The 288358-nt window shown below is 39.5% G+C and overlaps 1 protein-coding gene, 1 non-coding gene and 1 pseudogene across 2 annotated transcripts; 1 reads left to right on the top strand and 2 right to left on the bottom strand.

Moving 5' to 3' along the window:
- Positions 1 to 83425: 83425 nt before the first annotated feature.
- TAFA2 (TAFA chemokine like family member 2) lies at positions 83426 to 238295 on the bottom strand. The gene is made up of 4 exons (XM_075553236.1): positions 238190 to 238295; positions 95328 to 95480; positions 94183 to 94307; positions 83426 to 83485 (listed from the first exon to the last, which is right to left on the bottom strand). The coding sequence occupies exons 1-4, from the start codon at positions 238293 to 238295 to the stop codon at positions 83426 to 83428; spliced, it is 444 nt and encodes a 147-aa protein (XP_075409351.1).
- Positions 153568 to 153706, bottom strand: LOC142452170 (small nucleolar RNA SNORA15). Its single transcript, XR_012785205.1, has one exon. It is a non-coding gene; the product is annotated as a small nucleolar RNA SNORA15 (small nucleolar RNA).
- On the top strand, positions 195361 to 196100 carry LOC142450556 (14-3-3 protein zeta pseudogene; annotated as a pseudogene).
- Positions 238296 to 288358: the final 50063 nt, after the last annotated feature.

Genomic DNA, 288358 nt, shown 5'->3' with positions numbered 1-288358 from the left:
GATAAATGGTAATGACTATATGTATTGCGAATTACTATGAATATAAATTTTTTAATTAACCCCAGGAACACACACACAAACTTGCTGGAAAAAGGACTATGATCAATTAACTGAACAGAAACTTTCAAAGGGCAACTTGAGAAGATGGGGTAAAATATTAGCATGAACTGTGCAAAGACCTGGAGTGAGGAAGTCGAACAGGAAGACTGAGCTCAGGGTATCTCAACCTGAAAGAGTTCAAGGAAACAGTCCACCCTCCAGCTACAATATTAAAAGAATTGTGGGTAAAGCATTGACAATACAGGATGCATAGACAGAATACAGAAGGAGTACATTAAGTCATTGCACCCAAAAGAACTGATTGATGTTCAATCATTTCACACTTATTATATGATCAAAAACCAATTGTCCTAAAGGAAGATGTCTAAGCAACGTTAGCAATATTGGTGAAAAACAAGGATACAGACATTGATTAAAATACTAATATTTAAATAAGTTGATGATGCATTGAAATAACTCTTTAGCTATGCCAAAAAAGTACTACATAGCCAGTCTACTGGAAGAGATCCATATTTATGTCCATTCCGAAGAAAAGTGACTGCCTAGAAGGTGAAAAATAGCGAACAATATCATGAATAACACATTCAAGTAACTTTGCTAGAGATCTTTTAAAAATGATGCAGCAGTACATTGAGAGGGAGCTACCAGAAAACCAAACTGGATTCAAAAAGGATATGGAATGAGAGATATTATTGGTGATATCAGAGAAACGTGGTTAAATGCAGCAGATATCAGAAAGAGGTTCGTCATTGTCAATGAGTTTGGGTTTAAGGAGAGTTGATGCATTCAAAGTATGGAGTGGTAGAATGTTGCATAAACTATGGACCGCCAGAATAATGGAAAATCTGTCTTGCAAGAAGGCGATATGCTCAAAATGATCCTTTGAAACAGGATTGCAAGGTTTCATTTCACATACTTTGGATATGCTATCACAGGGAACAGGTATAGAAAAGGTCATTTTGCTAGGTAAAGAAGAGGGTCATCCAAACCCAGGAAGACCTCCCCCAGAAGATGTAACAATGTGCTGGAACGGAGCAATGACTGTGAGGACGGCACAAGGCCAGGCTGCATTTTGTTCTGTTGTACACAGGGCTGCTGTGAGCTGGAACCAACTTGATGGCACCGCGCTACAGTATTTGCAAGTATTTTCAACCTGATGTGGCTACAGCTTGGGCATTCTTATAGCAGGTAACCAGGGCAACTAGATAATTGAAATGAACAATCTCACTAAAATATATCTGTGTGTACCTCTTGAAAACCTCAAGTGTATTAGCAATTAGTTTTTATATCATTAACTCATTTCTGTCATTCAAGAAGTGTAAATAATGACTAAAACATTGATGCTGAGGAACAAAAGCTCTATCCTGTTAACTTTGTATTACCCGGAATACTGAAACAATACAGATTAGCATACAAAAGCAAACATGTTTAAGAACTCTGACCTCAGTCTACTGCAGTTCAAAAGTATATTAAGAGGACATATAAGATATGAGTTAATGACTTCATAAAGTATACTTTGTACTGTTCTGTTTTCCTACTCTCTTTATTCCAAGTTCTCTTCCAAGTTCACCTTTTCGGGAATGTAGACATTGCTAGTCAGCACAGGGTCAGTTGCAAAGATGAATGCAATTTCCGGGACATTCTGCTAAGGCTTTGATCCATTTGGTGATCTGTAGTGACTGGTCCTGAGTTGGGGTGTTGAGTGATAAGAAAGAAGGGCAAGAAACCCAGAGAGAAGGACAGCATAGGGGATAACCATCAGAAAGCCTGTAGATACAGGTGCGTCAACATCTTACTGGCTGAACTAAACACATTGATCCCCTGCTTAGAACCTTTGTGACTGAACAAATTACTGGAATAATAAGATGGAGCTGTTGTGAATATCAAATTGGTTAACCCATGTAAAATGCTTAAAAATTGCTGGGCGTGTGCCAAGCACTCAAGAACGGAGAGCCGCATGTAGCAATCATAGCTTTGAGTGCCATCCCCATTATGATTTCAATAACAACAATAGAAGTTGGGACAGTGGTGGAAAGAACCTGGACTTTAGAATCTGAAGACTGGGGTATGAATCACTCCCTGCCACTTTTAAACAGATTTATTAACCACAATATCGCTTAGTGTCCTCATTAGAGTGGACAGATTAATATTTACCACAAATATCTATTGTGCTGATCAGAACATTAAGAAAAATGATCTGTAAACTAAAGAATACTATGCACATAGCTGTCACCGTTCTCAGTAGAGCCAGTCTGTAAATTGAACCTCAGTAGCCTTCCAGAACTAAAACCAGAACCTCTCTCTTAAAGGCCTATTATTTTTTATGACTAGATTTGTTTTTCCCTGTAGGTTAAACAGATTGAATTAAGATCATATGAAGCTTCCTGTCAGTCACATCCTAGCGGTTGGCCTGTATGTATCACAGACTCTCTCCTATTTGGACAACGAGGTAAGAGTGGATTGGGTTTGGATGAGCAGTTGGAGGAGACCCACGGTATAAATAGAGAGAGTGAGGCACGAACCATGTGGGAAGGGCCTACAGACAGTCATTGGGGAAGTACGTGCAAGGCTTCCTCAGTTTAAAAACGCCCAAGTTACATGCAGGCACAGTTATGAACAAACCCTAGTAAATATCATCATGTCAAATATGATTAGGTGATGCATTGAGGTGTGTGTTATGGCTCACAGTAATAAATGGGTGCTACTTTGTGATGTAGGAGCCTGGTAGCGTAGTGGGTCTTCGTTAGGCTGCTAATCACAACGTCAGCATTTCAAACCACCAGCCACACCTCGGGAGAATGACGAGACTTTCTACTCTGGTAAAGTTACAGTCTGGGAAGGCTCTAGGGGCAGTTCTACCCTGGCCTATAGGATTGTTATGAGTCAGAACAGACTCATCGGCAGAAAGAGAAAAGAAAGAGAGATTCTTTGTGGTCAACATGTGATCATTTTTCTTATGACTACATTATGTAAAAGAGATTTTAGTGTATCTGGGAATGTTTTATATTTTTTAAATATGTAGATAGGTACACTATATACCACACATTAAGACAAAATATTTGGTTATTTTGTTTTATACGAACCTACATTTTTCTGACTCACATAAAAATCTGACTTAAAGATAGACTTAGCAACCGAACTCATTAGTAACCCAGGGATTGCCTGTCATTGATTGTGTGAACAGAGAGTATTAAACCTCAGAGAAATAATTGGTAGAATCAAATACCAATAATAAAATTCACACACAACTTGCATGATTTAACTAAGTTAACTGTAACTTGAATTCACAGAGGTTTTACCTATATTCTTTTTCATAAAAACTATGAAGAATAAATATATTTTGAGTTCAAATATTGTGCTCAGTTTAAGTTTGATGTGAAAGCTTTTGTTAAAAAGGAGTGTTTCTTGTGTTATTCATGTTATTTGTCAATTCATTAATTCATTCACATTAACCATAGATGGATGCCAGGTGAAAAATATCAATTTTTAAAACATTGAGGGGAAAAATCTCCTGTATAAAAAAAATTTGATGCTCTTCCCAAGAGTCTGCGATGAACATTCTGTAATTCTAATGTTTCACTGTCTCTGACATTGATTTTATTCCAATACAAACGATACTGTGTGGCAATCAGAATTCTCCTTGTAATGATGCGTCCATTCCTAAAGGAACAGGAAACTAGGGGTGAGAGCACCTCTCAGGGGTGGATTACAGCTTCTTTTATAGGCATACACTAGCGATTAACCCAATAGTTTAAAAATCCCCACATATATTTCACTGCATATGCCCAATGCTGTGCTCAATATTTGTCCAAGCATGGCTGACCATTGCCTTAATTTATCTTTTTTCTCTTGTTAAGTACAACCTGTCTTCTTCTCTGTTTTCTATCCTAAATGCACGTATCTCGATTTAAAAGCAAGTTCAGTTTTGAGATGCACTGTGATGATGCTAATTCACAGACACATGTCACCCACCCACCAGTGTCATCAAGCTGACTCTGATTAATAGGTCTCCTCTAGGACAGAGTTCATTGGCATCCTTGGGGTCGCTAGACTGAATCTTTATGGGAGCAGAGAGCCTCCTATTTCTCCAATGCAGCGGTTGGTGTGGTCGAGCTATTGACTCTCCAGTGAGCTGACCAATGTTGAACTCACTCTACTGCCAGGGCTCGCCATGATTCAAATGGTGTTCTACAGCATTCTTGATTAATGCAAAGCTTTCAAGTGTACCCTGTGTATTTGTTCTTCTCCGTTTAGGCACATCAAAGCCACAGAAAACTTTCTGGGGGAGAGTAAGAATTAACTTTGTAAATAGAAACCAGATCGAGGAATGAGATTTAAAGGTAAAGTCAATGAAGAAAGGAAATGTCATTTTCAGAAAACTCTAGATGATGAAAGTATTTCCTACATGGTTGCGGGTGCTTTGGATGGCTCTCATCTTTCTCGGTTTTGCACTTGGCACAGCGTCTTCCTCAAATGGACGTTGTACATACAGTTACTGATGGCGCAGAAATACAATATTTCCTTGGAACAAGAAATACCAAGTTTTATAAAAACCTTTAGAGAGAATGCTTTTCCAAATTCCTCGTTCATTAGAGCAACCGAATGCAGCGCCTTCCCATTGTGCTATGAGACCAACTGCTCTTTGTTCTGCCGCAATCGCCCACCTCCGGGGGATTTTTACTAGAATTATGGATACTGATGGGATGGACCTGGATGGTGTTCTTCTTCCAAAATTTTTATTTGCAAATATGTATTTCCACATGTGGCTGAAAAGAATCCATAAGAAGGGAAATGAGGGTCTTGTTATGGATTGAAATCTCGCTCCCAGAAAGGTACGTTGAGGTCCTAACTGCCAGTACCTGTGAATGGGAACTTTTGTGACAATAACATCTGAAGATGTACAAGCTAGCACGAAACCCTCTCAGAGTAGAAGGAGCTCTAATTTCGTTCTAATGGTATCCTAACAATAGAGCAGGAGGGGCAGAGTCAGACAGGAGAAATGGGCTTGCAACAATAATCATGCTGTAGCTACAAGTCCTAGATTGCCTAGAGGTACCAAAAGCCAAGAGAGACAAGAAAAGATCTTTCCCTAGAGCCTTCACGGATACTATGCTCCAACCAACACCTAAAATTCATGCCTTTTGTACCCAGACTGTGAGGAAAGAGTTCTGTTGTTGTTAGCTACCTAGTTTGTGGTACTTTGTAATAGTGGCCTGAGAAAATAAACACAAACCCTCTCTCGGGCTTAAGAAAGTAAAAGTGTTTCTGGTGAAGTGGAATGGATCCATTGATACCATACGTCAAATTGAATGTCGGTGCTCCTGAGAGCTGACTCCCCAGGGAGGAAAAAGAACTTGAAATGATCCATCTGTGGCATCTGTCGCTCCAATGCCTAGGTGTTTTTGGAAAAGACCGAGCTCTGACATGACTTGTGCCCACAGTGTAATTTAGGCTGACCCAGTATCTTCGCCACTCTGTGCATGTCTCAGGAAGAGCAGAAGCTCCAGAGGAACATAAGGGCACTCTGCCCAGCGGTTGATGTGGAATACCTGCTGACTGAGAGAGACCATTCTCTCCCTTAGCTGAAAAAAACAAAACAAAACACAACCCCCCATATGGCCAGCAACGTCACCTATAGACGTGCCCTCTTCCTGGTAGGTTCAGAGCCTTAGGCAACATACCTCAGGTGAAGGCAGGCCAGGTAGTTGCAACAAGACTGCTGCAGTAGACTCAGAGATTAGCAAATCCAATCTCAGATGAACCACTGAGTTTCAGTGCCATCTATAGGTGAGAAGCGGGATGTAAGATTGATGAGTATTCTTGGGGTTTGGAGAAAATCTCTGAGATCATCAACTCAGAGTATGTTTGGAAAAAGTCTGGATTTTCTCCTGGTTACTAGGTGAGAGATTAGACCATGGATGCCTGTGGGAGATACAAATATGATTGTAATAGTTTGATAACTGGTCATAACAAAATTTAGTCCTTAATAGTGTCTTTATTTGACCCTGAATTATCTGACTGCGGTACCTAATCTTTCGTCTCCATAATTCAACCTGAAAGAAGTGGAGTATAGGTGGGGTTCAAAAGGTGAAAAAGAAAGAAAGCAAAAAGAAAAGGCAAAACTAACAATAGTATATAGCGTTATTCATAATCATACTTAACTGAAATGTCAGTTTAGCAGTAAACAAGCACACCCGAAGTACTATCTTTTCACTTGGACTTGTTTTCTGGCCATGTGTCTATGAGCTAGTTCACTATGGTCTAGTATGTATCAATGACTTAGAAGTCTGTAGCCAAAGAACATGAAGCCGCGGTGGTGGAGTAGTTATGCACTGGGCTGTGATCTGCATGGCCGACAGTTTTGAAGCACCAGTAGGTCTGCGGGAGAAATGCTGGGCTTTCTACTCCTGTGAACACATACAGGCTCAGAAGCCACAGAGATAGATACACCTGGGTGATGTCTAGAAAGATGGATGATAACTGTTTATTAAAAATTTCATAAATATTATACAATTAATTTGCTATAGAGAGTACAATGATTCTTAACAGATACTCGAGTTAAAGGACACACTTTGTTGTTGAGATTAAAGTGACCAAGATTAAAATATTAGGAATAAGGAGAGCAGGTAAACAGCAACATGATCAAAGGATAACTAAACAAAGACTTCTCTAGGCATTTGTGATGCTGCCAGGAATTTATACCCAAATATTAAGCTACCCCCAATATATATATTTTTCTTTTTTAACCCCTGTCTTCCCTCTGTATTGATATTTCCTAGTTTTTTATATAGTGAGCAATGGAATAAAAGCATATCGTACTTTTAGATATTTTTGTCCCCAACTTCCCCTCTCCCTGTAGGCAAAAACCATTCAAGAGGTGAGACAGTTAAAGTTTATTGTGCCAACCTGGCTAATAAACACATGAAGGGTGAATTGCAAGGTAGAGATATAAATGACTCCGTGAGCCTTGCTTTTCCAGTTCTCAGGTATCTTGCTTTGTGATGATCAGACCAAGGTGCAGCTGCCTTAGCCAGTTCCCTGCTTCAGCAGGCAAGGCTCACTTCCTACAAGACATCCCCAATGAGAAGCCACATGGACCTCTCCCAGTGCAGCCCTGGGTGCTGGAGCAGCTGTGCGGAGTCCCCTGCCAGCGCTGAGATGCTTACACGCTTACTGATTCGGCTTTCCTCCTGCAGTCAGCGTCATAGTGTGTGTTTTGTGAGATGGAGGAGGACTTTGTGGATTGGTGTCGGATATATGGGCTAATGTTGGACTTGTGGGCTTGGGCAACCCCGCGTTGGGATGTTTTCGTGTGCACTTACCCTTTACTTTATATAAAACTCTGTCTTATGCATATGAGTTTCTGTGGATTTGTTTCTCTAAAGTAACCAGACGAACAAAAGAGGTTATAAGAATCATTGCTGTTTTTAAAGTATCTTACCATTCACTTTCACCATTTAAAAAAATTTAAGATTTTGATCTTGCGGAAAGGGATGGGTTTATAGCAACCATTTGAGGCTCATGTTCTGGTAAGGAAATGGCATTAATTTGGCAACAGCCCTCTGGGTAGGAGAGCTCAAAGACTGTGTGTGACCCACACTCGAACAAGGTCATCCAGGAGGCACGTGTCCAATCTTGGGTTTCCTATAACATTGTAATCAACAACATCCAAATAAAAAGAAAATGAGACACTCTAGAAATAAATGAATAAAAGCATTCTACGACTCTGCCGCTTTGCAAGTTGCAGGCACCTCCTGCCAAAAGCGGTAGTAAAGCAGGATCACACCATTTTAAAACAAGCTTCTATCAGTTTCTTTTAGGGATAAGCTCATTTCTCTGACACAAACACTGCACCATCCATAGAAAAACAAACATCTTCCAGTACAGTTTCTATTTGTAGATCAGTAATTCTTCTGTGAAAGAGAAAAACACAGTGAAAACATAAACCAGGATGGCAGAAGAGAGGAGGCAATCTTGTAGCACAGATAAGCATATAGACTTTACATCAAAGTCAATAGATATGAATCCACTGCTTGCTAGCTCTGAATCCATCCAACTGATTTAAATAATCTGGGATTCCATTCCTTCATTTGCAAAGTGATTAGTGTATCTATTTCATGGCATGATTCTGAGGATTACAGGAGAGATTGTGTGTAAGACGCAGGGCTTTGCACATGGTAAGCACAGGCAGGTAAACAACAACAGTAAATTTAAAATCAGATCCACTGGCCTCCATACAGTTCCAGTATATAGCCACCCTCTAGGTAATTACTCACCTACCATCGCTTTACACTCTGAGTGATGTGGGTTTAAAAATAACGTGGACCATTTTAATAAGTGTTGTCAAAATATTGCTAGGTTATATTCACCGGCTTACAATCTATAGCATCATTTGCTTATATTTAAATTGGTTATGTACTGTCCATAGATTTCAAGATTATGTCTTCCTATATGTTTCAGTGGTGACTGATGGTCACAACAACTGAGAATCACTGTGTGAAGGAAACTGGTAATGAAGCTTATAGAGCTTATTGAGAGTGCCATTTAACAAAATATATTAGCCCATTCCAAAAGTCATCTACAGCTCCATTGTAGTTGAAGTTAAACGCCATGCAAAAACAGTTCTTTTGGGGCTCCATTACTTACTGATCTTCAAGGGCGTGAAGAACATGTCACCAGTTTACAAAGCACAGATTAGGGTCTCTCTAGTACCCTCTCCGACAAAATGGTGGAAAGCAAGCCAATCATGGGCTTCCTGCTGGTAAAGAATCACCATTTGTTAGAAATCACTGATGTTTCGTGCTTTCCAAATCTTCTTTTAAAAAAAGCATCTTTCCGTTTCTCAATGTTGCAGCATCTTTTTTTTGTATCCATTAACTTTGCACTTGCTTCCACACTCAGTAGGGGAGATTTCTCTGTCTTGAAATGTCACCCTGCATGAATAAGGGTGCAAGCCTTCCATCACTGTAATAGTTGAACGGTGACGATGCTGAGTAATTGAAACAGAAAGAAGTCACCTTGACAGTCCTATAACTGGGAAAGCTGCTTACGGCACCAGAGCTTTTATTGTGAATGAGTTGAGTGAGTTTATATCTGTGCAGCAAATAAAATATATTTAAATAATAGCTTGAAGGAAATCAAGGAAATTCTTTTCGGAGTGATTCATGCTGTCAATTACAATAAAATTACAGCTACCTGGAAAAATAAAGAAAATATGAAGCCATCATTTCTTTAGACATTATGTAGTTTGTTAAAGTCACATTGGGGTCTTTTGTTAAAATCAAATAACAATATTTTTTAATGAAATCCTTGCTTGCTATTGACCATATGTAAAAATTTTAGGATTCTTTATCGTAAGAGGTTAAGTTTGCTGTTTTTCTTGTTATTGATTAACATCTCACAATAATTATTAAAAACTATGCTAGGTAAATTTACAATTGGCTGTCCAAAGTAGATACTGGAATTAAAATATAAAAATTGTAAGGAATGTAGAAAAATAAATGTTTCAATTTTATTATACAGATTACTATTCAGAATGAATTTCATTACTAAATGAAGCACATAGTATGTCAAATTGCCAGTTGGCATTATGATCACAGACACATCTTTGAATGTTTCCTTTGTACTTTATCCACTCTAGAAAACATAGTTTACTTAATATATTAAAAGTTATGTTTCATCCCCCCCAATTATCATGATCTCAATTCTGCCTTGCGGACCTGGTTAGACCAGAGGATGTACAGCAATGCAGTAGGGATCTGGAAACACAGGGAATCTAGGACGGATGAACCCCTCAGGACCAGCTGTGAGAGTGGAGACACCAGGAGGGAAGGGGATGTAGAAAGAGAGAACCAATCTCGGGCATAATGTGTAACCTCCTCTCTGGGGGATGGGCAATGGGAAGGTGGGTGAGGGGAGACGCCGGGCAGTGTAAGATAAGATAAAATAATAATTTATAAACTATTAAGGGTTCATGGGGGAGGAGGGAAAGGGGAGGGAGGGGGAGGGAGTAAAAGGAAAATGAGCTGATTCCAGGAACCCAAGTGGAAGGTGAATTTTGAGAATTTAGACTATTTTGTATGATAGTTTGAGCAAATACCCTCATCTTAATAATCTGAACATGAATTAAACTGCCAGCTGAGTACTGTTGATATTTAAATTATCCATAGGAAATAATACATGACCCCACAGTGAAGACTTGAAAGATTTTCATAAGAACTTAGGACTCTCAGCCTTAATGTTTATTGCCTATCAAACAGATTTTCCCTAAATTTAATAAAATATAATGTCCTTCTACGTTGATGCATTCGCATTTCCCATCACACTTTCCGTGGCATCGTGATTACTGCTTCAGAATTAAATTAAACCGGGAAAGGCCTCAAAGTCTAAGTTCAAGAGCCATTCAGATGCCACATGACATCTCCTGGAGGTGATAGACATATAGAGAAAGATGCTGACGTGATTTCATGAGAAATATGCCTCCCGGCATGCCTCTGTGCAAGTGGAGCTTCCTCTTGAAGCGGGAATGGAACAACCTGTTCAGATGGAAGCAATGAGAGACCCTTTTTAGGAAACCTGCTCCCATCAATTGGGAATGTGCCAAATCCTGTCCCCAGCCAAGGTGCACGCACGACCCCTTGGCATAGGGAAAGCAGAAGTAAACACTTCTGATTGGGCTTTCCCAGGCCTCCGGTTCCTTGTCTCAGAAACGTCCACCCAATACAGAGGATCGTGTCTACCTATAAGATGTGGATTTTTCCTCTTCAATCATACACATGTATACTTACACACTGGCATATTCAGATAATTTCATTTGTTGAGCTACAGGGTTTAAAAACTTTTAACACCTACTACTTGGACTCATTTTTATTTTTCTTTCACCTACAACACCAATAAAACAAAAATTCATGCCATAAGGTTCTTGGGGCAGCACTAAAAACCTGCCACCATCTGCTAAGATACCAAGACATGACATTTTCGGAATTGGTCATGTTCTCTACATTTTCTATCCGTATAAGCTTTCTCAATATTGAATATTGATTTGTCAGTGTCTCTCAGTGGTAGCTTTATTTGCCAAAACTGAAAGTAATTGCTGAATAACATGCTAAGTGGGAAGAAAATTGCAAGAGTTTTGTTTTTTAGTCAGAATTTCTTATAGAAAAGAGGTTGAGCATTTCCTGAGTCTTTTCGTGCCTGTGAAGAAGTCAGTCCCAGATTGAAACAGGTCATCACCCCAAATCTGGGGATCAGAGCACTGTAAAAGGGGAAGACTTGTGAGTGGGTCTGGATCGAATTACAGGTGGCGACTTGGTCCTAGAAGTTCCATTAGCCTAAATCTTGATGTACTTTGCTGAAAATTCTAAAAGAGCCAAGCCTGACAATTGTCTTCATATTTAAATGACCTTTTAAAACTATTACAATAAATCCATAAAATAGCTATATGCTGCTGTAATGTGATAGAGCCGATGGTTATCCTGACATTTCCCCCTCTGCATGATCGTTTTTGCTTCCATAAGCAATGCTATAAATTTTAAGTACAAGCAACCTTTCATAGAAAAAGGCATTTAACATAGAAATCAGCCTTCAGCATTGTTTGACCTAAATATTACCCAATTATAAATTCTTTCTTTATCAGGCAAGCAGCTCTTAGCATTTGTGGTATTGTGTACAATTGTTGAATTGCCTTGTCCAGGCTGACTTGCACCTGAAAACATCAAGTTGTCCCCCTAAGCTGAAATAAGGGGCTCGGGTGTGTGCTGTGCATTAGGCATTGGGCTACTAACACACATTGTGGTTCAAACCCACCAGCTGTTCCTTGGGAGAAAGAGGAGTGTGTCTGCTCCCTGTAAAGACTTAGTCTGAGAAACCCTCCACACGACAGGTTGGCTGAGTCAGAAGCAACGTGATGGCAGCAGGTTTGTTTTTTGGTTGCGTTGTGTAACTGAAACCATTTGAAGAATCGATTCAAGTCTACATTTTGCTGGGCAAGTCTAAATGCAGGCAAGGATGACCATTTAACACCAAATAGAACAGAAGAGACGCAGAAGCCAGCGCACACAATGAGAAGGCAGAGGGTCTGATAAAAAGGGGGACATGTATCTAAAGCCTGGGGACTCCCAGAATTGCTGGACACCAGAAGCTGAACTTGACAAGGTAGAACCTTGCTCCAGAGTCATACCCTGAATTTGAACTTTCATCCTTCTGAAGTATGAGAACAGTAAAGTCTGTCCTTCAAGTGATAGACTTGCAACGTTTCTATTACAGCCGCACTAGGAAACTAAGACAGGTAACACTAGTTCTTGGGACGCATAATCCCCGATGAAGTAGCTCCAGCCCTCCTTACACTTGGCTCACCTTTACATAACAAGTTCACTGCTGGATGGATGTAAACTCCGGGTTAACGCTGAAGGCTATGCTAGTATTTATTTATTTTCCTAGTGTATGTACCTGTCCATCTCGCCAGTTCCGTTCCACAGGCAGACAGAGGATGTCTTGGTCTTGCAGACACCGGGAGGAGCTTAGACTTCCCGACTGCTAGAAAGGAGATAGATAGATCCTCTAGCACCAACCACTCCCCCATGCCACATTCCTCTGTGATCCAGCTGGACAAACAAGACCTTCACACAGTGTTGACAAATGTCAACGTTAATATTATTATTTATAGAAAATAAAGACTAAAGAACAACAGATTCTTTAAAGGAGACCTACTTGAGTTCCCCCAAAATTACCTTTGTCCATTTTAATATCTGGAAACCCTGTTGGCATAGTGGTTATTCATTGGGTTTCTATCTGTATGGTCCACAGTTCGAAATCCCCAGCATCTCAGTGTGAGAAAGACTGGGCTTTCTACTCCCATAAACAGTTCCAGTCTCAGAAACCCAGGGGGTGCTGTGAGTCAGCATTGACTCCACGGCAGCGAGTTAGTGTTTTTTTTTTTTTTTTATTCTGTGGCACTGGGCAGGTATTTTGCGATTCAAGTCAGACGTGTCCATGCTGCTGCTGATTTGTGCTATAGCATACTGGTTGGGGGCCTCAGACAGTCAGGGCCTCTGCTTCTGGACCTCCTGAGCCTATGGTTCCTGCACTCTGCCTCTGGGCCCTTCTGAGCCTCTGCTGCCAGCTCCCGTCACATAGCCTAGGTCTGTGGAGATTCCTTGCCTTGGACACTACAGCCTTTTATGGCAGAGGGACACATTCCCTGTTCAGGACATGCTTATGCGTCGCTTTCCCGGTACAAGCAAGTGGTACAGACTGCTGGCATCCAACTCTGCCTTGCTTTCGGAAGAATGCAGCACAGGATCCACCGAGGTAACCCCGGAATAAAATACACAGGTCCCTAGCCTGCACAGGCAAGTCTAGCACCACATTTCCTTCCATCAGTAAGATTTCTGCTCAAAGGTGTTCAGTACTCCCTCCTTGGGCTGACAAGCTCACCACAGATGTTTCTCACGGGCTCGCAGGAAGTATTCAGTAGAGGGAATCCAGGACAAAGGACACACTGTGCCAAACACTGCTTGATGGCGGCGAGATCACCTTGAGTTTCTGTGTTGTTGTTGTTGTGAGGCTCTATCCAATTGGTTCCGACCCACAGAGACACTATGCCCAGGGGAATGAAACCCTGCCTGGTCCGGCACCGTCTTCAAAGTTGTTCCTTTGCTTACGTCCTTATGGCAGCCATTGTGTCAATCCATCTCACTGAGGGCCTTCCTCTCTTTCAGTGCCCCTCTCCGTCACCAAGTGTGATGTCTTCCCCGGGACTTGTCTATTCTGACAACGGGTCCAAAATATATAAGACAAAATGTCACCATGTTGGCCTCCAAGAAGAACTTTGTCTTTACTTCTTCCAAGGCAGGTTTCTTTGTCCTTTTGGCAGTTCATGGTTCTTTCAGTATTCTTTGCTGGCGCTGCAGTTCAAATGCATTCATTGATTCTTCCTCAGCTGGCATTCCTTATTCAATGTCCAACGTTCACATGTACACGAAGCGACTGAAAATGCCACGGTGTCTTGCATCAGACCCCTGTAGTCCCCAGAGCTTTGCAGTACTCTCAAGAGGTCTTGGCAAATGTACCCAGTGCAACACATCTTTTGATCTCCTGACTGCTGCTTCCATGAGCATTGATTGTGCACTCAGGCAAGATGAAATCTTTGACAACTTTAATATTTTCTCCATTTATCATGACGTGATCCATTGGCCCAGTTATGAGGACTTGGGTTTTCTTTACCTTGAGTTGCAATCCATACCGAGGATGCAATCCTTGACCTTCATCCATAGCATTTTCCCTTATATATGCCAGTTTGTGAAATGTTTCTCCCACCAGGACTACAAACTGACCAATCCACTCTGTATTCCACAAACCACTCCAGGTTCTTAGGATCGATATCCTGGGTGGACACTCATTGTACATAATAAAATAACAAATCCCTTACAAGATCGTGACCCCATTAATCATTTCTGAGAGTTAGAAGATCACGGCTAGAAAGATCATATAAAAGCAATTTACTGTGTCACAACAGATTAAGTTGATAAATTGAAAAACCTGATTTCCTCACTTTATCAAGAGTTATCTACATGGTAAGACACCAAAAACACTTATTCTTTGATTAGGTTTAACAATACAGGAAACTGAGCGAGTTTTGTCTTCTGGTGTATTTGTGTGTAACCTATCCCAATACCACAACTGAAAAATAAAGATATAATAATTACCAGTTAATCTGACCCAAAAAAAGAGTATCCACTTTTACACACTTCTTATGCAACCTTACATTTTTATAGTCACTGGAAGAACTCCAAATTTATACTTCTCTCAGGTGCCTAAAGATGTGTGTGTGTGTGTGTGTGTTTCAATGGTGGGGACCAGGGACAGAGCTTGCCATCCAGTTTACTCACCCCTTAGAAGAAGCCCAGTGGGAGTTTAAGTGCTCTTGGATTTTGGCCCTGACATCCTGTCATAAAAAGTTACATGAGTACCTAGTCTTCTAGTCTAGACTTTCCCGGTCACCATATCTCAACTAAGATGATTGTTCTTATGAAAACCTTCCTATTAACATCAGTGACAGGAGGAGAGGCAAGGGCTCTAAATAACGGGACTCAGACACAGCAAACATCAGATGAGACCTTGAGTCTCACTTCACAAGCGAAGCTTGATCTACTGTGCCACTACACAGCCCAGACCCTTGAAAGTCCTTTCAAGGACTGTCTTTGGCAGAGAACTGACAGAAGGCATGACTCATACTATGTAAGTACCTAGCACTAGTGTACCACAGATCACACTTACAAATACTAGGAAGTCAAATCCCTAATAATAAGTTACATCTCAACACTTTCAGTTTGGCTAATTTGAACCTGAACATATATTTTAGTTCTCATTCTAGCAAAAAATATGATTCTCATTATTTGTATGTCTTGTCCTCATGTCCTTTAGTCCAATAAGGCAAAACTATTTTTTAAAAAAGTAATAGTTGGGAAACAGCCCAAACACAGTGAGGAGGAGAATGATGATAAATTATGCTCAACGCTTGACATTAATTATCTGGTTAAAGTCTGGTAACCGCTGACACTTGCGCTAGATGCTATCATTCATTTCAAAATGAAGAAACTGAGGCTCGGCATACGTAACTGTGCCGAGCCGTGGAGTCTAAAATGGACCCCAGGTCTCTCTCCTTGCCAACGCCAAGCTGTGAATCTCCATGACAAACTACTGTCTTTTTAAGGGAAATATGCTTTATCGAAGCCGAGGTCAGAGTCGCAGTGTCCTCACAGCAGGTTTTTCTAAGTTCTTCTGCAGATGAATTCAGATGCCTGAAATTCCCTAAGTGCATTTTCAATATCAGAAACAGAAAGACAAGAGAAACCCTTCCTTGCCAAAAGGAGAGTCGCTATGTTGTTATGGTCGAGCATGCTTTTGTGTTCATATGTGGACATGAGAACGGCGTCACTCCCTGCTGCATGAAACGGTAGCCGTCACTACTTCCCGAAAGCTTTTGCAGCAAGACCCTCTCAATATCAATGCACAATCAGACAGCTTATTCCACCAATGGCAACATTGTTCCCCCATATGCTCTTCCTGTAGCTGTCTAATGAGCTCCTCCATATGAAAAATGACATGGGAGTCTGTCGGAGGAATCGTGCCAGCCACTGAGGCATATGGAAACATTGTTTTCAAGTCCCTTTGCCATTATTTCTAGGCAAAGCAGCAGGCAAACCTGGCCGTGGAGCCTAGAGAAAGCATCCCGCCTTGCTTGTAAGTTCTGCGGCGCTGTCTGCGGCAGGTTCCCGGTTATCCTCACACGCTTTGTGCTCACAGCAGTGCAGGGAATCCAGCAGAATTACCGTCAGCCTTTGAGCGCTGCTTTCTCTTGTCCATCCCAGCATGAGCATCGCTCTGTTACTGAGCACACACGTGGGACTCTGTAAAGGAAAGAAATCCTTAGGCCCTTGGCATTCAGTTCCTCTACCTCCGCATTATGTGTGAGGACCTCTGGTGGTTCTGAAGGAGCCCCAGTGGCATCGTGGCGTGGGCACTGGGCGGCTAACTGCAAGGTCAGTTGTTCAAACCCATCAGCCACTGCACAGCGAAATGGTGAGGCTCTCTGTTCCGTAAAGGTTTCCAGCCTGGAGAATCCTATAGAAGGTCATAATGAGTTGGAATCAATTCAATTGCAGCGGGGTTTGGAGTTTAGAATTTGTTTTTCTGAGTATTTTACCATACTCCAAATATTTACGAGTGAGGTTTTGCCCCTTTTATTTTAGTGCAAACATTTCCCCTCTATTTTGTCCATTCCTCCCATTCAAGTTTAGAGGCTTCTAAGACGAGGAAAGGTGAAAGCGAAGTGCGAGGTAGGGAGAAGTGACATCACATCCCTTGGTGCTTTCTGGAGTCTGAAACGCACTCATGGTGCGATTTATGATTCCATCTCTATCTCAACTACAGACATGCATTCACTCATTGATTACTCATTTACAAATATTACCAAGCCTGTTTCTAGTTAAGCAACTCAATATTGCCTTTCATTGCATTTTGCGTGCTCTGGAATATCAACTAGTAGATACATGTCCTTTACTGATTATATGCCAAACTCCAGTTTGGTCTTTTTGACATTAACAGAATAGACACATTCTTCATTTGTGTTTGTAGACTACTAGTGAGCCAACTATTGAAGCAAATGGCTATTTTTCCTTTAAATTTATTTATTTCCTCATTTAAACAAGTGGTAATATAAGTAAGTGCCTGCTACTTGCTAGGCACGCTTTTAGACTTGATACAAATCTATTACTGTCATAGTAATTTGGACTTATATTGTCATGTTTATGAAAAATACACTACCAGGTATTGATGCAATGCAAGTTGATATATTTTAACAAATAAATACAATTCTGGAAGCATTATTCCTTGGAATAACAGCTTGTCAATCAAATGGAAGAGATCCATATGGTGCCCATTCCAAAGGAAGGGAATCCAATGGAATAGTGAAATTATCAAACATAGCCATTATATAGCATACAAGTAAATGTTTTCTGAAAACAATTGGAAAACAAACAAACAAAACAGTTGCAGCTATGACATCTACACAGAAGTGCCAGAACCTTAAGCCCGATTCAGAAAAGAACATGGAATGAGGGATATCATGGCTAATGTTCGAAGAATCCTGGCTGAAATCATAGGATAACAAAAAGATGTTTCCTGACATTTTAATGACTACCAAAGGATGAGAACAAATTATGGACAACATTGAAATTCCAGAATTCTTAATTGTACTCATGGAACCTGTACATAAACCAAGAGGTAGTAATTAAAACACAAAAGAGGTTATTACTTGGTTAGAATCAGAGAAGTTGCTTACTAGGATTGCATTCCTTCACCATACATATTAAATCTATAAATAATCCATAACAACTCAAGAAAGTTGACTAGAAGAAAAAGAATGGAACTTCAGGATCGGATGAAGATTCATTAACAAGCTCATTATTTAGATGACACATCTTACCTGTTGAAAATGAAGAGGATTTGAAGCACTAACTGATGAAGATTAAAGGCTACAACATCCAATATGGATTACACCTCACCAAAGGATATAACATTCTCACCACTGACCCAGTAATCAACTGAAAAAAAAGATTGAAGTTGTCAATGATTGCATTTTGCTCGGATCCAAACTCACCATCCATGAAAGCCGCAGTCAAGAAATCACACAACATATTGCAATGGGGAAATGTGCTACATGAACAGCAGAGCAAATATCTCACTTTGAGGATTAAGGTGTGTTTTTCCCAAGCCATGACATTACCAGTAACTTCACATGCATGTGAAAGCTGAACAGTGAATAAGCTAATCAAGAAGAATTGAAACATTTGATTTATGATTTAAACAGTATTGAATAGACAAGGGTTTCCAGAAGAATGAGTAGATCTGTCTTCGAAGAAGTACAGCCAGAGCACGCCTTAGAAGGATTTCACATACTTTGGAAGTGTCATCAGAAGGGACCAGGTCCTAGAGAAAGACACCGTGCTGGGTAACATGGAAGGTTATCAAAGAACAGAAAACCTCCAGGAGATGGACTGACACAGTGACTGCAACAACGGGCTTCACAATTGTAAGGTAGGCATAGGACGGGCAGCCTTTCGTTCTCGCACACATTCTCTGTAAGTCAGATCTGCCTTATGGCACCTACCCACAACAAATCATGTATGTGAAGCTGTATTACAGATCATGTTATGATTTGAATACATTATTACCCCCCAAAAGCAAAACAACAACAACAAATAATAATTCCAGGGAAAAAATGGTAGGTTCTGCATGATCATTTAACTTTTAAGGAAAGACTCCAAAATATACTGAGATAACTTGTAATTGCCAAAATAGTATAGTTTCACATCAATAACTATGATTCTGCAAGAAAGCAACCATAAAAATATCAACCTGTTCTATTCTCACCTTGCTTCAAAGGGAATCCCAGGTTCTACAGAGTCAGTTCTGTATCTAGCAAATGACGGAATCTTGCTTCTCGGCGCATCAAGGCTTACCTCTAAGGGTTGTTAAGCTGAATGAAATTCTAGGGGGAGAAAATTTCCTAGATCCTCTAGAAGAAACAAGAACTGTGTAGCAATTTTTTTCCCAATGAAATTGATTTTGAACTTCTAGAATTCAGAATGGTAAAAAATACAATGAGTGCAGTGAGATCATGTGTGTGACTGTGTGTGTATTTTAAGGTTGGTTTAAGAATGATTGAATTATGATAAACTGTAGAACAGTTATTTGAAAATATTGATATGATTACATATGGAGCTCAGTATCGAGTAATCAGTATTGAGCTCCATATGTAATCACTGAGAATGATAAAAAGAGAAAGAATGAGAATTACTGATTACTGAGAATGATAAAAAGAGAAAGAAAATGGAGGAAGGACAGGGAGGCAAGCAATGGGGCATTTTAAGTATAGAATTGTACCATATTACGAATAAAACAAAAAATCTATAATGTCAAGTTCATTCTGACTTATAGAAACCTTATAGGATCAAGTAGTACTGCTTCATAGGGTTTACAAAACTGAAACACTTATAGATGCTTTAACAGTACTTAAAAATATTTAAGGTGTTTAAGAGCTAGAGGAAGGTTGTGAGTTTCATTATTGCTACACTGAACCCTGAGTGACTCATCTCCTCCTCACTACCCCTCTACAAGCGATGTCCAGCTGTCTACAGATGGGCATTGGGTCCCCATCACTATCATGGTCCCAATTCTACCTTGCAAACCTGTTGAGACAAGAGGATGCACAGCGGAACAAATGGGAACTGGAAACACGGAATCTAAGACAGATGAACCCCTCAGGACCAGTGATGAGAGTGGCGATACCAGGAAGGAAGGGGGGTAGAAAGGAGGAACCGATCACAAGGATCTACATATAACCTCCTCTCTGGGGGATGGGCAACAGAAAAGTGGGTGAAGAGAGACGCTGGGCAGTATAAGAAAAGATAAAATAATAATTTATAAATTATTAAGGGTTCATGAGGAAGGGGGAGAGGGGAGGGAGGGGGAGGGAAAAAGGAAAATGAGGAGCTGAATCCAGGACCCCAAGCAGAAAGCGAATTTTGAGAATGAGGAGGGCAACGAATGTATAAGTGTGCCTTACACAATTGATGTATGTATGGATTGTGATAAGAGTTGTATGAGCCCCTAATAAAATGATTTAATAATAATAATAATAAAGTAAAGAACACCAAAAATCAACTGGTAACCAGTATTTAACATCATGATAAATGGGTCGTGAGCTCCCATCTCTGATCTATACCTGTGTACATGCTCTGGTCTAGTCTGAATTGAGAAGCAGCACTGGGGTCATGGTAGTGAGGTATGAGGAAGCCTCAAGGAACCAGAGGAATATTATGCGTTTCAATGATGCCTTGCTGCACCCTGGTTGACTTATCCCCCTTCCCTGTGGTCTCTCTGTGGGAGGATTGTTCTATTGTCTACAGATGGGCTGTGGCCCCACTCTGTGAGGGTTGCTTCATTGTCTACAGATGGGCTTTGGGTCTCTGCTCTAACTCCTCTTGTTCTCAACAATATGTTTTTGTTTGTTTGTTTGTGTCTTCTGATGCCTGTTACCCGATCCCAATGACTTCTTATTATGTCATACCGACTGTGTGCTTCTTCCATGTGGGTTTGTTGCTTCTCTGCTAAATGGCCACTTGTTTAACTTCAGGCCTCTAAGACCCCAGATGCTATATATTTTAATAGCCAGGCACCATCTACCTTCTTCATCACATTTGCTTATGCACCCATTTTATCTTCAGGGATTGTGTCAGGAGGGTGAGCATCTCAGAATGCCGATTTGTTAGAACAAAGTATTCTTATATCGAGGGAGGGGAGGAGCAGAGGCCTGAAGTCTATCCACTACTTCAGTGTATTGCCATATAAATATGTGTACATAGGCCAATTCCTCTACTTTTTTGGATTAATATATTTACATATGTACACACCTATGCTTATACCTCTGTCCATTCCTTTGCTTCCTAGGTCCTTCCTCTGTTTCCTTTCATTTTCCTCCTCCTGCCCCACCATCACTTTCCTCCTATTTCCACCTCTTAATACTTCCTCTTAATTAGTTTGATGTTGCTCCGACACTCCCAGGAACTCTATCTCCTTCTTGTAGTTGACTCTAATTTCCTAGTTGTTCCCCTGTTTATGGTGCTGCCTGCTCACTACACCCTTCCCCTGCTACCCTCTCCCCCTAAATCCCCCACCCCAACACACACACAACCCAGGACCATCAGTCCTGCTGCTCCCTCATAGAGTATTAATTTATAAAAGCATTAAATAGAAATAAAGGGCTGAGATATGTAGAAAATGTTAGTAAAATTAAATAACCTTTAATTTCTTGGGTTGAAAGCAGAATTTAAAAATATAATAGAAAAATAAGTACTTGGCAGACTGAAAAGGCTTTTATTTCACATTCTGCTTTCACTTTGCTGTTCTTAGGTGCCAACTCATAGCAACCCTACGTGCAACAGAACAAAACACGGGCCAGCCCTGTGCCACCTCCATAATGATTCCTACAATTGAGCCCCTTGTTGCAGCCACTGTGTCAATCCACCTCATTGAGGGCCTTCCTCTTTCTTTCTGCCTCTCTACTTTACCAAGCATCATGTCTATGTTGGTCCAGGTAAGTAGAGAAACAAATCCAGAGACACCTATATGTATGTAACACAGAACGTTATATCCAAGATAAATTAAGAAAACATTGAGCCGTGTCCAGATCAAGTCCATAAGTCTGATATTAGCTCATATGTCTGATATCAGTCTATAAATTCCGCTTCAGACTCAAACAACACATACAATGACGCTGAATCAGGAAGTTCAAAGGCCAGTGGGTGGAAAGTCTTGTGGATCCAGTGGTGGCGGAAGCATCTCAGCACTGGTGGGGGCCTCCACATGACTCCTCCAACTCCAGGGCTCTGGCTCCATCAGCTTAGCTCCATGGTGCTTGTCAACAGGAATGTGTAGCAGAGATTCTGTGTGTTCTCTCTCTAGGGATGATGACAGAAGTTCCCATAATCCTCAGAAGCCCATGCCCACACAGAAGTCTCATTGGCTGTGACCTGATCAACAGGCTAGACTCCACCCCTTCATAAATTGACAGATTGTATAACTGCCACAACGTCCCTTTCCAAGGACTGGCCTCTCCTGACAACATGGTCAAAGTATGTGAGCCGAAGTCTCGCAATCCTTGCTTCTAGAAGCTTCTGACTGCACCACTTCCAAGAAAGATTTGTTTGCTCTTTTTGTAGTCCATAGCACTTTCACTTTTCTCCTCCAGCTCCATAATTCTAATGCATCGATTCCTCTTCGCTGGGCTTCCTTATTCAATGTCCAACTTTCACATCCATATGAGACTATTGAAAACATCACTTTCATTTACTCATGTTAAAACACGAAAATGAGTAAGCCCTAATCCAGTCACAATGATAACACACATACGGCTGTAACAAATACCAAAATAAATAGAAGATTCTAATATTTTAGGTATGTCTTAAAATACAACATTTATTTTTTTCTTTTATTTCTGTCTGCTCTCTCAAAACCAATCACTTCTCTCAGCAGAGGGGTGATTACCATAAAGAAGAAAGTATCAGAACATGATATTTGGGACCATTGTTTCTAATGCATTCAGACCACGTCACACAGACTGACCCTCAGAGTTATGGAAAGAATGAATGAAGTGCAGCATCAAGTCACCCATCGTTGCCACGGAGGAATGATAGGCAATAGTGATTCGATGGATGGCTCTGATTTCCAAGGATTGAAAAGTAATAATGCTTGCATTTTGGCACAAAGAATAGTGTGTCCTAGTCTGTGTGGCACAGTAGTTCTGTGCAGCAATATCCCTTTGAACTATGGTGCCAACACAGGTACAAAGAAAATGACTGGTTTCAAATAAAAGACATATACTCTGTATAGTAGTCTGCTTGGGGGTCCTTATGGCACAGTTGTATCCTCGGTGAGCTGCTCATCAGAGTCAGGGGTTTAAACCCACCAACCACTCGGCTGGAAGAAGAGATGATCCGGTTCTGGAAAGATTGACAGTCTCAGACGCCCTAACAAGCAGCTCTACTCTGCTCTACAGCATCACTATATGTTGAAATTGACTCAATGGTAGTGGATGAGTTCTGACCAAATGCAGATTTTGACCTCTTAATGATGCCAATAAAAGGACAATTGCTTGGGACAATTGAACTGAATATGCAAGATCATTGGCTGATGATACCCTTAGGTATCTTATTCTCCAACCAAAATAAAACGCACTGGCATTGTGTCAAGTTCTAACCAGAGCTGCCCCGTAGGAAAGAGTCGAGCTGCCGTTGGGTTTCTACAGTTGGGTTTCTGCAGTTAGAACCTTTTACAGGAGCAGAAAGTCTTTTCCCTCCCAAGGAGAGGCTGCCCTTGTGGTGACCAGTCCAAGACAGAATCCATCGCCCTCCAGGACTCCCCTTTCTTACATTAGATGCATGAATGTTCAGAGCAAATCTTTGGTAGTGGATGCAGTGATAATCAGCTAGCTTGGGGTGCTGACTATTTGCTTTTCCCTTTTTTGCTTAGTCTATCCCATAAAGGACAGTTAGTAGACAGCTCTATGCGAGACTGGCCATTTTTCCTTGGCTCTATTTGTCCAGCTCACAAACAGGCTAAGCTAGGAAATTACATATTCCCTTCTAAGCACAGACTCTGTAGTTAACCATCCAGAATTTGAATCCTGCTCCACTGTTTGCCAGCTGTGAGCCATGCAAAATTACCTAACCTCTGCTTGCTTCAGTTTTCCCATTGGTAAAACACTAGCAATTATATTAGGGCAAAATTGCAATGGGGATTAAATGAGTGAACATTTCTAAAGGGCTTAGAACTGTACCTGACATATAGTAAGCTCTAAATAAATTTCTGTTAAATGCTTAATTAAAATAAGGCATTGTTTTGGCTGGCCCTACTATGAGACATGATGCCCCTCAGTGACTAAGGGCGATACAGGGGACAGCACCGGAGACACAGTGTGGGAATTGCACCTGACCTGATCCCACCACACCGAGGCAATGCACTGGGGGAGTGCAGCGGAACAGCAAGGGAATGGAGTGGCAAGGTCCCCAGGGAATGCTGAAAGCGGACTTTGGGGCCAGGGCGTGGTGCCCCAACAGACTGGACTGGAAAACGCTCCTAAGGGCCAGCAAAGATCCCTGAACTAACTACAAGCTTTTCTCTTGTGAACTGTTTTGTTCTGTTCTTTTTCAGTGGTTTGTTTTGGTTGTATTGTTGTCTGGTTGTATACTGTCGCTTTGTGTTCCTCTGTCTAGTTTTCGTGCATGTTAGTGACCCCACAGGTCTGTCTGAATAGGACAGGCTGGATGAACTATCTGGATGAAAAACAACGGGACCGACAGTTCCGGGGGGACTTGGGGTGGGGGGTAGGGGGGGTAAGGAAGTGGTGTTAACAAACCCAGGGACAAGGGAAAAACATGGGACCCCAAAGGGTAGAGAAGGGGGAGTGGCAGGCCTGATGGGAAATGATCAAGGGTAAGGTTGCTTAGAGAAGAGGTATACTCTAGCCCAGGGGGCGATGAAGCATGGTAGTAGGGCAGGAGGAAGGTCAAGGGAGATGGAGGAAAGAGCTAGGAGTCAAAGGGCATTCATGGAGGTCTAGACAAAGACATGTACATGCATATATATATAGGAGGTTGGGGAAATAGATCTTTGTGTCGATATTTATAGGTCAAGTATTAAGGTGGCGGAAGGACCTTGGGCCTCTACTCAAACACTCCCTCTATGCATGAATACCTTCTTTTATTAAATTGGAACTCTATGATGCTCACTCTCCCGACACAACGGCTGGAGCCAAAGTGTGTGAACAAGTAAATGTGGTGAAGAAAGCTGATGGTGCCCGGCTATCAAAAGAGATAGTGACTGGGGTCTTAAAGGCTTGAAGATAAACAAGCGGCCATCTAGCTCAGAAGCAACAAAGTCCACATGGAAGAGCACACCAGCCTGTGTGATCGAGTGGTCCCAAAGGGATCAGTTACCAGGCATCAAAGAACAAAAAATCATATCATTGACTGCACACCTCCATGATAGGATCGCTGAAGACAAATGGGTTCACAAGCAAATGTGGTGAAGAAAGCTGATGGTGCCCGGCTATCAAAAGAGATAGTGTCTGGGGTCTTAAAGGCTTGAAGGTGAACAAGCGGCCATCTCGCTCAGAAACAAATAAGCCCACATGGAGGGAGCACACCGGCCAGTGCGATCGCGAGGTGCCCAAGGGACCAGATATAAGGCATCATGCAAAAAAAAAAAAAAAAGATATGTGTGTGTATGTATGTGTATATGTATATATGTATGTGTATATATATATTATATTAAATGAAGGGGGAAGTGCAGAGTGGAGACCCAAGGCCCAAGTGTCGGCCAATGGAGATCCCCTCATAGAGGGGCTTAGGAGAGGAGATGGGTTAACTAGGGTGTGAGGTAGTATTGATGAAGAACACAGCTTTCCCCCAGATCCTGGATGCTTCCTCCCCCCAACTACCATGATCCGAATTCTACCTTGCAGGGCTGGATAGGACAGAGGCTGTACACTGGTACATATGAGGGTTGGAGGTACAGGGAATCCAGGGTGGATGATACCTTCAGGACCAAGGGTGTGAGGGACGATGCTGGGAGAGTGGAGGGTGAGTGGGTTGGAAAGGGGGAACTGATTACAAGGATCCACATGTGACCTCTTCCCTGGGAGAGGGACAGCAGAGAAGGGGGGAAGGGAGACCCCGAATAGGGCAATATATGACAAAATAACGAGGTATGAATTACCAAGGGCATATGAGGGAGGGGGGAAAGGGGAGGGAGGGGCGGGGGGGAAAAGAGGACCTGATGCAAGGGGCTTAAGTGGAGAGCAAATGCCTTGAGAATGATTGGGGCAGGGAATGTATGGATGTGCTTTATACAATTGATGTACGTATATGTATGGATTGTGGTAAGAGTTGTTGGAGTCCCTAATAAAATGTAAAAGAAGAAAAGAGAAAAAAAATGATTAGGGCAAAGACTGTACAGATGTGCTTTATACAATTGATGTATGTATATGTATGAACTGTGTAAAGAATTGTATCAGCCCCAATAAATTGTTAAAAAAATATATAGATACAAAATAAAAAAAAAAAAATAAGGCATTGTTTTAATTGTATCTTGATAGTCTGATTGCTAACTGACATAGAGTTGTGCTTTGGAAGAAAAATACTTTCCTTTATAATTAGGAACATGAAGATTAAAAATAACATGATTCAATGCTTAAAATAGCATAAGAATACCATGCACGTATAATATGTATTCAAATGTGTGAGTGTTTAAAAGATAAAATGCTTCTAATTGTTACAATATTAAAATCTTGGAAGAACCACACCATAGCTTAACCTTATTTTAATTAATAATGTAATGTTAAGGCTTAACAGCTCTCATGGATAGAAAATGCTACACAGATTTCAACAAGAGTATCAAGAATTATTCATCTCCTTGAGCACATTCGCATAGTGATCATAATATTAGAACACATTTATCTAATTCTTTCAACTTTTTAGAGTACTAAGCAATCTAATATTTCATTTAATCTTCACAATAGTTCTTATGGCAAAGAGAAGATTAAAAAAAATCAAAGTCCAAAGAGGTTAAGTAATTTGCTTGCCAAAGTAATAAATTTTATATCTAGAGTAATAAATTATGACCCAGATTCCCCGAAGTGCCCACAAATATTATACCATCTTGTTTAAATCACAAATAGCTCTGCCACTTCCCTTTATATATTTTTTGAAAAGACCCATCTATAGAAAAATACCTCTTTCATATGATAAATTTAGCAGAGCTGTCATTTACACTTGTGCAAGTTGGGAACTGCGTAGCTCTAGGAGCACTATTCATTTAATAGCCCATGTAAATACCTGGATTTATACACTGCCTAACCTGTATGTCCACATGAGGCATAAATGAACCAACTATTTTGACTGATCCAAAAGCCGAAGTCAGAAGCAGCAATAGAACTGACAACATGATTTCCATTTCATTATATGGTTTCACAGAAATGCGAGGGAGAAAAAAAGATGAAATCAAACAAAAGTAACTGTAAGGAAAAAAATCTGTCACTCAGGTTGAATTTCCTCTTACTTGAAATTCTCCCTGTCTATATTCAATTGAATAGAATGGCATTTGATTGAACTGACTGGGAAAGAAAGTGACAAGATACATCCGGATTCAGGCTCTCGAATTTGGTTTATTGTTTAGTGCAGCAACCCCTGAAATTAAATGAACACATCCAGGAGATTCATCACAACGCCATCCACAGAACCCCGTTAGAGGGAGACACGGGCGATAGCAACGGCCTCCCACTGTCCAACTCCCAATATGGACTCCGTAGTGAGTTCTGCAACAGAGCCCACTACGTCTCAGTGGGATTGGGGTGTTTACTTTTTATCATCTTTTTACTTGAATTAAAAATCTTGAAGTTGGATTTCTGAAGGCTCCTCGCAAAGCAATGATTTCTATTCCATTCGCTGGTCTTTCTCAGCAAACCTATAAGCAATAAGAAGAGATCTTTCTAACCTTTCTTGTCAAAAGTGCCACATGGTTCTGAAAATCGGTTCTAATAAGTCTTTTCAACAGAAAAACAGGGCATTTTCACGTTCTAAAATTAAACGGCGATCACAAAACAATAGAAAGGGTCATGTTAGGAGCTTCAGTGGTGCTACAGGCTAGTGACTGGGCCACTAATCTGAAGGCTGGTCATTCAGAGCCACCTGCCCTCCTTGGGAGAAAGATGAGGCCGTTTGCTTCCATAAACATCTACATTCTTAGAAAGCCTACACAGGATTGCTATGATTAGGATGTTTTTAAAAAAAATTAGAATTATTTTATTAGGGGATCATACAACTCATCACAATCCAGACATACATCCATTGTGTCAAGCACATTCGTATATATGTTGCCATCATTATTCTCAAAACACCTGCTCTCTATTTGAGCCCTTGACATCTGTTCCTCATTTTCCTCTCCCTCCCTGGTTCCCCCTCCCCCTGAACACTTGATAATTTATAAATTATTATTTTGTCATATCTCACACCATCCAACGTCCCCCTCACCCACTTCTCTGCTGTCTGTCCCCTGGGAGGAGGTTATATGTAGACCTTATAATCTGTTCCCCTTTTCTCCCTCACCTCCCCTCCACCCTCCTAGTATCGTCACGCCACTCTCACCACTGGTCCTGAGGGGTTCATCTGTCCTGGGTTCCCTGTGTTTCCAGTTCCTATGTGTGCCAGTGTACATCCTCTGGTCTAGCCGGATATGTAAGGTAGAATTGGGATCATGATAGTGGGGGAAAGGAAGCATTCAAAAACTAGAGGGAAGTTGTATATTTCATCGTTGCAACACTGCACCCTGACTGGATCATCTCCTCCCTGCAGCTCTTCTGTAAGGGGGTGGCCAATTTCCCACAGATGGGCCCTTGGTCTCCACTCTGCACTCCCCCTCATTCACAATGCTATGATTTTTATTTTTGTTGGTCTTTGATGCCTGGTACCTGATGTTTTTGTTATCGTTTAGCTAGAATAAAGGAGAGAAAATCATAAGAGTTACATATAATATTAGAGACACAACCAAAATGATTGTCCACAAACATGTTTTAGATTCTGTGGTCAGGTGCTAGTGAATTGGTTCCGATGCACAGTGAACCTTTGTGCCACGAATGAAAATTGTTCTTACGGTTGAGTCCATTGTGGCGGTCTAACTGTCAGTCCATCTTGTTGAGGTTTTCCTCTTTCCAGGCTGCCCCTCTATTTTATCAATGATGAGTTGCCCTCCCTCCAGGGACTGGTCTTTTCGTGAAAATGTGTTCAGAGCATGTAAGTCCAAGCCCTTGCTTCTAAGGAGCATTCTGACTACACTTCTTTCAAGATAGATTTGTTTTCCCTTATGGCAATCCACAATATTTTCAATATTCTTCAACTTCACCATAATTTGAGTGTATTGATTTTCCTTAGGTCTTCCTTATTCAATGTCCAAAGTTCACGTGCATATGGTTCAAATGAAAATACCACGGCTCACCTTAGTCTTCAAAGTAACCTCCTTGGCTTTCAGTACTTTAAAGTGGTTCGTATGCAGTCAGTTTACCCAATACAAGTAATCATTAGACCTTTGGACTGCTTCCATGAGTGTCGACTGTGGATCAAATTTGCCCTATCATCTCATCCCGCAGATGTGGTCAATTAGATTCCTATGCATTCCATCTGGATAGGTTCACTCTTGTGATAGTCTTTTATATTGTTGAAAACTGTAATTTTGATTTTTTTCAGTTTTTACAAATTTCTATCATAAAATACCCAGCTTCACTTCTATCACTAAGGCCATATTTACTAACAACTGTTGCCCTCCAATTGCCAACAACTATAGATGCATCTTGATTACATGTTTGCTCAGTTTCAGACTGAAGGTGGTGAAATTCTTCAATCTATGCATCACTAGATTTAATACGTGATGCATAAATTTGAATAATAGTTTAATTGACTGGATTGCTTTTATAAGTAGCTAGATATTATCCTACCACACACAGTACTCCAGATAGATAGATAGATCTTGAAATGCCCCTTTTGAAGATTAATGTGATGCTATTTCAGGCAGAGTACACCATATGATATTCTGATTCAAAATAGCGAAAAGCAGCCCACTGCAGCTTACTAATGCTAAGGATATTGATCCCTTTGTGTTCCGTTTCTTTTGACAGCTTTCAATTCTCCTGGATTCATACTTCACTGTATATTCAACGTTCCAATCAATTACTTGCTGCTGTTTCTTCTCATTTTGAGTCATGCCTCAAAAGTAAATGAAGGTCCCCAAAGCTTTCCCCTGGTAGGCTTTACCCAATGGCATCTTTATTTTTGACTCTATTTTGAGAAAGTAGCTCTTCCTCATTCAGATTTTGAGTGCCTTCTGAGCTCAGGGGCTCAGTCTCTGGCACTCTCTCTGTCAATGTCCTGTTGCCATTCGGACGGTTGTCAGTATCTGCCAGTGTTCCACGGCCATCCTCAGGGTTTTCAGTGGCTAGTCCCTCTGAATAAACAGCCTATTCATTCTTGCGGTCCTGTATTCGTCTGGAACCTCTGCTGAAATGTTCAATTTGAAATACTCATGACATAGTTCCAGCATCACAGCAATGTGCAGAGCATCACAAAATGACAGCTGCATGGTGGCTTCAGATTCTATTAGTATTTAAAAGATGCCGAGAATATACATCATTAGCTGTGTATGATGAAACAGCAAAGAGTTTAAAATTTTAAAAATCACCTTTGTAAAACAAACAAGGACAGGGAAGCATTGAAGGGGAACATTCAAGGTGTGGGGATAAAACTGTAGGGATATTTTTAGTAAAAGATTTTAAATGAGTAACAGTGAAATACCAAGAGATTGTTTGCCATTTATAACAATTCAAATTGACTTAAATTGGAATGTGAATATGTTTTCTACTACCTTCAAAGCAGGAAATATTTTCCACGAGCACTCAGCAGCCAAGACTGACAACAATGATTAGGTAATATCTTTCTGCCATTTAACAACACTGGAATTACAAGGAACCATTTAATCTCATCAGATTGGTTAGCTGTGACATATTTGATGCCACGTATAAGAGATTGGACTATCAGCCAGAAAACAAAAAGATTAACGTGACATTTGTACTGCAAATCACAATCACGCTCCATTTGCCTAGATATTCCCTAACAGCTGATATTGAGCATCTCGGGGCAAGCAACCAGTGAGTCAATCAACAAAAATCAAGCTCAGTTACTACTAAGTGTTCCAATGACGTGTATATTAAATCATGAGATGATTCATTTAATAAGCAATGCCTTGGCTGTCATTTATATCCCAGACACAGTTACACAATAACATTAGGGAGAGGAAAATACTGGAATTGAAGAAGTTAGTTAGGAAGGAAGCAAACAAATAAGCAATAACAAAAGAAAGCAACGAGAGTATGTAAGAAAGGTACCCAGCTCAATTTGCTGGAGGAGGGGAGATGTGGGCGAGGCAGGCACTGTGAATGAAAGCGAGGAGTTGGGTTTTCTGGGGTGCTTTTCTGTTACATACCATTTTACCAAATGGGAGAATTTGAGAGTGAATTACAGACTATGATCTCACAAAAGAATCTATGTAATGTGTTTTCATTTTAAACTAAAAATTATAAGCAGAAAATAGCAAACTAAGACTATAGATTTCAGATACCTGGTAGAAGGTTTGGTTGAGGTTGGACTGTTAAGCGGAAAGTTGGCAAGTGAAGCCCAGCAGTTGCGCGGCGTGAGAGAGAGAAGGCTATCCACTCGTGCACCTAGTGACAGTCTTCTATGTGATGTGGGGTCGCCAGGGGTCAGAACCATTTCAGTGGCAGTGGGATTTGGGGGGTTGACCTTTTTTTAAAAGTCCTCCCAGGGAGGTGCAAATAGGTTATTCATTTGGTTGCTAACTGGAAAGTTGGTGGTTCAGCGATGCTGAAAGGCGCCTAAGTAGAAAGACTCAGATATCTACTTCCAAACAAAACATTTTCAGAAAACCTCATGGGCATAGTTCTATTCTGACATTCACTACGTCGCAATAAATCAGAACCAACTAAATGGTAACAGATTTGGTTTGGGGGTGACCTTTTATAGAACTCTATAATAAAGTTCTTCTTTGATTATTTAAACTTAAATATATAAGAAAGAGTGATTGAGAAAGATGGAGAGGAAGTCAGAGAAAACATGCAGGCAAAGACAAAGCCCACAGAGATATTTTTCAGGAATTGAATGTATTTCTAAGAAATTGAAGGATTTGTATGTGACAAGATTCATTTAATGAGGCAAGGGGATAAAGAGCCTACAGTAAGGTGGGGCATATAATAAAATATATCTGTCACAATGCAGATTTCATATTAGGACAGTGATACACCATCAAAGATTGTTAGGAGCTGACTAGTCGGAGTGTAAAAGATAAGTCGGATAAGTGTGCAATTTGTATCAAAAGTAAATAAGACGTATTTCTGTCATATTGAGGTGTTTTTCATGTTATTATGATACTGTGGTACTTCCCATACAAGCAGTACCACCAGTCAAGGACGGGTTTTGATGGATCTCCCAGATTAAGCCATGGTATTTTCAGTCACCTCATATGCATATGAACGTTGGACATTGAATAAGGAAGACCAAAGTGGAATCTATGCATTTGAAATATGGTTGCTGGTGAAGAATACTGAAAGTACCAAGGACTGCCAAACAATCGAATCTGTCTTGGAAGAAGTACAAGCCAGGATGCTCCTCAGAAACAAGGGCAATGAGATTTCATCTCGTGTACTTCAGGAATGTTATCAGGAGAGATCGGTTCTCAAAAAAGAAGTCATACTTGGGAAAGGGACAGTGCAGAACAGGAAAACCCTCAACAAGAGAGGCTGGCACTGTGGCTGGCAACAATGGTGCGGAGGCACAGGAAGGACCAAGCACTGTTGCCTTCTGTTGTTCCTAAGATCGCTGTGGGTCAGAAACAACTCAACAGCACCTGACAACAACAAACAAAGAAAGAAAGGCCTGGGAACTACTTCCAAAAATTAACTAAAGAAAACCTCACGGATCTCAGCAAAATGTCTTTTCATACATAAAATGCTAGAAGATAACCGATGCTACATTGAAAGGCCTTTGAAGGACACAGAAGTGGCACAAATAGATAAGGTGACACCGTCTTCATGAGCCTGAGCCAAGTGAAGGACAACTAACAACACCAAAGACACAGCAAGTGATTGAGAAGACAGACCCAATTATTCATTCCAGCTTACCTCCAACTTTCCAATGTGATTTTGAACTTTCTCCCATAAAGAGAGAGAGAGTCAAAATATGAACTGATTGTGTGACTTGCTTTGACTAGTGGAATAAAGTCAAAATGCGGACATGGCAGATCTCAGGCTGGACCTCAATATTACCTCAGAAACCTGTCTCCATATTAGAACAAGTCAGGCTAGCCTGCTACAGAATGCGACCTTTCTTGGAAGACACCTGAGTTTTTCTAGGTAAGACCCTCCTGATTCAGCTTCCAGCTTCCAAGAGTAAGTCCAGACAACTTCAGCAAGGCTGCCTGCCCAACAGTAGCTAATAACAGACACAGAAAGGAGCCCAACCCAGACCAACAGCACCTTCTAGCAGATCCATCAACGTGAGAGCAATAACAGATGCTTCCTGTCTTAATCCAGTATTCCTGCATGGTGTGATATTGCAGTAGGTAATTTATAGAACCGCTGTAACAAGGATTTCCTTATACAAAAATGGGTCAGCATACAGACAGAAAACCCCAATTTCAATTAGGATTGTGATGGTTAATGCTATGTGTCAACTTGGCTAGGCTATGATTCCCAGTGTTATATCAGTAGCCTTCATTTTGTGATATTGTGTAACTATCCTAGATTTTATATGTTTGTAAATCCTTCTCTTTTAGTGAAATACCTTTCAACGAGTCACATCCATACTGGTCAAACCCTTACTCTCATGTGAAGGGAGTTTCCTTAAGCATGCGGGCTGCACGCAATATACATCTATCAGGTGCTCTGGCTAAACGCGCCGTCATTTGGAATCTGCGTCTAACGCATCATCATCTCAACTTCAGTTCATGCGACATTAGCCTGCATCCTGTTGCTGGATCCATATATTTTTCAACTCAACAGCTGCTGCTGCCAGCAAACATAGCAAATGATATCTCAACTACCAATTTGGGATCCATCAGCTCATACAATGAATGACACTGGGTCAGGAGAAGCCACTAACCTGCTGCCTAACCCACAGATTTGGGTCTTGCCTGTTTCCACAATTGTGTGAGCCATTTCCTAGAATTTAATCAAGCAATCAGTCAAATCATTATCTATCTATCTATCTATCTATCTATCTATCTATCTATCTATCTATCTATCTATCATCTATGGTTTTACCTTTTTAGAGACCCGAGCATAAAACATTGAACAGAAAATACAAGCTATTTGTTAAAGCCCATCTTCTGTAACATACTTGCGCATCATCCAGATTCATATGTACGAAGTGTCCTACTCACAAAAATGATAGACTTCATTTTGGAGCATCATGTCCCTTCTACAAGATTTTCTTCTTTGTGGCCAATTCTCTCTTGAGTGCTGCCATGAAGTCCTATGCTTTGTAGTATGAATCTGAGTCTTCCTGGAGACGGACATCATAGTAAAGCAAAGGGACAGTTGACATAAAAAAGATGGATTGACACAGTAGCTGCAACAATCGGCTGAAACATAAGAATCACCGTGAAGATGATGCAAAAATGCATGGTGTTTCCGTCCGTTGTATATGGAGTCACAGAGTTGGAACCAATTTGATGACACATAACAATAACAACAAGGCTGTTCTTATCTTCCTTGTAGCCAAACTCTGCTAGGGAAAAAGGGTGGGGGTGGGATTTTAAAATAATGTCGCTGGGTCTTCTAGTATTTTGCCCGTGCACCTCTCAAAGTTCACGTCCATCAAGTAGATTCTCATTCATGGAGACCCTAGAAGGCATGTTAAAACCACCTTTGTAGGTTTCGGACACTATCAACCTTTACGGGAGTAGAAAGCCACATAATTCATTCATTCATTCATTTCACAGAGTGACTGTCAGTTTCAAACTGCCAAGCTTGCAGTCAGGAACCCAACAGGTCACCCACGACACCCCCCAAGTCCGCACACATGCGCCAGTAGATCCTAACCCCTTTCTTAGCAGACATGATCTGTCTACGGTGTCTTGTAGGGTTGAGGTTGATACATAATTCTATAACAAAAAGAACCATGATATCTTTGACAGTTAAAGAAACACCATTCAGTAAGTGCTTACTATGTACTAGACTTGTGCTAAGCACTCAGATGAATTAACTCCCCGAGTCTCAGCTGCAATCCTGTCAGATAAATAAAGTACTTTTAAAAAATTTTTTTTACAAATACAGATATTTAGAAAGTTACGGTACTGTTCCAAGGATAGAAAAAGATAAATGAGAGAACTGGAATTAAAAGAACTCTTCTACCTTTCCAAAAGATGTATTTTCCCCATTATGGAAACTCTGGTACAAACACATGCACTGCTCATTAATCGAATGCTTGTTTTCGCTGCTAGTCCGCCATCCCTCTTCTCTTGAAGGGCACCAAAAGGGGACCGAGGCACTAATTGCTTCTTCCCAGTTCCCATGCCAGTTGGTTTCCTGTGGGACTTAATCTTGTTTATCCTATAGACAAATTTATTCTGACTGTCTTTCCATCTAAACAGGGACACCCCTTCCTTCAACAATTTCATTTTCACCCCTGGGTTCTTAATCTCTCCCCACTTCCCAAGCCCATTCTTTTCTTCGGCCTCCTCCTCCTAGCATATAAACATACTTTTGTTTATCTCATTAGACAAAGCCAAACTCACTGTTGTCGAGTTGATTCCAAACCACAGGGCGCCCAGAGGACAAAGTAGAATTATTCCACAGGGTGTCCAAGGCAGGATGCCTCATAGCACCTTGGTTAAAGTACTCAGACACTAATCGCAAGGTCAGCTGTTGGAAGCCACCAGCTCCTCTGCAGGAGCAATAGTGGTCGTTGCTTCAAGAATGACTGGGAGCAGTTCGACCCTGTCCTATGCAGTCCCGATGCGTGAGGATCCACTTGATGGCAGTGAGTTTGGTTATCAATCTTTATGGAAGCATTTTGCCACACTGTTTGCTCTTGTAGCCATTGGTGGGTTTAAACCAGGGCTATGAACAGGATTATTACACATGACCCCCTCCTGAGAATCTGCATTTTAATCGCAGATATACTGATCCTGAATTTACTTTTTAGCAAGCTTCCCAGGACATGTTTCTATCATGAATACATAATGTAACCACAACCACAACTTTACCTTTCTTCCGCTGCATGTGACCTTTCTGCTTTAAATCTCTCTTCACTCTCCAACCCATTATCAGCTCAGCTCTACATCACGCATTTCATGGAAACGACTCTTTCCAAGATCAACAATAATCTCTAATTACAAATCTGATAAAAACTGTTTTGTTCTTATCTAACATAATCTCTCTGAATGTCTCAGTGACAGTTTAAAGTCAATAGGCTTAAAAATCAACTTACTGCTTTCAGCCGACACTCAGCCTCATTTTGCCTTCAGTTTTCTCTCATGCTTTATCAAATCTATCTCTTGTCCTATTTGAATAGAGTGATCATCTGGAATCCCCCAACAACATGCCTCTCATTTGTCCGGTTATTTCACTACCTTATCATTTCCAGCATGGCAAAAGCAATAGTCAGTAATTCTTAACTGGTACATGCCGAAATCACTGGGCAACTGAAATCAAACAAACAAACCAAACCCTAACTCCAGACCATTAAAGGATCGCTGAAAGGAGGTAAAAGACATTTTTGATTTTATTTTTCTGAAAGGCTCCTAAAGAGATTTGACATTGTAGCTAAGTGTGGCAATGTAATGCCGATATGGATACGGATGGTGGAAACACTGGGAAAGCTTGAAGAATGGTGCATATAATCCTGCTGGGATATTTTCACAACTTCTTGCATATTAAACTGTTGAAAAATTATGAAGAGTATTTACAGTTTTTAAAGCCTGAGAAGAGTAATAGTTGAAATTCTGGCACATACTCTTTATATAATAACTTTCAGAATATAAGCAGAACATTACCTTTAACTATATCCATAACAAAATTAATTTTGCATCATTTCAACATATCATGTCAGTTGTAACTCATGGTTTAAATTTAGGAAAGAAGCTCAAGTAGGAATATATCTATTTCATTTGTTTCCTAACCAAGAAGCAAATCAAATATTGGAACCTTGTGTAAATGGCAAGCTTCGCCTTGAATTTTTATTAAAAGAAGATTGAAGAATTTATGTCAGCTTCACCATGAATTCAGAGTTCTTCTTCACTAGAAACCAACGTGCTTTTAAAAGAAAACACAACAAACAAATTATCCAATGTAACCATGAAAAAACATCCATTTTATATTCCAATTTTATTCACCTCTTCTGTATAGTCACAACATTAATCTACTGAGAATAATCTAGTTAGTATATTTGAAATCCATTTATTTTCTCTATTGATATGCATGTATTACACTTGTATCTAATACAGAACTTCCAGTGTTATTTTAAGGAACAGTTAACAAAATGAGAAATATGATCCTTAACTTCAAACAAACCTAAGACAAATCTATAATTCCCCAAATAAGATAGATTTCCATTTTGTGCCAATTAAATTAACAATATTTTAATTGATGTAGAAATTTCAGATCAACCAATATCACTTTCTTTATGATTCCATACAGTATTGAATCGTTTGAAAATCCACTTGGAGCCATCTAATTAGTTTTATACATTGTTAAAGGGAGGCAATGAGTCATTTCATTTCCTGGACTTTTAGGGCAGTATGCTTTACTTCAATGTCCACAGCATGGGAAAGCATATGTTTCAAATTTAGTTTTTAACAAATTTTCCTTTTTATATACCAATAAACAATTTTGGGTTATGAACTTTAAACTTTTTTGCAAATCATAACAGCCTAAAGCTCTCCAGAGTATGTAGGTCTCCATGATGGATCTCAACATATGCCTAAGTGGCCATGCCAGTAAGTTTCAAAAATACAAAATATTTCCACGTCTCTCTCTAGCATGATGGTAATTCCTAATAAGACAAAATCTAAAGCATCTCTTTACTAGTCTAAGATGAAGAAAACACAGAAATCCCTCCCTTTACATTCCTTCAAACTATGGGTTTATGCAATATTATTACAGAACGGCTATGCAGTTTCCATTCTCCTCTCCCTCTGTGTCATCAATGAAACAAAATAAGTATAGTATAAAATTATACATTCTGTAATAACTTCAAAAAAAGTATACATGTTTAAGGCCTTTAAATATTCATAAAACTTTCCAGAAGAACAGAAAACCACAAATGTTAAAATGGCTGCAAAAATCTGGACAAAATACAGGCAGTCCCCAGATTATGAGTCAGTTTCATTCCTCAGCCTATCTCCGGCTGAATCTGAAATCTGGAATCAGTAGAATGGTGAGTGGGTTGGTATTCCAAGTATTCCAAGGGATACTTAAGTCAGTCAAATATGTGTCTTCGTATGTAGTCTAATGCATTTTCTATACATAAAACATGAATTACACACTTCTAGATGCACTGAAAGATATTCAACAAAATAATACAGCAACAGTAATAATGTTAAGATGCATGTCACAAAGTAGTGCCCCTTTGCTATTACGAGCATTGTACAGACTTTGACTCTTTAATATAATAAACTTTAGAGAGACGGGCTTGTACCAATGAGTTGCACGTAAGTTAGATGTTTGTAACCCAGGAACTGCCTGTACTGGTCTAAGAAATTGTTTGAATGCAACAACTATAAGGAAATATCATATACACTCGAGACCAAGGAAAAAGTGAACAAGTGATTCAATCAACAGACTGAACAAACAAATGTATAAGCATCCAGACAGTCATTGGGATCAAGCAAGAGACAGTCTGCTAAAGCGAAATATAAAGAATGGTTAAAAGACAAGCTAGCCACTACATGAAATCTAAGTGAATCACTCTCAAGCTAAAAGTAAATCAGAAATGCACATACATCCTTGGAAATTTTTTTTGAAACTGAAGGCTACCCAATAATAAAAGGAAGGATAAAAGAAAGAAAAAGGTGCTTTTAAAGAAATAAAGGGGAAAAATAAGTAAAGAAACAACAAGTTGAAAGGAAACCGTCTAGAGGTACCAAATAGCATACGATGAAAATGGCAACCCACTTCTAACTACTACTTATTTAATTGACAAAGAGCTGCAGTAGTATGTTAGCCTTGGGGAAACATGTCAGTTTGGCTATACATTCGCATATGATTGATGTATTCAGGTAACTATTACTTGCCAGCAATAATTAGTATCAATGGGTATATATTTCCATTCCTTTAACAAAAGCAACCTCGAGATGTTAAAATATGTAGGCTCTCAGAGCTCCAAGATTAGGATACATGTACATTGTCTCTCTCTACGCCCTGCCCGAGGAGAAGTCCTGCAAAGGCCACGTCATTCCCGTCATGTGCCGTCCCATTGGCTGACTGACCCAGGACCCAGGAACACATCCAAGCCAGAAGGCCAGTGCACTTGGGGAGCCGCTTTCCGAAAAAATAAATTAAGTCACATCTGGAGCCCAACAGCCCTAAAGGTGACTGTGTCTGACATCACCCTGGAAACACCAATCTTCAGTCGCTTTGCAGCTGACATGTGCGAAGTCTTTTAGGAAGTACAGTTCGACAAGTTGAAGGCAGTTCAAATCTGACAACTTCACGGTGTAGAAGTTCGCGTCTGACTTTTAAAAAGTCTTGATATCAAGAAGAGGCTCATTGCAAGCCATGGAATCCCTTGTGTAACAGACTCCCCGGAGAGCCTGCTCTGAATGGTATAAAAAGCTTCCTTCAAGGTCACCTCAGGAGTTCAGTGTCTATGCATCTATTCAATGCAGTCAGCCTTGAGGATCACTTGATTTATCCTTGGTTAATGGGTCACCTGCCAAAGAAGAAGAACAGTGATCAGTTCACAAGTCAATACAACATAGTAGTAGAAGTTAGCAGCTATCACAAAAATCTTTCTTTTTCTTTCAGGTAAATTGCTTAATTTTAGAAGACTATAGTTTTCAGACTTTGCCAACATACATAGAAAGATATGCCTTTTTCTTCCTATTTTATCAAGTCACATTTCTTGAACCAAAAAGAAAAAGACACTTTCACAATGATCTAAATGACCCCAACTCTGACCAGCATGGTCTAAACTACAGATGTTAGGCCTCTCAGGTCCATACAATGGTTCTAGAATTATTGTTCTGTATGCAGACTTGGTAGAAATACCCAAATATCATAAGTAGCTCATACCAGATCTCCATGACTAAAGCTCTTCATTCACAGGTCACATTCTGCAAATATCTCTTTGTGAATTAATTATGTAAACAGTTGGAAGGAGAAAAATAACTAAGGATAATATGATGTTTTACCGAGCTTTAAAAGGGCTTCCAAACTCTTAGAAACCTGATTAGGGTATTGTTACCAGTGATGTTATAAAAGATTCACATCGACTTTTCATAACTACTAATGAAATTGATGCACAGAAAAATGTTTAATATAGTATTTAAACACATGTATACATGCATATTTCTGCTGAGCCACTGATTTTCTGTTGTTGTTTTATGTACCATCAAGGTGGTACTGGCTCATAGGACCCCACTGTACAACAGAATGTAAACACTGGCAGGTCCTAGGGAGTCCTCACTCCTTATTATTATGACGTTTGAGTCCAATTTTTCAGCCACTATATCAATCCATCTCAGAAGGTCTTCCTCTTTTATTTGCATTTTTACTTTACCAAATAGATTTACTGTTCCAATATCAGAGAACTAAGAGTTCATCTGGCTTATAGCAGAAAATATATTTTTATAAATCATTATTGATATATTCTATCACATTTAATTAAATTTTATAACAAGTTGTCCCTTGATAAAACATTTTAAAAAGGCTTTTTTTGGTGGTGGTGATCTGCTGTTTTCTATTCATCTATGATGAGAGGAACCTTTGGAGAAGTATTGCGTTCTAGACTTTGTTCTCTCAAGGCTGGTCTTGAATTATACTACAAAGGGGAGGGGCTTGCTTACGTATAGAAGCAACCAACTTATTTTTAGCTAGCCTCATTCCAGAAGAAAGAAACTCTGCTTGAATACTTGAAGTGTCTTACTTCGGGGCACAGAGATCCCATAGAAAGAATGACACTCTGGTTGAAAGGAGCAAGCACATGAAGGCCACAGTCATGGGAGCAGGAGATGATTTAGACAGGAGAGCAATCTCACTGAAACTCTGCCTGTCATTCAGAGATCATTTTATGTAAGTGATACGAAGGACGCACAGCTAGACTACAGGTGTAAGAATTTGGGTAGCAAATCTGAATATCCTTGTGAAATATAGGGGAGCCTATCTTTATGATAATTCTCTTTATTAACACTGAATTATCACAGATGTTTATTTCCATGGGATGAGAGTCATCTGCCTTTTATGAAAATTATTTTCTTTATAGGAAAATCTATGAGGATAATATCTCTCCTAAACTAGTGCTTGGGATGCCAGGAAGAGAGAAAAGTTAACACTGTGTCTGCTCTGGGCACCTAGAGAACCATGTTACAATGACCTCTGGCCTCCTTGAAGGCAAATGGCACATCATCCTGAGTCATTTCAAGTCCCGATTTTAAACAGACATCCAAATGTACAGGTTGATACGTACCAAAGGCTCTTGTAACTGGATTTATTTTTTCTCCCTCTTTTTCAAGGGAAAAGAAAGAATTGGTATATAATGTTTGTCCACATACACCCATGATTCTTCATAGGGTCTATATTTATATGTGCTGCTGCATAGGTTCTATGCTAAACTCACTACCATCCAATTGATTTTTGACTCATAGTGACCCTATAGGACAGAGTATAGCAGAATTATATATATTATTACATAAATAAATATTATATATATATAAGGGCTTTCTACTTCTGCAAAAGTTACAGTCTCAGAAACCCACAGGGACAGTTCTACTCTGTCTTACAGAGTTGCTATGAGCCAGCATCAACTTAATGTCAGTGAGCTATATGTAGTTATATACATGCAGAAGTATATATAATCCATAAACTCCTGAATCGCTTAACTTCACAGTCTTATTCTGTCAAAATAATTATTCAAAAACAATAAAATCTAAACCAGACTTCAAAAGTAATTGGACAAATAATCATAAATCAAAACATAATGCAAATGACCTTTTTCGCATTCCAATTTTACACATGGTTCCTAATTTACTAATCCAAAAGCTATCCTAGCATATTTTATGAGATAAGTAGGGCCTAAAGCACTTGAAATCCAGGTGAAAATGGCCGCTCGGTTTTAAATGTGCATACTCAGATGACCTCATGTAGATCGGAGGACACATTGGGGTTTGGCAGAATGCCGCTGTTATCTGTGTGCCTGCTAAACTAACCACAGCTGGCCTGTCACCTCTCCAATGCTCAGTTTTCTCATTTGTTTATATGTAGGATGATCCCGTAAACCTCACAGAGCTGCTGTGAGGGCCAAATCGTAATATTGCTGAACACGCTTTTTGAAGCAATGTGAAATTGAAAGTATTAATGTTGCCATTACTTTATTATTTTTAATGCATGCCCTTTTAAAGGGAGCCCCGAAGAAACCAAGTGGAGTGATCACACTAACAAGTATTCAGTCAAGGCGGAGGACTACATGCTTGGACTTCAGAGGAAAACTAACTCATCACTCACCTTTTTCAAATAACACAAATGTGGACGTGTGTGAACACACACAAGCATGCTCCGTGACAACTTCCAGGACCAAGTGAAAGAGGCAAACCAAAGATTTCAAAATATATAGATCATACTGAAGGCAGGTACATTATGGTCAATGGATGTCACTTCATATGTAAGAGGCTTACTTGATGGTGCACTGGTTGCAGCTGTACGGCTAACTGAAACACCTGCACTGTTCATGAGAACAACGTGGCAGTCTGCTTACAGCCTTGGGAAGCCTGTGGGCAGTTCTGCTCTGGCCTGAGAATTACGGTGAGTTGGAACCAACTCAACAGCCATAGGTTTAGATTTGGGTTTTAAGTAGAATAAAAGACTCAATATTTTAAAGTAAAATGACCTAAAATTTAATAAGGAATTCACATTTAAATCCTGGCATGCTTGCGGGAGTTGAAGGGGGACAAATTTAATGACCCTTTGTAAACTATAAAGTGCAGCATGCTGGTATGTGAGAACTACTTAGTCAATATATATCCAGCCCATCATTTAAGTTGTATTTTTTGGAAGGCAAAATAGTAAGTTTTACCTTCGAAGGAAGATTTTCAGCAAGTTTTCAGTCACTAAAAGCAGAAGGTTAAATAAAGCCATTTTACAGGCTGGAGAAGAGCACTGTCTACCATGAGACTCACTCTCTTCCGGTTCTGAGGGTAACAGATACAACACAAAAGAGAGAAACAGCCCCGTAATCATCACTGGTAGGCCTTGAGCTTCAGACTATCATCGCCAGCTCAGTCAATTTACCTTTCCAAAAGCACTATTTTACACAGCTGTGCTTCTGTATGGAAATCTCTCTTCCGTGTACTGCACACCAGCCAATTTGGTGAGTGAAACTACTCGGGGCTGCTGAACACATGTAAAAATGTAACGATGGTAATAATGATAACAACAACAAATTAATCTGATGTCGTGAAACAAAAACCCCTATCGTTTCAGGACATAGTAACCTTTACCCCTCAGCCCATCCAGGAACAACTAGGATAGGGCTGTGATTCAATTTCCAAACGTTCATACTAAAACCCTTGGTTAAGTCTATTCGCCAATTTAAAATGGGAAAATAAAGCCAACTAAAGGGGTTGTCTATCAATTGCCAAGCTGACTGAGTCATGGAGCTCTCATGTGTGGCAGAGTGTGACTGCTGCCCTCGCGGCGGGGGGGGGGGGGTACTGGCGGATGTGGGCAGGGTGGGGAGTGGGCTGAAGGCTGGGGGTTAAGAATAAATCACCAGGCCTCTCTTCAGAGGATTAGCTGAACCTCCTGGTAGACTTGAACCTCCACATTTTGGTTAGCAGCCAAATGTTTGCACTTTCCAGAGACTCTAACCGATACAACGTATTACACTGGAAATAGTGAAAGGCAAATATTTTATGGTTTTCATTTTATATTTTAAGGAGTATAGCACTTCCTCTGCCTCGCTTCAACTTTAGGGTAACGATGCTCTTACAAATTCTTAAAAATACTATAGAGTTGCGAAGTCTATAATTCTTTCCCGTTTCTCCACCCCATGTCACAGTCGTATTGACTAAGGTATCAAAAGAAGAGAGTGCATGATGGTGAAATCCACAGTGACAAACAGGTGAGCTCTAAAAGCTAACTGCTTGGGTTCAAAGCCCTGTCTCTCCACTTTCTAACACTCAAAATCCACTGCTGTGGAGTCGACGAGGACGCCTATGGACCCTTGGGGACAGGCTCGAGCCGCCCCTCTGTTTCCTAGACTATCGCTGCCTCCCAGAATAGAATATGCAGATGATACTATGACCACTCTCATCATTTGCTATTAGTATTAAAAAAGACACTTTCTGCAAGGCGCCAGTCCCAGTAAATCCTCTTAAAAACATTACCCAGTGGGAAAAGCAATAGCTTCAAAATAAGATATGAAGCTTAATCTACAGGCTACCAATCTGAAGGGCGATAACTTCTTATTTCTCTACAAAATATTGACCTAATTAGAATTTGCTCTTTCTTTTCGTAACTGTTCCTGCACTTGTTTTCATTTTATTCTTAATCAAACAAGTGACTTGTCAAGAATGTAACACCACTGTTTTTGACAGGCTCTTTTCAGACAGGGTGACTCAGAGTAGGGAGGTAAGAGTTAAGTACCCTGTACCCAGAATGACTCGGTCAACCTACAGTTTGGCTGCTGATTGATAAACAGAAATACTGTTAGTCCCTGGATTCTCTGGGTAGTGCAAACAGTTAACACACTTAGCTACTAATTGAAAGGTTGTGGATTCAAATCCACTCAGAGGCAGCACAGAAATCCCAGCAATCTACTTCAGAAAATACGCCACTGGAGCCCCTTGGGCACATTCTATTCGGACAGACATGAGCTCACACTGAGTAGGAAGCAACACAACACCAATTGGTGCAAGTTATTAGATCATAAGATCATGCCAGTGCTCAGAACAATGTCTGGCAACATAATAACCCCTACAAAAATACTTTAGGAAGATCACTGCTATCAAGTCAGTTCTGACTTATCAAGAGCCAGAGTTCTGAGACTGTGTTATGAAGGAGCCCTGGTAGTGTTGTGTTTATGAAGTGGACATCTAACTGCAAGGTCAGCAGTGTGAAACCAGCCGCCACTCTTGGAGAGAGAGACAGGGCTTTCTACTCCTATAAAAGCTCCAGTCTTGGAAAGCCACAGGCCCAGTTCTCTGCCCTATAGGCTTAATATGAGTCGGTATCAACTGGAAGGGATGTAAATATTATTATTCAGATAGGAAGGAGCTAAAATTAGTCTTGGAAATATTCCAATATCCTTTCATGCCATTTCCCCACAAACTTTTGTATGTACTTTTCAGGGCAGATGAAATCATAGAATTCTGGGTATACACTCTTGATTACTTCTGAGTATAAATTACTAGTCTTCTCAGACATGCCATCCAGTTTCTTATTCTTTTATTTTTCTTCTTCTTCTTTGCACTTTTGGAAAATGGTGCTGCCTTTTAACCATACAGGCATTTTTAAAATGCAGGATGATTACATCCAAACAACAAAAATGATGTGTTTATGTTCTTGGTTATAATTGATCATTCCTGTAATAGTACTGTTTTTCTTTAGTTAGGTTCTCCGACATCGTCCAGATTTCTTTTTAATTGCAGATGTTCAGTTGACCCATTTGCCTAAGTTTGTGAAATTACTGCCTCATCTCCACTGCTTCACTGCGAGTCTTATATCACCTTAGTTTAAATCGCAAAATGTTATCTGCTCTTCTCCAGGGTGGACATTCAAATCTTATTGTAGAGAATCATTATACAGTGTCTACATTCCTGTACCATGAAGTAGGACACATGTACACAATGTTGAAAATGCATTATGAACACTGTGGTCCATTCCACTTAAAAGGAGTTAACGTTTCACTAAAACACCCATGTTATTAAAGAACCATTTGTGTTTGGACTGGTGAACAGTATTTAAGCCGTGGGAAGGCATGGGATATTGTGGTGATATTGTCAAGGGGTAGCGGCAGGTTGAATGCCATTCATGCCCAATCTCTGTGCTGCAGCTGCTTCATAACATCACATAGAGGCATCATTGCAAACAAGCATTTCAATAAATAATTTTAACTTATTCAATAAAAGTATAGCAAAGAATAGAATACCTTCATAATCCTGAACACTGATTTGAATGAACTTTACTTTCCTTGACTAGAATTGCTCCTTTACTGCAAATGTGTTTTTTTAATGGAGCTCTTACAAGTACATGAATTAAGCTCTCACCTCACGTTTTGTGTACTAAATGTGCAATTAAAGCATCATTACTCTGCAGTAGCAGGGTTTCTCATTTCAGCTAGAGAAAAGCTGCTAAATCGGTCATAACTGTACAGCAATGCACTTGTTCTTTCTTAAAGAACCTTACACAACAGTGAGGTATTACAAAGCACCATACACTGGGTGCTCTGAATAACTGTCCACGAGCAAGCTGGTCACCAGCTTTCGGTTACCTGTGAATCACTCTAAAGCAAAAGCATAATAATCATATATATATAGATGTTGCAGCTCATTTCTATAGACTTCTAAAACCCAAAACCACTCCCCAAAATCTCACTGCCATCAAGTCAATGCTGACTAGTAGCAGCCAGTAGGAGGGGGTAGAACTGTCCCTGAGTGTTTCTGAGACTGTAACTCTGTGGGCGGAAAACAGCCCTGCCCTTTTGCTGCTGCGGCAGGTAGTTTCAAAAACACAACCCTTGCTGTTAGCAGCCCAGGGGGAACCACTACACTACTAGAGCTCCTCCACAGACTACTAAAATGTTATATTTTCATAGCACAGTTTCATCTCCCCTTCAAATAACTGTTGGACTCAATTGGCACAAACCTTCATTTCACCATTGGGACACCAAAGGTCACCTGAGTTAATATCTAACTACGGGCAGTAGTTCCACTGAATGACCTCTAACTATTCTTACATATCTACTCCATACATCCGCAGTAAGTCGAACTGATTGCTGATTGGAAAGATATTCCTTTAAAACAACGGAGCCTTTCTGTGGCCAATCGATCAGATTCCGGTGTAACTCGGTGTGGCTCACCGTGTGGAAGTACAAAGTGGGCAGAGCTCCTGGTCTTGGCATGCACTCCTCCTGCACTGCTGCTCGCTCTGGATCTGAGTAGACACCTAGACGGATGGAAGGACCAGGCACCACGTCCACGTGAGCAGTGGTAGCCTTGCTCTGATAGTCCTGAGACCAAAGTTTTATACCAGTTTTTCTCTTCCTAGTATTAGCCAAGTCACTTACTTGAGCATACCATTAGTCAAATCCCTTAAAAAAAATCTCGGAATCTCCAGGGTTCATATCCGCTAAGTGAGCCAATTGGACTCAGCGAACCTCTAATTCCTTTCTAGTCCCCAAATTACTATGATTTTCTTAAGATGTGCTAATCCCAAATGGGGTGAAACTTTGTCCTGACCACCCAAATTCATTGGCAGTATAACAACCTTGTAGACTTAAATTTTCTAAAAAGCCTAATCATGATATTAGGATGCAGAACTAGTAAGCTCTTACCACCAATATAACATCTGTTGATGACTTTCAGCCTCCTGGGCTGTGTGAACGAAGATCTCGCTGGAAATGAGTCTTTTGAACAGATGGAGCAGCACTATTTCTTGGAACGTTGAAAGATGTACAGTGTGCCTGCCACAACTCTCCTACAGGACTCGAGCAAGCAATGACTCTGCATTGCCATCTATGCACATTCTTACGCCCCGGGGCAGAGCCACTGATCCTGTCTAAGGAGCATTCAGTGTTACAGAGAACATCCCCCGATTCCTCCTTTGGTAGCTCATAAATTGCCTTACGAAAAGCTGCCCATTTCCTTTCTCTGCCTCGTCACCTCCCCCACCCCCTACAGCACATACCTTCCTTGTGTTACAGGTTCAAAATTCCACAAAGACAACAGTAAAAATGATTCAGAAGCATTTTATAAAGCTTATGGGAGGGAAAGCAGTGATTGTGGGTGCCATGAGAAATCTATGTAGATCTCTTTTAGATCCGATCCCATATGCCTGCAGACTTCACATATATATATTTTTGAGACAAATGAGTTTTTGAAACTCAACTGGAATGTATTTGACTTGTGAAATTTGACATTAGGCTTATTTTTTTAAGACTCACCTCTCGTTGGTAAAGTAGTAATTTGCATTGATTTTTTTATCCACTTTCCGCCATGAAGTGTTACTTCAAAAGTTTGTACCTCATCAAGTGTCACACTCCTCAAGAATTGTGGTCTCCCTTTATGAGTACCAGTAGAATTAAGCACTAAAAATGGTGTTTAACTAATGAATTTCACAAAAGTGAAGTTTGGGGAGAAGGGCTCAAACTTGGAAGAAATTTGTCTAAGTCCATAGATTTCTAAGAGAACAACATGTTTTCTTGGTTTCCTGGTTAGTTTGCGTTAAAAGCACAAACAGCCCTTAGTCACAACCTTTCCTTTAGGATTCGTGCCAGATTGAGGAGCGCATTGCTGTCGCATGGTGAAAGACCAGGGACAGCTTGTTGAGGCCAAAGTCAGTCCCACAGTCTGAAAGCCTGCCTGCCACAGCCCACACTCGCTTCTTCAACTCTGTTTTCTGCCATGAATTTATTTCACGGTGATCATTCCACGTGTGGTAGATCTTATTATAACCTCAAAAAAAAAAAGCCAACCCTGTCCAGAAATTGCAAAACTAAGAATAATCGCTTTAACTTCCTCTTAAAATCCATTTCTGGAGATCAGGACTACACAGGTCATGCATGCTGAGGTTTCTATTGCCCATTTCCTGTCCTTAGGAAGAAAGAAATATGCAACCCGAAGAGCCCTTGTGAGATGGCAACACAGGGGGCACCAGCAATAACATATTTTCTCTTTGTGACTTATCTGGTTAAAAGTGTGAGCCTCATATCAGTTCAAAGTTCGAGGGAGCCCCCACTCCCATTTTGTATTTTTCCAAAGATAAATGCAATGCTTTTATTTACTGACTACCTAGGCAACCGTTTGCCTTTTGTGATCTCCAAGTATATCAAGTTCATGTTCCTTTTCATTCCGGGAACCCACATGATCATGGTCTCTAGAGAAAGCGTTGGTCAGAGTTAATCCTGTTAACATGGCGTACACACCTGCTGCTCTGTGAGAAATAAATGGAGACGGGAGCCCAGGTCTGGAGCTGGTTTGAATCTTTACTCCTCAACGAGACCTCCGTCCCTTCCTTAGAGTCCCATCAACACTAGGGCTCGCCACAACTAGCGCTCCGACGAGGAGCCCGCGTATATTTTTTGAGAGTGGAAATATCAAAAATGGTCATCAGGTAGAGCGGAAACCTTCTCTTTCTATTTTCCATTCGGACTTGAAGAGTTTTACACGTTTGCCTAAGGAACAAACATATGTCAGGGACTTCACTGTTCAGATTTCACAGGAAGCAAACCTGGGAGAGAGGGAACATTTCAACAAGCGTAACGGGACAGCAAGACAATAATTTCCCTTACCTCCAAAAAGGTTCAACATAGGAATAATATTGCATCTTTCCCCAAAGATTATCTACTCAGAGAACATGATTTTCAATTTTTCAGGAGCTCATACCAATAAATGGAATCCAAAATAATTAATTTTATGAGAAATTGAAACAAAGATCGTAAGAACTTATATTTTGGAAAGTATTCTGCACAAACCTAAGGGTAAAAAAATCATTAAAATCATTAAAGAGAATATACATAAAGCAAAGCACACTCATTTTCACATAATAAGGCATTTTGTTTTTGAAACAATTTTAGGTAGTAATATTTGTCTAAAATATAAGAATTAATGTTTGAAATTTGAGTCCATTTGTAGCCTTCCTGAAAGTCCGTGCCAATGGTGATTTATAATTTACAGAGGCATGGACTTCAATCGCACATACTTCCAGGCAGATCTAGAAGGCGAGAACACATAACCACTGTGTGGGTCCAGCCACCTATTGACATTCACTTCTCAACTCAGCTTTGATAGTCTCTACTCACTATTAATTATGTGACATTCATTAACAGTTTGAATGGAATATATGACTTTTTTCCATTAGAATTTATGATGTTATACATAAATCAGAGACTATACTGGTGTTTTGAATTTTCCGGCAGCCATAAATTTCTCTGATTTTCAAATGTTTTATCCATCATCTCTATCCAATATAATCCAGACATATAAACATATGCACTATTAGAATTTCAAATATTTAAGTAATAATTTATTATATAAGATTATAATGTATGAATAACAACAAAAAAATAGATCATAGAGGAAAACTGATCATATAGAATCAAGTGACAGAAGGGTTTATGCAGTATGAAGCAATAGTAATTTTGATAGTAATTTGGATAATTAGAAGTATTAGCAAAAAAAGACTAATGATATCATAGTATTTATGGAGATATCTCATTTTAAAAAATTTTCTGAAACTTTGAGCAATAAGAACAGCTCCCTTTTGCCCATCGATGTTAACTTTGCCCTCTCCTACCTAACGACAGAACTGAAGACTAGGCCATCATTTTAGGAAGAGCAGAAGTGGACAGCTCAGGTTGTCGTGGCTTTATCTAGCTAGAGCAGGGCCGGCACGGCCATGGCTGTCAGTGGACACTCGTGGCTGAAGGCAAAGGATAGAGCTCAAGGTGAGGGGAAGAGCTTCACAGCCTTGTGAGTGAAGAGGGAGCAGATGGAGAAATATGCCATTTGCACATTTCCAATTCACTATTTTGTCAGCATTGTTCAAAACCTGGAGTTTTTCGGGGAATGCTCTTTCAGTGTCATGTTCGATCTGAACAATCTAAGAATGATGACAAATGCTTTCCTTCATATCTTTGATTTCTTGTCAAATCTTAAACAATATTCATCTCTCTAATGTGTTCCCTAGTCTATATATCACTGTCTATGCCTTAATTGAACGCTTTATTCAATCTTGTTGTATAATTTTACAAACTTTCAATTTTGTCTCCCTGATTTCTCTGATCCCTTACATTTCCTTTTCCTCTTTACCACAATTGAACTAAAAAAGAAAAATGTCAGTGTATAATAGTGCCCTAGTATTAAAAACAACAACAAATAATTGCTAGTGATAATATGTCCTTCAGGATTAGATCCCCGACCCACCCATCATCATCTCTCCTTCTCAACTCCTTGACCCATCAGAGAAATGATTCACTAATTAATGCTTCACTTAATTAATACCTAGTTAATAACATATTCATGTAATCATTCATATTCATGTATCCCTATTTTATGCAGATTTTAACATTGCCTGAAATACTTGTCTTTCAATCCCCAGTAGAGGTGTTACCACTCTGAAAAGCCTTCATAATTAATCTACTCAGTAAACACTTTGACCATACTTCTATTGTGAGACATATCAAACTGTGGCTATTTACTAACTTGTTTATTTCTCTCACTGAATGGTGAGGTAGTAGAGAAAACGAATTAGTCAGTCTTCATGTTGCTCCCTGAGTGCAAAGCAGAATTCCTGACATATAGAATTGTCTGAAATATCATGAATGAAAGATTAAGAAAGAATGGATCAATAGCTGAAAGAATAGATGAATGCATGAATGAGCCAATAAATGAATGGATAATGGAGGAATTGTAAGTAATTTCGGAGAAAAAAAAAGGAAATTGGGCTACTATTGGGATTCTTTCATTGGTCTTAGACTAGCCACTTGGGAGGAGGACATGGTCCAAATGGACGCGTCAAGGTTGACGCTGGCATATTTGTGAGAGTTAACATTTCAGTTAGAAAGGATCCTAATTTTTAAAGAAATATGCTTCAGCTCTCTGGAGTAATTTCCATACTGCTGCTTAACACTTCCAGGAAATCTTTCCCATAAAAATTTTTGTGGTGACAATTATCTTACACCTAGGCATTATATACTCACTTAACATTAGAGAGGGTGATACAAACATAATATAATAAAGTTGCCCATGATACATAGTCTACAAATGCCACAATGATTGATTCACCCACCCCAAATTATTATGCATCCAATGAGATAACACAGACACACACATAAACACATACAAAGTTACCCACTTTTTATTTACAGTGCAGAATGGCTGAACCCTTATTTCTTGTAGGTATAAAAACTGTTTTTTTAAAGACAAAGATAAGTTAATTTGTGCATAACAAAAGTGCTGTCAAGTTTCTGGGTGAAGACTACAATACAAAGACACATGATCCTTCTACTCCCCAGAGATGTCCTCACCCACCCTCAAATTACATCAGTAGAGAGTTTGCTCACATCCATTTCTCTTTTCACCTTCAAACATTTGTCTGGGATCGTTCCTGTTTGCCATTGGTTGGTATTACTGTCGTGTCACGGCTGCTAGTGACTATTACCTGCAGCTTCACAGGTGAGGAAATCGAGGCTCTGATACATTACGTAACCATTCCCAGATATTCACACAAGTAGTCAGTTGTAGTCTAGAAAATGGATATCCATTCTCGAGCTTCAAACCCCGTGAAATAAGTCCTATGTTCCTGGTCCTTTCATTTACTCATTGGATTGAAACATTGTAAACACATTCAAAGTAGTGAGCCCTATTCTAGACATGAATGGAAAAAAGAAGGGAAAAAATCTCTATTTTGTGTAATTTACAATCTAGAGAAATAGACAAACAGCAGCCTTGTTGCTTAAGTAGAATTTCAAGATATGTGAGGTAATGCTCAGAGAAAACATCAAGAGTAAGGCGGGATTTTTGAGGGAAACTATATAATTTTAGTGACCATAGAGAGAGAAATCTTGTTTAGAAAAAAAACGCTTTGGGTTTTGACAACCAGTCAAGCTGTTATTTAAAAAAAGATCATTTTACAGAGGAACAGTGAGTACAAATGTCCTAAGACAAGAGCAGAAGGAGAGCCAGGTCGTCATGGTGAAGTGAGCAAGAGGGACGGTGGTAGCAAAGGACGTCAGAGAGATGGCTCATGCCTTCACGGATTCCTTTGTCTATTCAACTGATGATACGCTGCTCCTACCCTACTTACTGAGAATAAACAGCACACAAAAGCGCACACAACGCGTGCTCTCATGGCATGCAAAGAGACTAAATCAGAGTTGCCAGGAAGATAAATCGTTTCACATACCCCATGCTCCAAAGGCTTCCTACCTTGAAGTTGGAACTGAACAGAGTCCAGATGGAAAATAGAGACCTCACAGTCCTGATTTATACCTGACATCTTGACCTCCTATTGTGTGACCCTGTTTGGGCATGCATCCCGCATAGGGTGACTACGCCTGCCAAGGAAATTTGAATTTCCTTTGATAATCCCTGAGGGCTGATGTCATCGTAATAGGAATCAATGAATCTCTAATGCAAATGTTTCAGCTACTATAATTACAAAGCAAAAGGGAGCATTCTTTGAAGCATAACTAATTTCTGACACCTACTCATATACATGAAATTGCTATCAAATGTTTCAGATTGGCATTAAGGAGGGTTGCTTAGGTTGGAGGTGGGGAGGGAATAGCAGAATATGGCACTGATGACTGTATAACCCTGATCAAGGGGAGTGATCAACAGAATCATACGTAAATGGATATGTGGGATGGTGTAAGATAAGGCAAAAATAAAATAAGGGTTTCTGGGGGGACGTGGGGGGAGGGAGGGGATAAAGGGCGCTGACATCAAGGAGTTCAAAGAGAAAGAAAATGTCCAGCTACTGGTGGTGGTGGAATTGTACACTATTGCTTGATGTGATTTCATATGGAATGTGATCATATCTTTTGCGCTCCCTATAAAATGATTACAAATAAAAATAAATAAAACAAAAAGTGTGAGTCACTAAACCGTAATCAATTAGTTTTGTTGTCCAGAGTCATGATTTCTGAGAATAACAATAAAATTATGGTACACCTTATTTACATCATGGTTAAAAAACAAATCCAGATAAATCAATAATTCATGACAGGGCTGTTACGATAGGATAAAAGATTTGCTATAATCAAGAGGTCAAGGAAGCTGTTTCTAATATCCAGAAGCCCTGGTAGCACAGTGGGTTACCCAATGGCCTGCTAACTGCAAAGTCAGCAGTTTGAAACCACCAGCTGTCCTGAGGAGGGATATGAAGTTTTCCACTCCCCAAAGAATCAGTTTCAGGAAACCACCAGGCCTTTCTACCCCGTCTTAGAAGGTCGCTATGAGTGGTAAACAACTTGAGGGCACAGAGTATGATGCGGAGCCTATTTCTAAAGTACTGACATATTGCAATATCGTACGATTTCATAGTTTTGTAAGTCTATGGTTTATCAAATAGTTTATTGATATTTCTATTACTATATAAAATAATATTTGTTATTTCACTTTTCTAAAACGGAAAAATCAGGATTTTCTAAGTATTTAATTTGCTTTACCTTTATTCTCTTTACTCTCAGTAATTAAAAGTTAAAAAATATGTAGTGTGTCCTACAAATACTGAATATTCACTAAGAGTAATGATGATTATAAAGACAGATAAACTTCAAAATCTGAGAGAACCGGGCAGGCAATAAGAATAAGGTAATGTTAAGTAGATGTGGTTTGAAATTCTCCCCCCAAGCCCCACAAAAACTCACTGCTCCTGAGTCAGTGCCAGCCCCTAGGCACTCTGTAGGACAGGGAGCATTGCTCCGGTGAGTTTCAGAGACTGGAACTGTTCACTGGAGTAGAAAGCCTCGTCTTTCTCCTTTGTAGCTGGCTGTTGGTTTCAAACTGCTGACCTTGTGGTTAATAGCCCAAAGGGTAGGCACAGTGCCACTGGGGCTCTTTTACCAGTCATGGTTTATTTATCTGGACTTGTTTTTTAACTAGGATATAAATATTTCACTTTAAAAAGCACCTAATTTTCCTATGAATATGATGGAGTAAAATGTCTTAGTATAGTTTTTTTACCCATCTCTTAACTCCCACCAAATAATTGGGTGGGACTAAGCAATTATGGGCGTTTGTAACAGTAAGAGAGGGTATTGCTCAGTTTCCATTACCCGCACCTGGCTGGAAGTGGGGGTGAGACATCTTTTATAAACCTTGGAAGCAGCAGGAGAGAAAGAGAACCCCCCCGAGGTCCTTCAAAGAGCAGATTGAAAACCTGTATGAGGTGAAAGAGGCCAGTGAGACCAGACACAACAGAGACTTTGACCAGATCCGCAGATCAGTGCTGAGACAATGGGCGTCCCATCTTCATCCGACTCAAGACAAAGGAATTAGTATCATCTAATACAAATCACTATTTTTTTCAATTTCATAATTTTGCCCAAAATTGAAAAATCAGAATTTCTCTGCATTTCAATTTCCCTTAATTTACTCTTAGTAATTAAAGATGAAAAATGATGTAATGTGCCCTATGCATACTGAAATATTCACCTAGCAATGATGAATATTCACAGGTGGGTTGCCTTCCTGACTCACTGAGACAAACATCAAGGTACTACAACACACAAAGGCTGAGAAAACACACAAAGGCTGAGAAACAGAGAGAGAGAGAGAAGAGAGAGACTAGGCTTTGGGCTGAGGAGACCAATGACTGTCCTTACTGTTTGATGATTCTGACTTTTGGTAATCTATTGACTTCTCAATAACCCTTGCTTAATCTGAGTATTGTGTGTGAGTTTTGTGTGGTCATTGCAATGAATTCTCATACCCAGCAAAGCTTTGGAGTGGATGGGAGGAATGGTCAGTGTCAGAATAAGTAAAAAAGGATGGTGCCTGGAGGCATGTCTGACTTTTGCCTCAAGGGAATAAGGAAGCCAGAGAGGGTTGGATCTGTCCACCTCTATTGCTGCTTATTGCAACAAGGAAGCTTCTAAACGTAATGAAATGAAAAGATAATGGGATGTCCCCACCATCCTTTTGAAGCCCCTTAAGAAGAGTAAATGCAATATGCTTATGTAGTTCTTAGCACGCAGTGAGCAAACAATAAATGGTAACTCATAAACACTATCAAATCACACATTGAAATAAACATTTTCAAAAACAAATCTATATATTTAAGACAGTTCTCATTACTCTTTTCCTGTAACAAAATAGGAAACTAATGCATTAAACAGACTGCAGTTCTGCCTCGTGAATGCTGTGAATGTGCTTTACATCACTAAGCATCTCTGGTACAAAACTTTGGTCACTGCACTGGAGATGTGATAGATCCAAGGGAGGGAAGCTTGCTGACAAGACACGTTGAGCTCTCCAAGGAATGCTGAGCGAAGACAGAGACCTGCTCCCATTATTGTTCCTGAGCGGTGTGTATGTCCTGGAGACATAAAAATTATAAGCATAAATCTTATTTTGTAAAAGGAGCACCATCCAGGTAAAAACCCATCAGCAAGGGATGACACCATTGTCCATTCCCAACTAAGCGAAGGTCCTGGGAAAGTTAAACATGTCGATGTTCAACCTCTGTCACATGGTAGTAGTGTTTCTTCTTTGGCTAGCCAGAGGGCAGATATGGCCATGCAGTTTACCCTGTTGTTTTCTGGAAAGAATATGGGAAGCTAAAGTTTTTTGGTTTTTTTTTTTTTTTTGCTTGCTTGCTTGCCGTCATTGGTTATTCCTGTTTGAAATGGTGAGAATGAATTTAATAATGTATATCTTGAACTCAGAGGGCAAATAGCCATTTGAATTTCTCAGAGACCATGCTGCTTACTGAAAATGGCAAATAGTAGGTCAAACTGGCTGACAGAAAACCTGGCCCTGGCTTGATTCAGTCAGAGGCTTAAAGTCATATTTTATATCAATAGAATAGTCTATATAAGGATGAACATAAATTAGATAAGCATTGAACTTGATTGTTTAAAGGATTGAATTTAGGATCTGATTCTACTCTATTTGATTTCTTCTGCTTATTATTGTTGCTATAATGATTGATAGAAATGATTATTGAAAACTATGAAAATAGAAAGTTTGTAAGCCTTGCCTTCAGCCATCAAAGTTTGAATCTTTAAATGGGTTTAGGACATGCCTGCAAAGAAGGCTCTGAAAAGATTAGCCCCACCACTGTCTTGAATGCTCAGGACATTCAAAGATGAAGAGACTTGTCACTGCGCATTTCCAGTGTTTTACAGATATTAATTTATTTAATTCATATAAAGACCCTACAAAGTAGGCATTATTACTGTCCAAATCTCATAAAAATGAAAAACAAGGTGCTAAAACCACCAGATAATAAATAGCAGAGGTAGAATTTAAATCCTAATCTGGGGAAACCCAGGGAGTATAAACAATTAAGTGTTCAACTACTAACTAAAAAAAATGAGGTTAAAACCCATGCTGAGGAACTTTGGAATACAGCCTTGAAAACTCTATAAAATATAGTTTTCTGCACACATGATATCACCATAAATTGGAGTCCACTGGCCAGAAACTATCAACAAATAGGAAAAAAACAAAACCTACCGAGTATAAATAGTTAAGTGCTTCATTATGGTCCCAAAGGTTGTTGGTTCAAAGTTACCCAGTAGCACGTCAGAAAAATCAAACACACATGGCAATCTGTTTCCTAAAGGCCAGAGCTACAGAAAGCCTTGGAGTTCTATTCTGCACCACATCTAATCTCCATGAGTCAGAAACAACTTGATGGCCACGGGATTTTTTGAAACCTGACTTCAGAGATCAAATTCTTTTTATTTTATTTTATTGGGGGTTCTCACAGCTCTTATCATAATCCATATTTATATCCATTGTGTCAAATACATCTGTATGTATGTTTTGAAAAAGATGATGACAATATAAAATTGCATCCATTATACCATATTTTAGGCATTTTCAGCATAACGCTGGACTGCAGCTTAAATTCTGAGCACCCAGTTGCAGAAAGCTCTGGATGATAGTGACAGTGCCGAATCCAATTGCAGACACTCCAAAGGGCTTAAAATGGCTTTAAATTTCCTCCTGACCATTAAGTAGGGAGAAGACCAGTCTTTGCCTTGAGCAGCATGCATTCAAAAAAGAGGACCTCCGGTCCTCTCCAGCCAGCCGCACAAGGGGCACTTAGCGACTTGCTTGGGTGTTCGTGCTGAAGACCATGGTCATGCCCTACCAGCCGCGCCTTGACTGCCTTGGTAGAAAGGCCCTGGACCAAACTTGTAACCTTTCTGCCTAACATAATGTACATGTCCCAATCGTGGTTCATTTCTTGCTTCTGTGGTGCCACCTAGAGCTCTTATGTGTTGACGACACCAGTGGTGATTGGGTGGCAGGCTCTTTCCCCTTCCAAGCCTTGCTGAAAACTCTGTATTGCAGCAAACCCTGAATGGCATTGCAACCTCGTGCTAATGGCTCCCTCATCTAAGTGATATGTCTTCGTCCTCCTTAAGACTTAATGAAGGTGTCCTCTAATTGTCTCGGAGATTTAAGGTCTCTTTTGTACCGTTAAACAACACAAGTCTTTTTCTTGGCCATTGACCAAAGCATGTTAAGACCTGACAGTAATATCTCTGTTAGACTGGTACTCATACATCTTAAACTGCACTGAGGTAAATAGAAACCATTTAAAGATGAATAAATACAATAATAGCGTTTGTGAATGAGTAAGGAAAGCTAACAGTATTTGGGAGCCATTATAAGATACCTATAGCAATTTGGAAGTATTTGTTGCTGTTTCCATGTAAACTTCCTATTAAATGAACATTGATTATTCCTCCAGTTCTAAGGATCACAGGTTTCTGCTCGTACCTTAAGAGCCCGGCTGCGAGCTCGATAATCCTAAGTACAGTTACTAGTTATGCTATACATCATGTGATTAAAGAAGGAAATTGGGCCCCTTGTTGTAACAGCATGCTTTATTTATTTTTTTCTTATAAAAATTAACCTTTCTCCAGGAGACCACCTTCCAGCCAAATAATACACTGGCCTATAAAATAAACAGTATGTCCAAGGAGGAATTTGCTTCCTTAAACAATCAACGGTAAGAGACCAAAGGGGCAACATGTACACAGAAATAAAGATGAAAACGTAAGGCAGGGAAGGGAAACTAGATGAATGGAAAGGGCAGGTAGGGTAGGAATGGTGACGGTACTGGCACATGTTAGGGACTGGAACCAAAGCCACCCGACAAGCTGTGTAAGAACTGTTGAATGGGAAGCTAATTTGCTATGCAAACTTTTACCTCAAACAAAATAAAACAGGGTTTTAAATGTTCCCTCAGGCATAGATAATTTATGACAGTAATCTAATGGTTTATTTGCCTTAGATAATTTTGGGAAAAGTTCCAAACCAGTCTAGCATATCAAATATATCATATAATAAGTATGTAACCTGAAGATGTAGGTCAGAAAATATTTTTTAAAAACCTTCCACTGTAGATGTTTCAGTAAGGATGTGTGATCTGAAAATGTTTCAAAAATAATATGTGCGATCGGAAATGGCAAGTACGTTCAGTAGAACAGTGACATGATGAGTTCTCTTGGACGTGTGTGTGTGTTTGTGTGTGTGCGTGTGTGTGTGTGTGTGCGCGCTCAGTAAATTCTTAGGGGATTAGTTATTTAGATATAGTTTTGTTCAATTATGTACTCTGACAGGTCCAACATGAACACCAAGTAAGAAATCTTTATATCTGCACAGATAAAACATTTAAAAAACCCACGCTCACAAATGACAGGCCTCTACTTCTTGAACTTCCTATGGTTGAGGGCCTCCACAATAGATTTGATCAAGAACTTAGATCAAATTTGTTGCTTTGAGACTGAAACAATAGGGGCTAGTGCAAGATCCTCGATATATCTTGCCCTTTGTCGTAACAATGAGTAATATGTGCCTTCCAATGTCAGAGATGGAGGGAGGAGACCCCAGAATTGACACTCATACCTACCTATGATAGAGACAGCACACTGAGACATAAATCTTTGTTGTTTTCAAACACTGATATTTGAAGTTGTGTTTCTTATTTTGACTGCTTAGACTAATTTGATTAATACAGACCCGATCCATTAGACCATGAGTGGGACTTTCTCTGACGAAGGGCTGTCTCCTGCTCATGAATGTATCCTCAGAATTCTGCACAGAGCCAGACTTATAGTAGATACTCAATAATATTTCAAATAAATGAAAAGATAAAAGAAAAAATGATATCAGAGTAGCCTCACAATGAAGTAAGATATCTGAAGTCTTAGAACTGGCATCAACAAATAGTATTGGGAAAATGAAGATTTAACAAAAATTATAAACCAAAAATGCTTACCTTAGCAATCTGATCAATCTGAGGGATTATTATATGGGTGTCTACAATGGAGTCACTGAAAAATAATTGTGGCTAAATTGTATAAAGATTTACCACTAAAAAAAGCTGAAAATCCTAGAGGTAAGTGAAGTGAAGATTATCAAAGTGTGAAGTACAATATCTCTCATTCTCACTTTAACACAGGCACAATAAGTACAATCTTTTATATCTACAGCAGGTTCAAAAATACTTCATCAAATACTCTTTTGGATTGAATTATGTTGTGTCATCCTGTAAGACACGTTGAAACCCTAACCCCTGTGTCTATGACTAGGACCTTGTTGAGAAATAAGGGCTATATTTTGTTCTGTTAATGAACTCAGACAATGGTTTCTTACAAAAAGCAAAGAATCCACATGGCCAAGACCATTGAGGAAATAAAACCTGTCTTTCAAAGCCACCACCTGTGATATGTCTGGCGTGGCAGTGGAGAGCAAGGAAGACCACACTAGGCTCATCTTAGAACAAAAAGCACTTCCAAATGGTTAATGGATAAATGCTAATTTATTACTCCCAAGAAAGTGAGCAGTTCCTCACAGAAAGACTATCTTGTGGAAATTACTAATGTCCTTTTATCTAGCTCTTAATTATAGGAATGCCTTGGTTTCTATTGGTGGATCTAGTCACTAGGCCCTTGCTCTTGAAACTATTTAAGAAAGATGTGTTTTTTTACTCCCATCAAGAGTTACAGTCTCAGAAACCTGAGGGGAGTTCTACTTTGTCTTAGAGCATTGCTATGAGTCGGTGTTGCCTTGCTGGCTTTGAAGTTTTTGAGAGTTTTTTTTAACTATTATTATTTTTTAATCCATACAAAAAGAAGGTGTGTAAAATATTCAAAACAGTGCTTCTAGGGCTATCAATTATCCAACCAATAACATTTGAAAAACACATAATGGCCTTCACAATAGTCAAAAATTTCAAATAAATACTGCTTAAAATGTATTTATGTAATAATAATTACATGGCACATAATATCTTTACACTTCTTAGGAGGCACTATGTTTTATGGGAAAGAGTACAAATTTTGGAATCACACAAATGTTTCTGAACTCTGCTACTTAGTAATTACATGGCTTTGAGAAAATTACTTAACCTATTTGAACATCTGTTTTCTCCTCTGAGGTAGTTAGTTGAAGGGTAGAGGGATAAAGGGCTCAGTGAGTCTCGGCTTTTGGGGTTCTTGGGTCTCTTGCTCTCTGATGGTCGGACCAGGGTGCAGCTGCCTTAGCCAGTTCCCTGCTTCAGCTTGCAAGGCTCGTTTACTGAGAGACATCAGAGGCACATGGACCTACTCGAATGCAGCCCTGGGTGCTAGAGTAGCCATGTGGAGACTCCTGCCAGCACTCAGATGCTTACACATTCACTAATTTGGCTTTCCTTCTGCAGTTGGCGTCATAGTGTGTGTTTTGTGAGATGGAGGAGGACTTTGTGGATTGGTGTTGGACATATGGGTTAATGGGTTAATGTTGGACTCGTGGGCTTGGGAAGCACTGGGTTGGGATGTTTTCTTGATGCGCACTTACCCTTTGTATAAAATTCTCTCTCATACATGAGTTTCTGTGGATTTGTTTCTCTAAAGTACACAGACTAATACATCCTCTGTGTGAAAAAATGTAAGACTTGGATTGCCAGTCATGGTAACATTTAGAAATACATTGTTGAGAACATATAGTACCACACCTGGGAAATGTTGTCCTTATACAAAAGTAAACTATTAGTATTTTTAATCATTTTATTGGGGGCTCATACAACTCATCGCAATCCATATGCACATCCATTGTGTCAAGCACTTTTGTACATTTGTTTCCCATATCATTCTCAAAACATTTGCTTTCTACTTGAGCCCTTGGTATTAGCTCCTCATTTTTTGCCTCCATCCCCACTACCCCCACCTCCATGAACACTTGATAATTTATAAATTATTATTGTTTTGTCATATCTTACACCATCCAACATCTCCCTTCACCCACTTCTCCACTGTCCGTCCTGCAGGGAGGAGGTTATATGTAGATCCTTGTAATCTGTTCTTCCTGTCTCCTTCCCCGACCCTCCACCCTCCCAGTATCACCACTCTCACCACTGGTCCTGAGGGGTTCATCTGTCCTGGATTCCCTGTGTTTCAAGTTCCTATCTGTACCAGTGTACATCCTCCAGTCTAGCCAGATTTGTAAGATAGAATTGGGATCATGATAGTGGGGATGGAGGAAGCATTCAAGAACTAGGAGAAAATTGTATGTTTCATTATTGTTACACTGCACCCTGACTGGCTCATCTCCTCCCTGAGGCCCTAATGCAAGGGGATGTCCAATTTCCCACAGATGGGCCCTGGGTCTCCACTCTGCACTACCCCTCATTCACAATGCTTGATTTTTTGGGGGGGTCTTTGATGCCTGATACCTGATCCCTTCAACGCCTTGTGATCTCACAGGCTGGTGTGCTTTTTTGATGTAGGCTTTGTTGCTTCTCAGTTAGATGGCTGTTTGTTTATCTTCAAGGCTATAGGATCCCAGACTCTATATATAGTCAGGCACCATCAGCTTTCTTCACCACATTTGCTTATGCATCTACTTTGTCTTTAGCGATCATGTCCTGACAGGCTGGTGCGCTTCTTCCACGTGAGTCTTGTTGTTTCTCAGCTAGATGGCCACTTGTTTACCTTGAGGGCTTTAAGACTCCAGATGCTATATCTTTTGGTAGCCGGGCACTATCAGCTTTTTTCACCACATTTGCTTGTGTACCCGTTATCTTCAGCAATCATGCCAGGAAGGTGAGCACCTCAGACTGCCGAATTGTTAGAACAAAGTGTTCTTGTGTTGAGGGAGTATTTCAGTAGGGGCACCCTGTCCATCTGTATCCTTAATACTAAACCTATAAATATATGTACATAGATCTATTTCCCCCTTGTTGTATATAAATATATTTACATCTGTATATGCCTGTATTTAGATCTCTATAAATGCCCCTTTCCTTTATTTCTTTTTACTTTCTTCTTGTCCCACTATCATGTTCAGTTTTCATTTGGGTTTAATGAATTCCTCTCAGTTACATTCTCCTTGATCCAGCCCTGCCAGACCTCCTACGCCCGCCTTGCCATTGATATTGGACCACTTGTTGTTCCCCTGTCCCTAGGTTTGTTAACACCCACTTCCTTTCACCCACCTCCTCCTCTTCCCTGTCTCCAATGTCCCCCGGAACTGTCATCCCATTGTTCTCTCTTCCAGCTTGTTTATCCCACCTATCCCTTCCAGGTAGACATGCAGCAACAACAATACGCACCATCACAAGATCAAGTACAATGAAGCAACAATAGAAAATAAAACAATAGCTACAACAACTACAACAATAACAACAAAATACCCTATAAATAGTTCAAGGACTATTAATATTTTTAAGAACATCACTTTAAAAAATCATTTTATTGGGGGCCCTTAGAGCTCATATCACAAGCCATGTGTCAAGTACATTTGTACATGTGTTGCCATCATCATTTCAAAACATTTTCTTTTTACCTGAGCCCTTGGTATCAGCTCCTCATCCGCCTCTTCCCCATGAATCCTTGGTACTTTACAAACTATTATTATGTTTATGTCTTACACTGCTTTCTGTCTCCCTGCACCCATTTTTTGTTGTTTTTTGTCCCCTTGTGTATGTGTGTGTGGGGAGGGGGTGTTATATGGCAATCATTGTAATCAGTTCCTGCTTTCTCCTCCAACCTTCCCCCTACCCTCCAGGTATCGCTACTCTCATTATTGGTCCTGAGGGTTTTATCTGTCCTGGATTCCCTGTGTTGAAAGCTCTTATCTGGATCAGTGTACATACTCTGGTATAGCTGAATTTGTAAGGCAGAATTGGGGTCATGATAGTGTGTGGGAGGAAGCATTAAAGAACTAAAGGAAAGTTGTTTTTTGTCAGTGCTATATCCCAGTCTGACTGGCTTGTCTCTTCCTTGTGACACTTGGTTAGGGGATGTCCAATTGTCTATAGATGTTGTCAACTTGAGAGGATTACAAGTAAATGGGGGAGGAGCCTAGCCTGTCAATCATTGTATAGTCAGTGAGGACTCTGAGTGGGCATGGCCTTCCCTTGAGGATTCTGGGAATTCCTGTATTTCTTCTTTGGAGAGGGGAGACACTCTCTCTCTACTTACTCCCTTGGAGACTCTCTACTGACAAGGCTCACTTTCTGTGGGACATCTCTGAAGCCACATGGACCTACCCTGATACAGTCCTGGGAGCTGGAGAAGCTATGTGGAGACCCCTACCAGTGCTGAGATGCTTACAACGCCACTGGAGTCAGAGACTTCCCACACACTGGCCGGTGATTTTCTTGTATTCAGCATCATTGCATGTGTTTCATGAGTCTGAGGAGGATTTTATAGATTGGTATTGGACATATGGGCTAATATCAGACTTATGGATTTGATCTGGACTGGGCTGGGATGTTTTCTCAATATTTAATTGCTCTTGTACATAAAGCTCTTTCCTATACACATATGTGTATTTATGAATTTGTTTCTCTAGTCAACCCAGACTAACACAAGTCTCCACTCCACCCTCCCTTTTATTCACATCAATATGATTTTTTTTGTTCTGAGTCTTTGATGCCTGATACCTGATCCCATCAACACCTCATGATCACACAGGTTGGTGTGCTTCTCCAATGTGGGCTTTGTTACTTCTCAACTAGATGGCCACTTGTCGATCTTCAAGCCTTGAAGACCCCAGATGCAATATCTTTTGATAGCTGGGCACCATCAGCTTTCTTCACCACATTTGATTATGCACCCATTTTGTGTTCAGAAATCATATTAGAGAGGTGAGCATTACAGAATACCAGGTTATTAGAACAAAGCGTTGTTGCATTGAGGAAGTACTTGAGTAGAAACCCAATGTCCATCAGCTACCCTAATATTTAATATATAAATATATGTACATAAATGGTGAGGAAGGCATAAAATGTCTGGTGGGGCTTGGTCAAGCGCAATGTAACAAAGAGGAATTAATGAAAGCAAAATGAAGGTCAAACATGATGATGGGACATGAGGAAAGTAGAAGAAAATAGAGGAAAGAACTAGGAGGCAAAGGACATTTATAGAGGTCTAAATACAGGTATATACATATGTAAATATATTTATATATAACAATATGGAACCTCACTTTTGTTGCTATCTTGATCTTCTATCCACTTTTGAATGCTTTTCAACTTGAAATATATAAATAATAGCTTGCCCTTAACATTCTGGACACACAACTCCTATATTTCAATGTTTTATGAATAAATAACATTATCCATAGCTAAAATCGACATTGAAGTTCTATGGAGTTTGAAAGAAATATTTTCTCAATGTGGCCATTATAGTTATAAATCCTATTAAGTAGCTGTGTGGTATGTTCTGAACAAAGATTGGTCTATATTGATCCTTGTCTATGGAGGTCACAGAGAAGAGAAGAGAGAAGAGGAGGGGAGGCGGTGGAGGGGAGGGGAGGCGGTGGAGGGGAGGCGGTGGAGGGGAGGGGAGGCGGTGGAGGGGAGGGGAGGCGGTGGAGGGGAGGGGAGGGGAGAGAAGGAGCAGATCCGCCCTTGGAGAAACAAGTATGCCTAGTCCAAAACAGAAAGGATGTGAAATTACAGAAGGGCAAAAGAAGAAATTGCACATACATTGTTTTTAAATCTCAACTTGAGTTCTGCACCCCTAAATATGAGCAAGCCCAGAGCAGTAAAACTAATAACACCACTTCTTAGCAGCGTCACCCTTAAGTACTGTGGGAAAACGGAACACATTATGCTGGCTGTCTTCAGCAGATGAAGCTAGTTATATTGGTTGGGGTGAGGCTAGGGACCCAAAGTGCAGCAGAAATGGCAGGATAATATTCGGTTGTAAACCTCTGAGTGAACTTGCAGAGTGGATAAGCTGAGTAGCATTGGATAATAATCCCGTGACCACAATGGGAAAAATAGAGAATGAAAAACTGCCTGATGGGCGCTGACAATGTTTCCTTCTCTCCATCATTTCAATCATGTCAGGAAGGTGAAACCCATAATGAGAGATCATAGGTACTACCAACGGATCAAACATACTCTGCCCTTGTTTTTTAATCCATTGAAAAAGCACTTTACTTTAACTTTTTCAATATTTATCCTTACTTTCAGTATCACAGAGTGTTTGTCAAAAGTTTGTTAAGGATTGCTATCAATAGTATTATTTATCAATTATAAACTTTATTCATAAGGAAATTCACTTAGAACCCTTTTAAGAAATCATCATAGACTGGAGGAGATGGTTTACAGGGGATAGCTCATAGACAGGGAAGAGCTCAATCAACAATTGGTTTCACTTGTAAAATTTATTATTATTATTTTAAAAATAATTTTATGGGGGCTTATACAGCTCTTATCACATTACATACATACATACATTGTGTCGAGCACATTTGTACATTTTTGCCATCATCATTTTCAAAATATTTTCTTTCTAGTCACTTATAAATTTAATTTCAAACAATGGTTTCCTTCAATACTCTCAAATAAATCATTGATTTTAACTGAGATTTCTAAGCATGATATCCATTTAGATTCTTCTGTCTGCCAAAGTAGTCTCAGAATATTCTATTTTATTTCTTTTAAAAATAGAGTAAAAGCATCTCTGTATATGAACCCTGCAAATAGACCAGTACATCCACACTCTCTACAATTACTCAGCCTTTTCAATGATATAATATTTTAAAGTTACAAAGTAGAAGCTGCATTAATTACTTGCAAGCATCATTTATGTGATTTAGTAGACATCAAGCATCACTGCCACCACCTCCACCACCTCCACCACCTCCACCACCACCACCACCACCACCACCACCATCACCACCACCACCACCACCACCACCACCACCACCACCACCACCTCCACCACCACCACCACCACCTCTTGTTCTCTTGCTCTATCTCTGTTTTCTTTCAATGGTATAAAGAAGAGAACAGACGATAGAAGGTCAGAGTAAAATGTTCTCATCTATAGGAAAAAAAGTAAGCTATAAAAGGCAGAGGTAAAAGTAGTCAATGGTAACCAGAACCTCAAAAATACAGCCCATTATTGCCTGTTTATTGACTGTCAGCTAATCCCACCATAAATCATGGGAGCCTAGCGCTGGTTCTTAACAGTAGCAAAATGCAATAATACAGAACCACTGCAGCTGGAGGTACAGTGAGCAGTTAAATGGCTCTCATTTTAATAAGTATTAAACATTATAATAAATGGAATTCTTTGGCTTAACATAAGCTATAAAGATTTTTGTTTCTTTGTTTTAATTTGGCAATTTGAATTTTACAATGTATATGACATTTCAATTGAGTGGCTGATTCTGCTGTAACTAATATATGTTATTAAAAAATTAAGTATGCTCTGGGCATAAAACATTAATAAATATGTGCAATGTTTTAAAGTTCTAATATTCCTACTTGCTGATGAGAATCTTAAATTATTTTCAATATAATTAGAGTTATTACTATGGCTCCAATTTTTCATGGGCAGTGTCTATGTGTGTGTGCTTGTTTTATAACTGGTAGGAAACTTGTCGGTGACTTAAAAGGTCAATTAAAAAGTATTTATTTAGTATTGAAATTTTTCCCTCACGGGCTTCTCTCAATGGGAAGGTAGTCTAGTAGAAAAAGCATTTTATTGACTTTTTTCTCTATTTTGTCATCCCCAAACCAGATAAACATGTAGAATATCCTCTAGGTCAGTCTTCACATCATGACAGCACACAATGTTTTTGTTGAGTTTAATCACTAAATAATAGAGGAGGCAAATTATTAAGTAGATTGTCTTTGAATAGCATAACAATCTGTTATCTTAGAATTTTAGGGGCAGTTAGGGTCTTTTAATTTGGACTTCCCATGAGCTTCTGTGGATTTTATACAAATCCTTGTCTTATGATCTATCTACATGGTGGTTGAGTTACTGACTTTCTACCTCTTTGACTATGCAAACACTTAGGCAGCAGAGGGTTTGGGTTTTTATTTAAGAATCACAAGCGTGTAGAACAATGCCTGGCACACAGTAGGCATTCAATTTATGTTTTCCAAGTGAATGGATAAATTAATGAAGAATATTTTCCGTAAACGAGGCTTGCTAATTCTGAGAAGAGATACACAGTATTGTTTTCAAGCTGCTTTAAAAAATATTTTATTGGGGCTCTTATAACATCCCACACATCAATTGTATCAAGCATATTTGTACATATGTCACCATCATCATTTCCAAAACATTTTCTACTTGAGCCTTTGGTGTAAGCTCCTCTTTTTTACCCTCCATCCCCAACCCTCCCACCCTCGTGAATCCTTGATCAATGTGTTTAGTCCAGGTAAACTAGAGAAACAGATCCATGAACACACATATGTGTATAAGGAAGGGGTTTATATACAATAGCAATCATACATTAAGAAAACATCCCACCCCAGTCCAGTCCAAGGCCATAAGTCTGATATGAACCCATATATCCAATACCAATCTATACCTCTTCAGACTCATGAAACACATGCAATGGAGCCAAATGCAGGTGGATCATAGGCCAATGGGTAGAAAGTCTTTGGGTCCAATGGCATTGTAAGCATCTCAGCGCTTGCAGGGGTCTCTCTGTGGCTTCTCCAGCTTCAGAGGTCTGGTTGCATCCAAGTGGCTTGTCCGACTCAGGGCACTAGAGTAGTTCTATATATCTTGTCAGCTGCAATGTCTCCCAAGGAGTCACAGAGAGAGAGTCTCTCCTGCCTCCAAAGAGAAAATACCGGATTTCCCAGAATTTTCAGGAGAAGGCCATGCCCAGACAGAGTCCTAATTGGCTATGATCTGATTGACAGGCTAGACTCCACCCCTACATTCTTAATCATCAAATTGACAGATGATTATATAACTACCACAGTCAATTATGTATTAGTATTATTTCATGTCTTATGCTGTCAGTTGTCTCACTTCATCCACATTTCTGTCATTCGTTTCCTTGGGGGGTGACTATACAGCCAACCTTGTGGTAGGTTCCCTCCGTCACCCTCTTCTCCCTCCCAACCATCCCCCTATCCTCAGGATATCACTACTCCTACTCCTACTGTTCCCGAGGGGTTTATCTGTCCTGGATTCGATGTGTCGAGAGCTCTTAGCTGTACCAATGTATACTCTTTGGTCTAGTCAGATTTGTAAGGTAGAACTGGGTCATGGTAGTGGGTGGGAGGAAGCATCTAGGTCTAAAGGAATGATGTATGTTTTATCAGGGCTATACTGCACCTCGGTTGAATCATCCCTTACTTATAACCTTTCTGTGGGAGCATATACAATTGTCTAAGTTGGGCTTTGGGTCTCCATACCCCCTCATTCACATCAATATTAATTGTTTGTTTTGGATTCTGGTACCTGATAACTGATCTTGTCGACACCTCATGAGCACACAAGCTGGTGTGCTTCTTCCATGTGGGCTTATTTGCTTCCCTGCTGGATGGCTGCTCACTTAACTTCAAGATCTTAAGGCCCCAGACACTGTATCTTTTGATAGCCGGGCACCAAGCCTTCTCTTCACCACACAGTAGGTATTCGATTTAGGTTTTCCAAATGAATGAATAAATGGATGAAGAATATCTTCCTTTTGAGGCTTGTTATTGTTTTTAAGGTGCCTCTAATAGAGCATTCTATTTTAAATAGATGTTTACTCTAAGAGGATTTACAATGTATTACCAATGACACCATCTACTTAGGAAGCAAGCTTTAAGATTAGGATAGAGTAAGTGCTATTCATCTAACTGAACATGAACCTTGATTACTTATTAATCCCACAGGCCAAATAAGATTCAAAAGCCACATAATTTGACTGTATGTTATATACTGTGTGATAACATATCTTAGTTACCTAGTGCTACTAAAGTAGATATGTCACAGGTGGGTAGCTTTAACAAACAGAAATTTTTCCACAGTTTAGGACACTGGAAATCCCAACTCGGGGTGCTGAATCCAGGGAAAATCACAGACTCTTAACCTCTGTGGGGTCAGCTTTCCTGGCAATCTCTTTTTGTCTAGACATGAATATTCCATTGAGTTTGGAAGTTTCTCAGCACAGGGACTCCAGGTCCAAAAGAATACACTCCACTCCCAATTCTCCTTTTGTGGATGGTAGTGAGGCTCCTTTCTCTGATTCTTTCTCCTTTCATCTCTTGTGCAAGGAAAGGTGTGATTTGAGCAAAGGTGTGACTTAAATATTGATGTGACCCGAGTTACATCCTCTCATAAACTAGTAACTTAAAGTAAACCCTATCTTTCTCTTGCCTCCATATATTATAGGAAGTAGAAACTAATTCTACCAGATCACAAATTGGAAAACAAACACACAGCATGGGAAGCATGAAGTAGCCAAGTTGACACATATTTTTAGGGAACACAATTCAATTCTGGGTCCCTAGGACACTCCTTTTCTGTGGTCTCACAAATGATCTTCTCTCTTGGTTTCCTCCTTTCTCGCTGTGCACATAGCATGCCAAAACAGACCTTTCTTGGCTATTAGTTGAAGAATCCCTTTGTTGCTCCTCTTATGCCATGATTTCTTTTCAGAGTTTCCAAGACTTATTTAAAAAAAAAAATCTATGATCCCCAGATATATATCCTGATATCCAAACTTATGAGTATATAACCAATAACCAACTATTTATTTTTACAACATACTCTTTTTGGTTAATTAATTTGGTTATTATCACCAAATTGGTAAACCAAGAGTATATGAGCAATACACTAGTCTTTATGTTCATTTTTTCCATTTAATTACTTCTCATATTCAATTAATTATCAAACCCTATCAATTAACGTCCTCTTACTTCCATAATTCTAGAGGCAGTAAAGAGGCCTTCTCCCTGAGGAAGGTTTCTTATGTCTTCAGGTTTTACTTCTTACCTCTTTGCAGATCTCCACAGAGTTTGGCATCTATATTCCCCAAACACTTATTTAATCAGCTTCTTTTATATTTTGTAAGTGGTTGACCCAAAGCTACACTAACCAACATCATAAACAAAGCATAAATATTGCATGCCTAAATGAGAGTATAACTTTAGGCATAGCAATTAGGATTTATAACACATATTTTAGGGAGATACCATACGTGAAACTTATAACTGCTATTAGTCAATTGTAAATTTCTGTTCAATTATTTTAAGTCACAAACTGATGACCTACAGAAGAGAGGGACTCACTGTTCCCGGAAAGAAGTCATAGAACATCATAGAAAGCTAAGAAAGTTAGTCCTTGATCTTACTGGTCTTCCTTGTGATCACACAGAAGAAATGCACAAGTAGGCTTCAAAAGGTTTGTGGAAATATTCTGTTATCTTTTAATTCCATTTTTCTACAAACTTTATGAAGCCTTTTCATAATTTTTGTTTCATTTGTTGAATTATCAAATATTTTAAATATATAACTTCCAATGTTCCTAGTCTTCACCGTAATTGTCCATAAGATCCTTGAAGAAATTCTTGTAATTATATTGTTTTTAATTTTTTATATTCTAAGCCCAGAAAATTACAGTAATCAGAACATTATTGAACATCTCAGGTGAATTGTGAAGTTGAGCTCAAGTCCACCTTTTATATTAGGCACACCACATCGTCAACTTTCATAGATGGTGTGACGAGATGTGGATAACCTCGCAGGAAGCTAGGATTCCCTCTTGTACTAGAGATACTTGGTAATTGGGTCACACCTGTGTTTGTCTACTCAATTATAGAAATAATCACAAAACATTCAAAATTCCAATTTTAAGGGAAAATGACATCTGAATTGTGTCTCTTCTTCACTCAAGAAAATAAGAAATGAAATATTATCTGAGTACACTGAGAAAATGAATTAAAATGAATTAAGGAATATAAATTCCACCACAAACAAAAAGTATAAGGGGATAGACCAATGGTTCTCAAACTTCCTAATCCCACAACCCTTTAATACAGTTCCTCATGTTGTGATGAGCCCCAACCATAAAAGAATTTTTGTTGCTCCTTCATAACTGCAATTTTGCTCCTGTTAGAATCATAATGTAAATATCTGCTGGCCAGGATGTATTTTCATTGTGACCATAAGTAAAGCATAGTGATTAATCACAAAAACAATATATAATGCTATATTTTGAAATATTTATTTCTAATGACAAATAAATGATATAGCATGGGTAACAGTCTTCAGGCCGGGTACTTGTATATGGGCATATGTGAATGTCGGCTGACCCGCCTGGAGATAGACAGAGGAGCGGTATCTCGGTTCCATCTGACCATCAGAATTATGTATTTTTTGATGGTCTTAGGTGACCCCTGTGAAAGGGTCTTTCTACCCACAAAGGGTGACAACCCACAGGTTGAGAAATGCCTATAGACAATGGAAAGACCTATGAGGAAATGTATGTAGAGAAATGACCAGTAATTTTTAATGAGAGGATGGCAGTCTACCATAACCGCCAAATCCATTGCTATCAAGCTGATTCTGACTCCTACAGAAAAAATGGCAAAGAAATCAAAACTACACTTTTTAAGATTATTTTCCCCATTTTCTAAATTCTACAAATTGCCATTCTTCTTCCATTAAAACACTCCAGATAGCTAAAAAAATTTTTTTTAAATAGATGAAAGCATTGTCTTTCCTAGTAATACTTACTTTTAAGCAATATTGTAAAAACGGTATGGAAGTTCATATCTAATCTCCTCTAGCTTTCTTATTGCCATGAGGCAGAGGTTAGATATGCCTCCATCCCTCCATCTTTATTTACCCTATTCTGACCTCAACCATTCCATCCATAGCACTATACTTTTTGCTGGGTTTAGTAGTTTATTGTGATGGCCATCGAGAACTCACAGACAAAACCAAAAATTATAAGGGTTCATGAGGGCAAGAAACAGGTTATCACAAGTCAGGATCAGTAAACATTCAGGACACACTCATTGATCCACAGCAGTACCTCTTCTAAATCAGCAGCCAACTCTCTCTCTCTCTCTCTCTCTCTGGTCCTCTGCCTCTCACCCACATTGTCTCTTGGCTTCTGCCTCTTTAAGCCAGGAAGCCAGCCCACGGCGGCTGTCCTCGCAGTATTGGTGTGGGCACTGCTGCTCTGTTTTTTCTCCTGGTGTCTTTTCCTGGACACCTGGTTCAGGTTGGTTCCTCTGCTCTGTCCCCTCATTTCTATGCTGCATCCTCTGGTGACTCGGGTCTCCTTCTCTATTACCTTAAACAGAGAGCCCCAACACGCTCCACTGATAAGTCCTCTTTCAAGCATCCTGATATCTCTCTGTGTTCCTGAGAAGGCTCTTATTCATAAAAGAGTTGCTGTGATAGAGGTATGTGGTTTTTTTGTCTTTCAGTAAACTCTATCCCATATATATGTGTACATATATATGCAAATATATTTGTGTATATATATACATACATATATGAGCAAATGCAACAAGGAAGCAGATGGACTTAAATCTTACCTCAATGCAAGAACAGCTTGTTCTAATTATGTAGCACTGTATGTTACTCACCTCCCTGACATGATCACTGAAGACAAAATGGGTGCATAACCAAATGTGGTGAAGAAAGCTGATGTTGCTATTTATTAAAATATATAGTGTTTCGGGTCTTAAAAATTATAGTTAAAGTGGTCATATAGCATAGAAACAAGAAAGAAGAAGTTGGAAGAATCATAGCAACCTGTGTGTTCATGAGGTATTGATGGGAAGACGTATCAGAAGTTCAAAAACAAGCAACCAATTTGATGCAAAGGGGCGTGGATGTAGTGAAGACTGAAAACCCACTTGTAAGATATTTGGACAATCCCTCTCAAAAGCTCCACACAGAAAGCATGATAAAACCAGGGAACAGTATAATACTGAAAAACCATAGAACTATCATCTAGTTTGCTAATATTTCATCTCCTTACTATTATGGTTTTTATTTGCTTTACACCATTAATCATGTTAGATTTTCATATATTCATTTGTATAACATTAGATACATGAAAGCCAAGTAAGGTAACCCTTCAGAAAGAGTCACGGAAGTAATGGTTCCCTGAGGGTGTGGGAATGGGGTGTGGTGGGGTGAATAGCACTGATGATAGTACAACTCCATTCAAACAACTAAATTGTATGGGAATGAATACATTGGATTGTGTCAGATGTGGGGGAAAAAACTACTATAGGAAAAAAAATAAGGGTTCCTGTGGGGGTAGGGTGAGGGAGGGAGGGGAAAAAGGTAGCTGATATCAAGGAGTTCAAGAAGAAAATAATGTTTTGAAACTGATGTGGTAGAAATTGTACAATACTGCTTGATGTGATTGAACTGTGGAATGTTATGATATCTGTAAGAGTTACCAATAAAATGATAATTTTTAAAAAAGAAAGAAATGTGATGGTTATATAATCATTTGTCAATTTGAAGATTAAGAGTGTAGGGGTGGAGTCTAACCTGTCAATCAGATCATAGCCAATGAGGTCTCTGTGTCAGCATGGCCGTCTCCTGAGAATTCTGGGAAATCCTGTATTTCTTTCTTGGAGGCGGAAGACACTTCTCTCTCTCTGTTCACTCCCTGCGAGACATTGTAGCTGACAAGACACATGGAACTCCACTAGTGCCCTAAACTGGAGAAGCCACATGGACCTACCTTATGTGACATGACTTCTGAAGCCAGAGAAACCATGGAGAGACCCCTGCCAGTGATGAGATGCTTACAACACCACTGGGTCCAAAGACTTTCTCCCCAATGGCTTATGATCATCCTACATTCAGCATCATTACATGTGTTTCGTGAGTCTGAAGAGGACTTTGTAGATTGGTATTGGACATATGGACTAATATCAGACTTATGGGCTTGGACTGGACTGGGTTGGGATACTGTTGTAATGTAAAATTATTCTTTATATAAAACTATCTCTTATATACATATGAGTGTCTATGAATTTGTTTCTCTAGTCTACCTGAACTAACACAGAAAGAAAAGAAAACACAGCAGTGGTTGGTTCACACCCTCTACTAAAATGGATACTTAACCCCATCTTAATCCTACTCATTAGCAGAGCAGGGAACTTTCTCCAAAATGGGACTATAGCTACAAGCAGAGTCTAGAAGGGATGATAGCTAGAAGGGTCATATTAATTGACTATATCACAAGTATCAAGAACTCAAACCTTGAAAAACCATTCGGACGCAATTATAGAACTCAGACCTCAGGTAAGTAAATAGGTTTAGTAGTCTCAGCACTTACCACTGATCATTACCTGGAGCCTCAAGTTGTTAATGAATGTTATCAGGAGTCTTTTTCATCATGTGAATATTCATTATCAACTATACAAATATAAACAGGATACTTAGAGTAACATCCACAAATAAATATCTGCCTAAAAACACAAACCTAACCCACTGCTAAAGAATCTACTCTGATTTGTGCAAGTCCATAGAGTAGAACAACCCCATAGAGTTTCTGTGACTGTAAATCTTTATGAGAGCGGGCATCCTCATCTTTCTCCCACAGTTCAAACTGAGATTCTGACAGTTAGCAGCCTAACACACAACCCTCTCTGCCAGATTTTCCCTTCTGAACACTATCTCCCTGTCACCAAGTTGATACTGACTCGCAGTGACCCTGCTCCTGTGGGTATAAAAGAGGGTAACTCTGTACAGGAATAGGAAGCCCCACATTTCTCCCATAGGAGAAATGCCAACCTTGCCAACCACTGCGCCACCAGGACTCTTGCTCGCGTGCTACAGAAGCATCTAAATTTACAAGAACGTCAAAGCACTCATGTTTCCTACTTCCCACTTGAATTGTGAAATCATAGGCTAAGTTTTGGAAAATTAATATATGCTTAATGATATTTTTAAGTCTTTGGATTAATTTTCCAAACAAATTCCAAGGCAGAAACCCTTAGCATTAATAAATCTTGTTAAGAAAATCCCTAAATTTGGAAACACTAGATTTAAAATGTTACTTGTATTGATTCTATTTTCTGGACTGCTAGCTTTAATTCAATATTTAATTGAATAAAAAAATTACCTTCATCACCATCTACCATATTATGTATTTTCTTTAATTTATTTTTGTCTCTTTCAATACGGTTAGAAACATCCTAAAAATATTCTCCCAGGATTCCCACGTCCTTATTATTCAAGCACTAATCAAAGTACTGCTGTGAAGAGTCTTTAGTGATACATTAAAAATTGACAATAATCTGACTTTAAAATAAGGAAATTATCCTAGATTATCTGTGGGCCCAATGCAATCAAATCATATGAGGCCTTCAATGCAGGGGAGGGAAGGCAGAAGAGTCTGTTGGAAATCTCTGGCAGGAGGGGACAATAGAGGAGAGAAGATCCACAAGGAGAGAGCAGAGAGCTACAAAAGCACAAGGAGGAATCAACGCACTGACTTGACGATGGAGGGACAAGGTGATGAGAACTGTGGGTGCCCTTCAGATGTGGGAGAGGCCAAGGCTCGTCGCTAGCGAGATAACTGACACATCAGCCCTAGAGTAAGTAAATTCTGAAAAAACTTAAATACTCTTGAAAGAGTATTGGATTATAGGATAGTAATCTCCAGCACCTCCAGAAAGATTTTGGCATTTAGAAACCCAGGGTGGAAATGCTGAGTCAGGCTGTGTGAGGATTTATGCCTACCAGCCTACGTGGTATTGTTTCATGTTGCCAAGGTTTGGTTTTCTATGGCAGGAAGAGAGAACGGATATATCCCACTAGAAAATAGGCCCCAAGTGGGTGGGGGTACTCCTCAGTGCGGTGGCCCAGAATCTACAATAACACCTGGCAGTCAATAAATACTTGCTGCCTACATTCTTCTCCAGAAAATCTCTATTTCACACGGATTTCTGAAACGCTTACTCTAAAAACCTTGAATCAGAATATTTGAAATTAAAATATAAAAGTGTGGTTGAGTTGAAAATTGTTCATTTGGTAGTTTGGACCCTAACACGTTAACAGCGATTACTATTTCCATGTCTAAGAGACAAAGGCGTGGTGATACGTATACTCTTAAAAATCAGCCAGTGAAAGCTCGATGGTTTGATCAGTGATTGATAATGAAGATAACTGATCAGTGAAGACTGTTGCCGTGAGTCAGGAGGCAACTTGACAGCAACTGACAATAACAACAATTACTTCCGAGTAGCGAACACAATTGCTGCTCTTTGAGGGAAAGGAATGACCCGGGGCAAGGAGTAAGGAGAGCAGGAAGGCATGAAATCAAACAGAAAGAATCGGAGTATGACTTCACTCTTAGTGTGAACATTTCACATCTATATTTATGACTGGTGTGTTCACTGGATGAAAATGTAACATGAATTTCTTACTGTGAAAATGATAGCCCTACAATAATCTGAAAATGATAGCCCTAAAATGATTAAGGATGGTGTTGATAGACTAGACTGTAATGTAGAGTCTGACAAGAGCTCAAATGAAAACAAATGGATGGGGTATGTCTGTTAAAACAAGCTGATGAAACAAATATTACAGCATCCTCAGTCCGTGAGTCATTGCACTGTGGTGGCTTGTGTGCTGCAGGGGTACTGAAAGCTATGTCACTGGTATTTGAAAGGTCAGCAGGGCCACCCCAAGTGAACATATTTCAGTGGAGCTTTCAGACTACGAAGAAGGAACTGGCTGCCCAACTTCAGTGGAAGTAGCCACTGAACCCCTTATTCATAGCTTCTGAGCATTTTCAGACATTAAGACCTAATGGTGGAGGTAGAACAGTCAGAGACTGCCAGAGGACGGGCCTGTTGAATCTGAAAGCATGAGCACGGTGACGGATGAGGAGCTGTTTTCTCAAAGGAGAGGCAACCAGGGTGGCTTGAATAAAGAGTATGGAAGTGGAACAGCTGAGATCTTTATCTGCTCATCGAGTACAACTCAAGGTGAGTAGAAACACCGCAAAAAAAAAAAAATCTACTAATAAAACTGGAACTTGAAATGTATGACATATGAACCTAGGAACACTGGAAGTCATCAAAAATGAAATGAAAACTTATAAAGATCAATATCCTAGATATTAGGGAGCTGAAATGGACTGGTATTGGCAGTTCTGAATCGGAGAACGGCACAGTTCACTATGTTGGGAATGATCCAATCAAGAGAAATGACATTACATTCATAGTCAAAAAGGACATGGCGGGATTTTTCTGTCTGTGGCAGGCGTATATCTATCTGACTTCAAGAAAATACAATGAACACAGCTAGAACTGAAATTCCTGCACCAACCATAAACTAATGATAAGGAAAGTGAAGAATTTTACCAATATTTCCAATGTCTTTGGTCAGAAATTGATAAAACATGCAATCAAAATGCATTTATAATTATTGTAGGTTAGAATGCAAAAGTTGGAAATAAAGAGGAAGGATCAGTAGTTGAAACATATGGTCTTGGTGATGGAAAGCAAGCTGGAGGTCACAGGGTATAATTTTGTAAGACCAACAGCTTCACAGTCCACTTGTTCATAGCGAATGTCTTTTTCATCAATACAAGCAGTGACCATACACATGGATTTCTCCAGATATAACACAAGGGAACCATATCAACTAGATCTGTGTGAGATGCTATGGAGAAGCTTAATACATCAGTTTCTAAAGCCAAGCCAGAGGCTGACTGTGGTAAAAGTCATCAATTTCTCGTATGTAAGTTCAGTGGAAGCTGAGGAAAATCAAACAAGTCCACAAGAATGAAATATGACTTTGATAACATCTCACCTGTATTTCAAGAACATCTCAAGAACAGGCTTGACACTTTGAACACTAATGACGGAATGCCTGGTAAGTTGTGGGAAGACATCATTCATGAAGAAAGCAAAACATCATTAAAAAGTCAGGAAAGAAAAGAAAATATCAAAGCTGTCAGAAGATATTCTGAAATCTGCTCTTCAACATAGAGTAGCTAAGGTAATCGGAAGAAGTGATAAAATAAAAGAACCTGAATAAAAATTTCAAAGGGCAGCTTAAGAAGACAAAGTAAAATACTATCCTGAAATGTGCAAATATCTAGAATTACAAAACCATATAGTAATGTATTTCCTATCTTCAACAGGAAGAACTTAAGAAGAAATTCAAACTTCTGGTTGCAATAATGAAATACTCTATGGGTAAAATATTTAGTGATGTAGGAAGCATCAGAAGAGAATCCACAAATTATATTATTATATCATTGATGTCACATTCAAGTAAAGTTTTGTTGATTATTTAACAATTGCAGCAGGACATCGACAGGGTTCAACCACAGGTTCAGGCTGGATTTGAAGAGGGCACAGAACAAGAGGTATCACTGCTGATGCCAGATGGAGCTTGGCTGAAAGCAAAGAATTACAGAAAGTTGTTTACTTATGTTATATTGACTATGTCAAGGCACGTAACTGTGTTGAACAAAGCAAACTGGACAATCTTGAGAAGGATGGAAATTCCAGAATGCTCCATTGTGTCCATGCAGAACTGAAAAATGTGTGACAGTGTTGTGTCCTCTCGCCATACTTATTCAATCTGTATGTGAGGCAGTTTATTGTGCCAATCTGGCCAATAAATGCATGTGGGGTTAAATGAAGGGCGGAGAGATAAATGGCTCCATGAGTCTCACCTTTCCAGTCCTCTGGTCTCTTGCTTTGTGATGGTCGGATCAGGGTGCAGTTGCCTTAGCCAGTCCTCTGCTTCGGCTGGCAAGGATCACTTTCTGCAAGACATCCCCGAGGAGAAGCTACATGGACCTACCCCAATGCAGCCCTGGGTGCTGGAGCAGCCATGTGGAAACCCCTGCCAGTGCTGAGATGTTTACATAATCACTGATTCGGCTTTCTTCCTGCAGTCAGAATCATAGTGTGTGTTTTATGAGATGGAGGAGGACTATGTGGATTGGTGTTGGACATATGTGTTAACGTTGGACTTGTGGGCTTGGACAGCAATGGGTTGGGATGTTTTCTTGATGTGACTTAACCTTTATTTAAAACCCCCTCTTATACATGAGTTTCTGTGGATTTGTTCCTCTAAAGTACTCAGACTAACACAGTATGCAAAACAAATAATCCAAGAAGTTGGATTATCTGAGGAAGAATGTGGCATTAGGATTGGAGGAAGACTTCTTAAGTGAGATTTGTGGAAGATACAAGTGTGCTTGCTGATAGTGGGGAGGACTTACAGCACTTGCTGCTGAAGATCAAGTCTTCCGTGTGGATTACGACTCAATGTAAAGATTACCCAAATCCTCACGACTGGCCCTTAGGTAATATGATAAACAGAAAAGACTGAAATGATCAGAGATTGCATCTTGCTTGGAACCATAGTCAATGCTCAAGGAAGCAGAAATCAAGAGTTCAAAAGGTGGCTTGCACTGGGTAAATCTGCTGCACAAACCTCTTCAAAGTAATGAAAAGCAAAGACTCTCCTTTGAGGACTAAGGTATGTCCCAAGACATGATAGTTGCAATCACCTCGTATACATGAGAGAGTTGGACAATGAATGAAGAACACTGAAGAAAAGTCGATGCTTTTGAAATATGATGATAGTGAAGACTATAAAAGCGCCACAGATTGCCAAAAGAGCACACAAATCTGTCTTGGAAGAGCAGCCAGAATGCTCTTTAAGGAGACAAGGACAGCCAGACTTCATCTCCCATACTGTGGCCATCTCAGGAGAGACCAGTCCGCGGAGGAGGAGAGCACGCTTGGTGAAGGGAAGGGGCGGTGAGAATGTGGAAAGCCTTCCAGGAGATGGAGTGGCACAGTGGCTCCCACAATGGGCGCCGACATAAGAACAGTTGTGTGGCTGGTTCGTTTTGTTTTCTTTTACACAGGGTGTCTAGGTCTCAGGATCGACTTGAGAGCACCTAACGACAACAATTAGGTGAAATAAATGAGCCTTTCTCTTCTTGCAGTGTTTTCCTTTGGTCCCTACCTGAAATAGTCTCCCTGGACACTGTTTGTTGCAAGTTTTGATATAAAGTCCAGTACCGTTTGATGAGGACTCCTTGAGGCTTTAATTAGCAAAACGTTACAAGTTCCTGCTTATATTTACACTTACAAAACACTCAAAAGTTAATTACATACTTTCTGAAATTAATCACCTATTACTGTTATATAAATTTGACTCGAAAGGAAGATAGGAATGTCTATGGTACATGGAACCAAAAATTAAATGCTATAAATGCTCAAAATTGAATCTAGCTCAACACTTCATATTTTATAGATGAGGAAGCTAAACTAAAACTTATGCTGAGTTCAATATTATAACAATGCTTTCCTAGACTTATTTAACTGTGCTCCAATGTGTGGAATCAATGAACTTCATATAGATTAAGAAAAGAACATTGCGACTGCATACTATGCATTTATCAACTCAAAAGTATATTTTGTGGACAGGAGTCAGGTCATACAACTTTGCAATATTTTCTAAGAGAACTATAAAAGAACAGTAGAACAATGGGTGGTAATAATAAACAATACTGGCAATACATTTAACTGTGTTCCCAGCATTAAATAAGGTATATGTAAATGCACTTATATTTTTAATGCTAGCATTATTATTACGAATGTCAATGTCTAAAAAAGCCTCAACATCTACTGATTTTCAATGGCTGGTTTTGAACTGCCAATTTTGTAGTTAACATTCTAACTCTTAACCCATTACTCCACCAACGCGCTTTTTGTTATGCTATGCATATTTGTTAAAAATATACCTCTTAAAATGTTTTTATATTTGAAGAAACACTTAAAATGACAGTATTCTTAAAAAAAATGACAGTATTCTTATCTGCTAAGGGTATTTAAAGTAAATGAGCCTAGATGAAATAAACCCAATTAGTTAAAAATTAAGCAGAGAATTTCTCCCAAAGCATATGAAAAATCAACATCTGGTATTGATGATTCCTAAGAAAATGTTTTCTTATGAAAATATTAGATCTTTTATAATATGAAGTCCATTTCTCTTAATTAAAAAATCAGACACAGAAATGAAGTGACCACTGGAGTTTGGAGGTTGAAGTTCGTATCAATGACTGAGGGCCATAAATCATGAAAAGTGAGAATGAGATCCTTTAGCAGATGTTACACAAATAAAAATTATCAAAGCATTAAAAGAAATGAATTGTGGTCTGTTTTTTTCTGAAGATTTTACCAATGTTATCAAAAGATTTCCCCCTCAAATCCTACAAGCTCTATAGCACCTTTCCCTCTGCTACTTTTGTATTATTTAATTAGCATATAATTATGTGCTCTTTCACATTGGAAAGAACATTCTTTTATTAACGACTCTTTGAGAAGTTTCTTATTATTTATCTTTCAATGTGAGCTCAAAATCAAAAGGCTTTCATGCTTCTTTTTCAGTTGGAGTTCTTAAAAGAAGTACGAGAGGGTTATGTATGTCACATACACTCATAACTTTAGTTTTACCCTTTAGAATAAAAAATATGATTTTGGAAATAAATATTGTGTTTGCCAATATCTCCAAATTAGATATTTGTAGTGTTAAAGAACATGTATGTAAAAGATTGATGTTTCTACAAGTCATCGGTATCACTTACGTTTTCCCATTAGGATGAGAATACTGGTCAGAATAAACAACTTTCTGGAATCTTGTTATTAAAAAAAGGGCCAGTACATGTTTTAACTTACAATGGAAAAAAATACATTGTCCCTGGGAGATGGACAGCAGAGAAGGGGGTGAAGGGAGACTCCAGATAGGGTAAGATATGACAAAATAACAATCTATAAATTATCAAAGGCTCATGAGGGAAGGGGAAGCGGGGAGGGAGGGCAAAAAAAGTGGAGAGCAAATGCTTTGAAAATGATTAGGGCAAAGAATGTACAGATGTGCTTTATACAATTGATGTATGTATATGCATGGATTGTGATAAGAGTTGTATGAGCTCCTAATAAAATGTTAAAAAATATATATCGTAGGCTCGAAATTGGCCTTCCATGAAGTGCCCAGCCAGCCCTTCAACTGTAGTCAACATGGAAGGGAGCACTCATCTCTGCTCAGGAAGAGAAATTCCCATAGCTATTTTGGCTGATTATTTTTCCTCAATATTAAACTGACTGGAGACTCCAGACTAGATAGAGGCAATTATAAGAAAGTTTGTATGTTGTTGTAAACTTTAATCATTTTTGAAACATTTTACTTCCAGCAATAATTCCAGAAAGCCAACATATCTAGTAAAAGAGAAAAAGGGTGGGGCTTTGGCTTAGAATTACTCTAGAGTTAACTCTGTAACTTAATTTTGTGTAACTTCTAGACTTTTCTCTTGTGGGATGGTTCTGTATAAAGCAGGATTCGAGGGGATGCTTGGTCCTAAAAATTCAAGATTAACAAGTGAACAATAATGTGAGGATCATAAACCACATATCATATTGTTGTTGTCAGATGCCATTGAGCTGCTCTGGGTTCATAGTGCCTATGTACAACAGAAGGAAACATGACCCAGTCCCTCACTAGCTTTTAAATTGTTCTTACATTTGTGTCCTTTGTGGAAGCCACTGTGTCAATCCGTCTTGTCTAGGCTCCCCTTTCTAGATGGCCCTCCTTTTTACCAAAAATAATGTCCTTTCAAGAAATAGGTCTCTCTTGGCAACATGGCCAAAGTACATGAGTGAAGTATTGCCATACTTGCTCCTCAAGAGGATCCTGGTTGTCCTGCTTCCAAGACAGATTAGTTGGTTGTTTTGGCAGTCTGTGGTACTTTCAGAACTTTATTCTCCAGCACTGTAATTCAATTGAATTGTTTCTTCTTTAGTTTTTTTTTAATTCAGTGTCTAACACTCCTTCATATATAGGGTTATCAAGTATCATGACTTGGACCAAGTGCACCGTAGTCTTCAAAGTAATACGCTTGCTTTTCAACAGCTTAAAGAGGTGTTTTGCAGAAGACTTACACAGTATAATGCACCATTAGATCTCTTTACTACTGCTTCCATGAGTACTGATTATGTATCTAAGAAATATAGTGCATCCTTAACAACTTTAGTCTTCTCTGTGTTTATTATGATGTTACCTATTGGTCCAGTTGTGAGAAATTTGGTCTTCCTTACAAGGAGTTGTAATCCATATTAAAGGCTGTAATCCTTCATCTTCATCAGCAAGTACTTCAAGTTCTCCTCACTGTCAGGCAAGACTGTGTCATCTGCAGCTCACAGGCTGGTAATAATCCTCCCTCTAATCCAGACGCCACATTCTTCTTCATATAATCAGTCTTCTCGGTGACTTGTTCAGCACACAGATTGAATACATATTGTCAGAGACTACAACCTGGACCCCCCTTTCCTGGTTGTAAACCATGTAGTATTCCCTTGTTCAGTTCTAACAGTTGCTTCTGGATCCATGTACAGGTTCTGCACGAACACAGTGGAGTATTGTGGAATTCCCATTTTTCTCAAGGCTATCTTTAATTTTTTATGATCCACACACAAAAATACATTTTTCTGGCATTCTCTGCTGTTAGAGATCCATTTGATAACAGCAATGATTCTTCTTGTTTCATGTCCTCTTCTGAATCCTGCCTAATTTTCTGACAGCTCCTTGTCAATGTATTGCTGCAACTGTTGTTGAGTGATCATTGGAAAACATTTTACTTGCATGTGATATGAATGATGTTGCTTTAAACATTGGCCATTCTGCAAGGTCATATTTATTGGAAAGGGTACAAATATGAATCTCTTCCAGTCAGTTGTGTAGTTGCTGTCTTACAAATTGCTTGCCATAGACAAGAGAAGGCTTCCAGTGCTTCATCGGTTTGTTGAAACTTTTCAGTTGGTATTCCATCAATTCCTGCAGCATTGTTTTTAGTTAATGCTTACAGTGCAACTTTGGCTTCTTCCTTCAGTACACTAACTAGGTTTTTGATCATATGCTCTTAAAATTATTGCATGTCAACGAATTATTTTTGTTACTGTGACTGTGGACTCTTTCCATCTCCTTTTCATGTTTACTGAATCATTCAACATTTTGTCCATAGAATCTTTCAATATTACAATTTGAGGCTTCAATTTTTTCTTGAGTTCTTTCAGTTTAAGGTACACTGAATGTGTTCATCCTTTTTGATTTTCAAACTCTAGGTCTTTGCACATTTCTTTAAAATATTTGACTTTGTCTTCTCAAGCTGTCTTTTGAAATTTTCTTTTCAACTCTGATGTCATCATTTCCTCTATTTGTCTTAACTGGTCTATGATGAGGAGCAAGTTACAGAGTCTCATCTGATATCCACTTTGATATTTTTTCTCTCCTTCCTTTTTAATGATCTTTTGCTTTCTTCATGCATGATGTACTTAATGCTGTCCCACAACTCATGAGGTCTTCTGTGTTTAATACATCAATTTATTCTTAAAATGTTCCTGAAATTAAGGTGGCATATCCTCAAGGTTGCACTTGGGCTGTTGTGGAGTTGTTTTCATTTTTTTCAACTTCAACCTAAACTTGCATCTAAGCAATTGATGGTCTGTTTCACAGTCAGTGCCTGGCCTGGTGTTAGCTGCTGAAATTGAGCTTCTCCATCATAGCTCCACACAGATGTAATCAGCTTGATTTCTGTGTGTGCCACCTGGAGAAGTCCACATGTATAGTCATTTTGTTATTGCTGCTGTTGTTGTTAAAACATGACACTTCAATGAAAACGTCCTTGGTCTTGCAAAAGTCCATTTTTAAAATCCTTGTATTATTTTAATGCACAATATTTATTTTTAAAATCATTTTATTGGGGGCTTTTACACCAAAATTCTATCGTGTGATCTTCAACTTAATTTCTATCACTGAGTCCGTAGTTTCTGTTCCTTCCTTTTTGTTTCCAACTTTTGCGTTCCAATCAGCAATAATTGTCAATACACCTGTTTGATCATTTTCACATCGAAGACATTGGTTAAATTCTGCAACTTTGTATTACTAGTATTTGTGATGGTGGGTAAATTTGACTTATAATTGTACTGATTGAATTTCCTTGTATATGGATAGTTATTATCCTTTCACTGACAAAATTTTACTTCAAGATTGATCTTGAAATATCACGTCCTTTTGGATTATGACTGAAATGCCATTTCTCTTGACTCTATCATTCCTAACAGAGTAACCATATGATTTTCTGCTTCAAAGTGGCTAAAATTGTCCATGTGAGTTCAATAAAGCATAGAATGTCAATCTTTACCCATTTCTATTTCATTCTTCACTACTTCCTATTTTCTTAAATATACGCATCAGACATCCCAGGTTTTGAGTATCAATTGACATCTGCAGCTGTTTCTTCTCATTTTGAGGCATGCCCAATAGTCCATGGATATCTCAAAGGCTTTACTATTGCAGCTGCATCATTATGGTCAACTCAACGTTGAGAAGACAACACTTCCTCGGTCATAGTTCAGGTGTCTTCTGGCCCGAGGGCTTCATCTTCTGGCACTATCTCTGACACTCTTCCACTTCTTTATGAGGCTGTGGATAGCTTACATTTTTTCAGTGCTCTCCATCCTGCTTCCAGTGGCTAATTCCTCTGAAGTGGACAGCCTGTTCCTTCTTCATAGACTGTGCTTCGCCTGGAAGCTATGCTGAAACCTGCTCCCTCTGGGTGACCCTGCTGGCATTTGAAACACCAGTGACATAGCTTCCAGCATCACAGCGACATGCAAGAGATTATGTTAGGACAAACTGAGAGGTAAATGATGGCCCAAACACCTTGTGCTACATAAATCTTTTCTGCAAGATTTTGAATGGGATCCCCATATTTCACCTTTCCTCTGATGCAAATGGTATAAAGCAAAAATAGTAAGGGATAATCCCTTATCACTAAATAAACTACTGGATTTCCACTTTATTTTTCTGTTGCAGGAATTCTCAGTCCATTGTATATATTTTTTTCATTATATTTTTAAGCTTGGATCATTGCGAATATAGTCAAGAAGGCCAACAGGGAGTTTAAAAAGCCCCTCTAAAACAATTTATTATAAGAATTAAGATCATATAGTCTTAACTTTTTAATTTCAATTACCCAGAAAGTTAAAGAAAATTTAAAGGTCTATATAATATGAATAGAACTATAGAAATTTTTATTACTAATACTTAAGAAAAAATGATATTGTCCAGTATAAAATGATTAACCTGCACAGGTTAAGCGAGTGCTTTCCAGAATAAAGCTGTGTAGTTGGAACCCCAATTTCCTCATTAGTTTGTTATATGACCTTGAAAAACATGTAACTTTATGAAACTTCAGTTTACTCATCTGTAAAAAGGAGATGATATTATTATCTCCCTCACAGGGCTATCAAGAGCATTAAATGAGCTAATTCATGTAAAGCATTTTGCTTAGTGTATGACATATATTTTTTCAGTATCCAATTAATATTAGCTTTCCCATGTTCACAGAAGCAAAATACAACATAGAACATAGTTGCAATGAGCTCAGTACTTTTTATTATTGAGCTTTGTTAAGGACTTTAGAACGTAAATGAATGTCTACAAGGATAATTTTTGTACTGATAATAGTGTTTCAGAAAATATAAAGGGAACTTTTCATTGCCAGGGAATTTTTCAATATCTATTGTATCATGTGCAAACTCACAAAATCATGCAGTCATTAGATGTCATCGGTACTGACCCAAGGTGACCGCACACACAAAAGAATTCTTCCTGTGCCTGAGCCCATTGTCGCAGCCATGGTGTCAATCCATCTCCATGAGGGTCTTTTCCTCTTTTTTGCTACCACTTGACTTTACCAAACTAGATGCCTTTCTCCAGGAACTGTTTTTTCCTGACAACATGTATCCTAAGACAAAGTGTTGCCAACCTAGCTTTCAAGAGCACTCTGGCTGTACTTCTTCCATACATGATTGATTCCATTGTCCTTTCAGTATTCTTCTCCAGATCAACTAAAATGCATCAAGTCTCCTCCTCTTCCTCCTCCTCGTTCTCCTCTACCTTCTTCTTTTCAATAAATCATTTTATTGGGTGCTCTTACAGCTCTTATAACAATCTAAGCACATTTGTAATATGTTGCCATCATCATTTTCAAAACATTTTCTATCTACTTGAGCCCTTGGTATCAGATCCTCTTTTTATTCTCTATCCCCCAACCTCCCATCCTCATGAACCCTGGCCAAATTATAAATTATTTTTATTTTCACATCTTAAACCATACTCTGTCTCTTCTTCTACATTTCTGTTGTTCATCCCTGGAAGGTGGGGATTATACATGGATCATTGCAATTGGTTCCCTGTTCTCCCCATTCTTACCCCACCTTCCCCCTACCCTCATGGTTTCACTCCTCCCATTGCTGTTCCTGAGGGGGTTATCTGTCCTGAATTCCGTGTGTTGAGACTGTTTATCTGTACCAGTGTACATGCTTTGGTCTAGCCAGATTTGTAATGTAGAACTGGGGTCGTGATAATGGGAGGGTTTGCGGTGGGGTGGCGGGAGCATTAGAGAACTAGAGCAGCAGTTCTCAACCTGTGGGTTGCGACCTCTTTTAGGGTCGAGTGACGCTTTCACAGAGGTCCCCTAAGACCATGAGAAAACACATATTTCCAATGGTCTTAGGAACCAATACACCACTCCTGTATCCATCTCCAGGTGGGTCTTCCTACATGCAGATACACCCACAGAGGAGTATCCGGCCTGAAGACTGTTATTCATGCTACACTATGCTCCAAGACAAAACTTCATTTATTTGTCATTAGAAATAAATAATTCCTAATACAGCATTACATATTGTTTTGTGATTAATCACTATGCTTTCATTATGTTCAATATGTAACAATGAAACTACATCTTGAATATCAGATATTTACATTGTAATTCATAACAGTAGCAAAATTACAGGTATGAGGTAGTGATGAAAATTTTATGGCTGAGGGTCACCACAACATGAGGAACTCTATCAAATGGTCACAGCATTAAGAAGATTGAGAACCAGTGAACTTGAGGAATGTTGTGTGTTTCGTCGGTGCTATACTGCACCCTGACTGGCTCATCCCTTCCTTGTGACCCTTCTGTGAGGGGATGTACAATTGTCTACAGATGGGCTTTTGGTCTCCATTCTGACCCCCCTTGTTCTCATGGAGATGGTTGTTTTGGGTCTTCTGATGCCTGATACCTGTTCCTATCAATACCTCATGATCATATGGATTAGTGTGTTTCTTCCATGTGAGCTTTGTTGATTCCCTGCTAGATAGCTACTTGTTTAACTTCAATCCCTTAAGACCCCAGATGCTGTATCTTGTAGTAGCTGGGCACCATTAGTTTTCTTCACCACAGTAGCTTATGCACCCATTTTATCTTCAGTAATCGTGTCAGGAAGGTGAGCATTACAGAATTTCAGATTCTTAGAATAGAAGGTTCTTGCATTGAGGGAGGACTTGAGTAGAGGCCCAATGTCTATCTACTACTGAGGTAGTTAATTTATTGTACCTACCTGGCCGATAAACACATGTGAGATTAATTGAAGGCCAGAGAGATAAATGGCTCGGCGAGCCTTGCATTTTTTCTTTTGCTCTTTGATCATCGGACCAGTGTGCAGCTGCCTTGCTGGTTCTTTGCCTCAATTTGCAAGCTACACTACCTGTGGGACACCGAACCCATGAACTGTATCTCTGTAATTTGAGGTTGCTTCAAGACCTGCTTCGCCACACCATTAGAATTTACATCTCTTGAGATGGACTGTCGGACCTTGTCATCTGACTGAATGTTGGTGACCTGCTTTACCGCCTGTGCCCGGATAGCCTGAATTGATCACAGAGGACTACCCAGTGGTCCTCAAGACTTGAAGGACTGCCAGTGTCTTGCAGCTGTCTCATGGGAGTGAGTTGCAATGAACCATTTGTCCTGCTTTATAATTTAATTAACTGTTTATTTTGTATGTTATATATCTACCTATCTGTATAAATATATATAAAATTTTCAGCATTCTGGTTTTATTTCTCTATAGAACCCTGTCTAATGCATTTGGTACCAGAAGTGGGGTACTGGAGAAACAAATAATAAGATGGAGAGTAGATATTTGTTTGACCTCTCCTTCATGGTAGTTTTTCATTATATAAACAGAGGTCAGATAAAGCCACATTTTTACTCAGTTGTTTTCTGGGGTAAATATGGGAAGTAGGAAAATAGAAAGTTTGTAAGCCCACTTGCTTTCAGCCACAAAAGTTTTATCTTTAGATGGGTTCAGGCCTACCTATAAAGAAAGCTTTGAAAATAGATGCCCTACTCATTGCTTTGGAGTATTCAGAGACCAATAGTCTTTGTCAGAAGCAGGAAAAAATCTGGAACCATGAAGAAAACTCCTCTCTGGGACTGAATATTAAAGGGAGCCTGTGAGCAGGCTGAAATGCTTGCTAGGTGACCACCTGGATCTACTTGTTGAGTGGAAGTGGGAGAAATGCAGCATTTAAGAGATGGGTTGTGTTTGGCCACTGATATCTGTGGACTTGGTTTACAGGAAAAAAAGAAGACGAGAGCAGGTTGACTGGTCACAAGTTCATGACCTAGCATGAGGGTTCTAGGCTTGTTGAGTATTGGTGAGAGCCCATGGTCTAAAGGCAAAGCTACCAATGGGCACCTTGTGGAGACTGAGTGAGGCAGCCCACATTGAGTTGACCAGAACCCAACCTGATGGAGATTCATGAGCCTGTGAACTGGTGCATATTGTTGCTTACATTTATGGATGCCCTGTCCAGATTTTACATTGCTTATGGATGCAGACTTTACAAGGTTCCAATTGGAATGAAGACTCCTCATGTTGAAAAATATGATTGTCTTCTCAGAGAACTTGATTGATGTAAGTGGGCAGTATATAAATTGGATACCCAAAATTGGGGGATAAAGGCATGTAGTGGTTGGCTTACAAACTTTCATAGGTGGGGGAACATATTCACAGGATTATAGGATTATGGTGTAGGTGTTACTTAACTTCAGTCGTGAAACTAAAGAATTATGTACAGGTGCCGGATTGGCAAGGGGTGGATTGAGGTAGTTTTTGTGCCAACCTGGCTGATAAACACATGTGGGGTTAATTGAAGGGCAGAGAGATAAATTACTCGGTAAGCCTCACCTTTCTAGTTCTAGGGTCTCTTGCTTTCTGATGATCGGACCAGGGTGCAGCTGCCTTAGCCAATTCCCTGCTTCAGTTATCAAGGCTCACTTCCTGCAAGGCATCCCTAAGAAGGAGCCACATGGGCCTACCCCGATGCAGCCCTGGGTGCTGGAGCAGCCGTATGGAGACCCCTGCCAATGCTGAGATGCTTACACGTTCACTGATTCGGCTTTCCTCCTGCAGTCGGCCTCATTGTATGTGTTTTGTGAGATGGAGGAGGACTTTGTGGATTGGAGTTGTACATATGGATTAATGGGTTAATGGATTTATGGGCTTGGACAGCACTGGGTTGGGATGTTTTCTTGATGCACACTTAACCTTTACATAAAACTCTCTCTTACACATATGAGTATCTGTGGATTTGTTTCACTTAAGTGGCCAGACTAACACAACTACCTTAATATTAAACATATAAATATATATACATAAGCCTATATCCCTATATTATATAGCAATATATTTACATGTGTACAGGCCTATGCTTATACTTCTATAAATGTCTTTTACCTCCTAGTTTTTTTCCTTCTGTTTCCTTTACATTCCCCTGTCTTGCCATCGTGTATACCCAACTTTTACATATATATAAGACAATTGAAAAAGATACCTCAATGTAATATACTTGCTTTTCAATACTCTGAAGAGGTTTTGTGCAGAAAATTTACCTAATGCAATGAGTTTTTGATCTCTGGACTGCTGTTTTCATAAACATTGATTGTGGATCCACACAAGACAAAATCCTTGATAACTTCAAACTTTCATCCACTTATGTTACCTATTAGACCCGTAATAAGGATGCTGGTCTTCTTTCCATTGAGTTGTAATCCATACTGAAGGCTGCAATCCTTCATCTTCATCAGGACGTAAGACTTCCTCCAATCCTGATGCCACAGTCTGACTCAGCAGAGAGATTGAACTCATGTTGTGTGAGGATTCAAGCCTGATGCACACCTTTCCTGATCTTAAACCATGCAATATTCTTTCATCCTGTGCCAACAACTGCCTTTTGATCCATGATGTACAGGATTGTGCATGAGCACTATGAAGTGTTGTGAAATTCCAGTGCTTGTCAAGGGTATCCAGAGTTTGTTAGGATACACACAGTCGAATGCCTTGGCACAGTCAATAAAGCACAAGTGAACATCTTTCTGGTATTCTTTGCTTTCAGCCAAGACCCATCTGACATCAGCAATGACATCTCTTGTTTCATATCCTTTTTTGAATCCAGCCTGAACTTCTCTCAGCTCCCTGTCACTGTACAGCTGCAACCCTCATGGGATAATCTTCAGAAAACCATTACTTGCATGTGCCATCAATGGTATTGTTCTACAACTTGAGCATTGTGTTGGGCAACCTTTCTTTGTAATGGGTATAAAAATGCATATCGTCCAGTCAGTTGGCCACGTAGCTGTCTTCCAAATGTCCTGCCATAGATGAATAAGGCTCCCAGGACTTCAGCAGTTTGTTGAAACATTTCAGTGGGGATTCCATCGATACCTGGAGCCTGGTTAGGAGTCAATGCTTTCAGTACAGTTTGAACTTCTTCTTTCAGCATCACTGGTTCTTGCTAAAATGCTACTTCCTGAAATGGTGGAAAGTTGAATTTTTTTTTTGTGACAACGATTCTGTGTAATCTTTTAAGCTTCCTTCATCACTGCATAGTTTGCCCATAGAATTTTTCCACACTGCAACTGAAATCTTGTGTCTTGTCTTGAGTTCTTTCAACTTAAGATATGCTGAGCTTGTTCTTCGTTTTCGATTCTGTAACTCTAGGACTTGGAAAGTTTTTAAAATAATATTTGGCTTTGTCTTCTTGTGCTGCCCTTTGAAGGTTTCTATTCTAATAATTCATGCAATCCATGAACAGATTAAAAGATAACTAAAAAATTATGACAAACCAACAAATACAATGTCACGATTCATGCTATTTTAAATTTGGTATGCTATGTGTATGTCTGCTCAGTCCATGCACTAAAGATATATCTTGACAGAATTGAATTATATATCTGCATGAGAAATTTGTCCACCAAAATTATTAATTATTGCTGTCAATCAAAATTATAAGTTAATTAGTCTTTAGATCTATGTTACCCTTTACAAAATATCTCCCTATGCCATTATTACTTTGTATTTTCCAGGTACCCACTTCTTATCAATAGTTTGCTCTCCTACCAAGGCAAAACCTACACACACACACACCCAAAGAAGGGCAAAAAAAGGAAAACCTACACCCTTCATTTGCAAGTATTGTTTTTAAAGTATTAATAAGAATTCAAATCCTGTCAGTCTGATATCTAAATATCTAATTAAATATATAAAGAATAGAATTAATTATTACCTCTCTCCCAACTACCAGTGGTCAGTCATTGCAAAGCAGAAATCTATCAATATCTGAAGAAGATTCTCCTTATATTTCCCCTGAACTTCTGTACCTTCTCTAGTAATCCCTTACAAAGATTACATACTTTAAAATTAGAAAATTATTTAGTAAACTAGTAATCAGAACGATCAAATTTCTCTGATAAAATTGGAAGGATCTTAATTGAAAGGGGTTTTGGGGCATTTTTTAAAAAGTCATGTAAAGAAGAAGTTCTATTTTTCCTCACGCTCATTCAACGAATGCACATGAGAAGAGTTGGGCCTGCTGTTATCTTCCCAGCACTGCCCCCACATGCTCAGTTTTCCCACGATTGTCCTCACATGTCATAAAATAACGTTTACTCGTTGGGCAAGATGACAATTGATGGAAATCATAAAGATGGTATTCTAAATGAAATACAAATGGACTGTGAAAAATGAATTCAGAAGACCATGGGGGAAATGCTATGTAAAACTATAACTGCCTAATCTACAGCCACTCCTTAAAGGTGCATATGCCCAGAGACCTAGCATTCAAGGACAGCTTGCTGCCCCAGCAGGCGGTCCACTTACCCTGGTTGTTTTCACTTTATTCCCGGAGGAACAGCTCCAGCCTTTCCGATCCGGAAGGACTTTACATTCCTCTCCCTCAAGACATGGCTGCATATGACACCACCATTTCTGTTCCACGATTGAAGCTACAGGAGAGAGAGACACCGATTCAATGTCTTCCACATTGCTAATTATCTGGTTGCATATTGAAAGAGAAGCAAAAATACACATTGTTATTTCCTCAACACTAGCTTAAACATCCTCTGGTTTTGGACAGAGAGAACAAATGTTTACAGGCTTTCTGACTAAAAGTATATTTTGTATGTATTTATCTTTATGAAAACAAATACATATGGCACCATATGAATAAGTATAATATCACTATATATGTATATGAATATATCTATTTATATAAATATATAACAAATTGGAAAGCTGAATAAGGTACAGTCCATATTTGGAATCAATATAATATTTCTAACAAATAGGCTGAAAATTAGAAGGATATATATAGATATAGATATAGATAGATATCCACATATATATGTGAGTGTACATATATGTGTGTGTTTTTATATCATGGTCAATAATCATTACCACAAGATATATACCATGATGATATAAGCAATAACAAATGATCATTTATGGTATCATTAGTTAAATAGCCTTATGAAATAATTATGCCCTCCTATAATTAGGCAAGATGTCAATTAAAATACTAATAGTCTATTATTCTTCAGCAAAATCAATATTTTACATAAACTTTATCCACAACTAAACAGTCTCTCATTTATATGGTACTTATTTTCTTCATTCTTAAAAATTATCCATGGCTTAAAAAGCGATACTATTATCACTCACTTTCATCTTTCCTTTCCCAGTTAATTTGTGCCCGGCCCTCAGGCGACCAGTATTTCATGGTTTCAATAAGGGAAACACATTGACTTAATTCTTGGAGCATCATATTAATGCTTTTGTAGAAAAACTGCATGATTTTAGACCCCCTTCTCACAAAATCCCCTTAAGCTTGCCAACCACCTCATTTCAATCTCTTGATCGCTTCCTGTCTTCTCTAGCATTAACTGCTGATGCCAGGGTTGTGGTGGGGTTCCCGTCCTGCCCAGGGCCCACTAGACCAGCAGGATAAGCAAAGAAAGAAGTCGCACCATCCACACAAGACGGGGCAGCTCGGGTAGTGCCGGCCACCTGCCCAGGGAAGCAGGAGCACTTGACCGTTTGTGACCGCTCTTCTATCTTGTTCTTGTTGCAGCATCTGTGAAGAGCCACCACCTCGCAGGTTCCCGTTTTAACATGGTGAGCTGCGCAGAGAAAACAAAGGACAACATTGATGGAGCCTCGGACATTTCCCGCCTCTTTTTAATTACAAGTACATTAGGTATAGCTCTGCAAGGGATCCGCCATGCATGAAACTAGAAATGCAATGATGGTAACTCCATACTGAAGATTTGATTTCTTTTCTAAATGTGGTTAGATCAGAAAATGCTGGTGAAGCGGGAGCAATTAGTGACTTGAGTAGGTTGAGCTCTGAAAAAAGGCTGAAATGTAGACGCAATATGAATATAAGGAACTACACAAACCATAGTTAGTTGCACATCACTTGGTTTTCCCCACAGCATTCTGTTCAACATGCTAATCAAAATACAGAAAGGCCCTTTGGCCCAGGTTGCTGCCATCAGGCGTGGCATGTCTGCATTTTCAAAGCAGGGGGGGTTGGAGATAGTAGACCATACACAGAGAAAACAGCAGCTGTGAAGATTCAGTGAATCCAGGAAGCAGGCACTGTATGGAGAAAGCGCCGGCTGTAGAGACAATGTCTTGAGGGGAGCATGGCACACTGACAGGAGCAGGATGGACGATGGGACATTGGACACTAACTCGTGAGAACTATAGCACCTACCCTCCAGCTGTCTTTCACATCACAAACTTGTTCCTCCTGAAAATCACAGTCTGGCTAGTTTAAGAGCAAGCAACCTAAGACGGTGAGGGTAACACTAACCCAGTGTGCTAGTCTGGGTACTTTAGGGAAACAAAGCCACAGAAACTCATATGTGTAAGAGAGAGTTTTATATAAAGGTTAAATGTGCATCAAGAAAACATCCCAACCCAGTGCTGCCCAAGCCCACAAGTCCAACATTAACACATATGTCCGACACCCATCCACAAAGTCCTCCTCCATCTCACAAAAGACACACCATGACACTGACTGCAGGAGGAAAGCCGAATCAGTGAATGTGTAAGCATCTCAGCATTGGCAGGGATCTCCATACGGCTGCTCCAGCACCCAGGGCTGCATCGGGGTAGGGCCATGTGGCTTCTCCTTAGGGATGTCTTGCAGGAAGTGAACCTTGTCAGCTGAAGCAGGGAACTGGCTAAGGCAGCTTCCTCCTGGTCTGACCATCACAAAGTAAAAGACCCAAGAACTGGAAAGGTGAGGCTCACTGAGCCATTTATCCCTCGCCCTTCAATTAACTCCACATGTGTTTATCAGCCAAGTTGGCACAATAAACTAACTACCTTATCCAGGATTGTGCCTGTCTAGCAAGTTATGCTAAGTACACATGACATCTTGCAACAGACACCATTTTGAATTTTCAGACTCCAACGCGTTCAGTGCTGATCCTGTGACCATTGAAAAGGGGAGCCACGAAAGAGTTCATAAAATCTGTACGGCTGCACAAACTAAGCAAACCAGAAATCTTGCCCCAAGAAACACATGCTGATTCTTGACTAAGATAACAGCCCTACAGAAACTTTTCATTCTGTAAGCCCGGGAAACCCCATGGTGTCTCCTGTTTAGGTCTCTCCTGCAGGTCTATTCTTTCAATAAATACCTTCTACGACATTGACTTTGTGGTCTGTTTTGTCCACACCCATCTAAGAAATCCTTGGGAATTGATAAAAACAATGGATTATGATTTATTTTTATTGATCAAACCATTTTCTGACCAATTGCCCATACGCAAGTTCAGGTTGATACTGAAGAAAATTAAAACAAGTCCCTGTGCGCCAACATGCAACCTTCAAATGACCCCACCTGATTTTCCAGAAAAGCTCAAGAACAGGTTGCACACACTGAACACGAGTGAGAGGCGACCCAATAAGCTGGAGAACACCGCCCCCAGTCCCCCACGGAGGACAAAAGGTCATTAAAATGGCAGGCGAGAAAGAAAAGGTTGCAGTAGTTGGCAGAAGAGACTCTGAAACTCGTTCCTAGTCACGAAGTAGCTAAAGCAAGTGGAAGAAAGTTGAAGTCCAAAACCTCAAAAGAAAATTTCATAAAGCCAAGTATTATAGTGAAATATGCAAAAAACAAGAGTTCAAAATCCAAAAAGGAAAAACACACTTGCGCATATCTTAAACTGAGAGAACACAAGAAAAAATCCAAGCCTCGAATTGCAAAATTGAAAGATTCTATGGGCAAACTACTGCATTCTGCTGGAAGCATCAAAACCACAGGAAAGACTACACAGAGTACCAGAGAGAACCAATCCCCATTCCACCATTGCATGAGGTCGAGACAAGCAAGGAGAAAGTTGAGTCTGTGTTCCCCTAAGGTTTTAAAGTCTCAGGAACCATATACAGGGCTGCCAGGACTCATAAATGATTCAGTGGCAATGGATGGGTTTGGTTGGTATCATATTATGGCCTGGTTCTTCTTCAACTTTGACCCTACAATAGAATGATAGAACAAAACTCGCATTCATTAAATATATAAACTTCTTAAAATCAGTTTTTTGAAGATAAGTTACCAGAAATTTTTAAAAAGTATTACTTGAATAGCTTAAATATTACTTAATCAAAAATAACCAAGATTTAAATAGAAAAATAAGAGATTTGAAGTACTTTAATATCATGAACATCTTAAGAGCCACTTATAGGAGGTTAGCATATCCTTTGAGGAAAAAGAAATTTTGGTCTACAATCGCAGAGTTTAATTTAGTTTATTTAGCTTTTCTTCATAAAAAGAGATCAATGACACACCTCATCCACGTCTCTCATCTCTTCCTGGGAGACCGAGAACCTCGGCTGTGGCATGCATCTTGTCATCCAATGCTCAAACGATGTTTCAAGAGGCAAACACTATATTCAACGTCACGATAAATATTGTTTCTGTCAGTGTGGACACAAGTGAGTGTGTCATTGCTTTGATTCAAGGGCAATAATTAACCTTCATGAAACTCAAAAAGAAAGACAGTCAAAGATCTGTTCCCATTGCTCTTTCCTTGGAAAATGTTTAAACAGAGAAGAATAATTGACTTTATTTTAAGTAGCCTAATGTTTTCTCCTATGCAGTTAACTCCAGATTGAAACTAATCCCACAGTTTACACAAGGGGGCTTCAAAAATGTTGTGGAAAACTCCCCTTATCTTCCTATTCCCCTTTTCCATGCATGTTTTAAAGCCCTCATATATAAGGGAGCCCCGGTGGCACAATGTTTGTGCATTGGGCCGCTAACCGCAATGCCGGCGGTCAGAAACCGCCGCTGCTCCACGGGAGAAAAAGATGTCTACTCCCGCAAAGCGTTAGGCCCACAACTCCACAGGGTACGTTCTACCCTGTGCTGCACGGCCTGAAGGAGCCAGAATCCACCCCCGGCAGGGAGTGAAATGAGGGAGTGGGCAATACAAGGTGTGTAAGGAATTACTCCACAATTAAATACTTAAAAATTGGTAAAGTTTGGTATGTCCGAACTATGGTATAAATCCACCTAAGTCTGGCTGGTCAACAAGCACTCCATGAAAGCGTTTTCTTACGGAAAATAATAAACTTTGTTGTTAGTTGTCATCACTTTGGTTGCAACTCTGCACAATGGAAGGAAACACTGCCACGTCCTTTGCCACCCTAAGAACGGATCCTATACCTGAGCCCATCGCTGCAGCCACGCGTCAATCCACCTTTCCGGGCCCTCCTCTTTTCCACTGCCCTCCGCTTTACTACATGCGACATCCTTCTCCAGGGATTCATGTCTCCTGACAACATGCGCAAGAATTTCTATGAAGAGAAAAGCCAAAAAACACCAAACTCACTGCTATTGAGTCTACGCCCACTCATAGCAACCCTAGAGGGGAGGGGAGAATTTCCCCTGTGAGTTTCCAAGTAACTCTTTACGGGTGAGGAAAGCCCCATTTTTATTCTACAGCATAGCTAATGGTTTCAAACTACTTCCCTTGGGGAGCATTCCCGACAGGTGGGAATAGAAATGTTTGAAAGTGATGGCACGTAGTACAATGGAGAGAGGGTAAGACTGCAGCTGCGCTTTGTAAACAGAGAAGCAGCCTGCCTTCAGACCTTCAGAGCACAAGGAGCAGCATGCGGTATAACCCGATTGACATAACTTTCCTGCCGTGTTCTTTCTTTTCATTGCTTAAGAATAAAATGCAGACACACAGATTGAAGTTCCTAGTGGCGAGTGGAATATCGGTCATCTCATATATTAAAATAGAAGCTGTCAAGCTGCCCCCACCCTTTTCGGGTAGGAGAAAGACAGGGAGATAACATCATCTTTTAAACAGAAAGATTAATAGACAATTTTGTGCTTAAAGATTTTGAAGTCTCCCTAACAAAACCAAGTCTATACCAACAAGTCAATTGCAGTGCATAGTGACCTTCTACGACAAAGCATAACTGGCTCAGAGAGCTTACAAGACTCTCATCTTTATGGAAACAGAATGTCACATCTTTCTCCCATCGAGTGGCTGGTGGGTTGGAACTACCAACTTTTGAGCTGGTCATCAACTGCTTTAATCCTTGTTCCGCCGGGGTTTCTTGTTGAAGACATGGGTAGAAGTAATGCCAACTGTTAATCATTTTTGTACATATGCCAGGAAAGGACGCAAAGTAAGATACTCCGAAAGAGGAAGATGAACCTTGGAACAGAATTTAATATTTAATTCACATAGCTATGATAACTCTGTGTGTGTGTATATATATATATATATAGTATTTTAATTGTCTACTGTCGATCTTTATTTCCTATTGTAAGCAAGTTATTGTTGAAAAGGACCAATTTTTCATGTAAGCTGCTCAGTATGGGGTGTGTGTTTAATAATAGGTAAACAAGCAATTTAAGAAGGTAAAGCTAATTCCTGTGGTTTCCCTTTAAAAGGTTAATGAGACTGTAGGAAATTCAAGCAGTTACTAAAATTCTCTACACAAATTCAGACAGAGCTCATGATAAAATAACCTAATTAAATATTACAGCTTTCCAGATTAAAATAATAGGCTTCAGAGAAAATCAGTTGGCACCATACTAAAATGATGCAAGACCCCCTGGAGAAGATTTAAATGAAAAAGAACAAGCAAACAAAATTTTTCATGTCGCGATTTCCAAGTCATGAAAAAGGAGATTATTTTCTCTAACATGAATGGGATGCATAAGTGCAAAGAAGTGCCTCCTACATTTTTGTGCAATGACTCCAGGGAGGTTTTGTTGTTTTTGTGGTTAGGTACCTTCAGAGACATATAACAAAAACAAAACTCACCACAATGGAGTCATTAGTGACTAACAGGGACCCCGTATGACAGGACAGAACTGTCATTATGGGTTTCCAGGGCCACAAATGGTAGTAGAAAGCCTCATCTTTTTCCTGTGATTGGATGGTGGTTTTGAACTGCTGACCTTGCATTGCAGTTAGCAAACCAATTTGTATCCACTATGCCCCCAGAGCACCTATCACATAACACAGGAATAACTCATCTTATTGCTCCAATTGTGGTCTTCGTGGTTTTGTCCCTGATGTCTCGGGACAATAGGACTGCTGTCTTCACTGTGCTTCAGAAACATGGTCTCTTAAGCAATACCTGAAATCTCTTAGATTTTTTGAAAAGCTTCTGTGGTTAAGGGTCACCAAGTTGGTTCTGATTGACAGTGACCCAATGTACAACAGGATGAAACACTGTCTGGTCCTGTACCATTTTCTCAATCGTTGTTAGGTTTGAGTCCATTTTTATAGCCATATTTCTAATCTATCTCACGAAGAGTCGTTCTCTTTTTCACTGGCACTTCATCTTACCAAGAAAGAAGTCCTTGTCCAGGGACTGGCCTTGACTACGTGTGCGAGACTGTCTCTCTACTCTCACTTTCGAGTAGAATTCTGGCTGTACTTCTTCCACAATAGATTTGTTGGTTTTTCTGACAATTCACATTCCTTTCAATATTCTTCATCAGCGCTATAATTGAAATGCAGCAATTCTTCAATCTTTTTTATGTCAATGTCTAATATTCACATGCATCCGAGGTGACTGAAACGACTACAAGCCAAGCACCTGCTTGTCGTCAACACGACGCCCGTGCCTTCAGCGCTTTGAAGAGCATGTGCAGCAGCTGTCCTCGATGAATGCGCATGTGAGCTCTTGAGCGCGGCTTCCATTTGCATTGTGTGGGGATCCAAGCGAGATAAAATCCTGGGCAGCGGTCATCTCTTCTTTCCTCCATTCACCTTGATGTTGTCTGGTGACCCTGTTGTGAGGATATGGGTCTTGTGGACAGGAAGTTGCAGTCCATACTGAAGGCTATAGTCTTTGTTGGTAATTCGCAAGTGCTTCAAGCCCTCCTCACTTTTAGGAGCAAGGTTTTGTTATCTGCACCACACGGGTCATTAATAAGCCTTCCTCCCGTCTTCATTCTGTGTTCTCCTTCATATAGCCCATCTTCCATCATGACTTCCATGTCCTTTCACAAAGCTCCATAATGCGTCTTACCAAAGAAAACTTTGTTTACAACTGCTGTGTTGCATGTCAAGAGAGATTTCCCCACGAAAATATTTGTAAAACCTAGATTTAATGGCTTTTGACTTTTATGTATGCCTATATTAAATAGACACACATACATATGATCAATATAATTCAATACATATAATATGGTCTAATCCATTTCTTATCAAATACCTTTAAATCAGTTATCAAATATACCTAAACCTCACTTATTGATTATCCCATTCTCTATTTTGTTATATTTAAGAAAGTAGAAAAATATATATGTCCTGACCAGTTTGTGCATGAATGACATACATCGGACTGAGGTGTGAGGCGAGAGCAATGCTGAATGTGGTGGCTAACGCGATGGCTCAATACTCTGGCAGATATGTAATGATGTACTGGGGGAAATATGTCATATTACTCCTGACAGTTATTAAACGACGAGGTCATCCTCCATTTTGCGACTGGTATGTCTATCACCCTTTGTCACACATGCTGCTTTTCATGTTCCTCACTGATCTTTGTAATCTAGCTATGTGAATAAAGGAAGGAGAGTGTGCATGGGCCATGGGTAAATGGATTTCTAGTAGAATAATGTTTATACAAATCATCCACCTTTACTAGTCATATATAGCTGTATTTTAATATAAGTGCAAAGTATATATATATATACACACATACATATATATACCATATTTCAATAAAACCAGTTCATTCACTCTGACAATTTATGGAATAATGGCAGTGGGTGACATTTATTGAGCATTCACTGTGTGCCAAACATGGTTTCATTTAATCATCCCAACAACTACTGAGAAGAAAACTGCAATCATTTCCCAATTTAAACATAAACCAGTTGGCGAGGTATGTTAATTATCCTTCCAAAAAAAAACAACTAGGAAAGTGTAAAAGAGAACATCAGAGTTCAGATAATTTGCATCTAGAATCCAGGATTTTACCCTCTATCCTTTAGCACCAGTTCTCCAGAGCACAAATACATGTAAGGGGCCACAATTCTAGGTAATATATGTGTATCAATATCCTATCTGAGTGAAGAAGTAGTCTGGAAAATGCTGAGGAGTCCAGGAGTGGCAGGTCAGATGGCAGGTTGTGGTACTCAGAGACAAATTAATTCAAGGTCAGCAGGTAAGATAGCAGGCTAATGAAGTCTCCCTCGATCAGCAGGAAATACGGCAAGTTTTTGGCTCCAAGTTCAAAGAACTGAAGGTCAGAGGACAAGTCCGATGTAGGATCCAGATGCAGCAAAAAGCAAGCAAGCTTTAACAGAGTCTCCACATGTGCTGGAAGCTCCAGGGAAATTCCGCTTCAATTGGCAACTAATAGCAAATTGTATCATGTCTCATTCAAACTCACTCTCATCAAGTCAATGCCTACAGGAAAGGGTAGAAATGCCCTTGTGAGTTTCTGAGAAGGGGAGTTGGAAGCCCTGTCTTTTTCCTATGGAGCAGCTAGTGGATTTGAAGTGGACCTTGCAGTTTGCAGTCCAACATATAACCAGGGCTTCTTGCACATGGGTAAGAGCATTATGCCAGTTCTCACCATGGTAGATAAGTACATCATAACTGCAAACCACTGAGAAGTTGACACATAGCCTGAACCATCACTGTCCACTCCTGTCAACTCGGCACTAGTACACGTCTCAGTCAATGATATATCGTCTCTAAATATTTGATGCAATGAACCTGTGTACAAGCAAAAATGTACTGGGCCCCACTTAAATCGTATTATGTGAACAAAATAAAAATATATCTCACACTTTATTTTATTTTTGTTTTTTAAAGATTTTTAAATCACTGTCCCCTGTATGCTTCACAATTTTCATGGCTTTCTTGCAACAAAGATAAGCATGCGGTCTCTGCCTATCTACCCGCTAGCTAGGAATTCATCTTCCCTTTCCTCCCACCTCTCATCAACCTCAAATAATGCTTCTTTTAATGTGAAAACCTTTTCTTTTCTTTTTTTAACTTTTTAAAAGGCTGGTCTCACACAATAGTTGCTCTTTTGTGATGGACTAATTGCACTCAGGAAAATGCCCTCCAGACCGATCCAGTTAAGAGGTGTTTTGCAGACTCAATCACTGTTATCCCTTATCCCTGCCCTGCATCCCATTGGATGTAAGCATCAAACTCTGTTTATCCTCCCTTCCAGTGTCGAGCACGTAAGCTAGTTCCATATGTTTGTCTTATGAATAATGTGACAATGAATATGGGTGTGCATTTATGTAGTGGTGTCATGACTTTTATTTCTTTAGGATATATACCAAGTAGAAGGATTTCTGGGTATTTGTTATTTCCATTTCCAATTTTTTGAGGACATTCCATTCCATTCTCCACTGTGAATGCGCCATTTCATAGACCCACCAGCAGTGTATAAACGCTATAGACTCTCGGCATTTGTTGTTTTCTATTTTTGAACTTTTCTATTCATGCTGAGAATGATGATCTCTCATGGTTGTTTGATTTGCATCTCTAGTGGCTAAGTGAGGCCTGGCGGTGTAACAGATTACCCACTGGGCAGTCAACCACATGGTTAACAGTTCAAAACGCCCAGACACTGCAACCATGGAGAAAGCTGAGGCTTTCTGCTCCTGTGACATCCTTACCGCCTTGCAAACCCACAGGGACATGTCTGCTCAGTCCGAGAGGGATGCGAGGGGTCAGAATCCACTTGATAGCAGTGAGTTTAATTAACTGTGAGCAGTTCTTCATAGTTTTCTTGGCCTCTTGGATGTTTCCTTTGGTAAAGTCTTCTCATGTCCTCTTCTCATTTTAAAATTGAGTTATTTGTCTTTATTGTTAATTCTATAATATTTAGAGACTAAAATATTGTATGAACACACATAAGGAAGAAATATACATGAGAATACAGCCCTAGTTTCTGTATGGTATTGAGTACCCCCACCTTCTACCATGCATTATGTGTCCTAGTTTCTGTATGTTATTGAGTACACCCATCTTCTACCATGCATTATGTATCCCTTTTGCCTCAGTAAAGCATATGCCTCAGCAAGTGTGTTTGCCATGGTGATCAAAACATCTTTTCTTGAAAGGTCTGGACCATCAGTGATTGATCTGGAGACATGGAACCCAAAGTATCTAGTTGGCTTTCTTCACTTCCAGTTCAATGGAATGAGTATTCGTTTCAGATGTGAGTATCCCTTCTTTGAGAAGTAAAACCTCCAGATCCATTTAACAAACAGTAGCAGAAGCAGGAAGCTAAAAAGAAGGGGGGTTCATTAGGGGTCCTAGTGAATGGTGCCACGCCATTTTGCCCTCCCCATCCCCGTGGTTCTTAGACCTGTGGATTCTGACTACATGAGAAGTGACGTTATATAGGATGCTGCTTTAGTGCGTATACAGTTTCTTGGACAACTCTGCAAGGTTGACACCTAGCCGGTATGATAATGATGTCTTCACCAAGTCATTAAATCGTTCTATTAAGACAGATTTTTTAGGGCAGCAGTTCTCAATTTGTGGGTCGTGACCCCTTTAGGAGTTGAATGACCCTTTCACAGGGGTCACCTAAGACCATTGGAAAAAAACATAAATATTTTACAATATATAATTACATATTGTTTCGTGATTAATCACTATTTTTTAATTATGTTCAATTATGTTCAATTTGTAACAATGAAAATACATGCTGCATATTTATTATTTACATGGTGATTCATAACAGTGGCAAAATGACAGTTATGAAGTAGCAATGGAAATAATTTATGGTTGGGGGTCACCACCACATGAGACACACTCTTGAAGGGTGGCGGCATTGGGAAGGTTGAGACCCACTGCTCTGCAGGGAGGAGAAGGGTGGTAATGCTCATGAATTCCACGAGACTTCGCCCATGGCTATACTTCATCTGCTGGCAAGTGAGCCCTTGCTCCAAGGTTGTGCTGTGTGGGTTACTATAATGGTGGATATAGCATTCTATAGGTCTAAGTATTGAAATTCTGGCTGAAGCACCATGTGCATCAGAGGAATTTCTATACCCAGACTAATAGTCTGGTAAGAAAAAAAACAAAACATGTCCCTTCCCATAATGGAGGTAGCCCAATGTAACCAACCTGACTGCTAACTGCCTGTATCGTGGACTCAGTTTGGGTCTTTGCTCTCAACATACTGGGCAGTCAGCAGTGACTTTAACCAAGCGAGCCATAGTATGTGTAAGCCTGTGTGGCTGAGCCCATCCATACTCTCCACCCTGAAATCCAAAGCCATCTTTCCATCAGTCTATTAGGCAATTACAGGAGTAATTAGGGAAAGAAGATGACTAGATTTCACAGAATGTGTCATCCCCTTTCTATATGATTAGAAAATCCTGCTCTGCTCAGGTAACCCTTTGATGAGCAGTCACATGAGACACCAACATCTCCACTGTTTAGTCCACTCAGAGAAGTTTACCCACATACCTTCACCCTATCTGCTTAGCACCTATTGTCCAATCATGTGCTCCCAAGTCCCTCAGCTTCCTGGTAAAACATTAGCCACAGTCCAAGAATCAATGTACAATCATATAACTGGCCATTTCTCTTTCCAAGCAAAGTAAACAAGAAAATTCATTTCTCAAAGATCTGTCCATGAGGTGAATTTCCCTACACTACGATGCTTCAGGCATCTCTGGAGACTTCATTGCACTCACATCGTTTCAGCGGTTCATGGACCCAAGAACAGCAGGTAAGATGGCATGCTGCTGCTGATGTCCAGGTCAGTAGGCATTTTGGCAGGTCACTGGCTTGAGTATAAGGATCCAGGAGGCAGATTTGCCATACTGTCCACATTTTAGGAAGCATGTCACACCCCTGAGTTAACTCCCTTAGAATGGACATGCTATTTATAACAGATCTGGCCATGGAAATGATTACCTTTTATAAGTCTCATCATGGGTGATGACTACACTACATCATAACTGCCAAACCAGATAGAATTATCTCCCAGGCAAGTTGACACACAAAGTAACCATTATACCTCCACCACAGTCTATTTGTTCATCTCTAAAATGACCCCACAAGTCTTTTCAAAGACCAAGCAAGAGAATCATGTGAAAATGTTTTGAAATTGCATAGTATTATTGAAATATTAATTATCTTTATGTTTGTTTTTAGTCTAATTAATGAGTATCAAGATGACACAACATGCATAGAAGCTATAAAAGCATGACCATTAGAGAAAGTTTTCTAGACAGTATATATCTCATTTTATATTCCAAACATAATACACATATTTTTAAGTGTGTATATAGACTGATATGGCTTTGCTTAATTTTGTTAACATGAGACCTGTGCAAGAAGTACAAACCTATACTTGAGCTCAGGCGGGGAGTACATTTAGCAGTACATTGTAAGTTTGTTCCTAGTTGGCTTCCTCACCATTGAATTCAGTTCTTATTTGTATTTGATTTGTCTCATTGATTCTGAAATATTGTTTGTCTCCCAATACATTTGCTTAATATTTTTACCCAGCTTCACTTGCTCCTCAGAGAGTCTTCAATACACCTGGCGAACCAAAAATAAAGCATCACCTACATGCACCAATAGACATCAAATATGCAAGCTAGCTAGTAGATTTAGGTTGTTGCAAATCACTTTGAAATGAGAAAAAATGTGCTGAAACAAAAAGGTTTTGAGAGCTAATTTCTCACTTTAATTCATTAGAATGAGAAAATAGGGCATATTTTTAGACTTTCGTGTTGAAGTGATCCAGTTGGAAGAAATGGTCATCTAAAAAGCTGAATGAAGTCTTAAAAGTGCCCATAATTTAGGAAGTCAGGATGATCAGGGAGGTAATAGCCAAGGGCCAATGACATTTTTACAATGCCTGCTTTCTAAAACTGCTCCACATTCATAGGGGAAAGAGGGGCAATCTGGGGAGAAAAAAGAATACAACTACAGCATACCAACCCTATAATTTCCACTTAATAGCACAGTCTGCATTTTAAAAAGCAAATTCTCCACCCGAGGTGGTTCCCTACCTTAATTTTAAGATATGAAGGTAAAACAGAAAATTCACTCCAAGGAGAATTTTGAGATCCATTGCCCTCATCACAATGATAAATATCTGTTGCCTCCACATTTCAAATGAGAATTGATGTTGAGAAGGGTGAAATGAAATAAATAGTGCCCCCCTTCATAAACTCTCCAGCAACTTGTACAGGAAAAATCTACTCTGAAAGAGAAGAAACAGAGCAATCAAACTCCTCTCTGTGGAACTGGAACTAGAAGCCATAGACGGGTCATGTGACAATAGATACATGATCAAAAATGTCATTTGGCCTCAGGAACTAGGTGACCCATGGAGAGCTTTGTGCGTACTATATGGCAAAGGACATGGGTGCAGAAGAAGCACTTTGGAGAGAGAACTAAGCGCAGATAGAGAGAGTAGCAAGTCGTCTGCCCTTCCTGAGGTCTTGCTTAAATCTTTCCTGAGTTAGAGGTTTTAATTAGTTCCCTTTCCCTTGAGGTAATGCAATATCATTGCTTCATAGCCTAAAAATATGCTGACTAAACGACTTTTTAAAATTAAAATTCCATTTCACAAAAGCTGATTATCAGGCAGAATTGTTCACTATGCTCATTTTAGTAGTTTTATTGATATAATTTATATAACATGCAATTCAATAGTTAAATCATAGAAAGGAAAGTTGTGCACTCATCACCAAAATTAAATTTTGAAGATTTCTTCCTTCTTATACCCACTTATATTTACTCTCAATTTTGCTTCCTACTTCTTCCAATGCCCCTGTTACTATCTTCAGACAACCACCCCCTCTGACTTCTCTACATAAAATCATGCAAAACCAAGACAAACCACCCCCACTCCTCCAGCAAAGACCAAGAAACAATGAACAAATAAATCAAGAAAAACTTTAATAGAAAAGAAAGCAGAAAAGATTTGAAGATCAGAATAAATTAAAAATAGGTCAAAAGGGCGATCTAATGACCAAGTGTCACTCTCCAGCGTAACTCCAGCTGCGACATTCATGGCACAAAGCGCGTTGTCGGATTTAAGACTCCTTGCTTTCCTGGATCGCAGTCAGTGGGGATTCGCCGGGGACTCAGTCCACACAGGGGCCCTGAGAGTGGATTTTGGGCTTCCAATGTCTTCTGTAACATTCTGCAAACTGGATGTTGAGAATTTAGGGTGTGATATCATCCCCTCTGCCAGGTTTGGATTCTACACAATCTTTGGATCACACAGCCTGGTGCGCTCCTTCTATGTGGTCGGAACAGCTTCCTCATTTAGATGGCCGTTTGTTATGAGACAAGTCTTTAAGACCCCATCAGCACTTTCCCCCCTACTAGCCCAGCATCATCTGGTTTCTTCCCCCTGTCTTCAGTAATCCCCTCATGAGGGTTAAGTATTGAGCAGGGCTACATCACAGAACTAATTGTTCTTATAATAAGGTTGTGATCAAATGGGAGTATCACTGGTTTTTATACATAGCTGGTTCACTTAAAAGACTATAAATTCATGAAGTACATCATAAATTATCCTCACTGGGCATTTTATAGAAAGCATCATTATGTTAGTTATGGTATAGAATTTAAAACTGTTGATAAAAGGAATTCATACAGAGGTAGGACATCCTTTTAGACTGCAATCCGCGAATTGTTAACTTGTACAGCTTGAAAGCTTAGGGGACTGGACATTAGTTACACAAACGAGGAGGGTGGGAAATATGGCAATACTTTCAGTGACACTCACTCACAAAGGCAGTGCCATGCCTGCTCACTGAACACATCACACACACACACACACACACACACACACACACACACCAAAAATGCAGAGCGTGACAACAGCAAGTCAAGGTAGTCCCCAGGTCACCTGTCACAGGCGCTCTCAAAGCAATAGGTCCAAACAAAGCCGGGGTCCACGAACCACCAATTCCTTCGCCTTGGGGTGGTGATCATCTGCTTGTCTCCCATAGACAGAATCCAGGAAACTAACCAGTGGTCAGTTTCTACATGTTCTTTAGAGTGAAAATTGATATTTCCAAGGCATACTTTGAGGTCATCACCAATTTTAATGAAGAGAAAAGTGTCCATTAGATTTTTTATTTTGGCATAAATGGCAAGAGTGAGAAAGCAGATTTGCTGCTTAATTGTAAATTACTCATAAAAAGTAAAGAATCAGAATAGCAGTAATTCCCCCAAACTTTAAGATCCACACAGTTGTATGATGAATACTGTTCTTCAAATGTTCCCAGGGAAGACTGTGGTGTGGCACCAAGTGCTTACCCTGGACAATTACACCGTGAGTAGAACACAGGGGACTTAGAATAGAGCATAGCTCTCTGTCCCTGAAGAGCGCTGTATTGAATAAATAAATCATTTAACTTTCCAGGTTTCTTTCCTTATCTACAAACTAAAGAAATTGGACTAGATTGACTATAATGGTTTTTTTTCAATTAAAAAATACCATCAGTTTATGAAATTATTAAATTGCATTATGATTATTACAATATATTAGACCTATCGGGAAATGAAAGGCAATCTAAAACAGATATTTTAATCCCTTTGAACTAGCACAAATTAACTTAAGTCACTAAACTTAATGAGAAACTAAGAATGCAGTTTATGAAATTTATATTTGAAGAATATTTCTTATCTGTATGAGTAAAAATTATTACTATAAAATCATACCAACATTTACTAAATGAAAATATCAAACCATGGAACGTGCGTTTCTCACATAAACTGTATCTATGTATAGCCAGTTCTCATCGTGATATTTCCATCTCTCTAACCCTTTCTAAAGAAGTCTGTACTCTTTAATTTACATGATCTTAAAATGATAACTATAGTATTTCTGAGGGATCCATATTGTGTTCATTTCAGTATCCTTTGAGTTTGGGAACTAGAAATCTGAATAACCAGATCAGAGTTTAGGGTTGATAGAGCAAGATTTTCCATTATAATTCTTGCAAAACAGCCCATGCTACTTGTGATAGTGTTTCAGTTTTTGGGGGGTTTTTTTTGGGGGGGGGCGTTTGTCAACCTGACTGGACCAGCAGTCTTAGTAGCTGGTAGTTGGCAGCTGAGGTTTCCCCAATGGTGTGAGCTAACGTGATATAACAAACTACCATGATAGGATTGCTGGGAGCAGACCAGTAGCTATGGGAAGATCAGCGTGACGTGCCATTGGATAGTCCAGCTACAGCTACTGATGCCTCTTTGGGAATGTAATCACTTCATATGTGTAAATAGATGCTGTGGAGAACTTCCCACTCTCTAGCATGCTGGCCTTGACCTGGCAGCTTGCTTTTTGACACTTAAGCTGGTGGCCCACCCACCACATTGCCTGGGAGCTGTTGGTGGCCTGCCACGTGGCCGGCTGATCTTGGGTTCCCTTAACTATGCCTCCACCGACTTACAGTCTTCTTGCTTCCTGGTTCTTCTTTCTGCTTCCTGGTTGGTTGGCTCCAGGAACTGTGTGGTGTAGGGAGGGCTTCCAGCTGAGCATCGAGCTTACAGACTTGGGGCAGACTGGGATGGTCCACTCTGTGGCCCCGTGAATTCCTTTCTTGATGTAAATTTCTTTCTTATACATATACAAGGGTGACTCATTTTGGTTCCATTAGCGAACCCTGCTTAGAATCTACCTTTGAAAAAGTGAGCAGATAGATTATCATGATAGAAAAATATTCCTCAGTACAACTTTTCTGGATTGGTTCTAATCAATGCAGTTTTAAATTTTCTTAAAACATCTTCACAGGAAGTGCCCTTGATCATTCTATGTTTTTTTTTTTTGGGGGGGGGATCTATTACCCTTTTGGAATCTCGATGGTCACCAGAATTTCAAAAAATTATTTTATTGAGCCCAATAGTTAACAAATCATACAATTCAAGAGTTCATTCATATCAAGAAGGGTTGTGAAATCATTGCAACCATCGATTTGAAACTTGTCTTCCTTCTTGTGCCCATTCGTGTTGACTCCACATCTCTACCACCCTCCCCTTCTGTGCCACCAGGCAATAGTTAATTCAGCTACTGTCTGTCTAAATCCACCTGTCCTGGCTTCCCTATGCAGAAATGCATCCAAAACAAAGACAAAACATAAAAATACAAAAGGACTCAGCAACAATAATCACATAAAACAGAAACATCTCAATCTAAGAAAAGTTGAGAATATTACAAATTTAGAATAAAATTCAAAATGGGTGCCAAGGGAGATCTAATGACACGGTGTTACATTCCAACCTAAGAACTCTTTCTAAAATCCACTTTTCAATGCTCTTTGTGTGAATCCAGGCTGTGCACACTCCTAATATCAGTGGGGATTCCTTAGGACTCAATCCATGCAGAACCCTGCCAACAGATCTGGAGCCTCCACTACCATCCATAAATTTCAGGCTCCTCAAGCTATGGCCCGCGGGCCACATGCGGCCCACCAAGGACATTTATCTGGCCTGCCAGGTGTTTTTGCCCCGTTTGTATTTCTACTTCAAAATAAGATGTGTGCAGTGTGTATAGAAATTTGTTCATAGTTTTTTTTTTAACTATACTCCTGCCCTGTGACAGGTCTAAGAGACAGTGAACTGGCCCCCTGTTTAAAAAGTTTGAGGACCATCTGTATCCCAATGCAGAGCTTCAGCTGGTGTGAGGTCATCATAGACGCTGTCCTCACTGAGATCGCCGTCATCACCATCACTGCTGTCATTTTCATACAAAGCACAGTCTTCACTGCCATCCATTGCATTACTAATGCTACATTTCTGGAAGGCATGTCACATCATGTCTTCTGGAAAGTCTTCCCATGCATCTCGAACCCACTTTGCTATGAACTCTATGTCAGACTTCATGAGATTTCCTCCTTTTGTTAGTCAGGCATGACCAGATGACATCCATTCATGCCACTGACCCATGTATAAGCTGAACCCCAGTTTGTCAGCACATGTTTTATGCTGAAAAACTTGGCTTATACACGAGTATATATGGTATGTTAAAGATTGTGGATTCAAGAGCAGTCTGGCTCCCTGAGTGACTGTATTAAGAAAAGCCCCACCTTCTGCCAGCAACAGGGTATTAAGTAAGAAATGAATATACGAGAGAGTACTAAAAACACAGATTTTTTTCAAAGCTATGTATTTATTTTTTTTACACAAAATAACCTTATCGCCTTCAAAGTACTCTCCAAATGTACACTTAATACATTTGTCAAATCTGTGATTCCATTCTTGAAAGTGTTGTTCAAACTCATCTTTTCTATGTCATCAAATCAGTCTTTTCATTGCCCTCTTCATTCATAGACATTATAGACATTGTAGACATTCATAGACATTCATAGACATTACAAGAAGTCACATGGAGTGAGGTCAGGTGAGTGAGGTTCATGAGGCAAGACAGGCATGCTGTTATGTGGAGAGAGATCGAATTTCACATCAAGAAAATGCACACACAGTTGTAGAAGTGGCCATGTCCAAGGCCCCTAAATGAGGGTTCAAATTCATGGGTCAGATGCTCTGGGCTTCTCCTGATTCTCAAATGAACCCAAGGTCAGCTGGTCAGCCTTGTGGCTGCAAAGGTGAATGAATCCAAGGTGCTAGGCCAGACGGTAGGGATGGATGACTCCCACCATTGGCACACAAACTGTAGACTGTTGACTCAAATCTAAAGCACCAGAGGTCAATGAACCGTATATTGGATCCAGACCCAGCACAAAAATAAGCAATCCTTTTCACAGTGTCTACTATTTTGGTAGCAGGCTCCTTTCCCAAAGAAACTTCCTCTTGGTTGATTGCCTCAGAGATGTGATCCAGGTAAGATTGTTTCACCCACCGTCTCTCAGACACACACACATACACACAGCACACACACACACACACCAATTTTCTTACAACTGAAGAACTACTCATAGCAGATTCAATTATGGAGGTAATTATATTGTGTTAGAATGCATTGTGGGACATTACTAGCTCCTAACTGCGGAAACACAAAGAATCCTTGTCCAGTCAAGCTGATACGAAACCTAAGGATCATACGCAACCTAACTTGTCAAGCGTGGCACCTGTACATAGCTCCTTAAATTGTACATAGTCTCAAAACAAAGGCAATAATAAAGCCATACTTGTGTCTACCATGTTATAACCAATATGGGTACAACAGAAAATGCACTAACCTCATTTATATTTTATATTTTATGAGTGAATAAAACAAAAATATTTAGTGCATACATATAAAGAAGAAATATTCATCAACAGCCACAGCCCTTGTTTCTGCGGCTGGTCACATTGCTGCTGCTGATATTTAAAATGACCTTCTTCCACTAACATTCCATATTCTCTTTGCCCTCAGAAGGTACCTCAGCTGATTGCAGTTCTTTGCCTGGTTAGGGGATTCAAACTTCCATCCCTGAAGAGTTTAGGCTAGTGGTAGTCATGTCTGAAATGGTTGCTGTATTTTACTATTGACTTTAATCGCTGCTTACTGCTCACTGTCATTGAGTTGGTGCTGACTCATAACAACGCTATAGGTCAGGGTTGAACTGCCTTTTCGAGCTTTTGAGACTGTAACTTTTTTAAATGAAATTATTATAATTATTATGTTTTAAATAAGCTTTAATGGTTTCATTTTATTTTTTAAATTTTTAATTGGGGGCCCATACAACTCTTATCACAATCCATACACACTTCGATTGTATAAAGCACATTTGTACATTCATTGCCCTCATCATTCTCACACATTTGTTCTCCACTTAAGTCCCTGGCATCAACTCCTCATCCCTGCCCCTCCTTCCCAACTCCCCATTCCCTCATGAACCCTTGATAATTTATAAATTATTTTGTCATATCTTATACTGTCTGACATCTCCCTTCACTCAGTTTTATGTTGTCCATCCCCCAGGGAAGAGGTTATATGTAGATGCCTGTAATTGGTTCCCCTTTCTAATTCACCCTCCTGGTATCACCACTCTCAGCACTGGTCCTGAAGGAATTATCGGGCTGGATTTCCTGTGTGTCCAGTTCCTATCTGTACCTGTATGCATTCTCTGATCTAGCCAGATTTGCAAATTAGAATTAGGATCATGATGGACGGGGTGGGGCAAGGGAGCGGGAAGCATTTAAGAACTAGGGGAAAGTTGTATGTTTCATAGTTGCTACACTGCCCCCTGACTGGCTCGTCTCCTCCACACAACCTTTCCACAGGGGGATGTTCAGTTCCCTACAGATGGGCTCCTGGTCTCTACTCCATACTCCCCTCATTCACAATGATATGAGTGTGTGTGCTTTGATGCCTGATAACTGTTTCCTTCGACACCTTGTGATCACATAGGCTGGTGTGCTTCTTCCATGTGGGCTTTGTTGCTTCTCAGCTAGATGACCTCTTGTTTACCTTCAAGCCTTCAAGACCTATATCTTTTGATAGCCAGGCACCATCAGCTTTCTTTACCATATTTGTTGATGCACACATTTGTCTTCAGCAGTCATATTGGGGAGGTGAGCACACAATGACATGATTTTTTGTTCTTTGATGCCTGGTAACTGATCCTTTGGCACCTTGTGATCACACAGGCTGGTGCACTTCTTCCATGTGGGCTTTTTTGCTTCTGAGTTAGATGGCCATTTGTTTGCCTTCAAGTCTTTAAGACCCTAGACACTGTATCTTTTGGTAGCCAGGCACCATCATCTTTCTTCACCACATTTGCTATGCACCTACTTTGTCAGTGATTGTGTGAGGAAGGCAAGCATCATGGAATGCCTGTTTAATAGAACAAAGTATTCTTGCACTGAGGAAGTACATGAGTGGAGGCCCAGTGTCCATCTGATACCCTAATACTAAACCTATAAATATAGCCACATAGATCTATTTCCCCGTCCTCATATATAAATATATTTACATGTGTACATGCCTTTATTAGACCTCTATAAATTCCCTTTGCCTCCTAGCTCTTTCCTCTATTTCCTTTTACTTTCCTCTTGTCCCACTATCATGCTCAGCCTTTATCTGGGTTTCAGTAATTCCTCTAGGTTACATTACCCTTGATCATGCCCTACCAGGCCTCCTATACCCTCCTCACCACAGATTTGCATCACTTGTTGTTCCATTGTCCCTGGGTTTGTTAATACCACTACCTTTCATCCCACCTTCCCTTCTCCCATGTCCTCCCGGAACTGTTGGCCCCGTTGTTTTCTCCAGAATGTTGACATCATTTTTTCTCATTTATTATAAATATTGTTTCTCACTCGTCATGAGAACTTTTCCTTTCTTCACCTTCAAATAGCATATTTACTGAAGGTTGTAGTTTTCATCTGTAAGTGGTTCAAGTCAGCTTCATTTTTTGAAAGAAATGTTTGTCATCTACGTATTTCAGGCTATTTAACGAGTCTTTCTCCAATCTTGATGTTCAAGGGTTTTTTCATACATGAGGGGAATCCCCCCCCCCACAAAAAAATTCGTTAGGGGATTAGAAAGATTCACATTTCTCCCTTGGAGTAGCTGATGGTTTTGAACTGCTGACCTCGAAGTTCAAATGAGTAAGTACTTTGCTACCAGGACTCCTTTAGGCACAGGGCATGGTAATACTGAAAGACAACCTAAGGAATCTCCTAGGCTGCAGATATATTCCTTTTTACTTCAATTACGCAATACCAATCCAATGTATCCTTGCTTATCAGGATCAATCATGTCAACCCCATACATATCACTCCATACACTCTTCTTTGCCTGTCGATTCAAAGACCTGAGGAGACAGAAGTGACTTGGAAGGATTTTTACCTTCCACTTCAAAGGAATCAGTGTTGTGTCTTTGGATTTGGAATATCCTTCCCTTTGGAACTAAGTCCCCGAAATCTAAAGAGCCTGGGTTCACAGAGACAGGAAGCAAAACTGTTGGGAGTGGATCACTGGGAGTGATAGCAAGTGGCATCACTCTCTGTACACATCTTGACTTCTCCTATCCTTAAGTATCCCTTGTATCCTTTCTTTGCATAACCATGAGGTTCCCTGATGAGTTTTGCCTAAAACACACACACACACACACATACACACACGCACACACACACACACACACACACTGCCATGACACAAACGGATCCCTATCAAGTCTATTCAGACTCAGGGCAAGCCAACGTTTATCAGAATAGAACTGTGCCCCACAGGGTGTTCTATGACTGCTTTTCAGAAGCATATCGAGCAGAAGACCAGACTTCTCTTCTCAGGAGCCTTTCCACACCAAACTCCAAACTCACTGCCAGGAGTTCACTCTGACTCATGGCACTCCTGTAGGATTGAGCCCAAGCTACAATTTCTGAGACTGCAATCTGTATGGGAACAGATAGCCTCATTGTTATCCCACAGAGCAGTGGTGTATTTAAATCTCTGATCTTCCAGCTTGCAGTTGAGCATGAACCATGATGTCATGAGCACTCTTCAGTTGCCACCAGAGATCTTGCTAAGTTAGTGCATATTAAAAAGGGGATTGGGGGCTCTTCATTTTTCTTAGGATCAATTCAAACTCCTTCCATCAGACACCTTTACTTCTCTGGTATCACTTTACTGAACACTCGTGGTTTTTTGTTTGTTTTAATATAATATTAGCATGATTTTTAATATCTCTATGTCTTTCCTCAAGCCACTTCTTTCTCTTTCTGGACACTTGGCCTTTCTAGTCTTACAGGTGTCACTCTTTAAGATTTAAAGCATCATGTTATCTGTTCTATGAGTTTATTAATTAACCTCTCAGGTAGACTAGACCACATTTTCCTCTGAGTAACATTTTTGTATTTGTTTCTGTAACACCTGTATCCATTTTGTATATTTATTTTTTATATCCGCTTCCTTCTACTAAAATTGCAATGCCAAATCCAAGATCCCTCAGCATGTGGCGCAGTTTGAGACCCATAATAAAAAATCAATTGTGATGAATAAAGAATATAAATGGTTTATTACAAGGGTTCCCAAGAGAGAGAAAAAGTAAATCTAATCATTTTCCAGCTTAGGCTTAGTTGGACTTATCAGATATTATAAAAACATTTGACCTTGCTTTTATGGGGGGTACATATGCAAATGAGTGCTTACTTTTTTTTAAGGGAGACTAGTAGAATTTCAGGAAGAGGGGTGTGTCCACTCTGCCCTTGGTTGGAAAATCAGGAGCTCTGGCTTCTAATTCTAGCACTGTTACAAAATGAGGGGTGTTGGTGCTGCTTAAAGAGCTCTGTGGCTAACCAAAAGGTTACGGGTTTGAATCCACTGGACACTCAATGGAAACCCATGTGACACCCTTTGGGTAGTTCTACTCTATCCTACAGGGCCACCAGGAGTTAGAATTGACTTGACTTCCACACTATTTGGTTGAGTTTGTCAAAATAACCATTTAATCTTGGGTCAATTGATTAATTGGTCTACATCATGACCTATTATCTGTAAAATAAGTTAGATATTCATTTTTAATGTAGTTGCTATTGCAGGAAGAACAAAGTGTGTTATCAGCCCAAAGCATTTCAACCATCGTATGACTGTGGCATTGGATGGACACAGATCTTGATTTGGGTATCAATTCTGTGAGGGCAATTCTTTGAAAAAATCACTTTACTAAGTTTCTTCAGCAACAAAATTAAGAGCATTTCTCAGTTGGCTCACAGCCGTTGAATCTATTCTATGGAGCTTTATACATAAATCTACAAGAATAGAAGAAGTATTTAACCACAAAAAGTTTACTATGCAGATCCTATATTGAAATATTTCTAATATGACTATTTTTACAACACTTCTCATGTCTCTTTCAACAATATATGCTAAATATATATCAATCCTTCACTATTAATTGTGGCCATTATTATAAGCATCCTGCGGTGTATTAGGAGGGTGGCTTTATGCAGATGGAAAAACACTAGACAGTTTGAAATGTAGTAGCAAATGGGGACTGACCAAGCGGCATCCCAGGACGGCGTTTTCTTGAACAAAGGTCCCTGGTGTTAGTTCATCATTTGGGTAATTTGCCTTTTTTTTCTAGAAAGTGAAGTGAACATGAACAGTAACATGCCCTCCTGGGCAATGTAAAATGGCCACCATCCAGCAAAACTAATTAATGAATCAAAGGCTAAAGCAGCCTCTGGTGGGAGGCAGCAGAGCATCTTATAGTTACCAGAGGGAATCCAACAGATACTGGCTTTTACACGGTGATTCCTAGCTGTGGGACTTTGAGTGAATTACTTACACATAACAAGCTTCAGTTTCCTCATCTGCAGAAACAAGAACAAGACTTCTCTCTCACGATGTTAATGGAGGGGATAACTAAGCTGAAGCAATAATTCTCTTACTGGTCATCATGATTATCATCGTTATACCTAATCCAGGGTATATTCTTGGAAGGGCATTCATTCATCAGGATAACAGGATCAAACGTAGCAATGGTTTTAAGTGTAACTAACTTATGGAGCTGGTCCTCCGCATATGGGTGCCTTATCTTAGAAGCAATCAATAAAATTATTAGTTGTGCAGACGTGAAGAGAACAGATTCTAGAGCGAGATGTTTGTTGTTGGTATGTGCCATCAAGTCACTTCCAACACAGTGCTCTAGGCACAACAGAACAAAACCCTCTCCGACCCTGGACGGCCTCAGAACCATCGCTATGCTTTAGCCTATTGTTACAGCCAGTGTGTGAATCTGTCTCATTGAAGGTCTTCCTCCTTTTCAAGGACCCTTACCAAATATGATGTCCTTCTCCAGTGCCTGGTCCTTCCTAATAGCCTGTCCCATGTATGTGTGCAGAAAACACAAAATTCTGGCTTCTAAGAAGCATACTAACTTTACATAAGATAGATTCACTGGTTCTTCTAGTTGTCTAGATATATTCCTCTAGATATATTCAAATTTCCTCACAACACCATAGTTCAAATACATCAATTTTTTGTGTTTCTTTATTCATTGTCCAGCTTTCAAATACATATGAGGTGATTGAAAATACCATATTTTGAGAACCTTATTCCTTAAAATGATAGTTATGCTTTTTAACACTTTAAATAAACCTTTTGTAGGAGATCTACTTAGTCCAATACATGTTTTGAGTTCCTGACTGTTGCTTCCTTGGGCATTGATTGTAGGTCAAAGTAAAATGAAGTTCGTGAAATCTTCAATCTTTTCCCCATTTATTATGATTTTTCCTAGTGGTCTAGTTGTAGGGATTTGGGATTTCTTTACACTTAATTTTAATCCATACTGACCTCTTTGATTCTCATTTGGCAGTGTGTCAAGTCCGCCAATATTTTCATAAGCAAGGTTGTGTCACCTGCATGTGGAAAGTTTTGGGAAGCCTTCCTCCTATCCTGATGCCATCGTCTTCTTCATATAGCACAGCTACTCAGATTAAAAGGCCAGGCTACTTGAATTCAGTTTTCATTTCTGTCATCTATATGCTACCTATCCACTATCAATATAATTAAACACTCTATGTCTCAGTTCCTTAATATGTGAAGTGAGGAAATGTCACACCAGCCTCTTAGCACTGGCAAAGTTATTACTTAATTAATAAATATGAAGTTTTTATAACTAAATCTAGCTACATTAATTACCCTACATATTTCTGTTATTTATCAATAAAATAATACATAATGATATATTACTTAATAACGTTGGAAACTTGGAGTTCCCAGATAGTGCGAATGGTTAACTACTTGACTGCCAACCAAAGGGTTGATGGTTCCAGTTTATCCAGAGGCCCTTTAGAGGAAAGCTCTGGCTAGCTGTGTCAGAACCATCAGCCATTGAAACCCCTGGGGAACACAATTACACTCTCATACTCACGGTTGCCATCAGTCAAAGTCAACTGATTTTAAAAAGTAGGAAAACATCCGAGTATGGAATTGGCAGCAGTTTCTTGTAGTCACAGCATTTTCATTAGGTCTTTTTGAGGAAATGCATAAGATGGGATACTAAATCTAAAATGTATATCTGTTTTTTTACATAAGAGCTCAAGATTAAAGTTAATTGAATCCAAAGTCCACATCTTGATCAATGCCCTGCACCATCTCCCTAATGAGAAGGGACAGGGAACCAATTTAGAAAAGCTTTCAAACTGTTCTTCCATTAAGCCCACAATGGAATCTTATTCCCTCATTATATCCACCCTCCAAAGCTGAACTCTCTTCTCACCTAGGAAATCAAGAAAGTGACAGATAAATGAAAGACATTTGCCACTATCCTTGATGTTGTCTTTCAGATGAGACACTATGTCTCTCTAGAATGTCTCTGTAGAATCCCTTCATACTCTGTATCTCTCTCATTCAAAACTTAACTTATTAATTCATTTAACATTATAAATACCATGACATGCCAGACAACATCCCTGTCCTCATGGGGAAAACATACTGAGGTTAGTAAGTTTATTGTGCCAACCCGGCCTATAAACACATGTGCTGTTAATTGAAGGGCAGGGGGATAAATGGCTCAGTGAGCCATGCCTTTCGAGTTCTCAGGTCTCATGTTGTGTGATGGTTGGATCAGGATGCAGCTGTCTTAGCCAGTTCCCTACTTTCACTGGCAAGGCTCACTTACTGCAAGACATCCCCAAGGAGAAACTGCATGGACTTACACCAATGCAGCCCTTGGTGCTGGAGCAGCCATGTGGAGCCCCCACCAGTTCTGAGATGCTTACAATTTTACTGATTTTGCTTTCTTCCTGCAGTCAGCATCATTGTGTGTGTTTTGTGAGATGGAGGAAGACTGTGTGAATTGGTGTCGAACATATGGGTTAATGTTGGACTTGTGGACTTAGGCAACACTGAGTTGGGATGTTTTCTTGATGTGCACTTATCCTTTATATAAAACTCTCTCTCATACTTAAGAATTTCTGTGGATTTGTTTCTCTGAAGTACCCAGACTAACACACATACATTTACCAAATAATGACATAGCTTTTGGATAGAATAAGTGACTGACTCAGTACACAGGCTTAGGCATTAGATAAATAAGGGTTTGAGGTTCAAGTCTGCTGCTTATTAACCTTGTTCTTGAATAAATTATAGACATATATATTTAACTTCGGTTTCTTAATTTTGGAAATGTAAATGTTTACTTTTAGATAGAAGATTAATTCTCTTCCATCACCATCAGCTCCCAACTTGTCTCTGGGATGTGCTCTTGTCCATGAAAGGAAAATATACCATGCTACCAGTCAGTCTATTCTTACAGAGACCTGTGGGAAAGGACACTCTGATTAAATAAGTCATCTGATAAAGAGAGGAAGAAAGTAGATTGTTTTCAGAACATTGTCTGGTCTTTCTGTAACTAGCAGGTCACCTGCACATCTCTACTGGTGAAAATATAGGCACTGAGCTCCTTTGGAGAAAAAACCCTGTGCTTAGCATTAGAATGTAAAGTTCTATGTTTCTATGCAGAGCTATCTTTTCATAACATGTTCATCTAAAGAAGGATTTTTCTTCATTAAATTATATATAAATGGTAGCCAGGCTGAGATTTCTGTATTTGATCAGTGGTGTATGTGTGTGTGTAACATAGAAAGACGGAAAGAGAGAGACTTATTTAACAATTGCACATCAGAAAGACTGATTCCTTACACAATGATAGAAGGCCCTCAGAAAGTATCAGGACTTGAAGGGATAAAGTTAGAGCGAGTACATAAATTATCATCCAAACTATGACAAGACAAACTAGATGGTACCTGTCTACCACTACCAACTTCTTGGAAAAGAATCTCATAAGAAAGTTTAGATGGAATGAGAGAAAAATATGGAATTAAACTCACACTCATAAAAGAAAACAGGCTTATTGGTTAGATAGAGACTGGTGGAACCCTTGAGACCTTAGTCAACTTTCACGTATGGAACTGAATTTACTTCATGTGAACATAATCAACCATTTAAGATCATAAAACCACAAAGATCAGATAGTTTGGTAAGAAGGAAGAATGGAACCAGAAAACAAAGGAATAAAGTGGGATAAGCAGCAGTACATTGAGGAAACTGCAATGGATGCTTTGAAACAAAATGTATATGAAATGTTGAAGGTACAACTAATGATCTCCTCTATAAATCTTCACCCAATTCACCCAATAAAGAGGTGACTAGTGCAATATGTCACTTGACTTCTTGACTATTGTTTCCATGAGCCTTGGTGAACTTTAATATTTCCTCCATTTATCATAATGCTGTCTACTGTTCCAGTGGTGAGGATTTTGCTTGTTTGTTTTCTTGCATCGAGTTGGACTCCAAACTGAAGACCATAGCCTTTGATCTTCTTCAGTAAGCGCTTCAAGTATTCTTTGCTTTCAGCAAGCAAGGGTATGTTGTTGTGTGCACATCGCAGGTTTTTAGGAGTCTCTGTGGTGAAGTGAAATTACTTGGAATGACTTTTCTATCCATCCCTGTCTTTGTAACTCTCACCGGATGATTAGGTGGGCCTATGCAAATTGGGTGTGAAAAACACTAATAAAGGGGTTTGGTCACTTTTGTCACTCCACTAGGTCTAACTGTGACAGGAAATCTAAGTCCCTGACTATCACCAAAGAATAACCACTAGTAGAGCCTATGCAAGATCCCTTGCTGAAGTGGTAGACATCAGGAGGCAAAACAAAGGAGCAGGACCATGACCCTGAGGCACAGCAGCAGGCTTACCGGCCCATGGACCAAGGGAGGGATCAAGGGACCCTGTAGTTGATAGGCAGAGAAATGCCTGCCAACTTGACTGAAAAGAGACATTGCAACAAAAGACGGGCAACCTTTTGTGACCTGCTAGCTTCCCTAGTAAATCCCTATCGTCATGACTATTGTCTGAGGGCTGCGTAACCACTGCAATAAATGATCAACGCTAGTAGAGGGTGCATTGCAGTGAGAGGGAAGGTTGGTGTCAGAACACAGTAAAGAGGAATGAAGGGTGGAGGCATGTCTAACCTCTGTCTTGTGGCAACTGACCTCAGGCTAGGGTCCCATAAAATTCTCCTTTCCCTTTGGGAAGCCAGAGGAGATCAGACCCTCATGCTATTTCCCCAGCCTTACTCCAATGCTGATGCCATATTCTTCTCAATTTATTCCATCTTCTTGGATTGTTTTCTCGGTAAACAGATTAAATAAAGACTGTGAAATGATACAATGTTGGTGACAATTTTCCTGATTTTAAACCATTCACAATTTCCTTTTTCTATTTGAATGACTGTCTTTCAATCTTTACACTGGTTATCCAGGAATAAAATGAAGTGTTCTGAAATTCTCATTCTTTCCAATGTCATCCATAATTTGTTGTGATCGACAAAGTCAAATGCCTTTGCATAAATTATAAAACACAGGTAAAGATCATTCTTCTATTCTCTGATTTTAGCCAATATCTACCTGACATCAGCAAGTTTATTCCTTATACCATGTTCTCTTTTGAATCTGGCTTGAATTTCTTTATCATTGTTCTACTGGGACTTCCTATGAGTTTTCTTAAGCAAAATTTTACAGGCATGTAATAGTAACACTTTTCTGCCTTCTTTGAATCACCTTTCCTTGGCGCAGCACAAGCATGGCTCTCTCCACTTAGTTGGCCAGGTGGCTATCTCCCCAATTACCTAGCTCAGATGAGTGCGTACTTCTGGTGCTGCATCGGTTCATTGAGACATTTCAATCGGCATTCCATCATTTCTCAAACCCTTTCCTGTTAGTGCTATCAATGAAGCACACATTTCTCCTTCAAAGCCATTGTTTTAGTCACTCTCAAATTCTTCACGTGTTTGAATGCTGACCAATTATTTTTGGTTCAGTGACTCTGTCTGTTCCTTCCATCTTCGTTCGATGCTTCCTGCATCAGTCAATAGTTTGCCCACAGAACCCTTCAGTATTTCTGCCTTACGGCTCGATTTTTTTTTCTTCAGTCCTGTCAGCTTGAGAGGTTGAGTGTGTTCTTCCCTTTTGTTTTTGTAACATCAGTTCTTTGCATATTTCATTATAATATTTTAGATGTGGGAGCTGCCTTTTCAAATTTTATGTTCAGTTCTTTAACTTCATCTTATTTTTCATTCACTCTAACTACATTCAAGAGCAAGTGTCAGTCTCTTTTGACATCCATTTTGGTCCTTTCTTTCCTGACTTTTTAATGGCCCTTTCCTTTCTTAACATATGGTGGTCTTGGGGTTATCCCAGAACCCTTCTGGTTGTTGATCATCATTTTTCAGTGCATTAAATCTGCTCTTGAGATGACCTCTGGTTTCAAATGGGGCGTACTTAAGGTCAGATTGTAGCTCTCCTAGGCTTGCTTTAATCCCTTCAACTTCAAGCTGGACTTGTTTTTTGTGAGCAATTCATTTCTGTTTCAGAGTCTGCCCCTATAGCTACTTTGGCTGGTGATTTTCAACTTTATCATTGTCTTTTTCCATCAATGCAATTGATTTGATTTCTGTTCATGTATAGGTCCACTTATATAGTCACTAGTTACATTGTTAAACAAACATATTTTCAGTGAAGAAATCATCAATCATGTAAACGTCTATCATGAAATCTACAGCATCATTTCTATCATTAAGGCCATATTGTAAATGACTGCTCCTTCCAACATTTGTTTTAATTCCAATCATCAGTAATTATCAAGACATATTGATTTTATGTTTGATCAATTTCAGGCAGAAGACGTTAGTAATAGTCTTCAATTTCTTTGTTAACTAGGTTAAATAGCCCAGGCTGAGAAAGGGGTGCTATGAATTTTGTCCTATGAACTAAGTAGGAGTCAGGAAGATAAATTCTGAAAGACTGAACTCAATTCATCGGAGCAGGGATTCCCATGTGCGAATTGAGATTTTGCATGATAGGAAACAGAGGCTCTTTCTTTCTGCACATAAGCCAGATAGTGAATTCTGGGTAGGACTTAAGACTTGTTCAGAGAAAATGCAGGCAGCTTCTTCTTGCTTCTAGAAAGCAAAGATCCTCTATTTTTCTTTGTTCAAGATCTGCTACTTTCCTCTGTGTGTGGCTTTTTAAAAACTAACTGTGGAAATTAAGTTGCTCTATTCAAACACCTTGATTAATGATAAGAATGCCACACAGTACCTCACTGACTTTTTGCAAAATTTTGTTAGCTGAGGTATAAATAATTTGGGGTTTAACGGTATGGTTTCGGGCATCAGATAAGAAAAGTCAAAATAAGAAAAAATCAGCAAATGCAGAGGAAAACAATGCCAAATATCTCAGAACATAATGTATATATTGGCAGGCCACAGGGCACGTAAGGGAGATGGCAGCGATCAAATTGGAATCAGGAAAGAGGGTACACAGGGTACTAAAGAGAGGATACATGCCAACAAGCACACCTGTGCTTGGGCAGGACACGTGTCCCATGTGGAGGAAACCAATAATGCCAGGCCATGGGGTCAGCTTGAATCTAAGTCAATGAGAACAAGGATGTGTCTGCAGGTTTTATGGCAGAATGGAGAGTTGGGAGGCGGAGTGAGAAGTGAAGGAGTTGGAAAAGGGAGCTCACTGTAGCTTTTCTGCTTGGGTAACACAAAATATCATCCGTTTTAAATCAAGTTTGTTAGGATGACTGTGATTTCAAGTGCTCTTAAGGGACCCTCCTCAAGCTACCTGAAAACTCAAATCAAACCCCCCACAATTCCCTTACCAGCTTGCAGAGGAAGCAAAGTTTGTCTAGCAAGGAAGAAAGCTCTCCTACAATCAGAGATAACAGCTCGGTGGAGGTAATGCTTCAGTGTGAAGGCATTCGGTGGCAGGGTAATCAGTCAATCAATAGGTATAACTGGGTCATTATAAGATCTTTTCCTGTTTGTATTGAGGAGCAGGAAGCGTGAGAAGAATAGAAGGACTGGGAGGGAGAGGGGGAGGCTGCAGTAGACGGGAGTCTGAAGTCATATTTCACAGGATTTACAGCTTTGCATCCAACTGGGCTAAGATAAAAACAAGTTGGGAGCTGAGGTATTTTTGTCATCCAGCTGCACACACAGGCGGCCACACTTAGCTTGATTGATGAAGATGCTCGGTGTTTGTTTTATTAAACACTCCAGACTTCTTGTAAAGAAGTTTAGATCTCGAAATGTGCCATTGTGTTTCCACTTTTCTTCCTATGACATACCTCAAGTGTGTGTGTGTGCGTGTGTGTGTGCGCGCGCGCTACTGTCTCGGACAGAGAAAAAGACAAGGAATTGTCCCAATTATTAATAATAACATTTTTCTAGCACGATTGGTGAGTGAGAAGTCTGTCATCACTGATAATATGAGCGAGGGGGTCAGTGTGTGACAAACACACGGAAGCTTGTGTCTTAGACCTTGCTAATGAGAGGGTGCAAATGGATGGACTATTCATTGAAAGGCTGGCAGTTCAAACATGCCTAGATCAAACCTGTCTTAGCAGAAGTTCATTACCGTCAAGGGTGGCAAGACTTCATCTCACCCACGTTGGGCACGTTATCAGGAGAGACCAGCTACTGGGAAAGGACATCCTGGTTGGGAACGTGGAGGGGCAGTGAAAAAGAGGACAGAGTAGCTGCAACAATGGACTGAACTAACTGTAAAGACAAAAGGAACAATGGTGAGGGTGGGGCAGAAGTGGGCCCTGCTTCCCTTTGTTGTGGGTGAGGAGACTGTAAGGTGGAACCAGCTGCAGGGCACCTAACAACCATGGATGCATTTCGGAAGTCAGAATTGACACGCTACTTCCAAAAGGAGCCAGCTTTGAAAACTCGATCCAGTGAAGACCTAGTCTTTGTTCATGAGGGTACCACGAGGGAAAAGGAAGCCAAGAGTAATTAGCAACAACATGTTGCCACACAGAAATAATCAACACGCAAGCCCACTGCCCTAGAGCCGATTCCAACTAGGAATGGTGCTGTCTAGGGGATTCAAGGTGATAAAACTCTACCGGAGCTAGCAGATAGCCCCAGCTTTCTCCTGTGGGGAGGAGAGTGCGTTTGAAATGGTGACCTTTGATCTAGTAACTCAACACTAAACCGGCGTGCCACTCGGGATAGATGTTACTTTTTTCATGTAAAAATGGAAATCTATAAGATTTCATGTTAATAACTGATGAACAAGACTCTTCTATATGTTTGGATATTTTCTTGTGCCTTGTGAATGAGCATGTCAATAAAACTAAAGTAAAATAGGGGGTTCATATCCAGGAAAGAGCATGTGTTAGATGTGATAGTGTAAATGGCAAATACATACAAATAATATGTTAACATATATATATTATAATATCTAGATGTTACCCTTGACATATTCCTATTAAGAAAATTCACTGCCATCGAGTTGATTCTGACTCATGGCGACCCTATAAGGACAGGGTGGAACTGCCTCTGTTTGTTTCTGTGATCATAAAACTTTACTGGAGAAAAAAGCCTATATATTTAAAGCCCAAAGGTACAAAGTTAAATTGTAGTCCTAAACAATACAAAAATAAATTTCCAAAGACTTTCTCTGCCCTTTTATGAGTTAATCAAGTCTCAAGTTCCTTTATAATTGAAGATTGTTGAGGAGCCATTTAAACTGAAGCTGTCATTATAGCTAATGCAATGGTTATGAACTTAAGTGAAAGAAAAATGTTTATTTTCTGTTTGTTGAAGATATTTTTCAGACTTTGTACTTCTTTCCCCTGGGAACATTTCAAAGAGTTCCTTTATTTCATAATATTGAAGAGCATAGATGACATGTATAATGCTTTTTTCCTGAGAAGTTTCAGAATTTAATTTTAGAACTTGAGCAAAACATTTATTCTGAGAGAGTTTATGCTAAACTACTGCACCTCTTTAATTTTCAGTATATCTTTACATCAAAGGGTCAGTAAGTTGAACATTACTTCCAAACACCGTCTACATCATTCACCACTTGATCAACAGCCTCAGGCAAGACCGTTTGAATTGTTTGGAGCTCACAGAAGCCCAATCAGAAATAGGAAAACAAAACTGGAAATGGATATTGTAAGAATTATTTAAATTAATATTCATTTTACATACACTTGTTGATGAATCCCTCTCTGTTTTGGTTACGACAAGTTCATGTGAATAGGCCCCGATTTTATATGTCTGTGTATCCATGGCATAAAACCAAATTTATTTCTCACATTAAAATTAAGAGCTGTGACAACCTATTTTTGTCCTACCAACATAGCCAGGCAGCTATCAAGTGACAATGTAACCATTGGTTTCAATTAGTAAGATAGAAATTCCTTGAATTTTGAAGAAAAGGTGTTCAATTGGTAGTTCTTAATTGCAATTAATAAACTCTGTCAAGGAGAGAAATTCACAGCAGATATTTCGCTTTGAGTTTGGAGTCTTCTTACCTACAGAAACAAATATCAACTACAAAAAATGTCTATGACCCAAACTAATCCTGCCAGAAGTTTTTTTTTTCTCTCAAAGCTGAAAATCTTTGTGTTAGGCCAAGTTGACTACAGAAACAAATCCAGTGACATTCATCTATGTACATAAAAGAAAGCACTTTATATATAGAAGTAATTACATATCAAAAGTGTCCCAATGCAGTCTAACTCATGTCCACTACTCTGACACTGGTCCTTGAGTCCCGATTCAGAGTCACGCAGCCACATGAAATAATGCAGAAAGGATGAAGATCACAGGTCCATGGGGCCAGAGTCCTGTGGATCCATGCTCAATGGAAACAAAGCTAGTTCCTGACAGTTCTCAAGGTCAATGGCATAGAGTGCCAGCAAACAGACTGTGAATGGAGGTGGTGGGGGGCAGAGGTGGTGGTGAGAAGGCCACACCCCTAAGGAGAGAGCATCAAGCTGTGACATGATTGGTAAGTTGGGCTCCATCTCTACACTTCTATACATTGTCAAGTTAACAAAATTATTATGTTAGAAGCCAGGCTTCCTATTGCATGCCAGGATTGCCGAAATCGAATTATAAAAGATAGGGTTGAGTGGAATGATCTAATTATCCTTTAAAGGACCCCTGGTGGTGTTTCAGGGTAAACATTGGACAATTAATTGTACAGTTGGCAATGCAAACCAACTTGCCCCTCTGCTGGACAGAATCGAGGTTATCTGCTCCTATAAAGATCTACGGTCTCAGTGACCTTGCATAGAGTTGCTTTGAGTTAGAATCTACTCAATTGACAAGGGGGATTACCTTTGTAAACTTCATTATACCCAGCATCTATGAATCCCTTTCACCCCTTCTGGAATCAAATTTATCTCCTTAAATGTATATAAGATAACTTCTCAGAATAAACCTTATGTTCCAATTTTATCAGGTCTTGATATTTTTAACAACTCTAAGGATATGTCAGACAAGACGCTAATGAAGCATTGGTCACTTCCTTTTCTAGTCAGGACACCACATTGTCCATTAGTAGAAAGTTAATTCAAAAAAATCTAAGTGTTCGAGACACTCTAACAATGTGTGGTTAGTATTCAAATTATTTTCAATTGAGCTCCTTGGGATTTTTAAGCCCCAAGACAACCCAATGACGTGACTCCAATAAAAATTACATTTAAAGGATTTAAACAAAAAATCAATTTTATTACAGAAGTAAAATAAAGTTATTTTAAAAATATTTACGTGGCTTAATGTTCCATTTCATTTAGGCAGAGAAAAGTAGCATGTCAGCATACGTATTCACTTAAGTAGCCTAAAGCAATCAACTTGACAACCAATAAACTCCAGCATAAAACAGCGTAGACACTTTGTGAAAACAAGGCTTTGGAGGTTGTGGCTTCTCCCGGGAGAATGAAGCCTTCCTTGGAAAAACGAGGGGAAAATCAAAAGGAAAAAGGTCAAAATCTAATCCCTTTAAAATCTTTATTTATTTAAAAATTTTTAGAAATAAGCCTGCTTTCTACCAATATATGCAGATCATATTCTCTCACCATATTTACCAAATCTGTATGCTGAGCAAATAATCAGAGAAGCTGGATGATACAGAGATGAATGTGGCCTGAGGATTAGAGGAAGTTTTATGAACAAGCTTCGATATGCAGATTACACAATCCTGTTTGCTGAAAGTAAAAAGAACTTGAAGCACTTGCTGTCTGCTTCAGGCATGTTTCTGGGTCTCTTCACTTGTCATCCAGCAAGGTTGTGTCATCGACATATTCCAGGTTGTCAATAAGACTTCTAGTCCTGATGCCAATTTTGCTTCATATAGTCCAGTTTCTCAAATTATTTTCTTGGTTTACAGATCGAATAAATATTATGAAACTATTCAGCCCTGGTACACATCTTATCTTATTTTTTAAAATTTTAAAAACATTTGTATGCATTTTATGTTCATTTTTTCCATTTTGTAAGGAGCTCTTACAGATATAACAATCTATAGTTCAATTAAATCAAGCATGATTATACAGTTGCTGCCACCATCATTTCCAACACATTTTCCTTTCCTTTTGCACTCTTTGATATCAACTCCCATTTATCCCCACCCTTTGTCACACTGCCCCCAGAAGCTCTTTGTGTTTTTTATAAAATACTATCATTATTGTTGTTTTTCCTTTACACCATCCAATGTATTCATTCACCTACCATTCTGTTATTCATTCCCCTCGAGTGTGGTCACATAGTTATTATTGCTATCAGTTCCCCTACCCCCTTATCCACCTCTCTTTCTGTACCTCCAGGGAACCATTACTCCCATTACTATTTCTAAAGGGTTTATTTTGCTTGGGTTTCATGCATTGAATGGTCTTCATTATACAAATGAACATACACAGGTTTAACAGGATCAATGAGATAAATATATATATGAATGCATAGACAAATACACCTACATTTATATATTCAAATAGCCATAATACGATTTATATATTTACAAATATAAATATATATATTTATATAACATATTATAACATTATACTATATTGTATTATATTATAATATACTATATTATGCTTATATATCAGTTTTACTTTCTTGTTCTTTACTTTTTTTCTTTTTTCCTTTCCTCCTGCCCCATCATCATGTTTACCCATCATTCACCAATCAGTAACTCCTCTCAGATACATTTATACTGCTCAAACATGACCAGGAACACTTCCGCCTACTTGCCATCACTTCTAGATTCCTTTCTTTTCTCCTGCCCATGTTATTATTGGCTCATTGCTCCCCTCCCCCCACTTTCTCCTCTCCCATTCCCCACAACCTTCAGTCCAATTACCCTCTCCTTGGGATTGTTTATCCTGCCTATCTTATATAGATAAATATTTCCTTGCTCCATTATTATAACTGCCCCTTGATCTATGTATAGGCTTTATTATGACAACTGACCCTTGATCTGTGTAGAGGTTCTATTATTATCCCTGCCCCTTGATATATGTGTAGGTTCTGCATGAGCATCATGAAGTGTTCTGTAAGTCCCATTCTTCTCAGGCTATTCATAGTTTATTGTGACATAGGCAAACCAATGCCTTTGCATAGTCAATAAAACCCCACCTCGTCCTTTAATTCTCTGCTTCCAGATAAGATCCATCTAATGTCAACAATGTTATCCCTTGTGCCACATCTTCTGAATATAGCTTGAACATTTGACAGCTCTCTGTCAATATACTGCTGCAATCATTTTGGAGTTATCTTGAACTAAATCATACTTGCATGTGATTTAGTGATATTGTTAAATAATTCTGACATTCTAATGAGTCACTTTTCTTTGGAAAGAGCCAAATATGGATCTCTTCCAGGTAGTTCTTCAATCAGTTGTCTTCCAAAGTTCTTGGCAAAATGAGTGCTTCCACTGTTTCAACAACTTCTTGAAATATTTACATTTTTATTCCATCAATCCCTGAAACTTTTTCCCCCATTCCCTTTTGTGCACTTTAGTCTTCTTCTTTTAATACCATCAGCTCTTGATCATATGCTACCTCTTAAAAATGGATGAATGTCAACCAGTTCTTTTGGGTACAATGACTGTATATTCCTTACATTTTCTTTTGAATCTTCCTTCACGATTTAATGTTTTGTCCACATAATCCATCAATATTACAACTTAAAGCTTGAATTTAAAATGCATATCTTTGCACATTCCATTATGTTACTCTACTTTGTGTGGTGGGTTACACTTGAGCTAATAATCTCAAGTTTGCAGTTCAAAACCACCAGCTGCTCCAAATACTTCGAATACTCTATATTAAAGAGCAAGTTTCAGTGTACATCTATTCTTTCTTTGTGTCTTTTAAATGACCTTTGGCTTTCTTAATGTATGATGTTCTTGATGTCATCCCACATCTCAACATTTCTTTGGTTCTTAGTGTTCAATGCTCAAATATGTTCTTGAGATGGTTTCTAAATTCAGATGTGATATACTCACGGTTGTATTTTACCTCTTGTGAATTTGTTTTGTTGTCTTCAGCTTAAATCTGAACTTAGATATGACAAATTCATGGTCTGTTTCACAGTCAGCCCATGCCCTTGCATGGACACCTCCATCATCTATTCCAACTAATATAGTCAATTTGAATTCTATGTAGTCCATCTGTTTAAATTCATGTATATAATCATCATTGTATTAGACAGGGTTCTCTAGAGAGAGAAAACCAGATTGCTGATAATTTTAGATAGATAGATAGATAGATAGATAGATAGATAGATAGATAGATAGAGCTATTAGATATATAACACAAGAAATGAACAGTTAAATTATAAAGCAGTACAAATGGCACAGTGCAACTCCTGAAAGAGAGTAGTGAGAAACTAGCAGTCCTTCAAGTCGTGAGGGCTTCCAGGTAGTCCTCTATAGAGAGAACTTGGCTATCACAGCATAGGCAGCAAACAGCAAGGCAAATCACCAACTGTCAGCCAGGTCACCAACAGTCAGTCCCCAGCTCAAGAGATGTAAATTCCAATCGTGTGGTCTCAAGGGACCTCAACTTACAGCAACACAGTCCACAGGCGAGGTGTCCCACAGGTAGTGTAGCCTGTAAATTGAGGCACAGAACAAATAAGGCAGCCGCACACTGGTCCAATGATCAAAGAGTGAGAGACAAGAAAGGCAAGGTTCACTGAGCCATTTATCTCTCCGCCCTTCAAGTAATCCCACTTGTGTTTATTGGCAAGGCTGGCACAATAAACTATTTCAATCATTTATACTGGTTGTTGAAAAAATATATCTGCAATGAAAATATATTTATTGGTTTTAATAATTCTATCATGCATCCTTCCAACTTTGTTTCTATCACCAGGGCCATATTTTCTTTCCTGTTTATTGCCAAATTTTTCCTTCCAATCCTCAGTAATTACTAAGGATTAATTCCAAATTTCATCCGTTTCAGACTGAAGAAGTTTGTAGAATTCTTCAATGTTTTTATAACCAGCTTTAGTGTATGGTGCATAAGTTATGAATAATTAGTATGTTAGCCGTACTTCCTTGTAAGCGAGTAGATATTCCTATATCAGAGATGGTCTCTGTTGCTGTTCTTGGGTCACTATCCTTTAGAATGGGCACAAATACACATCTCTTCCAGTAAATTGGCCAAGTCAATGCTTTCCAAATTTCTTGACATAGATGGATAAGTGCTTCCAGTGCTTTATAAGCTTGTAGAAATATTTCAATTGGTATTCCATCAATTCCTTGAGACTTGTTTTTGGATGATGTCTTTGTGCAGCTTGGACTTCTTCCATTAGTACCACTGGGTCTTGCTCATTTGCTATGTATTGAAATGGTTGAATGGCAATTAGTTCCTTTATATTCAGTGATTCTGGATATTCTTTCTGTCTTCTTGTGGTGCTTTGCACAGTGCGATGGCTTGCCCACAGAACCATTCAGTACTTCAACTTGAGTTATGAGTTGCTTTTTTTTTCAGTTTAAGATATGCTGAACATGTTCTTCCTCTTTTTACTTCTTCTAATTTTATGTCTTTGTACATTTTATTATAATATTTCATTTTGTCTTATTGAGCTGCTCTTTGAAACCATGTCTTTTTCATAGAGTAGTTAAGTCAAATGGAAGAAATGCTGAAGTAAAAGAGCCGAATGGAAAAGATCAGAGTCCCTTCTGATATTCACTTTTGTGTTTTCTTTCTTTCCTGCCTTTTCAGGTACTTTTTATTTCATCGCGTATAATGTTCATGATGTCATCTCACAGATCATCAAGTTTCTATCATTTTGGGTCTCATGGGCTTGTTTTAATTTTACTCTACTTTACCTTAACTTGTCAGCAATTGATAGTTTGTTCCATCATCTACCTTGGGCCTCATTTTAACTACCGATACTGACCTGCTCCATTGTCTCTTCCCATAGTCAATTTTATTTCTATGTATTCTAACAAGAGAAGTCCACATGTATAATCACTTTTGTTGAACTGAGCTATTTGCGATGAAAAAGGCATTGGTCTTGAAAAAATCTTATCATGTTATCTCCAGCTTCATTTTTATTACCAAGATCATATTTTCCAACTATTGTCTTTATTTTCAAATCTTTCTTCTTTATTTTCAACTTTAGCATTCTAATCATTAATAATTATCAGTGCATCTTGATTGCATGCTTGATCAATTTCAGACTGAAGACATTCTTTAATTTCTGCAGCACTATCTTTCATGCTTGGTACATAAATTTGAATAATAGTTGTTCTGACTGGATCTTCTTGTATGTGGCTAGACATGATCTTATCACAAACAGCATTGTACTTCAAGACAGATCTTAAAATATCTTTATTGAAGATGAATGTTATACCATTCCTCTTGAGTCTGGTGTTGCCAGAACAATGGACCCCTATAGGGCAGTACAGAACTGCCCCTGAGGGTTTCAGAAACTGTAACTCTTTATGGTAGTAGAAAGCCTCTTCTTTCTCCAGGGATCAGCTGGTGATTTCAAACTGCTGACTTCTCATGCAGCAGCCCAATGCTTAACAACTAAGCCACTAGGGCTCCTGAGACTCTATATAGGGTTTCCAAAGTGATAAATCTTCATAGGAGTAGACAGAAGCCCAAAGACAAACCCCATAATGTCAACAGGGCTCATTATCCTTTCAGAAAATGCCAATTAAAACTTCAAGGAGATAGCATTACCAACCTATTCAATACTGCCATCAACTTATTCTGGACTCACTGGGACCCTATAGGATAGCATAGAACTGCCCCATAGAGTTTTTGATGATGTAATCTTCAATGAACAAGGCTGCTTCACCTCTTTTCCTGTCAGCTGGTAGGTTTCAAGTGTTGACCTCTGGTTATCAATTCACTGCTTAACTCACTTAGCCTGTGGGGCTCCCTAACTACTTATCAGAGGAGCTAAAATTAAAAAGACTCCCTAAACCAAATGTCGGTGATAATGTGAAGGGAATGGAGAGAATGGAAGTCTCCCACACTAGTGATAGGGATGTAAGATTTAACAGCCACCTGTGTAAAACAGTTGGGCAATTTCTTAGTGTTAATCATAAACCTACCGCTTAGACTAGGTATTCCATTCGTAGGTAGCTTCTCAAAAGAAATGAAAGACTTGTAAATTAATGCTCATCATAGCTTTATTTGTAATAACCAAGAGTTGGAAAACAAATGGCCATCAGGATGTAAATAAGTTAACAGATTGTGTTATAATCACGCATTATAATAGTAATCATGAATGCTATTGATACAAGCAAGAACATGATGCCTTTCTAATAAATGAGCTGAGTGCAAAAACGAAACAAAACAAAAAGAATAAAGTATACGATTTCATTGATACAATGTGCTAACAAATACAAACCAATCTACAATTACAGAAAGAAAACCAGTGCCTGTCTGAGGATGGGTGCGCTAGGGGTGCAGTTGTGAGAGGCAGAAAGGAAGGATTCAATAAAGAAAATTAATTGTGAAATGAGATTTAAGGGAGTTATCGCCATTAAAACTGTGCTTTGATGCCAAAAGTCACAAGTGTTTAGCAGAGTTAAGTCTAGCTATTTATCTTTGTGGTGGATAGATGAGAAATAGTGTGACTTGCCTTATATAGAGTGCTGAGCCATTTCTTACAGCAGCCCCTTGTTTGCAGATTATGGAAGAGCAGTGTGGAATCTTTGTAAATCGGAAATTTACTGACTGCACAGTTAAACATTAATGGATGTGCAGAAAGATATCTAAGCACTAGCAAGAGCATATCTCAAGAGGGCATATTTCATCATGCCTCTCTCTTAAAGTGCTTATAAACCCTCTCTTAGATTATGAGTACCTGAGGGAACAGTGGTGGAGAAGTTAGGCCAGTTACCTTGGATAAATTGGCTCTACTGAGCAAAATTAACTTATCTTGTCACATTGGGTATAGAATGGTGAGTAGAGTTCACACAACATCACATACCAATAATATCTCCACTAGTCTTACGAAGAGAAGCTAATGAATGCTTCACCTGAGCCTTACTGCCAAGTCTACTCGACTGAACAATGCCAACAACAACAAAAATAAATTTCATCCATCAGCTTGCCTGTCAGCCATAGTAGCAGCCATCTGTGAGAAAAGACTTTTGGCCCTTTGGAAAAAAATCAAGGAAAGCTAAAGTGTAAGCATTCTCTAGGGAGTTATGCACTAATGACTCAGAGAAATTAAGTCCCACATAGTCCCAGGACACTGCCCATGGGCATGGGATGTTGGATAGATTTATAGCTGCTGAGTCAGGAAAAGATTTATATAAATTACACAGCAAATTGGCCTAGACTCAGCTGGGCACAAAAGTCTGCAAAATAACCCATAAACCCACAGATGGAGTACTCCATGTAGAAACTTTAGGATCTGGCCAGTTTTCAGCTATCTGACTTCAGCCTCCTGAGTTTTTACATTGGCTCATTTCATTCAATCAGCTCTTTGGCACTGATTTATTTTTAAAGTCGTGTGACGGATGAGAGCAGGTTTCTCTGAATAGGTGATCTCATCTTCCACAAAGTCAAGACCTTTTCATGGCCACAGCAATAACTGAAACGGTATGGCCAATTCTGCAATTAAGGCTGTAGGCACAGGATGGCCAGTGGTCCTTGGGTTTGCTGCAAATTGATTAGACTTGCCTTGCTACCCCCTTTTTTACTCCTTCTCAATGTTTTTCATTTCAAACACGCTAAGCAATGCACTGTATGTCATGATGCAGAATCCGTACATGCATAATCCATGCATAAAATATTTATGATCACGGGCATCAACCAAGTGAATAGAGAATTAACTAGAGATACTGAGACATTATCTCTAAGCAACCCATCACCACCATACTGGTGCTGACTGGCTAAATGATTATGAAGTCAAAGGTTCAATAATATTTACCTTTCTTGTTGGTACTGTTAGCTGTTTTTGAGTCCGTTTTGACCCATGGTGACCGTATACACAAGACAACTAAACACTTCAGGGTCCTGAGTCATCCTGGTAAGCATTCCTATGCCTGAGTCCATAGTTGCAGTCCGAGCGTCAATCTGTCTTGTCCAAGGCCGTCCTCTTTTTGGCTACCGCTGCACTTTACCAAGCACGATGTCCTTCTGCAGCAGCTGCTCTCATCTGACTGCCTATCCAAGATGTGAAGCTAAGTCTTGCCATCTTTGCCTCTCAGGGTGTTCTGGTCATACTTCTTCCAAGACCGATTTGTTTGTCCTTTTGGGTCATGGCATTTTCAATAATCTTTACCGGTGCCACTATTGAAACGCATTGATTCTTCGTCAGTCTTCCTTATTCCATGTCCAACTTTCACATGCATCTGAGGCAATTGAAACTACTCCGGCTTAAGTCAGTCCTCAAAGTAGCATCCTTTCTTTGCAATACTCTGAAGAAGTCTTGGGCAACACATTTCAGTGCAATGTGCCATTTGATCTCTTGACTGCTACTTCCATGGGAATTGATTGTGAATCCAAGCAAGACAAAATCTTTGACAATTTTAAACATTTCTCCAGTTATCACGATGTTACCTATTGGTTCACGTGGTCAGAATTTTGATCTTTACATGGAGATGTCACCCATATTGAAGTTTGCAGCCCTTGATCTTCATGAAAAAGTACTTCAAGTCCTGCTCATTTTCAGCAGCAAGGTTGTGTCATACTTTGCTAATAAGCTTTCCTACCAAATTGATGGTACATCCTTCTTCATAAAAAGCAGCTTCTCCGATGATTTTCTCAGCATTAAACAAGCAGGGCAAAAGGTGCAACCCTGACACACATTTCTGGATTTTAAACCATGAAGTAGTTCCTTGTTCTATTCCTATAATTGCCTCTTGATCCATGTACAAGTTCTGAATAGGCAAAATGAAGTGTTCTGGCATTCCCACTCTTCTCAAGCTTTTCCATGATTTACTGTGCCCCAGCAGCCGCATGCCTTTGCATAGTGAATAAGGCACAAGAAAACACCTTTCTGGTAGTCTCTGCTTTGAGTCAAGAGCCATCTGACATGAGCAATGAAATCCCTTGTTCCATGTCATCTTCTGAATCTGGCCTGGATGTCTAGCAGTTCCCTGTCAATATGCTGGTGCAGTCATTTTTGAATGATCTTCAGCAAAATTTTACTTGCTTGGGATATCAGTGATACTGTTCTATAGTTTAAGCATTCTGTTGGGTTATTTTTCTTTGGAATTAGCACAAATACGGATCTCTTCTATTTAGTTGGCCCAAGTACCTGCCTTCAAAATTTCTTGGCATAAATGAATGTTTCCTGTGCTCGATCAGCTTTTTGAGACATTTCAATTGGTACCCCATCAATTCTTGGAGTCTTGTTTTTGGCTAATGCATCAATGGCACTGGACTTTACTCTGATTATGTGTAATGAACTAATATGTTTTATTATCTCTCTCAATGCTAATTTCATGGACAGCAAAGGATAATGGTTTTCAGCTTGAAAATCACTTCCATGGACAATGTGGTTGATTTTGGGGCAAAAGCCACAAAACCAAACTCACTGCCATTGAGTAGATGCCTGCTCATAGTGGCTCTATGACACAGGTAGAGCCTCTCCATGAAGGTTTCTGAGACTGTAAATCTTTACAGGAAAAGAAATCTCCAAGTTTCTCCCTCAGAACAACTGGTGGTCTCAGAACAACCTTTCAATTAGCAGCCCAACATGGAACCGTGAATGTTCCTACAACTAGGACAATAAGGATATGTGTGCAGTGCGGGGAGGTAAAATTGGACAAGAATTAAGGGTTCAATGGAACCATCAATAACATGGGATGCTCTCCCATATTTGCAGATTACATTGCTATTTGTACCACAAAAATTAAAGCCCAGTAATAAAACAAAGAGATTTACTAAAGTACATGATAAAATTTTAAAGTTCTATAGTAGATAACTGATCATAAAATCTTTCAGGGACAAGAAGGACTTAGTGTAGCTCTCATGCATGCTCAGCACCAAGAATGTTCTTCCACACCTCCCATCACTGCGCCCTGTAACAGTTTGAACAAGAAGCTGCACAACCTACAACCGCCTGAACTCAAAAAATTAGAGATAGACAGGAAACACAGCTTCCTTCATCATCAACTCTACTGGGTCACACAACAACTGACACCAGATCTGCACATGGGCTTTATTACTAACTTGGCATGTGAATACCAGGCAATTTTCATTTTTAAAGTTATGTGGCTATTTACATATATGACCATATACACACAAATATAGATACATATGAAGTCAATCTTATACTTGAATGAGTGAACAGCTTTAGAGCTTGTTTTCAATTCATTTTTTTACTCAAACATAAATAATACTCTGCTTATGGGAGACTGCAACAATGTTTTATTGTTACCAATATAACTATTTGGAAGAATTCAGATAATACATCTTGTTAAACATTGAGGCATTTTCATCAAATCAATTTATCCAAATACACAGGGATTTGGTGCTTGAATGCAGTTCTCTTTGCCCTCTAGTAGATATTAATGTTTCTATTTTTATAGCTTAATATTGCCAAAAACCAATTTAATCACATTTTTCACAAATAAATTTTGTCATTTAAAATGATAAGTAAGTTAATGGATATTTTAAATAAATGATAACAAAAATACATATATAATTTTAATAAAATAAATGGGACTTATGCAGCAAAAGTATTTGACATAATAAAATTAGTAATTTGTCTGGCTCAAATAAGAGTGAAGAAAATCAAAGAAACAAATTACTTCAAAGAACTAATATAACATAGGAACCTCATAACCTGAAACCAAAAGAATTAGATGATGCCCTGCTATCACTACTGACTGCACTGAAAAGGATCACACTAGAACTCCAGGATGAGAAAAAATATAAGCCCTGATAAGAATAATAGTGAAATAACATTCATCATAATAGTAATAATAAAAGACCAGCATTACTGGTTAGATAGAATCTGGTGTATACCCTGAGAGTAATGTCTTCAGAGACCTTTCAGATCTAGAATTGAACCCATACCTTGGCTCAATTTTCAGTCAAACAGATCTTCTAGAAAGATCTATAAGGTGAAAAATAACACTAGGGAGGCTTGTGCTCATCAAAACCACCCACAATTTGAAATAAAAGCGCAACATTTACCCAACGGGACGGTTCCGAAGGCTAGAAAATAAGAAGCAAAGGCAGGTAGCTGAGATGAGTGATGTTATGTTGTGAGGAGTCAAGTCGATAATCCGAAATACGATATGTAGGAATTGCTGACTGGAAAACTGGTTTCCTCTGAAAACCATCACCAAAATCACAATAAAAAGTTACAAAAACACAAATGAGTAAAAAACCCAAATTTGCGATTTGAAGAAGATAGTGTTAGCTATGTGGTTCTTGTTGCTAAGTGATGTCTTCTAGTGGATTCTGAGCCCCAGGGGCCTTATGCACAAAGAAGGAAACTGTGTCCATTCAGGAGCCAGCGTGCCTATTGCTGTTCTGTGCAAGTCCATTGTTCCAGCCACAGTTTCCACCCATTTCCCTGAGGGTCTTCCTTGTTTTTGATGACCAAGCATGAGATCCCTTTCCACGGCCTAGTTTCCTGCTGTCCAAAGTATATGACAGGGAGTGTCACCATCCCCACTTCCAAGGAGCATTCTGGATCTACTTCTTCCAAGGTGTAGTTGTTTGTTTTGGGGGCACATGTTCTTATGACATTTACCCAAAGTCTTGGAAAATAGCTTTTCTACTAGCCAGGTATCGTCTTAGTCATCTTTATATAAGGTAGTTCTTCGGATTGTATCCACTACCCTAAATTATTAGCAATAATCTTAAGTGGAAAAATCTATATTCAATTTTTAAATTTGATGAACAAAGAATTGCCTAACTGGAAACTTGCATTTTGAGAAAAATTGGAAAGTTATCTGCAAATTATATTTATTGGCTAGACGTGACAGGCAAGAAACTTGGATCCAATTGCTAAATGAAGAAGATGAAAGGACTTTACTGGAGCACACTGAATTAGGGCTAACAGACAATTACTCTGGGAGAAATCATCAAGCATCTTGAAAAGTGGGTCAAGTAATCAGAAACAAGATAAAGAGAAGACCCGGGAAATCATTGGCTGAAATGGTGAAATCTGTGACGTTTCCGGAAAGCAGAGGTCATGAGCAATGATAAGAACTCCAAAAGCAGAATTTCAGAGAGGGCAGAAAGGAACAGCAACAGAGAAAGGGGCAGGATAATGCCATCTTGCAGAAATGAGTGGAAGGCAGATTCTGGAAGGGCTTGTGGCTAACCATGTCAAATGTTTCCCATCTGGGAAAAAGGAGAAAAAAAACTCACAACTGTGTTGACCTTTCCATGTGGAAGAAAAGAGATAACGTTAATGAGAGGCCCTTTACCATCGTCTCCGTGTCCGGCACTGGAAAAGCAGCAAGTCTGCTGTCGTGCACATCAGTGATGCGGAATGTCTCCAAGGGCTCTCTGGGCTTGTTATTTCCAGGGCCAGGGAGCTCCGTGTGTGTAGTGCAAGATGCTTCACACTCCGCAGCTCGGAGAGTTGCAAAATAACATATTCTATTATTAAAGCATGTGTAGCATAAACAAAATAATTATTTCATATTTATTTCCCCACAGTACATATATCTGACTTATATTTTCGTAGAATATATAAGATGAATAGATGAGAATAAATATATATTAAATAAATTCTGAGGCGTATCAGTGAGCATTCCCTCAAACTGTTGCCTCTGCTCTAATGTCCTGAATCCTATTAGTTCACATCCCTGACGAGGGAGGAGTTGCCGTGGAACTGCGACTCTGTCATGTCATAGAAGAATTACTGAAGACAGAGCTATAATATTAGCTTCCCAGAAAACAAGCAATATTTGAGTTCATAGGGGGGATCTCATCCAGTCTGCAACTTTGTCTCTAGCTTTATTCTTAATGTCTATAACTTTGACATAGACTACAAAAGAACTTTCTATGATTAAAAACAGGAGTTCCCAAGAGTTTGGTATTATAAACCATAGAACTAACAACTCTTTAATACTCATAGTAAGTCTCTAACAATGGTAGTTTTGTTAACCTCATAGTTATTCATGCAGCAAATAGAAGCAGCAGAGTTCTGTTATTTGGTTCAGTTTCATCAGATTCAAGTAACATTGAAGTTCTTTTGCGAACTAGTGTCAGTTCACAGATCTCATCAAAGTGAAGACACTAATAGAATGGGATTTCCATAATTTAAATTTTAAAACTGACTCACATTTCCTATTTGTAAGCTACCAGCATTGAACAAAGAATTGGGCTAAAAGTGCCCAAGTCACTGTGAATGTGGCTGCCATCAGTCATAAGCATTCATAAAAACACTTGTCAAGAAGCTTCTGTTAATGAAGGCATCATGCTTTCATTACTATATATATTCAATATATATTTAGTATATATTGCCTCCTTCTCAACACCTGAAATTCAAAGACTTGAATTGGCTCAGTGGGTACTCTGCATGATCCCCATGAAGAGATGAGAGGAGAGTGATAGTTTGCCTAGTTGTTCCTCATGAGATTAGGCTAATATGACCCAAGCAGAACAATCTCACCGCCATTCAGTAGATTCTGACTCATAGTGACCCGATAGGACAGAGTAGAACTGTCTTTGTGGGTTTTCAAGACTAATTATTTTCTTTTTCAATGAGAGGAGAAAACCTCATCTTTCTCCCTCAGAGTGGTTAGTGGTTTCAAACTGTTGACCTTGCAGTTAGCCCCAGGAAATGAATTATTGTCAAGTTTGGAGCAGAAACTGAATCAAGAACTGCAAACTGTATTATGTTTCTAGGTGCCATTTACAGATGTATTGGATCCAACATTGTTGGGCCCGGTAAGGTCCTATACAACAAGCTCCCACACCTACTCTGTGACACTAATATGTTTTGTGTACTCCCCGGGTCCCATTGTTCAAAATGGTTTACACTCACTACCTCCTTTATCTAGTGACGAAGCCTGGGCTTTCTACTCCTGTAAAGAGTTATGGCCTCGGAAAGCCAGATGGAAGCTCCATATTACCGAGTAGGGTTGGTATGTGATGGCTTTGACTCGATGGCATTAAGAGAGACTTCATTTCATTTCATAGCAACCCTTTGCATCAATACTTATTATTCTCATTTTAAATGAACAAACTGAGGCACAGAAAGCTACACAAGCAAATTACTTAAGATCATAAAGGTTATTATTAGATCTAGATACAAGTTTGGAATTTTTCAAATATCTGTGGTATTTGAAAGTTGCCTGCAATATTCTTATTCTGACAGCTTTCATATTTCTACATAAAAATGGCCTAAAATATTAAAAGAGCAAGGCAAACTTTACAGTGCAGATTCATGTGCCACTAAATGACAAATTTTAAAAGCAGTTATTATATAGCATGGATGCTAATATTATCAGGTGATAAATGTTTGTAAAACTCTTTTTTCATTTCAACATTCTTCATATGTGCAATTCAGTGGCATCAATTGTAGTTTTCACGCTGTGCATCTGTAACCACTATCCACCTTAAACTGTCTCCATCACCAGTAACAGTAGCTTAGTGTCTCCAAAACACAACAGTCCCCTTACCAACACCCTTCCACCAGCCTTGGCAACTACAAATAAACTTAGGTCCTCATGCTGTTGTTTTTGCTGTTGTGTGTTATTGCATTGATTCCAACTCAAAAGGATCTTATATGCCAAAAGTAAGCTTTTTTAAAATGAAATTTGCTTTCTTGGTTTTTTTTTTTAAATTAGACCCTATTTTTCAATTGTTCACAGTGTTATTGATAATAACATACATATGCCATTCAAAGGTTTGAACATACAAAAAGAGTGTGTAATCACCACCACAATCAATTGTGAAACATTTTCTTCATTCTTGTACTCATTACTATTAGCTCCTCATTTACCCCCAACCTCTTCTGCCATACTTCTAAGAAATTAGTAATCCAGTTACTGCCTCTCCATATCCAGGATTTCATATAAAAATATATCCCCAAAATCAACAACAATAACAAAATACAACATTTAAAAATTCTGAGAAACCTCAAAAAGAAAGCAGAAAGTAGCAACAACTAGAGCAGATATTAAGTGGGTCAAAACAGAGAACAAACGATAAAGTGATAAATTGTAACCAAATTGCATCCACAATAATCCACTTTCCAAATGTACTCTGTGTGATAGGAAGATTATTCACATTGCTTCTCAATGGTCAGAAGGGATTCCCCAGAGGTACAGTCCACACGCAGACACTGTACATGGATTTTGGGGTTTCACTCTCAACCGCATCGGCTGTAATGTTTATGGGTACAAAGCACCAGGTCTTTTCTCTGGCAGAGCAGCTGCTGGGTTTAACCCACCGACACTTTGATGAGCAGCCAAGCTCTTAAGCACGGTGTCACCGGACTCCTCTAGATCTGTATACAGTTGCTTATCATAGATAATTTAGATAAGTAGAGTCTTTCAATATTTGTCCTTTTGTCATGGCATTGGTCTTATGATTCTTCACACATTATTAATAATTCGATTCCAACTATGGGACGGATTGCCTTAAGAAAAGTTAATCAGTATTGAAATTTAAGCCAGAATGGATACTTCTTATAAATGAGGATGATAAGGACTCATCTTGTGGACTTTGGACACACTATCAGGATGGACTGGAAATCATGGAGGACATCATGCATGGTCAAACAGAGGTCCAGCACAAAAAGAAAGAAACACGGCCATCAAGATGAACTGACACAATGGCGGCAACTGTGGGCTTAGACACAGGGAGAGTGATACAGATGGTGTGTGGACAGGCCGTGTTTGCTTTTTGAGACATACGGTCACAGTGAGTCAAAGCCAAAGCAGCAGCACATACTAACAACAAAAAAGTCAATTAAATATCATTTGTTAAAACACTTCAGCAACCAGAAGTTCTAAGAGTTGGCTGCTACAACCTCGGGAACTTGTATCCTGTAGATATTTTTCAACTTGCCTCATTCATGATTGATGTGTGGAAATTCCCAATTTTAATTCAAAGGGTTAAATTTTAATAGTCAGCTTCTAATTACTAGGTTTAGAATTTTTATGTTAGTAAAGGATGCATTTAAAGTACATTTTGAATTTTTGCTAAATGAAGGTCTTCAAAAAGTTCAGGGAAAAATGGAATTCAACGATAATGAAAATTTTCCACAAAATATTAAAGCCCTTTAAACACATACAGTAGGATTTATATCCATAGTCCAAATGTCAATTGTTCATAATCCAATTTAATATGTATTATGGGGACTATCATCACTATAGCACCATCATGTTAACAAACTCCTTTTTTTAAATCACCTTACTGGGGGCTCATACAACTCGTATCACAATTCATACATCCATACGTCCATACATCCATGTGTCAAACACATTTGTACATATGTTGCCATCATCATTCTCAAAACATTTGCTTTCTACTTGACCCCTTGGTATCAGCTCCTCATTTTCCCCTCCGTCCCAGCTACCCCCTCCCTCACAAACCCTTGATAATTTATAAATTATTATTATTTTGTCATATCTTACACCATCTGACATCTCCCTTTACCCACTTCCCTGTCCATATCCCAGGAGGAAATTATATGTAGATCCTTGTAATCTGTTCCCCCTTTCTTCCTCACCTTCCCACTACCCTCCCAGTATCACCACTCTCACCACTGGTCCTGAGGGATTCATTTGTCCTGGAGTCCCTGTGTTTCCAGTTCCTATCTGTACCAGTGTACATTCTCTGGTCTAGCCAGATTTGTAAGGTAGAAAGAATAGGGATCATGATAGTGGGAGGGAGGAGAAAGCATTCAAGAACTAGAGGAAAACTGTATGTTTCATCATTGCTACACTGCACCCTGACTGGTTCATCTCCTCCCTGAGACCCTTCTGCCAAGGGGATGTCCAGTTTCCCACGGATGGCCCCTGGGTACCCACTCCTCACTCCTCCTCATTCACAATGCTATGATTTTTTGGGGGGGGGGGTGGTCTTTGATGACTGATACCTGATCCCTTCGGCACCTTGTGATCTTACACGCTGGTGTGCTTCTTCCATGTGGGCTTTGTTGTTTCTCAGCTAGATGGCCCCTTGTTGATCTTCAAGCCTATAGGACCTCAGATTCTATATCTTTTGACAGCCGGGCACCTTCAGCTTTCTTCACCACTTTTACTTATGTACTTGCTTTGTCTTTGGTGATCGTGTTGGTGTAAGCTGGTGTGCTTCTTCCATGTGGCCTTTGTTGTTTCTTAGCTAGATGGCCACCTGTTTATCTTCAGGTCTTTAAGACTTCAGATGCTATATCTTTTGATAGCTAGGCACAATCAGCTTTCTTCACCACATTTGCTTGTGTACCCATTTTCTTCAGCTCTTCAGTGATCGTGCCAGGAAGGTGTGCATCTCAGACTACCAAATTGTTAGAACAAAGTGTTCTTGTGTTGAGGGAGTATTTGAGCAGGGGCCCACTATCCATCTGCTTCCTTAATAGTAAACCTATAAATATATGTACCTAGATCTATTTCCCCCTCATCGTATATAAATATATTTACATCTGTATATGCCTGTATTTAGATCTCTATAATTGCTCTTTGCCTCCTAGTTCTTTCCTCTATTTCTTGTGCTTTCCTCTTTTCCCACAATCATGTTCAGCCTTCATTTGGGCCTTAGGAATTCCTCTTAGTTACATTCTCCTAGATCTAACCCTGTCAGGCCTCCTACACCCTCCTTGCCACTGATTTTGGATCACTTGTCATTCCCCTGTCCCTGGGTTTGTTAACATCGACTTCCTTTCCCCCGCCTCGCCTTCTCCCATGTCCCCCGGAACTGTCATCCCATTGTTCTCTCTTCTAGCTTGAGGTAAAAAAAAAACCCTCCAAATTATTAGAGCTATTTATGAGGGAATTGGGACAAACCTGATAACCTTGGCACAGGGATTACATAGGCTATCGGAAATTGGGAAAGACACAAACACAGAGGAGGCACAAAATGACCAGTGGGATATACTAAAGATAAAACACTTTTGTACATTAAAAGAATTCGCCAAGAGACCACAGAATTGGAAAACACTTAGCAATGACGCATCAGACAAACACCTTATTACTACAATCTATAATACTCTGAAAAAAATACTCTGCTAGCCTACAACAAGAAAAAAAAGTGTCCACTCAGAAGGTGGGCAAAGGACCTAAGCAAGAGTTCCTCTAGGGCAGAAATCCAAATGGCCATTAATGTATGAGATAATGCTCCAGATCTCTAGCCATAAGAGAAATTCAAACTAAAACAACTATGAGCTACCACCTAATATCCTCAAAGATAGCCCAATTCAAGAAATCAGAAAGAAATATGTGTTAGAGGGGATGTGAAGAGATAGGAACTCTTGTCCACTGCTGGTGGACCTGTAGTTATGTACAGCCATTATGGAAATTGATTTGGCGATATCTAAAACAATTTAAAACTGAGCTATCATATGACCCAGCAATCCCCCTACTGGGCATCTACCCAGAAGAGACGAAAAACAAACCACGGCCAGACATCTGTGCCCAATGTTCATCGCAGCACAGTTTACAATTGCAAGGAGTTGGAAACAGCCCAAATTTCCATCAAGATTAAAAAATTCTGATACATACATACAATGGAGAATTACGCATGCCTAAAAAACAGTGATGAATGCATGAAGCACACCGCCGCATAGGAAGAACTGGAGGAAATTAGTCTAAGGGAAGCCAAGTCAAAAGGATAAGTACTACATGAGTCCACTGAAGTAAGCTCAAAAAATTCAAAAGGGGCATAGGGAAGAAGCTACTGTATACATACGTCCCTGGGGTGAGGTCCAGGTAATCTTTCAGAGGCCAGACTAAACTCAGGGATTCATATGGTAGCCCACTAAAAAAGGAGGTGGGGAAAGACATGGGTAGCCGTGGGCATAGGGCACTCACCCACACAGGGGGAGGGTATTGATTGTGTCTCCACAGGGAAGGAGGGACCAGACTTCAACCCGGTGCTCCAAGACAAGAATACAACACATTGACAAGAATCAGGGAACTGATAGAGAGGTGTGAGGGGCCGGCCCCATTACCAACTAAGTGAACAGCACCACCCTCCCTCTTCCCCCACTGAAGAATTCACTTCAGAGGACAGCACTGAAGCTACAGCTCAAGAAGAGGGACTTGTCTGATCAGAGCACACAGGAGCCAACGGGAGGGGAAAGGGATGTGTGGGCGGGGGGGGTGGGGGAGAGTGAAGCACATCGGGGCTCACCAAACCCTGAAGACAATATTTCTGATCAGACAACAATGCACAGGGACGATCACAGGGCCGGCCCCACCATGGGACATAGCGTTCCTCATTGACCCATAGCGCCATTGGGGACAACACTAGAGACACAGGGTGGGAATTGTGCCCGCCCTGACCCCACTATGCTGAAGCCAGCCTCGGCAGAGCAGAAGGGGAGCAGAGCAATGAAGTCCCCACTGATAGATGTGAGGCCAGGGCACGGCACCCCATCAGACTCACCTGGAAAGCACTCGTGAAGGACAATAAATAGACCCTGAACTATTTATAGGCGGGGGGGGGGGGTTGTGTGTGTGTGGTGTTGTTGTAGCTCTTGTTTTACTTTCTATTGTTGCTTCATTTTACTCAGTTTTGTGATGGTGCATAGCATGTCTACCTGGAAGGAACAGGCAGGATAAACTCCTTTTACCAGGATATGTCTGTCAAGATGCTTACACAATGCGTCTGAAATGTTTTTCAAAATTAAGACATGCCCACAGGTGTGAGAATTTTATTTGGTAGAATAAGATGTATTTAGAAATATACTTAAATTTACTTTCTAAAATACAGAAATACCAATAAACAGAATGTATTAATATATTTTAATATATCAATAAATTTATAGACCCCGGAATTGGCTGTGATTTCACCCTAAAATTCTAATAGTTTTATGTAATTTAAACAGAGTGTCAATGTGTTTCAGTGATTACAGAGTTTTCTCTGTAAATGATCATCTTTGTAAAAATAAATATATTAAAATGTCTATTATTATATCCATAACACATTGTAGGAACCACAAATATATTTAATCACTAGAATCTTCAGTTAAAACACATTGAGGAAAAAAAGAAAGGTAACAAAAACCATTGGGCTACGTGGTTTGAGATTGACGATACCTGGTACACTCCACATTGCTGTGCTGGCCAAGAACGTTGTGAGATTTTTACTCTTGCATTTTATACTTTTGTATAAATTAGAAAACAGGCGAGCAAAGTGCGTGTGTGTGTGTGTGTGATACTGACATTTGTGGTCAAGTCAGTTCTGCCTCATGGCAAGCTCATGTATGCCAGAATACAACTGAGCCATAGCGTTTTTAATGGGTGATTTTTCATAATGAGACCCCTCCAGGTCTTTCTTCCAAACATGCGGTTCATAATCTATTTTCAAGACAAGGGGACTTAATATGTGTGTGACAATAATTTCTTTGAGAATTTTACTTCTTAGTTTTTATAAGGGAATCCTTTTTTTTTTTTCTAAAGGAAAACTGACTTTTACCTCTGGTCAAGGGTAGGAAAACTTATTACATGACTTGTTTGGCTCTACTTCTTGCCAGTCCCATCACACACAAAGGAGCAAGTCTTCCTCAACCCAACCAAACTAAACCAAAGCAAAGCACTGTCATCACATCCTGAGGCACAGTGGCCTACAGCACAGTGACTTGCAGCTGGAGCTCGTCAGTGTCTCACGGTGGGGCGTGCAAGTGGTGATGGCTATGTGATTGCCCATGCTCCCAATGCTCTCTACGGACGTAATGGCCGCTGCTGAAAGAGTAACCGAGTCTATCGGGAAGTCACATTTTATTTCCCATCATCTTTGCCTCTGAACAAAGGCTCCTGTTTTCAAAAATAAAATCCCTATGATGAAGTTCAGAAGCCAGGAAGATTTAGGAAATAAGGAATTAGTGATGTTATATTGAAGGGATAGTAATCAATGACTTGAAAAATATCCAGATGAGTGGTGAAATGGAAAAACCAATTTGCTCTGTAAGTCTTCCCCCCATTTATAATATCAAGCCTTAATGAATAAATATGGCTTTCGTCTTCCCTTAAAAATTAATTTACAAATTTTCACATGTACTGTGTAACAACACTGTTCTTCAGAATAAATCCTACTCAACATTTTAAGACAGTATGCCTCTTTCATTTTCATTGTACAAAATTTATTCTCAACTTCATAAAATGAATCTACTCATTCCCTAATGGGGAAAAGAGTTTTAAAGATAGCCTCACCATTACTTTGTTGTTGTTGTTTAATATGCAACTTTAGATTGTGATTTTATTTATAGATATTTGCACTTACATGTAAGTACACTTGTAGTTATCTACAACCTCAGGTAAAGGAGAGCCATGCTGGAAATCAAGAGTAGATTAGCAGTATTGTTTCACAAAACATGACTCCTGCTGCTTATAGTGGATAATCATGTGGCCAGTGAATAAAAAGTATATTAAGAAATCACTTAGAATAAAGCAAGTTTATAAGCCCATTGTTCATTCAACTAGGAAGTGTTCATATGTAAAGCACAGTGATATTCAAGGACCCTAAGAAATAAAAATATGTAAAGGACATGAACCAGGACATGGACATATTAAAAATGAGTTGGGAACATAAAGCCTGGGCAAAAATAACTATAAAATTATAGCATTTGGTAAATGACATGAAAATATTATAGGATGTTATTAGAACGGAGATTGGGTTACTTTTGCTAGGAGGAGATTAAATGTAACCTACTTTACATTGAAACAGTACTTATTTTGGCCCTTCATGGATGGATAGAATTCCACAGAGAAGAGGTTGTGAAAAAAATTCTTTCAAGTGAAGGCATAAATTGTTATAGTTGTTAGGTGCTATTGAATGGTGTTAGACTCGCAGTGACTGCCTGTGTTAGAACAGAACACTTCCATAGGGTTTTCTAGGCTAGCGGCTCTCAACCTGTGGGTCATGACCCCTTTGAGGGTCGAAGGATCCTCTCACAGGGTCACTTAAGACCACTTGCAAACACATATTTCCGATGGTCTTAGGAACTGAGACACTGCCCTTCTACCTGACACCTCATTTGCACTTGCCAGAAGCCCATTCACAGTCAAAGCTGAAGATGTTTCTGAGACAGCACAAGAGGAGTTCATTGAACTTATAAACAGCGATGCAGTGAGAACTGATTTCTCTAGAATGCCAGTTACAAAATTCTGGATCGAGTGTTTGCAGTCATATCCTGTTCTGTCTGAGACTGCTGTGCCTTCTTCTTCCATTTCCCACAACATATCTTTGTGAAACAGGGTTTTCCAGCTTGTTGCTTATCAAGCCCAAAACAGAAGTGGATTTGTTGTGGAAGATGATCTTTGTTGTGCTCTTGCAAAGGCTGTCCTGTGAATTTCGGGTCTGGTGAGAAAGCTATCTCAACCTTTGCACTGACATTGGCTTTTTACTCATACTGTCACAAAATGTAGCGATATAGTTTACTGTGGTTATATTAAGACTGTTACCCATGCTTCAAGACATTTCACTTATTTGTCATTAGAAATAAATATTTCACAATATAGAATTATATATTGTTTTGTGATTACTCACTATCCTTTAATTAGGTTCAATTTGTAACAATTAAAATACACCCTGCATATCAGATGTTTACATTATGATTCATAACAGTAGAAAATTACAGTTACAAAGTAGCAACGAAAATAATTTTATAGTTGGGGGGTCACCACAACATGAGGAACTGTATGAAAGGTTCACAGCATTAGGAAGGTTGAGAAGCACTGTTCTAGGCTCTAGTAATCTTTACTGGGAAAAATCATCAGATCTTTCTTTTGAAGAGCCATAGCCTGGGTTTGAACTGCCAATCATTAGGTAGTCGCTGAGTGTTTAACAGATTACAAAACCAGGGCTTCCAGCTGTGGCACATCAAGAACAGAATGGGAATAAGAAAACAGCTAGAAAGTCAAGTTGTGGTCAGTAGCAGATCTTGAATGTTATGCTCTTAGTTTATTTGGAAAATGACAAAAGCCACTAACAAAAACGCACTAACTATATTATTCTACTACTCAAGTACAGGAAGACTGGATAGTTAGAATCTGAAGAGGCTCGTGTTTTTGATTTTCTAAATCCACCATAACAGTGTAATGTTCTTTTAACTTTCTCTTTACATTTCTTTGGAATAGATGTCCACTGAAAACAACTCAGAAAGTTATTTGTAGAAGCACCAGTCATTCCGACTCACGCATCTTATGTGAAACAGAATTAAACATCAATGACTCTTGGGTCGTCCTCATAATCATTTCTGTATTTGAGTTCATGGTTGCAGCCACAGTATTTCTCTTTGCAGCTGACCCTCTCCTTGACCCAGAAGAATGTCCTTGTCTAGGGGCTGCCCCTCCTGCTAACATGCCCAAAGGGCTTCAGGTGAAGTCTCTACCTTCCTTCTTTTTTTTTTTCTTTGTGTTCACCTCTAGAGATGATATGCCATGAAGAAGACAAAGCACACCGGAAGTACATTAAAGGGACACGATAGTGTGGCATGGTGTCTGGCTGTGTAGATTGCGGATTAAAAAATGCCACAGTATTCAGCCATGCGATCTATCCTCCTTCTAAGAAGCATTCTGGCAGTACTGCTTTTCAGACAGATGTGAATGCAGAAGAACGGATGCATTAGGATTATGGTATGGTGAAGACTCTTGAAAGCAACAAGGGCTTCCAAAAGAACAAGCAAATCTGGCGTGAAAGAAGCACAGTCAGAGTGCTCATTAGAAGCAAGGCTGGCAAGGTTTCGTCTCACACACCCTGGATATGCTGTCAGGAGAGATGAACCCTGGGAAAGGACATCATGCTGGGTAAAGGGGGGAGTGAAAAAGAAACAGGCCTCCAATGAGATGGACTGACGCAATGGCTGCCACCATGGCTCTGACATAAGAACGAGTGTGACGACGACACAGTACTGAACAGTGCCTTGTTCTGTTGTAACATAGGGCTGCTAGGAGTTGGAATCGGCTCAATGGAATCTAAGAATAGCCCACGGTATATTCATATTCAAAATAACAACCCAGTGTCACCAGTTCTCCTGTCTTCCTTATTAATTTTTCAGTTTTATATACCATGTCATGAACAAAAAGGTGAGGGCAAGTCAAATGAAGATTGCTACGAAGGCTCCAGTTCTATGTGCACGGGTTCACGCCAAACAAAAGGTGCTTAAACATGTCTCTGAAATCGGAGAATGATTGCAGACAAGTTCTCTCAGTGATATATTGTTTGGAATCTTGTTAGAATGACTTCAAGATCAAAAGACTCTTCTTGTTCCATGAAAAAAAAAAACATTTTGAGTGAGGACTAATACAAAATTGTACCAAAACTCATAGAAGCTTTGCAACAAGTTTACAAGAATCTTTCCTCATCTCAAACAACAATTTTCAGATGGATCAAGTGTTTTAAGAAGGGTTGGGAAGATCTTAAAGATGATCCAAAAAAGGCAAGGCTGTCAGTCATAAGAAATGAAGAAACTAAAGAAACTATAGCTGAAATCCAGAGACTAGTGGGGGGAAATGGTAGGTATAATTACCATTTACATGATAGCTATGGAAGTTGAGATCTCATATGGCTCAGAATTTTCAATTTGATGTAAACATCTTGGCATTCACAAGCTTTCGGATGCATAAGTACTAAAAAAATATGGCATGAAGATCAGTTAGTCCAAAGAGCTGATCTTCTTATCAGTCTTATAAGCAAGATTGAATCTTATAAAGTTTCCATAAAGGCCATTTTATGGAAGCAACAGTAACCAGGGATTAGTCTTAAATTATGAATATGACCCGAAGGACATGGTCCAATTAAAACATTGACTTCCTAAGAGATCTGCTGGAACAATTAAATTCAAGCAGTTCACGAGGTTTCAATGGCTGGTTTGGGGGATTCTCAAAGCGCCGGGCTCTTACTCCTGTAAACAGTCACAACAGGGGAGTGCGACCCTGTCTAATATGATCACTGTGAGTCTCCATGGACTCCATGGTAGGGCGCTGGCTTTTCATTTTTGTTTTAATTTTCAAGGGATAATTTTTCTCAAAGGACACAGGACAAATGAACTATTATGAAGGACATGTTTAAGCACAAAGGACCCAAAATGAATGAAATAGATGAAATATTATGACTAATAATCATGATTACTATGAAGAGGTTTTAGGAAAACTGTATTGATGAATGAAAAGGCCAGTAAGTTGTGGAAGAGATTTTAACAGACTGCAATTATGCATCATGTCATTCTTCAAGGGTGGCAAAAAGTTGTCCCATCAGAATTCTGTTGAGAAACCTACTGCAAGCAGCCTACAGTCCTGATCTTGCTCCTTCGGATTTCTCTGTATTTCCCCCAACTCAAAGAACAGTGAGCAGGAACAGGATTTGAGTCTGATTAGAACGCTCAAACTGCTGTGTTGACGTGATGTAACTTGACGGGTACAGATCTCTTCAGGAAAGGGCTAGAGGTGAGGTAAAGCCACCTTTAGAGACATATAGATCTAGGTGGAGATTATGGTCACAAACAATAGCCTCTCAGTTTGATGATTTCATGTAACAGATGGTTATAAAATTGTGTCACCATATTTTATACTCACCCTAGCACCATGGCAGGAAGCAGGCATACTTCAGTCCCCAAATGTTATCTTTTTTCTTTTTCACATGAAAAAATCTTTTGTAGCAGATTTGCCCTAAATAATATACATTGATTTCTTAATTGCTGCTTGCAGGAGTGTTGATTACAGATTCAAATGAAATGAAACTCTGACATTTTTGGTATGTTTTCCATTTATCAAAATGTTGTTTATTGTTCCGGTTGTGAGCATTTTGTTTTCCTTTATGTGTGATCAATAGGGAAATTTTCAGTCTTTAATCTTCACCAGTAAGTTCTTAAAGAACTATTCACTTGGAACAAACAAGGTTGTGTCATGACATATTTTAGGTTGTCAATGAGTCAGCCTCCACTCCGGATGTAGCATTCTTCCTAAAGAGTTCAGCTTCTTGGATTATTTGCTCAGTACACAGGTTGAATAAGAATGGGAAAAGGATACAACCCTGACACATAACTTTAACTTTCCTGATGTTAAGCAGTATCTCCTTTTTCTGTTTGAATGAATGCCTTTTGACCTTTGGAAAGGTGTCCCATGGGCACAATTAAATGTTCTGGAATTCCCATTCTTCACAATATTATCTAAAATGTGTTATGATCCACACAGTCAACTTTGTATAGTCAATAAAATACAGGTAGAAAATAGGCATTCTGGGTTAGCCAAAATCCATTGAAATTAATAATGATCTACCTCATTCCCTATCCTCTTCTACTCAGGACTGAACGTCTGGCAACTCCTGTCCTGCTGCAATGGTTTTTTTTTTTTTGTTTGTCTGCTTTTTAATTTCCAGTAAGCATTTACTTCTGTGGGATATTAATGATTTTGTTTGATAATATATCTGAATTCTGTTGGACCACTAACTTTGAAATGGGCAAAAATATGAATATCTTACAGTCATTTGGCCAGGCAGCTGTCTTCCAATTTTGTTGGTATAAACAAGTGAGCAGCACTTCCAGCCTTGCATCTATTTGATGAAATATCTTGATTTGCATTTTGTTCATTTCTGGAGCCTCATTTTACTCCAATGTCTTCGGTGAAGCTGTACTTCCTCTTTCAATGCGGGCGGTTCTTAACCACATGTTACATTTTGAAATGGTTGTATGTCAACCATTCCTTCTGGGTACATTGACTCTGTGTAGTCCTGCAATGTTCTTCCAATGCTTCCTGCATTATTCAGTAGTTTGCCATACAGTCCTCCAGCATTGCAACTTGAGGTTTGAATTATTTCTTGAGTTGGACAAATGTCAGCTGGGTCCCACCCTTTCGGTTTTTTAATGCCACAGCTTTGCATGTGTAATGGTAATATTTGACCTTGTCTTCTGAGATTTGTCTTTTGACATTGGGAAACTTTCTCTTCAGTTTTTACTTCATCATTTCTTCCATTCCTTTTAACTACTGTACACTTAAGAGTAAGTTTAAGTGGCTCCTCTGACATCCATTTTGATCTTTACTTTCTGTCTTTTGAAATGAATTTTGGTTTTCTTCATGTCTGAGGCACTGGATATCCCACAACGAGCCTTGTTAATAGTGTTTAGTGCACCAAAATATTCTTGAGAAGGTCTCTAAATTCATTTGGGATATATTCAAGGTCATACTTCAACTCAAAGATCTGTTTTAATTTTCTTCAACTACAGTTTGAACTTGCAAATGTACAATTGATGATTCTGTATTTAGCCTCCAGCATTATTTGAATGTTTCTAGAGTAACCACAGTATTTCCCACAGAAAATGTTTTGATTCTTAGGTCTTATTTCCTGTAAGGATCTCGTCTGTAATCGCTGTTGATGTTCTTGAAAAGGGCTATTTTCAATGAATAATTGTTTTATAATTCTATCGTGCAATCTCTGCTACTGTGCTTATGACCAGGCCATATTTTCCAACTGTTGGTGCTTATTCTTTAAATCCAACTTTCATATTCCAGTCAATAATTATCAGTGCACCTTGACTGCATGTTTGATCTATTTCAGAATGTAGGAGTTGGTAAAAATATTCGATTGTTTCATTGTTGGCCTTAGCGATAGTGTCTACATTGGAGGAACAGTTAAATTAACTGAAATTCTTTTCAAGTGTACGGGTTATTCTCTCACTGCAACTCGGTCCTTCAGAAAAGCTCTGGAAATGTTTTTTTCGATGATGCTTGCGATGTTATTCCTCTTCAGCTTGGGATTCCCAGGATGGCGTAGAATATGAGTGTCTGACGCCAAACGGCTAATACAGGACGCGTCAGCTCCCCAATGCCTACACTATTGATCTTCAAATGTTCTATTTCAATGACTTCCAAGTTTGCTAGATCCATACTTCTAACATTTCATGTTTCAATCACCAATAGGTGCAACTCTGTTTCTTCTCATTTTGAGCTGTGCCGCCTGAGCAAATAGAAACCCCCAAAGTGTGCGCACCCACCCCCACCCCTACCCCCACCATATCATTACAACTGACTACTCAGAGAGTGCAGCCATTTGTGTTTCCAGTACCTTCCACCCTAGGAGGTCATCTTCTGGCACTGAATCAGCAGCGTTCCTCTGTAGTCATTCGCTTTTCCTTGCACTCTGGGAGACCCAATGAAACCTGCCCAGCACAGTGACCCTACTTCTGCTGTTGGAAATGCCTGACAGCGCTTCCAGCACACAGGCAGCACCCAGGTCACCAGAGCACCACAAATTGACAGGCGAGTGGTGGAATTCAGGAAAGATAAATAAAAAATGATCTACGTTTTTTTTTTTGCTATGAGCCCTTATCTTATTTTCTCCTGGAGAGATACATACCATATATTCTCTGCAAGGATAACATTCACCTAATTAACAATAACAGTTAAAAAGTTATATCAACAACACTTACTATTGTGCAACCTGGTGTAAAACTTCATTTATGGGCACAATATTTCATCAATTACCTGTATCTTTATGTGTTTACCAACCCCTGATAATTAGAAAAATATATTCATTTTCTATTATTAATAACAGTCTGATAAATATCCAGTTTTTTACTTTGTCCACCTTAATTATGTCAGTGTTGATGTTTTTCTCCGTATTTGTTCAGTTTGCTTGTTGTACTCAGTGGGTTACCTATTTATTCATTTGCTACTTATAAGATTATTTCTCTCTTTTTATTCATTTTCCTAGGATAGATTTATATAGTGAGGATATTAGTTCACCCACTCTCTGTTTTATTCATTTATTTATTTTGTTATATGAAACAGCTTGTCACACTTCATAATTTTTGTCACATAAAACATATTAAAATTAAGTTAAGCAAATCCATCAATTCTTTCATTGATGTTTTTGTTTTGTTTTGTTTTAGAAATAAGTTACAGAACATTTTCCTAATAAAAAGATGATGGCAACTATTCCCTGCAATTTTTCCTAGGATTTTTATTAATTTATTGATTTTTTTTATTTTAAACCCATTCTGCCAGCTAAAATTACATATACTTTCTTTTATTTTTGTTTGCAGCCATATCAGTGTAGTATAATAGTCAAGAATACAGACTCTAAAGATACATTAGCTAGATATGAATTAGTTTCATTTCCTGGCTGTGAACTTGGGAAAGACATTTCACTTTTTGGTGTCTAGCTTTCATCATCTACAAAATGGCTTTAAGTAGTATATCTATTCTATAGGTTTTTTGTGATATTTACATGCCTGAACCATGTGCAAAAATATATCCTAAGGTTTTAATGTTGCTTTTATTATTATTAACATCTCTATCCATCCATGCATCCCTTTATAGAAATTCACAAAAGGATTTTCTGGGCACCAGATTCATTCCAAACATTTCACTATATATCTGGGTAAATTTACATACTATCTAGAAGAGCACTCTTCCCTGGAAGACTACATCCTAGAAGAAGCTAAATGACACAAAGAACCAAGGGTATTTCTACAAGGAAAATCAATATCGCAATGTGGTCGAGAGCACAAGCGGGAAAGCACATAAGAATGAGATGGGATAGACATTCGAAGAACTAGAGAAAACACGTGATTCAGAAAAAAACAAGTGGTAGATCTCAAGGAGGTTAGGTATTGGCATATTCACAAAAATAAGAAAATGGAAAGAAAGGAGAGTGTTAAGACCTACACAGTGGAGAAAGGCACAAAGTGAGTTTGGAAGAGTTGGAAGAGTCCCATGATGCAGGGATGAGTGAACCCAAATACGGAGTTCAGATTCATTCCAAGTTCAGTGAGATGTCAGAGAGATTTAACCATGCCATCAAGATCTGTTTTAGGTTTCAAAAAAAAGATTATTTTTCACTGCTTAGGGGGGAAAAGTTTTTTTTAAAGGTATGGAAAGAAGCTGGGAGCACATGTAGAAGATATGATCGTCAGAATACCCCACACATACTGTCTTCCACCCAAGATGGCCATGTCCTGATTCTTGGCCCAATAAATATATTACCCTCCACAGCAAAAGGGAACCATGAGAAAATAGATTTGGATTCTTTAAAGAATAAAATACCTTGTGTTATTTTTCTACTGCAGTCTTATTGTCATGGCCTTAGGAAGTTACAAAGGTAATAGAACAAATCCTCCCCAGAAGCTTGAGAAGAAATACAGTTCTCCTGGTCCCTTTTACACTTTTCATCTCTACAACTAGAATAAATTTGTGTTGTTTTAGGCCACTCCAATCGCAGATTAAATGACGTCTGCTTAACTGCTATCTTAACTGTAAAGTCAGGAAAGTGCCAGGTGAGCAGACGTTATTTAATTTGAGATTTGAGGGACAAGGGGGCAGCCGTATGTATTGTTTGTCTTATCCCACATGACTGAGCTCTTGTGGCAAATATATTGCCTAATTAACTTTGGATGCTCGGGGCCTTGCATGGATGTAGCCATCAGTGTGATGTATATTATAATATCGATTCCTTAGAGAAATTATAAACTAATAATTGGTGCTTATTATTTACTAGGTTGGCAGACCAAAGGGAATAAAATATTTTTTTAGTTGTTTGCAAAGTTCACAATATTTTTAGAAAGGCCATGTGTAAACACAGTGTTTGAGATAGCAATATATCTAGCAAGGTAATAAGAACTGCAACCTTACATGCTACATAAAAGATCCTTTAAAAAATTGGGCTTGTTTTAAGAAGACAAGGATTTTACTCCTGACTTTATACTACCTCCTTGGGTTGGACTTTAATGAGTAACTTAACCTTTGAGCCTCAGTTTCCAACTCCTTAAGTGGGAATAAAGATATCTTCCTGTCATGCCTATAAATCAGCCACATAGTTCAAACAATTATAACTATAAAAGTAATAGTGAAACATGTATATACACATGAAAGATTAGGGCTTCAATTCACACATATGGTACATGGACTTATTCCAAAAAAAACATGCTTCTATGATCGATCGATGGCCACAGATGGATTATGTTCTCTAACACACTTATCTTACTCTACTTACACATACACACAGTAGAGTAGATTATGACTCATAGTGACCCTATAGGATAGAGTAGAATTGCCCCTTTAAAACTTTATAGAAGCAGATAGCTTCATCTTTCCCCATGGAGCAACTGACAACTTTTTACTTTTCAGCTCAATATATAGCTCATTGCAATACCAGGGGATCCTTTAGCCTAGTTAAAACCAAAAACCAAACTCACTGTTATTGAGTCAATGCCAATTCCTACAAGACAAGTCAACGTAACCCTAGAGGACAGGGTAGAACTGCCCCCTTGAATTTCAAACATTGTAACTCTTTGCTCCCAAGGAGCTCCTGGTGATTTCAAACCGTTGACCTTATAGTTACATCTTAACACATAGACACTATGCCTCCAGAGCTCTCAGTCTAGTTAAAGTGCCTTCTAAAGAAAGTCAAGGTTCAATCAAAATAGTGGCTTCTGAGAGCACGTGCTGTGTCAGTTAAGTTCAAGGCAGAGTGGTCGGCTCAGAAGGTCATAGCAATTTTCTGACTACAAAGAGATAATTGTGATAGGAATTCTGTGAAGGACACAGAACCATCATGGTGACTTATTTGAAGAAGTCTGAAGATAACTGAAAACTGTATTAGTGGGGGTGGGATGGGAATTGGGGAGAAGAGGCTCACAAAGTTGAGCCAAGGAATTTCCATCATGACAAAGAATGGCCTCATTCCGTGAAAGTAGGAGCCAGTATTGCCATCCAAGAATCTCCGTGGAAACCCTTGCTCCAACCACCCCACAGGCCTGAGCTTGCTCCTGCGGTTGTCTCTGTTCTGCAAACTCGGAGGACATCCATGGGAACGTGTGTTTCCTTCCTTGAGAAGGTCACAGCGGCTCTTTTAGCGTGCTCTACAGCACAGAGCAGGATCGTTAAAGCAAAGAGAGTGAGATGGAAACACCACCTTCAGAAGTGTGGAGACCTCAGTGGAAGATACACGAAGAACAAGTTCCTTCACATTTTGATATTTGAGTTTAATGAAATTTCTATGATTTTATAGCAATATTTTTAAACTCACTTGCATGTATGTGTGAGTGTATTTTTTATGTGTACTTGGATGGGAATTCCTGGGTGACACAAATCATTAAGTACTGAACTACTAGCAGAAAGACGGCTCAACCCCTTCAGAGTTGCCTCCGAAGTTAGCAAGGCCTGGTGATTTGCTTCCAAAAGGAACCATAGAGTTAAAATAATACTAACTATAAAGTGAGTAATGCAATACACATACACACATGGGTAAGTAAAGAGTATTGTTATTAGAGTCCTCATTCACACATAAATGGATTTATTCCAAGCAAAACATACTTATTCAGGTCCGTCAGTAAATGCCTGCAGATGAGTTCTCTCAGAAATACAAGTGTCTCCATTTTTCCCCTTTGAAAGCCCTGGAGTGAAGTTCCACTTTTCATACATGGGGTCTCTGTGGGTCAAAATCAACTCAATGAAATTAATAACAGATAGATAAATAGATATAAATAAATAGATAATATATGGATAATATGCATGAATATTATACTTTATTTATGGCTGTTATTAGAGTAACATTATTAAGAGAGGCACGTTTTTAAAAAACATGCTAGAAAAGATATGGTGAAGAAATTATTTCATACAGTTCTATTTTTGTAGCTATGATTTGGTCTTACTGGAAATCTTGAACATACAGACTGAATTCCCAGATAAGAATTTTATGTTCACCCCTTGAGAGAGCTTTGCAATTTTTCTTATTCCAAAGGTCATTTAAACTTAGTGCTTTAAAGATGTTTTCTATGTTAAGTGGCAACTTGGTATGCCCTGGGTCTTTAAAGACCAATATCATAACTCTTTCCAGTTCTGATGCAGATTAGTGAAGCACAGAGCAGTCATAAAAAAAGCTACAATCATTGAATTTTAGCAAAAAGCAATAACAGTGATATATAAAAATGTCCAAATAAACATAAATCAGCCAGCCCAAAATGACATATTGACACAATTCTCTGGTCTTGGCAAGCTACCTCTACCTTTCTATAAGCATTGTATTTCCCCAAACGCTCCAAACTTCATTCTTGGAAACTTGATATCAGAGCCATGGCTCCAGGGAGCCCGTGCTGCTCGGCTAACCTCACTCGTTGCATCTAACATCTTTCTTCAGCACTCAAGACGGCCAACTAGTCCAAACAGCCTCTCCCAGGCACAGCGCACCTGAAGAAGCATTCTTCCTCATAATTTCACAACAGGACCAAGAGAACGCCACATCTTCCACCATGGAGACTTTGTATTTCAACCTTGATTATTCTTTGAATTTTTTATTTTCTCATTATCACTCTTACCCTTCCTTAAATTTTCAACTCATTCTGTCTGCTCTATATTGCCACTGGACAATTTATCACGTTATCAAATAGAATCTGCCAACACCTTCTGAATAGAATTCATTTATTTACATTCCCTTACGGTGTTGAATATTGATGTCCTTAGAGATGAACTTGTGTAAAGGAGACATTCCTGGCTCGGGGTCGAGTCACACCTGGTGCCCTGTCTTGGGGGTGTGACCTCCTCATTCTGCCTTCCTGCCCGCTGGGATTCCCTGACCGTGAGATCTGCTGGAGCCGTGCCACACCCCTCTGTTCCCACCGTTCTGTGATCGTCTTGCATCCTGCATCATTGCGTGTGGCTGAGTAAGCCTGAAGAGGGCCCTAGGGACTGGTTTTGGACTTGTGGACTTGAGATGAGCTGGGCTAGGGCACTTTCTTGAGATATCATGAGTTCTTCATACAAAGCTCTTTCTTACACATTTATGAGTGTCACTGGATTTGTTTCTCTTGTTAACATGGCATAACACAAATAGGTAGTATTAAACACATATTTCCCTTCTCTGTGTGTGTTAGGTAAATGTACCAAAGCAATTCTTTACCTTGGATAAGTAATATGAATATTCCATGATTCAGTCTTCTCATGTGTAAAATTGGGATAATACAGACTAAACTTTGTGGATTTCAGGCATTTATTAAGTGCTAGATCCTTTCTCCAACTGCATAGAGTGAAGTTCCTCAACTGGAGATGCCCTCTGATGAAGGTTGGAAGGAGAGAGTGAGATTCCACAAGTCTGCTCTGTTCATACCCCACCACCCCTCTGAATGCTAGGCTATTGCCAACTGACAAGATTCCAAAGAACACAGGACTATAGTCGAAGGAAACAATTGATAAGTTCTTTATGAGTTCTAATATCCAAAGATTCTATTCAGAACAGTTGTGTAGAGTAAAAGACAACAAAACAAAATACCAACTTCTGTTTTAATTAAAAAATGTTATTACAAAAAAATTCATTCTATTCCCAATAAAGTTCCTATGCTCATATTTTACCCATCAGGAAACTAAGATTCTGAGAATATAATTTGTCTAAGTTTATGTATTTTCTAAGAGAAAAATAAATCTTTAGGATTTGAGCATTTAGTAAGAAATTTATTGAGCTAACTCTAGATCACATTTCTTCTTCCTACCCCAGCCCTGCTGTTATTACTGATGAATTACATTTTTTCTGTGTATCTTATTCTGATTCTGTGAATCAGTACACCTGACCCTATGCAAATGAAAATGACAGTAGGAAAAAAAGTAGGTTTGCATAGAAGACTAAGAAAAATTAGTTTTGATTTAAAGGAATAAAGAAAGAAGATAATAAATTTATAAAGTTGAAGGATTTTCGAACCCTAAGACATTTAGTTGTCTTAACAAAACAGTGACTACTCAAAACTCTTATGTCACCAATATTTTTAATTCTCCGTGCCCAACCACTGCCATAAATTTCACAGCTCACACTCATTTCTAGAACTTGTAAAGTAAAATGTGAAGAGAGGCAATTTGATCTCTTCCCTTGTAATCAGCTCTATTATGCTCTTAAGACACATATCTGCAAATCCAATCTTCTGGATAATTATCAAACTAGTATTAGTTTTGGAAAATATTCTAAATATTTTAGCTCAAAAACTTGCTAGATGCTACATTATCATCCCCATTTATCAGCTTATTTCTTTCCTCCTATTCCATGTTATCTTTGCTCTTTTTCCTATGGCAGATGTTCAGGGGTGAATTGTGCAATTAAGGATCCAGAATTCTGCTTTATCCGGATGCTTAATTTGCTAACTATTCACTTGTCGAAAACACATGTTCGCGATCTATTATGTAATGACTGCAGCTCAGGAAGTTCTGCTTTCCATTTTGTGATTGATACTCCAAATCTGACAAATGGCCTGGAAGGCATTTTTCAGTGCCTATTTTTATGCAATTTTATTGAATTTTATAAATACTCCGACATCTGGGAGTTGGAAGTCTTTTTAAAAGTTTGAATTCCAAAATAATTATATATATATATATATATATATATATATATATATATATATATATATATATCTCCTTCAATATATATATATAATTGTTTAAATTGGAGAATAAGAACAAATTTTCATTCACTCTCATCTAGATTTAAAGGTTTAGCTGATCCTCAAGAAACACTCATTCTACTCTATCCAGAAAACCTGAAAATATATTAACGCTTTTTAATTGTCATTACTGAAAGTTTAAAGAAAACTGTACTTACATTATTTTCTCCTTCCCCACCAATTACCAACATTATGTCTTGTTCTAAATCATCAGATAAAAGAAACGAACAAGGAAAACCTAAGAGAGGTAGGGAGTGGGGTGGGAGAAAAGATAACTAAAGGGTAGCAGAGGCAAGGCCTTTCGGTGGTTAATATTTTAAGTTTTTATTTATTTCATTACAATGAGGGAATAGTCAAGAGAAAAATTGGGAATTTCTAATGAGTCACCTTATTATGTGAAGGATACTATGGCTCAATGGTGATCTTGTTGTTTTGTGCAGTGCCCTTGACCAGAGACAACCTTTACTCACTCTATATACAATACAATGAAGCAATGTCAGGTACTGTGTTATGCTTACAATCATTTTATACATATTTTTGTCCGTTGTTACAGCTAAGAGAATTCATCATGTGTTCTCTTTTGCTGATGCTGTATTTTACTACCATCACTCATCAGATCATGAGCTCCTCAGGTTGGAAGGAAATGACTCCGGAAGAACGGCTCCCTCAAAGTAGAGTTAACATTAACGATTGTAATCAAAGCAAACTTTGCGGACCTTTATTTGCTGATGGGGCAGAACTCAAGTGTAAAGAAAGAGCTTCCAACATCCATGAATAATGGAAATGTTGAATGTTAGAAATATGAATCTAGGAAAATTGGAAGTAATCAACAATTGAAATGTAAAGCATCTCCTAGAATTCACTCGATAAAATTGACTGGTATTGGTCACTTTCAATTCAACAATCATAAGGTTCTCTAAAATGAGAATGGGAAATTTAAGGTACATGGTCAATTTCCAAAGGTACATGCTTCAAGAACTGCTCTAAGTACCATGCTGTCTGCAATAGGATAATATCTATTCTCCTGAAGAAAAAAAACATATACTGGCTTGTATACCTGTTAAAATTTACATGCTAACCACTAAAGCCAATGATGAAAAAATTTAAATATTTCAATCAACTTCTTTAGTCTAAAATTAATCAAGAAGGATGACAATTGGAACCAAAGGATGAGGGGTGGAAGTTGGGAACCATGGCCTGGCTGGTAGAACAATGCTGGAGATGGTAGAATAGAATGTTCCAGGACCAACAACTTCTCCACAGCAAATGCCCTTTTCAACAACGTAAGTGGTGACCACATACTTTAACTCACCAGATGGAATAAACAGGAATCAAATAGACTATGTCTGTGGGAGGAGACAATGGAGAAGTGCAGTGTCAGCTGCTAAAACACAGCCAGACTCTGTTTAGGAACAGACCGACAATTTATCATGTCCAAGTTCAACCGGAGGCTTAAGAAATATAAACAGGTCACCAAACACCAAACTTGGCCTTGAATACCTCCACCTGAATTTTGACCATCTTAGGAATAGATTTAATACATTCACTAGTAATAGCAATAGAAAGATTGTGAGGTGATTTTTGTTTTGTTTTTTGTTTGTCATATAGGGTTTATCTCAGAGGTTTCTCTTTTTTTAAAATCATTTTATTGGAGGCTCATACAACACTTATCACAATCCATACATCCATCCATTGGGTCAAGAACATTAGTATATTTGTTACCATCATCATTCTCAAAACATTTGCTTTCTACTTGAGTCCTTGGTGTCAGCTCCTCATTTTTCCCTCCCTTCCCACTCCCATTTCCCTCATGAACTCTTGATAATTTATAAATTATTATTATTTTGTTATATCTTACACTATTTGACATCTCCCTTCACCCACTTTCTGTTGTCCGTTCCCCAGAGAGGAGGTTATATGTAGATGCATGTAATCGGTTCCCCCTGCAACCCAACCATTACTCCATCCTCCTGTTATCGCCATGCTCACCACTGGTCCTGAAGGATTCATCTGTCCTGGATTCCCCGTGTTTCATTTCCTATCCATACCTGTGTACATCCTCTGGTCTAGCCAGATTTGTAAGGTAGAGCTGGGATCATGATAATGGGTGGAGGAAGTATTTAAGAACTAGAGGCAAGTTGTATGTTTCTTTGTTGTTACACTGCACCCTGACTGGCTCGTCTCCTCTGTGTAACCCTTATGTAAGGGGATGTCCTGTTGCCCATCGATGGGTCTTGGGTCCCCAATCTGCACTCTCCCTCATTCACAATGATATGATTTTTTTTCTTTGATGCCCGATACCTGAACCCATTGACAACTTGCAATCATATAGGCTGGTGTGCTTCTTCCATGTGGACTTTGTTGCTTCTGAGCTAGATGGCCACTTGTTTCCCTTCAAGCCTTTAAGACCCCAGACACTGTATGTTTTGATAGCTGGGCACCATAAGTTCTCTCCACAACATATGCCTATGCACCCATTTGTCTTCAGCGATTGTATTGGGAAGGTGAGCACACAATGTTTGATTTTTTTTGTTCTTTGATGCCTGATACTTGATCCCTTCAACAGCTTATGATCACACAACTCTTCAAGTTGTGGTATATGTTTTCCTGTTTTCCATGTATGAAACCCAGGATTTATGAACCTATAAGGACAGCAAGTAGAATAAGGACTTCTGGGGGAGGCAGGACCAGAGGGGGTTGGCAGGGAGGTGGGGGAGGAGCTGTTGGTAAAGGGAGATGGTGTCGAGGAGACCAGGAAGGAAGAGAATGTTTGGAAACGGATTGTGGTAGCAATTGTGCAATCCTGCTTGAAGGGATTGAACTATGGAATGATACGCTATATGTATTACTTCCCAATTAATAATGAATTTTAAAAAGAATGTCATACATAAAGCAAACGGTTATTAAAAAGAGAAAAAAGAAAAGACCAAAATGGATATCAAGAGAGACTGTGAAACTTGCACTTGGACATAGAGTAGCCTAAGCAAATGGAAGAACGATGAAATAAAAGGTCAGCAGAAAATTTCAAAGCACAACATGAAATGGCCAAGTAAATGATTACAATGAAATCTGCAAAAATATGGGATTAGGAACCCAAAAGGATCAAAAGGAAGAACATCTCACAACAATGATCAATATACAAAGGAGTCTTGGGCGGTGCAAATGGTTACTGTGCTTAGCTGCTAACCAAACAGCTAGAAGATGTTTCTATCCAGAGGTGCTTTGGAAGGAAAACCCGGTATCTACAGAAAATATCAGTCAGTGAAACCCTGTGGTGTCACAATCCTACTCGTCTACACATACAGTTGCTTAGGGTTGAAGTCAACTTGGCAGCAACTGGTTTTACAAATGTGTAAATAAATAAAGGGATAAATCTTTCAGGTAGAGAGAAACCCAATTATATTCTAAGTCCACTAAGCCAGTAGTTTGAAACTACCAGGCATTCTGCAGGAGGAAGATGAGGCTTTTTTGTCCCCTAAAGGGTTACAGTCTTATAAACAGGGGCAGCAGGTCTCCCTGTAGGCTTTCTATGCATTGGAATCAACATTAAAAAGATAGTTAACAGCTAGTAAAGACATACGTTCATTTTTAAAACTGCATCTGCATAAAATGACTTTTTAATTTTATTCATCAGGCATAAAATTATCATGATATCTAAATAAATCTGGCTTTGCTTTATCAAATTTTGTTATCATAAAAATGTCATAACGCCAATTGATTTAGGTAAGCCAATGCTACTGAATTGTCTTCAACTCAATTAACTTCAGAGCAGGTATCCAGGAACTCAGCTGAGAGTTCAGGGATTCAAGGTGAGCTGAACTGTAGGTCCCATGCTAGGTACACCCACCAAGCAATTAGGAGCCGTACCCGAAGACCTCCCACACTCAGCTCACTGTCCTGTCTACTGAGAGAATTCCCCTTCAGGAATCTTCATTCTGAACTCCTCGGAACAAGAAGAAAACAAAGGCAGTTTTCTTTCCCTCTAAACATTTCAGATCCCCTATTGTTGAAATTCTAGATGATTGCGTGCATGTATCTTCTACTTTGCCTTTTTAAAGGACACAGTGTCTCTCAGTACAAGAAGGCAGGGCTCACGCATGAACAAGTAGAACCCACAGGGCATGAGACCACTGCGGTGGACAAATTTCAAGGTGTCACCATGACCTCTCCCACCCGGTGTTCAAATCTTTGACCAGGTTCTTCCCTTTGAGCGTGCCTGGGACCTACAACTTCTAATGGTCAGGATATACAGATGGGAGGGGATATCACTTCTGTGATAGCACCCTCTTGCAGAAGGCCCTGCTTTGCTCACAGAGTGGCTCTAAGTTATCTTTGCCAAGCTGCTTCCCAATGGCAGGGAGCTTCCAGTAGCCTTTGGGTGCTAAGCAGGTGCTCTGTTCTACAGTTGCAAGGAAATGAACCTTGACAGTAGCCTGAGGGATCTTGAAAGCAAATCCTTCCCCAGGTGATTTTCTGATGAAACTTGAGTATCGAGCCAAAGGGAATTGATCAGAGCCTGAAGCTTTGAATATGGCCAAGCTTTGCCCAAATTCCTGACCCGAATGTGATTCTTCTAGGGGTTAAATTGGGATCACGCGTTATATAATGCTAGAACATGATTGCAACTGTGAAAGTGAGCTTTTTAATGCTTTCATTTTGTGTCAGAAAGTGAGTAGTGCCATGCACTTTTGTATTATTTGTCCATTTTGTCTTCTCTAGAAACAAAGACAATATATATAGCTATTTCATTTTCCCCACAAGAAAACATCTTGGCATTTTACTCTAAAAAAAAGTGAAAGAAAAGAGAAAAAAATATATATATATCTTAGAAAATACAGGAGTAATTAATTTTTTAAGTAATAGATGAGTTCTTTAATTATATATTATATCTAGCTAGGATTCACTAACACTGATAATAACAAGTTAGTTGATTTACATTCATTATTCAAATGATTTTGTTTCTTACAAACTACTCTGAAGAGTATTTTGAGGAATAGAGGTATAAATAAGGCAAGGTTACTCTACTAAGGAGGTGATCTATCGCTTAGTTGCAATAGGTTTTGAAAATGGTGTTGTCAATGCAAAGTACTTTTGTTTATAATATGATTTGTCTTAAAGAATCAATGGTGTAGAAGAAAAATAAATTCATTATAGCTGATAAAATTGCATGTAGAAATCCATCTATAACTTATTTTAAAAATTGGTTCAAGATGCATACCATAGGATTAAATTGAAACTTCTGGAAGGGTGAGATTTTAATAAGGGCACACATGGAAGAGGATATTGTAAGGGAGGGCTGGGCAGGGTGGAGGGAGTGCAGGGAGAAAAAGCACTTACAGGAGGACTTGAGGGCATGTCCAAGGAGCAAATAATTTTGACTTAAACGTCATCATGGTTTATTAGAAAAAGCATGAGCACAGGACATGGTGTCAATTAGAATACGAGACCTGACGCAGAGCTGGAATGGGGCGGAAGAGCCAGCAGGAGAGAAAGCCACTACGAACAGGCCCCGGGGATAAGCTGCACATCTGATGAAGTGCGGCAGGTGATGAAGGGAGAGAAGCTGAAAATGACTGAAGTGTCGACCCAGATGAGAGAGAATGGAAGCATCCTTCGCAGAATTGGAGGAGTCAGGGGCAGCAGTGTTTGTGGGAAGGAATAGTTTGGTTTGATACGTGTTGAATGCAAAGGGTTAACGAGAGTAGTGGCTGAAGGAGGAGAAAGAAGGGAGTGAAGACTTGGCAAAGCCCGAGGGTTTGCAATGCGCAAAGAAGTAACTTAGCAGAGAGAGAGTAGACAGAGTATCTGTAGTGAAAGTTAATAGGCTCCTGAATGAGAATATGAGAAAAATTAAAGGAAAACTGGGTTTTGGTGACTTCGCAGAGTGCAGGACCATCTTATTTCGAGTGGCAGGGAGCTCTGGGGGAAGGTAAGAGGGACTCTGGTCTTAGCTTTTCGAAATATGAAAAGAAAGAACCTCCTAAAAGACTCTATAAGGAATACGTAACATATTAATTTTAAAGAAGAAAGCAATCAAATGATAATTTTCTGTTAGGTGTATAACCTTCTGCACCTATTTTGAATGCAGTATAGATTTATAAAAGTGGATGCTATACAAACATATAAGAAGTGACAGATATATGAAAGAAAAATACAAATTTATTAAATATATTTTTTGGAGTTGGAATTTGGTACCTTTTTTCATTTCTTAATAGAGTGTCCTAAGTTTAAATGAAACAGTGACAGCTAGATGCTGTAATGGCTATATGTCTAACACCTATACTTTCAGCTATGGGAAGCAAGTGACTTCTGTTTTTTAAAAATAGTTTTATTGGCAAATACTTCACCCATCATACAATTTCATCATTCATATTAAGAAGAGTTGTACAAGTATCACCATAATTTCAGAACATTTTCTTTTCTTGTTATTTGCTCTTAGAACCCCATTCCCCCAATCCTCCACTGTCATGCCCCTAAATTAATTATTAGTCCAGTTATTGTCTCTATTTATATACTTCTCCTGGAGTTAATATACATAAAATCATACAAAACATAAACAGCAAGCAAGAAACACACAAACAGACAAATCAACACCAACTAGACAAAATATAGAAAAACCTCAATTGACAAGAAACAGAAAATATTAAAAACTGAAACAACTTTAAAATGGTCAAAAGGGAGAACAAATAATAAGGAATCATATTTTAACATAACTACATCTACCTTGATCCACTTTGCAAGGTTATCTGTAACAAGAAGCTATCTGGAAAGAGCCCAAATTATGGTACATACACATAATGGAATACTATGCATTCCTACAAAGCAGCATTTAAGCCACGAACCACATCATGACATGGATGGACCTGGAAACCATATGTGAGTTACATTAGTCTATTACAAAAGGGTAAATAATGTATAAGTCCACTACTGTGCACATAAACACCAACATAAAAACAGGTTTTTGCTCTCAGATCATGTAATTTTCCAATCTAGTCTCCAAAGCAATGAGGTCGAGAGCCTGCCTAGTGCTCATGAATCATAAATCACTATCGGTAGATAGATATAGAGATAGCTTAAAAACCAACTCCACAACTGGACAGTCCCTCACAGACGGGCCACTTGGAAAGGATCATCTATCCAGGGTGCAGTATACCACTGTTGAACACATAACTATCCTCTAGTTCTTTAATATTCCCTCCCCCTTCAATTATGATCTTAGTTTACTTCATTAATCCTATTAGACTTGTGTATGTTAATTTGTACAATTAAGATCATTCGATGCATAAACTCCAAGATAGATAAATATTTCAGAAATATTAATGGGAATAATGATTCTCTGAAGGTACAGAAAGATATGGGGGAGGGGGACAGATAGTACCGATGACTATATGGCGCCACTCAAGGGGAACAAGTAACAGAATGGTAGAAGAACGGACACATAGACTGTATGAGACACTGCCAAAAGTGAGGTAAGAACAATAATAGTAATGATATTTAATGTAACAAGGGTTTCTCAGGAGTAGGGTGGAGGTGGGGTAAACAGGGAGCTAATATCAAATAATTCAATGAGAAAATGTTTTGGAAATGATTGTGTACAATTGTACAATCATGCTTGATCTAATTGAACTATGGATTGTTATAATATCTGTAAGAGCTCCCACTTGGACAGAGATCTCACCGCAGCCAGGGTCAGCTTCAAGGTGGGGGAGAAGGAGAAGACTAGTCAGTTGCTGCCACCCTTTATTGTCCCGTGAGAGAGATAGGACCCACTCTTATTGGAAATCAAGATGGGAGAGGGGAGGTGTAGGTCTTGGCAAAGGCAATTACATTCCTGTTGGTGGCCAAACCAGGAGAAGGAAACTTCTATCCAGAGAAATGCCTACCAATATGTATATAGAACCCAAGGGGAGATTACACCTGGGACTGTTTCCCAATTGAACACTTGACCTAGTTTCTATCCATCCCTTCATGACCCAGGTCATGCTGTACACTGCTGGGACTGGAGACTCTCTTTTTGAGGCACACAGCATCCTTCATCGCCCACACTAGAACGATTCATTGTGGAAACCCCACTAAGAAAACTGGACTTTACCTCAGAATTACTGGTAGCATATTTTCTGTTTTTTTTTTTTAACTTGGGTGTCAATATCATTGTAACATAGGATCTCATCTTAGTTTTGATTTACACCTCTCAAACAACTAGTAATGGTGAGCTTTTCTTTATGTTTGTTGGCAATTTGGACATCATCTTGGGTAAATTGTCCTTGTCCTTTGCCTACTTCTTCATTGGATTGCTCTTCTATTCCTTATTGAGATGCTGCAGTTTTCTATGGATGTTAAGGATTAGTTCCTTGCCCATCATGGCATACAACATCTTTTTAATCAAAGGGTTTTTTTATAAAATGAAACTCATATGACAAGGTAAAATAATAAAAATTATATTGCAATAATAATCTTTGTTCAATTATCTTATTAATGAGCACTTGACAATATTTTTAAAATCTTAATTATTTCAAATCATCTCCAACCTAATCATAGAGAAGACAGTAAAAAAAGAAGAAAATTTAAAAGAAAGATGTGGACCCCAAATATCTTCCTCCTACACCTCTATCACAAATACACTGCAGAGTGGCTGCCGGATCATTCTAAATGATGGTGTTAAAAAGCCATTGTTCTTTACTGTACTTTTAGCAGTTTTGAATACTTGACATGTAGATAATAAATTTTAATAATAGTTATAATATTTACTAACCCTTAGATCTATCATCTTATCTCAGAGTTTTATGCTATGATTGTCAAATTCCGATATAGCCTTAGTTTGAGAATCCTCTACTGGCAAGAGTAAGAATTTTTACATCTGAACAGGCATGTATTCACAGAGGTCAATTTCAATAAATGGATGCCTTTTCCAGTTTTTACTTTTTAAAGTTATATAAAATTTTATCACTTTTAGAATACTGTTTTTGTAGCCTAATCAATTTAGATTTGAATCATTTGAGAGTTGGTTTCTTATAAATCATGGGATACAAATAAAAATAAAATGATTCAATGGGATCACATATGGAAAGATCTTTTGTAGGATTTTCAACATTGCTGCTTTTCCTTTTCTTCTTCCGTTGTTTATGTCTTTCGTCTTTGGAATTGTTTCCACTGTCAATTTATGGACTATGGGCTGTCCTCCATAACTCCAAAAATCACTGCCATCAAGTGGATCCTGACTCAGAGAGACCCCATCGGGCAAGGTAGGTTTCCAAGACTGTAACTCACTGTGGGAGGAAAAACCTCATCTTTCTTATTAGGAGCAAGTGGTGGTTTCAAACAGTTGACCTTTGTAGAGAGCGGCCCAACACAGAACCTCTTTGCCATCAGGGCTCCAAGGATCATTCATACGGGACTTAGAAAAATAAAAATAGGGGCAGTTGGAAATGGAATGGAACGTTGATGCCATCTAGTTTATTGCTCTCACATTTTTTAAAGTTGTAAAATCCCTTTAAAATAATCAACCCAAATATTTTTTAAACTGATTAATTCATAGCTGGTCTGACTGATGTGCAGTTGGAAGACCCTGAATCCATCTATTTCTTTCCCCTATATAGTGAGTTCAGGAGTTTCTTGCTTACTCTTCTGCTGAAAAATGTCAGGTCATTTCAATGAGATGAACAGAAAGAATGAAATTTACAGATACTACTTTCTGTAATCCTCGCTTTCCTCCCAACGTGTGGCCTTAAATAGGTCATTTCACCTCTTTTGGACTTAGGTTTCCTTATTTGGAAAAAATTGGTTTGAACCATTTCAAAGTGTGCTGTGGAGGATTTCAAGCCCCTCGTCCTTCTCTTGTCTCCCTGCCTTTCTGTTGCACACCGGACATCGTACGAGCCTATGCAGCACAGATCCCTGCCTCCCGCATTTCAATTACGCTCCTGCAAGCATGCTAGATTCCTTCCGTCTACAGCTCTTCGTTTCTAACAGTCCTCTCTCCTCAGATTAAATGTGGCCATACATTTTCTCTTGCTCCAGAAATAATATCATCAAATTTAAAAAGAAAATCATATAGCATATGGCACATGACCGTGCTGAGTAACTGGCATGTCATGTTATGTCAACTGGGCTCTCAGAAGTTCTCACCGGGAATGTTCTTGCTGAAATATTTGTGTCAAGTGCTTTAGTACTATTTTTTTTCACTGAAAAAGTTGCTAAATCTCCTCATTTCTCAAATCTACCACATCCCATCTTTCTTCTTTAAGGGCAATCTACCTTTATTTCTTTCGAATACCACCTCTATCTATAAGCAGTTTAATAGCTGGCACAAATGTATTTCCCCTCCCATTGCTCTTCTGCATTTACATTTTTCCACACACCAATTAAGAAGTGAAGTCGAATTACCCTTCCCTTGAACCTAACTGGTGTCCTTGGGTGACACACACAGGGTTTGAGTTCAACTAGATGTACCTCAGAAGAAAAGTTTGGTGATCTATTTTAAATGGCAGCCACTGAACATCCTAGGGAGCACAATTTCGCTCTGAAACACATAGGGCAGCCATGCGTCGAGATTGGCTTGCCTTGTCTTGGACTGACATCAATCAATTTATGATTTTGTTTGATTTTCAATCTAGTTACCTTTCCTTGGATGAGCCCTGGTGGCACAGTGGGTTAAGCATTGGACTTATAAACAAACAGTAAAAAAAAAAAACACTAGCTGATCTGCAAGGAAAAGATGAGACCCTCTGCTTCATTAAGATGTCTTCAGGGTATGCTAGGCCAGGTGTGAGATGTGAAATGATACCTCCAGATCAGCCCTGTGTCAGTCATGTCACATCATTCGAATGCTCCCAGTTGATACACCATACCCGCCCTCCCGACTGGGCCATGTCCAAATCCCCAGTCCAGAGTACCCATGACCACAACAAAATGATCACACTTTAATGTCATTGGGTTTGGTCTGAGTAGTTATATAGCAACACATAAATATAGCATTGGTAGCTTTCTCATTTATTAAATCTAATGCCCTCTACTGACATGGCATCCTCTTCAACTTTGCAACCACTCAGCCTTTGAAAATGCCTTCTTACATTTAAATTCATATCCCGGGAAGAGCATGCTTCTAACTCTCTAGATATCAATCTTCTTCAATGGACTCATTTCCTTTAGCAAACTCTAAAACATGTGACATTCTCAGCTGGCCCAGCCTCAGTCTCATGCCTACAATCTCCTCTTGACTAGCTTATTGACTGCTATGGTTTAAACTATGACTTCTTTGATAATGAATTAATCCATCAAATATGTATTCAGCACTTGGTATGCTGAATATTTTTCTAGTGAGTGGATATATAGATGTTTTGAAAAAACCAAACTCATGGCCATCCAGTCAATTCCAACTCATCATAACCCTTTAGGGCAAGAGAAAACTGCTCTTTTGGGTCAGCACCTTCAATTTTCTCTCATGGAGTAGCTGGTGGGTTTGTCCCTCAGGCTGTGTAGTCAGTAGCTCAGTGTGTAGGTCACTCTGCCTCCTGGGCTCCTTTAGTTAGATCCAGGTATACAGATATATCAGTACACAAAACTGACAACATCCTTCCTCTGATATACATAATCCTGAATTAGAAAAGGAAACATATAAATGTGTAAGAAATAATTGAGCAAATAGACATAAGGGTTATGAAGAAATACAAGGCAGAGTGGAGCAGATAAGGGCCAATGGTGGACACGTTTTATATTTATATATTCTGTTTCTGAAAATATGCACAATAGTACCGACACAAAACTCAACCGTTTCTACATGCATCATTTGTTGTGTTTGTTAGATGCCATTGAGTCAGTTCCACCTTATGGCGAGCCTATGTCCAACAGAAGGAAACCCTGCCTGGTCGCATGCCATCTTTCTGATGGTTCTTATGTCTGAGACTCTCTTTTTTTTTTTCTTTTTTTTTTCACAAGAGAAAAGCTTGTAGTTAGTTCAGGGATCGTTTGCTGGCCCTTAGGAGCGCTTTCCAGTCCAGTCTGTTGGGGCACCACGCCCTGGCCCCAAAGTCCACTTTCAGCATTCCCTGGGGACCTTGCCACTCCATTCCCTTGCTGTTCCGCTGCACTCCCCCAGTGATTTGCCTCGGTGTGGTGGGATCAGGTCAGGTGCAATTCCCACACTGTGTCTCCGGTGCTGTCCCCTGTATCGCCCTTAGTCACTGAGGGGCATCATGTCTCATAGTAGGGCCAGCCATGTTGTTCTCTCTGTGGACTGGCTGCTCTACTCAGGAACATCATCATCACGGCCTGGTGGGCCAGGCTGTGCTCCACTCTCTCCTCCTGCCCCTTCATGTGCTCCCGTGTGCTCTGATCAAATATGTCCATCTCCCATAGCTGCAGAGTCAATGTCGTCCTTTGGAACAAAGTCTTTTCGGGGGAGGGGCTGAGACTCTCTTATGCAGCCAGTGGCGATCAATCTGTTTGAAGATCTTCTTCTTCGTCACTCCCCACTACTTGATTCAACATGATGTACTCTGGCAAACGATCTCTAATGACAAGTCCAGGTTTGTGAGATGAAGTCTGACCAGGAGTGCCTCCTAGGAGCATGCTGGCTGAACTTCTTCCAAGAAAGATTAGTTTGCTCTACTGGCCATCCCAGGTACTTTCAAAATTCTTCCCCCAGCACTGACATTTAAGTGCATTGATTCTTCTTTGGTCCTTTTTATTCAAGGTCCAACTTTCACATGCATATGGCACAATAGAAAATACCTTGGCTTGGGCCAGGTGGCTTTAGTCCTTAAAGTAGCATCCTTGCACTTCAACACTTAAAGAGGTCTGTGCAGCAGGTTCTCCCAGTGCAAGGTGCCATCTGATTTCTTGACTGCTGCTCTCATTAGCATTCATTGTGCATCCAAACAGGAAAGGACCTTTGACCAAACTTAACCTTTTATCTAGTTATCATGATGTTACCAATTATGAGGGTTTTTCTTTTCTTTCCATTGAGTTGTCATCCATACTGATGGCTGAAATCCTTGATCTTCATAAGCAAGTACTTCAAATCCTCCTCATTTTCAGCAAACCAGGTGCAATTTAGTGACATTCCTTTGGTAGCACTGATTACATTATTTTGAATTGTGCAGCAATATTCACCCTCCTTTGTGAAGTTGATTTCCCCAGCTTGATATAAACTAACTTTTCTCTGAATCTCTTGTCTAATTTTTCAATCTAGAGTTACGAATTTGATACCATATGAATTAATCTTTAAGGAGAACAAGTCTTACAGCAAACATTTTTATGAGTTTAAAAAAAACTGTTGTTTGGTGTTAACACTGTAGAGGATGTTCTTGGTTCAAAGATTACCTGGGACAATGTTTCAGAGGTTCACCCAGACCCATGACTCCATCAAGTCTGGATTTCATTATAATTTGAAATTCTGTTCTGTATGCTTCCTTTTGGTTCTTCTACAGACTCTCACATCAAATTATTAAATAATGGTACCCAGGCACCATCCATTTCTTCCAGTCTTGCGCCAAAGGAGATAGTTCTTCCACAAACCAAAGAGCCACACATTCCATTTCCTCCTCTTATTCCTTCTTCCTCTGTTACTTCAAGTGAATACAGACCAATTGAGTAGCCACATGCACTCTTCAGAACCCATGTACTATGCAATGAATGAGAAGGAAGAACAGAAGCAAATCATACATTATTGAGCCAATTAACTGTATGTCCCATGAAATCATGGCAGTATGTCCCATGAAATCCAAATCCCATTAGTAGTTAGGTTGTACAACAGCAGTCTCAGTAGTAGTGAGTAAGTCTCTCATCATATTTTCAAAGAGATCCATCACAGAAATTTTGCTCACCCAACATTTTACAGGTGTACAACTTACTGACAGCAATTACATTAATTGTCTATGTAACCACAAGGTGGTAATGGAAGACAATATTGATTAGGTTTGTTTGATTAGAGACACAAATGAAAGGAGGAGGTTAATATTATATATATATATATATATATATATATATATATATATATATATATATATATATATAAATTCAGTGAAGGATACAATCAGAGTGTCGAAAGGCAATGGAGAGGCAGCATCAGTCAGTGGAAGCAGAGTTAGGAAATAGAACAGTGGTAGGAGATGTGGCCAGAGAGTTGTCCATTGTAATGATATTAGATTTTATTCTGAGTAATATTATATGGGAGGCATTAGAAATATTCATAAATATCCAGTCTCATCTCCTCTTGGGACATATACAAAATACTTCTCAGTTAAGCAAAACCTTTTGATTAGATATGCCCAAGGAAATATAGGTAGGAACAATAAATCAGCTCTAAGCTGTAAGAGTGCATACATTTTGAAGGATTCTCACTTCACTTGCTATGGCAACCAAGAAGTTTGTACACTTTAGTTGGTGCAGCTACAAGGTTGTGCCTCTATTAGCCTTGATCCCTGAGGGACTATGTGGAACCAAGATAACCTTTCTGTTCTCAACAGACACACAGTGGCATATTGTGTCATTAAGAGACATCTTTTGTAATGTTCATCAACATAACTTAACCTACTTTGCCCTAAAGATAGCAGTTACTAGATGGTTTTGAGCAGAGAATTTATTTGATGACATATTGTAAAAAGTTCACATTGGCTATAGTGTGAAAAATAAACCATATGGAAAAAGAAAGCAGGAATACCAGCTGATTGTCAACTACAAAGTTCATGTGAAAGATGACAGTGAAATGGATTAGGATGGTAGTTAAGATGATCATTTCCAAACCAGGACAACTTTTGAAAGTAAAAATTCATGTTAACAGACTGGTGATAGTTGTGCAGGTAGTAAAAAGTTTTAAAAATGTATTTTGATGATATCAGCATTATTTGGTAGTGGGTTGAATGTTGAATGCTAGTGTAGTAATTATTTCTTTAGAAGAATTAATACCTGACTAGTTCCAAGAAGTTGGAGATTAAAGATGTCCCAAATGTTCACTCTTCCAAGATACTATTCTGCTCCATTTCCCTGATTCCTCCCTTAAGTATATTCCCTCACATACTTGGGTTATGCAGGTTACCGCAATGTGTCACAGAAACTAATGAAACTGTTAAATTACAATTCCAAAAGTCAGGCTGAGACAAGCCAAATGCAGGTCCAGAGCCAGAACCCCAAAATGTCCAAAAGTCAAAGCAGCACGTCTTCTTGCCTTCACAAAACTCACTCAGGAAAAAGAGGCCACAGATGATGAAGATGTAGCTTTTGTCTTTTAGTGAGTCATACTCCCAAGGAAACAGAGGGTGTGTCTTAAGTCACCCCCTCTAGTTAAAGAGAGACTATGAAGTTGCCCCCAAGGAAACAAAGGGTGTCACTTGGTTCACATCTTCTAAAAATAAGGCCTTAATCCCACCTTAATTCTGACCTTTTGTTATTTTTAAGTAGAGAATATCCTCCAAGATGGAATCATATCTAGAGGCTTAGAGTCCAGAATTATAAGATAGAATGTAGTGAATTATGGCAAAAAGGGGCATTTTAATTGACTTCACTTCAGCGAAAGTGTCAAGAATGAAAATATAGAGATACTGTAGACTGAGCAAAGAGTGCATTTGAGGCAGAAATAAGGGAATAAAGAATCTGAGATTGGAAAAGTAAGATGTGTATCTTAGATATTTTTGTTAGCTGCCATGAAATCAACCCTCTCCCCTGGCTTTGCAATACAATAGGATAAATAAAGCACAGTTTCGGCCAGTTTTGTCCTCATGATCACCAGCATATTCAAATCTATCTCAAGGGTCTATTGGCCTTCTTCTCCAACAAACATGATGCCCTCCTGTACAATATGCCCCTCCTGATGACATGTTCAGAGCCGTGAGTCAGACAATACTCCATTGAGATGCATAGGCTTTTTTGGTATAAAATTTGGAATATGTCATCACTAAAGTTCTGGTGAAACCTGCCCACCAAGACTGACCCTGCTTACTCTTTAAGTACTATTGTCCTAGCTTCTAGAATCACACTATGTAAGTCATCATAATATAACACACTCCAGACATGGTGGCTCTTAGATACAGAATTAGAGATATCACTTAGGAACTTAGGGATGCATATTTACCCACTGCTGTTGAGTAAATTCTAATACATCATGACCCTATGGGATGGAATACAACTGTTCTATAGAGGTTCTGGGGCTCCAAGTCTTTGCTCAAACAGACTGGCACATTTGTCTTACCTGACATGAAGGGACTGGTGGGTTTGGGGATTAACTTTAGGTTAGCAGCCCAAACGCTTAACCCACTGCACTACCAGGATAAAAAGGTGAGCTAGACATTGATTTTGTTTTTGTTTTGTTTGATCTTTTTTCAGAAGTCATCAGTATAAATGGGATTCAAAACTAGAGGACTAGTTGAACACAGTAGGGAATCTAGGTGGAGAATAGGTCAAAGGATAGAGTTAGAAAGATTAAGAGGCTCCTCCATGGTGGGGGGGGGGGTAGTGGGGGGAATGTACAAATGTGTCTTATTAAGTTGGAAAGTTAGACGATAGGAAGTCTCTGTTGGGTGGTGGACAGTGAAAAAAATTATTTTAAAATGGAATATATCTAGCGTCCTATGAAATAAAGTGAAACACTGATAGTTTATTTAGTACTGATATGGACAATGTGGATGATGACTGCTCATCTGGACAAGAGCAAGTTAGAAGATCAGTGGGAAACAGTATTTGATTGAAATGGTGAAAATATAAAACAAAAAATAAGAGATAGATACTGTACTTTGAAACAACTCCTACAAGAAATATTGCTGACATTTGAAACAAAGAAATAAAGCAGGCAGTGGATGTAGGGTCAAGAAATTTTTTCCCTTTTAAGATGTCATGCTTACCTTCCAAACATAATCACTGCAATCAAAATGGGTGTATAAGCAAATGTGGTTTAGAAGGCTTATGGTCCCCAGCTATTAAAAGATATAGCATCTGTGGTGTTCAAGGATTGAGGTTAAACAAGCAGCCATGTAGCAAGGGAGCAACAAAGCCCACATGGAAGAAGCAAAGCAGCCTGTGTGTTCAAGTAGTGTCCACAGGATCAGGTAACAGGCATCAGAAGACCCAAAACAAACAATAATATCGATGCAAATGAGGGGGGTTGGAGTGGAGATCCAATGCCCATCTGTAGACAATTGGACATCCTTTAACAGAAGGGTCAGTCACAAGGAAGTGACGAGGAAACCAGGGTGCCATATAACACTGACAAAACACACAATAGTCCTCTAGTTCTTTATTAATGCTTCCTCTCCCATTTTGATGACCCAGGTTCTACCTTACAAATCCGGCTAGACTGGAGCATGTACACAGGTATGGAAAAGAGCTTTCCACACACTGAATCCAGGATAGATAAATCCCTCAGGAACAATAATGGAAGCACTGATACCATAAGGGTAGAGGGAAGATGGGGGGAGAAGGCAGCAAAAGGGGGAAACAATCACAACAACAATTGATATAACACACACACGCTCAGATATGAACAACAGAAACGTGAGTGAAGGGAGACAGCAAATGGTGTAACATATGAAAACAACAATGATTTACTATTTATCAAGGGGTCATGAGGGTGTGGGTGAGGTGGGAGGGAAAAAGAAGAGCTGATACCAAGGCTTCAAGTAGAAGGGAAATGTTTTGAAAATGATGATGGCAACATATGTACAAATGTGCTTGATACAATTGATGTATGGATTGCTATAAGAGCTGTAAGGGTCCCCAATAAAATGATTTATATGTATGAAATACAATAGTGTATTTCAATTACACCAATTCCTCACTTCAGTCAAACTATCACAGTTATTACCTTCACCTCGGATCTCTGTATTAGTTACTGTCAGATGCACACAAAATATTTAGAAAGATGTCTACATATGTCTCTTGTCATAAATACAGAGTGTCAAACAATGAGATAGTTGATACACAAATAATAGTTATATTAGGAATAATCTTTGATAACTGATGATCTGGGTTGGGGTGGGAGAAGCAATTGAAGTGAAGTCCTTGACTTGTTGAGGGACTTTTCTATCTAGTGAATACACAGGACGTTTACCCTAAGTAGGGGCTTGACCAATTCATTCTCTGAAACAGGAGAGAAGACATTTAGTAAGATGAGTTGGTAGAGTTGTATAAGAAAGTGGAAGTTCTTTCTTTTTCTTTTTTTTATTAGGGGCTCATACAATTCTTATTACAATCCATACATATTCATACATCAATTGTATAAAGTACATCCATGCATTCTTTGCCCTAATAATTTTCGAAGCAATTGCTCTCCACTTAAGCCCTTTGCATCAGGTCCTCTTTTTTTCCCTTCCTCCCCACTCCCCACTCCCTCATGAGCCCTTGATAATTTATAAATCATTATTTTGTCATATCTTGCCATATCCGGCATCTTCCTTCACCCCCTTTCCTGCTATCAATCATCTAGGGAGGAGGTCACATGTAGATCCTTGTAATTGGTTTCCCCTTTCCAACTCATTCACCCTCCACACTCCCAGTACCGCCCCTCACACCCCTGGTCTTGAAGGTATCATCCACCCTGGATTCCCTGTGCCTCCAGCTCCTACATGCACCAGTATACAACCTCTGCTCTATCCAGACTTACAAGGTAGAATTCGGATCATGGTAGTGGTGGGGTGGGGGAAGGAGGAAGCATTTAGGAACTGGAGGAAAGCCGTATTCTCCATCTGTGCTACGTCGCATCCTGACTGACTTATCTCCTCCCCTAGACACCTCTGTGAGGGGAATCTCAAGTAGCTGACAAATGGGCTTTGGGTCTCCACTCTGCACTTCCCCCTTCATTCACTATGGTAAGGTTGTTTTTGGGTTGTTTTTTTTAATGATGCCTTATACTTGATCCCTTTGACACCTTATGATCACACAGGATGGTGTGCTTCTTTCATGTGGGCTTTGTTGCTTCTGAGCTAGATGGCTGCTTGTTCACCTTCAAGCCTTTAAGACTCCAGACACTATCTCTTTTGATAGCCGCGCACCATCAGCTCTCTTCGCCACATTTGCTTATACACCCGTTTGTCCTAAGTGATCCTATCATGGAGGTGTGCAACCAATGATAAGATTTTTGGTTCTTTGATGCCTGATAACTGATCCCTTCGGAACCACGTGATCACACAGGCTGGGGTGTTCTTCCATGTGGGCTTTGTTCCTTCTGAGCTAGATGGCCGCTTGTTTATCTTCAAGCCTTTAAGACCCCAGACACTATCTCTTTTGATAGCCGGGCACCATCAGCTTTCTTCACCACATTTACTTGTTCACCCACTTTGGCTTCAGGAGTTATGTCAGGAGGGTGAGCATCATAGAATGCCAGTTTAATAGAAGAAAGTATTCATGCATTGAGGGAGTGCTTGAGTAGAGGCCCAAGGTTCTTCGGCCACCTTATTACGAAACCTATAAATATAGACACATAGATCTATTTCCCCATTCTCATATATATATTTGCATGTACATGTCTTTGTCTAGACCTCTATAAATGCCCTTTGCCTCCTAGCTCTTTCCTCTATTTCCCTTGACTCTCCTCCTGCCCCACTATCATGTTCTGTCCCCACCTGGGTTATAGCTGTACCTCTTCTTTACATTACCTTACCCTTGATCATTCCCTAAAAGCCTGCCACCTCACCACCAAATTGGATCCCATGTTGTTCCCTTGTCCCTAGGTTAGTTAACACCAATTCCTTACCCTCTACCTCCCTCTATCCCAAGTCCCCCCGGAACTGTCGGTCCCATTGTTTTTCCTCCAGATAGTTCATCCAGCCTATCTTATTTAGACAGACCTGTGGAGATAATAACATGCACAAAAACAAGACAGAGGAAAACAAAGCAACAGTATACAACAAAACAACAACAACAAACCGAAAGTGGAAGTTCTTTTCTGATTTTATTATCTCAAAAATATGAGAAGCAAAGTAAATAACTGAAAATGAGATGAGGTAAAAGGTTAAGAAGACTCAAAAAGAGAAATCATGAAATCATTTTCATCTGAGCTGCATGCTGGTTTCATCTGGAGATGCCCAGATTCCACCACAGAATAATTCAATCACATTCTCTGTGACTCAGATTAGGGTGTGGTTATCATTTAAGCCCACCTATACGATTCTGAATTTCCAAGTTTGAGATCCATTCATTTAAAGTGAGATCAGGCAATGTTGCCCCCTCTCCAGCCCTAAAACCCACCACCGGCCCCTGCAAACATTCTAATTTATGTTCCCAATTCTCAGGAACAACCACATCCCTCCTGCTTATCTTTTCAATCTTCAATCAATATTGCCTGACCAATAAATTCAAATGTTGCTAGAATAACACTTTATATAATTTAACTCCAATGATTGTGCTCCAGAACTTGTTTGCCCAGCTGAGCAGGGAAGCTCACTACTCTCGACATGCCATACCTCCCTGCATTCTCACATACTGCTTTAATCTACCTACCACCAGGTCCAACTCTACTGATGCAAACACTTGCTGTGCTTCAGAAGAATCTGGGAGATCTGAAATGTGACAATACAAAGTATCATTCTCAAATCTTCAATAAAGTCCAGAGACTCCTGTCAAAGAGGGAACACTATAGCGTGTGCGGGCACCACTAAGGAAAAAGTACAAAGCACTCTGTGGCCTCTAGAGGTGAAGGTTTTCATCCACACAGCCCACAGGGAAGGTCGGGTTATGGACAGAACCCACTCAGCTTCAAGTTGCACAATGTGTCCACTGGAGAGGGAGCTTTAGTCCCTAGGTGAGTGGTACCAGCCAATTCAGTATTTTACTAGAAACAAATTGATTACATATTGACCTTTTGGTTTCCGGGAATAGATGTTGACCTCAGCATTCCTAATCTGAGATGAAGACCTCCACGTTTAAATTATTTGTCTCCATTCTTTATCATCATTAAATTTTCCAAGTGATTTTGATTTCTATATATCCAGTGTGTCCATTTCTCTAAACCACGGATGAATATCATTGCATCTTTTAAGCCCGTCAAAGTCTCCTCAGTCTGTCCCTACTCATTGAAACGGATTATTTCCTTTCCTAATAGTACTTAATAATAGTAACCACTATCATTTATACCGTGCTTATTCCAGGCGCTGATCTAAATACTTTGTTAATACACAATAACTCACTTAATCCTCAAGAACACCAAGAATCAACACAGCTTAAAATGTGGCGTTTGCCTTAATCTTAAGCATTTTGTTCCCAGTGTCAGCTATGGAAATGTGTCACACTCAGAGAAAGTGCCTGCTTTTTCTCACTCAAGAGAAATACAAATCTGGCAGCAGAACAGGAAGTCAGAAACATCAATCACACCAGGCTGTCGGTGTTGTAGCTTACTCCGTGGATTCCTTGCTTGCACATCTGCTCTTATTTCTGCTATGAATAACTCCTGATTCTCAGTGTTGACCTTAGCCTGACCCAGTGACTTTGGCTTCTGGAGAAGGAAATCTGGCAGCCTGGCAGTGCCTTCAGGCAACTCAGCAACTCCATTTCCAACAGAGATCACCTGCAGGTGATTATAATTCCCCATATGGTTGTGAACTGACCTGGTATAGGGTGGCACTGTACAATGTTTTGCTAAGATGTCAGTACGGGTTTTCCCAAATCCCTTCTTGGGAAAGAAAATCAATAGACAGGGCACAATCCTAATTAGACAACTTCAAACACTGAGCAAGCCCTGTAGATAGAAATAAGCAGGAGGTGTGAGAAAAAAAAACAGCGAGAAGAACTCAGCTTTAAAACACAATGAACAATATGCTTTATCATTTGAGTAGATTATTTTTTCTGAATTAAATGACTGACATTTTACTTTATTATTTTACCTATTCAATAAAAATTGATAATATTATATAACTTACTGAAGCTACAATTAACTTTACATTAAATCATATGCTTTATATATTTCATGGTTCAGGACACAGTCAATTTAATTCTTGAAACATGATCTTTTTTCTCTCATGTTCTTAATTTTTCTTCTGTGTCTAGGATTCCTTTTCCTTTTTACTTGGTTTTGTTGACTTAACTCTTCTTTCTTGACTATTTTCTGTGCTTCTAAATAATGCTAGCTAATCCATATTCTCTTATTGACTGAGGATGAAGAAAAACAGGTTTACTTTAAATTTTGTTTCCTGATTATAAAATAATACATAGGTAAGTATCAAGAAGAAAATGAAGCTACCCACAGCCCAGAGTAAGTCACCATTAGCAGTAATGCATTTCCTTTCAGGCTTTGATACAGGTCGATGTAAATAAAACCTAACCCCAGGCTCCTTGTCATTGGGTCGATCCTGATTTATAGTGCCCTACAGACACAGGAGAATTTACCCAGACACTTGCTAAGACTGTTATCTTGACCAAAGGAGCCCTGCTGGTGGAGTGGTTACACACTCGGTTGCTAACTGCCAGGACAGCAGTCCCAAACCATCAGCTGCTGCAAGGGAGAAAGATGAGGTGTTCTAGTCCCATAAAGAGTCACGGTCCTGAAACTCAGCGTGGCAGTCTACCTTATCCTGTAGGGTCACTATAATCAGTCTGAATTGACTCAATGGCACTGAGTGAGGATCTCTAACAAAGCAGACAGCCAAATCTTGGCTCTATTTCTTCTATTGATTTGTAACGAATCTTTAACCTATTTGGGTTTTTATACTTCTTCTATCATCATTTTAATCTCAATTTTATTTGTGGCATATTTTAACTGACCATCATTTTCATAGTGTCCAATATGTTAATGTTAAACTTACCTATCTCGTGAATGACATAAAACCAGTAGATTTGATAGTTATTTTGATCAGCATTTTTATTGAAAACTCATTTTGGGTTTCGTTGCTTTTCTTTTATTACTATTTTAGTGAGTTAGTAAAAATCAAACAATATGTGTTGGACTTTTTCTCAAAAGTGTAAAGAATGTGTATGGAAACTTGCTACTCCCATAGTAGGATTCCTTGTCATTTTTAAACATCTTTCCTCACAAGCATATAAATACTTGTTTTTCTTTAGCTATAATATAACTTAATCTACAGATGCTACTTTATAGTTACATCAATTGCCAAATATATCTAGCTTTCAGGTACTGTGGTTAGAGGAGCTATGTGTTTGGTATAGACAACATGCACACAACTATGAAATTCACTACTTTAACGTTAAATGAAGCTCATTATGAATCTTTAAACACCTACTCTGAAATACAATTACTCCTGTGTCTGAGCTGTAGATGTGAAATTGTTTGACTGAATCCAATAATTTAATAACTAGCTACTGATCAGACACCTACTATCAGGGAGATTGTGTTCATTTCTGAAGAGGATACAGAACCAGATCAACAGAGCTGTTGCACTCACAGAGCTCATGTTCAAATGGGAGGGGGTACATCACAGACAACAAATTACACCAGTGAAAATTCATTATAATTTTAATAAGTGTTATGAAGAAGTGCAAAGAGCTACAAGAGCTTGTAATTGAGGAATCTAGCCTGGTCTGGGAGTCAACGGATGCTTCTTTAAGGAAATGATAGCAGAGAGAGCACTGAGCAAAAGAAATAATTGGCCGGTAAAGTCGATGGCATTTGAATTGCCTATTTGGTCCAGAACCCTCGAGAGAACTCTGGGCTGCCATTTATATTTTACATGATCATGGCCCCTGGCCTAAGCTCAGTAAAATAGGCATGGGTATGTGATAAAATTGAGCCAATGTAGGGACTAAACTTACTGGGGAGAGAATCAATTCTTCTCTGGTGGCAGAATTGTCCAGAAAGTAGGCTTAGGACTTTTCTGGGGCCCTGTTATCTGACTGTGCAAGAAAGCAGGAGGACAAGCCAAGTCAGAAAAGGAATCCAGGCAGCATCCCGCCTTCTTGTTCCATCGGCTCTACAGTCCCAATCATGCTTGCCTTTCCCATTTTTATGTGAAGTCATGTCACATTCTTCCCATACAATCTTTGTTCTGTAGCCTTCAATCCAAAGTGTTCTAATCTCTAAAACCAGGTAAAGGTAATAAGCACCTTCTGGGAAAGGAAGACCCAAAAGTTAAGGCCAAACAAGACAAGGGCTGAAGAACGTAAAGCCTCCTTCAAAGTGGACAACAATCATCAGAGGCAAGTCTAATCAATATGTAGATCAGGATTCTGAGGGATCCTATTCATGATGGAAAAAACCTTAGTGCACTGAATCTCAACAAGGGCAATCCTTGCCATTGGGACATCTGATAATATCTGGAGACATTTTTTGGTTGTCATATTGAAAGGAGAGGGCTGCTAGGATCAAATGAACTGATACTAGGAATCCTACACAACTCCTAGAATATAGAAGTCCACCCTCCAAAACAAAAATGTACCCAGCGTCCAGTGGGAGCAGAGCCCTGCCTTGAAATGAACAACATGCTCATTAGGCATGAAGAGAATGTGGTCAGTTAGTAGAGGCATGTCTCAGGCTTCTCTCTCGAATACTGACTCCTGCCTGAACCCGCTGGGACATTGCAGTCAGTAATCATTTACCTGCCGGGAACTTATAGGCTATTGGGAAAAATAGACCAGAAAAATATCAACTGAAACACACTTGAGATTAACATATTGCCCAGGAGTAGAGCTATGATGGAATATCATATCTAAGCTTATGTAAGGGGAATCAAGAACTGCTTTTTAGGAAAGACATGTTCTAATGCTCACCTGAAAATGAGAAGGAATTAGTTAAAGCTAATGTATTGTGTTGTGTTTCTTTTTCCTTACCTTTATTTATTTAATTTTTGCATTAAAAAAATCATTTTATTGGGGCTTGTACAACTCTTATTACAATCCATACATACTTCCACATTGTGTCAAGTACATTTGTACATTTGTTGCCATCATCATTCTCAAAACATTTGCTTTCCACTTGAGTCCTTGGTATCAACTCCTCCTTTTTTCTCCTCCCCTCTCCCCCCTCCATTATGAACCCTTGATAATTTATAAATTATTATTATTTTGGCACATTTTACACTGTCCAATGTCTCCCTTCACCCACTTTTCTGTCGTCCATTCCCCACAGAGGAGGTTATATGTAGATCCTTGGAATTAGTTCCCCCTTTCTACCCAATCTTCCCTCCACCCTCCCAGTATCGCCACTCTCACCACTGGGCCTGAAGGGATCTTCTGTCTTGGATTCCCTGTGTTTCCAGGTCCTATCTGTACCAGTGTACATCCTCTGGTCTAGTCAGATTTGTAAGGTAGAATTGGGATCATGATAGTTGGGGTGGGGGAAGTATTCAGGAACTAGAGGAATATTGTATGTTTCATCATTGCTACACTGCACCCTGACTGGTTCGTCTCCTCCCCTTGACCCTTCTGTACGGGGATGTCCAGTTACCTACAGATGGGTTTTGAGTCCCCAAATTGCACTCTCCCTCATTCACAATGATTTGATTTTTTGTTCGTTGATGCTTGATATCTGATCCCGTTGACACCTTGTGTTTATTTTATCAGTTGATGTACCATGAATTCAAACTCAGGGTGACCGCATGTGTGTCAGGATATTCCTGACCTCCATGGGCTTTCCTTTACTGAGTTTCAGAATTAGGTCATGACGACTTTCTTTGGAGACAACTCCGGGTAGTTGAGATCCAGCTTTTGGCTGAGCAGACCAGGCCAGGAACCTTCAGGGATCCCCACAGTTACATTTGGCATAGGAGGAAGATCACAGGCAGAAAGAGCCTTGTAAGCAAAGACCTGGAGCCACGAGAGTGCACGGAATGCCAGTGGTGCTCAGTTCCATGAAATTTCCGATGCCTACAGCCCAGGAAGGGTCAAAGCTAACAGCCATGTGGGAGAAGCAAGTCCCTGCTGTATGCAGAGGCACGATGACACAAAACTTAACCTACTGTTAGGGCAGCCAAGTTAACAGAACCCAGAGTTGTAACTTCGTTTTATTAGGAAGTGGGAATCAGTGGCATTTTTAGGTTAATTCTGACTTAATATGCTTCAAGTCTATTTTTATCTATGCGCCTAAAGTGCCTCAGTTCTGTATTTCACTGTTCCTGGATATTTATATCAAGTGTGATAAATCAGTGATAATGTTATTTGGCATGTTTCACAACCAGTCAGTTTGACTGACATATAGAATCAACCTAGTATATTTTAAAACTTCTTAAATTTACTTTGGTACGAGACTGCTTATATATTAAACATCTGCCTCCATTGTTCCTTGACAAACCATCCTGTAATTTAATATACATGTTAATTTACAATGATATATACTTCACCCAGAGAGGAGATAAGAATCCATACAGATTTAAGGAATAGCAGCCTTACTGTAAAGGACTGGTTGAGAAATGACAGAACAAATTAGCTTACCTAAAAATCTCAAGTACAAAGCCAGACAACTTGATAACAGTTGCCAAGGAATTATCTGTTTCTAAGGTAACTCCCAACACAGCTTGTTGTATTCAGACTCTATTACACATCTAATGTGGAAATGATTTGGGTCTCTTATTTCTCTTAAAGGTCTTTAACTCTTGTAAAGATTAAAGATCACCTATAAATTACAAATTTGCTGTTTTTGTGAACAGCCTTCCAGTAAAGGAAAAAAGGAAAACAGTCTCTCTCTTCTACGGTGTTTGAATGCATTCTTATCCCCAGAGAATGCTGAATCTTGGGGAAACATGGGTGGGAGTCATGAGAGAAACATTTAGTTTAAGTCACCTCAAGGAGACCAAGGAGTGCCTGACATTGGGCAAAGCAATGCCAATCATTAGTATAAAGGATTCAAGATCCAAGTTATCAAAAAGGTCTTACATTGGAGCAAAGGATTTCTCCACCCTCCAACCCCCCACCCACCCCACCGCCAGGTCATCCTCAGCTGCTTCAACAAAATCTCCACATCTCCAGGACACCATGGTCACCATGTCCATCCATGTTTCTTCCTGGAGCAAGCAGAAATTCCATTGAGAAGTCAAGTCGCAGTCTGCTGATACCAGGACATGAGACACAATGGAAACATCTTCCATGAGCACTGCTTCTACTAGAGATGGTGTGACAATGTGGAACCACCACGAGCACCCAACACAGATCCTGGCAGGATGCTGTACTTTACACTGTACCAGCAACACAAATATAGAAGTATTGATGCATACATATACATACAGGTATATATATATATATATATATGCACAACTAATAGAATATAAAATCGCAGCTCCATATAAAATATTGCTTTTCTACATTTGAAAGATTAGCATCTTAGTTTCTTGAGACAGCCCAGTCGAGTGGCATAATAATATTCACAAATTTCATGTTCTGCCTCCTAGGGAAATTCATCTGTGAACTTAAAAGCTTGAGAACAGTCATCTAAAGAGACCCTATTAGCCTCTACTCCTCAGAGGAAAAAAAGGAGTAAGAAGGAACTCAAAGTCAGAGAAAAAATCAAAAACAAAAAACATGAGCCACAGCTTCATCTGCCATGTGGTCAGAACTAGATGGTGCCTGGCTACCGTTACCATTCAGATCGGAGCCACAATAGGTGGACAGTTATAGGAAGGGTGAGATGTGCAATAAAACATAATTTCTTCAAAATTAAGAAATGTTGAATCTGTGGAAACAAGAGTACTCCCTGAGATCCTTGTTAAACCCTGAACTAAAACTACCACCTGATGTCATCTTTCTGTAAACTATCACAGTGACACACCACACAAAGAATGTTTCCTATAAGCAAGACACAAGGATGGAAAGATAGAGAGGGCAGGGAAATTAGAGTAAGGGAAATGGACTAACCAGAGCAGAACAAAAGAGAGTGTTGCTACTGTGAAACAAAGAAATGATGTCACTGAGCAACAGAAAATGTTAAATGTGAATCTTATTTACAGTGTAAACTTTCACCAACACAATAAAACATTTTTAACACACAACAAAACAAAATATGAACAAACTAGAACTTCTTTACTCAAAATAAATGTACTTTGAAAGAATCTGACTCAATCCAGTTAATGTCTTAAAGGTGGAACTGATTTGAAGAGTAGCAACAAAATCTAAAAGTCTACTATCAAAAACTATGAAAATTGATACAAAAAAATATATACAAGGGAAGAAGCTCAAATAGAATTCAGGTAAGAAGAGTCAGGGTGTGAGATCTACCCCTTCAATTAAAAGACTGGCCGATACAATATAAACTCCAAGCTTTATGAACCCCTCAGGGGGTTCATAAACAATTGTATTGTTGTTGTTCATGGTTCAAAAGTATATATAAAATAATTGCATTCAGCACCAGGTCATGAGCCTGCTTAGTGGCTTACATGGGTCTGGTAAGGGGTCCAGAGGCTCTACACGGACAACAGATATGAAAAGAAAGACAAGAGCAAACATGTCAGGTGCAACTGAATGCCTCATTCCAAGACAGATGCCGTTGCAGACTGCATGCTCGTGGTTTTGTTTGTTTGGTTTTTTATTAAGTTGAACTTTGTTGTTCTGGAAAAGGTCAGGTAAAAACTCTTCTGAAATGCCTGACATTTCCAATTTGCAAACAACGGATTGCAAACAACTATATGAGGACGAAGAGGCAAAGTTAAGACCTTGGGCTTATACTGGATTTTAAAAATAAGCCCATTCAATGGATTTTCATTTAAAAAAAATACAATGCATGCAGTGAAAACATTATAAAAATGAAACTAAAACCTATATTCCAGTTTGGAAAAATTCAAATAATACCAAGTTATTAAAAACCTTAAAAGAATAAGTAGTTCAAAATATTTTATGATATTTTAGTTTAGAACAAGTTAAAAGCTAGGCTTGAACCAAAGAGGCATTCCCTGGAGGTACATAGTCTTTGAAAGATTTCATCTTAAGCCATATTTAATCTTAAGCCATGGTCACTTAGCAGGTCAATAAAACACTGCTTTCTCAAAGGAATTTGGATTTGATACTAAAACCTTACCAGTCTGAGACTCGATGGGGAGCTATAACTGATATAGAGAGCTATTGGGTTACATATGCACCAGAAAAGACAGAAGCAACCCAAAGAGAGAAGAAGGAAATATATATGTGGAAGAAAACACAGATGCATCATCATGTGAGACAGGCTAATAGGCATGGTGCCCATGAGCACCAAAGCTTGTGCACTGAGAATTTCAGGAAAATGGAGACAAATTTTCATCGCCAAAACAATTGAGAGAAAAAAGAGGATTATCAATAAAGGTGACTCCAGATACTGCCTTTGTCTAACTAGAGATCTGGGGCCCCTGAATCATGTTTTTAAAAATTATTTTTGTGTGTTTCAGAATTACTTTACAAGACTCTGTTTCTAAAACAAAGTTTCTGTCCTGTTTGGGAAGTAAAGGGACTCTAGATATTGGACTTTTGGGAGAAGATTGCATAGTTTGGGGAACAAACATTTTTGCAGAAAAACAATGGAAAGGCTTCAGAGTATTGTATTACCATTATGCCTTGCTCTTGGTATTCCATACTTGGAGTAATCTGTAACATATGGAGGGAACTCTTCAAATGATCATAAATGGAAAAATGCTTTTTAAGTTTAATTTGAAAGAGAGGAGGATGTTAACTTTGAGTAAAGAGGGCTAAAGGAAAAGAAAGCTGGCACCTGCAAATACTTTAAATCGAAGGAACGGTCTGGTTGGTGATTTGCTACGTCTTTAGAACAGGCTGGTAGAGTGTGTCTTATGTTATTACTCCCAAACCATAAGTATATGCATCCATTAACCCAAATCAAAATCCAAAATCTATTGCTGATTAGTCAAGCAGATTTATACCACCTCAGCCGTGCAGCTACTGCCACCTCGAGACTGCTAAGCACCCCGTCTGTCCACCGCTACCCATTGTGGGCCCAGAACACCCATTCATGGATAAACATGATTTGGTACAAAAGGTCAAACCAGCCAAGCAGACCGAACGATTCAATGACATAGCAACCGGCATGAAGCCTGCAGCTGAGAAAGGAGCTGCTTATCCAATAACGAAAGGAATCTTCTCTTGGTTGCATATAGGCATGTAGGAGCCTGTAAGTCCTCTTAGGGGGTCATCTCATGTATTGAACAAAAGATGGAAAGTGCTGAGGGAAAACAAACAAACAAACAAAAACAGAAAATAGCTCAAGAATACAGAGAGAAAAGTGAGACATGGCTAAGAGATATCTGCAATTATGTCTCCTTTGGAAAAGTTCTTGATGCTCAATGCTTCCAAAACAGCCTTCTACTTGAAAAATGACGGAAGATGCATTCAGTTACTCAGCTGAGGTTGTTGCTGGTGCTGATGAGATCAGGAATGTGAATGCGTTCCAACAAGCATGAAACCGCTGTGCTTTTGAAAGCAGCCAAAAGGAAATGCAACCAACACTGCCTGTCATATTGGGGCTGGACCTTAACTTCTTGCTCTGCCGTGAGATTAGGAACTCCCCAGAGAAAGGCTTCTCTCCTGCAGAAACAGAGCTAGATGGAGTCATTGCTGAACCTAACGTATGAAATAAGGAGTTGCACAAAGGTAGCACACTAATAATGCAGGTCACTGAGAGACAACTTGACATTGTGGACATTGGATATGCAAGGAGATTAAGCTGAAGTGGGAAATGGAAGAAAAAAATAACTGACCTTCCAACTATTGGCTGCCTCTGCTAAAATTTACATAGTACAGCATTTGCCATCCATGCTGTCCCACAAATAGTTGTTTTGTTTACAATTCATGATATGTTCATGTTACTTCTATGTGAATTTCTATATTTCCCATATGTATTTTTATTTTTAATATTAGGTGAGCAGAGCCATTTGATTTTTAGATAGTTATCTGTTTTCATCTTGATATGGCAAATATGAGAAAGTGGAATTTTTTTAATAAAAGTTATGTGTTTGGCAGAGTTCTTTCGATATATTGCAGCTTCACAAAGGCCAGTGTTGAAACTGCTTCCATGTTTGACCAGAGAAAACTGTCTACATACTGTTTTACCCTGGTGGGAGACAAAAAGAATAATTGATTCCGGTCACAGATGTAGTTATTGTGAGTGTAATGTTTGGGGCACTTGACAGATGGTCCATAGAGAGCCCGTGTTGAACCATGTATATCTACGGAATACACACTCTCACTGATGAAATCAAAGAGCTTACCAGATTTCCAAAGGTGGCTCGAGAAAGCAAAGTACTTGTGAAAATGAAAAGTGCAAAGACCTGAAGTGCAAAACCAAGAGGACACAGCACACCAAGGATTTCCCAAGTTGAAACTAAACTGAAGATAAAATTCAAGCCTCGAGTTACAATGTTAAAGAATTCTACTGAAAAGTATTAGAAAGCACAGGCATCATCAAGGGAGGATGAACGGAATATGGAGCACGAAGCTACCAGAAATGGATGGTTGACCTTGAACCATTTCAGAAGGGTGTTGAAGTCCAAGCTACACCAAGGTGTTGTCCAAAAGCCAGCCTGCTAGAATTAATGGACTAGGAATTTAGATATTTCAACAAATGAAAACTAGATAAGCGCACTCAACTATACCTAGAAATTTGGAAAACAACTACCTGGCCAAAGGACAGGAGAAAATCCATATTTTTTCACATTGTAAATAAAGGTCACTTAAGAGAAGATGGAAATTATTGAACAGTGTCATTAAATACCACATGAAAGCCAAATTTTGCTACAGATCATTCAAAACTAATTGCAGCAATAGATCAACTGGAAACTGTTAGAAACTCTGGCCAGAGAAGGGAGAATATCAAATGGATCTTGGCAGAAGGCAGAGAATATATTTACCTGTATTTGACTGTGTAAAGGAATTCAGCTGCATGGGCCTTCACAAATTATGGAACGCATTTCAAATAATGGAAATTCCAGAACACTTCATTGTGCCCTTGGAGAAGCAGTGCACAGACCAAGAAACGGTTGTATGAACATAACTAGGAGATAGGGGCTAACTTAAAATCAGAAGAGGTGTATGTCAAGGTTATAGCTCTATCATACTTACTCAATATGTTTGAAGATGAGTGTGACATTAGGATTGAAGGCGGACTCAACCTGCCATATGCAGACGAAACAGTCTGTTTGGTTAAAGCAAGAAGCCTTAAAACACTAACTGCTCAAAATCAAAGACTACAGCTTTTATTATGGATTACACATCAACATGATGATAAGGAAAAATCTGCACAACTAGACCAATATGAAGCATCATGATAAACAAAGAAAAGGCTGAAGTTTTCAAGGATTTAAATTGACTGGGATCCATAAGTAATGTTCATGGAAGCAGTTGTCGATAAATAAAATGATATATTGCTTTGGGGAAATCTGATGCAAAAGATGTCTTTCATGTGTTAAAAACTAAAGGTATCCCCATGAAGACTAAGGTGTGCCTGAGCCAGTCCATAGTAATTTGAGTTGGCTCGTATTCATGTGAAAGCTAGACAATGAATATGGAAGACGGAGAATAAATGATGCCTTTGATTTATGGTGTTGATGAAATATATATACTGCACTGTTGCTAGGTGCCATCGAGCTAGCCCTGCCTCATAGCAACTCTGCACACAACAGGATGAAACATCACCTGGTACTGTACCGTCCTCGCGCTGGGTCTTATGTATAAGTCCATTGTAGCAGTTGCTGTGTCAGTCTGTCTTGCTGAGGGCATTCCTCTCTTTCGACATCCTTCCATTTTACCATGCATGATGTCCTTCTCCAGGGCTGGCCTCTCTTGATAATAAGTCCAGAGTATACAAAATGAAGTCTTGCCATCCTTGCGTCTAAAGAGCATTCTGACTGTTCTTCCAAGACGGATGGGTATTCTTCCGACAGTTCATGGTACTTTCAATATCCTTCACCAGCACCATAGTTCAGGTGAAGCAATTCTTCTTTCGGCTTCCTTATTCGATGTCCAACTTTCATATGCAAATGGGACTATTGAAAATACCATGGTGGGGTCAAGCAAACTTTAGTTATCAAAGGGACATCCTTGCTTTTCAACACTTTAAAGACATCTTGCACAGCAGATTTTCCCACTGTGATGGGTAGTTGGATCTCTTGATTGCTGCTTCCATTGCATTGATTGTGGATCCAAGCAAGATTAAATCCTGGAAAGCTTCAATCTCTTCTCTGTTTATCATGATATTACATGTTGGTCCATTTATAAAGATTTTGGTCTTCTTTAAATTCAGTTATAATCCATTCTGAAGCCTTCAATCCTTGATCTTCATTAGAAAATATTTCAACACATTACCGGTGTGATCATGAGGAGTCATAGGGACCGGGTAATAGGTATCAGCAGACACATAACAAACAAAAACATATTGTTGAGAATGAGCGGGGCTGGAGTGGAGATCCAAAGCCCATCTGTAGATAGTGGAACAATATCCCCGCAGAGGGCCCACAGGGAGGGGATGAGTCACGCGGGTGCAGTACCGGAACATGTACACAGGTACAGAAAGGGATGGGAAGTCACAGGGAGGGGATGAGTCACGCGGGTGCAGTACCGGAACATGTCCACAGGTACAGAAAGGGAGGGGAAGTCACAGCACACATAGCCCAGGAGTGGAAGGGATGATGCCGGAAGGGTAGGGGGATGAAGGGAAGAGGAGGGGAGAAAGGGGACCCGATCATGATCACAATGATCCACACATAACCATACACCCCTCTACAGGGGGAAGAACAACAGAAAACACAGGGGAAGGGAGACAGCGGTCGGTGTGAGAGATGAACAATGTAAAATATATCGGGGGTTATGAGGGCGTGGGGAAGGGAAGAGGGGAAAAAAGCCAGTACCAAGGCCTCAATAGAAAGCAAATGTCTAGAAGAGAATGAGGGCAACATATGTACAAACATGCCTGATTCAATTGATGTATGAATTGTGGTAAGAATTATATGAGCCCCCAATAAAGTATTAAAAAAAGAAAGAAAATGCTTCAAGTCCCCCTTGCTTTCAGCAAGCAAGGCTGTGTCATCTGAATATCCCAAGTTGTTAATAAACCTTCCTCAAATGCTGAATTTGTCTTCATATAGCCCAGTGCCCTGCTGATTTGCTCAGCATACACTGAACAATTATGGCAACAGGACGCAACCCCGATGCACGCCTTTCCTGATTCGGAAACCTGCAGCATGCCCTTGTTCTTGTTCCCTCTGAACCACTGCCTCTCGACCCACGAAAGGGTTCCTCACAAACTTCCAGAAATACAAACACATCTGTTTTGGAAAAAATGCAGGCCGATGCCTTTTAGAATTGAGTATGGCAAAAGTTCATCTTAAGTACTTTGGACATGTTACTAGGAGGGATTTCTGTTTTGACAAAGTAGAGAATCAACCCAAAAGATGAAGACATTCCAAGAAACGGACTGTGACAGTGGCTACAACTATGGACTCACACGAAACAATGATTGTGAGGATGGTGCTGAGCTGAGCAGTTTCACTGGTTCATCATTGCGTTGTATGTGTTGGAATCCGTTCAATGGTCTCTCACAGCCATAGGAGTGCAGCGGAGCAGGTGCTGCTTCAAACTTCAAGGTTAAAAGGATACGACACGTGAATGACCTCTCACTGTCTCATTCGGCTTTTAACAATGTCTGCTTTGCTGCAGCCAAAGGAAACACGATAACTCCACTTTCAACTATTCGTACATTTTAGCGGGGAAAAGTACTTCCGCCTTGAACTTAAAGGTAACGAGAGGCAAGTATCTGCAGTTTGGAAAATATTCTCATCGATTTTATTTGTTTTCTGTAAAATATTACAAGGCATTTCAGAAAGGCTGATGTGAGGTCAAGTCGTTTCAATGATTTAGAATGTAGAACTGAATAATATAGGTGGTGTCATGTGGTTGTCGAGATGGAAGGAAAGTTTGTTGGATTATTGTTTGCATAGTGTACCTGAAAGCAACCTTTTCTACCTATTTTTGAATTGTTATGATTTACTGGCAGTACATAGATGCATATTGCCAAGGAAATTCTTCATTATTTAGGTTAAAATGGATCCTTTTATAGTAATTGATTTTAAAGCTCATTACACCCGAAGATTTCCGTTTTGATTTAATTTGAAATGAAAGTAAACAGAAATAATGATTTTGTTCTACTAAAATAGGAAACCACTGTGCTTCAATAAAAGACCACAGCGCCGCTACAGAAGTGGGCAACACGTTGACTGTCCAGAAGCACAACTCATGAACAGTTGTCAGTCATGTGGGAATGCATCATTCGTTCACAGAAAATCTTTGTCTATGAGGGACTCACTAGTTGTTTCTCATTCTTAGATTGTTGCTGGTCTTGAAGCACTCCACAAAACAGTCATGTTTGGCTTTATCACCAAACTTATGTGTAGTTATATATTAATTAAAATGCAAAGAAAGTTACCATTATGTGGAATTCTGGACCAACAACAAAAACAGTGAGCTAACCATGTTAATTAAGAATGTAAATATGATGAAACAGCATGCTTGCATGAGAGCCGACTGGGTCTCCGGGAACCAGGTAGAAGAAGATGAGCAAATGAATTACATAAAAAGAAGACAGGCAAATGAGAAGCTCAGGGAGGTTTCCAGGCAGCCAGTTGCGATGGCATCATCAATCTCTGCCTCAGAGGCAGCCGGCATAATTATGTCCATTATGACAAAGATACAGACTTTTCTTCATTGTAACACAAGCCCTCTGGTGACATTACTGAAATTTAAAATATTCCCAATTTTGGTTCTATAATCCCTTACTCTTAGTTTTATCAGACATTGAAATGCTAGGAAAGAATATCAAATGGAGGCTTCATATGTACCCAAGGACTTGGCCACTCTAGCTTGTGCCTCCCATTACCCCAAGTTCAAAGTTTCTAAATGCCTTGAAAGGTCCGGACAAATGATACAGGGGTCTTCAAATACTTCATTATTGATCATTATAGCTCCATGATGACATTTGATTTACTAAAAAGAACAGGAACTTTAGCACAGGAGTTTTTCCTATGAGCAATTAGTAGTATGGCTTTGAGAAATGTCAGATTGATAAATAAGATAGTCTAATAGGTTCATATCACCTGGGAAGACGAACTATGACTAAAGAGAATATATCTGCATTTCGATTTGCGACCACACTTTCTTTAAGTTCCCAGTCTGAACATAGGCGCAAGCATCATTTTATAACCGATGGTATTAAAGGAATAAGACCAAACTGCACCGAAAGCATGGGTGAATGTAGGGCTCCAGGAATTGACTGAATATCCACTGAGATGTTTCAGCAAATATTGCGATGACAAGAAATAGGAAGACAGCCTACCTGACCTAGCAACAGGGAGAGGCGCATATGTTCACCTAGTTTTGAGAGAGGTGACACGACAGCATGTAGAAATTAGCATGTAGAAATGATCAAACAATACCATTAATATCATCTAAAACTAACATTTTGGTAAAGATCATTCAAAATTAGTTGTAACAGTTGTAGATAGGAAGCTGCCAGAAATGCAAGGCAAAGTCACCCGAGGATGTGGAAAGAGGTATAGCACTGCTGATGTTGGATGGAATTTGATGATAGCATAGAATTGTGGAAACATGTTTATTTATAGTTTATTGACAATGCAAGGCATTTGACTGTGCTTAAAACAAAATCCGTATAACATTAGGAATAACAAACTATCCAGACTACTTCATTTGCTCCTGTGGGAGCTGTACATAGGCCAAGAAGTAGTTGTTTAAACTGAACAAGGAGATGCTACAAGGGTTAACATTTAGAGAAGTGCATGTCAAGGTCATATACTTTCATTGTGCTGTCTAATCTGCATATTGAGCAAATTATCATGGAAGCTGAACTATATGAAGATAAACGTGGTATTGGGGCTGTAGGAAGACTCATTAACAAATTGCAAAATGCAAATGATACCACCTTACTTGCTAAAAGCAAAGAAGGCTTGAAGTACTTACCACGGAAGATCAAAGAATACAGCCTTCACTATGGATCACATCTCAACATTAAGAAATCAAAATCCTCACAACTGGACAAAAAAGTAACTTCATGATGAATAGAGAAATATAGAAGTTGTCCAGGAGTTTACTTTATGTAGACATAGTCAACACACCAGAAAGCAACAGTCAAGAAACACAACAATATATCACACTGTATAAATCTGATGCAAAGGCCCTCAATATGTGTACAAAGGTTTGCGAATGAAGGTGCATCTGTGCCAAGCCATGGTATTTTCAGTTGCTCATTAAAGATGGACAGTGAAAAACGCTGAAGAAGACTTGATGCATTCAAACATTGGTGTTGGAAAATATTATTGGATATACCATGATCAATCAGAAGAACACACGTACCGGTCTTGGAAAAAGTACACCCAAATGCGTCTTAAAATGGAGAATGGTGGGATTCCATCTCACATAATTTGGACATGTAATCAGAAGGAAGCAGACATTGAAGAATATCATGATTGATAAAATTAGAGGGTCCACAAAAAAAGACTATCAACAAGATGGATTGACCCAGTGGCTGCTACAAGCTCAAATACACCAACAATTGTAAGGATGACAGAGAACTGAGCAGTGGTGTTCTCTGTTGCGCACGCAGTTGCGATGAGTCAGAATCAGCACGGTGGCTCCAGCAACAAGAAATTCTATAGCATTCCCATAAACAATCCGCAATAAAGTTCTACAAGAACACAAACTAAGGACATAGGAAGAATCTACAGGGTTGTAACTGATAGAATAAATAAGTGCTTTTTGATCCCATTTTTTATGATAAATTCTTCACTGGCACTACAACAAAATGGATGTTTCACTAGAGAATTAATTACATAAAGAAACATTTGTTCCATTTTAAATCCCGGGACTTATAGTGCTATTAGCCTAAATTTTGAAATATAATTCTTATTTTCAGAGCCAAGGTCAGGAGCACAGCCCCTTTATGATTAGGAATCTAGTTAAAGAGGGTGTCTTCCAAGGAGCCGTCATGCCTGCCAGAGAGCCCTTTACTGTACGCTACTGGGCTACAGGTATGCATAGTGGGCCTGAGATACCCAGATTCCTTCACGTAGTTTCTTTACATCATTAAAATGCTGGTTTCTGTTTTCCTTTTGCCCAAACAAGCATACATTCCATATTCTAAATTGGTGTTTTCCAAAGTGGGTAATACCACTTCTTGGGGGGTGCTGGAGCAATTCAGCAGAGTGATAGCTGTCTTTTATCCTGGATGATCATGGGTTATAATACTAAAGTTTTTAATGGGCATGGGGGTCACTGAGTTGTTTTTTTTCTCTTTTACTACAAAGGTTAACAGTAGTCCAAGTGTGGGAGCCAATGTTCTAAATAATAGGATTCAAGTTCAAAAATGCCTGTAAACCAGGAGCAGCATTCATTCTAGCACCTCTCCTTAGATGTTATGGCATTTCTAGTAATTAGACATGTTCTTAAAAATTTTATGTGCTTTTTTGGAACTCTGTACACTAATAAAAGAAGATCACAACCCCCAAACTATTTCAAGCAAACCTGCCTCAAAGACTCGCTATTTTTAAGTGTTTCCATACTAGCAGGGTGTACTTGATCCTCAGCTATTGCTTTTCTACTATAACTCAAATATTTCAATTAAAATAAACACTCAATTCGTGATAAAATGGGATCTTCAGGCCAGAGGAGGCTTTGAGAATGACAGTCACCTTTTGGCAGAGGTAGTTTATTTTCTTCGTAAAAATACAAAGCGATTTCAACAGCTGTTATGATGGAGTGGGGAAAGGTCTGCAGTGGGAGAATCCAAAGCTGTTACTCCACAGCAGGGACGGCTCTGCGCCTCTCCCAGGGTATTCCGTCCATAAGTCATCTGTGCCCAGAGCTTGCAGCCATCCTTTCCTCCTCACTTCCCACCCAGGGTTCTCCTTCTTCTCTTACTTCCCGACCCACCACGACCCTTCCCCTCCCACACACAGTTGACTGATCCAATACACTCATTCAAGCTGACCCAGATTTACCTAGTCCCTAGTCATCTTACTTTCTCAGCACTGATGGGTTGACATCGGTAACGTCGTCATTAAGATGTCATTGTATTTAGGCTCTGTGAACAAAATCATAAAGTATAGATTTTCTTTTCGTTAATGAGTTCCTTGAGAGCACAATGACCTGGTTCGGTGGTTGGTCTCATTGTGGCCTAAGCAGGGCCTGCCACATGAGAGATGCTCAGCCCACATTTGGGGTGTGAATCGCCAGGGACATAAATTACTGGGGAACACACTCATTTTGGGGGAAAAGCAAATCAAAGAGAACTTGACCTTACTTCTAGGAGGTAAGTGTCTTTAATATTTGATACATAAGCATTTGAGAAAACCTCATATGTAAAATGTGCAGGAGAATTATGTTAGGATTTCATTACTCACGTATCAATACCTTGACCTCATAAAAGTGGATTTTCTGTGTTTTTAATAGGAATTCATTTTCAAAAGTTCACTGACTATGATTTTTAGGAACACAAATTTCATGGCGGAAAAAAACTTCACCTATCTTTGGTCCACAACGATCTGCTGGAAATTAACGTTCAAGGAGGGTGTTTACCACAATCTTTCATGCAGTGTGGGAGGAACTACTGTGGTCAGAGAGATGAGTGTGATTTTCCTTACGCAGCTTATCCTGTTTTGAAACCAGATACTTGCTGCATAAGCAAATGACCAGAAACTATAGCAATACTAATAACTTCCTAAAAGCATACTGCACACACATACGCTTGCTCGATGCGCTGTTTACAACAAGAGTTGTGCAGTAGATGAAGAGATGAGCACCATACACATAGACCTGGGATGCTACTCAGTGGTCAAGAAAATGAGTGCCTAGAACCTCCTGGGATGCAGACGAATCTGAAGGACACTATATTGAGCGAAACAAATCCCTGACAAAAAGACAGCACTGCTCATTCTTAATTTTATGAACAAGTAAATATACAGAAACTAAAAAGAGAAAGTCATACCAGTCTGTTTTCTCCATCAATCCTCCATGAGTGGGAGTGTCGCTTCTATCTGGAGATTTTTCATTTCCTTTTGTAACTCAGAGGCAATTTATTTCAAATCATGAGAAGTTGGTTAAATTGATTTATTTTCTCACTATTAACCTTCCATTTGGTCTATTTTTAGCTTGAAAATACATGATAAAACAACTCAATATAAAAAAATCTCTATGTATTTTACTACCAGGTAAATCACTTTCTTCAAAATGCCCCACAGATATATATTTGCAAAGCATGAGAATTTCATGCACAGGCAAAGACTTAAGTAACTGAGTAGTATCAGTATTTTATCATGTTTCATAAAAGAGAGATAATGTTTTCAGTATGACTTACACTTCGTTTTCCAAGACATCCCCTTCAAAACTGTTAATATTTATAAAATTATCATCAGCAAAATATTTTATTTTGTAGAAACAATAACAACATATTTCATAGCACCCAGGAATTTTCAGATAAATTATCATTTTTTTTGTTTTCAACACCAAACACAGAAAAATGAGCACCTATTATTCCTATTTTAAAAATAAAAAACTAACATGCCCAGAGGTTATATGTTCCACCCAAAATCAATCTACACTAAATCCTCCTGATTCCAGTTTTATATTACTTTCATCATTTTGGCAAAATAAATATCTTAAACACTATTTCAAATTAGTCTTTCTATCTGCTTATTTGGCAAATGGTGTTTTAACCCAAAAGCCATACTCACTGCCACCAAGCCAACTCTGACTTATTGCAACCCTGCAGGATGGAGAAGAATTGCCCCTGTGAGCTTCTAAGACTGTAATTCTGGTTCTGATACTGTAACTGCTCTTGCGGTTGGCAACCCAATGCTAAGCACTCCTCCACCAGGGTTGACTCTATGAATGACATATTTGGAGAAGACATGTTCATCATGAGGTATCAATTAAGTGGTTATTTTATTTGGTAGTTTGATATACAGCCTTATATCCTACTTGGTTTTAATAACATTCACATTGAGTAGATTTAAATCATTTAATAGGCAACTTCAATTGATGCAGACATGTAACATGTTAGTGCTCCAGAAAAAAATTCAAAAAATGAAAAAATAAAACTATAGAGGCTATCAAAAATATTTTCAGTGGTGGCAAACGTGCCCCCTTCACAGGCCCTTTCCTCATAGGAGACGTCTTCCTTGCCCCCCTTGGCTCAGGATCTGCCAAGGCCACGATTCCACGCTCCCAAACAGCGAGTTCCTGATCAAGCCCAACATGACACCGCGGGTGGTCTGGAAGCACAGGCAACACCACCACCAGAGCGGGAAGCGGCTCATACAACTCTTATCACAATCCATACATACATCAATTGTGTAAAGCACATCTGTACATTCTTTGCCCTCGTCATTTTCAGGGCATTTGCTCTCCACTTAAGCCCTTGGCATCAGGTCCTCTTTTTTCCCCTCCCTCCCCGTAACTCCCTCCCTCATGAGCCCTTGATAATTTATAAATTATTATTTTGTCACATCCTGCCCTGTCCGACGTCTCCCTTCACTCCTTTTCTGTTGTCCATCCCCCAGGGAGGAGGTCAAATGCAGATCCCTGTAATCGGTTCCCTCTTTCCAAGTCACTCTCCCATTACCCTCCCAATATCGCCATTCGCATCTCTGGTCCTGAAGGTATCATCTGCCCTGGATTCCCTGTGCCTCCAGCTTTCATCTGCACCAGTGTACATCCTCTGGTCTAGCCAGACTTGCAAGGTAGAATTCAGATCATGATAGTGGGTGGGGGGTGCAGTTTATTCTTTCTTGTACTCATTATTAGCTTTCCATTTTCTCCCAACCTCCCCTGCCATAAAATCAAGAAATAATTATTCCAATTACTGTCTCTATAGACTTATAGAGACAGTATAATATATTATTTATAGATATATTATAAATATATATAAATATATGCATCATATATTACTGTTTCTATAGATTCTAGATTTCATAAAAGGAAAAACATACAGGAGGGAGGTGAAAAAATGAGGAGCTGATGCCAGGGGTTAAGGTGGAGAGCAAATGCTTTGAGCATGATGAGGGCAATGAATGTACAGATTTGCTTTACACAATTGATGTATGTACAGATTGTGATAAGAGTTGTATGAGTCCCAATAAAACTATTTAAAAAAATATTTTCAGTGGCCTAAGGACCTTTGCATATGTGTTATATACAATGTTGAATGTAGCACGATGATTGTGGACCAGAACAATGTGATGTCTTCATAAGTAAGATGTGCCCAGGACCAAGGCTACAAGCCTGGTGTAAACAAAAGAGAAAAATTTGGGAGTAATCTTTTTATAGACACTTAAGAAAGAAATTATAAAGTTGATACAATAACTCTTTCCCTCAAATGTTTTACCATCCTGAGTTCCTTTAAAAGGGTATTGATCTAGTAGGTTATATTATCTCTTCCAAGTCCTCAAGGTCAGCTTTATCAATATATTACTAAGAAGTTTTACAAACTAGAGTAAAAACAGAAATCATCATATTATAGGACAGCTATAGTAAAAGCAGGAACTAAATCTAGCCCCTTTGGTGACAAGGGGCAGTGTGTGGGGCAGCAGTTTTGTACCCTTTCCAAAAATTAAAACAAAAACAAACTCACTACCAGCTGGTCTATTCTTACTCCTAGTGATTGCATAGGACATCCTACTGCCGCTTTGGGTTGCTGAGACTTTAAATCTTTACAAGAGCAGACAGTCTCATCTTGCTCCTGAGGAGCAATGGGTAGATTTTAACCACTGAGCTTGTGGTTAGCAGCTCAACATGTAACCCACTATGCCAACAGAGCTCCAGTATGGGGGATAAAACTAATCATATATTTATGTCTACCTCACAGATATCCATAAACAGAGATATAGGTCATCCCTGTATTACAAACAAGTTACCTAAAATTTTAATAAATCATGTTATTGGGGGGTCCTTCCAGCTCTTATAACAATCCATGCATCCATTGCGTAGGTAAAGTAGCAGGATATATAAAGTAGGGCTGAGGTCAAGGTAGTGGTGAGTGGGAAGCAGTCAAGAACTAGAGGAATGTTGTATGTTTCATTGGTGCTATACTGCATCCTGGCTGAATCGTCCCTTCTCTGTGACCTTTCCATGAGGGACTTCTAATTGTCTGCAGATAAGCTTTGGGTCTCCACTTCAACCCCTCTCGTTTGCATTGGTCCAATTGCTTGTTTTGGATCTTTTGATACTTGCTACCTGATAAGAGCTCTTGGCACATGAAATCCAGGACAGATAAACCCCTCAGGAACAGTAGTGGGACTAAGGACACCACTAGTGGGACTAAGGGCAGATAAACCTCTCAGGAACAGTAGTGCGACTAAGGACACCATAAGGGGAGGTAGGGAGGCGGAACCAATCACATGGTGGATATATAACCCTCCACAAGAGGATGAATAATAGAAATGTGGATGAAGGGAGACAGTGGGCAGATTAAGATATGAAAATAAGAATAATAATATATAATTGATTGATTCATGAGGGTGGGAGGGTGGGGAGAGAAGAGAAAAAAGAGGAGCTGATACCAAAGGCTCGAGTAGAAAGAAAATGTTTTCAAAATGATGATTACAACATATGTACAAGTGTGCTTGATACAGTTGATTTATGACCAGTAAGGGCCCCCAAAAAGATTATTAACAAATAATATAAATGGATAAAACACATGAAAAATAGAAATATTAAAAATTAATGAAATTGTCAAGATTGTCAAAAGATGGTAAAGTTGGAAAACCTTAAATGGAAGTATGACTCTCCGTGTACATACAAGCACCTTCAGTCTCAACTAAGAATGTAAACGGAAATGATTTCAGCTTGACAACACGTGTCGAAACTCATCCAGTTTGACATATGTAAATATGAAATGAATATTCTATGAATGCATTATGTAAGGCCTCCTTTGTTAGCTCTTTTGAATGTTTGAGATATTCTAAAATGAACACAGATATTTAGTTTTTCATTTATAAAAAAATATTTTATTTATTTATAGCTTCAAAAGTCATTGTCAAAAAATAATATTTAAAATATTTAAAGACATTGGAACAATACCTACAATAACCAGATGTTAGGGAAAACAGTTTGTACAACTAATTGGTTATTTTTATCAGGAATTATTTTTACTAGGCAAAGAGCAATCAGCTGAAATATTTAGGAACAGTATGATTAAGTAACCAAACACCCACAGAAAATATGTAGATGTGCTTATAATACAAGGATGAGAAGTGGGGAAAAGACAACCCCACTGCCATCCAGTTGATTTTGACTCATAGCAATGCATGACTCTTTGCTGGAGCTGACAGCCTCATCTTCCTCACCTGGAGTGGCTGGTGAGTTTGAACCACCATTCTTGTAGGTAGCAGGGCAATGCCTAACTCACAGCCCCACAATGGTTCCTTTATAAGGGAGAATTACAAAACCCAAACTCACTGCCTTCAAGTCAATTCCAATTCACACATACCCTAGAGGACAGGGTAGGTTTCCAAGGCTGTAAATTTTGAGGGGTAGTGAACCTCAACTTTCTCCTGGGGAACAGCTGGGGTTTTGAACTCCTGATGCAGCCCACCACATGCCCAGCTATGCACCCTGGGTTCATGCTACCAGGAAGTGAAGCTATAGATCTATTTCTAGTATCATTACAAGAATAATAGTTGAGAGTTAAAGGTGGTATGTAGTTAGTAGGATTACAAGATTTTAGTTTCTTCTGTGTATTTTTGTATATTACCCAAATTCCAAGGACAGTGTATGTTTTATTATGTTCTATTCTGAGCATACACATATTATTTTAAAACAATGCAAAATTTTAAAATGACATAACATGATAATATACAATGGCTGTGACCAAGCCTTAAAATAAACTACATGTGGTTATCAGACAAATCAATACATGTGGTTATCAGACAAATCAATACATGTGGTTATCAGACAAATCAATCACCCAAACACTGAATTTGAAAAAAAATTCATTGTGCAATAATTTTAAAAATAGAAAAAGGTTTTAAAACAACTTTATCATCTCATTCATATTCAAATTCATAACTTGAAAGTACAAGGATCTACATATAACCTTCTATCTGGGGGATGGACAACAGAGAAGTGGGTGAAGAGAAATGTCAGACATTGTAAGATATGACAAAATAATAATAATTTATAAATTATCAGGGGTTAATGAGGGAGGGAACAGTGGGAAGGGAGGGGAAAATTGAGCTGATACCAAGGGTGCAGGCAGAAAGCAAACGTTTGGAGAATGATGATGGCAACAAATGTACAAATGTGCTTGACACACAATGGATGGATGTATGGATTGTGATAAGAGTTGTATGAGCCTCCAGTAAAATGATTAAAATAATAATAATAAATTTATTTAAAGCAATAACAAAACCTTTCTTGGTTCTTCGAATTTAAGTAGGTTATTTTTTTTAATCAGTAACCTATAATTTCAGATTGGTGCAGTGGGAAGTTTTATACACCTGTCTGAGGGAATAAAAAGTAATTAAACAAAATCTAAAAACATTCCTGAGGCCAATATTTGTCATCTGCTTCCCAACACCATTCCACAGTCCCCTCTGAGTTGTCAGCTGCTTTCTGGCCAGTCTGTCCGCAGAAGCAAGACAGTCATAAAACGAGGCCACTTCGACCTCCCTTCAACTAACTCACTGAACGTAACACAGTAGAATGATTGCCTCCCATAGTCCCACAGATCGATCCATCTGAGGAGTCTGCTAAGGCCACAATTTCCCTGGACTGCTGCCAGCTGGTGACCACGTGGCAGGGAAATCACAGCCAAGTAATTAAAGGACTCACTCTAATGGGCAAACTTTGCTCAGCAACTTCCAATTGGCCTGGCCAACACATATAAAATCCATGCCAGTGTTTGTTGCTCCTCCTTTACAATTGTACCGCCTCCCCTCTCTATTCTTTCTCAGGTAGCCAGACCTGCATTCTAGCTAAATATCCCCTCCACCTACTCTGAGTCTTGCCTTTTTTACACTTCAAAGGCATTTCCCCAATGAATGCCTTGCACAATAAATTCAATTTTGAGTTTGCTTCTTGGAAGAAAACAACATAAGAAAGGAAAATTGAAGGTTTAAAGGAAGAAGTTATCTTGTAATTCTGGCTTCAAAAGTGCCCTCGCGGTATACAGTGGATGCCTGTAGGTTCTATCAGTACTCATCCCATCAGGCTGGCTCCTGCAGCATCACCAGGTACAACGAACCCTGCATCCTGCTTATGGAGGCGGTAGTGATTCCTAAAGCAGCAACTGTGTCCCAGCAGCCTCAGCCCAAGTAACATCAGGAGGTCCTGTGAGACCACGTTGTTTTGTTCTTCCACCTCTAGGAATGGTCATAGATTTCTTAGTTACTTCTCTGTAGGTACTATCACCCTTGTCTAGTTCCTTCTCCAACACTTAAAAATATGTATCACAAAGTCCCTAGTTTAAACCACCTTAGTGTGATTTACATGGGTGATCTTATGGCATAGTTGGCTCCATGTTGGGCTGCTAAACACACGGTAAGCAGTTCAAAACCACCAGCCACTCCACAGGAGAAAGATGCAGCATTCTATTCAAGTAAAATAAAATCACAGTCTCAGAAACCCACATGGGCAGTTCAACCATGTCCTATAAGATCACCATGTAGCAGAATCAGTTCAGCGGCACCTAATGACAGCCACACAAAACATCGAATACTTAGGAATACTCCTAACGAAAGAAACAAAAGACTATTATGGTGAAAACTACAAAATAGCTTTATAAGAAACCTCCACCATTGGAAGAGTCTTCCATTTCATTTATCCTGTGTTCATTGGCAGGAAGACTTCATAATGTGAAGATGTCAATACTGCCTCAAACAATCTGCAACTACAATGCAATTCTGATTCAGAACTCAACTTCATTCTTTAAAGAACTGGAAAAACTAATTACTAATTTCATGTGGAGATAGAAGAGGTCCAGAGTAAGTAAAGAATATCTCAAAAAGAACAAAGTAGGAGGCCTTGCACTACCCGGCCTCAAAACCTACAATACAGCCACAGTAGTCAGAGCCTGATATTGGAGGAATGGCGTATACACACACAATGGGAACTGGATAGAAAACCCAGCAATGAAAGCATTTACCTATCGGCAATGGATTTCCAACAAAGAGTCAAAAAACACTAATTGGGAAGGGACGCCCTCTTCAACAACTAGTGCTGGCAAAATTGCATCTCCATCTGCAGAACAATGCAACAGGACCCATAACTCACCCCAGCTGCAAAAATTAAACCTTTGATGGATTAGAGACCTAGATATAAACCTAAGGGCTATATGGATCATCAATTTTTTAATGGGGGCAAATCTAGGGGCCCTATTGCAGGCCGTTCACAGACTATCAAATATAATAAAGGAAGAATCCACAGAAGAAGAGAAATTAGATGACCAGAGCCTACTGAAAATAAAGAACCTTGAAATTGCTTGTGGTGATGATTGCCAACATTCGTGAATATGACTGAATTAGTAAGCTGTATCATATGGGAACTGTATGTCAATACAACAATTTATAAATAAATACCAAAAACAGCTTATGCACATCAAAAGACTTCATAAAAAGAGTAAAATGAGAGTCCACAGATTGGGATAAAATCCTGAGCAAGATAAAACAGACAGAGAAATAATTACTGAATCTGTAGAATTGTGCAACAGCCCAGTAAGAAAAACAACAACAAATAATCCATTAAAAGATGGGCAAAAGACATGAATAAACAATTCACAATGTATGACACTTGAATGCGTAACAGACACAAAAGGAAATGCTCAGGATCACTAGGCACCCAGGAGATATGAATAAAAACAATGAGCTATCACCTGTGACAGTCCATTTCAAAAACAGAGAACAACAAATATTGGAGAGGGTGCGGAGAGACTGGAACTCTTAGATACAAGTCCCAGTTGCCTATAGCACACGTCCTAGGTCACTAGTGACTAGGTCAGCACACACCTTACATCACTAAGAAACTAGGTCAAAGTGGGCTTGGAAATATACACAACTATTGTGGAAGGTGAGCTAGTCATGCCTAAAACAATGGCAATAGAAATACATAGGCTCCAGCAATATCTTAGGTAGGTATGTGCTGCAAGAATTAAGAGGTAACATGAACATGTTCATTGCGGCACAGTTCCTAATAGCAAGAAGTTGGAAACATCCAAAATCCCCATCAGTAGAAGAATGGGTCAAGAACCAATGGTACACACACACAATTCAATACTGACTATGCATCCCTAAAACACAGCCATGGAGCCATGAAACAACAAATGGAAATGGATGGACCTGGAGACCATTACGCAGAGCGAAGTTCGTCAATCACAAAAAGGACAGACATTGTATGAGTCTACAAATACAAGAATGAACAGCGAGACAGAGGCAGGCTTCAGCTCTCACGTCAGGTAATCTAATCCAGTCACAAAAGCAACTAAATAGAGGGCCTACTTAGTGTCCATGAATCCTACGTCACCCCCTTTATATGTTCATCTTAAACACCACTTCCACAGAGGAAACCTCCCCTAAACTGGGGTCAGTTTCTCAAGATGGGGAGGAAAGGGAGAACATCACTCAGTTGCTGCCATCCACTATTGTGTTAAGATCATCCCAAACCACCAGACACTCCTCCATCGGTGTTAGCAAACCTGACCGGAAATTCAAGTCAAGAATGGGAAGGGAGCATGTATGTCTTGAAGAAGGCAATCATGCTTCTCTGGTGGGTAAACTGGATGAACCAACAATTAGCAACCCATATAAAACCCAAGGGAAGAAAATGCCTGATAATTGGTTCCTAATCAGATAGTTTTGACCTAGTTTCTCCTAGCCCTTAATGACCTGGCTGTGTGCTGTAGACTACTGGGATGTTAACCTCTGCCCTTTCAAGATGCACAACATAATTCTTGGGTTGCATCAGAAGGATTCATCTGGAAATCCCACTAATCACCCCAGGCTTTACCTCCAACTGTAGCACATACACCCTGAGATGTAAGGCTGTTAAGAGAAGCATATGACTGCCCTCCTAAGCTTATGGAATTGGTGGTCATTGGACTTCAGTTTAGCTCTCTTGCTTTGAGCGTGCCCAATGAATGGTGGACTGAGATTACCATATAGTCACCATTTTAATGTCCTCTTATAACATCCACCATGCAGCTAGTATTTTAATACCTGGAACGTGTGTTTTGGTAGGCACGGTTCTGTCTTTGTGACTGAGTGCTACTACAAGTCTTTTTCCCTATCACCAACCCCTACTGTTTATAAAAGTAGGGTTCAGTCAAGCATTTAAACTATACAAGCTAACAATTCATATATTGTGGTCTGAAATGCTGGTCTGTGCATATAAAAATTTAGTTTTCAACATGTTTCCAATTATATACATAGATAGTGACATTATCAATAGAACTATCTTATGCCCTAGGTAGAAGATTTATAATATTCTCTGCCATACCATGATGAAGATGTCTCTAAAGTGAACCAGGGACAGACCTAATCATAGATATACTAATGGATATGGAGTTCCCACTTAATTCTAACCCCAATCTACCCATAATAATTCTTATGGCATGGCTCTATTTAAGATTGAACCTCATAGAGAGGTCACTGAAGATATGGGTGCTTTAGCAAAGTGCAGTGAAGAAACCAGATGGTGCCCAGCTATGAGAAAAAAAAATGCTACCTGGAGTTTGTCATAAAACATGCAGCCCTCTAAGTGAGGTGTCAACTAAGGCCACATGTGCAACCTAAGGATTGTAAATAATGAAATTGAAATCAAAGGAGGGACCAGTATCAAAGCGTAAATTCTGAGCACTGGTTGGCAGAAACTATGGATGGAAGTGAAAGCTTAAAATCCATTTTCAGAGTCTTCCCAAAGACAGTGCCTCCAGTGAGACCCCTTTGACCACAGGGCAGGGCCTGGGAGAGCCTCTCAGGTTGATGCACTTAGGTCAAAATGTAGCACCTGATGGGGGGATCGCCCTTTTGACTCGTTTTTAAAGCTATCTAGGTTTTTCAAATGTTCTGCTTTCTTATTGAGGTTTTTGTTTCGGCATCACTGTTGGATTTGTTGTTGCTGCTGCTGTTTGCTTCTGCTTATGTTTTTATGATGTTTTGTATAGGGAATCTACAGCAACAGTAACTGGATTAGTAATTCCCTAGAGACCGGGCAGTGAAGGGAGAGGGCAAGTGGGAATTAACAACAAGGCGCATGAAGAGAAAGTGTTCTGAAGTTGCTTGTGGTGAGGATGGCACACCTCTTTTTAATATAATAAAATTATATGATATGTGATTTGGATGCCAAAGTAGTTTTAAAAGTTGAATATGTGCTTGTATATAAATGATCCATATACTAGTCACCTGAAGAAGGGGAGTCATAAACAGGAGAAAGATATGGAATGTATATTTTTTTGCCTCCAGGATAAACTGCTTCCTTTGCCATGAGACCTGAAGAACTGGATAGTACCCAGCTACAATTACTCATTTTTTGGACAAAAGATTCTATAGAAGTATCTTGCTCCAAGGTAGGGGAGGGAGGGCAGAAAAGAAGGGCTATTATTTCAAATTTCCAGGAAGTTGGGATAACCTCCTGAAGCTATTGACCTGAGATCATCTTTAAACCTTAAATAAAAAATATACTCCAATGTCTCTTTAAATCAAATATTTGTTTAGTCAAAAAGGTTTTCTTAGTGCCTGCTGCTCTTTTAAGAGATATCTACCGGATCAAATTAATAAAAGCAACACAATAGTCACAGTAATGTGAAAGGTGATATGGAAATCCTTGAAACAGATAGCAATTGAAATACTACATGACCCAGGAATACCATTACTGGGCATATACCCAAAAGAAATAACAAACTGACCAAGAACAGATGTATGCTGCCCCATGTTCATTTCCCCACAGTTCACAACAGCAAGTAGCTAGAAAAAGTCTAAATTCCCATCTGTATAAGTTTGGATTATAAAAAAACCCAAACCCTTTGTTTTGTTTTATCTAATACTACACACCCCTTAAATAACAGCAATACTCTATGAGACACCTCATGATGTGGAGGGACCTGGCAGACATTATTCTGAGTGAAGTTAGTCAATCACAAAAGGACAAATCCAGTCTAGTCCACCGCTATAGAGCCAAGGAGCAGAATAGGGCCAAGCTCAGGGTTGTAGCCATCCAGTCTGCTGGTCAGGGGGCCAGACAGCCTGCTAGAGAGCCTGACTGGCAGAAAGGAACCAGACACCATCCGCTCTAGGTAAGTATTTTGAAGGTCACTTTGCCAGAGGACACCTCATGGCGGCTGGGATCAAATGATCAAGGGAGGGGAAAAGGAAGCAGTCTGTTGAGTGGCTGCCATGTAAGTCTATGAGAAGGTCCACCCCTGCTCCCCCCCCCCCCACACACACACACAGACAGCCAGACAGCCCTACCAGAGGGATGAGGGATACTGATGGGAAAACAAGTCAAGAGAGGGGAAAGAAGCAAACATGTCTGGGGGAACACAAATGGCACGACTAAGAGGGAGGATAAAAAATCTCTATTTGGTGAATAAATGAGTAACAATACTAAGGGGGACCCAAGAGTGGGGAGTGTCTTTGGTGTCTGCACCAAATGGGTCACATTGACCTGGGCTTCTGGGTGCATCCTGGAGAGCCCAGCCGGGTGCCGTAGAGAGCTGGGACGCTGACTCCTGGATCTTCAAGGTGTATGGCCTGCTGCAGAGCCTGCATTAGTGATATCTGATGAGCAAACCCCACTGGGTGAACCTGAAGTCTTAAGATGGAAAATACATGATGTCTGAGGAAGCAGATGACAGCTGTATCAAGAGTGTTGAACTCTTGGTAGCCAGACAAACATGGTCTTGCTTCACCAATGCCTGATATGCTATGTATTATTCTGGCAAACTGTGATGGGTATTCTTATTGATTATTATTATAAATTTCCCTGAAAACTAACCCCCATTGTTTGTGTACATAGCATCCAACCATGAAAAGATTGATTCTGTAAATGTGAATAATTCAGGTGCTGTAACATGGAATTAGCCTACATTGGTCCAATATCCCACTCTCAACAGGCTTTAAACAATTAGTACCAGGGGTTATTTAATCAAAGACAATATTAACCAAATAGTGTTGTGCCCCAGGGCAATGATTGATAAGACGCTCTACCACAAATTAACAGGGAGGTTTTGAAAGGGAGCCAAAAGTGTAGGAAAAATCTTACAAACACACAAAAAAAACATAGATCCAGGAATGGCTTTGGGGCTCACACTGAATCCTATTTCCAACCAAAGAACAATTAGTTCTTACATTAGGGCCCTGCTCAATACTCATCCTCAGGAAGGGAACACAGAAGAGATGGGTGCTATAGCAAAATGTGGTGAAGAGATTAGTCGATGTCCTGCTTTCAGATAAAATAGTGCCTAAGAGTTTAAAAACTTGTTTCCAAACAAGCAGCCATCTACGTGAGACGTTAACCAAGTCCACATGGAAGAAACACACTATCATCAGTCACTGAGTAGATATCATATAATCTAAAGTTGAAGGAGAGATTAGTATTGGAGCTTAGATTGTAAGAAATAGTTTGCAGAAGGCTATGGAGGACAGGGGGAACCCAAGATGCACTGTGGGAACCCCATAGGACATAAGCCTCCGATGAACTCCCTCTATCCCCAATTGAGGGATGGGAGGAAAGCGGTTACTAACCAGAGCGTGTTGGAGAGATGACTGTAGAAGATCAAAGGTATAAACCTGACTTGAACAGTTAAAAAATTTTGTCAGTTGATCCCCCCTCTGATTCACACTAGACCTGATCTGGTTTCCAAGTTCTTGTATTTTTGTTTTGTTTGTTCATATTAAGGTTTGTCTCAGAGGTATTATGTCATTGAGACTAACCCTCTTGAAGTTGTGTTATATGTCTTTCAGTATGTGAACCCCAGGATTCATGAACTAGGGACAGCAAGTAGAATAAGGTTTTCACAGGGGGAAGAGACGGGAGATGGGAGGCAGCAGTGAAAGGGAGTGAAAGGAGAAATAGTCAAGGAAGAAAAAGAATGTTTGGAAACTGCAATTGTACAATACTGCTTGACATGATTGAACTATGGAAAAATATGATATATGTATGAACTCCAAATTAATAATAAATTAAAATAAATATGAGAAAAGAACTTTGAGATGGGGAGTCCATGTCCCTAAGGGAGGAAAAACTCAGCACAGTAAGGTTAGAATGCTTTGTTGCACCTCTTGAATGTCATCAATGTCTCTAAGTGAATTAGTGGATGTTTTGCTGTGTACATCTTCTAAACAACAGCACACTAACTAAATTATCTTTTAGAAAAGAAAATAAGGACCCACACAGTTCCTCTTTTAGAAATGCTGCATGGAGAAATTTTACACCAAAATGAATGTACAGCTGGCTTGTCTATAATCGCCAACAACTAGAAAGGTTCAAATACCCACCAAAGTAGAAAAGATAAATTGCAACATATACAAACAATAGAATCCTACACAACAATGTGACTAAGAAACAAAACAAACACAGATGAACCTCAAAAGAAAATATTGGCAGCATGAAATAAGTTATACTCACCAAAAAATCCATATAGTAGAATTTCATTCTTACAACATTAAATTTCAGGTAAAGAAAAACACTATTTTTTAGGGGTTGTATGTCAGAAAGGAGAAAAAACGCTTCCTCTTGGGGGAGGAGCTTATCATCTAGGAAGGCTACAGGGGCCTTTGATAGCTTTTTTTAAAAATCATTTTATTAGGACTCATACAACTCTTATCACAATCCATACATGCATCAGTTGTGTAAAGCACCCTTATACATTCGTTGCCCTCATCATTCTCAAAATTCGCCTTCCGCTTGGGTTCCTGGAATCAGCTCATTTTCTTTTTTTCCCTCCGCCTCCCTCCCCGCTGTCCCCTCCGGCATGAACCCTTAATAATTTGTAAATTATTATTTTATCTTATCTTTCACAGCCTGGCGTCTCCCTTCACCCACTTTCCTGTTGCCCATCCCCTAGAGAGGAGGTTTTATATATAGATCCCCAAGATAGGTACCCCCTCTCTACCCCACCTTCCCTCCCGGTATCGCCACGCTCAACATTGGTCCTGAGGGGTTCATCTGTCCTAGATTCCCTGTGTTTCCTGATCCCAGCTGTACCACTGCGCATCCTCTGTTCTAACCAGGTCTGCAAGGTAGAATTGGGATCATGATAGATGGAGGGGAGGAAGCGTTCAAGAACTAGAGGAAAGTTTTGAGTTTAATTTTTGCTACATTGTACCCTGAGTGACTCATCTCCTCCTCACTACCCCTCTGCAAGGGATGTCCAGCTGTCTACAGATGGGCATTGGGTCCCCATCAAGCGCTCCCCTCATTCACGATAATATGACTTTTCTCCTTCTGATCTTCAGAAGAGCAGTTGTTCACCTCATCATTACTCTAAACAGTGCAGAAATATTTTATACCACTTCTATAAGTATAACATATTTTATAAGAAAAAGAAAAAAATCAGAATATGGAAATGGAAAATCCAAGAAAACAGTAGCTTTATCTGCATACTTTAAAACAGAATCACCAGTTAGCCCAGCCATGGTCTCTGACCATGTATCAATCGATGTAGGAATAGATAAATAAATGAACCAGCACTATGCTTTCAAATACACATAATATGCTCATAAACCACAATGGAAGGAAACAGGTTCAAATATTATCAGTAATCATTTCTGTGTAGTAGAAATAAGTGACTTGATTTGTCCTCTTGATATTTTTTATTTGCTAAGTTTCTTAAATAAACATGTATTATTCAGAACAACATATAAAATATATAATAAAACCTGAATTCAGTGTCCAGAATAGAGTCTGTTTAAGTTCTGGCTAGTTTTATTTCTCTCTCAGCATTAATCTAATTGTTTTCACAAACAATGTTCTTAAAATACCATAATATATCAATCATCATTCTTTGGTACCTCAAAATCAGATACAAACCAGCCCTGGAGGCCCAAGTAATAATATCCCTGTTTGTCAAAACAAGCATTTGAAACTGTAAATTAATGCACATCTGAACATAGCCTGAAAGGGTTTTCCTCATCCACCTGTCCAAACTCAGAGAGCTCCGCCCTCTTTCTTGCTCTCCATCTTCTGTCCCCACTGGCCTTCGGACAGGCTACTCGGCTTGCCTACGATGCCTTGTCCCACTCCACTCTGTCTACTTAACTCTGACTCTCTCAGACTAAATATCCAATGCGTCTGTCCTAGAAAAGATGTCCTTGAACTCACTCCATCCACTGCATAGTTTAAATACTATCATCATTATAGGGGTTCTCAACCTGTGGGTCGTGACCCCCTTTGAGGGTTGAATGACCCTTTCATAGGGGTTGCCCGATTCATAACAGTAGCAAAATTACAGTTATGAAGTAGGAACAAAAATAATTTTATGGCTGGCGGGGGGTCACCACAACATGAGGACCTGTTTTAAGGGTCACAGCATGAGGAAGGTTGAGAACCACTGTCATCGTGAAATGTAATCTTTGTAGCACTTATTACCATTAGTAATAAAATATGTATGTATGTGTCATTAATATTTTTATTATAAGTTTCCACTAGGGCATAGATCCTGTTTTGCTCCCTTTTTAATCTCCAGAACTTGACCTAAGCTATTACAATTTAAAGGCACTTACAATGCATATTAAGAAATGGTGGAATAGGTGACAAACTTTCAAATGAACCAGCAAACAAATTGAGTTAACATTTTAAACAGCTGAAACATCATCCAGACTTTGGACTGCATGCTGTTGCTATTGTTAGGTGCCATCGAGTAACTTCCAACCTATAGCGACTGTGTGCACAACAGAATGAAACGCGGCCCAGGCCTCTGCTATCGCCACAACTGTTCCTGTGCTTTAGACCATTGTTGCAGCCGATGGTCAATCTATCTCAATGGTTTGGGTCATGTGCCCCTTAGTCCACAAAGTAAAATCCTTGCTTTTCAATGTTCTACTAGTTAATGAACCAAAACAAACTCACTGCCATCGAATTGATGCCAACTCATAACAACCCTATCATTAGCTCAGATTATAGTGTTGATATTATATTAAATCTTAGCTAATGAACTAATTTTTGCTTATAGTTTATCTTTTTATATATAACACAAACCTATATGTTTCTCTTTCACACAAACTACATCTCCTTTCCAACCCACTTACCAATGATGACTTATTCTCTTTATCTTTAGTTTAGATACAGTGAAGGGGGAAAGGGCAAGAATACATATTAAGAATTATTTTTTTTTTCTGTTGGGAACTTGGAATCCTAATTCAGAAAGTTTCCTCTCTGATCCCCAATATTTGAAGCTGAACCGAATGTAATTGATTCTAAAGGGTGAAGTACTATGAACACTTTCTGGTTGGCCGTCGCAATGCCCTGAGTTAATCCCCACCAAATGACCAATTCAGTGCAATTGTGAAAATTCAGGACAGATTTGTTCTGCAGCAATTTGAGCAATAAATGTATTTGCCAATGTCTGAGAAACTTAGTTCCCCCAAACCCAGAATGTCTTATTAAGGAGTTACCAAGCCTTAGATATCTGGGTATCAAATCCAAATTCTCTCATTTCTACAATATTTCTACAAGATATTCAGAAAAAAGGAGTCATGCCATTCTACATTGAGTTGCTCTTGATAACTGAAATCCAGTGCTAAACTGGAGAACGGGCTGTTTGCTTCTATATGCTGGCCTCATGGCATAATGTTTTTGCGTCGGGCTGTGATCCTCATGATGCACCTGCAGCTCTGCAGGAGAAGGACTGAGCTTTCTGCCATAAACATGCTCTTGGAAAATCCAAAGAGGGTTATTGAGGCAGCATTGACTCGATGGCCATGAGCTGTTTGTGCATTTTGTTGGTTGCCTGGGTGGTTCTTTTAATCATCCCATATATTCAGAGTCCTGGTGGTGTAGGTGTTACATGTTAGGCTGATAACTGCAAGGTCTTCAGTTCAAGACCACCTGCTCCTCTTGGGAAGAAAGACAAGGCTTTCTATTCCCATAAGGAGTTATAGTCTTGAGAGAGAGAGAGAGAGAGAGAGAGAGAGAGAGAGAGAGAGAGAGAGAGAGAGAGAGAGAGAGAGAGAAGAGAGAATCGTGAACACGCAGAGACAGGTCTACCCTACTACCCTACCCTATAGGTCACTATGAGTTGAAATAGACTTTTTGGCAGTGCCTGAGTCATGATGTAATCAACTGCCTTCACTCACCCATACACCGCCTTCTCCCTGCTAACCGACTCCAGACACATCCTACTTCCCAGCATTCACTCATACTGCTGGCTGCTTCTGTCTGGAAAGCCTCACTGATACTACTGGGAAGTTAGGTCTTACTCAAAGGCCTTATTTTCTCTAACTCTCCCACCAAAGTCTCCCTTTCCTTTACTTGTAACAAAGAATATGTAGCTGCAAATATATTGTCTATTTTATTTATTTTTCTTTTCATTGTCTAGGTTCTCATCTCAATGTAAGAAGGGGCATCAAAGAGTTCCAGGAAAAAATAGATGAAAAAGATAATAGAATTGTCCCACAATCGTTTTCAAGCCACCTCATACTATTATAACCCCAGTGCTTGTTGTCGGTGTTTAATCATTACTGAGTAAGACAAAATACCAGTTAAAAATAACCTGTCTCAAATATCCCTGGGAAAAGGAAAATGGAATCTATGGGTCTGAGAGAAACAGCTGTCAGAAGGGTGAAGTTACTAAACATAAAGCTGCTCGGGGGCATTTTAGGCTTTTGATACCCACAGACCAGCAAGAAAAGGAAGGATGTAAGTATCGATGGGTAAATGGCCTTTCACTGTATAAAGAGAGTCGGGATGTGGGAGGGGAGAGGGAGATGTGTGAATCACTGAGCTGATGCACTGGAGCATCCGTCTCTTGTCGTTGTCCTGGCTAGTGAGAGCTCGAGCTCGTGGAAGGACAACCGCCGCATGCATGTTCAGTAAGGTCTGGCTGAAACACTAGTGGAGGGCTAGTTAGACCAGCAGAAGTGTGAGTTAAAGGTGAGGGGACTGCAGAATGAATGGGAACCAGAGAGATAATACGAACCTGTGATGGCCTTGGTATCAACGGCATTAGTGCAGGTTCTAGTTTACTCTGCTGCTCCTCCGCATGCCATCATCTCAGAACATGTGACCAACCAGAATCTTCAATAGCTTCACCTGGATGGAAGGAACTAAGGTGACAAAGTGGATCTGGGCAATACCAGGAGTGGATTTAAGTGAAAATCCCTGTTGGTATCCTGCTGAGAACGTTTTATCAGTTGATTCACTTTCCCTCCACTTGCTGTAAATATTAGCTGATTGCATTTTACAGCTGCCTCCTTTTTTTATATTTGTCCTCCACTAAACAGGAGCCAAGGAACACGAGTGGCATTGGGTTGTTAACCTCAAGTTTGTCTGTTCAAGTCCACCAGTCACCATGTTAGATAAAGAAGATGCTGTGTTCTCAGGTAAATATTTAGTCTTGGAACCTATACTAGAGGAGTTCACTTGATGAAAATGGATTTCAAACAGGAGCCACTGACTGGCCCTGGAGGAGAATGTTAACTAGGACATCCAGGGGTAGACTCGGTGAGGCGCAAGCTGTCACACAATTATCCTTTTTGAGCTTGCACATAGAACACGATTAGGTTCCCGTGGGGACGCTGTGTTCAGCTTTTGTTCCCCTCCTCCGTCTTTCTCTTCCAGTTCTCCTTTTCCTGAGAGCACTCATTCAATAAATCTCCTAAACAAGAATTCCTGACATGGTTCTATTTCTAGCAAGCCTAAGACTCATTGTATAGGCAAATTATCTCTACTATAATGCATCCTAAGTATGGATCTCAAATATCCTCACAGATGTTTTTGCAACAAATGTTAGTTCATACACACACACACATTTTAACTTCACAAAAGTTTTAGGAAGGAAGAAAGAAGATTAAGGTGGTATCACTGAAAATAATATAAATTAGTATAAAATGGCATACAAATAACTGAAACTATGAATGTTAATAAACTTTCTTTTATTCTCACTACCAGCGAGTCAATGCTGAATCATATCAACCCAATAAAAGTATATCAAAATAAAGCATATTTGAAAGAAAAAAACAAGTTGATGAAAAGGTGTGATATAAAAACAGTCTGCGTTTTAAAATATAGATACAAAATAAGGCAGAAACATTATGGCTAAAGATCTGAATAAATTTTCTGGAAGATATTTGAAGGTGTAAAATATAAATAAAGCTTAAAATACACAAAAAAGAGTTTAAAAAGATGACCTTCACCTAATCAGAATTCTAATTCATTAGATAAAGTGGTAAAAGCAATATTTTAAGACATAATGACTAGAAAATTTTCAAAGTTGCTGAGAGACACCAATACTCATATTCAGGAGGTCGACAAATACTGAACAATATAAAAATGTATAAATGTACTAACACACATATAGTGTGATCAAACAATTAAAAAGACACAGTGCATGAATATCAAATATAAACCAAAGTACATAAAACAAAATATTTTAGGACCCCAAATAAAATGACAAACTCATCTAGTGATATTTTTTAGCATGTGATCTAATTGTTAAGTCAACCAGACCAAAGGAGTAAATATCTGTAGAACGTTTGAATTCACAGGACAAACTAGCTTGGCAGGTTGTGTCTTTGTATTACATTGCCCCTACCCACTTGAGAAAGCAGGTTCTCTTCAGGCCTACACAGACTGACAAAACTTAACCACAAAAAAACCATAGAGTAACTTATAAACAAATATAAAAGAATTAATATTACATAAGAAAATAACATAACAATGAAATTATAGTTCTAATCATTTTAAAGTTTAATAATAATAAATATTCAAAATGTTTAAATTTTCCTAAATAACTATATCTATAGTTTGTCAATTTATCATACTGTGGTGTCCTGCATGTTGATGCCGGAAGTTATTTCACCAGCACTTAAAATCCCAGCTGGTCTTCCAAGGGGAGCAGGTTTTACTGGCACTTCCAGACGGACAGTCTCCAAAGCAGGAATATACTGTCTAACTCATATGAAGCCGTCACCGAAAACCTGGCAAATAGCAGCAGAACATAGATAGATACGGTAGCAAAAGATGGAACAGGCTGCCCATTGCTGAGAGACTACCCACTGAAAACCTAATGAGCCAAACATTTTCCGATGCAGCGCCAGATGATGAGCTGCCTCTTCCAGTTGAAATGCTCTCAAACAGTGACTGGGGAGGAGCTTCTTCCGCAAACTCCAGTCGGCCATGACGATGGGGATGAAGTAAGTCTTTCTGAGCCTTCATTTACTGATGTGGAAAACTCAAAATGAGAGGAAACAGCTGCAAATACCTATTACTACAAATACCCCATACATGGAATGGACAGAGTATGATATAGTACATCTGGGATTTCCAAAAATGAAAGTGAGCACGTAGATTGTGAACTGAGATGGCTGCTGCCTGCTGTCGCCATGTTGCTTTCCATCACAGAGCCCGGTGCACACAGAACAGCGCTGCCTGTCCGATGCCATCCGCGCCCTCGTTGTCATGATTGAGCCCACTGTGGAGTGAGGACCGTGTCCACCCAGCTCCGGGGAGTCTTCCTTTTGACACTGCCCTCCTTCTTTTCCACACACGGCGACCTTTGCCAGTGACCGGTGTCTCCTGATAACGTGTCCAGAGTCCAAAGATGAAATCTTACCATCTTCATTATTCATGTGGATCAGACAAGTATATGGTTTACTCTGATGAGAATGACAAATTAAGAGGAATGGTCTAGAAATCATCAGAAAGGAACATTTCAAGAGCTATATTGCAAAGCTGTCTGTGTTGGGATGTTAAGTATACACCTGTGTTGGGATGTTAAAGAGGTCTAGTTGATATAACTGTTATTCAAACATACAGACAACAACTAAAGCTATGAGTGAAGGACGTAAGAATTCCAACTTCTTTAGTCTGAAATTGGTCAAACATGAACTCAAGGTGCAGAGATAGTTATTAGGGATTGGAATTCAGAAGTTGGGGAAAGGGAGGAGAGTGGACGATAGTAGTTAGATAAGAGGACCTTGATGATAGAAAAGAAGCTGGGAAATAGAGAAGCCTGATAAAACTTTGCAACCAAATAGCTTCTCCATTCAAATACCATTTTTCAATAACAATAAGCCGCCACTGTGCACATAGACTGTGTATAAATAGAATACACAGAAACTAAATTTACTACATCCGCGGGAAGAGACAACAGAGAAACTCAATGTCAGCAGCTAACACAGGTCAGGGACTGACTGTGGAACAGCTCAGCAATTGCTCACATGTAAATTCAGGTTGAAATTGAAAAATAAATAAGCCAAAAATGATCTGAGTGCATGAGTTTCGAGAGCATCCCAAGAACAGACACTAATGGCAGAGGACCTGACAAGCTGTGGGGTGACATCAAGAAGATCACATAAAGCAGCAAGTGATACATCATTGCTGAGGTCAGCTGCAACTTGGCTGAAAGCAGGCAATACCAGAACAGGCAGTCAACGAGGTGTGCCACACTAAAGTGCGGAGAATATGGACAAGGAAGGGAACTCCAGAGTATCTCACTGTGCTCCTGAGGGTACTATGACAGCACTTGGAAGACTAAGTGCGCCTGAAGTAAGCCGTGGTATTTTCAATCGCCTCACGCGCATGTGAAAGTTGATAAATGGATAAGTAAGACCACAGAAGAATCAACACATTTGAATTATAATATTGTGAGACATAATAAACATATCATAGACTGTCAGAAGATCAATCAAATCTGTCTTCGAAGAAGTACAACCAGAATGTTCTTCTGAAGTGGGGATGGGAAAACTTTGTCTCAGTCCTTTCAACGTGATTTGGGGCGAGCCCAGACCCTGGTAAAAAGACACAATGCTTTCCAAAGTAGAAGGCTAGAGAAAAAGAGGAAGACGGGGGCGGATACGGATTGGTACTGTGGTTGCAACAATGGGCTCAAATATAACAAGGCTTGTGAAGAGGACAAAGTGTCAGGTAGCGTTTCATGGGAAGGACACAGAGTCATTCTGAGTTAGAACACCAGCAAATCCCCACGGGACAAAGAGAATGAAAATTCAAAAATAATCACATTTGAACTGTTCATTCAAAATAAGGAAATTTTGGTTTTGTTTTTTAACTTTTTATTTTTAATTAGGTGAAGATTTACCAAGACGGGCAACAGTTTTATGTTAAAAAATCATACAAGTGTTTCAGCGATTCATTGAAATCATAAATGCCCCATTACTTATTCCCTTTCCTCCCAGTGATTCCATTCTTCCTTACTCCATAACCCTCTCAGCTTGGTCCTTGGGTATATGTTGCCCTTTTGGTCTTAGAGGAAATTCAGAGCCATGAATAATTGTATTAGAAAACAAAAACACAAGTTTACAAATAATGAACTATAAAAAGTGAACAAGTTCAGAAAAGAAAATGAGAATAAATTCTGAGAAAGCTGGAAGGTGAGAATAGAGTGGGTCCATGAAGCGAGATTGGCTAGGTTTGGATCTGCATTCCAATAATCATGAACTAAGCAAACTGGGACAAATGACTTCCCCTTTCTTTACCAATATTTCTGACCAGGAAAATTAGTTTCATGGTAATATTTAAGTTGTAGATGATTATGAGAATTAAATAAATTGATATCAATAAAGTTCTTAGAAGAATTTTTTGGATACTTGTTATTTATCTTTATTAATGTCATCACACACAAATTGTTTTGGAACAAAGACAGATTTCTTATAAATTGCTTCATAGTAAATAATAAGTGAATTGGCCTCTGTTGTGAATTGAATTGTGTTCCCCCAAAATATGTGCTATAGATCTTAATCCCTAAACCAAGAGTTATAGTCACATTTGGGTATAGATTTCTTCGTTATGTTATAAGGCAATATTACTATACTATATTAATATACTATACAATATTACTATAAGGATGTTATTCTCTACCTTCCTAATGCCGCAACCCTTTAATACAGTTCCTCATGTTGTGGTGACCCCCCAAATCATTTCATTTGAACCCCAAAGGGGTTGCGACCCACAGGTTGAGAACCGCTGGTCTAGGGTGTGAGATATAAAAAGCAGGTTGTGAAAGCAACGAAACAAGCAGGCACAGACGGGGAACATAGCAGCTCTCTTCCAAGGACCCAAGCAACAGAAGCTGAAAGGAGACAAGTCATACTCATAGAGCCAACGAAGAAACAGATCATTTCCTTAGTGCCCGTGTTCCTGAATTTGGACTTGTAAGACTTATTTCATGAGAGGAAATAATTTTTATTTTAAAGGCACCCAACTGTGGTAGGATCTGTTAAGAAAAATGAAAACACCAAACTTACGCCCATTGAGTTGATTCAAATCCATAGCGACTCTCTAGGATGGAGTAGAAGTGCCGCACCACCCCCACCATCGTGACGTTAGTAGACTAGAAATCTTCATGGGAATAGAAAATCTCCTCTTTCTCTTGAGGAGCAGCTGGCAATTTCTGATACCGATGACCAGGTGGTTAGCAGCCCAACCTTCAGCCCCCTCAGGCGCCAGGGAGCCTCGTGGCATAACAGCATTAAATGGCTAAGATAGTCTTGCCATTGATGAAGGTCAAATCAAATGTCCTACCCAAGAAGAACAACACTCTACAGGTGCTACAGCATAGTGGGGTTTTCCTGTTTATATACCAAAGAGAGTCATCCTGGAATGGTTCATATTATAGCCTGGGCATGCTTCGCAGGATAATGGAGCTCTCCCACATTCTGTGATCTGATGGAAGGATTATTTCCTTGGGGATATGACTATCTGCCATAGAGCTCTCCTCGCTCTTTCTCGCCTCCCACATCTGACCTTTCATGCCTGGAATGTGACCTATCAGTCAGTCACGTGGCATGCAGGTTTGGGGATTCACCAGGCCCACAGCCCGATAAGCCAGCAGCCTACAGTCAACTTGCAGATATTAGGGTCACTACCTCTGCAGCCACATGAGTCAGAAGATACTTCCGGCCTGTTGGCTGACCCAAATAGTTAGCACTTGCCAGCCCCCACAACTGTGAAAGCCATTTCCTTGAAATATATATATGTAGATTTACTATTTTATATACTGTTATAGATTTTTATTATCTTATATATTAATGTTCCTCCTCTACATAACCCAGCTTAAAATATTTGGTTCTAGAGAAACAAAATTGTAAAGATGAATTTTCCAAATTGGCTCTCAAGTCTCAAGAAAAAAACCCAATTCACTGTCATTAAGTATAGTCCAACTCATATAAAACTGCCCAGGTGGATTTCCAAGGCTGTAAATCTTTACCCAAGGGGAAAGTCCTATCTTTCTCCTGGGGAGCAGTTGATGGTTTTGAACTGCTGATGTGGAGTTAGCAGCCTAATACACAACCCATTATGCCCAGGGCTCCTGCATGGAGCCATTTAGTCTTCAAAGCAACAATGACTGCCTCCTGTGGTAAAGGGGGCACTTCTAATCCAGGGCATACAGTAGCAATCAACAAGCCCAACTCAGTGCCACCAAGTCAATGCTGAATCATACACAAGATATAACCACTCAGTCAAATATTTGGGAGAGACAAGGCTGTCAATGATCATATATTTGCTACTTTTCTATAATTCTGTCAGAATGAGAAGGATAAGAAAACGGGTTTGTTTGTTGGTTATATTTTACTAAATAGTGTGCTGAAAAAAGGGATAAACTCAAAGCTTCAGAGTCACTGATTAAGAACCACATTGATTGGGGAAAAAATGTGATCTTGAAACTTGGGATGGGAAGCCCTGAGCAGATAATAAGGAAGATGGGAACATCAATCCTCTAAACTGCACTGAATCACTCTGGCCAACATAGCCAGTTCTCTTACTCCCAAATAAATATACGACTCCATCAATGTGTGCTAAGGTACCCTCCCAAATAATTTCCACTATACTCACATTCCACTAACCTATTCAGCTTCTGCAAAAGCAAATGGATCTTGAACAATGACTGTGCATTATAATTTAGTCAGGTGCTGGGGTTCCAAGTGCAGCTACTGTTCCAGATGTGGGTTGATTATGCAAGTAAATGGACAGATTACCTGGTATATGGCACAGAGATACTTATTTGACAATTAATTTTTTCCATACCCATTTTACATGAGCATCAGAAGGAATTTACATCCAGGTTCCAAGCCAACAATATACCTGGACTGTCCTAACTCTGAGTACATCAACTTTTCAACCCTTGTCCTATTTTAGCCAACAGGGACTTTGATCATCTTTCCATTCCACAAGATATCACAATAATCCATTATATTGATGGTATTGTGCTAATTGGACCTAGTAAGAAAGAAGTCTCAATGACTCCAAATTTATCTTATTTAAATACGAGAGGTAGGAAATTAGCCAGACAAAATTAGGACACCTTTCACCTCAGTGAAATTTCTACTCATTCAGATGTGTGTAACATGTCATGATAGTCCTTGTAAAGTAAAGGATAAATTGGTACATTAGAACCATCCTACAAAGTCTCTCTTTTCTAGTTCTCAGGTATCTTGCTTTGGGATGGTCAGACCAAGGTGCAGCTGCCTTAACCAGCTACCTGTTTTTGCTTCCAAGGCTCACTTCCTGCAAGACATCTATGAGCAGAAGTCACATAGACCTACAGTGATGCAGCCCTGGGGTAGGGTGGGGGGTGGGGGAGAACCATCCTACAACTACAAAGGAGGGGCAACACCTATTGGCACTCTTTGGATTCTGGAACAACAAATCTCTCATTTAGATGTGCTGCTCGGACCTATTTATCAAGTAACTACAAAAGCTACTAGCTTGGAGGAGGAGACAGATAAGAGAAGGCTCTGAAACAAGTTTAGGTGACTGCTGAAGCCACTCTGCCACTTCGATCATATTATTGTACTGATCCAATAATATTTGAAGGGTCAGTAGGAAATAGAGATTCTAGTTTGCAGTCTTTGGAAGGTTCCTACTGGAGCATCACAGTACAGACATTTATGAATTTGGAGCAAAGTTCTGACATCCTTACAGACCATGCCTCTCATTTTGAGAAATATAGTTTAGCTTGTTATGAGACTTTAGTAGAGACTGAACTCATAACCATGGACCATAGAATATCTCCCTGCAGACCAAGCTGCCCATCACACACTGTGTACTGTGTTATATAGAGAGTCATACATGGCACGCACAGCAGCAGGCCACCATTAAATGGAAGAGGTATGTATAAGGTCAGATGTGAGGCAGCGCTGTAGGCACAAGTGAGTTACAGGAGTTGGCCACGTGATCCACCTTCTCCTGTAACTAAGTCTGTTCTCAAGGCCTCTGGACCAAATAATTGAGGAAGAGAAAACTCGTGCCTGGGCGTGTGGACACCACTCTAAGTGGCCATGGTGGCGGGAATGGAGGTTATGCATGGACTCAGCAGCATGGAATTTCACTCACCAAGACAAACTTGGCCACAACCACAGCCGGGTGCCCAATTTACCAGCAGCAGAGGCTACCTCTAAGTCACCAATAGAGCACTGTTCTTCATAGTGATATCTGGTGGCAGGTTCATTCCATTGGATCACATCCATCTTGGAAAGGGCAGTATTTTATTCTTACTGCCATAGGCACCATATTTTTATGAGAATAACTAAGGCATAATTTTTATTAAACTATACAACTCTTCACACAGTAGTTTCTTATGCATGCAATGCTCATTATATGTGTGTACTATATTTACATGGGTCTAATATATGCAAAAATACAATATTCTGGAATTGGATTTGTCTACCCAGCACCCAATGCTTCTGCTTAAATTACCTTCCATGGACTCGTAGAATGCTTCCTCTACCATCATCGCATCTCTCACAGAATTACCTGAGATTAAGAAACTCATTTCCCAGCACATGGGCCTGTACTCAGGGAATCCTCTGGTCCTACCAGGCTTCCCAATATTTTGAAGCAGCTGACTTGAAAAAATGATGGAGTAGCATCCTACACACACAGCTACCATGCCAATGCTTTGTAGGGTTGCAGAAATGTTCTCCAAGAGGCCATATTTACTCTAAACCAGCCTGTAATATATGGGTTGATTTTATTCCCGTAATTAAAATCCATGTGTCCAGGGATAGAGATAGGAGTGGGGAAACTTACTATTTATTATTCCTAATAAAATGAAAAGAAACTTTGAGGGTATAGAACTATTGCTCCTAAAGGGCTGCTTGCTCCTATCTGAAAACACAACTCTGATTCCACTGAACTGGAACTGAAGGATGTGCCTGGGAACTTGGGACTCCTTACATGCCTGGATCGATGGGAAACAAAAAGAGAAGTTATGATATTGCCCTATTGTGACTTATTCTAGTTATCAATGGGAAATAGTATTGGTATTTCATGATGAAGGTAAAGAATAATATGTCTGGTATACACTAGACTAGAAGGTAAAGAACAATATGTCTGGAATATACTAGAATTCCTTAGGGAATTCTTAGCATTAGCGTGTCCTGTGATTAAAATCAATGAAAATCTTTACCAACCCCATTCCAATGTGACTATTTACCAAGCCCTCAAGGAATGAATGTCACTCTGTCAGACAAAAGTCCATGCTCAAGTGAGATCCTTGCTGAGAGTAAAGGGACTATGGGATCGTGGAAGAGGGAATGTGAATGGTGGAAGGAAGTAGTTCTAAATACAGTTATAACCACTTAAATAAGTCATATATTGTTATGACTATAGCTGTGAATGTTATGAAGGAAGTTCTAAATACCACAGAAACAAGGGCTATAATGGTTATGAATATTTTTCTTGCTTTATAATATGGGAACATGTGTATACATATACAGAAGTCCATGGAATAATTCAGTTATCATTTAGTTCCATTTTTCCACGAACTTTTTGAAACTCCAACTTGTGTGTGTGTGGCTGTGTTTTTACGTATTTATGGGTATGTATAAAACATATGTAACATATTGCAAATAGGTTTGCTTCATTTCCTCTTTTCTTCCTTCACACATCCAATATAAGATGTAAATGGGGCAAGTGATTTGTGGTTGTACCCAAGCTAGTTGCATCAAGTTCAATGTAAGTACAACTTTATAATTGTCTTTATTCAGATATTACCTATGGTTTAAGGAGATTTGTGCAGGTAACAAGATGACAAGTGGTGGACTGTGATGCGAATGTTACGCGTCAATGTGTTAGGCCATGATTCTCGGTGCTATCGTTCATTCTGTGGTCAGATGCATGGAGAGTTTTCTTGGAGGTGTGGCCTGTTTCCAATATATGTGGATTTTCTAGAAAATCTCTCTTTCTCTCTCAAATCTGACTTCCAGTTCTGGAGACATGAACCAATAGCCTACAACTTGACCTGCATATTTTGAGAGTCACGAGCTCCTGCAGTCCTGTGAGCCAGCATCTTGACATCTGACTGCTGGTTTTAGGTTCAGCAGTTCCTGCAACCATATGAATCAGAAAAAGCATCGAGCCTGATGTTTGACCCTGAATTTAGTAGTTCCTAGCCTCCACAACTGTGAGTCGTTTCCTTGTTCTCTCTCTCTCTCTCTCTCTCTCTCTCTCTCTCTCTCTCTCTCTCTCTCTCTCTCTCTCTCCAATGCTTGAATCCAAAAGAGAATTCAGCTAAATAAAATGTCCTACCTCTTTTAAAAATATTTTGCTGCTTTGAGATGAGATAAAGGGGTCTTATGTTATCACCCTTATTGTTGGAATATTCATATGCTCTTCTAGGGCCAAGTAAACTCCAGGTGTCTCCATGACCTGGGATTCACACCTAGGGAATGAGATATCCCCTCTTCCTGGAATCTAATACCTTAACCTATTCACCTTACTCAGTTTTCAGCCATTTGGCTATCTTAGGCGGATAAGTTTTATTATTGTTTTGCATCAGAACAATTAACTACACAGATAGTTACAGATCTATGTATGTGAAAAGCCTCATTAGACCAGGGAGTTTTATAGGAGTACTGAGGAAAGTTTTATTTCCCCACATAAATCTAGCAAATATAATTAATTATATATTAATATATAATATGTTTGCTACATAAGTAAAAAGTAAAATTATAGAGATGATAACAGAAAGTAAGAAAATAAGAAAGATATCAATTAGAGGATCAACAAAGTTTTTTATTTGAAAACGTTAATAAAATTGGTCAACTTCTGGTGAGACTGATCAAGGGGGAAGAGATGTAGCATGAGATATGCTGAATGAAAGTAGAAGGATAACTAAGATCTAGCAGAGATTTAAGATAGAATAAGGAAATACTCTGAGCAACTCTATCAGTGCTACCATGTCAGGAAGCCATTTGAAATTTCTGGTAAGATTGCAGACGTGTGTGTCCCGTGAAGCAGCACTGCTGCTCTGAGAACGTGCCCTAGAGAAGTCTTTGCACTGAGGCACCAGGTGATAAGTACAAGAACCATTATACGAGCCATGCTCATGAAGGAAAGAAAAAGAACACCGAGTGCTTATGTATAAGAAAAAATCATCACCTGTAGTACCTTCATCATAAAATACTGAGCAAGAGCAAAATTTAGTGAATTAAAACTACATGTAAACAATCACCTTGGCAAACTCTGGTGGCTGGTTTTACCATGATGCTAGAGGTTAGATTCCTGAGAGTCAAAACACAGCATGCTCAGTTAGTTTCAGTAGAGCTCCCAAACTAATAGACTAGGAAGAAAGGGCTGGTAGTCTACTATTACAAATGAACCTATGAAAATCCTATGATCACAACACTCACAAGACACTGTGATCACAGCAGTGGACGTGAGCACGTCAGTGATTTTGAAATTCTGCAGGACCAACCAGTATTTCATTCTGTTGTGCATGCAGTCACCATGACTCAAAGCCTACTCAACACACACAACTATCTATAATGAATCTTCAAAGCATATTACTGGGAAAAATGGGAATACACAACAACAGAAGTTGAACATAACACACTTTACATGCACACAAAAACAATCAATGTAAGCAATGACTCTTAGAGCTATTTGAAATAAAACAAAAGAAATAACAATCCCACATTTTAGAATGGCACAAAGTTTACCATGGGTGAAAAAGGCACAGGTATCAGATGGCAGATGTAGGCAGCTGCAAGACTAGTAGGTGCCCCATTTCTGAATTGGGTAGTTAGTACACTTGTGCTCATTTTATGAGTACACCCTACAGCTAATATATATATTCTATATAATTTTATGTATAAAATATTCAAATACATATTTAAAAGACTTTTTATTAAAAATAGGAAGAAAAGAAATAGTTCACTCTCTAAAACTTTCATTGAAAACACCATTGGCAGGGTGGAAATGGAACAGTAAATAAACCACACACACAAACAAGCCCCCTTTACCTTATAAAACATACTGGATTCGGCAATATAAGTAAATTCTCTGACAAGATGTGTAAGTTCATAAATTCCCTTGCTCATAAATTTGAAGAGATCTTAGTTTGGGAGTTAGCATACACCATAACATGTCAAAATTGTTATAATAGATTTTTAAAATCATTTTATTGGGGGCTCATAGAACTCTTATCACAATCCATACATACATCAATTGCATAAAGCACATTTGTACATTCATTACTCTTATCATTCTCAAAGCATTTGCTCTCCACGTAAGCCCCTGGCATCAGCTCCTCATTGTCCCCCCTCCCTCCCCAGTGCCCCCTCCCTCATGAACCCTTGATAACTTATAAATTATTTTTGGTCATATCTTACACTGTCAAGATATATTTTTAAAGAATTCAATATAAACTATGGGGAAATTGGATTTCAGAAGAAAGACTATGAAGGATCTTATAATAGAACTCCCTCGTTCCTGCAGATTTCTATTTTTGGTTTTAAACACAAAGAGCAGAGCTTTGTCTTATCAGCATCACTCCCTCACACTATGTTTCCTCCCCTCTGTTAATGTTTCAGGTAATACAAATTAAACATACGTGTGGAACTAATATAAGCATAACAGAAATAAGGTAACCTTCATTTTCTCTTCCCTCAAAAGCAGACTATGGAAGTAAGTATTTACACTGCACAGCGAATGAGAGTGATGTTACTGGGGTTGCTGGCGACTAGGATAGCCAATTTATGGTATCCCCCTTCCCACCCAATAGACCTTCTCTCTTTACAGACCACACACACCACCACAATGTTTATTACCAATTCCAATCATAGAATAATATGTAACATATGTATCTAAGCGTAAATTGCTCTAGTGTAATATTTCTCATATTTCATTAATACTATGAACAAAATTGTCTCATAAATTCTTTCTACAGTGAACTACATTATTAGTTACAATAATTGAGCAATAATCTTTCAAACTTTCATCCCTCTTTTTTTAATTACTATTTCATTCTCAAAAGTTATTGATGAGTTCATAAATACTCATTATTATAATATTGTTACTAAAATACCAGAAAATCTGAGAAACTCAACAGCAATAAAAACAATACCTATGTTTGTACACCTTGGAGACAAAACCACGTGATCTGAAGTATCCGTGAAATTAGGTGATAATGACAGATCTGACTGAAGCATCAAGAGAACCAAATTGAAATTAGCATTGAGGTTTAGACTTGTGATACATGTAGGCTAGGTTTATAAAATATTGTTGTCATAACTAGCTACAAGGATCTTTCTACTAAAAATAATATATTTCTGCTAAAACCCTGTACAAAAATTTTACCGATAGTCATTTAAGTGTCACTTCCCCAGCAGTGTCAACCAGTCATTTGAAAAAGGCAGTTATTCATTGTACTGAACTTTATAACCAGGAAAGAGGACAGAAAGGACATAATTTTGAGCTTTAGAGCTTAATATCTATCTATATATCAAATATTCTTATGACAGAATTGAAATTGCTGACTAACCAACTAAGGTGAGTTGTCGAAATGGTGGCCAAAGTAGCACAAGGTAGCAAAAGGGTAAGAGACTATCTTCAATTTTCTTTATATTGAAGAAGTATGACCTACATACAGCATAATGCATTTTACACAATACATACTATTAAGATATACATCACTAAAGATTCTTATGAGGTTCATCGTAATGGAGAATGTATCTTTATTGCAGTGTTTTAACATTTTCACATCCAAAACCCAAAACCAAAGTGACTGCTATCGCGTTGATTCTGACTCATAGCAACCCGAAAGGGCAGAGTAGAACAACCGTGTGGCTTTCTGAGACTGTAGACCCTTTATGGGAGATGGAAGTCTCATCTTCCTTCTCTGGAGTGGATGGGGGATTCGAACTGCTGACATTGGGGTGAGCACCCCAACTTGTAACCCACTATGCTCCTAGACCTATTTTCATATTACTGTCTTAAAACAAAAATACATGGGGTAAGGTCAGAGTCATAATTTCATAATCTTTGAATGTTACTAGCCCAAATAGCTGAGTTCTAGAAGCATTTAAATAATCATTCCTCTTCCAGGACAGCTATTTTAAGGATAATTGGCTCAGCATTCGGGCTCAAAGATAGGCGCAATTGGGAGAATGGCTCATGACCGGGCATTTTCTTTCTGCTGTGCATAGGGCCCCTATGGGTCAGAATGGACTGGACAGCACCTCACAACCACGGCACCCCTGCATGTTTATTTAAAGAGGCTCATGAGGTGTGGCCGATGCCTGTACAAGTTAACAGACAAGTGGAAACAAAGCACTACAGTTTGTCTTCAGAAGAGCCACTTTCCCCAGGCAGCTGAGAAAGAAAACAAAAGGCCTTACCTTTATGGTGGTTTGCACTGGATACAACTTTGCCCCACAAGGTTACAATAAATATTATTATTAGCAGTTTTCCTTTTGTTGCTTTCTGTAAGTACCTCTTACTCATCCTGCAAAGAAAAAAGATAAAGCATGTGAAACCATTGTATTTCCATTGTGACTGCACTGGGGGCCAGCCTCCATCCCGTGCCTTGAGGCTGGTACCTGCTACCTAACACACTGAACCCGAGCTCTGAGGCGGTTTGAACAGGTTCTGTCACCGCCAGGGAAGCGAGCCGTTTGAGGAGCTGGTGAGTGAATATGGGATCTTGTCAGGACTGTGGAGAGGGACACACATTCAAAGCCACCGAACCACGCATGCCCTCGTTGTTTCTGACGGCTCAGAATGGAACTGAGAAGATTGCTAGGCAAGGTACACCCTGCTCTTGTTTCCTGAGGCGGGAACCCATTTCTGGCTTCGACCCTGAACTTTCACATTCTTGTCAGCAGTCCTCCCGTACTTTAAAATGCCTGCTTCTGCTTCCTCTGTGGTGGCTGAATCAGGAGGAAAACACACACACTCTCTCTCTCTCTCTCTCTCTCTCTCTCTCTCTCTCTCTCTCTCTCTCTCACACACACACACACACACACACACACTTCAAAGACCCACTTCGAACTCTTGAAAAAGGACAGTTTTGCATATTAAAATGCTGTCAATTATATGAAACACGTGAACAGAGAAAAATAAAAGTTTCCAAATTATGTGCTTCACGGTGTGATGCCAGAGGTAAGTCTTTCGCACTGAATAACCTCTGTCAATTAGAAAACATTTCTATTTCCTCTCAATATAAATAGGAATTTCACTTAACAGATTTCAAGACACCATTTTTTGAAAAATCTTTAAGTCCTTGATTACTCTTCTTTAAAAATAATTTGTATCTAATACTAAATCAAAATCTAAAGGCAAAAGAGTTCAGATAAAACTGGTTAGATGAACTCCTAACAAAATCAAAATTTTCTAAACGATTTCAGTACAGATCTAATCGTGTGTATTCACTGCAGCCTAAATTAAAATAAAATTTTTAAATCACTGTTGCCATCTTTTCAGATTGCCTCTGTGCTGGGGCACTCATTCAACACTATACAAGTTTTTCAAAGTCCTGATGGTGAAGTGGATTGGCTGCTAACCTCAAGGTCAGCAGTTTGAAACCATTAGCCATTCTGCATGAGAACGGTGAGTCTCTTTATGCCCCATTAAGATGGACAGTTCTCGGTTGCTATGAGTCTGAAACGACTTGATGGCGATGAGTGTGTGTGAGAGACAGGCACAGAGCTCCTTGGTGGCATCACGGTTTGCCCTGGGTTACCAATCAAAAGAGTTACACCTTGGATCCATCAATGGTGCCATGGGACAAAAAAGCTTAGAGATTTATATAGATATAGATATATAATATAATGTAATATAATAATCAAACAAATCACTGCCATCAAGTCCATTATGACACAGAGAGACCCCTTAGGACCGAGTCGAATTCCCTCTGTGGGCGTCTAAGACTAACCCTTCACCAGAGTAGAGACCCTCGTTTTGTTCCCAGGAAGCGCTCCATAAAGATTACAGCCAAGAAAACCCTTTGGGGTGTTCTATTCCCTAATACACGGAGGACGAGGAGCTGGAAGTCGCTCCAGGGCAACGGGTTGAGAAATACAGGGGAGGTGAAAACTGAAGTTTACTCTCTCCTGAGTTCTGTGGTGCAAGCATGCGCAGCTTTTTCAACCCCCTTTACGGTTGCTTTACAAATCATCCAGATCCCTTGCACACATCAAGCTTCCTGAAGTAGCTCTTCCAGGCTCCGGACCCGACTGGTCTCAACTTCGTATTGAGTGTGTTCAAGGCCCTCTCTTGCCTCAGGCAGTTACAGGCCTTTTGCAATGCTAGAACGAGGCTCCCCTTTCTCTCCCCTGCCCACTTTCAAACGGAGGAAACCCAGACATTTGCTTTGAAACGTCAGCCCTCTGAAGAGCCACTCCGCCAGTGCCAACAGACAGACACACTATCTGTGCAGAAAGCCTGATCTCCCCTTGCAGAAGGCCCGGACCGGGCTCCCCAGCTGGAATGGAGAGCTGCTGCTTCAAGCTGGGTGCTGAGCCTGCAGGAGGGAGGAGCTTGGCCCTGAAATGGAAAGCAGCAAAGCTTGCCCACTGTTTCCTGGCTAGATGCCTGGTTGGCTGTTCATCTAACCTCAGAGTTCTGAGAAGGCTGGTCCTGACCAATTTTACTTTTTTTTTTTGTTAGTGCTATTTTGTGAGGCAAGAGAGAGAAGTATCGAACTTTGCCACCTTAAAACGACACGGCATTTTGTTCGTTTGTGTGCCTGTTTGCTCACTCTGGTCCTAGTGCGACTTCCAAAGGTGATATCCTTACCTACCCATATTCCTGCCCCTCAGGATTCTCCACATTACCTCTTTCCCCACAATGCTGCCTTTGAAACAGCCCGCCTCTAAAAATAGGACACAGTGGTAGCAACGTTAGCTGGGTGAGGGCATAAAAATAAAGCCGCGTATTTTAACCGAGAGGGCTGTTCACCTTTCTCGCCTGGGGAAGTTGTGCACACACTCCGATGCGGAGGAGGCAACATTGTGGGACTAAGAAAGGGGCTCTGGAGTCAGATGGTCTTCGTCTGAGTCCAGGCTCAACGTTTTTCTAAGTGTTTGACCTGGCACCAATATGAAGATCTCTTGCCTCACTGTCTTCTTCTGTCTTATGAGAGAATGGATATGAAATGCCTGGGCCAGACATGTGAAAGACACGTAGTTAGGGCCCAGAAATTGTGAGCTATAAGAGGATGTTCAATCATGGGGATGTTAGGTTTGGTCCTGAGTTCATTCCTACTCGTGAGATCATTGGAGTGTCAGCAGCTCAGGGCTGTAACCTTCTAGAGGACTTGGTTTTGTAACTTAACATGGGAATTGTCAAGGACAGGGGATGTTTGAACTGGGGGTTAGAGTTGTTGTGGGTTTGAAATCTGGCTCCCCATATACTGATTGTGTGACTTTGGAAAATTAACCATTCAGACTATTTTCGATTCATCAAAATTAAGATAATTGCTGTATCTACCTCATAGTTTTGTTGGAATCAATACTAATTGATAGGAAACACTAAGCTATAAAATCATTGGGATTCATGATTCAAACCACCAACCCTCTATTTTAAGTCTTTGATTTTTATGCTTTGTGTCCTCTCATAATGCTTACAAGTACTGTTAGTGTGAGTGTGAGTGAAAAAGTATTGCTACCAATTAACAGAAACCTGTATTAAACAAAAGCAGAAACGTGGAGCCAAGATGATCACACTTCTGAAGAGAGGGTTTTCTTCTCTCCAACACTCCTCCAGAGAAGCCAGGCTCTCACGTTTATATCACTTCAAAACAGCAGTTCGGCATCTTCAAAGTACTCAGTTGTCCTTCTTTAAAATATTATTTGAGTTTGGATAACAAAAAGAAGTATGAAGGAGCAAGGTCACGGCAGTAGAGTCGATAGGTAAATGTTCTTAACAAAACTGTCATGGGATGACAGAATGAATGAATGAATGAATAGGTTTACTGTCTTCTTAGAGGGGAAAGTCCTTACTGCAACTTTATTAGCCTTTCTTTTACCAAGGCAGTTTTTTACTTTCTTAAAACATCTTCATAATAAACCTGGGAATACCCCGTCTTTTGAGAAATGTTATCTTAATAACCCTTTCAGAGTCCCATAACACAGTTGCCATAACCTTTTGAAGTGACCTCTGTCTTGAAGTTACATGGTCCCCAAGATTCCCTCGCAAATCACTATTGTTACAGAACCTGTTTTGAAGGTGTGCTAATGGGTCTAAGATCAGTATATTATTGAGAGAACTTACATGCCGCCGTTCACTGATCACACAGATGTGTTTAAAACACATTGCATGCACATACGAGCCCAAGTATCAGCACTTTTTACTTTTCCTCATACTTATTACTTGTATCCTGCTTTTATTTTTTAAATTTTAATCAGATCCTCATTTTCCATTTCGCAATAACCCTAGCTTTCCTTTTACAGCCAAGGCCTGACAACCATGTTGTATAGTGCACAGCAGAATGAACAGTTTAGCAAAACTTAGCTGACAAGAAGAGCTGCTTAGCATAATTCTTGATAACAGCTTTCCCATATCGAGTGTCTCTGCTACAAGGTCAATGACCCATCATATTTTCCTTACCACTGTGCACCCAACAAATGGAATGACAGAACTGACAGCTGGTCAGACTGATTACTAGACATATGGGAACTGAAACACCCACAAAGTCATCAAGCTGCCAAACTGAAGTAAGGAAGGACAGGGCAGGTCACAGTTTGGAAATCGACAAAGACCCCTGCCTTCTTCTCATACCACCCCACTCCATCCAGTCAGGTGTCATGGTCTATCAATAGTCACCTGAATAGCTTAAATGTATGCACCTACTTTCAGTTCTGCAGCAAGGAGTCCTGGTGGCATTGTGTTATGCATTGAGCTATGAAGCAACAAGGCATTCCATGGAAGATGCATGTGGCTCCCTTCTCTAAAGATTTCAGGGTTGGAAACCGATGAGGGCAGCTCTGTCTTGCCCTATAGGGTTGCTATGCGTCAGAATCCACTTGTGGTAGTAAATGGGCTTCCTAGAATAGAGCTCTGTTAGCTGCTAACTGCAGGGACTGTTGTTCATACCCACAAGCTGCTTCTTGAGAGAAGATGAAGCCCTCTGCACCTGTTAAGATTTAAAATCCCAGAAACTCCCCCAAAGGGAGCGCTTACTCCTCTGGTCACTATGACTTAGAGTCAACTAGATGGCAATGAGTTATCTGTTAGTTTGTCGTGCTGCAGTGGCTTGCGTGTTGCTGTGATGTTGGAAGCTATACCACTGTTACTTCAGCAGCAGCAGGATCACCCAAAGTGAACAGGGTTCATCAGAGCCTAATACACTACTTGTAAGGAAAAGGCTGTCGACTTTAGAGGAATGAGCTGGTGAAAGCCTTTGGGATAACATCTAAACATTATTGGACACTGAAGAGCTAAGGAATAAAAGCAGAAAATTGTCAGAGATAGCACCAGAAGATAAGGGCCTCGGGTCAGAAGGCATTCAAAATATGACTAAGAAAGAGCTGTCTTTCAAAGAGGCTTTGACCATAATGACATGACTGGAATAAAACGTATGGGAATAAAATCTTCAAGACCCTCATTTACTGATGGAGCACAACTCAAATGAGAATAAACAGCTTTAAAAATCTACTAGTGATCAGAAGTTGGAATAGTAGGAATTTATGAAACTTGGAAGTTGTTGAAAGTGGAATGCAATGCAAACAAATTGATGCCCTAGGAGTTAGGAGCTGAAATGTGCTGGTATTGACTATTTTGAATCAAACAATCATATGGTGTACTATACTCAGAATTAAATATATAAAAGGAATGGCATTTCATTCATTGTCCACAAGGGCATTTCAAAATCTATCTTGTAATTCAATGCTGTATGTATTGAAATTATATCTATCCATATACAAGGAAGCCCTGGAAGCATTGTGGTTACAATTGGGCTGTGATCCACAGGGTCAATAGTTCGAAACCAACAGCCATTCTGTGGGAGAAAGACTGGGTTTTCTACTCCTATAAATAATTACAGTCTCAGAAACTCAAAGGGGGCATTTCTACCCTGTCTTATACGACCACCATAAGTCATCACTAAATTGATGGCAGTGAAGATTTTTCAACATACAAGGAAAGCCTATCAACACAATTAAACATATGCAACAACCACTAAATGATGAAAAATAGATGAATTCTAACAATCTCTTCAGTCTGGAATGGATCAAACCTGCAATAATATGCACTGATAGTTATTAGCGATTATAGCTCAAAAGATGAAGAAGCAGTAGTTGGAAAAATATGGTCTTGGCAACTGACAGAAAAAAGCTGAAAATTGTGTGATAAAATTTGGCAAGAATAATGACTTGTTCATAGTAAATACCTTTTTCAACAACATAAAGGGCGACTCTACAGATGGACTTCTCCAGAAGGAATACACAAAAATAGTAGAATTGATTACGTCTGTGAGAAGAGACAATTGAGAAACTCAATATCAGCTGCTAAACAAAGCCAAGTAATAGCTGCAGAACAGAACATCAGTTGTTCATATGTAAGTTCACGTTGAACCTGAAGAAACTTATAACAAGTCCATGAGCACCAAAATACACCCTTCAGTATATCCCACCTGAATTTCAAGAATGTCTACAGAACATTTGACACGTTGAACACTGATGTGGGATGACATCAAGAACATCAGTCATTTAAAAATAAAGGGTCATTAAAAAGACAGGAGAAAAAGATAAGATCAAGGTGGATGTTAGAAGAGAGTGAAACCTCCTCTTATTCACAGAGTAGCCAGAGCAAAGGGAAGACATGATGAAGTCAAATACCAAATAGAGAATTTCAAAGGGAAGCTTGAGAAGACAAAGTCAAATATTATAATTAAATATGCGGATACCTACACTTAGAAAAGCAAAATGGTAAGGTCATCTTCAACATATCTTAATATGAAAAGACTAAGGGAAAAATTCAAGCCTCTAATGGCATATTGAAAGATTCTGAAGTAGTTAGGTTTATTGTGCCAACCTGGCAGATGAACACATGTGGGATTAATTGAAGGGCGGAGAGATAAATGGCTAGTCGAGCCTCGACTTTTGAGGTTCTTGGGTCTCTTGCTCTCTCATGGTTGGAACAGGGTGCAGTTGCCTTAACCAGTTCCCTGCTTCAGCTGGCAAGGCTCACTTCCTGCAAGACATCCCTGAGGAGAAGCCACATGGACCTACGCCGATGCAGCGCTGGATGCTGGAGCACCCGTATGGAGACCCCTGGCAGCGTTGAGAGGCTTACACATTCACTGATTCAGCTTTCCTCCTGAAGTCAGCATCATTTCATGTGTTTTTGTGAGATTGAGGAGGACTTTGTAGATTGGTGTCAGACGTATGGGCTAATGTTGGACTTAAGGGCTTGGAAAGCACTGGGTTGGGATGCTTTCTTAATGTACTCTTACCCTTTATATAAAACTCTCTCTTATACCTATACGTTTCTGTGGATTTGTTTCCCTAGTTTACCCAGCCTAACACAGATTTTATGGGAAAAAGACTGAATGATACAAGAAGATGTAAAGAAAAGATGGACTGACAGTGATGGCATCAAAAGGAGATGGCAAAAATTCACATGCCAAAGTGAACTCGCCATTCTATCACTGCAATTGATGGAATAACAGTTCACATTTTCAACAACCTTATAACACGCAGGAAGCACTCACCTGTCTTCCAGGATATTTGGAAGACTGCTATTTGACCAACTGACTGGAAGAATTCCTTTCTATACCCATTCCAAAGAAAGATGACACACAGAATGATCAAAATTATAGATCAATAGAATTGCTATCACATGCAAGTGAAATATTACTGAAGATAGATTATCTGACAATAGCAAAAGCTATTGGGAGCTGCGGTTTCAGGCATGATTTTTTTAAAGGACATGGAACAAGAATACTATCACTGATGTCAGATGGATCCTAACTCAAAAGCAGCGAAAGATGCTCACTTGTGTTTTATCTTCTATGCCAAGGCATTTGACTGTGTGAATTATAACCATCTATGGATATCGTTGAAAAGAAAGGGAATCCCAGAACACTTTATTGTGCTCATGTGGAACCTATACATGGATCCAGCAACAATTGTATGAACAGAACAAGGAATACTGCGTGATTTAAATCAGGAAAGGTGTCTGTCAGGGTTGTATTGTCTCACCATACTTATTCAATCTGTATGTTGAGCAAATAATTTAAAAACTCTATTATAAAAGAATTAGGCATTACGATTGGATGAAGGGTTTTTCATACCCTGCAATAAGCAGATGTCCAGCAGGCTGAAAGTGAAGCAGTTGATGATAAATATCTATTGAAGCTTTGAGTATGGATTACAATTCAATGTAAAGAAAACCAAAATCCTCACAACTGGACCAGTATGTAATATCATGTTCAATGAAAAAAAGTTAGAAGTTGTCAAGGATCTTGCTTAGATCCACAATCAGGGTTCATGGAAGCAGCAGTTCAGAGATCAAATGATACCTGGAATTGGGTAAATCTGCTGCCCAAGACCTCTTTAAAGTATTGAAAAACAAAGCTGTTAATTGGAGGATAAGGTGGACCTGACCTAAGCCATGGTGTGCGCGATAGCCACATATGCATGTGAAAGTTGGATATTCGATAAGAAGACCGAAAGAGACTGGATGAATCTGGAATTATGGTTCTAGTGAAGAATATTGAAAGTACCATGGACTTCCAAAAGAGCAAACAAGACAGAACTCTCCTTGAAGACAAAGATGTCAAGAGTTCGTCTCATGTTATCAGGAGAGCCTCGTCCCTGGAGAAGGACACCATGCTTGATAAAGCAGAGGGGCAGCGAAAAAGATGAAGACAAGATGGACTGGCACAATGACTGCAGCAAAGGGCTTCCACATGAGAAAACTGAGGATGTCCCAGGACTGGGCGGTGTTTCATGCTGCTGTACATAGGGTAGGTAGGAGTCAGAACTGACTTGGTGGCATGACTCATAATCGACTCCATGGCAGTGAGTTGCACTGAGTCAACTCTAAGGCTGCCATTCTGCTACAGAAATGTCTTTCTGACCACAGCATCTTAATTGGATCTCCTACTCTCATCTCAGTATTGCCCCCCTCTGGTTCCTGACTTCCTTTTTCATGACTCTCTGCTGATAAATACTATTGACTAAATGCAATACATCATCTATGCTATAACTGGACAATGCAACGCAAGCTTAAACCTTGTTTATAACCGTCAAAGGACACTGCACGATGTTCCAGGGGGCGTGGGGAGGCTGTGATTTAACAAAATGACAAAATCCATTACTCTCAGATAGCTTTCGACTCATAGTGACCTTACAGAAAGAATACAACTACCTTGTAAGGTTTACTAAGCTGTATGCATGCAGACTACCACGTCTTTCTCTTATGAGGTAGATGGTGGGATGTAAACCGCCAATTTTTTGTTGAATAGTTAAATTTTTAACCACTGCACTGCCAAGATGATTTCCATAATCCACAGCATTTTATAAAAGCCATTGAAGAGTTTGCTCTTCATTTCACCAATCTTATTTTATGCCCTTATTCCTCATCTCTCTTTATACACTCAGAGTTCATATGTTAATTCTATTATATTTCCTCAAAAGAGCTTTGCTAGCACTACCAGTGAGCTATTCTGCTGATAAGTGGTTCCGACCCCCAGCCCCCTACCTTCCAGGAAGAAAACCCTGGGGGTCTATTTCTCTAGCGATCATAGCCAAAGCTAGCCTACGGGTGTTTCTGCTCTGCCACATGAGGTTATTGGGGTCTAAAATGACTCCCATGTACCTGAAACACCAATAAAAATGCCATCAATGGATTCTAGCTAGACTTCATCTCCATATCCATCAGAAACATATCCCCCAACCATGTCATCCCCCAGCTACTCTTCAAAGTGCCTAACTTCTATGCATTGGCCAGGATGCACGGGAAAATGTCCCCGTTAGGACCACCATGTTAAATGTCCTTCTTTATGCTAACCAGTCAGTCACTTACCACACCGTATTATCAATTTCCATTTACATATTTTCCCAGGGCTCAACTTGTTGCTATTTTCCGTTTAGATTGGGTCATCCCTAACTCATGGTAATCCCAGCATAAGAGAAGGGAGCATTATTCTGTAGGGAACCGAGGGCCTGAAAGAAGGTGTCCCTGGTCTGCTCCCAGCACTCAGCATGTAAAGGGCTCAGCATGCCATCCCTAGCTTGAGGACACACCCGCAGTCTGAGATAAGGGGAAGACACACACACACACACACACACACACACATTCTAGGGAGGCTGCTCCCCCACAGCACATCTCTTCCCCATACATACTTAGACAAAGCTGTCTCCCACAGACACCGACTCCTCCTGTTCTCAGTGCAAGTACACTTATCTCAAAGAACATTTGCTCCTCTTGTCACTTATCGTAAGGAACGTCTGTTCTTCTTGTCTCGTGTGTGCTTTGTGCTCCCTTTGAAGTATACTCTGTGACTGTTTGGAACACCAGTAGCAGCACATTGCCCATTTGTTTGATGCAGATGATTCACAAGAGGCTTGCATTGCTCAACAGGTCTAAAAACCATCACTGTTGAGTAAACTCTGGGCTCTTCTCCTTCTTCTCACTTCCCCCAAGCATGGAGTTGAGTCCCCCACAGCCCCTTTTCTGTCTTCTTTAATTGGGACCCCTCCTTGGGCCTGGTTGACTGTGGGAAGGACCCTTACACTACTCCATCCTGTACCTTTCCCCATGATCGGATGTGACCAGATCATTTTGATCCTTAGTGGATGCATTGGCCAATTTTCAGAACCAGATCACTAGACCACTCTTCTGAGATCCCCTTAGTGTGGGGGCTCCGTGGAAAGCTGTTTAAGATTGCAGCACATGTGAGCCTCCACTGATGGACAGACACATGGTGGCTGGGGATGAGGTGTGTTGACCAAGAATCAAATCAGGGTCTCCTACAAGGAAGGCAAGAATTCTACCGCTGGAGCACCAATCCCTCCACAGCTACAGCTTCCTGACGGGATAAAGAGTATTAACTGAATGTTGGTGACACCTAGGACCAACTATACCTGCAGTTGTCAACATGGGGAAACATAAGTATATGTCCTCAGTGTAGGGTGGAATTTGGCCCCCTAAAAGTGAGGAAGGACAGATACATAGAAGGAAGAGAGCTATACCGTAAAAGAAGAAAGGGAAATGAAGAATGCTTCTTTTGAAAAATATTTTATAGTAGATTTTAAAATAATAATCATGTTTGAACAAACTGGAAGATAATGGAGTGAACAGGATCTTCAACAAATGAGAAAGTCCAAAGTGAAAAATTGAAATGGTACGTTTCTTCTTGACCTTGCATGAGAACACAGTGGAGGCATTCCCTGCACATTTATATGCTAACCAGCTGGTCTCCACTTTAAAAACATTGCAGCATAGTCAAGGCCTGAGCCCAGTTTTAACATTGCCACATTCATCGATAAAACAGCCATATCTATGTGAATTTATAACAACAAGAAAGCCAAGGGAGGAAGCAATGGAAACTGAAGTGTAAACATACGTAAGAGATCAAACTTTGAAGCTGCACCCCAAGCAACTGCTGCACCCCAAGCAAGGAGAACAAGGGAAACTGGGTAATGGAGAGCTGGCAACCGGGTCTTGGAGAGATACTAGAGTGAAAGTTGTCAAAGTGGAGGCCTGACCATTACATTTCCCAGACTTTCTCCCACTCATCTCTTTAGAATTTTCTTTCAGTTACATTCACAGAGATATAGATTCCTGGGTGATTTAAAAAACCTTTTCCTTCCTCGCCAATGTTTCAAAAGGACATTTAATTGTAAATAACACAGAATTGAAAAAACTGTTATGCTGTGAGAGATAATATTTCCCCCGTGTGATGGTTACTTTCCTATCACAAGGTGGGTGGGCTATGCTCCTCATGGGCTGGCGAGACACTGGACTGGGGGCTGCCAGGTGCCTGCCATGCTGCGATGAGACGTGATACACTGCGGTGCCCGTGCAGGGCAGCACAATAAATGTTATGCTGTGATCTGATTGATTAACAAGTCCATTAAAAGGGTAATTTGGGGAGGGGTGTCTGCCTGTAGAGCAATGAAGATAATTTTATAGTTGGAGGGGTCACCACAACTTGAGGACCTGTATTAAAGGGCTGCGGCATTAGGAAGGTGGAGACCCACTGCTAGAATACATAGATATTATTGACTTTCTCAACTCTTCCCTCTTCTGGTACACTGACCTACAGGCCTTGAGACAAAAACTGGCAGAAATCTTTAGTCTACACCTTGAATTGCAGATTTTCTACCCCCATCCTGAGAGGCAGAACCTACAGCGTGCACACTGACCTGTGGGCTTGAGATTCGTTGGCTCCCCACACTCTCACTAGCCATTTCCTAGAAATAAATCTTTCACATATTCTCATATGTGTATGTAGATGTATGCTTTTACATACACCCATATAGACATACAGACAGTCTCGGGTAAGCAAAAATGCGTTACTACTAGAATTCCAGTTCATACATGCAAGGATTTGTTTGTTTTTAATGAAATATTTGCACATGTCCCTGCAATCGGTGGCTTACTGAAGACATGCTTCCTCTGTGACCCTCTTGCCTTAATCGCAATAGGACGACCTGAAAACAAACTTTTGAAAATGGTGCCGCACAGTAATCAGCGACCTCAAAGATCAGGTCATTCAAGAAGACATTTAAATTAAAAATCAAAGTTAATGAAGAAAGTTATATGGAATAAATAAGAACTGAGGATGTCTTGACTTTATCAGCACAATTCAGAGAGCAAGGTACAATCAAAGAGTGGCTTCCATGGGGGAGAGGGAGATGACCGTTTTGTCGCGACCATCCAAAATTGGGCTAAGTTTGCCCCCGAATCAACAGACACCTCTACCAGAGTGAGAAGCGAAACTTACTGGGAATTCAAGTCGAGTTGGGGGAGGAGAACATGCGTGTCTCAGAGATCAACTAACCAGCTCATCCTCGTCTAATCAATTCTGATTCATAGAGACCCTTACAGAAGAGGGTACAACTGCCCCTGCGAGTTTCCTAGGCTGAAATTGTTCAGGAAATAGAAAGCCCCCTATGTATGCTCAGCTTAGCGTAGCCCACTGTGACACTAGGGTGCCTTGTTCACCAAAAAGATTCTATTATCTTTTCATTCCATTTTCCATGAACACTTTGAAGCACCTTCGTATATGAATACACAGACAAACACAGATCTTCATCTCACTGGTTTTGTTCATCAGTTCTCAAACTGTAGATCGCGATCTCTTTGGGAGTCGAAGGACAACCTGTGGGTTGCGACCCCTTTGGGGGTCGAATGACCTTTTCATGGGGTTTGCCTAAGACCATCAGAAAACACATATTTCTGAGAGTTAGGGGTCACCACAATATGAGGAACTGTATTAAAGGGTCACGGCATTAGGAAGGTTGAGAACCTGAACTCGGATACCCACCCAATCGGAAAGTAAATCTAAATGGTCCAAAGAAGAGCGAGCAGAAAGGTAAGAAAGGGGAAAGGCTGATGTGTCAAGAAAATCAAATCTGGGGCATAGGGTTCAACAACATACCCTCTCTTTAAGGTACTTCTTTGGGGCGTGTAAGATTACTTAGAGAAAAATCTCTGTGTTCATGTTCCAGACCAACATAGTATGGAGTAACTACATGGTATGGATCTTAACAGCCTATTCCAATAGAGTAATCCACCTCTGAGTTAGGTATTACAAAGAACATGAAATATATACCCCTTATGACTTTAACCCATTAAGTTTCCTATAAATTCAGCAACTAGGGATGACCTTGGGAAGAACCGTGTATTAGTGGAAAGACCAAGATATGAAGTGAGAAGAAAATTGAGTCAGACAAATGAAAATGGAAATAGAGACTATATTAATTTTTCAAGAAAGATGCAGAAGAGGTACATGACATTAGAGTGGTGAGTAGAAAAATCTGGATAAGTGGCAGAAAGAGCCAAAAAGGAGGCAGAATTAAAGATACCAAAATGAGAATAAATTACAAAGACTAATTTTCAAGTGAAGTAAAAAATATGTTCAAATTTTATGAACTTAAAGCATAATACAAGTATAAGGTATTGCTGGTATTATTATTACTTTTAATTTCCACTTTATATATAGAAATAAAATGTATTTTCCAGAACTAAATAATTATTTGCTCTTGCTAATATTTCAATAATCCTTGTAAATAGGATTTCTAGAGCCACCATTTCACTATACTGTTGGTTTTATAAATAAAAATATCCAATCCAGCTAGCATTTGTGGTGTATACAATGATTTCATCTAATTCTTAAAGATAATTTATGCAATAGAAATTATCCTGATAATGCCATAAATACCTAGACATAGATATTTAAAGACTCACGCAAGACTCAAATGTTGTATATAGTACCAAATTTAAGACATGATCATGTACATCAACCAATAAGCAAATAGTAGAAAAACATGATTAGCACATCTCAAGGGGAGAAAAAATCAAAGAAAAAAATTAAGCCTTGAGTTGGATATTGGAATATTGAAAAATACCATGAGAAAAATATTAAATGGTGCAGAAAACATCAAAAGAAAATGAAAGGATTATGCAGTTTCTACGCCAAAAACAACTGGCTGACCTTCAACCATGTCATGAGGTAGCATGCAGTGAAGAACCGGTGGTACTGAAGGAAGGAGCTGAACTTACACTAAAAGCATTAGCGACAAACAAAGCCAGGGGAATTGAGGGAAAGCCAACTGACATGTTTGAACATTGCACACACTGAATGTGCTCACTCATCTGTGCTAAGAAATTAGGTTTTGTGTTAACTTGGCTGGATCAGGATTATCAATGGTTTGGAAGTTGAGACTGAGTAATCTTCCATGATGTGGCATAGCAAAATGCAATCAAATCGATAATGGGATCTACTCTGAGTAATCAAGCAGTTGTATGATGATTAGGGTGTAGTACAACCTCCTAACTCAACCCTGAGTAGTTAAAAGAAAGTTTCTTCAGTGGTGTGGCCTACTCCCTATATAAATGGATGCTTTGGAAATGCTTGCTTGCATTTCGCTGGTTCTGTGTCCTGCAACTGACTGGTTGACCTTAAGTCCTTTGCCTCCTGGGTGAGTCAGGAGAAGCCTCCTGCTTAACAACTGACCCACAGACTTGGAACAAGAGTAGACTTGCCAACTTGCCTGCTTCTAAAACTGTGTGAGCATTTTCTTGATATAAATTAATATATATCAATTACTGATTTTACTACTTCAGAGAACCCAGCCTAGCACACTGGCCAAATGGTTGGCAACACTATCTAGGTATTACTATAATCAAGAAGCGAATATGTAGTTCTATTGGGAAATATGTTTGTCAAAAGAAAAACAATCCTATAATTGCAAAGAGGATGGTAAGGAATAAATAATAAAGACTTCATTTATTTTTAATTGATTATTTTCTGTATACAATACCAAGAAGAGAGAGCTAAAAAATATTTCTTTACTATGGTTACAGATTTACTAGTTACTTGATAAATCCCCCATTGTTTATTCTGGATTGATAAGGTATGTATCAAACTTAGTGTAAGGTAGAAATTAAGGGGATGGGTTTTAGAGTTAGACTTAGGGGGTCAAGATCTAGCTACATAAGTGGGAAGAGTATTGTTATGGAATATAATGTGCATAAATTGTAGAAGGAAAAACTATTTTGCTCCGCAAATTTTCAACAAAATTACAATAAATAAGATTACTATTTAACCATGTACTAGGTACTAGAGACCAAGCCAACCCTCTTCCCATTGAGTCAATTCTAACTCATGGCTACCTCTCCTGTTACAGAATAGAACTAATCCATAAGGTTTTCTTGGCTGTAACCTTTACAGAATCTGATATCCAACTCTTTATTTGATAGTGCCACAGAAGAGATTCAATGACTATCTTTAGGCTAGAATTACACTATTTAATTTCATAAAGCCTTAATTTTCTCTTCCATAACATTTGGGTACTAACACTACCTAACTAATAGAGCTGTTATAGTAGTAAGTAAGTTAATTTGTGTAAAGTAATAAATGCAGGTCCTGAAGCATTTTTAGCAATCTATACATGTTAGCTATAGTCCAACAGTCATTCAAAACTTTCTTGTCATTCACTTCTTTACGGGCAACCCACAAGCAATAAGGAACAAGCAGTTGTTTGATTCCCATAAGCATATACCATAAGCTCACACCGAAGCCTCAGGAAAATTATAAACCTAATAAGCCTTCGAGAAGTTGACACTAATACTATGACCTGCTTTCTTATAAACCTGTGGAGGCTTGTTATTCCTTGTCCAGTGGCTATAAATGGTTTACGATCAGCGGATCCATCACATTTAAACTACATTTCTCTTTCTATTTCACAAAATTAGCCATACACTAATTTTTCCCTGCATGTTTTGTATTCAGAGTCCCTAACCTTACTGTTTGTTTATTGATCTTTCAAAACTATAAATTAAATATCACTTATAGTGTTCAAATCTGTTCTTCTCAAAGAAAGAAATAAACAAAAGTCAGTGTAGATATATGGTATGCACAAAGTGAGATTTCATACTGACCAGGTGAAATAAACTATTTCTCACATACCATATTAATTTCAAATAGAAATCCCCAATAACATATTTGCTTTCTTTTTTCAAATAAAACTTTTATCCTAACTGGAAGCAAGATGAGCTTTTCTACCTCCATTAAACAGCACCGTCTGGGAAACTCACCAGGGCAGAGGTACCCCAGCTTGTAGGGTCGCGATGAGTTGGAATTGACTTGCTGCCACTGAGTTTGGTTTGGTTGGTTTATTATATGTTAACCAAACAATTCTGGTCATTCAGTCAACTCTAAATATTTCTATATGATAACTGATAAGTAATCCATTTAAATATTAATTTTAAATATCTTTTTCAATTCTCCTAGTAAATTACATCACCATGGGAGAAACTGACCCACTACAGCTCCTGCCCCTTCCTGCTAGCAAAGGAAAGAAAGAATGTAATCTTCCAAATTGGTCTTGGTCCAAGAGAGATACTTATTCTCAACTACAGATATTTATTCTGAAACTACAGGTATGAAAGATTCTTCTCTCTATGTGTTCAGTATTCAGTGTGGGCAATATGCCAGCAAATGCTCGCTAATTAAGAGCCGACATTCAAGAAAGAAAAATACCTTTACCAGTAAGCCATTGTAACAGAGATTCTCCCATCAACACCGAACCCTCTCAAAGGGAAGGAAACTGAGGAACTTAAGCTGTCTACCTGAAGGGCTGTCCTCATACATCTATGTCCTAGAAGGCTCTGATACTAAGACATTTTGACCTTACCATCAAAAATCACAAAAGCAAACAGACCATGAAAAAGACAGCAGAAACTCTGTGTTAAAGGGCAAGCCATTCTGTCCTCAAAAAGACCCAACAGAAAGAAGTCTAAATAGAGGCTTCGATCAAGTTCACAGAGTTCACACTTCATCTCACACTTCACTCTAGGAGAACTAGTTTAAAAAATTGGGGGATGACCATGTGCCCTAGCCCTTCTTCTTCCCTGCAAGGAGCTCGTTGAGAGAGGTGGTGACACTGTGACACAGCGCCTCTGTAGCTTTGTAGTCTCCACACTCTTTGTCCAGGTTCAATCCTTAGAGATGCTTCAAATATCTGGATGGGCTAACTTTGAGGGAAGAGTCAACCATTAGCTGATTTTATGATATAAAAGTGGTATATTTAGCTTTCAGGTGGTAGCCTAAGCAACTGAGAACTCAACTGATTAATAAAGCAGCCACCACCCGTCTGTGGTAAATCTCTGTAACATATAACTTTCTGACTTGTTCCTTTCACAACCAGATTTCAGCTCCTTTTCAAATCCTACTTTTTCTCCCTTTCCAATATCTGGGAAATCCCTTTCTAAATAAAACTAATCACATAATGCTTCCTAACTCAACCTTCTCTTGGATCAGCGAGGTTTCTTTCTACCCCTAATGTTTTCCTTAGGAGTCAATTGGGTTTCTTCAGTCTCAGAGCTGCTCTGTTACAGCAGTAGGCAATCAGATGGCATAGCAGCAGCCAAGTGGTTAAATGTGCAATCTTGGAAAAGTTTCCCACTGGTAAGATTTATTAGATTGTAGAACTGTGTCCCAAGGTAGTGGTGAAAGCCTATTACTTGATTCTACTTTAGAAAAATGCTCCAAAAAACACCCTGCCGTAGAGGAAATCCCTACATCGAGGGGGTCCGGAGGGCCGGCCTAAACCACTGCCAGCATCATTTCATCTTGTTGAAAACCTACCGACCATTTTCTCCCAGTTCTGACTCTCTTACTTCCATTGTGGGGAAACAAAAATTCGAGACACGTAAAGCAGAAGATTACACCAAACAACTGCACCAGCTATCACTACCTCCTTGCAACACTTTTCTGCCAGTAATCTCTGAGTTTACACTCTTCTGCCTCCACACAATCCATAAGAAAGTGTCCTGTAAACTGGAAAGAATTCTTCAAATGAGATTTATTGCCAAATCGCGTAAAAGAAGACACCTCGGAAGGAATCATAATGGGAACTTGTCTGTTGTCAGCTCTGCTGCAGAAAAACCTTTCGTTTCTGCATGACCCTTACTAGTATTTTAAACTACACGCGTTTATCTGTTTGATTATTGCTTCCGGGAGCCCTGGTGGCACTGTGGGTAGGTGCTGCACTGTTGACTGCAAGGCTGGCTGTTCAAATCCACCCACATGCTGTGGGAGAAAGATGGGCTTCTTGCTCCATATAAAGACTGACAGTCTCAGAAGCTTTCTTTTCTTTGTGGCCCTTCCTAGTGTTTGAAGTGAAAGTATTTATCAACTCACTTATTGTTTGCTCTCTCTCCCTCTCTTCCTCTTTGAGAATGTAGATGCTGTGAGAGCAGGAGTTATGCTTTTGGTTTCATTTCATAGCTTGTATTTCCTGCACTCACACCATCTCTTGTCTTACAGTGGGTGGTGAATTAATATTGTGGAATAAATACATTAGTAAACATAAAAAACGCTATGCATGTCCTCTCATTTGGAGATGATTTATGCTGAAAGATCATGCCCATTTCCTTTAAATCTAAATAAGATGATTTGCAATTTATTGTACATGTGAGTCCTGTCTCTGTAACCATATTCCAAACTCCTTGAGAAACCATATGCTATAGCTCTATTTCCCCACAAAGTATGTCACCCTTGCATAGCACCATATGGTGTACTAAGCACTTTCACATCCATGATCACATTTGATGAACACGACCATAGGGTTGGCAGATATCATCCCCCCCCCCCCTTGCAGAGATGAGGAAACAAGCTCAGGGAACTTAAGTGACTTGTTCAAGGTCAAAGCTAATAAATGGTGAAGCCAGACACAAAACAAGATCTCCCAACGCCAAGCCCAAAGCTCTTTCTATTATATTTAGTAATAAAAACAATCATGCTAATGTTCAATGTTCCATATTGTAAAATATACAACACCGAAATAATTCCTATTAAATTTCATTTTGGAATCATTAAAAAAGAAAATAAATGATACTTTCACCAAAGGGTTTTCTTCTTTCTTTCTTTTAAATGTTCAGAAGGATGTAAATTATATATTCTTGGGAATAATTTGCTAGTGTTTTGACCCATCACCTGTCTGTCATACTGTGGTGGCTCGCATGTTGTTGTGATGTTGGAAACTCTGACAATGGTATTTCACTGCCAGCACAGTACCTGCAGTGGGCAGGTTTCAGCACAGTGTAAAGGCTAAGACTATGAAAAAAGACTCAATGTTCTCTTCTAAACATTCACCAATGAACACCCTTCATATTAAAGAATATTGTCTAATGGAGTTCCAGAAGGTAATCTCACTGAGTTGGAAGGCTCTTATGTCAGTCTGGGTAAACTAGGGAAACAAATCCACAGAAATTCAGATGTATAAGAGAGAGTTTTATATAAAGGGTAACTGTACATTAAGAAAGCATCCCAACCCAGTGCTGGCTAAGCCCATACATCCATAAGCCCATATGACCGACACCAATCCACAAAGTCCTCCTCAAACTCACAAAGCACATGCAATGATGCCAACTGCAGGAGGAAAGCTGAATCTGTGACCGTGTTAGTATCTCAGTGCTGGCAGGGGTCTCCACACGGTTGCTCCAGCACCCAGGGCTGCATCGGGGTAAGTCCATGTGGCTTCTCCTTGGATGTCTCTCAGGAAGTCAGCCTTGCCAGCTGAAGCAGAGAACTGGCCTAGGCAGCTGCACCCTGGTCCGACCATCAGAGAGCAAGAGGCCCGAGAACCTCAAAAGCCGAGGCTCACCGAGCCATTTATACCTCTGCCCTTCAATTAACCCCACATGTGTTTATCGCCCAGGTTGGCACAACAAACCTTAACTATATCAGCCCTCAAATATCAGTGGCGGCGACAAAGAAACCAAGCTACCAACAATCGTGAAGACAGCGCACAATCAGGCAGCAACTTCTATTGTTTATGGGGTCACCGTGAAATGGAATTACTGTTGGGAGAACAGTAAGTGTTTATCAATATGTTTTTATGCAGAGAAAACAAAATTCTGTAGAGGTGAGAGATCCATTAGATTCCAGTTAGGTAAGTAAATAAAATGAAAACACACAATGTCATTCTCAAATTTATGTCAGCATCCACTAAGCTCCAGCCCACTGACAACATGAGGCGATGTAAACTTTGTGGTGCCAGTCTCTCTGGTTCTTCGGGAAGAACCCCAAATTCAGAATCATAGATGAAATCTCTCCACTCTCAACAGTCCTCAGCAGTTAGTTCAGCATTTCTGACAACTCAGCCCACGAGCAGACAGGGTGTGACCTCTGATCCAAGAAACTGTCATCTCTCTGATTAGATTTCAGGGTAAACAGCACCGTCCAGGCATTGGCTGCGTTAGCTCTTGTTTGACTTTTATCAGAATAACAGAGCAGGGTGAATGCGGATAAAGACAAAAATGGCCATAAATAAAATGTGTACTTGTTATTTACCCTACTAAAAGAAAAAAGGTACCTAAAGTTACAAGAATCAAGGGAATATTTGGCTATCAAATAGCTGTTTATAAGAATAGGTTAATGTCTTTGGATTTGAAGATGTTTAGTCGACAATGCAACTTAAAACCAAGTTTGTCCTCTATGAGAGAATCCAAGAGCTAAAAGCAGGATATTTATTCTTGCGAGGAAAGAGCTGGAACTGTTCCACTCCAGACTTTCGCAGTGGCAGATAAAGATTATAATTAAGAGTGAACGCAAGAGAAGAACCTCCTGAGAAGCAGATGTCTTGAGAGGGAACTAGCAATCACAGCATCTGCTCTCGGCATCGGATGGAAAACACTGGAGGGGAACAACAAAGCACAAGGTATAAAAATACCAAAGAAGTCAGTTGGCTTTTTTCAGTTGGTTGGAACAAAAACCAAAGAATACAAAAGGATTGTATGTAGCAGATTTTAGTGAGAGTCTGGAGCCTTAAATAGCTACTGGCTCGAACGAGCTGGGAAATGGAAGCCAAGGAAGTAAATGAAGAGTAAAATGCCTGTGCTTGTGTCTCGCCGACTTTAAAGGCCACAGTGTAACTCAGAACTTGCTCAGATTTGAGCTCTTCAATCAAGTTCAGCGCTATTGCTTTGCGAGTGGTAACATCTTCCACATCCCAAAGGCTCTTCAATGCATCACCTTCAACTTGCCAGGAAACACCTTAAAAAGATCCTTAACTTGATTTTCAGACCAGCATTGCATTCTAAGCTAATATACTCTACCGGCTACGTGCTAGACTCACACGGAAAGACTGCAGGCTATGCAGTAAGATTTGAACTTGTGTCCATATCTTGGTCACCTGCTGTAGCTTAGGTAGATGAGTCCTCTGAGTCTCAGGCGTTTTGTTTTGGGGTTTGTTTGTTTTTTGGCAAAATGAGGGTAATAAAATCTGCTCTCTCTACCTCACAGCGTGTTGTGACTCTTTCACGTATGAGACAGTCAGATGTCCATCAACCAATGAAAACCCCAGGCTCATGTATCATTTGCTGACTACTGCGAAACCTGCAAAAGCCAAAACAGATGTAAAGTAAGAACGTACCAGAGAAGGAAAACTCAAATATTGATCAATAATGAGAGATAGAAAAGTGATGACACTGCACCCTGTCAAAGGAAGAAACTTGCAAGGCCTGGGAAAGCCAGGCAGTCCTGTCGGGAGCCTGCTCTCACTGGTCTCGCTGTACAGTACATCAGCAAACATCTACCTATCGCGGTCTCTGGTTGGCACAAATGATTTGCGTCCAACTCCTAACTGACAAATTGGTGGATAAAGCATCCCAGGTAAGAAGACACTTCTGATCTGCTCCCACAAAGCTCAGAGCCAAGAACACCCTGTGAAGCCCAATTCGACTCAAGTACTTGGGGAGGTCGCCATAAGCGGACATCAACTTGACAGTAACTGGTTTGGTTTGGTTTGTTTGCTTTGTAACTGGAACTGGAAAGACTGCTGAGAGCGCTGCGGAAGGACAGGTCCTGAACACATGGAGCCTACATCCTAATTAAAGGCATAAGTTCTTAATTTGAGGTTTGACAATAACAAAGTCAACAACAAATTTATCTCTTGGCTAATAAATAAGTTTGTGCTAACGCACCACTTGTTTTCCACTAATTTCCACAAAAAAATGAGCATAATGTCATATCTTAATTAAATTGAAAAGATGCTTACTCTGAAATCATATATTCAGAGACTTGTTTACTACATACATGTCATCAGTACATTGTAATCATTAAGTAGTCACCACACACTCTTGCTATCAGGCAAACTTAAGGGAAATGCAGCTGCTTAATCAAAGTTAGGCTTGGGGAAATACCATGTATTCAACCAAAATAGCTATTATCAAATGCTTATACACACACACATATATATATAATACCATATATTCATCCAAAATAGCTACAAATGCTTATTTTACATATATATGTATATATATGCAAAGCCCTATGGTGGGACTTGCAAGGAATACCGAGAGTACAAAGCCTTAGGTCCTTCCTTGTAAGGGCTTACAATAGAAGGATGGAAGGATTTGTGCTGTGAGCCAGAGAATGATGCTTGGCCTATTGATATGGAACTGCGTGGTTTGGATGAAAGAACAGACTTGGGAAGTCATAACAGCTTCCTCCATTTTTGAGAACAAGGTAAAGCACCAGACTAATAATAATGTTCTGACGTAGATTCCAATCCTGTATTCACTCATATTTGATTATATGGACAGAAGCAAATTAATCTAGTTTTTTTTCTATCTATAAAGTGAAAAACTAAACACTTCCAAACTTTTGGCTTTCCCAAAACCTTTTGGAAAAACGCAGGATAGAGGTTTTTAATATTTTCTAATTTCTTTTAGATTGAGGGTTTTCTCAGGTTTATTTTGTCATTGTTGTTTTTTTTTTTTTTCCATCAAGATGATGACAGAGAGCGAACAGTGCTTTCCTGGATCTTGTGGCATTTAGGAAGGCGCTGGGGGACAATGATCAGGGAGATCACATGCAGAACCCATTCACTTCAATGTATAAAACCTCTGTCTTTCATCATGGATTATCAAATATTGCCACCACTCAAAAAAGTTGCTATACTCTCTCAGGTAGCACTATTTGCCACTAGCTCATGTGACATTATGACGGTTCTGGTTAACTTAAAGAGCAAACACTCTTTGCAGCAATGTTAAGTTTCAGGATTTGTATAGATTGCCTTTTCTCAGGACACTGGTGGATGTCTCAAGACAACTTAAGGATTGAGAATCTAAAGTGAATGATTTTTATCAATAAAGCACAAAATTTATACATATGTGTTTACCATATCCCTAAATCACTGTGATATTTCATAGAAATAAAAAGCTAATAAAACCATCTTCTCTGGGCAATGACTAGGCATTGTGCACTAGAACTGCCATCATCTGTCTGGGCTATGATGAGGAGGCATCTATTAAGAGCAAAGTAGAATAATTTCAGTGTCACAGAAAGGAAAAAAGGAAGTTCAAGGACAACTAATATCTAAACAAAATCAGTCATAAGACACAAACCTTTCAAGCCTATTGCCTTTTTTCTTGAGATGTTCCACTCTATTTTAAGATCATACTTAGACAAATGTCTTTAGTGAAAAAGAAGCCAATCTTATTTAATAAGTTTCTCTGGTTTTTTTGAAGGAATGTCTGAAAATATAACTTTTGCAGACCTCTGCCTAGTTTACAACTGCAGTCCTAGTCATAACCCAGCATGATGTGTACTTCTAAAACCAGAGACCTCGGGCTCAGAGGGGTAGTGACTTGCTCAATTGGACACATCTGTAAGTGCTATCTTTAGGTCCCAAATCGAGGTTCCCTGTTTACAAATTCCTCATTCTTTCAAGCATCTCAGCCTGCAGCAATGTAAGTGGGCACGTTATACAGTAGGTAACGAATTCTCCCTCCTGCTTTCGCAATGGCTACCTGGGCCCAAAGGGAGGCAGACCACTCCATGACAGAGCGGCTTCCCTGCTGCTTCATTTCCCCACTTTCTTCCTTCTGGAATTCTACAGTTTTGTTCTGATCAATCCACAAAAGTAATCAAGTTCACAGAACCCTGACACTATACACAGCGCATGCAGATGATCACACAATTAACCATAGCCTACGTGAGGGTGTTTTCCAATTTGAGAATGACGTGAGAGCAGGTGGCTACACCCCATTCAGCTTTGCCCGGTTCAGTGCTTCTGGGTTTAGCAACCTCCATCTTCAGGTATGAAGAATAAAATGGATTATAATACTAAAATTTCATTCAAAAGGTAATTGCATGCTATAAAAACTGTGCAACGATTCCCAATCATAAATAACAGCAATTTTACATTATTTGACAGTGCTGTTGTTATCGTTAGGTGCTATTGAGCCCATTTGGAGCATCGGGACCATGTGTGCAACAGAATAAAACATTGCCCAGTCCCGTGCCATCCTCACAATTGTTGTGATGTTTGCACCCATGTTGCAGCCACTGTATCAATCAATCCACCTTGTTGATAATCTTCCTCATTTTCTCTTATAGGCATCGCCATTTCCTCCACCCAGACCAACACTTAGACATGTCTACAGTAGGCTGCCCTCTCACTCTGACAAAGGTGAGCGCTAATTAAGCACTCTCCTGCAAAGAGGGGATAAAATGCTCCTCTTCTCTTTCCATATTATTAATTCTTCTAAAAGCAGACAGCCCATCAAGGCACTATATTCCCAACAGCTCAAAAGGGGCAATGATTCAGTATACCTAACCATGGAAATAATGTTATAGTTTAAATTTTTTTAAATGGTATTTCAAAGTGAATGTAGCTAAGATCTACCTTTAATAAGGTTCTTTTTCCAAAGATGGAATCTGGCTCTCCTTCTTTAAGCTCAAGTCTGACTCTGAGCATTAGGATCAGCCCTAGACATTGGCATGACACATGGAAGGTGTGCTGGCCCAGTACCATGAGGATCACATTACATTCAGCAGCCCGGCTCACACGTTGTGCCCAGTTCTGCAAACTGAGCTCCTGACATTTTCCCAAGTCCGACATCTTCTCATGGGCACCTTTAAAGAGCCTTGCTGCACATGTTATACCTCCTGCATTGCTGTCCCTGAAATTCAGTCATCTCCTGACAGTCTTCCGTGACATTGATTGCCCCTTTGTATGTGTCTTACACTTCACAAAAAAACACTCTCTTACGTTATCAGCTTGATACCATGCTTCACAACCAGAATGGGCCTTTCTGTGGGACTTGGGCTGGTCTTAATCCCCATTACTGTGAGTGACAAGGTCTTCTACTGGGTTTCAGTAGTACAGATCTATGTTCATTTGCCAATGTTCATTAGACTATGTCTAGCTTTCTTTTACTAAGTTTATAAACTAATGAGAAGAAGTATCATAAGAAAGACTCTTCATTTTAGCTGTCATGTATTGTTATAAATACTTAGAATATCCAAGGATAGAAAAGTATGGTTCTGGATTGGTGTGCTATTGGGCATTGTTCAGTGACTATTATGAGCATTTTATGAGATATGGACAGTGTGAGGGCAGAACTTAATGGTGGCTAAGTGGTTAGCAGGCTTCTTGGTTTCATATTCTAGCTCCGATATTTCACAACTTGGAGATATTGAACAAAATTAACCAATGCCATAACTTCTTCAAATTTTAAATGGGAAAATAATGGTGTGGGGTTTTTTTTTCAAACAGTTGTAAACATTAAGAGTGCTAAGACTTATAAAATGCTTTGAGTAATGCCCGAACAGCAGCCAATCTTCAACTAGTGGTCACTTATTCTCTGGGCTGGCTGCCATACCTACAAGTAATTAGAGGAACAAAGAGATCAAATAGAAAAACCAGTGTCATATTGAAATCTTCCAAGAAGATGCCTCTGGTAATCCATCCCTCTAGACACACTGGTCCTATCATTTGCTGCTTATCTATAGCAATAACGGTGTAGCAGAAAGATTTGGGCTCTAGGATTACCTGTGATATTGGTAAGTCCTTTATCTACGAAATGACCACAGTGGCACCTATCTAATCGGTGCCGTTACTCTGGACAGTAGAAACACTAAGATTGATGCCTGGCATATACATACAACACAGTAAGTGTTAGCAGAATGGAGCACACTGCTGGGTTCTATTACTTAACTAAACGTTGGCAGTTCTGAACTACCCAACAGCGCCATGGAAGTAAATCCGTGTTATACTTCTTTAAAAATTATAGCCAAGGCACCCCAATTAAGCAACTCTAAACCACTGGGGGATTAGTATTAAAGGCAACATAGGTATAAATGCAATTATAGACACAATAAACAATAAAGATAGAAACATTAAAGAAAGAAAAAGAAAGAAAGAAAACACACGAGGTTGCCAGAGTTAAAATGAACTAAAAAGCAATGGGGTTAGTTACATTTAATTACTTATATGGGATCTATTGGATGCCATTAATTGTTAATACTTATATGTTAGGTTGAAGGTTGGTCATTGGAGTACACTCAGGCATCTTAGAAGAAAGACATGGGGATATGGCAATTAATATGGCCCTTCTGGTCATAATCAGGTATGTACTATAACCTATGCCCCTGGCTCTAGGCTCTATGCCTGAGGCTCTAATCCCATTTTGGAGGGAGTTGTCTGTTAAATCTCATGGACAGGATTAAGGTAGGGTGTACTTGAGTCTCCATCTTACAAGACAGTGTGAACCAAGTCACAATCCTTTGCTTCCTTGGGATGTGATCTGCTGAAAGGCAAAATCCACATCTCCCTCAAATATACTCCTCTGTGTATGAGAGCCATCCAAGAAGCAGAGAGAGAGAGAGAGAGAGAGAGAGAGAGAGAGAGAGAGAGAGAGAGAGAGAGAGAGAGAGAGAGAGAGAGAGAGAGAGACCCCTGGGTCATCAAGAAAGAAGAGCCAACAGTGGAGCACATTTAAGGTCACTGGCTGAAGTGACAGAGGAGCATCAGAAACTGTGACAGGAATTCCCTGGGACACAGCTGAGACCATGAAACAGAGCAGCAGGTGGGATTCCTGCCCAGGTAGATGAACACCAAGGAACAATGGGACCGAGAGCCTAAGGACCAGAGAAACACTTGGCTGCTGGCTGAGGGGAGACACTGCTGTAGGTCAAGACTGCATCCTTAATGTTTTGTGATCCTAATGGATGGCAACCTGTTAGCTTTCCTAATACATCCTCTGAATGATGAGCGCTGTCTGCGAGTTCTGTGTGTGCCATCAACCCCAGAAGGCAGAGTGCCATGGGAGCAACAGTTGGTGTTAGACTAGGTAAAGAAAAATGGAGGTCATCATCAGAACAAAAAATCTTACCATAGTAAATGAGGGGGGGAGTGAACTGGAGACCCAAAGCCCATTTGTCGGCCACTGCAGATCCTCTTGCAGAGGGCTCTCGGGGAGGAGATGAGCCAGACAGGGTGCGATGTAGCAACGATGAAACATACAAATTTCCTCTAGTTCCTAAATGCTCCATCCCCACTCCTACTATCATGATCCCAATTCTACCTTGCAAGTCTGGATAGACCAGAGGATGTACACTTGTACAGGTAGGAACCAGAAACAGGGAATCCAGGGTGGATAATCCCTTCAGGGCCAGTGGTGTGAGTGGCGATACTGGGAGGGTGGAGAGAGGGTGGGTTGGAAAAGAGGGAACTGATTACAAGGATCTACATGTGACCTCCTCCCTGGGGGATGGAAAACAGAAAAGTGGATTGTGATAAGAGTTGTATGAGCCCCAATAAAATGATTTTTTTTAAGTAAGATGGAGGGTGGGACATGTATGGCCTCTTAGGGCAATCAACCTGGAGCTAGTGTGGAGATGAGTCCCCCTCTTCGTGTAACCAGAGGAGGTTAGCTCTGGCCTCCTTCATCTTTTTCAGACACGGGAATCAATTTTTAAACACTCGTTCACTGAGAAGTCTATGAAGCTTGTCTGTTCTGGCACACAGCGGGGCTGCCCCGAGAGAGATTAGCTTTGACGGCTGCCCCCAAAGTCTCATCTTAGGGTAATCCATACAATAGTTGGGGAAGTGAAACGATGTCCTTATTTCAATTCACCCTCTTTTCATGGATCCCTCACTGCGCAAGGTTGTAGTCCCCTTTCTGCTCTTCGGAAGACGACCTTGCAGGGGCATTGGGGTCAACATGCTGTGGAAGAGCTAGAGGGGCAGGTAAATACCACCCCTAGAGTGTTCTGTCAGTCCGTCTTCTCCAGGATCAGCCTCCTTCACTACCCTTGACAAGGATTCAGTTTACTTTATCATCCGGTTTACTCAGAATGAGCTGCCTCAGAACCTGACTGGTTTCTTTTTATCTCCGTGCCCCTTACAGTTAGCACTGTACTGAGCAGAAATAAAAACTCAAAACCCAAATTCACTATCAACAGACAGATTCCCACAAATAGGGACAGACGGGTAGTAGAGTGGAACTACCCTGTGGGTTTCTGAGGCTGTAAATCTTTTTGAGAGCAGAAAGCCTCAACGTTCTCCTGTGGAGTGGTGGGTGGGATTCAAACTGCTGACTTTGCCATTAGTAGCCTAACCCATAACCCACCAGGGCTTCTACCACACAAACAAGGATCATAAATTTAAATGATGAACAGGGACTATCAAATAGGAAAACTGTGTGTGTGTGTGTGTGTGTGTGTGCATGTGTGTGCACTTGTCCTAATGATTGGCCCACTTTCCACAATCAGCAGACTTTTAAACTCATTAACAAGACAATATTATTATTTTTGATGTTCTGTTAATAGCTTACTGTTAAAAGCTTCAGCAGTGCTTTTTAAAGTAAATTGTGTAAACCATTATGTTGGAAATCTTGAAATGTTTTAATCGAATACTGCCACCATTTCCTGTTAAAGATCACATATATAATTGTTCTTTGCTGTCCCCAATGCTCAGAGAAGCTTGTGTGTTCTCTGTGCATTGGACTGCCTAAATGTAGAAAAATTATCTGCTTCCCCATCAACCAGATTTTTTCCCATTACCAAATGAGAGGTTCTAAAGGCCCCACAATGACTGGGATAAATCACTCCATTTCTTTTACTCTATTAAAGTAGATGTTTTATGTCCCACTGCCACAAAATCCAAGATGAACACCAGAAATAGCCTGTGAGTTGACGACTCTCATTTTAAAATGGCACTACAATTTATCCTATTTCGTACTGTACCATGAGCATTACATTATTCATTAGAACTATTTGCTTTTCAGGCAGCTATTCCACAGCTTTTGCTGAGTGGAGGCTTCCCAGCACCCACTGGTGATGTAAAAGAATATCTTCCGGAGAGAGGGTCACTTTGTGGAATTCCCATCTATGTGACCCTAGTGTGTTTGCATAAATATAAATTCCCACGATGACATGCCTGTCGTGTTTGCTCAGTGAGCAAGCAATTTGCCACTCTCATTACTCGAGGTACAAGGTACCTTGTGAAAAATCAATCTTTTTCTTAGCTTTATACATCACAGCTTCCCCTAGACATCCAGTGTCTACATCCGTGAGACAAAGACACGGGTCTGTTTCAGGAGGCTGCCTTGTCCAAAGGGTCTAATAAATGTTACACCCCACCGGGATACCCCATGTTGGGGCCGGGGAAATGTCTATATACAAAGCAAAGACACTACTTTGGGCACAGAATTTTGTATACCAGAGGGAGGGAGTCTTAATAGTAGAATAAACAAGTAGCTAAAGGGGGTTGAGAGTCTCAGAAATAGTTCTTCAGAAATATTCATTTTCTTCACCACTGTCAGAATAAGTTTGACTTTGAAAGATGATCTTTTGAAAGATTTCAGCTGCCCATAATATGCCAGGCTTCCCTTTCCTGGGATACAGCCAACTCATATGTGGTAGTTACATAATCTCGCATCAACTTGGGGGGATTATGAGTGAAGTGGTGGAATCTAGCCTATCAAGCAGGTCATAGCCAATGATACTTGCTTGTGGGAATGGCCTTCTCACAAGAATTCTGGAAACTTCATCTTTTTCTCCCTGCAGGTAGGCAGCCATTCTCTCTCTCTCTCTCTCTCTCTCTCTCTCTCTCTCTCTCTCTCTCTCTCTCTCTCTCTCTCTCCCCACTCCCCACCTCCCATTCCTACAGGAGACATGTGGAGACCCTTGCCAGTGTTGAGATGCTTCCACTGCCATTGGATCCACAAGAATTCCTAACCACCAGACTGTGATCTTCCTGCATTCAACATCCTTGCATGTGCTGCAATTTGCTGTGAGTCTGGAGAGGAATTCATGGGCTAACATCAGGCATATAGGCTGATATCAAACTTAAGGACTTGATCTGAAATGTGCTGGGATGTTTTTTTTGAGGCATAATTATTTCCTGATTTAAAGCTCTACGTACTCACATAGGAGTGTCCCTGAATTTGTTTCTCCAGACAACCTGGCCCAACACATCACACCAGCAGAGAAGCACTTGCAGGATTGTCATTGGTGCCAGTAATTGGTCTTCCCCCAACATATCCACAGCAGCATCGTAGGATAAGTGTCAGTGGGGATAAAAAGCTGTACTCATATGTTTCTTTCTATTCCTATTTCCAAATCCAGGAAACAGTAATGTACTAGAAATGTCTCATGTACATCATGGCATGACCCATGATCTAGTCCATGTCTATTTTAGAAGCCTAAGAGTTCAAACGTCAATAAACAAATGTTCATTGAGTATCTACTCTGTGTCAAATCATGTCTGCGATCTGGAGATAAAACAATTGGCAGAAGACTCAAGGCCCTTTCCTCTATGGAACTTATGTTCTAAGAGAGAAAAAGAAACAAATAAATGAAAACCTAGATTAACTAAAAGTGCACTATTAAGGATAGCACAGGTCTGGGAAAAAGCAAACAGATTCAGGTGATAGACAAGGATGGAGATGGAAGGCTGAGCAATATTATGTGGGCTGGGGAAGAAGACGTTATTAAATAAAGGAGCAGACACATGGATAAAAGGAAAATGAGCTTATTGTTATGCATCATTCATCTGTCAGTTTGTCATACTATGGAGACTGATGTCTTGTTGTGAGGTTGAAGACTACAGGCGATTCAGATACCAGCAGAGTCACTTGTGTTGGGCAGACTTCAGCAGAGCTTCCAAATTAAAACAAAACAACACTGGAAACTGTTTGACTAGAAGAAGAGTCTATGATACAGTGCTGGAAAGTGAGCAGCGCAGGTTGGGGGCACGCCAGGACAGAGTTGTCTCCTCAAAGTCGGGTCACCTTTCGTGGCGCGGATGGAGGCAGCAAAGGCTCAGACCCTTTACTTGCTGATGGACACAACTCAAAAGAGGAAGACACAGCCGCAAATACCCACTAGTGATTGAATGTGGAGCGTATGAAGTAGAAATCTAGAATTTGAAGCCATCAAAAATGAAATAAAGCACATAAAAATTAATGAATGAGGCATGAGTGAGCTAAATGGACCTATATGGACCATGTTGAATAAGACACTCAAATAGTTTACGGTATCAGAACTGACAAGCTGAAAATGAATGGCATCGTATTCACTGTTGAACCGAATATTTCAAATTCCACCCTGAAGTGCAATGGTGTCAGTGATGGCATAATGGCTATCTGCCTACAAGCAAACTACTCAGTAAGATGAGAATTCCAATGAGGCGCCAACCACTATGGAAAAATGATAAAATTGATTGCTTTCACCTGCTTCGACAGCATGAAATTTATCAAGCATATAATGAAGGTGTATTAAAAATTACAGGTGATTGGAATGGTAATGTTGGAAACTGCGGGGGGAAATGGTCATTGAAAAATACTGCCTTGTTGGTAGAAATGGCACTGGAGATCCCTGAATAAAATTCTGTAAGACCAAAATTTTAAAAATAAATTCTGTAAGACCAATGACTTATTTACTGCAGGTACTTTTTCAGCATTATGAATAGTTTGATAGCTGTGATGTGACCATTTATGATGTTATCTATACACCCGGGGCCACCACTTGTCGTTCAGTTTGGCCTACTGTGGAAGCTTGAATGTTGCTGATGGCTAGGTCAGATATCATAATGAAACGTCAAAAGACCTGGGGTTAGAAACCCCAAAAAGGAAGAACCTGCTCAGCATATCTGAAATGTAAAGAACTCGAGACAAGTTCAAGCCTCAAGGGGAAATGCTGGAAGATTCTATGAACAAAATAGTGAATGATCCAGCAAGCATCAAAGAAGATTGTCACGGTACCAAAAAGCACTAGTTGACATTCTACCACTCCATGAGGTAGCATATGAACAAGAGCCGGTAGTCCTGAAGGAAGACGTGTAAGCCCCACAGAAAGCATTGGCAGATAACACGGCTCCAGGAGTGGATGGCTCCCAGGAGAAAGGTTTCACCAAGCTGGCCACGCACTGGCAGCACTCACTTGTCTGTGTCAAGATATTTGGAAACCAGCTACTCAGCTGATTGGAAGAGAACCATATTTATACCCATTTCAAAGAAAGGTGACCCAGAAGAATGCAAATGATAGAACAAAACCACCAATATCACACGCATGTAAGATTTTGCTGAAGGTCATTCAACAACACTTACTGTAGTGCATTGACAGGGAGCAGCCAGGAGTTCAGGCTGGATTCAGAAGAGGATAGGGAGCTTGGGATGTCGTGGCTGTGACTTCACATGGGTCTTGGTGGAAAACAGAGAATGTCAGAAAGATGTTTGCTTGTGTTTTCATTGCCTGCACAATGGCATTTGACTGTGTGGATCACAACTATGCCAAAGCTTGAGAATGATGGGGCTTCCAGGATGCATCGTTGTGTGCATAAACACCCCGTACATGGATCAAGAGGCGGTTGTGCAAACAGAACAAGGGAATATCGCATGGTTTAAAATTGGAAAAAGTGTATGACAGGGTGCTATCTTCTCACCATACTTATTTAATCTGTATGCTGAGTAAATAATCACAGAAGATGGATTCTATGAAGAAGAACATAGCATCAGGATTAGAGGAAGGCTCATTAACCTTTGATATGCAGATGACACAAATTTGCTTGCTAAAAGTGAAGCACTTGGGAACTTGAAGCTCTTACTGATGAAGATCAAAGAGTTACTGATCACTTATTAATGAAGGCTTTAGTATGGAATACACTTCAGAATCAATAAAACAAAAACCCTTACACTTGGACTAGTAAGCACCATCATGATCAATAGAGAAAATATTTCAGTCATTCACATTTTCAGTTTGATTAGCTCCATAACCAATACTCATGGAAGCAGTAACCTAGAAGTCAAATTATGCCTTTCCATGTCTAGACTATTAGTGGATAGTTGGCTTTTGACAGTAGTGAAGACTGTTCTTCCATTTAAATAGAAAGAAGGCAGATAATATGGGTAGGATATTGGTTTAAAATTAATGTATTTCCACATACATATGTTAATTAAATATCCCACTAAAAATAAAATATTTTCCATTATGATGTATACAATACTACTCAGTTATCACAGTTTTAATAAATATAAAAGTTTTTAAATTCATTGCTTATTTCAATATTTCATAGCTAAATTGATGATATTTGATCATTATTTAGAAATGCTCATTTATCTTTTATTTTCCCTTTATTTTTCATGAATACGGGAAGCACAAAAGAGACTCGACTGTCACAACAAAATTAAGTGGTTGGGATTTTTGTTCAGAAATTTCTCATTCCCATAACAACAGTGCCATGGCATACATCATTAAATGGACAAAGTTTGCTAATACAAAGTGAAAGCAAATCCTGCCAAACTCCAGAGAAACAAAGGTCAGCTGCTTTGACCTCTTGCCCTTTGCATGTGCTGCATTAATATAGATATTTGCATTGGATCTACTCCAAACTAAAAACCTAGTATTTAATGATACAGCAATAAACACAGCTCAGGGGGATTAAAAACAGCCACGTGTTTCTGGAAGTACAAAAAGAAATATGCACTTTTATTTTTATTTTTAATTGTTTTATTAGGGGCTCATACAAGTCTTATCACAATCCATCCATACATCAATTGTTTAAAGCAAATTTGTATATTCATTGCCCTCATCATTCTCTAAACATCTGCTCTGCACTTAAGCCCCTGGCATCAGGTCCTCATTTTTTCCTCCCCCCCCACCCGCTCCCCCTACCCTCATGAACCCTTGATAATTTATAAATTATAATTTTGTCATATCTTTCCTGGTCTGTTGTCTCCCTTCACCAACTTTTTTGTTGTCTGTCCCCCAGGGAGGAGGTCACATGTAGATCCTTGTAATCCATTCCCCCTTTCCACCCCACCTTCCCTCTACCCTCCCAGTATCATCCTGAAGAAATCATCCGCCCTGATTCCTTGTGTTTCTAGTTCCTATCTGTACCAGTGTACATCCTCTGGTCTAGCCAGAATTGTAAGGTAGAATTGGGATCATGATAGTGGGGGAGGAGGAAGCATTTAGAAACTAGAGGAAAGTTGTATGTTTCATCATTGTTACATTGGACCCTGACTGGCTCGTCTCCTCCTAGAGACCCTTCTATAAGAGGATGTCCAGTGGCCTACAAATGGGCTTTGGATCTCAACTGCATACCCCCCACCATTCACTATGATAAGATTTTTTGTTCTGATGATTCCTGATACCTGACTTGTGATCGTACAGGATGGTGTGCTTCTTCCACATGGGCTTTGTTGCTTCTGAACTAGATGGCTGCTTGTTTACCTTCAAGCCTTTAAGACCTCAGATGCTATATCTTTCGATAGCCAGACACCATTAGCTTTCTTCAACACATTGGCTTATACACCCATTTGTCTTCAGCGGTTGTATTATGGAGGCGAGCACACAATGATATGATTTTTTGTTTTTTGATGCCTGATAACTGATCCCTTCAGCACCTCAGGCTGGTGTTCTTCTTCAGATAAAGGAGGAGGAGGAGAGAGTGGAGCACATCCTGGCCCACCAGGCCAGGCCGTGAGGATGATGTTCCCGATTAGTGCAGCCAGTCCACAGAGAGGACCACATGGCCCGCCTCACTATGAGACATGATTTCCCTCACTGACACATAGCCCTACAGGGGATAACACCAGAGACACAGTGTGGGAATTGCGCCCAATCTGATCCCACCACACCAATGCAAAACACTAAGGTGGTGCAACAAAACAGCAAGGGAACAGAGCGGTGAGGTCCCCAGGGAATGCTGAAGGTGGATTTCAGGCCAGGGTGTGGTGCTCCAACAGACTGGACTAGAAAACCCTCCTAAAGGCCAACAAACAGTTCTTAAACTAACTACAAGTTTTTCTTTCTTGCTGTGTTTTGTTTGTCATTGGTTTGTTGTTGTTGTCTTATTGTAGATTGTTGCTGGTTTTGCTCTGTCATGTTTTTGTGCATGTTATTATCTCCACAGGTCTATCTAAATAAGATAGGTTGGATGAACAATCTGGAGGAGAAAACAATGGGACCGACAGTCCTGGGGGAAAGACATGGTAGAGGGGGAGGAGGAGGGAAAAGGTAGTCGTATTAACAAACCCAGGGACAAGGGAACAACAAGTGATTCAAATCAGTGGTGAGGAGGGTGTGGGAGGCCTTGTAGGGCATGATCAAGGGTAATGTAACCAAGAGGAATTACCGAAACCCAAATGAAGACTAAGCATGATAGTAGGACAAGAGGAAAGTCAGCGGAAATAAAGGAAAGAGCTAGAAGGTGAAGGGCATTTATAGAGGTCTAAATAAAGGCATGTACATATGCAAGTATATTTATATATGAAGATGGGGAAATAGATCTATGTGCATATATTTATAGGTTTAGCATTAAGGTAGCAGCGGACATTGGGCCTCCACTCAAGTACTCCCTCAATGCAAGAATACTTTCTTCTATTAAATTGGCATTCTATGATGCTTACCTTTTTATATACAAGGCAATTCCCATGTGGTAGGAGTAATTGTCACTCATTGGACTGAGAACTGTTAAGTCTACAAATCAAAACCACCAGGCACTCTGCTGGAGAGAGGGGAGTAAGGGACAAAGTTCCAGGAGGAGGTAATAGAGGGGAGAGGGTGTAAAGCAAACCAAACACTACCATTGTGGACTCATAGTGACCTCAGTGGGTTTCCAAACTGCTGCCTGTGCGGATTGCAGCCAAAAGCACAACCACTACACCAGCAGGGCTCCCGCGGGCATAACGAGTGGGAGAAGAAACAAGTATTTGGTGGGTCAAGAGCTTGATATTTAAAATCAGTCTTCATAAGATAAAGCAATGGGAAACCATTTCTTTATTTTTCTTGTCATTGTTTTCCTCTAGGGCCATCAAGACTTAGCCAAGCTACACATGAAGTACACAATGAAAGTAAAGACTTAATAAAATTCTGGAATGAAAAAATTAACAATTGTAGTCAAAAAGCACAAAGGAAGCCAAGATCTAATTATACTTTCACAAATTTTAAAACAACATTATAAAATATTTAATAGTCTACTGAGCTCCATATTTTTATATACTCAGGGACTCCAGAGACTTGCATACAATTATCTCTTCAGTTAAATACACAGCACTTCACATTACTGTTCCTGCTATTACTGGACCACTTCAAATGCTTAAGACTCTTCCCTTGCCAATCTCTATGCTCAGAGAGGTTTAGGTTATCAGAATTTCAATCTCCTTGTTTTAATCAGTATTCCTGCACTATTTGCCTATATCTTATGTGAGCCTTTTGGCAGATGATTTATGTGATTTTCTTTGTTCTTATCTTACCAGCACTTGTAGAACTGAATGGGAGAAGAAAAGGAGAGGCCTGAGCAGACACAGCAAAACAGGGCTCATTGTCATCCCAAATGTTAACTTCACATCCTTATTGCTAAAAGCCCATCCAGAGTCCTGATAAGAGGAATGTATTTCTATTACCTGAGACGTTCCTTTTCTAGCACTTACCAACAACTTATTCATGAGACAAAGAGCAAATAGAGGATATAATCTCGTGAGTCAAGATGATCCCAATAACTGACTTAATGAAATCTTACTTTCTCCACTATTTGCTATCGACAAGGGGGTCCCCCCCAAAAAAAAGAACTGCACTGTGGGGAGCAGAGCTTTCACAGTCTGCATTTTTTCCCACTAGGTGAGCATCTAGCAACTCACTCTGAATTAGTGCACCCAATGATGTTGCCTAGGGAGGTTCTTTTTGGTCACAGGGAATTTTTATTTCATAGAAGGAGTTTTGCTCAAGTCTTGTTTTTTAGATGGCTGATTGAAGAAAACAGCGTGCGGCTGTGAAATTTTGTTTCCTGCTCAGGCGGGAAAATGCCGCAGAAATTGTTGTGGTGTTGAACACAACTGACAAAGACAGTGCTATGGAGAAACTCAAGTGTGTGCGTGGTTTTCTTGTTTCAAAAATGATGAACTGTCGATGGATGACAAGCCTTGTTCTGGATGTCCGTCAACTTCCCAAATGGACAGAAATATCAACTTAGAGTGCACGTGGAGTTCATTCCACTAAATCAGACTGTTCATCAAGCTTTCTATTTAGAGATTTTGAAAAGATTGCATAATAGCGTGAGACAAAATAGGCTTGATTTGTGGCAGATCGGGACTGAGTTTGCCACTATGAATATGCACCTGCTCACGCCGCCATCTCAGTGCGGCAGTTTGAGGCAAAAAAAGCATGCCCCACAAACCTTACTCACCTGACCTCACTCTGTGTGACTTCCTTTTGTTTGCATGAATGTAGAAGAGCATGAATGTACAATGCTTTGAGGACATAGAAGAGGGAAAAATAAAATGAGAGAGGTGCTGTCAGCCATCTAAACAGATGAACTTGAAAAATGTTTGCAAGAAGCAAATCACAGATTTGACAAAGGATGAAGTACAATGGAAAGCACTTTGAAGGAGATAAGGTTGTCTTGTAAGAAAAATAAACACACAGCTTTGAAAAACATTCTGTGCTTTTTTGTGGTACCCTCTTGCATATGAAAACTGGCTATACATGTGCAAGTTAAGAAGCATAATAATGAATTCAATAAATTCTAAGATACCGCCTGCTAAATTCATCCCTAGTGTAAGAACAATTAACATTACCAGAACTTGAAGGATTTGATATGGGCTCCTTTCCAGCCCTCCCTGTTGCTCTTCTCACTCAGATGTAACAACTACACTTTGCTCTTAAAAATATAATAACAATTTTGATAGATACATAAGTATGTAGGTCATGAAAGAGCCCTGGTAATGCAGTGAGTGTTATGATAACTACTAATACAAGGTCCACAGTTCAAATCCATCAGCCAGTCCCAGGAGAAAGGGGAGGCTGTCTGCTTCTACAGAGATGGACAGTCTCAGAAACTCGAGGGAACTGTTCCACTCAGGTCTTCAGGTTTGCCATGAGTTAGAATCAACTTGGTGGCAATGGCTTTGGGTTGTATATGTAAGTATATCTTAACCAATAAGTTCTTTCAAATTTTTTCTATTTGAACTTAATAAATGTTTCATATTGTGAGGATCCTTGGTGACACCGTGGTTAAAGCTCGCGAATGACAACCCAAAGACTGGAAGTTTAAACCCACCAGTCACTTCAGATCAAAGCTGTGTCAATCTGCCTCCGCAAAGGTGACAGCACTGGAAATCCCATGGGGAAGTTCTACTCTGCCCATATGGTCTCTCTGAGTCAGAATCCACTCAATAGCACTGGATTTTTATCATACTGCATATCCAATCCCCTGAAACTAGCTTTATCACTAAATATTATATTTCAAAAATCTGTTTGGGTTGTCACATCTAACTGTAACTGTAGTTCATTCATCTTCACGGTGGTATATAACAAAATGTACTCCTCTACTTTCGTCAATGGAGATTTTAGTTATTTCCAGTAATTTTTTATCAACCAAATAGAATTATTATACAAACTCCTGATTTAAGAGCTGCCCTAGGATTTATACATAAGAAAAAAATTGCTAGCCATAGTGAATGCACTTATTTGGAACAAATGACGGAATGCAAATGGTTCCCAAAAGTTGACTGTGGAAACTCATCTGGAGGTGCTTCAAAAGAGAGGCCTGGTGATCGACCTGAAAATGTTCACACAGCAAAATTTCTAAAGAGCAATACCTGTGAGATGACCATGCCTAGATACTGTTACTGAAAATAAGCGACTTTTTGTACATTTCCTTTGATAATCTAATAAATCCATTCTGTCTCCAAAATGGTACAAAGTAGAATTTTACTCTAACTATGTAACCAAAGTAAGGACAGGAATAGTGGTTCAAGAATTTAATTCTCACTTTCTATACAAGATCCCAGGTGAAAGTTCTGGCCAATGCACATTTTGCATAGCTACCAGTCTACTATAGATGATGGAAATTGCTGCTATTATTTGAAAAGGTTTCAGGAGAGTTTCACGACTCAGACAGCATACAGAGAAAGGCCTGGTAATCTACTTCCAAGAACAGCCAATGGAAACCCTTTGGAGGACAATGGTGTTTCGCAGTTGATCATGGGTCAGGTTTCATTCCATTGTACGTGGAGTTGTCATGACTGTTGAGTGAAGGGAATGATTTGGTGGTGCCTAACAACAATTTGTTGTTGTTGGGTGCCATCTAGTCAGTTAGGACTCCTAAAAACCCTGTGTTCAACAGAACAACCTATGCCCAGTCTTGTGCTGGCTTCACAAGTGTCCTTATGTGGAGGCCACTCTTGCAGCCACTGTGTCCGTCCATCTCACTGAAGACTTGCCTCTCCACTCTACCTAGCACGATGCCCTTCTCCAGGAACTGGTCTCTCCTGATAACATGTTCAAATTTAATAAGACAAAGTCTGCTCTCCTTGACTTCAAGGCAATACTTCTTCCAGGACAGAACTTTTAGCAGTCTATGGTACTTTCAATATTCCTCACCAACATCATACTTCAAACAAATCAATATTTCTTTTATCTCCCTTATTCAATATCCAGCACTCATATGTACATGTGGTTATTGAAAATACCATCACTTTGGCAGGCACACTAAAACCCTCAAAGCAATGTATTTGCTTTACAACATTTAAAGTGGTCTGTGCAGCAGATTCACCTAATGCAGTGCATTTTTTGATCTCTTGACTGCTGCTTCCAGGGTCATTGATTGTGGATCCAACCAAGATAAAATCCTTAACAACTAAAATATTTTTTCTCTTTATTACGATATTACCTGTTGGTCCAGTTGTGAGGATTTTTCATTTCTCTACATTGAATTTTAATCCATACTAAAGGCTGCAATCCTTGATCTTCAACAGAGTGATTCAAGTCCTCCTCACTTGAAACAGCAAAGCATATCATCTGCACATTGCAGACTGTTCATAATCCTTCCTCCAATCCTGTTGCCTACTTCTTCTTCACACAATCCAATTTCTCTGATTATTTTCCCAGTACACAGATTAAATAAATATGGTGAGAGGATATAACCCTGTCATAAACCTTTCCTGATTCTAAGCCATGCAATCTTCCCTTGTTTGACTTGCATGGCTGCCTTTTAATCCATATACCAGTTCCTCGTGAGCACATTGAAGTGTTCTGGAGCTCCCGTTCCTCTCAAGGATATCCATACTTCATTATGACCCACAGAGTTAAGTGCCTTGTATAATCAATGAAACATGGAAATATATGTGTATTCCCTACTTCCAGCCAAGGTCCTTCTAACATCGCCAATGCTATCCCTTGTTCCATAGCCTCTTCTGAATTGAGACTGAACCTCTGGCAGCTCCCCTGTCAATGTATGGCTGCAAATATTGTTTGGATCATCTTCAGCAAAATGTTATTTGCATGTGATATCAATGATATTGTTTTCAAATTTGAAGATCCTATTTGGGTCCCTCTTCTTTGTGAGGTGTACAAATACAAATCTCTTCCAGTCAGTTGGCCAAGTCGTTGTCTTCTAAAATTTTTGGCATAGATGAGTGCTTCCAGTGTTGCATCAGCTTGTTGAAACATTTCAGTTGGTACTCTACCAATTCCTAGTGTTGAGGGCCAGTGTTTTCAGAGTAGCTTGGACTTCTACCTTCACTGCCAGGAGTTGTTGCTTATATGCTACCTCTTGAAATGGTTGAACGCTGATCAGGTTGTTTTTTGTTTTGTTTTGTTTTGTTTGGAAGGAAGGGTGTTGTGTGTGTGTGTGTTTCTGGGACAGTGACTCGTATTCTCTGCATCTTCTTTTGAGGCTTCCTACATCACTCACTATTTTGTCCATAGAACCTTCCAATCTTGCAGCTGAAGGCTTCAGTTTTATCTTGAGTTCTTTCAGTTTAAGATATGCGGAGTACGTTCTTCCTTTGTGCTTTTCTAACTCCAGGTCTTTGCACAGTCCTTTTCTTTGATGTTCTTCTCAAGCTACCATTTGAAATTTTCTATTCAGTTCTTGGACTTCATCATCCTTTCCATTTGTCTTAACTATTCCACAATTAAGAGAAAGTTGCAGTCTCTTCTGACATTCACCTTGATCCTATCTTTCTTTCCTTACTTTTTGATGCCCTTTGGCTTTCTTTGTTAATTATGTTTTTGATATTATCCAAGTTTATCAGGATTTCTGTCATTAGTGCTTAATGTCAAATCTGTCCCCTAAGTGTTCTCACGATTTGAGTGGTGTATACTCAGGGTCCTAGTTTGGTTCTGTTTTCAATTTTATCAAGAATCACACTGAGGAGAAGGTGGGGGACAAAGGGAAAACCAATCACAATGACCTACTTATAGCCCCTCTCCCAGGGGGGATGGACAACAGACAAGGGGGTAAAGGGAAACACTGGACAGTGCAAGACAAGAAAAAAATAATAATAATTTATAAATTATCAAGGATTCATGAAGGAGGGAGGAAAGGAGGTAGGGAGGGAGAAAATGAGGAATTGATACCAAGGGCTCAAGTAAAAAGAAAACGCTTTGAAAACGATGATGGCAACAGATGTACAAGTGTGCTTGACACAATGGATGGATGCATGGATTGTGATAAGAGTTGTACGAGCCCCCAATAAGATAATTTAAAAAAAGAATCACACTATAACTCTTGTTCTGGGAATAAAGTGAATGAGACATTAGAAAGCTACGCAGTTGGAACTCAAGATTCCAATATGCCTAAAGGTTTACTTAATAAGTATTTATTGGTCTCAATGCTTTAATTCAATAACAAGGTATAAAAACATATCTTGTGGATTTAGTTACAAACTAAGGTTATTTAATGTTATATCTTCAGCAAGTTGCTATTTAAAAATTAGGTAATAAAAAGCAATCAGAGAAACGTGTATAGTTAGTAACCACTGGAGATTCTGAAGGTTTTTCTACTTTTTAAATTTTATGGTTCTTCATTTTTTAAAAATTAATTGGTTAAGTCTAGGAATGTAGCCAAGTAGTATTATTCTGTTTCACTTAGAATTACTGTAGCAAGTTCAGAATTCAGCCATACATGAAACACCTACAGTGTAATAGAACTATTTTATGATGATCTTTAAAAGTAGTCTTTAATCTTCTCATATATTAAAAGATTATATTACTGTTCAAAAGACTACACCTTTTCCGGGATCTCTAATAAGTGTGTTAATTACTTAAAAGGCATGAGAAGTATCGCAAATAAAAGAGCAATAAACTGCCAGTTCTTTTGAAACCATAATTCAATAATCCAACATTTCCTTTAACTTCACATCCAGATTCTAACTTAGAGAGTTCTAGATAGCTAAAATAATGATTGTCCAAACTAAATATAAAAAATAATTTGCTTAACTTCTCAAATGTTGATGATCTATGTATGATATCATTATCACTGAAAAACAAGTTTGATATCTAAGGTAAATTAATATGCAAACTACAAAGTGCTCAATAAAGATATGGTATTAGTACTACCAAGTGTTCTCAGTGTTACCAGACAGAGCACTGTTACATGTACTAAAGACCAGAAAGGTCTCTGAGGGAAAGAAAACCCTCTCATCGATTTAGTGTGAAATGAGTTTTTAATTAGAAAAGGCTTCCTTTCCCACTCAGTTATGAAAGGAAAACATAACGCAAAATGCCTTATACACAAACAACAGTAGCTTTTTTAATTCCCAAAAAGCCAACACGCATTTTATTAAAGCCTGAACCAAATGATCCCAATGTGTATCTGGCGCTCCAAAGCAAGCAAGCGCACACACACACTGCCACAAAATTCCATCTTCTCCAACACTTTAGCAATTCATTTAACTAAACAGGGAGAAAGCCAAAATTCAGCAAGCACGTTGTGAACACACATCTTAGCTACCTTCAATACCCCTTTTAACCAAGAGAGCACCTTCTCTGATGTAGAGTTAAGCCCCTCCTCACCCCCACCCTGCCCCATCCCCACCCCCGCAAAAACAGGAGAGATAAGAAATTGGCTCTTGATGAAATTGGTTAAGAAAAAGCACGAGAACTCTAACCATAAAAAGGTCATCTACATACTACCACGTTGAAAAATATGACCTTAAAAATAAAAGGTTAAGAGGATGACATTGTATGAATAGATGTCATGGAGTCAGTCCTGACTCGTGCGGACTCTACGCGGAAGAGAACAAACACTGCCCAGTCCTGCGCCATCTGCGCAGTCGTTCTTAGTGCGAGCCCGTTGCTGCCGTCGTGACGTCTTAGCTACTTGTTGAGGCCCTTCCTCTTTTTCAGGGCCCCTCCCTCCACCGAGCATAATGCCTTCTCCGGGGACATCATGGTCTCTCCTGATAATATGCTGAACATCCGGAGATGAAGTTTCACCATCCTTGCCTCTAATATGCGTATTTTAAAGGGGGCCAATTCTGTGGTATGTAGTGTTAAGATGCTCCAGAACTTTGCCTGCCAAAGAACACAGGCAAAGCTATCTAAAACGTGACAACGAATTATGATCCACCGATTAAAATATCACTAAACCACATACATTTATTTTAATGTCAATTTAGGAAATCTCTTTATAGAGGAACATAGAGGTAGCTTTACCAATTTCTCAGAGTCAGAGAAGGAACTAGATAATTTCTCAAGCCTTTTCTATTCCCATAAAGATCACTGTTAGGATCAGAATGGTATATTCTTAGGAAGCCGACACCAAATGGATATTAACTTTTTCCCAAAGTCAGTTTATTCCTTAGCCGAAGTGTAATTTTTAATCCGAGGGTGAACCCACAGTGTAATTTCAGGAAGCACGTTTTGCGTGAAGGAGCCTGCACTTCATGGTCAGCGAATTACATGAGATGACCGTTTGTAATCCCATGGATTCAGTGGAAGATGTTCACCTACAAGGAAATCTGGAGAGAAGGCATCCGGGGCCCTGCGCAGGGTGAGAAGGCAGCCCCGAGGCATACACTGTAACAAGTGTCTTGACCTTGGAGTCAAGTCATTTTCAAGATTCTATTTTCTTGTTTGTAAAAAATGGAGGTAAATTACCCAAGAATCAGGAGTCATCCAATTCCAAAACAACGTGTTCACACCTGGGAATGTAAAGTTAAGTAAGGCAGAGAACCTTATCACGGGGAAAAATAACCCACAGGACATTGCATGTACGATCCAAAGTGCTACACTGAGTGGACGGCAGTGAATGAAATGAGGCAATATGTGTATAAATTGTTGAATTTCAAACTCCGCATCTGCTCTGTAAACTGTCACTTAATTCACAATAAAAAATTTTTAAAATACACATGGAAGCAAATTAACTCAGTGACGCAAGATAACTTCAACCAGGAAAGAGTTCTGTGTCTGTCATCAGAGCAACAGAGGAGGATAAGTCCGCAGAGAAAGTCTGATATTTAAAGAGCAGTAAAGGAAAAGCATTCTGATGAAGAGGCATGAGCAGGACAAGAAGATGCAGCCAATGAAGACCGGGGCCGTGTGTGAAGGAATTAATTAACAGTGGCAAACGTAGTAAGGAGTAATAAGAGGACTAAGCATTTTCCACTCAATATTTAGAGAGTGAAGTTGAGGGATTAAGAGTGGCCACATCAAAACGCACCCCAATTTTCCATAAATCAAGCACAGTACGCAGTAGAAAACCAAGACAAAAAGTTTGAATGCAATCATGAAGAGAATGGTCAAAATTTAGAATAATCACTGAGGGAAACCTGATCATGGACTTCTCAGTCACTCACAACCACTGAGTCCACTCTGACTCATAGCAACCCTGTGAGACAGAGCAGAACTGCCCTGTGCGTGTCCAAGACTGTGAATCTTTATACAAGTAGAAGGGCTAGGAGGCATATATGCCCCTTTTAAAATACGTAAAGTTAATACATTCATTCAAAAGAATTATTAAAGCAGGCAATCTGAAGGGAGACATGGGTATAAAACAAATTCCAGACCTCTGATTTCAACTGTGACTAACAGTGCAATGCAAATTAAGACCCCAAAAGAGAGTTGTCAGGCTTCCTTGTGTGGGATGTGTTTGGAGGGAACTGTCATACTGACCCATTTTTTTTTTCCTCTCAGAACAAATGTTTAAACCAGTAATACGATTCGTGTTATCCAAGGTACAATCCATATCAAGAAAAGTGATGTTCTCTTTTTCATTAATGACACAGATTGAGTGGTAGGAACCTAATTAAGATGACTCACTAGAGCAACACTGGAAAGGACCCACATTCATGCCACCAAGCACAACCAACGGAGCAAACATCAGCATCCAATGAAACTGATAAGTGATTACCTGTGACATTTGGTCAGCCCCCATCCAGGGAAACATCAGCACAGTCAACACCGGGTGATCTGGACTAGTCACAGTGGTGTAAACAGTAGGCCCTGTCCATAAGGAGCTATCAATTAAATAGAAAAAGAAAACCTGAGATAACTCTAAGTAACAGTGAGATCCCCTAGACTGGTCAAGGACGACTGGAGAAGACCTAGCCCAAACGCATGCAAAATTCTTACCAAATCCAATATCGACTGAAATTTGGTAAAGGAAGAATGAATTTAAGGGGAAATTGTGACAGACACAGGACTTTTACTTGGTCTTTGAAAGCAAAGATGGAGACTTCATGAAGGAGAGAGAAAGCAGTTGGTCGCATCATTACGGGTAACCCCTTTGTCATCACTGCTGATAAACTCCCCCTGTGCAACTCAGTACCATCTGCTTCTTCAAAGTGGGTAAATATCAGCCCCAACACTGCCAAGAATTTGGGCAACTATTTTAGGAGGCAATTTGTTTCAAGGATCAAATGTTTGACTGTTTCTTTGTCTTTAGGAATTGCAAAACTAAGACAAGTAATTTGCCGACTTGTTCCCTGCGTGGCCGACAAGTTACATCATGTACAGATGTTCATGAAGGCTGTATTTATTGGCATTTTGTCCTCACCATTTTCAGAAGAAAATAGCAATGTTTACTTCACCTTATACTTTTCTGGGCCATTCATTAAGATTGCCTTGGAAAGCTTTAGACTTAGATTTTTGCATTTCACCCTCAAAATAATAATAATTTACCATAATTAGTACCCTTATAATCACACAGCAGTGGGAAGTCCCCTTCTCCAATACTTTACTCTGCGCTCCCACCTTCGCCCATCTCGTTTCAGCCTCCAGGCACCATTTCAAATAAAGAAGAATAGCCTTGGCCTAATCCTCTAAAATCTTTAAATAAACAACAACCTTAATATTTCCTGTATATTCACTATTCCCAAGTCAAGCAATTCCATGCACCACCACATGGAGTTGTGCCCAACTCTTCACACTTTAAATTAGCCTCTGCTACCAAACCAAATGTTATTAGAAATACATTTCTCAGGCCTAGGCACAAGTATTGAAGATAGCACCCCACATCTTTAGAAAGTCAACACTTCCCATATATTTATTTAGCCTTGTTGTCTGATTTGGTTGTGGTACCAGAATAGTGGATAGGAAGACTGAAAATCATGAATAGAATTTTGGGTAAAACCTCAGTGTGTGGGATGAGGGAACTGAACCGTCAAAAGAAAATGCCATAAAACCCAGACAAAGGGGCTGCACAGAGGAGTAGTAGACTAAAGCCGAACCAAACCAGATGTCTTATCTCCACTAACTCACAGTACTTATTCAGCCTTTATTTAGGAAGAACTTAAAAATATTGTCCAAATTCCCCAATAGTACCTCCTGTTATTGATAGTGACAATAAATCAAGTTCTTATGTACCAAGCAGTTTACACAGATTATCTCATTTAAACCAAGACAATGCATCTCTGATGCATTTATTAATACCTTATTTAACACATGAGAAACTCAAGGTCCAAAACAGTTAAATAGCCTCCTGAAGGTCACCCAGCAAGTAAGGGCCAGTGCTAGAATTGAAAGTATTCGTTTCTCCATAACATGCTATTCATTTCCTAGAGTTCTTTATTATTGTAGTGGTTGGTAAGTGGTATCAAATTCATTTCAGGTCACAGCAACGAATATGTACCACATAAGGGAAAACTGTCTGGTCCAGAGTCATCCTCACAATCATCATATTTGAGTCAAGGATAGAAACAAAGTCTCTGCTTCGTACAACCAAGAAACCTAACTTCTTCAAACAATGTTTATGAACTACCATTACAAAACAAAGAAAATTCAAGGAGCATTTAAGAGCTGTAATAAAAAGTTATAGGTTCAAATTCTGACCTCTCTAAGAGCTTATAGAACTATCTCAGGAAGGAAGTTGTCCTCTTGGTCAGAGATCACAGATTCAAGGATCCTCACTACTCGTTTAAACAAGTAATAGAGGGCCACTGTAGACAATAAGGAGTGGTGGTGACAGAGGTAATTTTAAAAAAATTTTAATTCCCTAATAATTGGTAAGGAGGTCACCAGGAATGGTCTTCGCTTTCATCTTTTGTGGCTGTAGGAGTTGGTGCAGTGAAATAAAAAGCAAGTTAAGAAAGAAAGCCAAGAAGGAAAATAGGGGATAAAAAATGTGCTGAGAAATAAAACTGAGCCTAAAATATCCTTGATTACACAGTACCCATGCCTATATAGCTCAAGAAATCTGCATCCTCACTTGACATTTATAATGCAAAGTACTGATGGATATTTTTATCAGCATGGACAATAATACCTTTAAGTAACTCTGACCCAACTGTTTTTATTAACAAAGAAGAAATGTGAGATGACTATTAGAAAATAAATTTATTCAAATTTAAAATAGGCTATCGATCCCACATTCTGATTCTACCACTGGTTATGTAGTTGCAGAAGCAAGAACACGTGACAAGTTGAAAGGTATGTGACTTGCAAATATCTAGAACCAGCTTTACTGTGCAATTTGACTTCCTGGGCCACTTAATTCCTAAGAAAATGAATGAGGTCAGCAATAACAGGAACCAATGTCCTTCGTGTGAAAAAATAAATAAAACCACAATGTGGCGATAGAAAAACATGCGCCTCTAAAATGACTAAACCAAGCCTGACAAAAAGCCTTTAGGACAGTCACATGACAACTTTGAAGAGATCCCATCATCTGAGTCTGATGGCTGTGATTTCATGATAGTCAAACTAAGACAGCAAAAGAAATAGCTCTTTCAATGTGGATCTTTGGACGTGGTATAGTGATGAAGGCATTGGACTGAACGACAAAGACCCAGACTTCTTGCCTGCTCCCTTCCACCCCAATTCATCGGAGGCAGGACTTCCACCTTGCTGGGGCTCTTCCAAATAATGACTCAGAACTCTAAGAAAATAAAATTCTATGATAACAAGACTTCCTTTTCATATATATTCTAAGCGATTAAAATACAGTCATGGTAGAAACCAGACCACTTTTTCCTGTAAGCAATGAGGGTGATAAGATTTGGTGATTCCGGGCAATCTACTCCAATCACGAATCTTTCTCCCTACAGTTGTCATAGATGCTTTAACTTTAAGAATGAAAGCCCATGGGTAGAACTCTCAGGCAGCTGAGAAGGCATCACAGTCAAACTTGACTTCCTTCATCATTTTGCCACAGGGCAGCCTTAGGACTTAATGAATCTCTAGAAAGGATTCATTGCCAGCTTCATGCTGGACCTTAGGAGGAGACACAGGATGTCGACATTCTATCCACCACACTGCCTTCTGGTTTGCTCAGTAGCTCAAAATCGAAGAGTTTTGAGCTGTGTGAGACTGCAGTTATATTACATACAAAGTGTAGTCATTTCAACCCATCAGTTGCTGCTGTCAGGGGGATTCCAACTCAGGGTAGCCCCATGAACATCAGAGCCAAACGGCACTCTGTCGATGAAGTTAGCTTAAAGTAATTTAACACCTTATCATTTCTTGTCTCTGTGACTCATTTTCAGTTTGTTCTAATTTTTATTATTTCCTGCTTTCTTTTGGTTTGAGGTTTTTCTGTGTTTTATTTTGTTATTGTTGTTGGGCTTCATGCTATGTCTTTCTTTATAAGTCCAACATAGATAAATCTATAGAGATACCAACTGTATTAATAGTTTCTTAGGGTTATGGCAAGGGGGGTTAGGAGAAATGGGGAGTTAATGATAACTAATACAGGAAGGAAGAAAATTATCAAAAATTGATGGTTGTGATGGTCACCCAACTCGGTTTAATATGTTTAACCATTGAATAGTATATAGTATGTGAATTACATGTTAACAAAACTGCTGCAATTTAATCTAAGTAAATAAATAAATCTCCCTAAATTAGGGATTATAGTGTTTCAGTTGGTTACTCAAAGGTTAAGAGGATTTAGTATGATGGAATAGGTAGACTATTTAGGACACTCTCTGAAACATGGTGAGGATGTAACTAATGTTGTTGGGTACCATCTAGTCAGTTTTGACTCATGGCAGCGCATTCTTCAATAGAACAAAACACCACGCGGTCCTGGCCATCTTCACAGTTGATGCTAAATTTAAGATCATTGTAGCAGGCACTGTCACTCCATCTCTGACAACAAATATAGTTGCTGCTGTTATTTTGCCATCTAGGTGGAATCTGATTAGTCCAAAGAACAGTATGATTATTAAACTATTATTTATATTTGACAGGAAGACTCTATTACATGCTTCCAATTTTTACCTTTTGGTGGCAATTCTATGCTTTCCCATTTTTATTCCCTAATTCTTAGATTGATAACTCCTCTTCTGAATTATGTCTTCATTCCACTTCTATTTATTAAAAAAAAATTCTGATCAGAGAGACTCAGGCAGGTGTCACAGTAAAT

Source organism: Tenrec ecaudatus, chromosome 6 (genome assembly GCF_050624435.1).
Source record: "Tenrec ecaudatus isolate mTenEca1 chromosome 6, mTenEca1.hap1, whole genome shotgun sequence".
Lineage (NCBI taxonomy): Eukaryota > Metazoa > Chordata > Mammalia > Afrosoricida > Tenrecidae > Tenrec > Tenrec ecaudatus.
Note: the sequence above shows the minus strand (reverse complement) of the source record. Positions and strands in the feature narration are given on the sequence as shown.

What these genes read in the sequence shown, in the direction of transcription:
- TAFA2 (XM_075553236.1), bottom strand. Translation starts at nt 238,295, where the DNA reads ATGAGTAAGAGGTACTTACAGAAAGCAACAAAAGGAAAACTGCTAATA. An exon ending in CAGTGCAAACCACCATAAAG is followed by an intron (nt 95,481 to 238,189) that starts GTAAGGCCTTTT and finishes TTCTCTGCGCAG; the next exon opens with CTCACCATGTTAAAACGGGA. An exon ending in TGCCCCGTCTTGTGTGGATG is followed by an intron (nt 94,308 to 95,327) that starts GTGCGACTTCTT and finishes TCTCTCCTGTAG; the next exon opens with CTTCAATCGTGGAACAGAAA.